The sequence below is a fragment of the Equus przewalskii genome, chromosome 12 (assembly GCF_037783145.1).
Source record: "Equus przewalskii isolate Varuska chromosome 12, EquPr2, whole genome shotgun sequence".
In the NCBI taxonomy this organism is placed as follows: domain Eukaryota; kingdom Metazoa; phylum Chordata; class Mammalia; order Perissodactyla; family Equidae; genus Equus; species Equus przewalskii.
Genome location: NC_091842.1, coordinates 28,197,288 through 28,485,645, shown reverse-complemented (window position 1 = coordinate 28,485,645; position 288,358 = coordinate 28,197,288). Strand labels below are relative to the sequence as shown.

The window sequence follows — 288,358 nt, the reverse complement described above, 5'->3', positions numbered from 1 at the left end:
AAAATCTCACTAGCTATGACCCCAAAAGCACAAATGATGTAAGAATAGATATGTTAGACTTCATCAAAATTGGAAATTTTGTGCTGCAAATGATACCATCAAGAAAGCGAAAAGACAACCCACAGAGTGAGAAAAATATTTGCAAACCATATATCTCATAAGAGACTTGCCTCCAGAATATATAAAGAACGCTTACAACTCAAAAACAAAAATATAAATAACCCCATTATGAAATGAGCTTAGAATCTGAATACATGTTTTTTCATAGAAGATATACATGGGCCAATAGGCACATGAAAAGATGTTCTACATCGTCAGCCATTAGGGCAATGCAAGTCAAAACCGCAACAAGATACCACTTCATGCCCACTAGGATAACTAAAATCAAAAAAAGATAATAACAAATGTTGGTGAGGATGTAGAGAAATATAGCACTGGTGGGAATGTAAAATGGTGCAGCCACTTTGGAAAACAGTCTGTCAGTTCCTCAAAATGTTAAACACAGAAACCAATGGCCCAGCAATTCCATTCTTTTTTTTTTTTTTTTTTGAGGAAGATTAGCTCTGAGTTAACATCTGCTGCCAATCCTCCTCTCTTTTTGCTGAGGAAGATTGGCCCTGAGCTAACATCTGTGCCCATCTTCCTCTATTTTATATGTGGGACGCCTGCCACAGCGTGGCTTGACAAGTGGTGCTAGGTCACAACCAGGATTCTAACTGGCAAACCCCGGGCTGCCGAAGTGTTGCATCCAAACTTAACTGGTACACCACCAGGCTGGTCCCAGCAATTCCACTCCTAGGCATATACCCAAGAGAAATCAAAACATATGTCCACACGAAAACCGGTAAATTAATGTACATAATAGCCAAAAAATGGAAACAACCCAAATGTCCATCAACAAATGAATGGATAAATAAAATGTGGTCTGTCCATACAGTGGAATAGTATTTGGCAATGAAAAGGAATGAAGTAGTGATGCATGCTGCAACACGGATGAACCTTGAAAATATTATGCTAAGTGAAATAAGCCAGTCACAAAAGACCATATATTGTAGGATTTCGGTTCTAAGAAGTGTCCAGAGCAGGAGAATCTGCAGAGACAGAAAGTAGATTCGGGGTTGCCTAGGGCTGGCAGGTTGACAAGAAATGGGGAGTGACTGCTAACAGCTACGGTGTCTGGGGATGACACTGTTCTGAAATTGATTGTGATGATGGTTGCACAACTCTGCACATATATTAAAAGCCACTGGATTGTTCACTTTAAATGGGTAAATTGCACAGTATCTGAGCTGTATCTCAACACTGTATAAAATACAAAAGACCAACATCAGTAGGAGAAACAAGGGCAGTCAAATGGTTACATGTTTCTTATAGCCTCGCGCCCCCGGAATTTGTCCTCAGCCACCCCCTCGGCTGGCTCCCTGCCCCGCGTAAGCACCCGTGACCCTAGGAAGAGTGGAAAATTTAGCTCTAAGTCCCACCATGATTTAACAGAGAATTAACCTGAAATGCGTGTGTAAGCATTAAACTCAGCCCGGCACCTCATCTCTGGCAGATTAGAAAGAGCGGGCGAAAATGAAATATTGTTCTCTAAGCTAATATGTAATCTTCACAGACACCATCTTATTAAAGTTTGGGAAGCCATGCCTTTAGGACAAGCCCACCTATCGATTTACCGGCTGGCTGGGGTCCTGCTATTAGTTCTCTCATATTTGTTTTGCTCAGTCTGGACGCCAGCATCGTCTGCTTCACCCTGCCCGCCCCCAAAGCCGGTCCCCTCTAATTCCCTAAAACCTCCCTGCGTGGATGGGGGTGGGGATGCTCTCCTGGCCGGCTCTAGGCCTGTGTGTGTTCACAGGGCCACATGCTTGGATGTGATGGAAGTGGTGGCTTAGACACGTAAGCTCCTCACATACGGATGAATAATCAGAGATAAAAACTGCTTTCAAATATGATTAGGCTCTAACGGAGACAGACAGAGGCCAAAGGGAGCAGAGCTCTCAAAGAACAAGGAGCTGGGCTTCCGAGATCTGGAACAGGTGATTATGGCCACACGAGAGCCCCTGGGCCTTTCCTGGGGAAAACGTTACCGCACAGAGATGCTGGGCACCCGCTGCCATTCTTCTCTTTCCTCAGGCCACCGTCCCCACCTCCCTAAGCTTTGTGCTCATTCTTTCTGCAGGTTGTCATTTCCCTTGGGGGACAGTGCAGTGCTTCCCGCAGTGATGTCTCCGATCTTTAATCCAGGCTGCTTGTCACTGACACGCATGTGGAAATCCAGCCGGGTTTTTATCTGCCATGCTTTCTTCGAGCCAATATTAACACGTTTCTTGCCTATGTCCCCAAAATACGAGCTAAAACCCACTGAGAATCATGTGACAGCCACTCTAAGCACTGCATATATGTTAGCTTACCAAACCTTCATTATAATCATATGGTTAGTAACTACTGCTATCCCATCTTACAGATGGAAAAACTAAGCCACAGAGAAAGTAAAGAACTTGCCCAATGTCCCATAGTAAGTATGGAAGCTGAGATTTGCTCCATGATCATGGCCAACAAGTATTGCACGTTAGCTATATGCCAGGCCTGGTTCTAAGTGATCTGCGTGCATTAATACATTTAGTCCCCTCTAAAAGTTGATGAGATAGATATATTTATTGCCCTCATTACATAGATAAGGATGCTGTTTTTGAAACAAGCCAGTCTCCCATGAGAGCAGGGATTTTTGCATTGTCACCTCTGTTCTGCATCTGGAAGAATGCGTAGTAGGTCCTCAATACATACTTGTTAAATACTAGAATGGCTATTTATCCATCCCACCACCACCTCCTGCCCAGAAGCTCTCTTGAGCATTTATCTATAGTAATCTGTTTTCAGGAAGGATTTTAATGGTGTAGATCTGATTCCTATTTCTGACTCTGCTACTTACTAGCTGTGTGACTTTTGGGCAAGTCACTTAACCTCTCTGGGCCTCATTTTGCTCATTTGTAGAACAGGGTTAATAACAGTGTTGGCTCAGAGAGTTGAAGTGAAGATTCCATGAGATATGGCAGGAAAGGTGCTTAGCATGTTGCATGGCACAGAGCGGGTTTCAATACATGCTGGCTGTTATCGTTACTTACTGTTCCTATTGTTGGGGCTATTATTCAAATACTACTGCAAAGCAAAGTGAATTTGAAATAGGTTAAAACATACGTTAAGGGAAAATAAGAGAACTAAGTTCTTGAATCTCTTTCTCAACTAGCTTCCAGGTTACCCGTTCTCCCGGCTTTCCCATCTAACCAGATGCCCTTTCTCCACCTCCTTTATTTTTCCTTCCCTTCTTCCCCTTCCTAGGTCTTCCTCTCTAAGGGATCTTATCCCTTCTTGTGATTTAAATATTATCTATAGACCAGTGACTCTCAGCTGTACATCTCCAGACTCATACCTCCTCCGCCCGCCTCAGCATCACCAAGACTCTGACAGGCACCACCCCAGACAGAGCATGTCCACAGCACCCTTGTTGGTGTTTCCCCGTAGGCCTAGTTCTCTAAAGGTCCTCCTCGTCCCCGTGGCCCCATCCACACATGCCTCAGGCAGGAGAGTTTGCAGTCGTCCTTGACTCCTGCCTTTCCCCCCAGCCAAATACAGCTCAAATCCTGTAAGGAACAACCACCAAAATATACGCTGGATCCGACCACTTCCCACCCCGCCTGGCGATGGCCCGTCTTCTCTTGCATCAGATGACTTCAAAAGCCTCCTTGCTTGTCTCCCCTGCTTCTACGCTTGCCACTCACCCCCATGCCTGCTCCCCACATGGCAGCCAGCATGATTGTGTTAAGATAGAAACCATGTCACATCTCTCCTCTGTTCCAAAGACTATAGGGGTTTCCCGTCACAAGTCCTAGCTCCTCATCAGGATCTACAAAGCCTGATTTGATCTCCCCCATATCTCTCTGGCCTCGCCTCCTGTCACTCGCCTCCTCTCTCCAGCCACAGGAGCCTCCTTGCTGTGGTTAGAGCAAGACAATCTCATTCTCACCTCAGGGACTTTGCACTGGCTGTTCCCTCTGCCTGCAACACCTTTCCCCACACTCTCCTCCTGGTGGCTTTGTCTCATCCTTTCAGTTACTTTCTTGGAGAAGATGATTCTTACATGAACCAGTTATTACCCTAGGGTTAGAAACTTAAGTTTTTTAATTCTATCGTTCCTTTTGACAATCCTCCTTAAAGAAGAGATTTCCTTCTTCACTGCTCTCTCTCTCTTTAGTAACACTATGAACTCATGGATTTTTATTTACCCAACGTGCTACACTCAAGTACATCCTTTTTTACTAATGCTCTAATTGCCCCTAATTTGGCCCAACCACCCTATGTAAATGAGCAGCCCCCAGCCTTCGACCCAGCCCTTCTCCAACCCAGTGCCCTGCTTTATTCTTCTTTGTGGGACACAGCATCGTCTCTGAAATAACATGATTACTTTACTTCTTTATCATCTGTCTCTAGTCAAATAGAATGTAAGCTTCGTGAGGTCAAATATATTGTCCGTCTCATTCACTGCCATATTCCCGGAATCCAGAAGAATGCCAGTTACACGACAGGAAGTCAGTAAATATGAACCAAAATTAAGATGAAACCAGGACCCATAACCCTAGGTCAGGGGTTGGCGAACTACATCCCACAGGCCAAATCTGGCCCACCACCTGTTTTTGTAAATAAAGTTTTATTGGAACACAACCACATCCATTCACTCAATATTATCTGTGGCTCCTTTGTGTAACAGCAGACTTGAGTAGTTGCAATAGAGACCATCTGGCCCCCAAACCCGAAAATATTTGCCATCAGTCCCTTTCCAAAAAGAGTTTGCCAATCTCTATTCTAGCAACTTCCCTGTACCAAACAGGACTGAGATCCTTCAGAATGTCATTAACATAGGGTCCCACTGGAGCCATTCAGCTAGTGACCATTCATTCATTCATGCAACAAATATTTATTGATCACCTACTATATGCCAGGCATTGTGCTAGCTGTTTTGGGTTTACAAGGATGAACAAAATTAGGCAGGTTCCCTGCTCCTGTGGAGCTTAACTTCTAGAGGAGAAGGCAGAAATCAGTACAATAACCACATAAAAAGATAGAAAATTCCATGTGCAATGATCACTACAAAGGGGACTTCCATGGTGCTCTGAGAACATTTAACAGGGGGATTTTACCCGGACTGGGTGGGGCATGCAGTCCAGGAAGACATCCCACAGGAAAAGACCCCTAGCTCAGTCCAGAAGGATGAGAAGCTGGATGGGGAAGAGAGCAATGTGGTCCAGGCAAGGCTTTGACAGAAGGGAGCACAGTGCCCTCCAGGCCCTGAAAGATGGCCAGTATGGCTGGGCTGCAATGGGAAGAGGAGTTTGTTCGAGATGAGTCCAGGGAGCCAGCCAGGGCCAGAACACGCAGGGCCTTGCAGACACCTTAGGGCAGACACCTAATGTCCAATCAGAGAAGGTGACGCTTGAGTGGGGGCCAGAACGATGAGAATGGGCCAAGCACAGGAAGGCCACAGGGGGAGCACTGCAGAGAAAGGAAGCAGCCTGCATATTATATACAGATCCCTGAGGGGGAATGTCCCTTTCATGGAGACAACTGCTGTTACTTCTTGAAACCAGGGCTCAAGCGTAGCATCACCAAAATGGAGACAAAGAGCCCTGTATGTGGCCCCTGGCATGTGGCCATGTGAAATACATGGCATCAGCTTGAAGGATTCCTGCCAAAAATGTTTCACTTCCATCTAATCAAGCCTCGGAAGGGAACTTCCAGTTTACAGGAAATTTAGGGCACGGAGAAACAAGTTCACCACCACCAAGAGGAAACTGTAGACAAATCCAGATGCAGGACATTCTCCAAGACATCTGGCCAAGATTTTCCAAAAAGTCAGTGCTTTAAACTTCAATGTAAAAAGAATTTTAAGCAAATATCATTTTTAAAAGAGAGCCCTGAGACTTGCAACATACACTCACAGATCAGGAAAAACCACTTCGTCAGACCACATCCTCCCTTTTTCTGTCAGATGATATAATCTCTGCGTATATAGATGACTAATCCTTGCCCTTTGCCCCTCGGGCAGCCAAGATTCCAGTGGGAATGAGAAAAACAATGGTAACATCGAGATCAGACTGCCTGGAAAATGGAGACGCTGGGAGAGAGGCCACGCTGGTGGCTTCACTGTCCTCCTGCCCCTCAGCGTGGGCTGAGAGGCCGAGATTGCCACCAACACTGCATTCTTTGAAATTTAGTTTGTCTTCCATGTTCTTTACTAAAGCAAACTTTTGAAGAGGGTAGTGCTTTGGGGAAGTTTATAACAGCTGTAAAGATCTGTATTAACCATCCTTTATCAGCGAGATAAAGACCAGCTGTTCCACTAATTGCCCTTAACTGCCTGGCTTGATTATTAATGAATGCCCTTGCCTTGAGTTCAAACAGCTTAATTAGCTAAAGTTAAGTGTTCCCAATAAATTTACTAACCTATGATAAGCCTTTCTTTAATAGGAAATGTGCAGTTCTTAATTAAATAGAATAATTTACAACTCCACGTCTATTATAAGTAATGGTTGCCCAGTTACCACGTTACCTAATTAGGTGATGTTCAAATACCTCCAGAGGGGAACTGAGGCTGCAGTCGAACATGCCCTTGGACACACCAATTTGTTAGCAGCCCATCAGCGATGTGCAGTGCGGAGTCATGGGCAGATCATGGCGTTGCCATCTGGGTCGGAATCTCCTCTCTGTCGCTCACTCACAAGCCAGCTGCCTCACCTGTAAGCCAGGACCTACCTCCTGGCAGAGCCAATGGCGGGTACACTGAATAGCATTGGCAATCACTTAAACAGAGAAGAAAAAGACAAGTTAACGCCCTCTTTAAAGTCCTATGGGGTCGCATCCTTACAGGCAAAATTATTCCCAGTGGACGCTTGTCTGGATAACGTGCACAAAAAACAAATCACTCCAGCATAATTACGAGAAAAGCATCTGGGAAACCCAAAAAGGGGAACTTTCTGCAGGATATCTGGCCTGTAGACTCAAGACTGTCAAGGTCATAAAAATAAAGAGTGAAAAACTGTCACAGACCAGAAGTAACTAAGGATTCATGACAATTAAATGCAATGGGATACCCTGGATTGGATTCTGGAACAGAAAGAGGACATGAGCGGAAAAAATGGTGAAATCTGAAAAAATGGTGAAATCTGAATAAAGTCTGGAGTTTAGTTGATAGCGGCGTGCCAGCATCTGCTTCTGAGTTTTGACAAATGTACTCTGGTGATGTTGGATGCTAACAGTGGGGGAAACTGGAACGGGGGCAGGGAGGGGAGTAGGGGGTAGTATATGGGAACTCTCTGTACTATCTTTTAAATTTCTGTAAATCTAAAATTATTCCAAAATAAAAACTCCTTAAACACTTCTTGCCTATTGCATAATAGAAGCTTAAAATATGATGGTGCCAGTGAGGAATGGATAAATAAAATGTGGTATATCCATACGATGGAGTATTACATGGCTGTAAACAGGAACGAAGTGCTGATACATGCTACAACATGGATGAACCTTGAAAACATTATGCTGAGTGAAAGAAGCCAGACACAAAAGGCTGCATTGTACACAATCCCATTTACATGAAATATCCAGAATAAACAAATCCTCCAAGGCAGAAAGATTAGTGGTTGCCAGGGAAACGGGGAGGGACTGCTTCAGGGGCAGCGGGCTTTCTTTTGGGGTGATGAAAATACTTTGGAACTAGATAGAGGTGACGGTTGCATGACATTGAGAATGTACTAAATATCTAACTGTAAAATGGTTAAAATATGACTTTTATGTTACATATATCTTACCACAATAAAAAATCAAAATAAGGGGCCTGCCCTGTGGCCGAGTAGTTAAGTTCGCACGCTCTGCTTCAGTGGCCCAGTGTTTCATCTGTTCAAATCCTGGGCACGGACATGGCACTGCTCATCAAGCCATGCTGAGGTGGCGCCCCACACACCACAACTAGAAGGACCCACAACTAAGAATATACAGCTATGTACCAGGGGACTTTGGGGAGAAAAAGGAAAAAGATAATAAAATAATAAATAAAAATTAAAAATAGGTTTGTCACATTATTAACATGATTGGTACAATTTTAAAGACCTTCCCTTGAGCTTTTCATTATAAAACCTCACTATTTGTTGCAGAAGAACCTTGAGCACATCTCAGCAGGTCCCAACGGGTATCTGTACTCTGTCTGGTGGGAAACAAACAAGACGAACAGACACCAGCTCTTGGCAGGGCCATCAAGGAATTCGAGCCCCTTCCGTGGAACAGCTGGCTGTCTGTAGTGAGCAAGGAACGTGTGATATCTGGAGGTCCTTGGCTGAAAAGCTGAATTTGTTTAATAACTATGCCGTGTCTAAAGATACTTTGTCCCCAAAGTCTCTCTTCATCTTAGAATTCATGCCTGTTTGTTTTTCACATTTCTTTAAAAACTAAGGAAAACCCTACTCATCAGAATACCAAATAAGGTCAGGAAAGTGGTGACTGGATATTGCCATAGGTCCATAACTTCTGCTCTGAGTGAAACAGTAAAAATTTCCAGAACACTTCACCCCACCCCACATCCCTCCTCATAACATTGGCTTGGTCATGCTCGAAAGGGCTCAAATCTCTGATAAAACCCACTGAGATTCATCTTGGAATGGACAATGCGAGTTCTGGGGCTCCATGAGAAGCCCACCTTCAGGAGGAACACAGGAAGCAGGGGGCGAAAAGAGAGTGAAGCTCCCTCTTATGTCTGTACTGGGTTGAGTAGAGTCCCCCAAAATTTACGCCCACCCAGAACCTCAGAATGTGACCCTGTTTGGAACTAGGGTCTGCACAGATGTCATTAGTTAAGACGAGGTCGTACTGGAGGAGCGCGGGCTCTACATCCAACGGCTGGTGTCCTTATAAGAGAGAGATTTGGACACAGAGACACAGGGGCAAAGGCCATGTGATAGACGATGGAGGCAGAGATTGGAGTGAAGCATTCAAGCCAAAGGAAGCCAAGGATTTCCGGCTACCACCAGAAGCTAGATGAGGCAGCGAAGCATGCTCCTCTAAAACTTGCGGAGGGAGCAGGGCCCTGCCCACACCTTGAGTTCAGACTTCTGGCCTCCAGAACTGGGAGAGAATAAATTTCTATTGATTCAGGCCATCCGTTTGTGGTAGTTGCTTATAGCAGCCCTAGCGAACTAATACAGGGTGTACATCCTATGCCACCCGGCCTGGCCTCAAGTCTAAAGAACCCAGGGTGGGCGTGGCCCCGAGCGAGTATACACCTCCAATTTTGGCAGACCTAACAATATTGTTTTAAAGGTGGTGTGGGTGAAACTCAAAAGAGGGGAATGAGTCAGCAATCGGACCAAACAGGTCATTCTTTCAACTTCATCATGGTTGAGGACTGTGGATTCAGTAATATACAGACCTAAAGGCACGCAAGCAGTGTGATTTTAATAGTTCACCTGGAAGGACACCAGCCCTAGTTAGGTTAGTTATTATTATCCCTGCCTAGTAGGTGAAACCATATTAGGCCTAGAACAATAAAATTATCTGCTCAAAATTACATCGCTATTATAAGTATCATTTGCACATTATAATAAATCACACATTTGGGCAAAGCCCTGAACGTTTTCAAAAAAACCTTTCGCATCATCTTGTGAAATTCTCATACAAACCCTGGGACAAAAATAAGACAGGAAATTTTATCCCTGTTTCTCTGATGAAGCAACTGAGGCCCAGGTCAGTTTTTTTCCTTCCCTTTTCGCTTGCTCCCCAATCCTCTCTCCCTCAACATCACCCCACCCGCCCTCTCTCTGGTAATCCCTTTTGAGAACCTAGAGTATTGGCTTTCAAATTTGTCTCCATATTCACATAGTCACATGCAAATACATGTGTTTACACACTGAATACAATACATATGCATTTGCCATTTTGTACACACTTCCTGCCTCCTGTTTTCTCATCCTACAATATGCCACGGAAATCCTTCCAAGGCATCTGGTATTACACTAATTCATCGTTTTTTAATGGCTGTACAAAATTCCATGGTGTGGATGTCCTGTAATTTACTCGATCATTAACGAGCATTCACTCGTGTCCCCTCTTTTCCTGCTACAAACAATGCCACAATAAACATCCTTTCTACAAATGTCCTCGTGTACTACAGGCTTTATTTCTGAGATGGAGTCCCAGGAGAAAGGCTGCTGGACCAAAGAGTCTATGTATTTCTTTTTAACTGTTTTTAATAGAACAGAGCAAAAGAACAGGATTGTGGTTATCTGGAGAGGAGCTTTCAGGGGCCTTCAGTGGCATTGGTGATGATCCAGTTCTTAGGCTGGAAGTGGGCTCACAAATGCTAGTTTTATCACTAGTCTTTATCATTTGATGTATGTTATTACCTATATTATTTGATGTGTGATCAAATTATAATACTTTTAAATAATCTGCATATTTTAATTAGCATAAGTGTAACCAAAAAAGCTAAAGTAATTCTCATCTTCAGCAACAACATAAGAGAGTAACCCTTTCTCTGCTTCCCCACTAGTAAGAGATGTGGTTGGTCTTTTCCAGTTTTTCCCAGCCTGAGACATATATCCCATTGCTGCCTTCGTTTATGCGTCTGACACTGGTGAGTTTGAGCACCTTTTTAATCATCCATGATTAAATGGATATAAATGACAGTTTAAATGATCTACAAACCTTTCTCATTAAGTAAAAAGGGGAAAGCTAATACTCAGCCCTTTTAATCTCATCCCTCTAAAATATAAAGCTCAGAATTTTCAAATACCACAAACAGAAAAATTAATCAACATGAGTTTTTTCCCTCTCATCTAAAGTTCCAGATGTCACGATGACACGAGCAACCTACAGGGAAATCCCCAAATGACACCAAAGGCCCCCGAAACACTAGTCACAACATTACCTTCATGTGGGAATCGATGACACTGACAGATCACGGCCACTGCCAAGGTGCAATGGACTGAATGTTTATGTGCCCCCAAAACTCATATGTGGAAATCTTAACCCCCGAAGCGGTGGCATTGGAGGAGGGGCCTTTGGGAGGTTATGAGGACAGGAAAGCAGAGCCTTCCTAAGTGGGATCAGTGCCCTCATAAATGAGACCCCGGAGAGCTCCCTTCCCCCTTCCCCCTTCAGCAATATGAGGACACGGGAGAAGAAGATGACCATCTCTGAACCTGGAAGCTGGCTCTCCCCAGACATGGAATCTGCCGGCACTTTCAACTTGGACTTCCCAACCTCCAGAAGTGTGAGAAATACATTTCTGTTGTTTACAAGCTACCCAGTCTATGGTATTCTGTCATAGCAGCCCGAACAGACGAGGACACAGGTGAGCGTGTTCTTTCCTGAATGAGAGGCTACCTGGCTGTGGGAGAGTGTGGAAACACCCAGCCTGGCGAGTCTCTCCCCATACCCTTCTCCTTGTCAGATCAACTTACAGGGGTCGGTGTTTTCATAAGAGCTCTACTCATCGCTCCGTGCCTTCCTTTTCTAACATTACAGCATGCTACAGACATCTCTCCAGGGAAATGGCTAGAGATCTAATTTGTTTTTAATAGCTACATAACACTCCATGGTATAGATGGATCAAATTTTATCCGGCCATTTGCTACCGATGGACATTCAAGTCACTGCCAGTTGGTTTTATTTTTTCCTTGTTACAAACAACACTATAATAGATTTTCTTGTATGCGTATCTTTTGTAATTCTAGGTCAGATTCCTCTCCTCCATACATATATAAATAACTTTTTCATCAGACCTTCTTCAGCACCAGATATTATTGACTGTTGGTTCGGTTTTGTGGGGTTTTTTTAATCTGAACGGTTAATAATGAAGCAGGAATTTCATTGTAGTATTAGGCTTTTTAGAGATCACTTGTAAATTTATAGCTAGAATTTAATTTTTATAGTTTCCCATTCTTTTTGATCAACTGATTTATTTGCACCCTTTTTTTCTCCTGGAATTTAGTTATCATTACAGAGACAGAATTTAATTTCCAAAATTTCCATTTCCTTTTGAACAATTGATTTCTTGTTATTTGTAGGCAAGAAGTTGAATCTGATATGGACTCTGCCTGGGATTAATTTACAGTCTTATAGGAGCATTCTGACACATACAAATAATTACAACTAATAAAATGTAAATACCACAAGGTAAGTACAAATGTAGAACTCGTGGGATTCAGAGACAGGGAAGATCTTGGTTTAGACAGGAAGATAGGAAGGCAACTTGAAAGAAATGTCATTGGAGTTAGGCTTTGAGGCACTGGTCCAATTCTGCCATATGGAAATGGATGGAAGGAAAAGAAGTGGAGGAGAAGGGAGCAACAATGTATCTTTTCTTTTCCAATCCCTAGCCAGGAATAAAAACAAGTAACCTTGAATTGCACATATGCATAGACTATGGGTGACTGCCGGTGAAATGCATGCACGGTAGTACATTCTCAAGGAACACATCACACATGTCTTTATTATATGAGACGTCAGTCAATTCACAATGATGGAAAGTTAAGGCGGCGCGCATTTTCTCGATCTAGCGATATGGCAGCATTACATGAATGTAAACTTAGCGGCAATATTAAAAGAACAAAGGAAAAAGCTAAAACGTGTTCCAATAAATTTCCTTCCCTCAACGAATAACGGGTTTCTAGGTAAAGGAGATAATATGATGAGAAAGACAGCAAGGCTGCCACCCTACATTAGGCTTATAGCCTAGCGGGGAACGGGGAAAGTTTAAAGAGCAATACAAATAAAGTCTGTCACCCACCTGCCAGCCTTGGTCTCTCATTACCCTTCTCCTGTAACAGGAAACAGGGCTCCCTGGAGAAAGAGCTGGTTCTAGGGCGGGGGCAGGGAAAATACAAGAGGAGCCTGGAGCACCTTAGGGTGGCAAAAAGTGAAAAATTGCTCAAAAAAAGGAGAGGGAGGTATGTCAAAGGGAAACAGGAGCCAATCTGAAAGAGCCTCCCATGGGCAAAGCTGGGACAATTTGAGCAACAATAAATAAAGTGGCATTGGATTATAACCCAAAGCATAAAATAAATATGTATGAGTCCATACTTATGTAAATAAATGGCTGAATAAATAAATACTTTGGAGGGAAAAGCACAAATCTTCTGTACAGAAGAATTCCAAATACTATCTATAGATTCCCCCATCATCAATTCCCCTCCCTTTGAGTGTGTAGGCTGGACTTAGTAACTGGTTTCTAACAAATACGGCAAAGAGCTTCAGTACGAAAAGGGAAAATGGTAATTTTACAGTGGTGAAGCCTGCAAACACTACCTTAACTACGAGATCATCACTATCGATAAGTCACATTGGTAGCACGTACCTCTGTCTATTCCTCCCCAAAAGTTATCACTCAGTCTAAATTATGGGAATCAAACTTCAGACATTGAATGTGAATCCAAATTGAAGGACATGCAACAAAATACTTGACCAGTCATTCTCAAAACCACCAAGTTCATGAAAACCAAAGAAAGAAAGAGAATTTGCCACAGGCCAGAGGAAACTAAGGAGACATGAGGACTAAACGTGGTGTGGAGGAAACAACCTAAGTATCTGATGGATGAATGGATAAAAAAAATATATTGTGTGTATATATGCAATGGAATATTATTCAGCCATGAGAAAGAAGGAAATCCTGCCATTCGCAACAACATGGGTGGACCTTGAGGGCATTATGCTAAGTGAAATAAGTCTGACAGAGAAAGACAAATACTGTATGATTCCACTTATATGTGGAATACAAAAACATCAAACTCACTGAAACAGAGAGTAGAATAGCGGTTGCCAAGGGTGGGGAAATAGGGAGATGTTGGTCAAAGGGTAGAAACTTCCAGTTATAAGATGAGTAATTTCCGGGGATTTAAGGTACAACATGGTGGCTATAGTTTACAATACTGTGTCATATACTTGAAAGTTGCTTATGAGAGTAGATCTTTAATGTTCTCACCACAACAATAACAAAATGGTAATTATGTGAGTGACAGAAGTGCTGACTAACCTCACTGCGGTAATAGTCTTGCAATACGTAAGTGTATCAAGACATCACATTGTACAGCTGAAACTCATACAACGTTCACATCAATTATCTCTCAATAAATCTGGAAACAAGTTAAAAATGAATGCAATGTGGCGTCCTGCATGGGATCCCGGAACAGAAAAAAGGACACGCGTAAAAAGACTAGATATATCCCGATAAAATCTGAAGTTTCATTTTAAAAAACATAAAAATAAAGTTGGATAAACAGTATTAAAAAAATTTCAAAGTATAATAAGGGGACACACCAGGAGCAACTAATCAAGACACAATGATTTCCAGGCAGAATAAAAATCTGGATAGAATTCCTTCAATGAAAGACCCAAGGCATCTGCCTCTAGAACCAGGCAACCATTATCACGGTTAACTGACTTGTTTTATTATTGTTGTTATTATTATTATCATTTATCATTTTTGTCTCTCCTTTGCTATACATACATACACACTAAAATATAAGCTTCATGATAAAGGGACCAGGTCTGTATTATTCTCTGCCCTATCCCCAGTATCTAGAACAATGCCCAGCATATAGTAGATGCTCAAAAAATACATGGTGAGTGAATGAATGAGCCATAGAATTGGAAATACCATAATTTAGTCAACCATTGCCCGGTTAACAGACAGTCGTATTGTCTCCAGTTCAGGTTGGTAGTGTTCTTACTGCCTCAACTGCTATTAAGAACACTCTTACATACAACATCTCTTTGACTACTACACGTATCCTTAGCTACTGATGCTTTCGTTCCTCCAGTATGGATTCCTCAAAGTGGAACTTCTGTGTCAAAGCGTATGCCCTTTCTTTATTTTAACAGAAAATGGCTTTCCTAAAAGGTCATGAAGATCTCCTGTCACATCAGCAGTGTATAAAACTTTCTTACTTCCCTTCTCACTCTAGATAACATCAACTGTTTTAATTTTTTCCAATCTGATGAATGAATAATTGTATTTCGTTTCAAATTAAAATTAAAAATCTTGAAACACTAGTAAAGTTCCACACAGTTTCACACTTTTATTGGTGGTTTGCATGTCCTGCCTTGTGAATTACCTGTTTATCTCCTTTTGCCAATTTCTTATTGGGTTGTTTTTGTTTTGCGTTTGTGGTGTTGTTTTAAGTCAAATTGCAGTAACTATGGGTACTAGGGACACTAAGTCTTTGCCACAATTTTCAAATATGTTCTCATTATTTGTAGTTCATTCTATCTGATGCCTCAGAATTTTTATTAGTATATGCGCAAATCTGTCCATTTTCTCTTTTGAGGTTTCTGGGTTTCCCATCTTGCTGACATAAATGGATTCGAAATCCTAAGACTAACCCTCACCACTGAGAGAGCTCACTCGGCATCCCGAAGACCGCCCTTAGGGCACAAGCCCATAAATTCACTCCCAGCCATTGCAGAATCCATCGTCCCAAGGAGTCTGTCCATTTCTCTCTCCATTTGGACTTGAAGACACACCCTTTGGACACAGTTTGGTCAATGGCCAAGGATGCCAACACCTTTGACCACGAAAACCTGAAAAAGTGATCCTCACCAGTGCTACTGTTCGCAAAGAAAGAGATGGGTGCCAAGAAAGGCTGAGGGTGAACCGAAACCTCCTTGCTAAGACTGGGACCACACAAGTGCACTTTTTCCCCAACTTTTAATATCTTAAGTCTTCAAATTTATGGAAACACCAATGATACCGCAATAAAAAAAAATTTATGGAAACGTTGTAAGAATGGCACAATAAAACACCATACATCTGTCATTCATACTTGACTGGTTATTAACATTTTGTCACTTTTTTTTCTAATGACTCTGTTCATACACATAGAAATACGTAGGCACATATCTACGTTGTGCTGAACCATTTGAGGGCACGTTGCAGATACTTCAATCCTACAGAGCTTGCCATGTATTTCCCAAGAACAAGAGCACGGTGCTATAAAATTACAGAACAATTATCACACTTCTGGAGATTTACTATCAGTGCAATACTATTATCTAATAATCAGTCCATATGCAAATTTCCCAATTGTCCCTATAATGTCCTTTAGAGCTGGATTTTTTTTTTTTTTTTGGTACAAGACCCAATTGAAGATTATATGTCCCATTTAATTGTCCTTTCCTTTTATTCTCCTTTCATCTACAACAGTTCCCAAACTGTATGCTTGTTTGTTTGTCTGTTTTTATGGCATTGATATTTTTTAAAAGTCCTGGCCAGTTGTTTTGCACAGTGCCCCTCAATTTGAATTTATCAGATTGTCTCCTCGTGGTTATTTTTTTGACAAGAAGATAGCATGGGGATTGCTGTGACATCTGCAGTGCTCACACCAGGAGGCACATGATGATAAGTCTGATCACACAGCTGAGGTGGTGTGTGCACATCTCTCCACTCTGAAGGTAGATTTGTTGTGAATTAATAAATGATCTGTGGGGAGATACTTTGAGACTGGTATCATACTCTTCCCAACGATATTTCATCTAATGGTTTTAGCTTAGGTTGATGATTCTTGCACGAATTGAGTATTTCCATAGTGGTTGCAAAATGTGAGTTTCTAAGTTGATCCTTCCTTCTACATTAATGAGTTGACATTCTTCGGTAGACAAGCACTTTCTCTCCTCACTCTCTTGTCTTTCTTCTTTCTTAATATCAATGTGGACTCATAGATTTTCCATTAATTCCATATGCTATAACCCATGCACTATTAATTTTGGTGCCAAATTATCCCAGATTTACCCAGTGGGGACCCCTTCAAGCTGGCTCTTGTATCATGGTAACATGCCTCCACCATTTTTCGTTTTTTAGCCCTCCATTCTTTCTAATGAAAAAAGATGTTACAGGTATATCTTGTACCTTTCCCGCCCCAGCCCTGGAATCAGCCACTTCTCCAAGGAGCCCTGGTAACTTTTAGTGTACGATGCTATTTAGGTACCAAGATCTGAGCATTAGGCGTGCTCATCGCTCCTGGGATGTCATGCTTCAGCAGAACAAATACCCTTCTAACAAACAGGGCATGGAAAGTCAGGCCCAGAATCATCTGGGCAGCTGTGACTTCAGCAGAGTTCAACGTTAGAGTTCAACTCTAACATTCAGAGTTCAACATTAGAATCAAGTATCATTCTCTACTTACAAAAAGAGGTCTTTGTTGTTTTCAGTTGACCAGCCTCCACTCCCCATTCTTCCGATAACAGCACGCCTTTTTGCTTTCAGGAATTACCTCTCCCCTAAGTGAACACTCATGGTGGGACTGTACATCAAGGTGTCCTGAACCCCTCCCCATATGCAAGAGGTGGGCACTAAATCTCTAAATCAGACAGGTGCCCCTGGATCCAGAAAGGATGTTGAAGAAGCATGTTGAGACAAGTAAGAACATAAGAGGGTTTGGCCACACATCCAGAGTTGACAAAGCCACGTGTCCTACAAGGTGAAATTGAACACCCTTTTCCAAGGTCTGCTGGTTTCTCATTTAGTGAGAGCCTTTATCCCATGCAGCCGAAAACTTCCCAGTCTTTGCAGAAACATTCAGACACAATAGAGCCCATTTCTAACTTATTTCTCCAGCATTGGTTCTTTGCTTCATCCTTTCCACTTCATAGAATTCGGTTGTTTTGACAAATGTCTAGATGGCTGGTCATACATTTTCATCTCCTTCTAAATCCTCACAACAGATACCCTGTTTGTAAATCAGCATTTTTTTTTTCCTGAGGCAAGTTTCTAAAACTTTGCTCATCCTGTGTCAATCTCCGCAGGGTTTCTTTATTTGCCTGCCTGCTTGTGTTGTAGGGAGTAAAAGAAAAGCCTGAAATCTTTATACTCACACCTTCAAAATTATAGAATGTATTTATCTTCCATTTTCCTTTTATGAATCCTTTCTTCCCCTTCTCTTGCTATTTTTCTAATCTCCAACATAGGGGTGTTACACAAAATGGTAGATATAGATGAAAAGAAGGAAGGAAGGAAGGAAGGAGGGGAGAAAGAAAGGGAAGGAGGGAGGGAGAGAGAGGGATCAGAGGAAGGAAGATTTTCACACTCCCCAGTGCTTCATAATATAAAAACGTGAAATATTCTACCTTTCGGTGCACAGGTTTTTTGAGTCACCCAATGCTTTGACACTGAACTTGTTTGTGTCCAAAGGATTTGGTCATCCTGCAATACCCTCCCTCTGGGGGAGACGGGGAAGCAGAGATGCAAGGGTGCTGAGCTGATGGGTGTCACCTGTCTCCTCTAAACAAATAACAGGAGATTTGGATTTCAACCTGAGCCTTGGAAGTAAAAGCAATCAACGCAGTTATTTCAGGGTTACAGGAGACATCAACCACCAGAGCCTGAGGCTTCTCTCCCAGCCCTGTCCTTATAAATCCGAACTTACAGGACAGGATGGCTGGAGGGTCAGTGTGGAGCAACGAGTTCAGCTACATCTGGAAAGAAACAAAAGAGCTTAGAGAAGAGTTTCTATAGAAGTTATAACTCATTTTTCTGAAGTTTGGAGCAATAGATAGGCTTCCAACAAGGGGGGGTAGGAAGGGTTGCTTAATCTCCTACACACCGAAGACATTTTTAGCTCATCAAACATTTATTGAGGGTCAGTGCTATCCAGGAGGGAAAAAATGAGCAAGCTTTCAAGTTTTTGCTCATAAATGAAGAGGGAAAATGGCCGTCTCTGCCCTGAACAATGTGATAGCTTCCATTTGTGTCATGCAATGTTTACAACCAATGGTGTGCTACCAACCCTTCATGGTGTGCTGCCAAGTTTGGTCCCTGCACAAACCTTATTGGGTTTTTTCCCTACAGCTGGGGTACTTACTGTTGCAGTGACTTCTGTATGATTTCTTTTGAGGTGAATGGGTCATGCAAAACTGCATAAGGTGGAGTTGAACTTGAAACAAGTAAATGCAAGAGTAGCGTGATAACAAGAGAGCGCCAAGGAAAGATAGCATATTTCTCAGATTCTTTCAGAATGTGATCTTCCCATGAGCAGCATGGGTATGGCCTGGGAATTTGCGGGAAATGCAGAATCTCCATCCCCCCACCCCCAGATATACAGAATCGGAATCTGCATTTTAACAACATCCCTGGTGATTCATGTGCACGTAAAAGTTTGAGAAGCAGTAGCTTAGAACATAGAAGAGCTTTCTCATATGAATGTATAAGAGACCTCGGTAAGGGCATGAAACAAGCCACCTGACACCCAAAGACCAACCAAATGGTTAGTAGATAAAATTGAATAGTGGCAGATAAAACATCACCTGTTCTTGTGTGCTGCCACAGTGTCTGATGGGTGAGAGAACAGGCATAAAGTTGGACAGCTGAGAATTGCAGTCCGCCCAGCACTTACACTAAATCATCCTCATTGGTTATCACCACAATCCCGCCAGGTGAGTCGTACAGGCTCTAGTGACACCCCCATTCTACAGAGCAACTGAGGTTCTCAGAGGTGAGCTGATTGACCAAAGGCACATGACTCTGGTGAGGTCCATCTGGGACTTGAACGCTAACTGCCTGGTTCCAGGAAGGGGGTCCTTTGACAGCTGCTCCTGAACCAGTGTGATAAGGACCAGGCTGGTTGTGAGACAGAAATGAAATCGGTGTGCTGTACAGTTGTAAGAAAACAGGATTTCTCTAGTGGGGAGTTGGGAAAAGTAGATAAGCTGACACGTTGCTGGATGCTTCAGATATCAGATCCTGGGAGTCTGGGTTCACATCCATAGCCTTCCTGGGTACACGGGGATGAGAGGATGTCGACAGCCCATGCCACTGAGACCTAGAAACCATCCAGAACAACGTGCGCCCCTCAAATCTAGGACAGGTGCCTTCTTTTGGTGATAATGGCCTATTTTTCTCCTCAGCAGGGTGACCTCCTCTTTCCTTCATCTCCAAGTGAGGCTGAAAAAACCCAGATTTAGGGCTTCCTGCTGATATGAACTAACTTGAACAGAAGACCCATTGTTCAGCCTTGTTTCCTCAGCCACCTGCCTAACCTGCTGTAGTCACTTGGAGAGAAGTTCCCCACGGAGAAGCTGAAGAGCTTTGCTTAAAGTAATCAACAGAGACCCTGGGGGCTGCCGCAGACCTCAGCACACATTTCAGCAACTGTGCCTGGGTACCTTTTTATCGAGTCCTAGTCTCTTCTCCTGAGGTCGTCTATAAACTCTTGATCCTGATGGGCTTCAACAGAAGGGACTATGTGGATTCTGAGAAACAGGTACGGTAGGGCAGGCTGGAAAGTTAAGGGCACTGTGTAGAAAGATCACCATTTTGTGGGCAGTGTAGCTCAGAACAGCTTGCCTGCCTCCTGGAGCCACTAACTTCATGTGGGAGGCCAGGGTAGGAGAGAACGAAGCAGAATTTCTCAATGATGCTCAAGGAAACTGACTCAGTATATCACTGGTTCATTTCTGCCTACCTCCAGGATAAACAAGAAAGCAAAAGTCCCAAGAAAAGTCTTATCATCGATTAGCTGGCATCCAGCCATGGACTAGCTATGTTCAATGCATCATGATACAAAAAATAAGAAGAATAAAAACTGATAAATATAACTTGGAAGCCCTCCTGGGCCTGTAGAATTAAGGTTGGCCAATGTTTTTCTCACACATAGAAGTGGACAATTTTTCATCATTCCCCTCCTCCCACTCACCACAGGATCAATGGTTTCCTATGTTCGTGTTTCAGAAAGCAATAACATCAGCAAAGCAGACACCACTCTAGGTATTTCAAACAAAGGAATTGATGATAAGGGTTTGGGGATGAATGGAAGAGCAATTGGAACAGGAGGTCTGAGAAGCAAAAAGAAGGGGTGATAACCAGCGATCAGAAGCTGCTAACGTCCTTAGGTGTGACCCATCAGCCTACGCCTAATGTCCTGCTGGAGATGCTGCTGCAGTTACTTCTGAGTTTTTCAAAGAGGGACCACCTCCACCAGGGCTAGCACTGCACAAAAGATGCTGGGATACTGGAGTCTGGAATCACTCCACCTCTGCTGCTGCTACAATGACAGAAATTTCCCTCCTTTCCCACCTTCTGATCTCCAGCCAGTGCTCCCTACGAGGAAGCCAGGTGGCAGAGGAGCGTGGGCAATAGAGTGCGCAAATTCCAGGCCCCAGCAGGACACGCACATTGAAGAAGGGCAGGTGCTTACAACCAGCACAGCAACCAAGCTGTCCTAGGATGACAGTGCCATCTGATGGCCAGCACTGGAAACAACATGACCCACTACCTTTTTTCTTTCTCTTCAGGTAACAGGAGAGACAAGTAACCTGCACTTAGCTTTAAGCTATGAGTGGAATTCAGATCTGCTCCACATGTGTTTGTTTTGAGCCTCAGGCTGAAGGAGCAGCAGCTACCCGGGGTATGCTTGCCTAGAGTAGATCATAAGAGCCAAGAAGGCGAGCCAAGGCACGCAGGTACATCAGAGGCATCTGTGTTGCATCCTATTAGCTAATGTTCCATTGGCCACAGCAAGTCTCGGGGCCAAGCCCAGCGTTTCAGCATTCACCGGGTGGTCAGGCTGTGCTGCAGGACAGAATATAACATGAGTGTGGCCAAAGTCAAAAGGCAGATAAGGGTCATCTAGTGAAGGGACCGGTGCATGATTCGATGTTGCTGAAAATAGACCACAAACACACCAGGCTCAAGTGGTCCAGCGTTTACTTGCAGCAAGAGAGGAGACAGAGTGTGCACAAGAGCCAGCCCTATGTAATGCGTCCCCCATGGCCAGCGAATCCATTCCACAGCTGACACAGCACACACCCCACTTTGTGCTGCAGCAGAGGGACCCCAGCTCTTCCCTGGATGTCTGAGATACAGAAAGCCAAAAGTGTGCATGAGGGCACAGATGATGCACTTGAGCAGAACAAAGGAGTACATATCAAGCCCGAACAGAGAAAGACACCCTTCACAAGGCGGTAAGCCCAGCAAGGCTGTGAGAGCACTTTATCTCCCAGGAAGGAGACATTCCAGGTTCAAGCCCATTCTTATATGGCTGAGCCGGGGTCCAAAGACTGCACGCAGGAGACTGCCTTTCCCGACACTCAACATTGGGTGGGGAAATATATTCCGCTATCTAGTGCCCCGCAAGGCCATTGGCAGAAGCACTGTGATCAACAATCCGATCTACCTCAGAAGGCAGGAAACAAACGATGGCTCTTTCATCTCTCTATTCCTACCATTTAGTACCAGGACCAGCAAAGAGCTGACATCAAGCAATGATTGTTGAAATTAACCAATTATTAAGGGCAAGGAGTAATGTGAGACACATACATAACACAGTGGTTAAGAACGTGGACTTTAGACTCACAAGGACCCGAGTTTGATGTAAAATGGTAGAGCCACTTTAAAAACAGTTTGGTAGTTTCTTATAAAGATAAACTTACCATTAAACCCAGCAAGTCCACTCCTAGGAATCTGCCCCAAAGAAATAGAAATATACATCCACGTGAGACTTGCACATGAACGTTCATAGCAGAATTATTCATAACAGCCAGGAAATGGAAAGAATCCAACGGTCTGCCAATTGGTAAAGGGATAAACAAAATGCCGTATACCCATACAGTGGAGCACTATTCAGTCATAAAAATGAATGAACTCCTAACGCACACAACATAGGTGTACCTCTGGCTAAACAAAATAAGCCAGAAGAAAAGACCACATCCTGCATGATTCCATTGATATGAAACATCCAGAAAAAAGTAAATTTATAGAGACAGACAGTCGATTAGCGGGTTGCCCAGAGCTAGAGATGAGGATGGAGACAATGCAAGGAGCACCAGAGATTTCGAGGGTGATGGAAATTTCTAACACCGGATGGTAGTGATGGTTGCACAACTTTTTAAATCTACTACAATTCATTGAAATGAGTGACTTTTGATAGAATTAAAGAGGATCTGGGTTCGAGTCCCGGCTCCACCACTTACTGTCCAGGTGACTTAGAATAAGTCACCCAGTGCATAACCTCTGTGCGCCTCAATTTCGCCATCTGTAAAATGGAGACAAAGCAGAGAACTGTGGGGGGCCAGTGAGACGATATTGTGCCCTCAGTACAGTCCTGACAGGCGTCTGAGGGGCTGTCACGAGCTCTCCAGCCCCCCATGCTTTTAGGGAAATCACTTCTGCCCAAGTCCATCCCAAATACAAGTTCCAACCCCCGTTTTTATTTAAGAAGCCAGTCCTCAGAAACCCTTGGGAATGTGTTGATCTCTGCCTTGTCCCCAAATCCCTGGGACAAGAATTACTCAGAAGTTTCCTGAGCCCGAAATAAAAGTATGTCAACTTCTCCTACGTCACGGCCCCAGACACTGAGGCTTTTGCAGAATGCTGTACTGAGATGAAAGAGCATCTCACCAAATACAGGCACTTCCTTGCCACTTTTTATTTTACTTTTTTTTTTAATTAAAAACAAAGCCTTGGCTTAGTGGGTCTGAGCTGCCTAGAGCTGAGGGATCCGACAGGCAAGTTGCAGGAAACATCCCGGCCTTTGCAATGAACCTTTGGGGAAAGAGCAGCCAGCGAGAAGGTGATTCACTTCGATGACAGCTTCCTGATGAGGGCTCGAGCCAGCTGCAGGGTTGGAAAATTTACGACTTCACAGAAGACTCGATAAAAGTCATAAACAAAAGGGCACGTGGGCGTGAGCGCACCGCACAGAGTCAGGAGGTCCCAGACGACAGAACACAAGGCCAGGAACTCCGATTTGGCTCCAGGTTTATCACCGATGCAGTGAAAGGTACAGACCCCGGATGCCAGGATGTTTGTTGTCCAATGGAAACGGATGGTGCCCAAGGCCTCTGGGAGCCATTTCTCAGATTCCTCGGCGGCGGATCTGCAGCCGTGCGAGTGAGGAAAGGCTGCCTTCCCTAACAAAGTCAATCTCGGTGCCTCCAAGGTCGACCCGGGAAGGGACTCCTCTGAGAGTGAGCACTGGCTGCCTCACCTCGCAGCCGCCGCGTTCCCACCCTTCAATGCACTCTCTGAACCGGATGCTCTGTCTTCCGATGCAAGAGGAAACAGCTTCAAAACAGGCCACATGCTGCTCCTTCATTCAGTCAGTTAGTAGCTTTTGCTACCGTTATTACGGGTACTAATAAAAGTGATTCTGAGCTCACTTCCCTTCCTGGGATAATACAAGCTTCAAGGCCGTGCTGTGATGGTGAGGGTTAAACGAGGGAGTTAAAAACAAGTCAATAAATAAACCTCAGCACACGCCTGGCACATAGCAATCCTCCCTGAACTGTAGCTGTATCATTTCTCACCATCTAAACACTTCCTCGTGGAAGGGTTTAACACTCCCACAGCAGTGCTGGAACAATAAAATTAATCATAATAATTATTACCATTATTAATTACACTATTAACCTGTTTTGTGCCACACACTGTTCTAGGAGCTCTGAGGCCTTTCTCTCAATTGGAGGATGTAGGACGTAGATTACATATACATATATATAATACATAGATGTAGGTGCTATATATATACTAATATATATGTATATATCCAGATAGTACACATAAGGGGATAAATGTGACATGCTATAGGGTGATCAGGAAAGTCCTCCCTGATAAAGTGAAATTTGAGCAGAGTCCTGAATAAAGTGAGGGAATGGACCATGTATATACCTGGGGAAAGAGCACTTCAGGAAATGGAAAGAGCAAGTGCAAAGGCCCTGAGGTGGGATCAAGCACAGCATATTGAGAGCTGGACAGTCACCAGTGGAGTAGAGTGAGTACAGCCGGTCAGGGGAGTAACTCCAGACAAAGTCAAATGCCAGGAGCCAGCTCCTACAGGGCCTCCTAGACCAAAGGAAAGAATTTGAATTTTATCTAATGTGACATGAGAAGCCAGTAAAGGCTTTTCAGCTGAGAAGTAACATGAACTGCTTTACTCCCTGAAAGATCACTCAGGCCACTGTGTGAAGGGTAGACTATGAAGAGGCGAGGGAGGAAGCAAGGAGAACAGTTAAGAAGCTCCTGCAGGGGCTGGCCCCGTGGCCGAGTGGTTAAGTTCGCGCGCTCCGCTGCAGGCGGCCCAGTGTTTCGTTGGTTCGAATCCTGGGCGCGGACGTGGCACTGCTCGTCAGACCACGCTGAGGCAGCGTCCCACATGCCACAACTAGAAGGACCCACAACGAAGAATATACAACTATGTACTGGGGGGCTTTGGGGAGAAAAAGGAAAAAAATAAAAAATAAAATCTTTAAAAAAAAAAAAAGAAGCTCCTGCAGTGGTCCAGACAAGCAGATGCGGGCCTGGACTCCGGTGGTGATGGGAGATGCAGGGGAGCCATGCTCTGGAGGCAGAACCACAGGACCCACAGAGGCAGCTGGAGAATTGGATGCGGCGGGCGTGGGGGTGGGAGGAGGGAAAGAGGAGCACCATGGCTGCTGGCTCTTTTGGGGGGCACCCCGGGAGGGGAATGGTGCCATTCACTGAGCAATAAAGACACAGAGAAATATTTAGGGGGGATGGTAAAATGTCAAATATTACGACTCTGGGTAACGCTTTACACCTTATCAGTCATTCACATTGCTATGTGAGTAATGGCATCTCCTATTAATTATGGCTTTTCAGTTTACAAGAAACTTTCATCTCTATTATGTTATTATAGCATATTACATAGTATACAGTATATATATACAGTATATATAGTATATATAGTGGATATAATAATATATATGTGATATATAATATAGGTAAGTTGCTTATATATAGTATATATTACATAGTATACTATATTATATATAATACATATATTACTTAGTATATATTATATTATCATAATATAGTATTTATATTATATAGATCTATAATATATAGCATATTATATATTATACTCAATATGGTATATAGTATGTATATTATAGTGTGCATAGTGTATATATCCTATATTATATAGCATGTCATATACAGTATATATTATATGCTATAGAATATAAAAACTATATGGTACATATGATATACGTGCTATTCATTTACTATATGTACTACATAGTGTTTACACGCTATAGCGTATATTATTTACACTATATAATGTATACTATAGTATATATCATATAATTTAATATACTAGATACTATATATTATATGGTATATATATCTATATTAGGTAGTGTATATATACTATATAATGTGCTACATGTAATATAGTATAGTTGAGAGTTTCTTGTGTATTACGATGCATTATATAGTACATATAAAATAGTATATGTTACATAGTATGTTATACATATAGCATATACCATATATATGTTATTATTTACTATCTCTTTGGGCCTTAAAACTCCCCAGCCTTCCCCCTAGTTTCCCTCCCCTGCCAAATTAGAAGGAACCAGAGTCTCGGAAAGGCAATGACTCTCCCCAAGTCCCAGAGGTGGCAGGGCGAGGAGGCAGAGCCCTGTCTATAGAGTTTCACTTCCCCTACACTCTGTGTGAGCTTCAGACCCTTTCACGAAGAAATTTTGATGGTAAGAAATTTTTGCTCTTATTTATAGAATGTAAATATGCTCCAGATACACCGAGGATTTCTGAATTGTATATCATTTAACACTCCCCACTGAAACTACCCGAGTGTATATACTTTTTTCATGGCCGTCTCTCCACAGGTAAGAAAATGGAGGCTCTGATAGATCAGGGACCTGTTTATCTTGCCTTTGACAAGGCTAGTGAGGAACAAAAACTTAACCCACCACAAGGGGGTACTGGATGGGAAAATCCGAATACCAGTTACATGTGCTCAGCTACTGGAATCCAGGTGTTGCTTCCTCTAAGTCTATGGAAAGTAATGTAGAATATTTGAGTGACAGCTCCCTTCTGAACTATCTTATTTGGAAATTCTGACAGAGCTCTCCAATTTGGGCTTCATTGCATGATTGTGTTGCAGAGTTAAACCTTCTTCCTGGCTGGGGGCGCGGCGGGGAGAAAATCATGAAAACTGAAAAAAGAGGTGAGCAGCACGTGGGCAGCCAAGTTGGAGTTGAGGCCTTCAAAGACAGGAATTACATAAACAGCAGCCTAGATTCCCAAAACGTAGATTTCTCCTGTCCAGCTCATCAAAATCTCCAGATGCTTGAAGGAAAACACCCCTAAGACATTTGTTACTTATTTCTCTCTCACTGCCTGTGCAAACTCATCCTGCTAAGCTACACATTTCTCTTATCTTCTTTCTCTATGCTCCATCACACCAATTAGCTGGAGCCCATATTTCTCCATTTCTCATCTCTCAAAATTGCACATAGAGTTTCCCAAAGCATTGCCCGCTGCCTTTGGTCTGTCGAGACTCATGTGAAGTCTGAGATCCTGGCTAGAATGGGGAGGGCGATGGGAGACTGAGGAGGCAGAATGGAGCAAGAGCCTGACTCTTCCCACAGAGGCCAGGAAAAGGAGCATTTGCTCAGGTGGGTTAATAGAGTGTGGGATGCATGAATTTCAAGGACAATGTAATCCCTCTTTCTAGGAGAACACAGTTAGCCTCTTGGAATTGGCTCCAACAGTCCTCCCCTATGCAGGTGAATAGAAAGCTCTCCGCTCTTGGAGGTAAAGAGATCAGGAACCAATATTTACTGAGCACCTACTACGTACGAGGCACACTTTCCCTAATCCCTACAGCAGCGCTCAGAGAGGGTTGGTATCTTCTCCTTCTACCGATTAGAATAACAGGAGATTACAAACCCCACAACAGCAGGGATCTTGTCTGTCCTGTTTGCCCACATCATCAGTAGACGGCCCAGACAGAGTAGGTGCTCAGTAAATATTTGATGAATGAATGAGGAAACTAAGACTCACAGAAACGTAGTGTAGGGGAGTAGCAAAGAACAAGACATTAGAGTTGGAGAGACCTGAGAGCGAGCCCACTCTGCCATTGACCAGCTGTGTAACCTCTAAGCGACACCTACAAAAGGATCTAACAAGTGGTACTCGCCCCCTGGAGTTTGAGGCAGGATTAGATGAGACAATGCTGACAAAAGCAAGCCCTCAATAAGTGGTAGCCCTCTTTATTATGGTGTCACGATGGTCAAGTCTATACTTAAATTAATGTTTGATGATGATGAAGAAGAGAGAGGAGGAGGAGGAGAAAGTAGAGAAGATGAGGATGGTCCCAGGTGTATTAATGGAAAAACAGATCCTGGCTTGAAAATTTGCAGAAGATTCATGGTAAACGAAAGCTTCCCAGTGGGAGCCCACTAGCTTCTTGCTGACTTACGTCAGTCTCTGTGAGGGCCCCCGTCCATCTTGAACATTCTAGGGACCTGGGACCCTATTCCATCCAAGTGGAGTTGGATGTGACGTTTTTTCCTTCCACTCTCCACTTTGGGAATGACTTTTCAAGTTGTGTGTTTAGTCTCCTTAAGGCCATTCCACACAGAACATATCCACAATGTCTGGCTTGAGTGTTTGTCAAATATAGTCGTTCTCAAAGTGTGCATCCCAGACCAGCAGCGCCAGTAACCCCCAGGAACTGGTTAGAAACGGGAATTCTTGGACCCACCCTAGACCTCCTGAACAGCAAACTCTGGGGGGGGAGCCGGGCCATCAGGGTTGGAACAAGTCCTCCAATGACTCCAATGCCCCCCACTGGACCCCAGTGGAAGTTTTGAGAATTGCCACTCTAATGAAAGGCAAAGAGGGCAGCCACAAACTCTCTGCATTTAGTCCCTGAGAGGTTCTGATTTTCAAGTAAGAAGAGTGAGACTCCCTGGAGAATGGGTGTCTTCTCCAGCAAATTGGAAGAGGATTTGACTTGAGAGGAACCAGAAAACTCTGTTGCTCAGTCAACCAAAAAATACTGAGCATCTGCTGTTCCAGGTGCTATGCTAAGTGCCCCCAAACCACGGCGAACGAGACAAGTGACTCCAGGTCTCCAGGACTGAACCGTGGGTGCCAAAGACCCGCATTTCACACGCATCAAACTGGCAAGGATGGAAAATCTGACAATACCGAATGCCAGAGAAACAGGAGCTCTCATGTCTCACTGATAAGAGCGTCAACTGGTACCACCGCTCTGCAGAGCGACTTGGTGAAATCCAGTGAAGTTGAAGATGGTACAGACTGTGTGGCCCAGCAATTCAACTCCTAGGCCGGGAGAAGCTCCACCAGTTTCCACAAGGAGAACTGTCCAGGAATATGTATCGCAGCGCCATTCATAACAGCAGAAAAGAGAAACAACCTAAATGTCCATTTACAGGAGAAGGGATACATAAATCATAACAGAGTGGAATGCTATCGTGACAAAGTAACACTAACAGTAGTAGGAACTAAGTGAAACACAATTTTGATACGTTGAAAAAACCATAATAATGAGCAAAAAAAAGCAAGTCATGAAATGCTATGTGGAGCGGGATTCTATATATAGTTTTGAAATATGCAGCACAGTGCTATATGTTGATAACAGATAATATATATGCAATGAAAGTCTAAAATATGCATGGGATAGAAAACACAGCTGGAGGATAGAGGCCACCACTGGGGACGGAGGGGGAGAGGAAAGGGCACCAGATTGAGATGAGCCAGCAGAATTAGATCATATGAGTGATGGGTAAATGGTTGTTCACTGTATTAGCGTTTATAGTTTTGTGCGTACCTAAACTATTTCATAATAAAATAACTTTACCAAAGCCATTGCAAGCAATTAATTAATAATAATAAATGTGCAAAGAAGGACTATAGGCTGTCAGAAGAGGAGACCCCTTAACCCCACCCTTAACTTGCCTTCTTAAAAGTCTTGCTGTGAGCTCCAGCCAGTCATAAATACTATTTCATTTTTGCTTGTCTATAGTCAATTTTCCTACCCAGAAAATATACCACTTGGGTTTCAAAATATGTAATTGATATTTTTTGACCAAGGCAGTCAAAATCAGCTTACAAAAGTTTGCATAGGATTTTCCAATGTTCTATATGTCTTATATATGCTTATAAGTACAGACACATAAGGGAGGAAGTGGTGAATTCTGGAAGGACCTACATAAAGAAGTCAGCAGTCACTACTTCTGAGTGGCAGAAGTATTAGAAATTTGTATTTGCTTCTTATAATGACCCCCATCATTTTCATTAATTCCTCTCCTTCTAGAATGGAACTCCTCCTTCCAGTGGGAAACCTATCATATTTCAAGTGAGACTTGCCTTGATTCCACCTCCCCGGGCCATTGGCTCACTAACCTGACCAATCAGAGCACTTCATTCATAGCCACAGGGGTTGGTCCAAGGATGCGCATGTGATATACACGACACAAATCAAGTCCTTTCCTGAGACTTTTCTACCCGACCACTGAAAAAAGACTTTTCCTTTCTAAGAGAGTCGCCCAATTGGTAGGAATTAGTCTGGGGTTAACAATGTCCAGCTTTTCCCCCATCTGGAGAAGCATAGTGGAGAAACGAATAGAGAGAGAGAGCAAGACGATATCCTGCCGGTATTGTTTGAACCCTGGATACAGCCATGCCTGATTCATCCCTGGAACATCCTTGTTAGATGAGCCTGTATATTCTCTTGAATCACCTAAACCAGTGTGAGATTGATTTCTGACACCTACAGCTGAACAAGCTCTGACTCTTACACTTCTGTTTTGTTCTCCCCTATTCTCTACATCACTTTCCACAATGAGTATGTATCACATGGAGAACATGTTTCAGATTCAAAAAAACAAACAAACAAGAAAGGAAAAGGCCGACGAGCGCTTGTCTGCAGAGGGCTGGCTCGTGGACACTTTTCCCCTCTGGTGTAGGCTGAGCTGCCTAATTCGGGGGAGGCCGTGGTTTGCCTCCGGCTCCGTGATTCCACGGTCCTCTGAGAGCTCCAGGCCTGACTCACTGCTTCCAGACCAAACACTTTACTCCCCCAAACCAAGAGCACGGCCAAACCCGCCGTCCCAGCACCCTCGCTGGTCCCTGCTTGAACGTGGTCATCAGTGTCAGGCTGGGTGTCTTTTTCCCGGGGCGAGAAAACGTCTTGAATGGCGTGAAGTGGGGCAGCATGGGCAGATTTGAGGAGGAGCTGAGGGAGCTTATGGAAGCGGCATTATGATAGATGCTTCTATCACTGGGGTAAGAGAAACTCATTCCGATGTTCGTGTTATACTGATCATTAAGTTTTAGGCTTAGGTGAAATAAAATTATAAAGAAAAGCCACGTTCTCCCTCCCTCACCCCAGCCCAGGATGATATCAATACATGTTTCAGCCTTGCTGTGTTCCCAGTACTGTTCTGAGCTTCTGTGTATTACGTCCTCACAGCAACCCCATGAGGGCACATCACTATTATCCCCATTTTACAGATGGGGAGACTGAGTCACAGAAAGAAAACATGACTTGCCCAAGATCCCATAGCTGGAGAGATGGGGAGCCAAGATCCCGCCTGGTCCTGCTCGGGTCCCCACGTGCACATTCTAAACCTCTCAGATATGCCAACACTGCAGCTGTGTGCAAAACCAAAAAGCAACCAGTCAGATCTTTCCGTTTGGTCAAATACGCTATAAATTAGTCAGCAAGGGGGAAAAAGCAACCCAACTCTTTTCATTTTCTTTTCTTTTAATTAAATTGACTTCCTGGCTTATGTAAACCCAGAATATCAGGAATTACTATAGGCAATGCTGTGCATCGAAGGCCGAAGTCTCAAGCTGGAGGGCCATAGATCAAATTCAGCCCTCAGATGTGTTTGCTTTGGCTGGATCAGGTTATTTTTCAAAATATTTTAGATGGGGTATGTGCTTTCTAGCTTACCATAGTCCCCACCACTCCCTAATGTCTTATGTCTGGTCCATTTCACTCATTTACAGGAATCTGAATTAGCAGCCCCTGATATAAGGAAAGCTTGGTGACAAAGGAAAAGGAAACTTTTTTGTTAGCTTCCAAAGAGTATTTCGTTAATAATAATCATTAAAATGTGTTGATTGCTTACTCTGTGCCAGATCTCATACAAAGTTCTTTAAGTGCCTTGTCTCATTTGAATGTAGCAACAGTCCAGTGAGAGGTTAAGGGGTATGGGGACCACGAGATGCACCTGCTGGGCTCGAAATCATCACGCCCCATCAATGACAGAGTGCAGCAGGGAGAGTAAGGAAGGCCTGTTCCCAGAAAACACAGGACTCCTCCGACAGCTGACTTTGGACACCCCAACCTTCTTCAGGCTGCACAGCCTGGCCACTTCCACCCATACTTTCCCCTGCTCCCCTTCACTCAGGGTCAGACTTGCATCACAGTCTGACTTCTTTCACACAAGCATTTCCTCTAAAAAAGAGTCCTTGCGTGTTGTTTCTCAGAGCAACATCTGCTTCTCGGAGGACCTGACTGACACAAGGGGCTTTCCCAAGGTCACGCAACTAGCAAGTGATGGAGCCAGGATATGAACTGTGTTCACCCAACCCCACAAGCCAGAGCTCTGAACCGCTGCCTCAGACTGTTCTTCCTGTGAGCTCTTATGTTCTCAAACCTCTGGGTCCAGAGCAGCTGGGAACCACCATCTGGACCCCAGACTGAGCCAGGGGCAAGAGAGAGAGTTCCAGACCCCAAGGCCAGGCATGATGCTCACCCCTGGATTCCTAGCAGTCACCGTGGTGACCAGGAAAGAGCATCAACTACTCAGAGCCCAAGGAGGGAAACACAGGTGAGTGGCAAGGTGACATCGGACTATGATGCTCCTTTCCCTCAGCCCTGCGGGAGAGTCAGACCCTGCCCCAGGCTGCGGGAAACACAAGGCAACACAACAGGAGAGCGAGAGCCGGACTGAGTCTGGGAGGCACCCAGCCGGCCCCACAGACACGCATCAGCCAACACCATGAGTAACCCAGGGCTCTGTAGCCCATCAAGTGTTTTCATATCTACCGTCATTGCACTTGATCCTTAGATATCATCATTACACGTGCAAAGCCCTTTAACTTTGTCAAAGCGTTTGCATGTTTAATTCCACCCTTGTGAACTGAGGTGAAATTCACCTTATTAGTCATCACTGAAGAAATCCCAGCAGCAACTGCCCCAGCACAAACCATGTAGAGTTGCCCTTACGAGAAGCAGCTCGATTTCACAACAGTTTGGTGGGCGTGTTCTCACAACTTCTGTAGCGGGGTCGTATTTAACACCATCCTTTGACGTCTCTGGCCAGAGTAGGTCTCTCTTTTCCAGGCGTCACACGTGCTCTCCTCGCTCCTCAAGTGTCAGCAGCTTGACAGAGCGACTGCCTCTCTCCCCGAGTCCCCACAAGGTCCTCCAAATTGAGGCGGCCGTGTCTGTCTCAGAGTCTGTTCCAGGTCAGACCGTTCTCCGGCACACGCTCCACATTTGGTGAAGCCCATCCAGCTCCGTTCCTGTGACTTCGTCTCCCTTTATTTCATGAATTCTTGTATGTTACAAGGGAAATATTATCTGCCTGCTTGAACCAATAGAGATGCTCGGGCCCAAAAAGTTCACACCACTGGCCCCAAGAGATACCCTAACCCTACCGGGGGTCTTTCCTGCCAGGCCGTTCTCACAACTGCCAAAATAAACGTTCTAACACCAAGCCTGATCTGGCAACCTTCTGGTTAAAATCCTCGATGATGCCCTGTAACCTATGCCAGTTCTTGACCTTTCCTTTTCCCAATAGGACACACAGGACAGGTCGCATTCACGTGAGTGACACTCTCTTGGGGGGTACGGTGGGAGAGGGAGGGTTGTTAATTCCCAGCATTCCAATCCCATCTCTTTCTCTCCTGCTAAAGGAGCACATTTATATGCAAGCACAAGAGAGGGACATCATCGTGGACCTACGCATCCATTGATTCTGTTCTTCCTGACAAACTGTTGGGAAGCTTCTTTCCAGGAACCGTTATCACTTTCCCCAAGGGAACCAGTGAACTGAGGTTGCGACTTTGCCCCAGAACCTAGTAGGTGCTCAGTAAATGTGGGTTGAATAAATAAAGGCTTGAACAGCAGAAAAAGGGAGATGATGGAGTATAGTGGGCCACTAGACTGTGGCCTAGAGATGGTAGGGACTTCCTGGGTTTATGAAGGGCCCAATGATGTCCAGAGAAGAGCTTGCAGGACCCGAGGCCATCAAGGCTTAGGACAGTATTTCCCAAACTGCAGTCGCTCAGGAACCACCGTCTCTAGTCTTGCCATGTCTGAGTGTCACCTATACTATTATCTACTCATGGATTTATGCTAAGGAAACTCTCACTTCTAAAAAATTAAACACATTTATTGAAAATGAAAGTTTTGTAACATTCCTGTAAATGGGAAACTGATATCCCTTGTCATAAATTGTAGGTAACAATACAAAATAAAAACAATGAAGACCTCCCAAAAAATCAAATTCTAACTAGCATTCTCTGCTGAAAGCTCGATGCCGTGAGGCCTACTCTCCCTTTATTAAGATGCAAGGTAGAGGGCAGAAGTGTTAGAGCCACCCTGGTATCAAACGGAAATATTCTCCACGCTGGAATCGGGTTAAAAGAGAAGTAAAATGGGATTGACAGTTGCAGCTCAAAATGCGCCCCAGACAAGCCTTCTTCTGTCCTCAGCATTGATACCACTTAATCCAAGTCACCGTCCTCTCCTCCCAGCTCTTGGCTACTCAAAGTCTGGTCTGGGACCAGCAGCCTCCGCTCACCCCGGAGCTTGTCAGACATGCAGGCTCCAGGGACGGGCAGGAGGCTGTGTTGAACACGCCCTGCAGGCAACTCTAACGCAAGCTGGAGTTGGAGAACCCCTGCCCTGATGACGACAAGCCCCCATCAGGTCTCCCCAGTTCCATTCTGCCCCCACCCCACACTCACCAACACTCCCTCTCCACACAACAGCCCAAGTGATCTTTCTAAAAGCGTAAATCGTATCATTTCATTTCCCTGCTTAAACCCTCCAAAGACTTCCACTGGGCTTAGAATAAAATCCAAAATTCTTTTTCCTACAAAGGTCAGAGGCTAGCCTCTACCTCCCCCTCTGAAACGTATCTCTTACTACTCTCCTTCCTGGTGCTATGCTTCAGACACGCTGACCTTCTTTAAGTCTTTCAACTGTCCCCAAGAACACTCCTGCCTCAGGACCTTCGCACATACTGTTCTCACTGCCTGGAAAACTACTTTGCCATAATTCCCATAGTTCACTCCCTCACTTCATTCAAGCCGTAATGAAATGTCACCTCCTCGGAGAGGCCCTTACCACTCGCATCAAAAGGCCCTCCTTCTTAGGGGGACCAACTTATCCCAGTTTGCCCAGGACTGTCCCAGTTTTAAAGCTGAAAAGCTCATGTGCTGGGATACCCCACACCCAGTCCACAGAAAATGCGGACATCTCCATCATTCCCCACCACATAACACTGCTTTGTTCTTCTCCATCATATTACATGTTCATATCTTTGCTTTTTTATTTTATTTCCCCTTCACTGGAATAAGAGTCCCGCGAGGGGATCCCATTGATTTGTTGGAGTTCTTTGAAAAATAAAGACATTAGCCCTTTCCCTTCATACATTAAAGGCTTAATTCTTTGCATTTTCTGATCCCCACATTCACCTGTGTCCCTTTCATATTTCCTTACTCCTTTTACATGTTCATATCCCATTTTGCATTTCTCTTTTCAGTTGGTTTTTGATTTTTTTTCACAGTTCATTATTGAATACATACTTAGAGAAAGGCTTTAAAGTCTTCCCATCTCACTCAGAGTACAAGACACATGTCTTAAAATCATCTACAAGGCCCTCCATGATCTGCCTCCCCGCTAATCCCCATACTACCTCTCTGACCTCAGTTCCTACCATTCCGCCCCTGCATCTCTCTGTTCAGACATTCTGGCTTCTCTGCTGATCTTCAGACACACTAGCCGCACTCCAACCTCAGGATCTTTGCACATGCTTTTTTCCCCTGCCTGGAAGGCTCTTTCCCCAGGAATCTGCATGACTCCTCCCCTTACTTCCTTCAGGTCTTTACTCAAATGTCATCTTGATGAGTCCTTCCCTGGCCACCTTATCGAAAATTTCAGTCCCTGTGGTAGACAGAATAATGCTCCCCTGCAAAGATGTCGGCATCCTACTCCCTGGGACCAGTGAATATGTTCCCTTACACAGCAAAAGGGACCTCACAGCTATGATTAAATTAAGGATCTGGAGATGGGGAGATTACCTCGGATTATCTGGGTGGCCCAGTCAAATCACAAGGGTCCTCATAAGCAGGAGGCAGAGGGGTCAGAGTCAGAGAAGGAGATGTGACTAGGAAGCAGAGGTTGAAGTGATGCAGGGCCAGGAATCAAGCAATGTGAGCAGCCTTTAGAAGCTGGACGAGGCAAGGAAACATTCTCCCCTGGAACCTGCAGAGGGAACGCAGCCCCGCAGACCCACTTCAGACTGCCAGCCTCCAAAACTGTAAGATCTTGAAGACCAATTGTTTTAAGCCGCTACATTTGTAGTAATTTGTTACCGCAGTCGTAAGAGGCTAACACAGTCCCCATACTTCCCATGCTTCTCCTTCTATCTTTCTTCTTGGCGTTCGTCACTAAGTTCCTATAATTTTATGTATTTCTCTGTTTTATTTTTGCCTCCCCCAGTAGAATATAAACTCCACAAGGACAGGTGTTGTCTGTTTTGTTCACTGTTGGATCCGCAGGACCCGGACCAGTACCTGGCACACATCAGCAATTTAAGAAGCCTTTGCTGAACGAAAGCACCCAGGAATGAGACTGAAGGAAACCTTTGTTCTCCCTCAGGTAGAAACGCCGGGTCAGCTGAGGTTGCTGGAAGCTCATTACATTCAAAGGGCCACCCTGGGTAGAACAAGGTCTTGGAGAAGATACAGCCACTGGACGAAGATGCATCTGGTATTCTAGAGAACTCCCAGGGCCGCTCCATCCTCACCCTTCGAACAGGGGAGCTTGACACACCCCTTGACTCAAGGGGCAGGCAGTACAATGCCGTCGTCAAAAGCCTGGCCTCCAGTCCCGGACTCCCTGGGTCCACAGTCTAGCTCAGTGCTATCCAATGGAATCACACTGCAAACCAGTCACGTTGTTTGAAATTTTCTAGTAGCCGCATTTAAAAAGTTTTGTTCAAAGGTGAAATTAATTTTTAATAATGTTTTATTTGCCTTGACATATCCAAGACATTATAATTTCGACATGTAATCAATATAAAAATTATTAATGAGATATTTTACATTCTTTTTTCTATGTACTAAGTCTTCCGACGTTCATGTGTATTTTACAACAGTATCAATTCTGACATTAAATTTTCAACAGCTGAAGTGAAATGGAATCTCGCTAAAACAATCAAGTTGTTTTCACAGAAAAAAAATACTTTACACTGCTTCGGTTTTTAAGTTAAATGTAAATTAGTTAAAGTTAAATGAAACTTAAAATTCGTTCCCCTCTTGGCATCAGGCACATGCTCAGTGCTCAGTAGCCACACGTGGCCAGTGGCCACCGTCTTGGACGGCATGACCCCAACCTGTAGGCGGTGTGACCTGGTGCACGTTTTTTAAGCTCTCCAAACCTCCTTCCATCATCTACAGAACAGACGATGATAATAGTAGCTATTTCTGTGGGTTAAATGAAGTCATGGGTGAAAAGAAATTGGTACACAGTACACGCTTTATAAATTGTAGCTATTATAATTCTGGGGCAATTTCTTGTCTTTCCAAGGGAGAAGCCCTGGTTCAAAAGACAGAGACAACTGGCATTCATGGAACACCTACTGTGTGCCAGCCCTGAACTTCCGAGGTTCTTTCTCAAACTTCACAACAAGCCTTCGTGGTGGGAGTTGTCCACTCCCCCTGGCCCACCCCCGTGAACTGCCTCTCCCAGGCTGATGGAAGAAGCCAGTCTCCCTGCTCGGGGTGGGAGGATGGCTGTCTAACAGAAACCCTTTGGGAAACAGAGCTATGCATTTCTGTTACCTTCAAAGAGGTCTGCCCGGAGGCTGTCTGCTGGCCTGCCTGCCTTTTTCCCTCCGCCCTCCCTCCCTCTCATCGTCCCACTCTCTTCCTGCCTTCCTTCCTCTCTCTTCCCCCTCTCTCCCTTATCCTCTCTTTGCCTCCTTTGCCAGAAGATCCTGGAGCTGCTTCTCCAGTCTGTTTAGATCGCGCCAAAGCCTTGTCTCAGAGATTTTTCAACACATTGTTTTTCTCCCCGCGGGGAACAGGTGATGGCAGATGGCTGCTCAAACCCGTTCTTAAAGGGGGGGGGGGGGGGCACCTCCCACGGCCCCTCCTAGTCTAGACTCGAGCTTCCCGAGACGCGAATAATTAGAGAGACCCAGCCGTGGAACTCCCAGAAAAATCCAGCTGATTTCTTCAGCATCCAAGATGTTTTTGCAGAAGGTGAGGACAGAGCTCCTGCCTCACTCAAAGACCATGGCGGAGAAAGCTCGGACCTTGGAGTCTGAAAGGCGGGGTCCCCCCTCTCAACTTGGCGGCCTTGGACAAGTTGTTGAATCGCTGAGTCCAGTTTCTTCATCTGTAAAATGGATATAAGGGTCCCCTCCTGAGAGGTCTCCGGAGGGGTTAATGAAAGCATCACTGCCACCATGCCTGGCATACAGTAAGTGCTCAATAAGTGGGGACTATTATTCCTCGGCTCTCAGCTCCTTGAGGGCAAGAACCGTGGCTATGACCATCTCATTCACAGCTCCATCCCCAGGACCAGGGCAGCATAGTGGATGCTGCACAAGAATTGGATAGATACAAATATATATATATTTGTTAATATAATGATGCCGAGCCCCTCCAGACCAATGGAAACTTGTATGTTGCTTCCTAAGAGCCAGGATCAGGATGAGGGTGAGCAAACGAGGCAGTCCCCTTGGGTGCAAAATTTAAGGGGCCACCAAAAATCCCAGTCATCAAGACAAATAATATTTTGGTCCAACATTCTAAAAAATGAGTGTACCACTATGGAAAACAGTATGGAGATTTCTCAAAAAATTAAAAATAGAAATACCTTATGACCCAGCCATCCCACTACTGGGTATCTATCCAAAGAACCTGAAATCAGCAATTCCAAAAGTCCTATGCACCGCTATGTTCATTGCAGCATTATTTACAATAGCCAAGATGTGGAAGCAACCTAAATGCCCATCAACTGATGATTGGATAAAGAAGATATGGTTATATATATACAATGGAATACTACTCAGCCATAAAAAAAGACAAAATCGTCCCATTCACAACAACATGGATGGACATTGAGAGTATTATGTTAAGTGAAATAAGCCAGACAGAGAAAGACGAACTCTGTATGACTCCTCTCATAGGTAGAAGTTAAACATAGAGACAAAGAGAATTGATTGGTGGTTACCAGGGGAAAGAGGGGGTGGGGGGAGGGCACAAAGGGTGAATTGGTGTACCTACAACATGACTAACAATAATGTACAACTGAAATTTCACAAGGTTGTAAACTATCATAATCTTAATAAAAAGTTAAAAAAAAAATGAATGCAAAAATATCCATGATGAACAAGAAAAGTCAAAGTTTTAAATAAAGATAGGCCCAGTATTACCCATTTTTCCTTTTGCCTCCAGCTCCACATGGCACTTCGAGGCATGGTGTAAGTACTTTTCAAGGATTAACCCATTCGATCCTTGTGATAACCCTGGGAGGGAAGTACGTTAAATATGAACCCATTCCATCTTTGTGATAACCCTGGGAGGGAACTCCTGTTTCCACCCTTGATTTTCAGAGGAGGAAAAGGAAGCTCAGAAAAGTAAAACAATTTGCCCCAGGTTGTTCAGCTCCTAAGTGGCAGGGCTGGGACTCGAACCCAGGCATTCTGAATCGAGAGACGAGTTCCTAACCACCATCCTGTGCCTGTCTACGACACAGCTCTGCCCAGTGGTGCTGTATCATTAAACCATGTGCTCTGGCCGAAGCTTTGTTGGTCGAGTGGGGCCCTTGTCCTGTCACTCGAATCCCAAACATGCGCCACCCCCTGGGCTGGGTTCTGCAGACACAGCAATAACTACAGCACAGTGCCTGTCCTTCCAAGGACTCGTGGGTGCAGGGCTCATGCCAACTGCTCTGAGAGGCCCGGACCAGCGCTCCGTGAGGCTGGAGGAGGTCACCTGAAATGCAGAGGCATTTCCTGCCTCCTCATCCTGTGACAACTGACGCGCCTTTGAGAGATGAGTAAGAGGTTGCCGACTGGAGAACACAGAGCAGCAATGTCCCCATCTGACCTGCATGGAAAGTCAGCTCGAAGTGATTTTCACCCAAGGCACGTAACTTGAGTGGTAAAGACTCACTGTTTGCTTTCGGTTCTTCATCTGTTATCAGATGGTCCTTCCTAGACTCTTCTCTCAAGATCCTCCACGAGCAGCATGACATGCTGGTGAAGAGCGTTGGGCCAGACACTCTGCACTTTCTAAACTGAGCAACCTTGCGCAGGGCACACAGTTCCCCTGAGCCTCATGTCTTCATCAATAAAATGGGGGTAGTGATGCCCACCCCACACTGGTGGGGATTCAATGTAATAAACGCACATAAAGTACCCACCACTGTGCCAGGCACGCAGACAGCCCTCAGTAAGAGGTGTCTACTGTCACTATTTTCAAAACTGGGTTGCATTGTCCACTGCCAAATGTAACCTTTGTTTACAGAACAGTCCAGCACCTCAGTCCTCGATGAGAAGCAATCTGAAGTGGCCTGTTTGATGCAATGAATGGAGCTGTAAGTTCGTTAAAAAACTCAAGCACAGAGACATCATTACCTGAAAAGCGGAGAAGCTCATTGATTCCCAACTGTGATGCTGTGATGCTCCACCCCCCAACCCCGCCCGCCCCGCCCCACCCCCCCCCCCACCACCGTGTCTCAGCTTTCATTGGTCTGGAGGGTGTCAGCATCATTATTTTGTAAAGTCTTCCCAGGTGATTCCTTAGGCAGCCGGGTGAGAACTGCCGAGAGACTGGGAGGGAAGGGGTTCCCTTCGGGAAGGGGTTCTGGTGAGGGAGGGGCGTGGCTGGCAATGATGTTCACTTGAATTAATTATTCATTCACTACGTCTTCATGTTTTATGCACTTTCTATATGAAGGTTACATTCATAGTCTTAACTTTTTATGACGGAGAGTTTTAAACATACCCTAAGTAAACAAACCAGTATACTGCATCTTCATGTGCCACACCCAGGTCTCCAAACCACCAACCCGGGGCCAGGCCCGCCCTGTCCACACCACAGGCTCCACGTCCACCAGTATTTTGAAACAAATGGCAGACAAGACATTATTTTACCTGTAAGTATTTTTCAAGTGTAACTCTAAAAGAGAAGAGCTCTTTTTGAATGCAACCATGCTATCATTATCACACCTGACAAATTAATGATTCCTTATTGTCCTCAAATATCCAGTAAGTGTTCAAATTGTCTCATGAATGTCATACTTCTTGAACTTTTCTTTTCGGGATTTAAATAAGGCCTGCACCATGGCATGGAGCACGTTTGTCTTACAGGTCTCATATTTCAGCGCTGCTCACACTTCAATGTGTACGTGAATTTCCTGGGATCTTGCTAAAATGCAGATTCTAACAAAGTAGGTTTGGGGCAGGGCCTGTAATTCTCTACTTCTGACATAGTTCAAGCAGGTGATGCTGATGCTGCTGGTCCGTGGACCACACCTTAAGTAGCAAAGCTCTATCTCATAATAAAAAGAAATATTTCGGGGCCAGCCCCATGGCCGAGTGGTTAAGTTCGCGCACTCTGCTTTGGCGGCCCAGGGTTTGGCCAGTTCAAATCCTGGGCACGGACATGGCAACGCTCATCAGGCCATGCTGAGGTGGCATCCCACATGCCACAACTAGAAGGACCCACAACTAAAATACACAACTATGTACCGGGGGACTTTGGAGATAAAAAGAAAAAAATAAAATCTTTAAAATTATGAAAAATATATACATATATTTTTTAAGTAATGCTGACACCTTTGGGCAGACAGTGATTTGGGAGACAAATCATTGCTGGCTGGGAAGGGCCATCATCTTCCTAGAAAGTGCAATTGAAAATCACACCTGCTGTGGGTGTTTTAATGCCAGAGATAACACCTGAGGCTCCAGACTTGGTGCCTGACATCCTGGCCATCCAGGTGTTCATCCCAGCAGGGTGAAACCGGAGGCCACCTCGCCAAGATCCTCGGAACCTTTAGGTGCATTGATTTGTTCAGTTTCTGGCAGGCAGGCAGAAACACAAGCTGCAGAAACAAGGCAGTTACCTTTTCTCGCAGTTATAGGTTTAATTAGAAAGCCCTATGCTGCCAGATTCCCAGCACCCTCCACTGATCTGGGAGACCTATTGATTGCTTAGCTCTCCCCGCAAGACACAGCCGAGAGAAGACTTTAACTTCCTCTAATCAGACCTGCTTCCCTCAGATCCAGTTCTGACAGCGCTGTTGCCTTCTCTTGCCCACTTCCATCGCCGAATGCTCAGCCGGCCAGGGGTACAGCGGGCAGCGCCAGCACCAGCCACGGTGAGCTGGAGGTCTGTGGCCCCAGGGAACTGCTGGGCTAACAGGAGAGGCGGCATCTTCATCATCAGCACGCCTAGCATCTGTCAGGACTCCACCTTGTGCGAGTGCTGTGCCAAGTATTCCAAATACATTCTCTCCTCCGATACATTAATGTAATTTACTTTTGTGTGTTATGATTCCCTGATTACTCGATCTGTTGTTGCCTGCACCGGCCATTTGTTCTCTAGCGTATCACCTGTTCTGTTTTCTTCCAAGCCCGTGTTACAATCTGAAATCATATACATTGCTTTGCCTACTTGTTCACTGTCTCTGCCCCTGGACTGTAAACTCCCTGAGGGCTGGGGTTTTGCTTCTCTTCTTTGGTAGGATCGCCAGCACCTAGAACACAGCCCGAGCACATAGAAGGTTCTCAATAAATGTCGAGAAGGTTCATCCACGGTGGCACATATTCCAGAATTTCCTTCTTTTTCAAGGCTGAGTAGTATTCCTTTGTATGTACATACCACGTTTTCTTTATCCACACGTCTCTCAGTGGGCACTTAGGTTGTTCCCCCATCTTGGCTGTTGTGGATAATGCTGCCATGAACATGGGGTGCAGATGTCTCTTCAAAATCCTGATTTTGATTCTTTTGGATAAATATCCAAAAGTGGGATTGCAGGATCATATAGCAGTTCTATTTTGAATTTCTTGAGGAAGCCCCGCACTGTTTCCCATCTTGCATTCCCACCGACAGTGTGCAAGGGCTCCAATTTGTCCACATCCTCGTCAAGATTTGTTGTCTTCTTGTTTGTCAGGGGTGGATCTCCTGTTAAGTGTTCTCACCACGACAAAATGGAATTTTAAATAAAGAACCATGCGCTGAATTTCGTTTATCAGCTAGACTCCTCCCACCAGCTCTATCAGCTCACTAGTCTTATGCCCATTTTACAGAGGAGGAAACTGAGGCACAGGGAGGAAAAGCGATTCACACAAATGTCCCACACAGGAAGCTACAGGGCAGGGATTGAACCTTAGTCTTCCTAACTCCATTGAGGGCTCTGAACCTGGGACCCATGAGCCTGTAACCTGGGAGTCAGTGAACTTGGATGGGAAAAAAAATTCCCTCTTAATTCTCCTGACATCTAACTGAAATGTTGCATTTCCTTCCACCATGAATGCAGGCGACGAACTGGAGAAGCGTCAGCAGCCCCCGTGACTTTGCCACCAACTGGAATCAAAGATATTTTCATGTCCCATTACATTTGTCATGGTTATCATGGAATATCATTTACACTCATCACTGCCTTGAAATTACAATCGTAATAACGTAGCCGACCCACCATGGGGTCTTGTTACGTGGTGTGTTAATAAAGAAGCACGCGTACTGCTGTATCACACTTAGGCTTTGTAATACTTTGATAACTGTTTTTCAATATAACTGGTTGCCTGAAATAAGCCAGACAGAGAAAGACAAATACTGCATGGTCCATTTATATGTGGAATCTAAAAAAAAATAAAAAAGGTCAAACTCATAGAAACAGAGTAGAAAAGTGGTTGCCAAAAACTTTGGGCTGGGGGTGACGGGGAGATGCTGCTGAAGGGTACAGACTCTCAGTTGTAAGATGAGTAAGGTCTGAGGGTCTGATGCACAGCATGGCGACTATGGGTGATAACCCTGTAGTGTATAATTGAAATTTTCTACGGGAGTAGAACTTAAATGTTCTCACCCAAAAAAAGAAAAAGGTAAATAGGTAAATATATGAGGTGATGGACGTGCTAATTAACTCGATGAGGGGAATCCTTTCAGAATGTGTACGTATATCAAATCATCACGTTGTACACTTTAAATATCCTACAATTTTGTCAATCAAACCTCAATAAAACCGAAATAGTTGTATATATTTGGTTGCCTTCACAATCCTTTGGATTCTATAGTAAAAGACATCACTCTGAGAAGGGGCCCAGGCACAGAAGAGATTAAGAACCAGGCTCTGGAGCCGCACTCTGACCGCAGACTGACAGTGAGTGTGTACAGGCACCCTGCGCGGTGTGGCACCTCTCCTCCCTTCGAGGATAGGGACAGTGAGGCCCAGTGTGGGAAAGTAACTGGGTAGACACCCAGGGAGGTAGGGCCTGGGTCTGAGCTAGAATAGGGGTTTTCTGTTCCCAGCCCAGCACCTTTGCAGCTGTACCATACTGCCACCTAGGGACACAAGGTATTTCCAACCTGCCGCAGCCCCAAAGTTTGTGGTCTGTAGCCCAGGGGATGGGCAGCTCTCGGAGGCCCTTTGTACAGTGTACGAGGGCTCTGGTTCACCATGCGGCAGAGACTTGCGTTCACTCGTTCATGCAAAACACTCATCATTCGCTCACAAACTGCCAGTAGGGATGCAAATCAGGTCAGCCACCTTGAAAAGCAACTGGGCAGAGCCAAGCAAAAATGGGGTTGTGCATCTCATTTGACTGAATGATCCTGCCACCTCTACCCCCAGTGGACACCCCAGAACAGCAGGTCTCAACCCTGGATGCACAGTCAAACTACCTGGAAGCTTCTAAAACCACTGGAGCTAACCTCCAGATCAATCAATTGAAATCTTTTAAGATTTCAGAAAATCTTACAATCTTAAATAAAGAATCTTGGTGGAGGCGGGGCACTGGTGTGATTGTAAAAGCTTGCAGGTGATGTTGCCTCTAGCCAAGCTGAGAAGCACTGGCCTCAGGAATCCCTCCGTGTGGGCATGAGGTAAGCTAACGGAAGTGCTGTTGGCATAGCAAGGAAGTAGACACAACCAAAACTTCCGTCAATGCACAAATAGCTTGAAAAAGAAAAATGATGCAATGCTACACAGAAGCTAAGAGACAATTGACTAGATCTACATGCACCAGGAAGGGTTGGTGTCAGAAATACATTGTTGGGTGAGAAGAATCAAGCTGCAAAATATACAAGACAGGCATATCTTTGGGTTTTTAAAACAATATAAAGACACATACAAATGTGTGTAAAAGGATTTTAAGGTCCTTAAGGATACATACCACGTTCATAACAGTGAGGGATGGGAATAAGGGATGGAGGCTAAAGGGACTTTTGCCTGTATTCTTTTTTTTTTTTTTTTTTTCAGATTTTATTTTTCTGGGCCTCCCGGTGGCGCAGCGGTTAAGTGTGCACATTCCGCTTTGGTGGCCCGGGGTTCTCCAGTTTGGATCCCGGGTGCAGACATGGCACTGCTTCACAAGCCATGCTATGGTAGGCGTCCCACATACAAAGTGGAGGAAGATGGGCACACATGTTAGCTCAGGGCCAATCTTCCTCAGCAAAAAGAGGAGGATTGGCAGTAGTTAGCTCAGGGCTAATCCTCCTCCTCAAAAAAAAAAAAGATTTTATTTTTCTTTTTTCTCCCCAAAGCCCCCTGGTACATAGTTGTATATTTTTAGTTGTGGGTCCTTCTGGTTGTGCTATGTGGGACGCTGCCTCAGCATGGCTTGACGAGCGGTGCCATATCCACGCCCAGGATCCAAAGCGGTAAAACCCTGGGCCGTCACAGCAGAGCGCGTGAACTTAACCACTCGGCCACGGGGCTGGCCCATGTATTCTTTTTTAAGGAAGAAAATGTATTTATATTTTACACAAGCAATTAAAATTGATTCTAAAAATTAGTATTTTAAAAAATATTCCATGCCTTCTATGGGTTGTACTAGATACAGGGGAAATGAACCCAAACAGGAGACTTCACAGAAGACACAGTCCAGAGGAGGAGAAAGACAAGGCGACTAGAATACAGTATTTGCATAGGGGAAGAGCTGTGGACGATGCAAGGAGTTCCTTCCCGTTCTGGTCAGCGATTACTGCAAAACAGACCATCCCAATGCTTAGTGGCATAAAATAGCCATTTTTTTATGCTTATGGATTCTTTGGGTCAGGAATTCAGACAGTGTAACTAGGGATGTTCCATGATGTCTGAAGCTTCAGCTGAGAAATCTGAAGGCTTGGGGGGGACTAGGTGGCCATCTGGAATCATCTTGTGGTTGATGCTGGCTGTTGGCCGGGCCCTCCACTGGGCTATTGTCCAGGACACCTACAGGCCTCTCCATGAAGTGTCTCCATATGCGCTAATTCGAGCTTCCTCACAGCCTGGGATTGGGTCCCAAGGGAAGATGGAAGTGTGTGGTGATTTTGCACTCCAGCCTCAGGAGTCACATAGCATCACTTCTGCTGTACTGTTTGGATGGAAGCAGTCACAAAGCTATGGCCAAATTCAAGCAGACAGGACATAAGTCCCACCCCTCAATGGAAGGAATGTCAAGGTCAACTTGCGAGAAGAGCATGTGGGATGAGAGACATTGTTGCCGCCATCTTTGGAAAATGCAATTGGCTGCACTAACCCATCCCTTGGGGTGGATGGAAAGGTGATGTCAGACAGGGCTTCCTGGACAAAGTGATGTCTGAGATGAGACTTAAAGGATGACTAGCACTTGCCCTGGATCATTCTGTGCAAAGGAAACAACAGCAAGGTCAAAGTCCTAGAGGAAAAAATGAGGGCGTGGCCACATGGCCTACTTAGGAAGCTGGTCTTTGAGTTGGGCTGGAGGAAGGGATGAAAGATGAGGCCAAGAAGTGGGCAGGAGCCAGATGGTGTAGGATATCTCATGCCATGTTGAGGATTTTGGCTTTGATCCTCAAGGCAATGGGAGTCACTGAAGTGTGTAGAGCAGGGGACTGTTGCTGTCACATTGTATCCTCTTGGGTGGCAAATGAAGGAGGTGCACAAGAGAGGAAGCAAAGAGGCCAGCTAGGCCTCACCATGGTCACCAGGTGAGAGGTGACAGTGGCAGTGGACATGGAGAGAAGGAGACAGAACCGAGAGATGCTTTGGAGGCAAAACTGAAGGATTTGACAACAAATTCTGTGTGGGGAGTAAGGAGTCCAAGAACATATTCCATCAAGTGGGCAGCGTCTGGCCCTTCATGTCCAGGCCCGGGGGCCTAATCTCAGGTCTGCATCCTTCCACGTTTTCCCTGGCCCAGCACCCTCTGGATCAACAAAACTCTGGCTAAAGAAGGGGCCTTCCAGCAAGAAGAAGGATGCTGAGATTCAACATACCCCATCAAAGACCAAAATGATTGTCTTGGCTCACCCTACACAAGTCCCTTGTGCCCCAAAACGCATTATCCCACAACGGCACCAGGTACAATTAGTGGGAGATCATATAGACAGCTCCTGATTGAATGTAATTTCCCTCACGTGGAGCATCGTGAGTCAATTACTCTGAGTAACTCAAATTTAGCGCCTTGACACTCCACCCCCTAAGAAAGCAACTCCTTCTTTCCATATGTCTTTCTTTCTCCCCAGAGAATAAATTGTGAGTGGTTTGTTACAGGGACCAGGATCTTTCCGTTGGTGATTAAAGAAGCAGGTCTGTTTACCCCATTAGCGGTGATCACAAGTGGTCTCCACAGAAGTGGGATTGGACCAACACCCACCCAGGTATTAGTCCAAGGAGTGGAGTGTCCCACCCTAGGCCTGGGGACCCACAAATCCAGACCCCCTCAGGACAGAACTCCCAAGGACCAGCCATGTTAGACATGCTGCTTCGGCCCACAGCTCTGATGTATGAACCCTCATCCCTGATTCCCTCATGCAAGAACAAATACACAAGAAACAAAAATACAGAGTGTGAAGAGGGTGAGAAGTCCATCTTCTCACCAGGGAAAATGTCAGATGAAGAAGCAGAGAAGGATTCCCAGGAGCAAGGGGAGGGAGAAGGAGTGTTGCAAATGTAAACAGCTTTGTTGAGAAGGTGACTGTTGAGAAAGCCTGAAGGAAGTGAGGGAGGAAGCCATGAGGATGTCTGAGAAGAGCATTCCAGGCAGAGGAGAGAGCAAGTGCAAGTGTCCTGGGGCAGGAGGGGGCCTGGTATGTTGGAGCAACAATGGGCTTGGTGCAGCTGGGGAGGTGGGAGGGAGAGGAGAGAAGTAGGAGGTCAGGTCAGAGAGGTGATGGAGAGCCAGAGGGCATGGGGAAAAGACTTGGCTTTAATTCTGAAGGAGACAGGAAGTCATTGGAGGTTTAAAAGATGGCTCTAGGGCCTGGCCTGGTGGTGTAGTGGTTACGTTCATGCACACTGCTTCAGTGACCCAGGGTTCACTGGTTTGGATCCTGGACACAGACCTACACACCACTCGTCAAGCCATGCTGTGGCGGCATCCCACATAGAAGAACCAGAAGGACTTACAACTAGGATACACAGCTGTGTACTGGGGCTTTGGGGAGAAAAAAAAAAAGAGGAAGATTCGCAACAGATGTTAGCTCAGGGCCAGTCTTCTTCACCAAAAAAAAAGCATAAAAAAAGACTTGCTGAGGAGACAGCAAGTATGAAAAAAAAAATAGATGGCTCTAGTTGCTGCTGCTGCCGCTGCTGCCAGTGATGATGCTGGTGATGGACTTTCCTGTTGGAGTTTTGGTTTCCTTTCTTGCATTTCCTCCAGCATCTAATCTCTTCCTCTGGTACCCTGGTGGCTCCTCAGGAGGCCCCCATTTTGAAGAGCTTTGGGCTCTGACCTACTCCGAATGAATTTTAAGACCTATTTCTGGAGAATACCACCACATTTATTTGGTGTCTTCCAGCCCCACTCTGCAGACCACTGCTTCCTTTGCAAATTCTACATTTGTCTCTGTTTTAAAAAGTAAAATCCTATCTCCCTCCGGTTTTCCATTGAAATAGGAATTGCTGCCACTTTCCAACTTCTAACCAAAATCTGGAACTTCTTACAGTCCCGGCTGAGCACCGCTTCCCTTCTCCCACCTCCCCCTTCTGCTGGCAAACGGATGCCCCTGACCAGGGCCCTCTCCTTGTCACCTCCTCCCTCCTCCAGTCTTGGACCTGCATCTCAGTTTGGGGATGTCTCCTGCCACTTACTCACCCCAAAGGCCCCATGAGAGCCAGCACCAGCTTGCAGTCCACCCAACAAGCTCCTCTCCTGTGCCACTAACCCGCCTCCCTTCTTCTAGAATAGGTGTGTGGGGCTGGATGAATCCTGTACTGAAAAGAACCCAGCACCAGGTGAGACACATTTGGGTCCAAATCTTGCCTCTGACCCAATTAGCTGCGCAGCCTCAGGCAAGTGTCTTCACCTCTCTGAGCCTGCCCTTTCAGACCACTATTCCACATTCGCCACTGGGTCTTGTATTTGATATTCCAATAGGCCACGCGAGACCCTCTTGGTGCCCCAGGGCAGACGACAAAAGGCCTAGACTTCACATGCCAGACGAGGAGAAATAAATGGTCTTTAACCGTCCCACTCTGCCTTGTCAAAAGAGAGTTCCTAATAGGCTCCAGTATCTGCAGGCAGGGTCCCTTAACACAAGATCTAAGTCAATTAACTGAGAAGGAGAGAATCAAAGCAATGTTGTCACTGGGATGCTTGGTCCTCAAGCCAACCTACGTAAGAGGAGTCTAAGAAAAGAAAGCACATTTGCCTTGGACCTCCTGCACGTCAACAAAGCACCTAATGCAGCCCAGGGCACATGGAAAGACTTCCACAGGAAGCTGGGAGCTGGCCAGGCAAAGGGAGGAAGGAGCATGAAGGCAAGGCGTGTGCCAGGGCCTGGAGGTCAGAGGGCACTTGCTCCTAAGAGATGGGTCCGTTCCCCAGGCTGCAGGGACCCTTTAATCACGACGAGACTCTTGAATCTTCACCCCCACCCCCGGCCTCTCCCCTGGGTGCCAGACCCAGGATGTTTACTTTGGCATCACAAACTCAAGTGGTCACAGCCAGCTCTTGATGGTTTTCTTCCCCCAGGCTGTCCTTTTTCCCCTTTTCCCACTTTCTCAGCTCAAACATCTGACCTCAGAGCCTGTGCATGTAATCACCCCACATGAATTTCCAGGGGGTTTGCTGCCAGCTGGCACCCCAACTTCAAAGAGGCCTGAGTCCTGCAGCGATAGGGCAGGCCTAAAGGACAGAGAAGGACATGGTGCACCTGGTGCAAGTCAGCAAACAAGGAGAGGAGGTGAGAGATGGGGGCAGAGCAACAGGGGGATGACCAGCCAGGGCTCTCAGATGTCATTCCTTTCAGGACGCCTCCCAAAGCCTCCCAAGGGTCTGCCAAACTCACAGAGGCCTGGTATGAAGTGTGTCAATAATTTCTTGTGGTTGTTATTGCTGTTAAAAAAAAAATGTTTTTAAACAACAAAGAATATGATACGCTGCAGGTCAGAGGCATCCCACCAAGAAAGAGCCCCTGAGGCAGAGAAAGCTGGGAGTTAGCAGAAAGCCTAACTTTGAGACCTCCTCAGACACGGGGCAGAGGCGGGGGCGGAAGAAGGGACATTTGGGGGATTTTATTCAGATCACAAGGCACAAAAAGGCCCCCAGATGACATCTGTCTACACTAAGAAGGGACGGGGCAGGGAATAATAATACTAGAAACAGGGTAATAATATTAGAAATGCTAGTAATAGAGGCATTCCTGCAGGCCCAAAGGTCTCTACAATCAGCTAGAAAGATAAAAGCAATCTTCACTTAAAAAAGGTAGTTCCAGTTATTCTCATGTGTATGTGTATGTGTGTATACATGATACATATCAGCGGGAATATGCATGTGCATGTTTATGCATATCAGTATATCTGATATATTAGTGTGTATGTATATACATGTATATGTATATATGTATACGTGTATCAGCATGTATGCTATACAGCAGTGTGTATACATGCTACATATCAGTATGTATATATGTGTGCCTGCAATGTGTATACATATATAAACATATATGTATATATATGAATATGAGCATCTATGATATATATCAGTGTGCATGTGTATACATATGTAGGTATATATGTACATGTCTACCAGCATATATATCAGTGTGCATGTATGATATATATCAGTGTGTGTATATATGTGTGCATACGATACATACCAGTACGTGCATGTGTATATGTGTGTCTGCATGATATATATCTATGTATACACATGTGTGTACACATATATGTGTGTATATATAAATATCACCATATATGATGTGTGTATATGTATACATAATATATAAAGCAGTGTGTATATGATATATATCAGTGTATATGTGTGTACATATGTATGTATATGTGATATATATCAGTGTGTCTATATGCGGACTGTATACATGTATATGTATATCAAGCATGCTGACATGTCAGTGCATATATGTGTGTATATGATATATATCAGTGTATGTAGATATGTATGGGTATGTACACATGTATATGTATATCAGCGTATATATCAGTAAAAATCGTCTCCAACTTGTTTCCTTAGAAACATTTTTTTTGCTGAAACCTGGAATAGATACAAATCATCAAATTCAAAACTCCGAGGTTTAGAAGGTCTCCACAGGCCTGGAGGATCCCTTCAAGTTTAGGCCTTAACCAGACTCTGCGGCAGGGTGGACGCCCCGCCCCCCCCCCCCACCATGACCGCAGGGCTCAGCGGCGTTTTCAGTTCCTGAGAAGGGAGGGGTGGGGCTGAGGGAAAGGGAAGAGGCGCAGAACGGGTGCCAGCACCTAAGCCTCTCCACAGACCTGTGAGGGACGCAGTTCATTATCCCATCTTGCAGTGGGGCAAACCAGCCCAGAAGGCAAAGGGGTGTGCCCCATAATGGCTGTTGGAAAAAAACGATGGTTCTAAGTTCAGGTACCAGCTCAGTGAGGACCGGGACTGTCTGCGTCCGTCTTGTTCACTGAAGCATCCCCAGAGCCCCGTGCAGGTGCTCAAAAATATTTGCTGGCTGGACGGCTGGACAGATGGGTGGAGGGATTGGGTATACCACCACTTCCGTCTTCCAAACCTCAGACCCAGTCTCTTTTTGCCTCAAGGCCAGCGACACGCCCACCTTCCTTCCCGCTCCCTCCCGCACCCTCCGCTCCTCAAGCTAACAAACGCTCTTCCGCAGCGTCTGGCCAAGACCTCTCTTCAGTCTCGTCTTGAGCTCTGGACCGACACTCCAGGACATTTGTGGTCATATGCTGCCGCCTACAGGGAGTGCTGTGGTACTGCAGAGAGGAGCCCTCATTTGACGTGGATCCCAGAGTCACCCCCTATTCTCACATTATGCAGAAGAGAAGCTGAAGTGTGAGGAAGAGGCACCTGGCAAGGACTAGGCAAAGCCCACGGCACACTGGGGGCTGGTTTAGGCTTAGCGTCTTCTCTCAAAGGGGGAAAACACTGGGCTACTTCGGGGACACTGAGCCCAGAGATGTTAGGTAAGCATTGGAGACGTGTCAGGTGGAGCGAGAGCACAGGGAGGGAACAACAGACAGGAGGGCCTGTCTAGGAGTCACTTATTTCACTTCAGAGCAACCTTGCACAGTGTGGGTCCAGTCTATGTTATTGCTCAAACAGGAATAGGGGATCTGTCAAGGCAATTGGGAAACTCCCGAATAAACAGGCCTTGGAAAACAGGAACCAGGATGGCTCAGAAGATCCCAGCCAGAGGAACCCAGGAACAATCTCGGGGGTTCCAACCCTGCTCCAGAGGTGTCTCTGCTTCCGAAGCAAATCTCTGCCCTGGAGAGTCTGACAGGGCCAGCCTGGATTACACGGCCACCTTGTCGGGGGGTGCTCCCATGACTGGCAGGCCCAGAACTGCAAAGTGTCAGACAAAAGTCATCACCCCAGCAAGACATGCTGAACAACCCAAAGCAACAGCTGTCCCCATTTCCCAGGGGAGGCAACTGAGTCTCAGAGGAGTTTGGACATGGCTGGTGTACAGGTCAGGTTCTTGCAGGTTGCAAGGAAGGGAAACAACCTCGAGTTCATTAGGAGATTAGGAAGACCAAAGTTTTAGCCACCCAACCAGGGCTCCCAGAGGCTGGAAGAGTTTCGGGTTACAGCAGTAACTCCAGCCGCCCCACAGCAGCTCTGTAACTCAGTGGGAGCACTCTCAGGCGCCCCACTCAGGGGGCCTCCTCGCTCGGTACCCTGGGTACCGCCATCGCGGTGACTCAGCGTCTCTGGGTCTTGGCTTCTTCCTCTGCTACCCCCACTCCATGCTCTATCCGTTTCTGCTGACTCATAATTTCTGTGAATTCATGCCTCCTACTCACCCATGGCCAATGTTGACTCAAGGCTTCTACTTAGAATTCTCCTTCTGTGTGTCTCTCTGCTTCCGCCCCCAATACTGACACTAATCCTTTCGCCATGTCTCAAATTCTGCAAAGGAATTCTGCAAAAGAACAATTCGGATCAGTTGGTGCCCAGTCTCCCTGTGGGTTGAATTTCTCACCGGGCCACCTCACAGTCCTCTAGCCAGCCTGGACATTGTCTCCTGTCCAATAAGCATATCCTGGGTCCTAAGGTGCAAGTGGGGTAACTCAGAGTAGACTCCCTCCGAAGGGGCGGTGGGTGTGCAGGAATGCAGGCTCCTCCACAAGCCAGCTTGAGCGTGACAGGACCAGGGTTTGAGCTCAGGTTCTCTGGCTCCAAGTCTTTCCCATCTGAGTACACAGGCTGTCCTGTCCCGTGGGATCAAGAAATGATAAGAAGTAACACTGATTAAACACTACATGCCAAGCACCATTCTACCTTTACAGTGATTGTCTTGATTCACCCTGACCAAGAGCCCTCTTTAATTGTGCCCATTTCACAGGAAGGAAAACTCATCTAGAACGATTAACTAACAGACTCAAAGTTATACTCCTGATAAGTGGCAAAACTATGATCTGAACCTAGACCTGTTTGAGTTTGTGAAGGAAGGAGAGAAGGAAGACAGAGAGATGCTAGGCTATGAACTGCCTAGATTTGCACCTTCATGAGGAAGCCGCTGAGCAAATGTGGCTCCTGAGCAGTTGATCCATGGCTAGTCCAAGGTGATGTGTACCTGTAAAATACACACCAGGTTTCAAGAATCTGGTACCAAAAACGAACGTGAAGCATCTCATTAAGAATATTTTACATTGATGACATCTTTAAATGATACTATTTTGCATATTTTGATTTAAATAAAATATTGGTAAAATTAATTTTACCTCTTTTTACTTTTTAAAAACAGTTTTGCTGATATATAACTCACATCCATACAATTCACTCATTTAAAGTGTACAACTCATTCGTTTTTAGTATATTCGCAAAGCTGTGCAACCATCACCACAAATCATTTTAGAACATTTTCACCAATCTGAAAAGAAACCCTGTGTCCATTAGCAGTCACCCAGCATTTCCTTCTCCCCACAGCCCCTGATAACCACTACTCCACTTTCTGTGTCTATGGATTTGCCTGTCCTGGACATTTCATAGAAGTGGAAGCATACAATATGGGGTCTTTTGAGTCTTGCCCCTTTCATTTAGCATGTTCTCAAAGTTCATCCATTTTATGGCATGTGTCAGTACTTCATTTCTTTTTATTGCCAAATAATATTCCATGGTACGGACAGACCACATTTTCTTTCTCCATTCATCAGTGGGTAAACTTTTGAGTTGCTTCCCTTTTGGCTATGATGAGTAACGCTGCTATGAACATTCGTGTGCAAGATTTTGTGGAGACATATGTTTTCATTTCTCTTGGTCTTTTTAGTTTTCTAAATAGAGTTACCAGAAAATTTTAAACTACATACATAGCTGGCATTTTATTTCTATTGGAGAGCACGAGCTTAGATCAATCACCTTGGTTCCAATAATGTTAAAATACACAGACACCATGAACGCTCTGCCACAAAAGACCTGCCTTGTGCTAACTCTGACCTCAGCCCCTCTCCACCAAAGCCAGGTGAGTCTCAGCTTGGCAATGGGCTAGCAAAGTGCTGAGACAGTTTCCATCAGTCTGGGCTGCCAAGCAAGCCTAACAATTCCAGGGACCCAACAATAACACAGTTAATTCTGCAAGCTCAACATGAGCAGCAGCGGCACCTGAGGTGGTTAATAACGAGCAACCTTCCACTACTGAATGCTGCTTGTCTAACAAATAGGATAGATCCTGAGGGACGTTGCCTGTGAAAACTGGTCAGGCTCTCTGTTTCATCTGCACCAATTTCCCCATGAAACACCAAGAGCGGGTGGCCTGAATTTCTGGGTGGCCTGGATTCCCTGGTGCCCAGTTAAAAATAACTACAGCTATAACCATTTTGTTAATGGCTACACAATATAAAAAGAGGTAAATTGTGACATCAAAAATATAAAAGGGGAAGAGTAAAAGGGTAGAGTTTTTGTATGTGATCAAAGTTAAGTTGTTATCAGCTTAAAATAGACAGTTACAAGTACAAGAGGGTTATGTAAGCCTCATGGTAATCACAAAGAAAAAACCTACAACGGATACACAAAAGAAAAAGAGAAAGAAATCAAAGCATTCTGCTATGGTAAAATCATCACAAAGGAAGACAGCAGGAGAGGAGGAAAGGGATAATGGAACTATAAAACAACCAGAAAACAACTAACAAGATGGCAATACTAGGTCCTTACCTATCAATAATTACTTTAAATATAAATGGATTAGATTCTCCAATCAAAAGGAAGAGAGTGGCTAAATGGAGTTCTAAAAAAAGATCCAATATATGCTGCCTGCAAGAGACTCACATCAGCCTTAAATACACACGGAAGCTGAAAGTAAAGAGATGGAAAATATACTCTGTGCAAACTAAAAGAGAGCAGGGGTAGCTGTACTTATATCAGACAAAACAGACTTTAAGTAAAAACTGCAACATGAGACAAAGAAGGTCATTGTGTAATGATCAAAGGATCAATTCATCAAGAAACTGTAACAATTGTAAATATAGATGCACCCAACATCAGAGTGCCTAAATACAAGCAAATATTAACATATCTGAAGGCAGAAACAGACAGCAATGCACTAACACTAGGGGACTTCAACACTCCACTTTCAACAATGGATAGATCATCCAGACCGAAAATCAAAAGGAAATGTTGGACTTGAACTATAATTTAGACCAAATGGACCTCATAGACATCTACAGAACACTCCGTTTAAAAGCAGCAGAATACACATTCTTCTCAAGCGCACACAAAACATTCTCTAAGGTAAATCAAGCACTAGGTCACAAAACAAGTCTTAACAAATTTAGGAAGACTGAAATCAAATCAAGTATCATTTTCAACCACAATGGCATGAAACTAGAAATCAATAAAAGTGGGAAAGCTGAAAAAATCACAAGTATGCAGAAATCAAATCACACTCCTAAACATCCAGTGGGTCAAAGAAGAAACTAAAAGGAAAACCAAAAAGTATCTTGACACAAATGAAAATGGAAACACAACATCCTAAATCTTATGGGATGAAGCGAAAGCAGTTCTAATTAAATGCCTACATTAAGAAAAAAGGACAACTTCAAATAAACAACCTAAGTTTACACCTCAAGGTATTAGGAAAAAAAGAACAAACTACATCTATGGACAGCTAATCTTTGACAAAGGAGCAGAGGGCCTACAATGGAGAAAAGAAACTCTCTTCAACAAATGGTGCTGGGAAAACTGGACAGCCACATGCAAAAGATTGAAAATTGACCATTCTTTTTCACCACACACCAAAATAAACTCAAAATGGATCAAAGACCTAAAGATTAGGCCTGAAACAATAAGTCTTCTAGAAGAGAATATAGGCAGTACACTCTTTGACATCAGTTTCAAAAGAATCTTTTCGGACACTATAACTCCTCAGTTGAGGGAAACAATAGAAAGAATAAACAAATGGGACTTCATCAGACTAAAGAGCTTCTTTAAGGCAAGGGAAAACAGGATTGAAACAAAAAAACAGCTCACTAATTGGGAAAAAATATTTACAAGCCACTTATCCGACAAAGAGTTAATCTCCATAATATGCAAAGAACTCACACGGCTTAACAACAAAAAAACAAATAACCCGATCAAAAAATGGGCAGAGGACATGAACAGACATTTCTCAAAAGAAGATATGAATATGGCCAAATAATTTGATTTTTAAAAGGGCAAAGGATCTGAATAGATGTTTTTCCAAAAAAGATATACAAATGGACAACAGATACTGGAAAAGGTGCTCAACATCACTAATCATCAGTGAAATGCAAATCAAAACCACAGTGAGATATCACCTCACACCTGCTAGAATGGTTATTATCAAAAAGAGAAGAGAGAACAAATGCTGGTGAGGACGTGGAGGAAAGGGAACCTTTGTGCACTGTTGGTGGGAATGTAAATTGATACAGCCACTATGGAAGACAGTAGGGAGTTTCCTCACAAAATTAGAGGTAGAACTATCATATGATCCAGCAATCCTACTTCTGGGTATATGTCTGAAGAAAAGGAAATTGGTATCCGGAAGAGATGTCTGCACTCCCATGTTCATTGCAGCACTATTCGCAACAGCCAAGATGTGGAAACAACCTATGTGTCCGTCAACAGATGAATGGAAAAAAGGAAATGTGGTGTGTGTGTATGTATAATGGAATATTATTCAGCCATTAAAATTAAGGAACTCCTGCCATTTGCAACAGCATGGATGAGCCTGGAGAGCCTTACGGTAAAGGAACAAGCCAGCCAGAGAAAGACCAACACTGTATGGTATCACCTGTATGTGGAACCTAAATTTTTTAAAAAGTCAAACTTATAGGAAGAGAGAGTAGAACAGCAGCTGCCAGGGCCTCAGGGGCAGGGGAAATGGGGAGTGGTTGATCAAAAGGCACAAACTCTCAGTTATAAGATGACTAAGTTCTGAGGATCTATGTACAGCATGGTGACTATTGTTAATAATATTTGTATTTGTAGCCTTGAAATTTGCTGCGAGTAGATCTTAAGCATTCTCACACACAATAAGGTAACTATGTGATGTACACCTGAAATTTATGTAATGTTATAAACCAATGTTATCTCAATTAAAAAATAGAAATAAAGATAAATAAAATTTTAAAAATTAATTCAACAGTTAAAAAGGTAACTATGTGAGGGGATGGATGCGTTAATTAACTCAAATGTGGTCATCGTTTCACTATATATATATTAAATCATCATGTTGGACACATGATGGCGTACAGGAAAAAGGAAGGGACAGAGGGAGAGCCGGCTGACCTGTCCTCAAGAAGCCTACAGTCCAATGGGACAAATGGGACCAACTGGAAAGAAAATGAATTGACCGTAAGCTTTGGGCGTCCCAGACAACAAGCCTGGTTTAAGCTCCACCTTAAGGGCAGCAGAGTTCTTTGGGTTTTATTTCCTGATCGGCCCAGACAGAGCACACTAACACTCTTCTGTTTCCTCCACATTTTGTCTCTACTGAAGATGTGGCTTGTGCGACTATGTCCAAAGCTGACGGACTGAAGGGCATGGAGGGGGTGCAAATTCTTCACCTCACAGCTGGTGAACATTTAGAATGCGCCCCTGGCTTGCAAGGTCAACGTCTCCCAAACTGCCATTTAGAAGTTCCTAATCCATGAATGAGGGAGTTGAACTTCCTGTGCAGACAGACGAGGAGAGTGGAAACGGAGGACATGAGGGGAATCAACTACTCAGAGAATCCAGACACCCTCCACCAAGGGAAATCCCACTTGTAAAAATAAGAGGATTATTTGGCTGTGAAATTTGCTTAATAACTGAATAGGAAACTTATTTTGATTCCCAAGGAAAAAGGCAGACATTAAGCAATGCAAATTCCCATGCAGCCAGGAGCCAAATAAGCAGAAAATATGAATCACTACATTCTTCCCCGCACAGCAGACCCACGTTCTATTTCAGGGCAAGAAACCCACAAAGTCAAATCCTCTGGCATCTGGATTTTGCTCTAACAAGCGGACTGCCAGAATGGGCCGGGGAGGGGGCTGTCCACCTTTTCCAGTCTCTACACCAGGGCCCCTCAGAATCATCCCCGAGAACCAGCCATATCCTGCGTTCTTCTATGAACCTCTCAGATCCTTTGAGGCCTAATGGGAGAGACAGGCTCAGGACCGGGCAGTTACACAAATGCGGGGTCAGTGCCTCAGTGGGGGCGAAACACAGGGGCTGAGGGACAGAGAGGGGGTCAACTCACCCAGCTGAGTGGGGCCCAGGGCTGGGGTGGAATGAGGGAAGGCTTGAGCAAATTCTCCCTTCCATATAGCGCAAAGGTTTTCATATTTGTTCTAAGTAAAGACCCACTAGTTCAACAGACAGTTGCAAAACATGATATGCACCACTCCCCTTTAAAAGTGGAGACAACACAAGCACATGTGACGTGAGAGAGTTGGAGAAGCCCCACTGGTGTGTTTGGATTCTCACACGGATACTGACAGCTGTGACGACTTTCTGGACAGTCATCCCGTGCCAGACACTGGACTCATCCCTCCACAAGTTCACTCATCTCATCCTCATGCTGAGCCCATGAGGCCAGCGCAGTGGTTAAGACAGAGGCCAGGGTTGAATCCGCCTCCTCCGAATACTGGCTGTATGACCAAGTGACTTGACTTCTCTATGCCTCAGCTTCCTCATCTGTAAAATGGGTATAATAACAGCACCCACCTGGTGACACTGATATGAAAATTAGTTAAGTTATTATATGAACAGTGTCTGGAATGTCGCATGCACAGTGTAAGTGTGGTTCTTATCATCATGGTCACCACCATCCCTTTTCATACCGGTCATAACAGAAGCTCAAAGGTAAGGAGGCTGAGCTATGACCCCACAGTCCCGGACCACCATCAAGTTCACTGTCAAGGCCCCGCCCTACCCCATACTTGCACTCACACAGCGGCTAAGTTACACTCCACAAGGCCCTGTCCTTAGGAGGCCTCAGGAAGCGAGGACCTCACATCTTCTCTCTGCTTCGGGAGCAATTGTGCTCCTCTCCCTGGGCACCTACCCACTCGCCCACAGCACCACCTCCTTGGCTGGCGCCAGCACTCGCAGAGCTCTCCCTAGACTTCCCTTGCCTTACTGTATGCTTTCCTAAGGGGATACAGACAGGCAGCCCCCTCCCGCACCAGCCTGTGTTGTTACTTTAACAGCGAAAGAGAGAGAGCACATCCAGCAGTGGTCCCTCAGTGTAGCCACACATGTATGCATTCATTCTAAACACCTTCCCATCCCCATGGCCCCCGAATAGGCCTTTATGTTTAGTGAAGAAAGGAAACAGGAGAAAGATATCTGCTAATCTAAGACTATTTGGTTCACTTTTCCTCTGTGCCATTCTTCCCATTCCCCTCCACAAAGGAAAAGAAAAGAAATCTGGGCTGTTAGAAAGACCTTACACAACCTAATAGCATTCATTTATTCAAAAAATATTTCTTGGGCCTGGCCCAGTGGCACAGCAGTTAAGTTTGCACGTTCCACTTCGGCGGCCCGGGGTTCGCCGGTTCGGATCCCGGGTGCGGACATGGCACTGCTTGGCAAGCCATGCTGTGGCAGGCGTCCCACATATAACGTAGAGGAAGACGGGCATGGATGTTAGCTCAGGGCCAGTCTTTCTCAGCAAAGAGGAGGACTGGGAGCAGATGTTAGCTCAGGGCTAATCTTCCTCAAAAAAAAAAATTCTTGAGGACCTACTGTGTTCTAGACAGCATGCCAAGTTCAGGACTCCACCTCTGCTCACAGGATTGGGTTCTGCCTGGTTTAAAAGAATCCTTGTAATACTCACAACAACAACTTCCTATTACCTGAGGGTTTGCTACCCACGTAATTTGAATTAACACAAATAATTATAACTAATCATTTCAGTGGCCCAGAGCCCTGCTGGGCCCCAGGGGTCTCCACTATCCACACAGTGCTCTGAAGCATTTCTGGGAACCCCCAGCGGTGCCTTACACATGGTCACAGAGTCCCGCCCCAGCAGGAAGCAGCTGCTCCAGGAGGGGCTGCCTCCAACGCTCTGGGGTCCGGTCCTCCTGGTGTCACAGCTCCACAGCATCCTGGCAGAGTGGGAGAGAATGACTCCCCTTTCACGTCTTATCCTCTGTGAGAGGGCTCCCAAACAGGGCCGTGCGAGCCCCCACATTTTAGAGAAACAGACTATGTTCACATTCAGCCTCTCTGCTCAGCAGCAGGTGTGGGTGTGTCTCCAGCCACAGCTGTTCCAGACGACAAGGCCGCAGTCAGAAACACTGCTCTTCTTGGATTAACAGGGCTGCCCGACCCTTTCTTGGGCCTCCGATGGCCCCACCCAGTCCCCATTTGTCAGACATACCAAGACACGTTAAATGCCACTAAAATGGAGCCCCAGATGCACCCGTGCAGCACTTCACTTCCAAGAACACGGTCAGGTCTCACCCCTCTGTGCAGCGGGGTGGGGGATGTCCGTCATGTTTCAGGCAGCACAGCACCTCTTCGTTGTGGCTGCTGCTGAGGTAAAATTCACATCACATAAAATGGACCATTTTAAAGCATACGATTCAGCGGCATTTAGTACATTCACAATGCTGGGAAACCATCACCTCTATCTAGTTCCATAACGTCTTCCTCATCCCGAAAGGAAATCCCACACCCACTAAACAGGCATCCCCACTCCCCCTTCTTCCCAGCCCCTGGCAACAGTTAGTCTTTCTGTCTCTATGGCTTCACCTATTCTGGACGTTTCATATAAATGGGATAATACGGTATGTGACCTTTCGTGTCTAGCTCTTTCACTGAGCATCGTGTTTTAGAGGCTCGTCCACGCCGTGACACGTGTCAGTGCTTCATTCCTTTTTATGGCTGAGCAATGTTCCATTGCACGAATAGACCACACTTGGATTATTGGTTCACAGCGTGATGGACATTTGAGTTGTTCCCACATTTTGGCTCTGTTGTGAATAGCGCTGCTATGAACATTCATGTACGAGTATTTGTTTGAGTATGCGTTTTCAGTTCTTTGGGGTATACACCTCAGAGTGGATTGCTGGGCCATAGGGTAATTCTACGTTTAACTTGTTCAGCAACTGCCAAACTGTTTTCCACAGTGGCTGCACCGTTTTACGTTTCCACCAGCAATATACGAGGGTTCCAGTTTCTCCTCAGTCTCACCAACACTTATTTTCCACTTTTTGATTATAGCCATCCTATTGAATTTGAAGTGGTTTTGATTGGCATTTCCATTACAGTTAATGAGCATCTTTTCATGTGCTTGTTGGCCTTTTGTATATCTCCTTTGGAGAAACGTCTATTCAAATCCTCCGCCCATGTTTTAATTATCGTATTTGTCTTTTTATTGTTGAGTTACATCTGTCCATTATGTATTCTGGATGACAGACCCTAATCAGACATATGATTTGCAATATTTTCTCCCATTCTGTAGGTTTTTTCATTTTCTTGATAGTATCCTTTGACGCATAGAAGTTTTTAATTTTGATACAATCCAAATAATTTTATTGTGTTGCCTGTGCTTTTGGTGTCATATCCAAGAATTCACTTCCAAATCCAAAGTAATGACAATTTACCCCTGTGTTTTCTTCTAAGAGTTTTATAGTCTTATCTCCTACATTTAGGTCTTTGATCCATTTTGAATTAATTTTTGTATATGGTGTGAGGCAGTGATCCAACTTCATTTCTTTGCATGTGAATATCCAGTTGTCCCAGTACCATTTGTTAAAGAAACTATTCTTTCTCCATTAAATGGTCTTAGCACCCTTGTCAAAAATTGACCACAGATGTACGGGTTTATTTCTAGACTCTCATCCTATTCTACTGACCTATATGTTTGTCTTTATTCCTTCTGAGATTCCCATTATGCATGTTAGTATTCTTGATGGTGTAACACAGGTCTCTTAGGCTCTATTCATTTTTCTCCATTCTTTTCTCTTTCTGCTCCTCTGACTGAATAATCTCAACTGACCTATGTTTAAGTTCACCGATTCTCTCTTCTGCCTGCACAAATCTGCTACTGAATCCCTCTAGTGAGTTTTCCATTTTACTTATACTCATCAGCTCCAGAATTCCTGTGTGGCTCCTTTTTTAAATCCCTATCTCCTTACTGGTACTCTCTATATGTTGAGCATGGTTATCCTGGTTTCCTTTAGCTCTTTGAGCATATTTAAGGCAATTGATTTAAAGCCTTTGTCTATAAGTCCAATACCTGAGCTGCTTCATGGACAGTTTCTATTACTTTTTTTCCTGTGAATGGCCATAATTTCTTGTTTCTTTGCATGGCTTGTGACTTTTGTTTTTTGAATACTTCATATTTTGAATATATGGCAACTCTGCAAGTCAAATTTTCCTTCTTCTCCAGGGTTTGTTGTTGCTGCCTATTGGAGGCTACTGTTGTTTGCTTGTCTAGTGACTTTTCTAAACTATTTTTGTAAGGTCTGTAGTCTTTGCCACTGAAGTCTGGCTTCCTTTAGCTTATTGTACAGCTGGCATTTTGACAGTTACTGTAAATGCCTGGAGCCAACAAAAGAAATGAAGAATGTTTTTAAGGAAAGAAAAAATACTTTTCTAGCTTTGCGAGTTGGATCTGTGTCAGGGAGCTCCCTGAACACTTAGGCAGGCTGCTTTCACCTCTGCCGTGGCCTCACTTCCTGCTTGCCAGAGCCTGAAGGCCAGCAAGAGACGGAAGCTTAGCGTCTCCTCAGGCCTTTGCTGAGCATAGGTCTCACTTTTACCCTGTACACAGCTTTCTCAACTCCCTGACACACACGGAAGCTTTGAAAAGCCCTATTGCCACACAGCTCCCTTTCCCAGCCACTTCTTTCCCAGGCTTCTTGGTCTATTACTTGTCCCAAGTGTCGTCCCTTGCCCCAGGCTGCTGAAGCCTTTTAATGCTTTCAGCAAAAGCCACCTTAGCCCTACGAATGCCCTGAGTGAAGAAATAGGAAGACTTTCCACCTGTCTTTGAGGAAGCCACCAGATAGGGTGACACCCACAACCACAGCTCTTTGAGAATAAGTTCCGTGTCGCTCCTTCTGACACTGGCAACCATCAGCAAGTCTGGGCCACCGTCCTCATGGCCATGGAGAGTGGGGGATGGTGGGTGGGTGACTTCAAACACCACAGCACTCTCCTACCATAAAGCAGCAGTTTCTCTTTTTAACAAGTTTTCTCCTGGGTGTTGTAAGTTTTTGACTAGATTCCAGAGTTCTTCAAAAGCTGATTCTGACAGTTTTTGCCAGTTTATTAGCTGTTTTGGGGGACAGACGGAGCCCTGGATTTCTCCAGTCCACCAATTTTGGTTGCCCAGCACCTTTTGAGCACTCTTTCTGTGTCTGCAGAAATTCCTGTGAGTCCAAAGATCCCCAAGGAGGAGGCCCAGCACTTGTTTTCCCAGTCTTCCTTGGAGCTGGTAGTACACTTAGATCCCAGCAAGATTGCCCTGCATCTCAGAAATACACAAGAAATAAACGTATTAAGGAACACAAGGGTTCTCTTGTCACTCAGGATCATATGCTTTGCACTGGCTCAGCATGATCTGTAATCCTAAATATCCTATTTTATAACTGACACTGCTCAGGCCCCAAAGAATGTTCTCCTCATCTCTTGCCCTAAAATCTCTAAACGAAAGGCAACTGTATCCGAAAGTCACAGATTTGTGGGTTGCAGCCTCTGCCAATGTTGCAGATACCGCTTCAGAGTATGCAAAGGACTTGAGTGTTGAAAACACTTAAGTGAAAGGACTAGTTAACTTCTTAATTTTGTTCTCAAGTAGCATGCATGCAATAGATTCTAGCATAACTAGTATTTTCCAGCAGTGCTGAGCATCCATTTTTCTTTCTCTCTTCACGTTCATACTTGTTGTAGCTGAACGATTTTGCAATTTAAACAATCCATATCACTCTCTAATTTGTATACAGGAGATCTAAACACAAGATATGTGAAGCGATATCAGCTCTTTATATTAACTAAATTGACATTGGATACTAGACTTACAAAAAGCTATGTAAAAAAATATTACATTATTTTTTTTTGAGGAAGATTAGCCCTGAGCTAACACCTGCTGCCAATCCTCCTCCTTTTTGCTGACAAAGACTGGCCCTGAGCTAACATCCATGCCCATCTTCCTCTACTTTATATGTGGGACACCTACCACAGCATGGCGTGCCAAGCGGTGCCATGTCTGCACCCGGGATCCAAACTGGCAAACCCTGGGCCACCGAAGCGGAATGTGTGCACTTAACTGTTGTGCCACTGGGCCGGCCCACATAAGATTATTAATAAAGTTGTTTTTAAAATATTAAATTTAAAATCTTCAGCTGTAAACAATTTTGATTTAAAACTTTGATATTCATTACTTACATAATTTGTATTTTGCCTTATAATTTTAAAATACTTTTGAATATTTTAGAAAGCAACTTTGAGAAATTTCAACTTTAAAAATTTTTATTTTTACATTTACTTTCATTCATATTTGCTATGAATACATATTCAAATTTTTATATTTTTGAAACTAATTAAATTTTATTTTTGTCCTTTGGATTATTACTGAGTAGTACATAAACTATGCAAAAATTTTTATTATAACAACATATTTAGTGACTTTATGGAAATGAAGGCAAAGAAATAAATTTTATGAAATATAGTTTATAAACTATGAACATCTTTACTTCTCATCCAAATATTGCTGGCCCATCAACTACCTCAGATATATGCAATAAATTCAGTTTTCCTTGATCTTTTGCCAACTTCATCATATAAAACCAGATTTGCTTGGGGTTTTGTTGTTGTTAAGAAGTTATCAAGGTAGGAGAATAGAACCTATTTTACTAAACAGTTTGTTAGCTTGATTTGTAACTTTTGAATACATAGATACAGGCATATCTTGTTTCATTGCACTTCACAGACACTGCGTTTTTCACAAGACCCTCTGCCAGCAAACAGACTCACTGAAGGCTCAGAGGATGGTTAGCATTTTTTAGCAATAAAGCATTTTTAGTTAAGGTATGTACATTGTTCTTTTAGACAATGCGTCTGCACACTTAATAGACTACTGTACAGGGTAAACATAACTTTCACATGCCCTGGGAAACCAAACATCCATGTGACTTGCTTTATTGCGATGTTTGCTCTGTTGGGGTGGTCTGGAACTGCACCCACGGCATCTCTGGGGTATGCCGGGTATATGACGCAGAGGCCTCTTTCCGAACCTTGCCTGGTACTGTCTGCTTGCAGTTAGGGTGTGTACCTTTGATCCAATACAGCAGTGCTTCTCAGCGGGGCGATTGTGCCCTGCAGGGGAATTTGGCAATGTCTGGAGACATTTTTGGTTGTCTCAACTGGCATCTAGTGTGGGCAGGCCAAGAATGTTGCTCAACATCCTACAATGCACAGGATAGCCCCCCAACCCCCACCCCCACAAAGAATTATCCAATCCAAAACGTGAATAGTGCCATGGTTATTGTAGGAAGGGTGACAGAGAAACCTCAAGCTTCCAGAGACAGCAGAGGCAAAGGACTCAGGAACGTGATAGGGACACAGCATCACAGAGGCAGTTGTGGTGTCCAGCCCCTGCTGCAGCAGAGTTCTCCAGTGACGGCCCCGAAGTGTAACGGCGATACCTTCCCCAGCTGCAAAGTCTCCCAACTAATTCTCTGGTCCTTCCAGAGATCCTGAGTTACCTTATCTCCTACAACAGATTAAACCAGTTAGCGTGGTTTGTTTTCCTCCAACTGAGAACACTGATAAAGCAGGTGGGAGCCATACCCCGGGCCCCATTTGACGATGAGATCGATCCCCAAGAGGTCCCATAGCAGATTAGTCAAAGAGTTGGAAGCAGAGCTCTGTTAGTTTGCTCGCGAGTCATCAGAATTTAGCTCAAACCTGTAAATTTAATTTTAGTTTTATTATAAATTTAACTAAATTTAACTCAAACCAGTATTTTAAGTAAAAGAGGAGAATGTTTTTCCTTGCTCACAGAACACAAACATGGGAACGGCAGGGGTGCAGCTGCATCTCCGGAACCAGATGCCCAGACTCACACACCAGGAAGACCTGATCCGTCTGCTGCTCATAGACGTTCCTCCTTGTTGCTCCAAGTGGCTTTTTCCAGATCGCAGAAATTACGACACTCAGTACCCCTAATCTCCCAGGTTCTAAATATCCTAAGGTATCTCCAAGCTGATTTGAGGCAGATGCCCCACCCAGGGACTAATTATCTGGGCCTGAGGGTTGGGTATTTAAGAACCATCACTTCTGAGCTGCTCACAGCTTATTTATTGGCCAGAATTAGTCACGTGGAAAGAGCACTTCTATCATCACGTGCCTGGCAGAGGGAGAACCTGAGTATTTTGCAAATAGCTCCACTTACCATTCCAGTACTCTGCAAGCACTATATTTAATCTTTGCAACCACCACAGGAATTACTACTACTGTCTCTATGTTAAAGATGAGGAAAGTGACACACAAAAGGCGAGGAAACTGGCCCAAAATCACACAGCAGGAGACTGAGGCCAGCATGATTCCACAGTCCATTTTCTTCACCATATTTTTTTACTGCCTCCCTTGCTCATCTTGTTTGGTCTTCCGCACTTCCACTGCCCATCAGATCACTTAAAACATAAAAAGAGGGGACCTGACAGTGATCTTGAACTGAATCCTGCCCACGTCCTACTCCACCTCCACGTTGCTGAGACCAATTGTGGGTTCCACGGACCTCTGTGGACTCGACACCACAGCACAGGAGCTGGACTGGATTAGACTTAAAAGGCCTGCTCTCCCACAACCACCAGGGTCCGAAACGACTTCGTCAAACATGCAGTCACCCCCTTTGATAAGCCAGATGCTGGAGATACAGATGCATTAACAGGGTTCCTCCTGTAGAGAGCTCAGCCCGGTGGAGATTAACAGGCTGTCCAACGAGGGCACAGACTGGATGTTTGCGCCTCCGGTACCTCAAGTGCCTGGACATAGTAAACATTAAAGACAAGAACGCATGGCAGGACACGGTAAGGGCCAGAGAACAGGCAGGCTGTGGTTTAAGGGCACCTAAGTCCTGACTTTGCCACTTCCCAGCATCTTGAACAAACGGCTTCACAGCTGGGCTTCACTTTGTTCACTTGAAAATCTGGAGCCAGGAATAGCAGCCACGATGGAGAATTGTTAAGATTAAATGAGATGATAACGCAAAGCTCTTAGTTCCAAGCCTGGCATACAGTAAACATTCAACAAGCACTAAAAACTATTCTTAGTCTTAGTAAGGCATTCGTAAGAGAAAAGATAAAAGTATAACACCACATGTTCTTCTCGAAAGATTTATGGTGGAAGCGACATTTAAGCTGGCTCTTGGGAACACCTCCAGGAAAGAGAAAAAGGCATTCCAGGTGGGGTGAGCCATGGGCACAGGCTCAGAGGTAGGGCATAAATGGGGTCAATTTAGGATTTAAGATTGGTGGGTACGGTTTGGGAAGCAGTGGATTAGACTGAAAGCCAAGTGAGAATCAGACTTTGGGTCTCCCAGAGCTTGCTTTCCTTGGGGTCAGGAACAGGAAGCAACTTCCCAGCCTGGGAGCAAGGACATCATCTCTCAGATGTTGACCTGACCAGGAAAGACTGTCACTGCCTTTGCCCAGAGAAGTGAGTGCTCTTCTATATAGCACTCCCTCAGTTACCAGGAGATAAGGCAGAACAGCCACTGAATGACGACACAGCGTGCACTGGCATGCACGCACTGATGTGACACATACGTGCTGCTCAAACATGGAGGGTGTCCTTGGCAGTGGTCCTCTGACCTTTCGAATTCCAAGTTTCTTTCAGCCTCTGATCAAAGGCTCTATGGAACGTCTCTCCAGAAAAATGCATGAGTATCAGTTTTCTATGTATTTTCAGAAAGCTCATTGTCTCCTTGATATCTGTGGATTCTAGGCTAAGAATCCAGGGTCTAGGTACGTGCTGGGGCCACTTTTAACACTATGACTCAAAGCGTTGGTGGGCCCAGATGCCATCATCTGTTCCTTCCCCCACTCTTGTCCCCGGGTCTCTGCCTGTCTGCAGCAGTAGCACCCTGAGAGGACAGGCAGGGCTCACACCACAGGAAAGGACATCTCACCTTGGAGCTAAATCATACTGCCAGGAGGAATGTAAACTTTGTCCAGACCCTTGACCCCGGGAGCTTGCCCTGGACAACCAGCCCCAGGTCATGTTAAAACTATTTACCAGGACTCAGAAACACGGACTAAGGCCATCTGTTTGCCCACTAACACAAGGAACATGTGCTGGGAAATCCATCAACTGGTGACCCAATTTTCCTACCCAGATTTTCCCCTTGACCACTTCAAAGGACACAGGATCCCCACGAAATGGTGATAGCAGATGGGGCCATTTTCTTGTCCTATCTTAGTATTTCAGGTCAGTGCCCAGTGAGACGATTCATTTAATCAACCTGTATTTACTGAGGTTTCTGTGCCAGGCATCAGGCTAGGGACCACAGGGACAACAGTAGACAAAACATGGCCCCTGTCCTCCTAGAGTTTACAATCTTGGCATGAGAAATAGGCTCTAACGATCGCTCACTTCACCTCTGCGCCTGAGGAACACAACTGTATATATGACTATCAAGTGCTCAGTAAGTGTATCTCACATAATCTCATCTTACTCACCAACCCAGAGGTAAGACTTCCATTATTCCCATCATACAGAGGGGATCAAGGCTATTAAGCAGAAATGCACACCTCAACTCTAGTCTGGTGAACTCCCAAAACTCCCAATCTTACTCATGGACTTCCAAACAGCACAGGCCCCACACCCAGACATGCCTCTCAGCTGGCTTTCTCCTAACACTTAGCAAGAGGGGTCCTTAGCTGCCACATCCCTAGGGACAGTCTTTGGCATTCCTAGCTATTTCCCACAGCCCATACTAGGCCCTCCTTTCAGGAAGTTACTGAACGCCCCAGGCCCGGGGCTGTTTCACACGTGCACTCATTTAGCAAACCCATGAGGGAGCGTCTCCCTTTTTACAGAAGAGGGAGGCTCACGGAAGTCGTCACTTGCCGGATCACCTCACTCCAGGTCAGTGATGATTCAGCATCCCCACCCTGGCTGAGGTACTGAACTGTATTTACTGACAACTGCTTGATCCATTAGGGAGTCAGAAATAGCCCTACAGGACAGTTATCAAAACATCCCAAAGAACAGTGAAACGTGTTACTTCTCTGGGGGGAAAAAAAAACCTATGCAACATCAAACAGCTCTTAGCACCTAACATCCTCTTAGGTCTACTGGACGTCTTGTAATCAGGCCTGCAACCTGGCAGCTTTTTTTTTTTTTTACTTTGGCCCACATGACTACAAACAAGCAAGCAAGACCAGCTTCTAGAAGGCTGTGAATTGCTCAGTTCATCCCACGCCCATGCCAGGCAAATACAGCTGGCTAGGTGCACAGTAACGTTAACACACCTGGCCTTTCTTACAAGACTCCTTTCTCCTTGGCCAGACCCACAGACCTACAAGAATGAAGAGTCTAGCCTCTGCTGTCCAATACAGAACACCAGCCACATGTGGCTCTTGGGAGTGGCTAGTCCCAATTAAGATGTGCTTTAAGTATAAATAAATATACAATATACATGATTTCAAAGACTATTATCAAAAAGAGTAAAATTCCATTTTTTCCTATCAACTACATGTTGAAACTTTAACGTTTTGGACAAACAAAATGTTATTAAAAAATCAATCCCAACTATCTCTCTTTATCTTAATGTGGCTACTAGAATGTTTAATTACACGTGTGGCTCTTGTTACATTTGTACTGGACAGCACTACTTCTAAAAGGGGGAGAGGAGCCCTGATCTATTTCACAGAAGACACGCTGCCCTCTTTGGTGGCTGAGCTCTTCAGAAGCATTTCCCAGGTGACGTGGTCCAGCAAACTAATCTCCTCCAATTCCAGGAATACACTTCTGACAGGTTTACAGTAAAACTAGTTTTTAAAAATGTTTCATTTTTTAAAAATGACATGTTACGAACACATATCGCTAAAATGTTACTGACACATCACCCAAGTTTACTTTGAAAGAGTCTTGGTGAGCTGTGGGATGTAGCTGTCTGCTTCCTACCTGCATCCTTATAAACACTTACACAAGTTAACTGCAGCCATATCATACTTTTAGGGCAGGTAACAACAGTGCATGAAATGTGTATTGTCAAGCTAAAAACAGGAAAGGCACCACTTCTTCCAGGGTCAATCTAAGACTCCAGAAAGGGACAGCTTCACCACCTGAACCCCAGCCAGATCCAACCATCCAGGACGAGACACACTCTCCTCTGGTGAGCTAAGAGGGTGACGGTGGGATTATCACAAGTCATGACTTTCTTCTTCACTTCAGTCAGGGAAACAGCATTCACCAACTAACACAAAGGCTGTGGACTGCTGCAGACACTTGCTACCGTGCTGCAAAGTTCAACACGACTGAGCGAAGCACCATAGTCCACTGAGGCATTTTATTTGCACGTACGCATTACATCCCTAGAAAAAGAATCCCAGGATTTTCCCTCCTGTGTGTTTTCGTCTTGCTTCTTCATGGTCCATGATGCCAGCTGAGGTTGTCAGTACAATGAAACTATGGAGAGTTAAAAAAAAAAAAAAATGCTGGTGAGTTTTTCCTAAAAATAATTCAACATAGAGCCACTCTCTGGTACAGAAAAATGCCAACACTCCTCCACACTTAAGATGCCTTCCCATAATGGACACAGACTGGAAATGCACGGGCATGGCTCCCGGAACCAAGGGACGCAAGGCCAGAGACCTCAGCTGCGTGCCCTCACATGGCCCTGCCTTCCGCTTACACTGGGAAACAATGCCCGCGAGCTTAACTGAAAACAAAGACTGGGAACTCCTTTAACTTCAAAATGTCACTGTCTGCTCTCAGGCAAGGAAACATGGAGTTTAAAGCATCGATTTAACCTTGCCTGAACTGCTGCTGCCACTGACTATATATGATCACAGGCAAGCTATTGTACTGACATTCATTCAGACAATGGGAGTCGCCTACCTCGTGGGTTACTGTGGGGATCAAAGACTTATAAGGCAGTACTGTCAACTGTGAGGCATTAAAATAAGCATGATAATTCCAATCAGCAGTGACTCTCTCTTAACACTTTGTCTGGAATACAGTAACCAGGAAGTGGGAGTAGATTCAACCAGGTCAGCAAACACGGTTGGGGGCTTGAGATTGTAACCACAAATAGATAAACTAAAGCAGGTGATAATATAGCCTATAAGAGGACTATCACCATTTTTACAGATAAAGAAATCAAGTCTGTAACTTGCCTGAGGCCTTGCAGCTTTAAAGTAGGAAAACAAGGATTTACACTCTTTTACTAGGTTTTTTACTAGGGATAAGGATTTTCAAACTGAGCTTCCCCAGAGGCCTAAGGTTCAAAAGTGACTCAGCCATAGAGGGGATCACATGGAACATACAGTATGAACCACCTACACTGAGTGAACAACAGGCACTAAATAGGGGACACGCCTGTGTCTGTCAGCCTCAGGTCTCACACCGCTCAGAACCTGAAGCCTAACACGTGCAACGTGGCAACACACAAATAAGCTAACCCTCGAGTCAAGCTGATGAGAATGGCGACAATCACTACTGCTGTGACCCAAAAGACCTCAGCTCAAGTCTGATCGCATCACAGAAATTCTTAATGTTAACTTCTTTTAAATTATGAAAATCAACTCACCCAAACTGACGGGACGGGAGCAAGTTATTTTGCCATTTTTCTAGATCTTTCAGTTGCACGTCAAATCTGGGGCTGATCACTCCACACTGTAAAAGCATAACAGAAAACGCTGTTCACACGTCACCAGTAACAGAAAAGGTGATAACACAAAGCAGCATTCATAACCGCTTAAGAGTCATATACACCAACCAACTCAACATTTAATGGGTAACCATTCTGTGCACAATCTTTGATATGAATGCATCTGAAAACTACGCTGAATTAAGACTGCTTGCATAGAGAAAAGTAGTAAAATCCTGAAGAAGTCAGTAAGAGAGGTAGAACACGAGGCAATAAATACACGGCAGTGTCAGGTCACCAGCACAGACCCCCACGGGACAGCTGTCCCACAACAAATGACCACATTTCAAACAGCTAAGGGACCAAGTCTTAGGCAAACAAAATTGTAGTCACTTTTTTTTTTTTTACATAGTAAGGCTGAGACAAATGTGTAGGGTCTCACATCCTTCACCTAAAAGCTAAAAATGCAAAATACTACAATTTTTAAGGGACAAGCCCAACAGGCACTCAACTAAAATCTAAGAACCATGGCTCCACACCAATGAAGCACCGCCCTGCATTTCTGAAGCCTAATATCCTACAACCCCAGACAAATGTTTCCCAACTAAACTAGCAAAATGGATGGAAGGCAGAAAGAGCAGAGTTCTTACTGTTATCCCACCCGTCTGCTACTAGGACACAGCAACAGCTACCCTCCAAAAGAGCTCTCCACGAGCCAAAGCGCTACACTTCAATCCCGTCATATGCAAATCCTAAAACACAACAAATGTTCAAACCTCCTGACAGGCCACAAGAGCTTACCCGTAAATTCATACAAGGTCTACGATTAGAGCAACTGGGTTTAGAAAGCGGAAGCTGAGGGGGATCAACAGCCTCTTTAATTAAAGCTAAAAAGGAATCCCTGCTCAAACCACTGCTCTACAAATCAGTGGAACACAAAAACATCAATGCAGAAAGGCTCTTGCTGGTTTTTTTTTAAATCAAGGGAAGTTTGCACTTGCTTTTTTTTTCCCCAGGGGAAGATTTGCCCTAAGCTAAGATCTATTGCCAACCTGCTTCCTTTTTCTAGCCACCCCACCCCTCAAACACCAGTACATAGTTGTGTATAGTTGAAGTTCTGCTACATGAGCCGCCACCACAGCATAACTACTGACAGCCCAGTGGTGTGGTTCTGTGCCCAGGAACTGAACCCCAGTCGCTGAAGCGGCACACACCCAACTTCAACCACTAAGCCATCAGGGCTGGCTCAAGGTTCCCCCTATTTACACACAAGAAATGATCATGTGAGAACACCCAGGATTAGTACCCTCAAAGTGTAAACTCCAGAGGACTAACAGAGCAGCTAGACAGCTGTGTGCGCACATCCACCCAAGACAATCATCAGAAAGATGCCAAGACACACGACTGTAAACCGAAGGAAACGGTGAGGTTAGAATTTACTCAAGTCTTCAGAGCAGGCACACTTCCCTAGGCAGAGGTCTGAGCCCAGAGAAACCGAAAATGCCCCATGCCAGGAAGCGCACTCAGGTTCTGTCACATGACCCTGTCAGCTGCGCTGTCACCTGACTGTCCTCACACTGGGAGGAATGCAGAGAGAGGAATAGGGTAGATTAATTCTTTCTCCAAGCAAGCTACAATGAAAGCCCCTTCTGTGGCCTCCACTCCACGGCCCCCAGGCTTTCATTTACTCCAGCAGCAAAAATCCCTCTCATCCAGCTAGAATTTAACCAGCATACCCTCTCCCTCTCCCAAACCACGTGAATCTTAAGAGGATGTGATCAACACCAGAATTTTCTTAATTAATCTACAGTCTAACCACTACCTTATTACTTCCCAGCCCCAGAATGTCGCCACAGTATGGGTACATCCATCACTTGGGGGAAAGAAACTGAGGCAACAATGTCTTCTAAGGAGGAAAACTAAGTTCAGAGAAACCAAAGTTTTGCCCAAAGTCAGGCCGCCAAGTAATTGGCAGGGCCTGGATTTCAACTGCCTCTTAGCCAGAATTTTTCAAACTCGTACACCACAGAACAATGATGCCACAAATGAGCTCCATTTGGGAACTGCTCTGTTCAAATTTGTTTCTCAAGCTATTATGTATAATGAATGTTTAAGAGGAATTTGGTTCACAGCACTTCAACTTTTTAACATCAACTCAAAACCAGACTTAAAATTACTCTTGAAAACTTTTCAAATCTCTCCAAGGCTTCACATCCAGTAGTTTTCATCTCACCTTAAGTATCCACACGTGAAGCTGGCGCACTGCGTAAGGAAGCAACTTTGTAAAGTGGGAACTGTTGAACTAGGAAATAACCTCACCAATCCGGCGCCTGCCACTAACCACAATTCACCTTCCAGGCCTCTCCTCCCCCATCTGTGTTGGACTACAGGATCTCCCACTCCTTGCAAATCTGAAAGCTACAAACTTGGACACAAACAGTGGGGTAGCAGCTCAGGGACCTTAACTAGCTTAACCTGCCCCCAACCCATGCAATCAAACCACAAAGTCAAACTGGTGGAAGAGAGCCACTAGGTTATGCCGACAAGTCAACTGAAAGACACGTGTACAGCCTATGGCAGCAAAAACAGAAGGACTAATACTGTTACTTAGAGAACCCCATTCTGTTGGAAAAAACCAACATAATCACCAAGACGACAGGAAGGCCAAGCCATTCACACTGAGAGGCCAGTGGCCTGCGCCACCCCAAGTTCAGTGAGGTGGACAGCATACCTTCCCACGCCAGTACTACCAGCTGTTCATTTTACCCACCCTCCACACCTTCCTTCAGACAGCTCACACCGCACAAACACTAGGTCAACTAGCTATTCTAGAGCAAACACAACCCTGGAGAACAAATGAAGGAAAATGTGATATAAAAAGCAATGATTTTAATCAATTCTTTAAGTAATTTTTTTTAACCTAACTGGTAAAGCAAGCACTCAATTTTACAAGGGCAATTACAACACCTAACACCCTGTTCACATAACTCTGAAGGTTCTTAAATGTGGAAAATGATCCATTCTTACCTTGTTTAACCTGCCCGTGAGGTTCACAACAATCTTCCCAGCTCTGTGGTCATCGATGATTTCAAATTCGCCAATGTAACCTATAAAACATAAGTCACTGGACTAAATGGCAGCTAACGACCAGACAGACCTAAACATTTACGCTCCTCTAGAGTCCTGCTGTCTGCCTGCTAGATTCTTCCCTCATGTCATCTCAGTGATTGTTTCTCTAAGAAGCTTAGACAAAGATGTTCTGTACCACAGCTAACTTTCACAGCCTAGTAATATATAAAATTTAGGGCACAACACCCCGAACAACCCACCCTGCAATTCTAAAAAGGGGATTAACTTCCCCTTGCCCCTCACAGCTTCCCACTCCCAAAGGCTACCTTGTGCCCAAGACGTGCAACAATCCTCCTTTCCATCCCAAGGAGCTCTTAGAAGAGCTCAGGAGCCCTTTCAATGACATGCTGCAACTGCAATATTACACAAAGAAAGGCCATTTTAGCTCCCAAACACCCAGCAGGGCATGTCACAAACTCCTCCTCCGGGTTCAGCTGTGCTCACCCACTCAGCGCCTCTGGAAGGGCATCACTTGTCCAGACTATGCTGTCCACGGCCCAAGCCAACGCAGCAGTTCCCAGGTATGACTGACTCCCTCACCTTCCCAGTCCTCTCCCCGACAATTAATTTTCACAGGACCGATTCCTTACATATTTTTACATCAAAACATAAAACACAGCAACGCACTTACCATGCTTCATCATCACAGTCAGAAACCGGACGATGACTTTGGAGCACGGCCTAATGAGCACCTGGCGTTTGCCCCTCTTCTCGGCATTGTTGATGCTCTTGAGAGCATCGGCCAGGACATTCATGCGCACCATTGTGGCTGTTCGGGGAAGACAGACAGGGTTTGACCAGCAATGCCGACATCAACAGGCACCCAATCGCTCCACGGCCAACACATCCTCCTCTCTCTGCCTCTACCACGACGAAGTCTTCCTCCCTCTAAGCAGCTGGCTCCCCGGCCGCCACGGCAGGACATGTCAGCTACCAAAACCGAAACATCAGCTGCGGTCGGCCAGTTATCCAGAACGGGAGCTGAGAATCGCCGGCAATGGTCCCCAAACTTCTGCAACGCAGCAGCAGCATCTGCACTATGAACACTGCCCTTTAAACCAACTAATTCAATGTCAACCTTGTCCTAACACCCGAAAGATATACCTGACTTTCACCTAACACCCATAACTACTAAAATCAGCTGTCTGTCCTTGTGCCATCGGAGATCGTCCAACAGCAGGCATTCCACAGCGGCAAACACAAACATTGTACATGCAGACTGGACTCTATCGCCCTGGGCACGAACTGCAAGACACTCACAAAGTTTTGAAAGCTAAAGATAGACATAAAGCATGCTCCAAGTGCCAACAGCAAGGATCCAACCTGCTTCCTGAAGTTCAACCAAGTGTCCGAAGGGAAACCCCGGGGCCCAGAAGATCCAGGTTAGTTCCCAGCAAATGCCACCCCAAGCAGGATGCAGCGTCCCTGCAGAGCGGCCTCCGCCGTCCAAACTCCCGGGCGGCCGCAGAAATAGGAAGGGGCATGGCCCACTACGGCCACCGTCCCCGACGCTTCCCGCCGCCTGGAGCCAAGGCGCTGCCTCCGCCACCAAGGGGAGGGGGTCCTGACACCACCGACCGAGTCGGGGCTACCGAAAGCTCGGGTTCCGCCAGCGCTGCGGCCTGCCCCCCACAGGCCCGGCTTCCCAGAGTGGAAAGCGTGGGGCGACCGAGCATGACTCTCCCCTACGCCTGCCCAGGCCCCCGCAAGGCCAGTATCCCCGGCTCAGGCGGGCTCTGGCATCTTCGTAGAGCACCAAAGGCGAGCCTCAAGCTACAGGATGGCACCGATAGCCTACGGATGCTACTGGATACCTCAGAGAGCCATACTCACCGGCACGGAAAGATGGCGGAAAGAGGACGGGAGGGGCGAGCGCACGGAGTTATGGGAAGCGGGCGGGCTATCGCGAGACTTTCAAAGGACCGCCAAAAAAAAAGATTGCCTAGTAGAAGGAGGTGGATGAAGGGGCAGAGCCTCTTCAGGGGTGAGCAGTAGAGAGTCGATGGCATCGACCTCCCCAGGTGAGGCCGTGGGGAGGAGATAGAGGTGAGGCATTAGCCGGAGTTTCCACTGCTTGCTAGCCCTTAATCTGTCAAAATTGAAAACGACAGCAAGGGCCTAGATATATGCTAGTTTTATTGCAGTAACTGTTCACCCATTTAGAATAAATTTTGATACTTGCGTAATTTCATTCTTCTGGAAGGACCCATGGAGATCTGTAATTCCCTCTGCGAAGGGCCTTAGGAACTGGGATGGAAGATTCGCTTTTCTCCCTATACAGTTTTGTTTTATTTGAAGCATGTGTATATATTACATTTTCAAAGCAGTCAAAAACTATTTTTTAATCGGTGGTTCCTTTTTGCCGCTCCCTAAATCTTAGAAATTATTTACTGGGGCTCCGGACGTTTCTTTGGAGTTCTGGGATACACAGTTGGGAAGAAAGCCACGAATGTTTCGAAATAAATCCTCAGGATTCTGAGCCAGTGGCTTTTATCTGCTCTTCTGCACCTGGACAAGAACCAATTTGTAAGTCTCTTGTCCTCTCTGAATCTTCCCCAGATGTATAAACTGGGGGTAATAATAAAACCTGACTCTTAAAGGCATTAAAGGTTATTGCGAGGATCCGATGAGATAATGGTGGCAAAGGGCTCGCCCAACCTCTGGCACGTAATAAGTGCTCAACATATGTATTTTGGCAATGCAAAGGACGGGAAGTTGTAAGTACTGCTTGAAGCCTGGGATCTCATCATCTGGGAGGGAATGAATTCTTGCTCCGCCCTCTCTGGAGCTGAGTGAGCTGACCTAACATCTAAAATAGTATTTGCAAAAAATTCAAGTCGGATCATGCACTCTCCGAGGGCTCCCGTGACCCTCAGTGAAATCGAAATTCTTTACGAAAGCTTACAGGGTCCCCCGTGACGGGCACACCTGCCTCCTTGCACGGGCACACCAGACCTCACCCTGCACCATTCTCCCCGGCTTGCTTTTCTGTAAACACTCCAAGCATACTCCACCTCCGGGTCTTTGCATTTGCTTTTGCGTCCAACTTGAACATTCCTCCTCCAGTGAGCCAGAAGGCTTGCTCCTGGCTTTCCTCAGCTCTCTATTCAGTCACACACACACACACACAGCCTCCTCCCGTTCCCTCTAAACCCATTGCCCTGCTTAATTTTTCTCCGCAGCACTGACCACCTGAAACATTGGAAGTTTATTTATTTTCCAAATTAAGTTCCAAGCAGGCAGGGTTTTCGTCAGTTTCGTTCCCCACCGTACTCACAGCTTCTAGAGAAGTCACCTGGCGCATAATAGGCTCTGGATACATAGCTGACGAATGAATGGGCAAATCGGTTTCCCCATCTGTAAAACGGAGATGTTACTACCCGTCACTTGGAGTTACTGTGAGGATAAGTGAAATAATCCGTGTAAAAGTGATTAACACAAAACCTGGCAGAGTGAGTGCTCAGTCAAAGCTTATTAGTATATTGTCTCAGCACCCCCCCCCCCCTTCTCAAATCCTGAGTGAACCTTGAGGAAAGGAAAGCTCCCAATTTGAACGTCTCAAGGGATATAGTTCTCTGGTTATAATTTACATTACAAAAGGACCACTTGCTTTTTTAATGAAAACTTCCTTGAAGAACTCATTCCCTATACACCTACGCGTTTTGTTTACTGAAAATGTGGAGTTCACCTTAACTGAGGGCCTTAGCAATAGTGGGGAGTTAAATGAATAAACCCACTTTCCTTCAAGAGCCTGACCCTAAATAGAAAAATAGCACCATCCACTCTCTTTATCCACTTCATTCATTCATTCATTCATTCAACAAACATCCAATGAGTGCCTATCATGTGCCAGAGGTTGTGCCAGGTGGTGAGAGGACAAAAATATCAGCTCCTGCCCTAAAGAGGTGCCCATCCCGGTAGGGGAGACAGACCTGTAAATAACACCACACCGGGCAGTGTGCCAGACAGGATGCCAACAGGCAGTGCTGTGGGAACGTTGAGGTGGCCTGGGAAGTTGCTAAAGCTTTCACAGAGAAAGTGCTATTTGATCTGTGTCGTGAAAGGTAACCACCACCCATTCATGACTCCCACTAAGTGCTTCCGGGAGATTAACTTGCTGACTCATCAGAACAAACGCAATTGCAATTATATAGTGCCCCTATGAGATCTGTACTCTTATCCCCATTTCACAAATGAGAAAACTAAATTCAATGTGAAATTGACTCAGTCTTAAAATTTTGCTTTAGTTTAAAAAAGTGAAAGCAAAAAAAACTGTGGTTACTTGTCTAAGCTACTAGATAAATTACTTGGGTTTGGGTCTACCGGATCCCAAAACGTTAGAAAGGGTGTGTGGGGCAGTAGCTAGTCTAGGCTTGTAACAGCTCCAAGAGATGGGAGAGCATGGAATCGTATAAAGGTGGCTAGACATCTTGGAACAGCTGGGCAGGAATTGGCAAATAGGGTAGAAGGGGAAATGGAGCAGAGGGCCATGTACAAATTGCCTCACAAGCTTGCGGTTTATGCTCTAGACAAACTGGAACCTGCTGAGAGATCTTCAAATAGGATTGATCACGGTCTGAGTTGTTCAAACTAAATGGCAACAAGGGGAAGACAGTTGCTGGCATTAAATCACCTCTCCTAAAAACTGCCAAATCCTTTCATTGTTGTTGGCACAACTAACTCCAAACGGCCTCCTCTGGGCATCCTGTGAACCCTGGAATGACAGGACCTCCGATGAAGGTGGTGTCAAGGCAAGTGTCAAAAAGGGACTTTTGCTGTGGGCAGAGCAGGCACAGGGGTAGCTGAGCTGGCCTGGGGAGGAAGCCAGCCACGTGAGACGGCCTGAGAAGCAATTACAGCCGCCCGGTGAAAGATCAGCATTTCAAAGACTAGGCAACCACGGCCAGACCTATGGTGACTTTTGACTTTTGGGTTGACATTTCCCTTTTCTGGACATCACCAACCCCCCAGGAAGCTCCAAAGAAGGATCTATACTTTTTTGGGGGGGCACGGGGGGAGGGGGCTCAGAATTTACTTTGATATTGACTCTGTTCCCACGACCCATTAAGTATAGACAGTGAGGCCCAATGAGAAAACATCCAATTTGAGCTCTAATTTTAAAAAGTGTTTACAGTGTAGACAAGTCAGCCACCATTTACTGACTTACAAGCACCTCGTATACTGAGCTCGGAGCTAGGCACCGGGGTACACAGGTGCCCACGCAGGCAGTCTCCTCAAGCCTGCACCGAGCCCCTCCTGTTCTTCCAGCCTGGCCCTCTCACACTTCATCTTCCACCATCACTCATTCCTTATATTTCCATTTCCACCTAGCATGTTGCATGGATGTTTGCTGAATGAATAAATTTACACCTTTTATTTCATTTTGTTGTTAAAGAGTATCTTATAGGCATGTAATGATCATACAAGGCAGCACATTAATCAGATTCATAAATTCAATCACAGAAACACTATTGGCTCAGGTGTAAAGAAAGTAGGACACAAGGAGGAATTTGAGCTTTATTTTTCCCCTTTTACACAAAACAAAGTAGAAGAAATAACAGAGGATTAAAATCTCAAAAGTGGTTAACTGGTAGAACACATATACACAACAAACCCGGATAGGAGACAGGCTTATTTACACTGAGGAAACACATGTAAATTAAGGTAATTTGTAATTTTCATATGAAACAATAAAAAAAAAATCAAACATATGCTCCATAGGTGCCACTGTTTACAGCAATCTTGAAGGGGAGAAAACAACACTTATCTAGGGACAGATATTTCACGAGGTCCAGGTTTTACAGCATCAGTGCAATAAATTCACAAAACTATATAACAGCTCATTAATCAGAGTTTAAGAATTGTTCCCAAATATGTCACATTTTCGGCCCTCAGAGGTTCATTCCTACAGATTTCAACTACTCTAAATTTCTAGCTACTGAGGGAGAATGATTCTAGGATGCATTCCAAGAGTTACAAAATCTCGGTAGACCAGAGGCCAGCTATCATCGCCACAATCTGCTCTCACCAACGGCCCTTGCATTCTTCAGAGAAACAGCTACGCAAAAAGTCAGCCGCCAGCGTAGTCACCACCTCCTACGCCATATCTATGGAGACCAAAGCAGCCAGCATTACCATAAAATGAGAATCCTGAGCTTACCTTCAAAGGCTTATTCTGGTCTTGAACAATTAGTAGGATAAGATTATTTTCTACTGAAAGGAACCTTGATTAAACACAGGACGACTTCTGTCCTTTTATTGGCTGGTCTCAGAGTGAAGGTCAGAGACGTGAGTCTTAACCTATTCTGTACTTTACTTTCAGGCAGCTGAAAATCTGAAATTAAAAGTATGCTAAAAATCCTAAACATGACCTTTTGGAAGCCTGCTATTAAAAAGCCTTTAAGGATCTCCTACCTTGAAGTCTAAGTGCAAGGGGACCAGAGCTCTAAGCCTGTCACATTCCCCATTCGAGAGGAAGGATCAACGTTTCCTACAAATTGCTAAATTTTGCACAAGGGAGAAACCAACACAGACAAGGGCACGGAATTGGTCTCGTTTTATTCCATGAGGATTCTTCTCCCACGGTATACAAACAGAATGAGGAATGGATCTTAATTGGTCTCTTCATCAGGAGCGGTGGACGTGGTCTCTACTCCCGTGCCAGACAGCTCTCAGCAGACTGGAAGTAGACAGGAGAACCAGCTTCCTGCAGCCGCAGACCACTACCTGCTACCTGGCGAAAGCCACAACCAACTGGAACAATTACGCAGTCACTGTTAACTGGACTAAGGGTGAAGTTCACCACTACATTATTGTAAAGGAAGCTGCCTAAAAGTAAGAACTCAGTTAACCCTGGGTGAGAAAAATCAAAACAAGTCCTACTCACAAATGAGTTGTCCATAGAAGGCCAACTGATAGGGGTGCACCCGCTACACTTGACATGAAGACACTATGCGTACGGCCTCACTCGGCAAGTCAGAATTTCTATTAATTAAGGGCACAATGAGGGAGAGCAAAGAACTACTTCTGTAACATTTGAGTATCCAGGGAGCATAATACAAACTGTTCCCAAGGACAATGTACTCGCTATTAATCATCAGACGCATTATTCGTTTTTCTTTTCTTTCTGTTTGAGCAGCTTGTTTATCTCCCTTTTGGCCATTCCAATGTACTTCGAAATGATTCCATGTTGGTTTAGCCCAGGAAGCAACAGTACGAAAGTCACTTAAAATAAAGAAACAAACAAAATTAAGGAGGCTGTAATTAACTTCCGAAAGGTTACTACATTTTACAGAAGGTAGTTTCCTGGACTATCAGACACTCTAATGGGAGGAAGCAATAGGAAATCCAGGACTTTCATTGGTATTTATCCCCAGAAACTTCTGCCATCATACCTCCCCACTTCAGATAACACACTGCTTGTTTTGACCTCTTGCACACGACTTTCTATCTTGGTTATTATGTTCTCTGTCTTAACTTCCTATAAGACCACTCACCCCCTGAAAACAAGGACCTGGCTGTAGTCATCTTTCTATACTCCCAACAGGTCCTTGATCGCAGCCTCAAACTTGGTGAGCCCCACATATCTGCTTACTGACGAACGTCCATTAGCCCTCACTGGCCAGGATGTGCCTGGAGTTCTTCCTCAGAGACTTACCTATCAGGTAGGTGAGAAGAAGGTTGTGGACTTGCTGTCCCACCCAAGCAACCGCAGCAAGAGAAATGATCATGGTCATGAAGTACTAATAATAGAAACAACAAGGAATTATCGACTCCTGGAAACAGGCTAAGAAGCATCGCTTTAGGAGGCTGTTTCAAAGGTTTGAAAATAATTCAGTTTTTATTACTACTTTTCTTTAAAAATAGTTGGTATCTATATATTATATAAAACCCACAGAAAACTCCCTTAGATCTTCTTTACAGAATTTAGAATTACTGTAACTCTATGTGTAAATTAAATAGTTTATAATATAAATTACACTACTTTCGTTTTGAGGAAGATTAGCCCTGGGCTAACATCGGCTACCAATCCTCCTCTTTTTGCTGAAGAAGACTGGCTCTGAGCTAACATGCATGCCCATCGTCCTCCACTTTATATGTGGGATGCCTACGACAGCATGGTTTGACAAGTGGTGCCATGTCTGCACCTGGGATCCAAACCGGCGAACCCCAGGCCACTAAAGTGGAACGTGCGCACTTAATCGCTGCGCACCGGGCCAGCCCCAAAATTACACTACTTTTACAATTAATAACTTCATATAGTATCCTCAGGTGAAGCTAAGAGATAACAGAACAAATGCTTTCTAAGTATATGTCTTTTATTTTTATTTCAGTAAGTGAAAAAGAAAAGAAACAGAAAAATTTCACTCAACTAAAATAAAAAATTAAATGCAAAATATAATTCTAACTTCCAGTGATTCAGTCTAACTAATACAGACAAACATTTATGAATGTTCTCAAAGAAGTTAAACCCATGGATGATGATAAATATCAAACTACAACTATTAAAACAGAAAGACTCACTAGGCCACAAGGAAGTAAAAATGGACTCAAGCTTAAAATTTTGCTTTACTTAAGTAAGTCAGAACAAAAAAAGTACCATTTTTGGCTTTTCCTCCTTCAGTGTGAAGAGGCGTCTCCACCAGCCCACAGCTCTGCGTCGAGTTTTGACTAGATTGTTGCAAATTTCATGGAATCTTTGCTGTTGCTCAGTGGTCCTAGAAAAACAATTTCCCCTTCGCTGTAAGCAAACTTCTGTATTGCTTACAGAACAGAAATACACCATCCCTTCAAATTTATTTTTTTTACTTTTTTTGAGGAAGGTTAGCCTTGAGCTAACATCTGCTGCCAATCCTCCTCTTTTTGCTGAGGAAGACTGGCCCTGAGCTAACATCTGTGCCCATCTTCCTCCACTTTATATGTGGGATGCCTGCCACAGCATGGCTTGCCAAGTGGTGCGTAGGTTTGCACCTGGGATCCTAACTGGCGAACCCTGAGCCGTGGAAGCAGAACGTGCGAACTTAACCGCTGTGCCACAAGGCCGGCCTCCCTCAAATTTAAAAAGCTATCTCCCAAAGAAAGTCCAAATAAAAAACAATGATTCACCATTATCTTATAAAAGTGAAAAAGTTCTTGTACCATTGAGCTACCTTTTCTAGCACAAGAATAAGTTTTTACATAAAGACACATGCATAGGTGTACAAAGTAATGGGAATCTTTGCTTCTAAAACCACATTTGGTTAATGAAAATAAGAGAAGACTCATGACTACTATGGGCCATGCAGAAATCAGTATACATTAGTTTCTCTATTCCTACATCATTTTTCAGATCCTAATGAGTCCTGGGTTATAGCCCAGAGTCCCACTATTTTGAGGAAGACGTGACGTTTCTCCCAAACAGCTGTATTTGAGCACTCTTCATAAAATAATAACTACTAGCATTCAAAGCATAATACCCTCAACTGGGCTTCATATATTTGATGCCAGGGCAGCAACATACAGCTCAAAGCCAAATTCTTTACAAATTTTGTCCCAGTGAGGGAAAATATAATCATAAACAGCAGTTAAAAAAAAAAAAAAAAGATCCTCCAAGAAAGCCCTTTTATCTTCATAACGTTTTTTGGCTTCTGATCAAATGATTTGCCTCTGTGCTGCCTTGGCTATCCAGATACAATGGCCGCTACTATGAAGTAGGCCCTACGCAGGGCTATGTGTGACCTCCTCTCCTCTAGTCCTTGTCCCTGTAAAACTGCAGTCACAGATACAGCAGGAGAGTTTCGGCTGACCCCTGAACTTCTTGCAAACAATCAGACCTTGTATGCTACCCATGGTCAAGGCTAGGTGGTGGCTATGCAACAGTGTTCTTCCTTCCCCATAAAGATCAAAAAATAAAACTGCTCTGTCGATAAGACTGAGCCACACGCTCATTACCATGACACTATCAGTGTTTATTTGTGAAAACCTTTCCCCAAGAGTTATGAATTAGCAGATTAGAATGTCATCTGGCTAATAAAGTCAAGGTCAGAGGTTGATTCCTGTTGTTAAATTGTTACATTGCATAATTACAAACTTGCCCAGAAAACAGCATAATTCAATCCATTATAACACATGAAAAACAATTCAAAGGACATTTCCCAATACTAATCCTTTCTGCTATGGGGGAAACATCTTTGAATTAAACATGCTTAATTATCCCATAACTGAAGCAAACTTCCCCAAAATGTCTGAATTTGTTCTCAAAAGTCCATGAAGCATACATTTAAAATTCTTATTTTTACAGAATTATTTTATAATTTGCTATTATGGGGGGAAGAAAACCAAAGGCACGAGTAGACTACTCATCAAATTAAAATACACAACCAAGGGAGAATAGAAGCTAGGAGAAAAAAATCTCTTCCAGCATCTACTTGTGCTCACTATTTGGATCAAAAGTGAGAAATGCAACATTCCAGAGGGAAGTTAAAATACTTTACTATCATGGACAGCCACTTAACTAGATCTTGGGAACTCATAAGTAACCGACTGAAAGGATGGTATAAACGAAATGAACACCCCCCGTATATACAGTTTGAACCTATCCTGAAGCTCTTGCTATGCATTTAGCTGACTCCCACTGCACTGCGTCAAGATCTCAACCTTAAACACAAGATCAATCTTAAGGGTCAAAATATCTCACAGCAGCCTGAAAAGCATCTAACAGAAAAGTAGAATTCAATAAATAGTTGCTAAATAAATGGACAAAAATCTACCACTTACCGTTTTCATATTCATTCAAAAATAACGTGTGAAATTATTATACTATCTTAAATATCAATGGAAATAAGTGTAAAATGTAAGTGTACTTTTATAGAAAGCTCATTATGAGCTCTGCTATCCTTGATAGCATTACCTAAAAAAACCTCACTTCTATTAAAAAAAAGGTCTAGAAAGAAAAGAAAAGGTCAAAATAAATGCTGGACCGTAAAAGAACTATGGCAATATAAGCAGCAGAAATTCACGATTTATATCTGAATCAGCTAAGAAATCCTTCACATAAAAGCAATAAATCTCACCCTGGGTACCCGATGGTTAGACAATTCTCTGTATTTACTCAGAGCACATTAATAACCGCCACCAGGTTCAGGAACTTCTCAGAAATTAGACAGGCAGATCCTTCAGCCACCTACCATTTATTGGAGCCAAAAATTCTAGGCGCCAGAATGGGAACAAGGTAGTCAGCCAAGCACAAAAACATAACAAAACAGGAAACACCGGACAGAACAGATGGATCTAGATAGTAGATAGTCCTGTTTAAAAAAACAAAAAAAAATTAATGAAGGTTAGAAAACCATAGCTATTATTCCCAGATGAAGAAGCTTATTCACTTAGTCCTCTGTTTCTCAAAGATGTTATTTGCCCTTCTCTTTCTTCCCTTTTTTTTTTTTTAAGGAATATTAGCCCTGAGCTAACATCTGTGCCCATCTTCCTCTACTTTACGTGGGATGCCTGCCACAGCATGGCTTGCCAAGCAGTGCATAAGTCTGCACCCGGGATCTGAACCGGCGAACCCCAGCCGCGGAAGCGGAAGTGCCAACTTAACCGCTGCGCCACTGAGCCGGCTCTTTTCATTCTAACTTTCCCACGAGTGGTTGCTCAAAACCTTGGTGACATGATGACATCATAGCTGCAATGGTTAATGTAAACACTAAGAAAAAAAAGCTCTTTGGGGTCCTCAATACTTTTTACGAGTGTGAAGGGTCCTAAGACCAAAAAGTTTGAGAGCCACTGATTTATTCAACTGCATTAGGTTACCAAGTTTACATAAGCACTACAAATTCTGAAAACTAGGCGAACTGATCTAAGAAAAGCATTCTTTACAGATTATACATTACAAAAGACATAAATGAAGGCTGTGTATGACCTGAGCCCTTCTTATTAACAAGCACAATGCAGAGTAATTTAATAGCTCACTTACAGAAACACCAAAGAAACCACACCCATGATAGCAGGTGGAAACCAGGCTCTTTCCCATCGGAGGACTTTATCAGCCATCAGCATCACTTCTCCCCATCCTTGCAGCTGCTCTTCCAGACTTGCAGTCTCTGCAGCCTGCGCAGGATCAACATTTAAAGCGATCACCGGACCACTCTCAACATCTCTGTGCATTCTGGACAGTTAAATTCTTCTAAGGCTCCAAGTGTGTGAAATAGCTCTTCACCAAATCACTATCTTAAGCAAGTTAGTTTCTAAAAAACTGCCATTTTGGTACCAAAGACGGAAATCAGTGGAGGAAAAAAACTATCATTTAATGGTCCCCTTTCAAGTGCAAGCACTGGGCTATTCTTTACGTATTACGATATAACATAATCCTTACAGAGCCCCTCAAGGTAGGGATAATTAGACCCATTTTACAATTAAAGAAAGGGAGCTCACAAGAGTTAACCAACTTTCCCAAAGTCATGCACTAATAGGTGGCAGTGCCCAGAGCATAAAATTAGACCACTTGAAATTCGCTCATTTCAGGCGGTTAGAACTGATCTGCTGTGTTGTCATTCCAGTGATTTTAAACCCCTCCTTCGGAAAGCATCGCCCTAAACAGCATTCAATTTCTAAAATAGCTCTTTGCGTCATGGAATCATTTAGACGTTGGCATCATTTACACAATTAAGGAAAATTCTTTCCTCAAATTCTAAGAGGCATTTTAAGCTCAATATAGCTCCTCAATACAGAGCTTCTTACCCTTCGCAGGACATTTTAGTTAGGCTTCAAATTCCTCCACAAATCTGACAATCAGCTGAAAGCAGACTTCTAGGATGAGCTAACGTGGCAAAAAGCCCTTAAGCTGATTTTGGTAGACGGAAAAATAATTGGACCATGTCCTTATAAATGTTATTACAGGGAAATATGCAAATGACAGGGGACAGTGCAGCTTAATCTTAATAAAAATGCTGTCTGTGCCACACTAATCACACTTAGGTGATCTCAATATTTCTGACTTTATATACCATGTTTAATATAGTAAAATAAGAGATTACTATGTGCCAGAAACTCTGCTAAGTATTTTATATGCTTTTTTAATCCTCCCAACAAGCTAAAAGGAAGGTGTTGTTACTAAAATCATTTTACAGAAGAGGAAACTGAGATACACAAAGGATAAGAGATCTGAGTACAGGAAATATAAGGCCAAAGGCCTCATTCTCCTCAAAGTTAACGCTGCTCTGCTGGAGAAAGCAGTTGAGCTCCTGGCCAAGATCTGTCATTTCAATAGCTGTGTGAACTTGGGAAACTTCTTTGCACTTCGATCAATCCTCTTAAAAGGAACCGGGCCGGGGCTAACCATGCTAAGCAGTGAGAAGGGGTGCGGTCTGTGTGTGTGTAACGGTGCAGGTTCCGCGTTTCTAAAAACCAATGCAAAACGAAAATCACGCACAATCAAAAACTGCTCTGCAAAGTCACTTAATTCTTTAGCATCTGGGCTCCTGGAGAATCAAAAGTCAAAAATTGGATTCTTTCCTCCCTGTATTCATCGTGTTTGTGGCATGTGGCCTGCCCTTGCGTGGGGAAAGACAACGGAGAAAACGCACGGGTTTCTCTTGTTTTTGCCTAGATCTCGCCGTGAAATTCGCAGTGAGGTTGAACTTGCCCGCCTGCGATACAACCTCACTCATGTGCAGCTCCTCTGGACCCCTGCTTTATTTCTTAAGTCGTCCTGTGACCCCCAGACAAACGCCAGGCCCTCCCACTGTCCTTCCAGCTGGACCCCACTCCCAGGCCCCTGCGGCGAGCTCGCAGCCTCCCGGCAGTTTTAAGCTGTGTCAGCCCTAACAGAACTCGACAGCAGCCCTTTGACCCTCCAACCCTGCCCAGGTATTGGAGAAAAAAAACGAAAGGACATTCAGATTAAGATCAAAGAGGGGGAAACCCGGATGCGGCTGGGGCCTGGGCCCAAAGAGCGCTCGGCAGGCCCCTCGCGGCCCTCTGGCCCAGGCTGCACCCCAGGCTTGTCACGGCGCCCCTCTCCCACTTCCTGCTGAACCCCTATTCGCGAGGACTGGTCACGCGCCCTCCTCGCCCGGTCGCGCACCTTCCCCAGGGCACGTTAGGGGTCCACACGACTGGGGACTGCCTCGCAGAAGCTGCCCGAGAAGCCCGAGGGGCAGGCGTCGTCGCCGGGCCCGCTGCGGTGAGAGGAACGAGGCCGCAGCACCGCCCGGGTGAGCCCACCCAAGTCCGGGGGCCCCGCTCCGTGCCCTCGCAACGAGGCACCGGGACTCACCAGTAGGTTGGTGCTGCGATTATCTCCCTCCGCCATCGTCCCCGAGGTGCCGCTTCAGCGAGCGTAAGCCACCCTCCAACGCAGCCTTACCCCCGACACCCGCGCAACGACCCCAGCGCGAGGACACGCCCCGCAGGCTGCTTATATAGACTGGCTGCCTTTCCCGACAGCCCCCTCGAAGCTCGTTCCTCATTGGACAGATCAAGCGCAAGCTTAAGGGCAGCCGGACCAACCGCCGCCCAGCGCATGGCTTGAAATCGAGGTCAAAGGGGAGCGAGGCGGAGCCAGGGCGAGGGGGCGTGAACGCAGGTTGACCAATCGGCGCCCAGGGGATGTGCGACGCCCCGCCCAGGCCTTTCGGAGGCGGGTGAACTGCGGGTGCTCCGAGTCTGGTTTGGCCTCAGTAGCCCCAGGGTGGACCGTCCTCTGCTGGATCTCAGAGCAGCTGAGGAGCCTCTCTGGAATGTAGTCCTCGAAGAAATATGCCACGCAGTAACGGGCGGAGGGCAGAGATGGCCTGTGACGTCAACCTCGTTGTGATTAAGGGGGCCGGCTGGGATCCTCCTCCCGACCAGGCCCGTGCCCTCGCCCTCGCTGTGCCCGGGCGGCCCTCCCTTTCTTCTAATCCCCGCTCTGGCCACCCTAGCCAGGCCACTGGGCAGTTTAGCCTAGACTTGTGAGTCGAAGACTCGTGCCCTCTTGAGGTCTTGAGGACAAATGAAAAGAGCTATTTATGTAGATTTTCTGCAATTTTTTCCTTGCTATTCATCAGTAATAAGGCCTTAGCTTGATGGGGGGCGGGGGCGGGGGGGGGCGGTGCTGGACACAGTTTGAGAACTTGTGAAAAATGCACCGACTTATAAAGTTGGCTTATTTACATGGAGTCTTTATGCAAACTCCTTGTGTGGCACTTCAGTTACTTAGGAAACTACGAGCTTCCTATCCCAAAAGGGACTAGTTGTGACAGAACCTTTCTTACCTTGTAAGTCATGCTAAGGAAAAATGTAAAACCCTCTCATAAGCAGTGGGATTCATAAGCAGTTTAGGAACTAGACGACCTATGGTGAGACACTTCTGCATCTTTTCTCTCCAGGATTTCAAAATGCATTAACTCAGGACAAACAAAGTCATGCCAAATGTTGACCTGGTCAGACGTCTGTTTTGGGAAAATTTATCATAGCTTTTAACTTCCAGTCTTTTATCCTTTTGCGGTCATCTATTTTATGCCATTGAATTTAAATTTACTTTAAAAGCATTCCTTAAATAACTAGCAGGTTCTTAAAAGAGTACAGGGAAGGCATAAAGAAATTTGAGAATACAGCTACAGACCACATGCAGCCCATGAGCAAGCCAGGGAACAGGAGCACTGTGAATTTCCTGCAAGGGTGTGAAATTTGCCATGGATCTTTGAAAAAAGTAAAGCATCTGGATCAGGTATAAACACTTGGGGAGGGCGGGGGTCTTTGCAAGGGAAGGAGACTCTTCAATAAAGTGTCATTTTGGGGAATGTTGGGGGAAAAAAATAGGTGATGTAGGTAGGAGGCAGCCAGTTGATAAAGAGACCCCATTTTGGGAGATTTTAAAGCTATGAAGTTTGAGTTGCAGGGCCCCCCCTACCTCTTCAAAAGAAAATTAAAAGGTCCCAATCAGCAGCCACCTAATTAGTGCATATGTTAAGCACTTTTTCTGAAGGCAAAATCTTGCTTATAGGCACAGGAACATGTACTTCCAAAGCAGAGGCCAAGGAGTTATTAGGCTTTAAAAACTGACAATTCCACTTTGGGAAACCAGCTTTTGCTAGAGAACGCTGCTGGTTTTCACCCAAGTTCCCTATGTACAACTTACGAAGAAGGACTTTTCAACACCAGCTTGTGAGATTGAAGTAAGTGGAAAAAATTGAAGCAACTCAAGCAGCACAAGTTCTGCACAGAGCAGTTTTGTGACTCAAGGAAATGTGTTCCCAGACCTATTTGCCGCTTCACAGCCTAGGAGTGCTGCTATAAGCTGCATCTTTGGCTAAACTTACAACTGGCATAATTATTTTTTTTTAAAAAAAAGAAAAACCTAGCCTTAGTGTAGCTTCCTTTTGTGCTGTTTTTGTACTAGAAGGACAGGATGTGATCTTTTGAAACGTGCCAGATGACTGAACAGTTGACATAATCAAGCAGCAACAAATGCGGTCTGACTTCTAGATGTTAAAAGGAACGGGACATTTTAATTCTATTTTCCTTTAGAGCTTTCATACCCTAGGGAATATACATGTCAATAATGATCTACAGGAGTTTCCTTTTTAAATATTGACGAAATTAATTTTAATAAGTTGCACCGTAATACTAAGAACTTTCCCACTGAGGTACAATTCCCACTGCTGTTCAAAAATAGAACTTTGAGGGTAAAAAATTTACTTTTTTGAAAATTAAGCTTTAAAAAATTTTTTGGAGATATTAATGCTTAAAAAAAACCTCTACTCATATTCTAAAATTAAGTTTTCTGGAACCTACTTCAACCAATAAATCCAGAGCTTAAATGCTATGTCTTTTAAGACTTTATTTTTTGAAAAACAGGTATTTCATACAATCTTTGCCATGTTAATGCAAATATGCAGAATGTAGGCATGTATTTTTTTTTTCCAAAAGATGCATTATGAACATTTTCAGGAAGCTGGTGTGATTTATTCAACTTTTAATCTTAAATACAATCACAAAATTATACCCATCAGGAGGCATTACAACCTTTTGCACAGAGAAGCCACTTTATTTATACAATGTTACTAGGACAAGGAAGATTCAGTTCAACTCAATTTGCTCTTATAATAAGGGTAAAGTAAATTAACAAGTAAGTGAAGTACGATGTTGCCACTGACATTACAGGTGGAAATATAAGGGAAATTTAAACCAGAAAAATAACTGACACAAGAACTTTAAACAGGAGCTGAAACCTGGACTGTCAGGAAAAGAAAGAGAAAAATCAGCCTGTTTTGAAAGAAAGAAAAACATTCTACAAGTCTGCATTTCAGAACATGCAATTCCTTATGTTTACCATCTTCAAAAGTCAAGCTAATTGTAAGACTTTTTTTTACATTAGCACAACAAACAGCTTTTCCCTGGTAAGCCCAGTCAAATTCCCATAGAAAGCAAGAGATCCTAAGCGGTTCATGTCATACAACTAACCCTTGAATCTATAAAGCTTCTTAGTCTCAGTCCATTTGCTCTTTTGTAAATAAGGGATGGTAATACTGTCACCCAGGCCTAAAAAGCAGGAAAAGTGCAACAAACCCTTAGAGGTTCATCATACAGTGAATTTCCCCTTCCCCAATGTTTGGAAAAATCCGTAATGCTAGCTAGTTTTTCCCCAGAGGAGGAAACTTTCTAATACAACCCAAAACTACTTTAAGTGACCCTTACGTTAACATATTCTACCTCCTTGATTTAAGGGGAGAAAAATCCTAGCTCTAAATTACTGGCATTTTGCAAGCTCAAGAAGATATAGAATGGAAGGTCATTGGTTTTCACATTCATCTAATTTTATGTAAAACAAAGGTACTTAAATGTGCTAATAATAAAGTATTCACTGATTTTCGATGCATATGAATAGGACTAACAGGCTCATTGTAGGTGCTTTCTTTAATATGAAAAGAATTGGGAGAAAAGAAGAACCAGCTCCTTTGATTTTCGTACTGCCAAAACAAGTAAGCCCCTGGAGTAACTGCGTATGTGGAGGAAGATAGGCTAGGAAGACTTTTCAATTTAAAGTACTGCCTATAATACCCCAGATTTGAAAGGACCTAAGATTGCACATCAACTCTAATATTTGGCTGTACTTGCATTGCCCTGCTCGGCATTTTTTAATGGCTCTTTCCTTAAATTTCACACATCAGAACAACCACAATTAAAAAACAAGAACAATGCAGGTAACACTAAACATTGGACAATATTAAGAAAACTACATACTAAGCCCTAGGTAATAGAGGCAAGTGTTAAGGGCAGAAGTGATGGAAGGTTTTCTTTGCATTATAAACCCTCACCCTGAACCTAGGGTTTGGGCTCTAAAAAAACCATTTAGGGAAGCAGATCAAGAGCTTGATTATCAGTTCTCACACAGAAATCTCACATACCTCACAAACAACGCACGACAAGTGTCAGACACAAACGAATCTTAATAATCACCTAGCAAACTGTGTTAACAACTCATGACCAGAAATAAGGAGATACTGCAAGACACACCAAAGAAAGAGTGAAAGAGAAATACAGACACAGCTCCATAAACTGCTAAGCCTCCACTGCTTTGTAGAGAAATCAACTAAAATTCAAGCAATTCTAGAAAGTTAAGACAACAAAATACCTAAGAAAAACTTCAATTTCCAGGGGTACTCTGAACTGAAGAAGAGGTTGTAGGTTATTCTGTACCCCCTGAATCGAGAGAGAGGGAAAGAGAGAGAGGGGAAAATAGAGGAGTGGAGAGAGAGAGAGAAAGAGAGAGAGAGGAAAAGAGAGGAGCAGATCCCTGGTTTTCCACAGTATTGTGTCGCATCAAAAATGTATGACTTCATAACAAGAGCACTCTTTACTTTACATTAATTTACAAGATAATCCCCAAAATGTAGCCCTGTCTTCTTAATCTGCTATTATCACAGGGCCTTTTACCACTGATTAAATCTCTAATTGTTGAGTTCTCTTAGAACAGTTTGAAATGGCAAGGCTCCCTGCAGAATGACTTCCCAGAGAAGGCCAAACTGTACAGACCGGGGTCCTGTTGTCCAGAGTACAGTAAAGAGCAAGCTTTGAAGTCATCAGTTATTCATATGTGCCCCACAACCAAACATGCATATGCCACACTATTCTCTGAGGGACCATTTTAAAATAAAAGCGATGGGTCATTTATCAGAGGCATATGTTTTTGCTATAAAGCTGTTTTGTTTTTGCTTGGATAAGGTGCCAGGTACCTCTGAAGGCTGAAATTCACAGGCAATAAAATTCACCTATTTATCTTCTTTACCAAAGAGGAAGCAATTTCTGAACACTATCTATAGGGACAAACTAGTGTGAACTGCTTTTCTCACCGTGATAAAAGTTTTCCCTGGTGACAATCAAGAATGTTGCTGAAAAGACTGTTTAAACTTGAGAGAGCAGAGATAATCAAGTGAGGAAAGCAACAGCTCCCGCAGCCTCTAGGAAATAAAGCAGCGTGCAAAACACAACATGGCATTATTATTCCAGATAGGTTGTTGTGATTGTGAAAAGAAGGTTCAAAATGAATGAAGAAAAAATTTGATGCACTAGGTTCCTTAACTTGCTATTGGACACGTGGGTATTGAAAAATACCACCTTTCTTGCAATACCTGTCAAAGTCTTAAAAAAAGCACTGATACTGAAATGCATTCTCTCACGGGTATTTCAACATTAAAGAGTGGCAGTCAGAATATGGAACAGGCCAGAGCTATGTGGAATTCTTCCCTAATACTTTTCAAGTTTGTCTGTGAAGATTGGCAACTAGAAAGTGACCAGTCTTAATCTCTAAAATGCAGGAAAAATGCATTCAATCAAGATTTTAATCATGTTCTACTTTGTGTTGATACGTGATTTTAAGAATTCTATTCCAGTCTGGATTTTTATTTTGGATCAACAATTGAGCTTACACAGTCAGTCAGTACTAAAATGCAATGCTAAATTTAAGGAAACCTTGATCATGAATTCACTACAATGTACTACTGAACAGCAAACTATTAAAATTGTTCCAAAAGTAAAGTACTTCACAGACTAATGACTGAACTTAATAAAAGATGTTGGCGGTTCTCACTTTTGCTGATGTTTCATGTACGTGTCCTAAAATGCCAGGTAAACTAAAGCACTTTTAATTTACTCCTTGTAAATTAAAAGTATCAAATGAGAAAACTGAATTAAAAAAACATTTCACTCTACCTCCACCAGAACATCACTTTATTGTTAATCTGTCATCAACAATGTAAAACTCTAATAGGTACTCTATCCTGGTTTTTAAAAAGGTAAAAGATTACATTGGATTAGCTACTTTCTATGAAAGAAACTACAGCGATCACAGAAGAGGGAAAATTTGAATGACTTCCAAAAAATGCACACTATAAGCAAAGGGGAGTGTACATGAAATCAAATGTCTGTTGGATTCATTACTTTTGAATGCACAGTGACAATTCTGGAAACTGTACATGATAGACTCACAGAAGTGACTTAACCAGAATTACATTTTGTATGTGATCATCAGACCTTTAAACAATCCTTGACTTTTCTATGCTATCAGTGGTTTTGGAGAAATTTCTCTTTATCACTCCAAATATAAGTTGCTACCAGCATCGAGACAGAAGTATATGAAATATAAGGATTGAAATAAAAGTGAATTTGAAAGATGGCTAATCTACTAGGATCAGGTAAAAGGGGAATGAGTGGGGGGCGGGGGTTGGGGAGGAGGACGATGGGGTGGTTTTTTTCCCTTCATTTCAGAAGTGAGTTCTTCCAATGTAGTGTATCTGTTACATAGCTCTCCATTTTCAGTCCATTTCTGAAATTCATATCGCATAGCCTTTTTGTACTTACTGGTCAACCCAACCAGTACTGTTGCCAAGCAACAGGTGTTACACGAGAATCTGAATGCATCAAATCTTCCTTGGCTGTGATTTCTTCGCGGCCCCAGTTTCTCTGTCTCTGAGCGGGGTTTGTTTTTCCTGGATTGTACACACAGGGTCAGGTGGAATGGAGTTCCAAATCACTCTGTGCTCCGCGGCATCCCGATTTCTTTCTGCAGCTTACCTCCTGACACGTTTGCAGCTGTTCTGTGGCAGAAAGACAATCTCCGTGTTCAGGCGGTGAGCTTTCTTTCTTTCACCCTTGACCCTGGGGTTGCAGGCCATGGTGTTGGGCGTATCCCTGAGTGCAGCTGTCCTGCAGGATTCACTTCCTAGCGCACCGAGATTTCCTAGGTTTCCTCAGAGTAAGCCCCCAGTTGCATCACCACCGACTGTGGTGTGGCTTTGGATGCCTGAGGCTGAGTTGATTCTGGTGATGTCTGACCTCGCTTAACCAGACTCATCTACTGTCTTACCATTCACACCCAGGCTGTCCAACCTTCATACAGCTGAGCCAAGTTATCTACATTAGTTGCTTCCTTAATGACATAGTCAACCTGTGAAAATAGGCAGGATAGTATTTAAAACCATTTAAAACTTGAAAGGACATGGTTCACGTATGAGTGATAGCAATTGTTTAAGAGTAAATTTCTAATCATTCAAATAATTACCCACAGGATGTGTAGGTGCTGCAGTGAAAAGAGAGCTTAAGTAAGCTGAGCTTCCCTCATAATGTGTGTCTTGGTAAAGTTACAACACCTTTGAGCCTTATGAATCCTTAGATGAAGAGAGTCCCCCTGACCTAACAGGTGCTCTTGGGGTGAACCATGTGAAGTCACCGGGTTAATGCTTAGGTGGTATATAAAAAGTGCCTCGCAGATTCTGGACCTCGAGTACTCAACAAATGTCTGCTGATTCTGACTCAGCTAAATTTTCTTTTACAGTAAGAGACATAATCAACTCTATATCCAGAGTATTCATCAGGGTCCAATTATATGGCAAATACTCAATATATGGCTGCTGAATTATAACCTACACCAAAAGCTGTGTGCAAAGAACTCTATACTCACCCCACTCATGGGATCCCCTTAACTTTCTTTCATATAAAATTTAATAACTGTCATACAAAAACCACGATAGCCAAGCATCCTTTAAAAAGACGGACAGAGAGCTAAGATGGACAATCATGGAAACATGTAACCCATTAATCTACCAGGAAGTTTCTGAAGTAAAGATACCCCTGACTCAGAACATTGTCCAGGGTTTCTGACAAGCTATTTCTAAAGAGTGACTCTTGACCAAGAGTTTAAGCTCAGGTTCTATACAGCAATGTAACAGTGTTTAAAATAAAAAAAAACCTTTCTTGCTGATGTTAAAATTGAACTGCAGCTGCCGAACCATTAGAAAACAGAATATTCAGTCTCAAATTTTTTTACCCCACAGAAGGAAAGGCACATTTGTAATGGAGAATTCAGGAGAACACTACCCTTAACGAAGTGATCTAACATGGTAACGCCAAAGATGGCAAAGACTGACATGTACCCCTTGCTGTAAAATTCTGAGAAGGACACACCATTGACATAGTATTCCTGCCAAAAATGTTGATTTTGAATCTAATCATGAGGAAAATATCAGACAAATACCAAGTGACGCATATCATGCAAATCAACTGGTCTGCACACATCAAAAATGTCAATGTCATAAAAGACAGGAAAAAAAAGGAGGGCTTGGGAACCATTCTAGATATTCAAGGAGACTAAAAGAGAACAAATATATGAAATGCGTGAGAAGCCTTGACTAGACCTTGTAGTGGGGGTGAGGGGTGATTTAGACACTGGAGAAATTGAATATGGACCGAATGTTAGATACCAGTCACCATCAACATCAATGTTAAGTTTCCAGAGTTGATAACTGTATAATGATATTGTAGCCATATATTACAGTGTTTTGTTTGGGAGACATAGGCTGAAGTATTTAGGCGTGAAGTGTTATGATGTCTGTAACTAACTCTCAAATGGTTCTGAAAACCTGTGTATATGCACACACATACACAGAAAGATGAAGCAAACGTAGGAGAATGTTAACAACTGGTTAACTAAGTCTAGGTAAAGAGTATATGAGCATTCCTACAACATTCCTATAGCTTGGAAAATTTTCAAAATAAACAGCTGGGGGAAAAGAATTCTCAAATTTATATATACAATTTTAATAACACTAATGAGAAAAAAATCAGAGTAATGACTTCAGACAAAGTGACACCCAAAGAACACCTGATAGATACTATTCCTGCACCCAAAATGATATGTTCATTTCATTTGAAACCTTCAGATAGCACTCTTTAAAATGCACATTAACTATCCTCTGGTGGAGAAGGGAGGGTGAAGTCACACCTTAAATTTCTGTTAAAAGAGGGCTGGGGAGAAAGCAAGGTGCTAATAAGGGAATCTAAGTAAAATGGTGAATATATGACAATTCCAGAGCTGTGTTACTCACAATCTTTTGAATCCTGCAAACAGACTTAAGTTCTTCATTTCTTGACGAATCACCAATGATATCGGTGAGGGGATCTTTAAACCTATACAGTTTTGGCTGCATTAAAATGTGTAGCTTAAGTTTAAAAACCAGTCACCTGTTCAGCAACTGACATCCTCCTATTCGGATCGACATCTCGGCCCTCTAACTTGGCTTTCACTCTCTTCCACACACTCACTGCATACGAGTTTCTCTCCTGCACAGCTATGAAGCAACAGAAACATCTGTAAGTCAAACCACCCTTTTGTATAAATATTTAAGGCATCCTTATTCTAACTAATTACCTTTCCCAGTTTTAGGGTCTCTCACGGCCTTTTTAGGACTACAGGCAACACTCTTGCCAGTTCCTGGAATGGTGCTTGGTGGAGTATCTGCTGATGTGGCAAGATTTTTCTGAATCAGCTTTCTAGCATTCTGTGACATGACATCAGGCTGAGTCTTCTGGCCAGTGTTGCTCCGGACTGCTATAGGGAGAGAGTTGGCAGCTCAGTTTATATGTAAGCAGAAAATGGAGGGGGACGAAGAGGAGAGCAGGGCGGCGCTTTCTCAGTCATCAACTACCAATGCACGGGCTTGAAAATAGATTATGATTTTACAACCTTAAAGTCCTTATCGCTTGAAATAGAAAACTGTTCTCCTAAAAATATAGCCTAAACAGCTGGACATTCAGGCACAAATTTGTACAATGATGCTCACTAGCTTGTTGTGACATCAAAAAACTATAAATATCCAAACTGCCCAACAATGCAAGATTAATATGGTAAAGTCATAGAATGGCATATTAAATTTGGCCACTAAGTCGTTTTTAAAAAGATTAGTTAATGACAGGGAAATTATCAATTTAATATTAAGTGGGAAAAGCCAACAAAAACTGCATTCACAGAATGATTCCAATTTGTATTATATGTGTGTGCATGCATACAGAGAAATAAATCAAAAAATACAGTGCTTTTACCTGTGGTTGGAATGGAACTGCAAATTTTTCTATTAATTACTTTTGTAAATCTCCTTAAGAGGCATATATTTTATAATCATAAAATAAATTATTTAAAGAGTATTTGAACACGAGGTATTTTTACTATCTCACATAAGGACTTTTTAAATTAAGCCAAAATTTCTTCAGTTTGAGATATGACAGTCTAGGGAACCCCTTTAAAAAGGTGATGACTATAATTATATTAGACACTTACAGTATAATTAAACATCTAGGCATCTATGTGTAGATCATTAACAGATCAAGATTTTTGAAGTAGGGAAGTCCTACCTGCAGCAAAGGATGGTTGATAAGTAGCAGATGACGTTGGACTCGAACATTCATTTGTTGCATCGGTGACTAAGGGTGATGCAAAACTCACTAAATTATTATAGATACTGAAATACAAAATAAAATGGCTTATTTATGAAATGCTTTATCAGATTACTTACAAATATGAACAAAACTAAGAAAGATTAAGTGAATTAAACAAAACCTACTATGCCAGATGTTTTACTTACAATTTTAAATTTACGCCAGAAGGCATTCTTACCTCTGACTTTGTGTTTTCAGTTCTTTCAAGGTGGGAGTTATTTCTTGGAGCATTTCAACATGTTCTTGACTCCGGACCTGACCCATCGCTTGGACTAATGTAAACAGCACCGTCTGAATGTTGTCCTGCCATGACTTATATTCACCCAAGAACTGCCGAACACTGTTCTCATAGGGAACATCTTCACCATCTGCCAGAGCAGCTTCTTCATCCTAGAATTAGGAAGAATGTTATTTGTTTCAGTAATTACTCTTAAGACAGTCACCTTTTGAATAACAGGTAATACGTGTTCCTCAAATATCAATGTGTTTTACAATTTAACTCCTTTTCTACAGGAATCTTGTTTCCATCACAAAATAAAAACTCAAAGGAAAAATAAATCCTAAAATTAAATGATTCACTGTTTTGTAACAAGGAAGTAATTTAGCCTTTTCTGGGGGCTCAGTTTCCTTACTATCTGGATTAAGGAGGACACTGTAGGGAAGATACAATATTTCATTCATTTTGGAGGCAAACTACACGAGTTTGGGAGTAAGGGTGGGGAGGATGAAGAGAGGCTGGAGATCTAAACTCCCTGAGACTAAGTTCAAGTTTCAGCTCCAGCAGAAGTTATGTGACTTTGGGTGAATCAATTTCTCTAAGCCTCAGTTTCTGTGTGTACAAAATCAGAATGCCACTTCCCGCTTTTAAAAAACGTGATGAAAACACAAATTAACTTAGTTACAAATTGGAAGATATGACCCCAGAGAAACTGGCTTTATCTATGTTATTTTCCTATAAATAAAACTACCTATAATTGCATAAAAGGAGGAAGTCACTGTGTGTCAGCGGTGTTAGTCTTACCTTAGCCATTGCTTTCAGGAGATGTTTGACGTCTCCGAGCTGCCGATTATGACCAGTGAGCACAGTCTTTATATTATCAACCAGATTCTGAATTGTTTCACAGACCGTTTCTATCTGCTGCTCTTTCTCTGTCTGAATTGCCCTCTGAGTGGACATGTCCTGTGTCAATTGTTTGTGTGCTGACAAAAGCCATTCAGAGCTGCCAATAGGATGTTCAAGACTGGTGTCCTAAAAAGAAAAAGCATTTGTTTGATTTAAGTATCAGCTGGAATAATATAAGATTCTTTTCTTCATCATCATCATCAAAAGGTCTTAGTAACCCAAGCTGATACAAAGAACCTCAGTTGCTAAGTCAGGAATTAATTACCTACAAAATAGTACTCAACAATAATTTAAACAATCTATGAAATACAAAGGAAGATTTTTAACTTTTTTGCGTAATCATACAGGGAATAAACGCTTTAAAGTTTAAGACCTAAGAAATATATCTGGAACAACAAAGATGATTCATATCCGGGACCCTAAATCCACTGTAAATCACTCTTTAAGATGAAATCAGAGCTTCCTAATACATAATCTAAAGCACACTCACAAAATATAAATGCTGAATTTATCAACTTGGTATTTCTGGACTTAACTCACCTGTCAGCACTCCTCTTCCACTAGCCCTCTGCCTGCTGCCCTGTTTTCAGTGCATCTGAGTCATGTGCTATACACTGTCTTTTGCCTCCCTTCTGAACCTCCACGGTACTTCTGGTTGTAGCTCTGAAAATCCTTCCACTTTTTTAAATATGTTTTTTTATTTTTCCTTTTTCTCCCCAAAGCCCTCCAGTACATAGATGCATATTTTAGTTGTGGGTCCTTCTAGCTGTGGCACGTGGGACGCTGCCTCAGCATGGCTCGAGGAGCAGTGCCATGTCTGAGCCCCTCCCTTCCACTTTTTCATTCATTGCATTATCTGTGTAAATAAGTTCCTTGGGGGCTAAGAGCAAGATTTAATCATTGTTGTACGCCTCATAAAAACATCATATATACAGGACACGCTCACTGAGTATAAACTGAGTGAATATATTAAATTGATTTTCAGGGTATAACATTGGCCTTATCATTTTAATCACCAAGTCTCTTCACTCCCACCAAGATGCAAGACTCACCACTCTCTGTAATAATCGAAGCTCTAATTCAGAGACTGAACTGTTAAACTGTGATGCAAATGAACACATTTGCTGACACCGTTTGATTAGTTCAAATAATGCAGCGTCCAGGTTTAAGGCTTCTGCAGTTCTAGTTCGTAAACTCTCAAAATGAATGATATTGCTGCAGAGGAAAGTGACCTATGGAGAGGCAAAAGAGAAATGGAATCACCACAATGAGGAAAAAAGATGCAATTAATAACATGAAAAAATACTACCTATTCATGTCCAGAATTCAGGACCAAAAACGGTCCTGAAAATGTATGAATGTACGACTCTTGGAAAACAGACCTAACCAGTATAAAGGCTGTAAATCACCGCACACTTTTTGTTGATGCTGTTTGGTGTCAGACGGCAAAATATACCTATGTATAATTAGGTAACTGTATCATCTACATGATTGTTTTTACACAGAAAACTTACTCTATAATAAAACTGTTATTCACCTGCAATTTGTTTGTTCTATGTCCAAATTCCAATTTGTAATATTCTCCTCCTGCTTCTACTTCTGCCTAACTTTACAATAAAGATCACAAAATACTAATTGGATATTTGTCAATATTAAGGACATCTACTAGGTATGATAATAGTAGTGTGATTGTGTTCTTAAATAGTCATTTCTATAGATACATACTGAAATATTTATAGATAAAATGACATCATATTTGGGATTTCCATTAAATATGCAATGGGAAGGAGGAGTGGGACGTATAGAGTAAATAAAATAGAACTTCAGTTGATAATTATTAAATTTTGGTGACAGGTATATGGGATATGGGAATTATATTAGCTTAATTTTGCGTCTGAAAATTACATGTTTGTTTCTGTTTTTTGTTTTTTCCTCCAATCACAACAAAGTTAATCTACAGCCTCTGGCAAAACTCAAGGTCATAAGACATTTTACTGCCATGTGGAAGAAATAATATTCCCATCTTTGGATCACCTTAGTTGCACATAAAGAGAACTTTAGACAAATATAGAATTAAACTCTTTATTTTCCAACAGAGGCTGAATCCACTTTATATTTATTTATATTTACATTTAACTGGGAGACAATAAGGGTCTAGGGCCCTGAGTTCAGCCAGCACTGTGAACTAGACGGTGGCTCTCAAGCTACCCCTAGTTATCCCACATGTATCTTCCAATCAGTTACATAATCCTGCAACAGAAAACAAAGGTGGCACACATGGCTCACAATACCTGACTCGCTCTTTGGCTCTCCTTAAGGACAAGATTTCTTCTTTCAGCTATTGTTGCTTCAAAATCTTGTAGTACAGGTGCCAATGCAGGGTTGGCACCACCCGCCCACTTGAGTCGCTGTTCAATACTTGCTTCAAGAGCTGCTAGTTTCTCCTATAAATGCCAGCAGAATCTCAGTGAATATCTGACACTCCACTTCCTGTCTGTTGAGCATTTTATACAAATACAAGAGAGCCTCAAAAGCAGCAGGATGGAGCACACACAATTTAGAAAACATCTTTAACAGTCACCTTTCGAAATTAATCTCAGTTTTGCTTTGAATATCTAAGGCTAAACATATCTAGAGGGCTAAGAGTTGGCTTTCAGTTTATTGTCTTAAAATGTGCAGAAGGAAGGTTTCATTTTTCACTTTTAAATAAGAGTCTTTACAACAAAACCGAAAGCCTACTACACCAACTTCCTATTGTGCTATCTATGAGGAAATTCATTTATACTTTCGATTGGGAAAGATGAAAATTAGATTCCCAGAAATTCAGAAGTTTATGAGTTATGGTAAAAATTCATCCAGATTATCACAAGGAAGTTTTATATAACAAAGTTCTTTCATTATTTATTCACAATATTTCTGGAGGAGGAATTCACATTCTCTCTCTCTTTCCCCAGCTTCTCTTTCTTTCACCAGAAATAAAGGACAAGAGTTCATTCTCATATGTGGAAAAGTAGGATAAATATGCTGTAAAGAAAAAGTATTTCAATTTTCAAAGAAGTGAGCTCCAGAAAAGTTTCATTAAAAATTTCTAAAATATTACAGAAATGATTATACTTGATTTCATACTAATATTAGTTTATAAAAAGAAGACGAAAATCTCAGTTACTACTGAGTACGTGAGATATAAGGATATACAATATAAAACCATCATCAAGACCAGTTTCTCTTATTTAAAGAGGGGAGGTGAGATTAAACATGTAGCTGAAGTGGCAAATAAATACAGTCAATAATAGTTTGGAAAAATATTCTGCTGCCTTTGGCATCACAGATTTCCATTAACTACACAACAGAGGTAAGAATGCCTCTTAAGCTTCTTAGATATTAATAACAAGCCAGATATAGTTGCTTATATATATTTCAGAAAACAAATTAAGTATTCAAGTTTTTCTAATCACCACAGTTCCTTTAATGTACAAAAGCATAGTAATCATCAAATTCATTAAAAACCTAAGATATTGAGTATGTCTCTATTTCTGGTTCAAAATATACCGCTACTGTAAGATTCATTTAACTTACAGGGTAAGGAAAAAAAGATATAAATTAAAAATAAAAGTGAAGAAAGATTATGCTCCTGTGGCTTGGAAGCCAAGGACAGGCATGTAGACATAGTGAGTGACAGAGCACTGACACTTCATCACAGTGCAGGCTATTTCTGACCGTAAAAAGCACTGGAAGGAAGATCTGACAGAACACACCTGAACTGTTGCAATTGAAGTTTCAATTTGGCTCAGAGTATGGAGTTTCTTTTTCATGCTGGTTAGGATGGCAGAACGAGGCGGAGGTGTGACTGACATGGCTTGTGGTCTATTGATAAGGAGATCTTCATGCTGCCACTGTTCAAAGAAGAAATGCAATAAAGTCAGCATGAAAACACCTTTAGATAAACAAGGGAGAGGAAGTGTGAGCTAGGCCAGGGGAAGAGAAAAACCTCAGCTGCAGCAAAGTGAGGTGGGCAGGGAAGAGTCATAGAACACACAGCACAAAAGGATCACCAGGCGAAATATTTCCCAAGGTAGAAAATGGCTGATAAATTTCGTGGATCAGTGATGTGCAACTTTTAAATAGTAATCTGAAGATGCTTCCTAGTCTATGTAAAAGTCTGGTATACAGTCCCCCCAGAACATAAGCTCCAGTTGAGAGGTTGGCATAGGCATGGTGGGGGGACAGTTGCCCAGCATGGAAGCTAAGCAAGTTACTGCAAGAAGAAACGGCAGCAGTCACAGCAGAAAGAATTCCCCAAAGAGAGAACCTAGAAGTGACAGAAAGGGGCAGGCAACTGTTCACAGGTGATCAAGCAATCTTGTACGTTGTAAGGGTGGCCTCAGAAAGCCTAAGGGACATTTGGGCTACAATTTAAGAGTAATATTGTGCTTAAAGCTTAAAATGTGTTCAGATGAACAAAACTGAAAAATTTTTTTTACAATGTTTTCCAAATAGCTGTCAATTTTTTAAGGGAATAAGTTCCAAAGTATATAAAACAATAAAACTTTTCAGCATTACATTTTGTAGAAATAAAAAACATTCCAATGTGTTAGAAGGACTGTTAGTATATAATAAATTCAGTTTAAGAATGCAAATAAATCACTTTTCTAACTTAGGAGCTAAGAAAACAGCTAACGATATGCAAAGAGAAGGAAATACACTGGTTCCACGTGCTGAGCTGAAACCACCAGTTCCACTACTGGGAAGCAGCTTCACTGTAAATGATACAAGGTAACGGCTGTTTGTGACAAAACAGATCCCAGGAGAATGTAGCCCCCAAATATTTCTCCAAGTGTTACAACTAGTTTAAAGCTACAATTTCTACTGTGCTTAGAGTGTTACATAGATCATCATTTTTAACCCTCATCAACCTTTGAGAGAGGTGCAGTCCCCACTCTACAGCTAAGGAAATCAGACCTTAGGGAAATTAGACTCAAGTTCATATACCTGAACCTAAATCCATCTCACCCTCAAGCCTGTGCTGTAATAGTGTCCCTAAATAATCAGGAGAAAAACTGGCTTCTAAAAATAACTCCCAAATGATGACAGATAGCACATCATCAGAGAAGCAGAAGTCACTTTAGAAATAATCTTAGTTACATGTTAAACAATACACAAGGGATGTCCACATAACGAATAAATCCAATCATGAGAAAGTATATTCACAAGTAATACTTCATGACACAGACAAAACGAACCATACAACACCGATGGAAACTAATTCAAAGGACATAAACTGTAAGCACAAAATGATCTCATACATAAAAGAGAAACAAGGAATAACTGGAAAGAAAGCCGGGTTTGCTCTGGGCTGGCACAATTAAGCAAGTTTAAAATTTTTTCTTCTTTAAATTGTTTTATATTAATTCCCCCTGTTTTTCAAATTCCTACATTGAGGAAAACACATTACAAAGAGAAAAGACTTACTTGGAACATGGCAATATGCAGCTGAACGCGCTGCAGGCTTGTCTTACAAGAGGAAATGCTGGTTTCCAACCTGCGCACCAAGTCGTGCTTCTTCCAGGCAGTGTCGTAAGAACTCGCTAACACAGTCGCCCTGTTCATGACCAACTGAGAGAACTTCCCGACCTGGATGTTGTGCTCCACCGCTTTCTTACACAGATCATCGACAGAAACTTTGCTCTCAGCACCAAAATCCTTCGCCTCTACCTGAGCGATGATGTCTACACCTAGAGCACTGATGAAGCTGCAGAGCGTGAGTCCCAGAGCTTGGTTCGGGAGTCCAATCAAGAGCTGCCTCACGAAGTCGGCTGTGAAGGCCTTTATAGGTTTGGCCATCTGGTCTTCACTAAAACAAGAGTTTCTAAAAAGGGTTTTCACATTGACAATCTGTACAGGCCCGTTTACGGTATTCTGATCTTCAAGCGAACTTGATCCTAAAAATGGAAAATTTTCTTCAAGTATTTCACGCAAAACTAAAATAAGGTAATAATAGGGCTTATTTAAAAACTTAAGATTTTATGAACATATAATTAAATTAAGCCTACTCCATTCCGCCCCCTTCCAAAGTACTACACAACTAACCTAGCATGTTTAAGTATGAAATATTACCTGACAAAGTTTTAGAAAAGGTACCACAGAGCCTGAAGAACTCCTTAATTGTCTGTAGTCTTTTGAGAAAGAAAATCTCTTCTAGCACCTGCCGGTGATTATCATCATCAAAAAAATTGACTTGGGTACTCCTGGCTTCCCTTATAATGTCAATCTTTCGCCAAGCTATGGGAATTTCCATCTTGTTTAACTAGGTAAATGAAAGGAAAGAGAGCTCATTTCTCCACTCTTGTACACTGAAGAAATACTTTACTACACCTGCATCATTCATAAAACCAAGTCAATATTTACCTTTTCAACTAATAAGCCAAAAGCAGTTTCAACTTGAGCAAACATGCCATCAAATGCTACCAAAAGCATCTGGCCAGCTGACATTTTTGGTGTTTCATCAACTGAACCATTTCTTGGTTGAATTAATTCACCATATTGAGCATGAAGTATTCTAGAGGAAAACAAAAGGGAATTAAAACCCTGAAGCATTCAGTTATTATTGAAGAGTAATAAATTTGAGGGGAACGTGGAAGGTCAACAAGCCTCAGAGCTAGCACACAAAGTTTAGGAAAAAGGTCTTTTTTGCATTAAGGAAGGAGTATTACGATAAAACAGCATTTAATGTCAAGCACAATGTGAAGCCAATGATTCCAAGTCAGTATGAGGAATTGTTCATGGGATTAAATTTTATGCAAACTTGAATTATGACAATTTTAAAAAGAACTACATAAAATATAAGTCTCACTTTACATAGAGGATATGAATATAAACCCTCTATTAAAAAGTCAAAAATCACACAATTCTAAAGCTAGTGGACCTAGCAAAAAGTGTCAAGTATGTTCACACTACTGTTACATGGTAGGGCCAACTATAGACAGTAAAATGAAATGCCTGCCACCTTCAGCATGCTCAGTTTTGAATAAGGCATAGTTTGAGCGTAGGTCTTCAGAAATTCACCCCTCACATTATCATTAATTTAAGATCTATGTATCCAGGCACTATTCTAAACATTTTATATAAAAAAAGCAAAAATACAATTCCCAGTACCTATGACTACTATCAGTAAAAGTAACAACTAGATTTTCAACTTTATCATACACACATACAGGAATAGCCATAAAACTATTAATAGCTATTAAGAGAATTTTAAAAGCTAGGCTACCAGACAAATTTCTAATGGAAAAGTGAGGTGTATATTCCATCAGCTAACTAAACTGACTCAGATACTTCCATGGACGTCTAAGGACTGGCTGAAAAAATACCACACTCCACTTGGTGCACGTGCACACATATGTGTAATACCTACAGTATCAAAAGGATATGTATATGCATGTGGTAAAACTGCATGAAACTACACACACGTACACACACACAAACGAGCACATGCATGACTGGTTAATTCAGTCAGCTCTGGTGTTGCTACTGTACGACAAGTATGCAAGGCGCTAACCCCGGAGGAGGGATGAAGTGTGCACAAGACCTCCCTGCACACTTCATTTTTCACAACTTCCTGTGAATCTGTAATTATTTCAGAATAAAAGTTGTTTTAAAAAAATACGTATATAAGCATTTATAAGTAATTACATCTGCTCCAAAAATTAAAAGTAAACTTGCAGGAAAATAAGAGTTCAGAATCCCTTTATCTGGCTCCCTTCTCTCTCTGATAGGAACACAGAGCACCACCAGCGTTCACTTGCCTGGCAACATCAATGTAGTGAGCATGAGTTTCCTCCTCGAGCCCCATAGCTGCATTTCTTAAATAGGCTTGAAGAGATTCAACCAGAGTCTGCAGGGAAACACCGTCAGTTGTCTGCTCAATAAGACTGTCCAGTTCATGAAGCATATTCTCTAATGTGCACTCTCCTTTCATCAAACATCTCAGTGCTTCCGGAAATATGATCTGCCGGAAATTTGAGTTTAATTCCTATAAATACGTGAGAAAAATATTTTAATGTTTTCTGAGTTTAGTTAAGTGATACGTTTAGAAAATAAAGAACATAAATTAAGAACAAACTTACGCAACTGTAACCAAGGTATGGCTGTAAACCTCACACTGACCTTTAAGTAACTGCTTAAGCAACATTCAAAAGAGGAAGTCAAAGAGCTTTTCTGAACTAGAGTTAAGTAGTACCATGCCCAAGGTCTAAATTAAACTGGTAAGATTTAAGCTAATCTACAAGTGTTCACCTGAAGTGAGGTGTATACTCCGTTAGCTAAGTGAACTGCCTCAGACGCTTCCATGGGGTTCGGAATGTCCAAGTCCTGTGGCACCAGGTGGCACTGCTTCAGTAACTGAACCAGGCAAGTGACATTTCCACTCATACTACAGAGCTCCTCCAAGAACCAGGCTCCATCCCGAGAAGTCAGATCAACCAGCTGCTCTCCAGCACTCGAAGCTGCACCTTCCATCATCAGGTTACGCCTAAACGCGATAAATATCTGTACAGTGAAACTGGCTTAGCTAAATTTACACAAATGAGGATACCCCAAAATCTGAAAGGAAATAAAGCAGCTGTAACACTGTAGCACTGAGACTAGTGCAAATAAAAGAATACCTTAAGCAGGGATTAAACAGAGCACAAATGAAATCTCAGTAAGCATCAGTGTTTTCAAGACAAGGAAAGGGTTTCACTGTGTGTGAGGTTAGCTAGCTCACCTTGTGAGGGTACAGAGCGCAGAAATAATAACACTTGCTAGACTCAAAGATCCTTCTTCTCCATTCTCATGAAGAAAAACTTTAATGCAACGTTCAATTTCTTTCAACTGATCTTCACAAACAGGCACGGTGACAGCTTCCTGTTTCAAGCGCTCCACTTGTCTAATAAGTCGGCTGTTTATGTCTGCTGCGTACCGCTGCAGGGTCATTTCGGTGGCGGTGATGAACTGACACACTGTGGGGGGTGGCTGGGGAGCATACTGCATTTCATATCTATAAAAACAGAAGAGGTGCTTATTTTTAACATAACCACTCCCTGCTTGTAAAGAAAGTTTACGCTCTACAAAGTACTATGAAAGAGTATGGAATATTGCATTTGATCAAACCTCAAACTTGGAGGAGTAGGAATCATTATTTCTATTTTACAGATAGGAAAGTCTCAAGAGCTAAAATACTGTGCTAAGAAGACTTCTTAGTGAGTGACAGAATCTGTGCTGGAGGTTAGCTCTCTTTACCCTGATCCCACTATTCTTATGCTCAGAAACTTTTTAATAAATTAGGAAAAACTCACTCTCTTTTAAGGGAAAACATGAGCGCAAATCCTCTTAAAACCAAGACAAAAGTGATTCATGATTTCTCAAAAAATTAAAAATAGAAATACCATGTGACCCAGCTATCCCACTACTGGGTATTTATCCAAAGAACATGAAATCAACAACTGAAAGAGTTTTATGCACCCCTATGTTCATCACAGCATTATTCACAATAGCCAAGACATGGAAGGAACCCAAGTTACCATCAACTGATGAATGGATAAAGAAAATGTGGAAAATAACACACACACACACACACACACACACACACACACACACACACACACACACACACACACTGGAATACTACTCAGCCATTAAAAAAAAAGGACAAAATTGTCCCATTTGCAACAACATAGATGGACCTTGAAGGTATGTTAAGTGAAATAAGCCAAACGGAGAAAGACAAACGCGGCACGATTTCACTCACCAGTAGAAGATAAACACATGGACAAAGACAACAGTTTAGTGGTTACCAGAGGGGAAGGGGGGTGGGGGTGGGCATAAGGGGGAAAGGGGCATATTTATATGGTGATTGACAAATAATAATGCAAAACTAAAATTTCACAACGTTATAAACTATTTTGACCTCAATCAAAAAAAAAAGTGACTCCACTCAAATTTCATATCAACCATTTCTTTCAAGGAAAATTTAAAAATTGAACACAACTTTGCTTCCAAGCCCAATGGGAAATAGAGAAAGTTAAGTGCCGTAAACTTACTTCCTATAGAGTTCCTGGCAGCACTCTACTGTGGTGTTGCAGATGAGCTCCTTCATCCAGGTCTTCCATTGTTCGATTCGATGCTTCTGAAATATGGCCTTCGGGTACTGCAGAGCTACGGTTGCATAGTGATGCAGCTGTTCCAGACAGCCTCGGAGCACTGAGCGCCTCTGCTGCAGAAGAGCACCAACCTCCCCCTCCAGCTGCTCACACTGGCTAATCAAGTGGGCCTGGCCAGCATTCTGCAGAAAGGCTGTTGCTGGCACATAGCTTGGAGGACCTTTTGGTAAAAGATAAGTATTAATCATGGTGAAACCATTTCAGATCTGCAGTCATTGCAAGGAAGCACAAACAAGAATCCTACACATAAACACACAACTACAACACTCACATGCTCACATGTGTATCTAAAATAAGTCAACCCATACCGAGATCCATTTGTGTGCTGATCTCCTGAAGCAAGCTTGCGAGCTGTGTTGCTTCTAATTTATTGAATGCCGCCTGATAATGTGTTATCCACTGTTCAAACTCATTCAGCTTCACCTGGATTGCTTCCTGAACAGCCCGTTGCTGAGTCTGTAGTTGGGTGTGTTCAGAATACCTAATGGGGGGAAAATTTTTAAATCATTTACTGTTTTTTCTTCTATGTACTTTCCGGACTCTGATTTTGCTCATACTGGAGCTGCTTGTTAAGTTCCTTTTCAATCTTGAGGGCACTACTCAAACATCCCTTACTTCTCTGGTTTATCCTGACGCCACAGTTACCTCAACTATACTCACAACATTTTAAACAAAACTCTACCACAGCTGCCAGGTTTTGAGTTATTCAAAGGTGAAAGACTGATGCTTGATGGATCTTTGCAGTCTCAGAGCCCCAGGCAGTGTTTGGCACATGCACATTCAAGTACCCTTTTCTGAGCACCTGCTCTGTGCAAGATTCACTGACTTCATCACTCTATTTAATGATTAAAAAACTCAGCAAAGTACGTGAAATAACTGTCGTTCTACAAAAGAATAAGGATTCAGATACAAACTACAGAGAGAAAAACAAAACTCATGTTTTCTGAATCCCAGTTCAGTGTTCTAACCACTATACCCATCTATCTCTCATTATTGCTCAAACATTTAAATCTAACAAAGCAGAAATTTAAGTGAATCCTTGTTTATTAACACTTTGAAACTGCAGTGCTTGGGAGAGCTTTAATCATTTATCTGACCTGCTCCAATAATTCTAAATCAAGTTGACAATGTCTAAACAAATATGAAAATTCTCCTTAATGGCATATATTTAGGAAAAAAGTGGTCACCACTGTTTTAAACCTGTGTTGCAGAGTGTGAGAAGGATGATCCACTCCTTCAGCTCCTTCTAGAAACTCTATTTCTTCCAGCAGTTTGCCTTGCAGTTTTTCCACATCTGTCAGTTGCTCTTGCAAGCTCAGGTATTCATCTAAGCTGCTGTCCAGCTTGGGAAGCACAACCAGCATCTCATCCCTATTCTTAAACCAGTTCACCTGTAAAAAGACACTATGTTTAGGAAGATTCTTACAGGGCCAACTGTGAGATATGATATCTGTCAGAAGGATCATGTGAGAAGGACATCTTACACATATTATTCTATTTAAGTCTCAACCAAACCATGAGGGGGTGATGGCATCACCCATGTTTTACAAAGATAACTAATGCATTCAATTTTCACTCAATTCCACAAGACCATGCAGTCACCACCATGCTACACAAAACAAGATTAGCAGCACTAGGGCTACGAGGATATTAAAATCAACACTGAGGGAGGCTAGCCAATTAAATGACACTTAAAATGGTCATTGATAAACACAAATCAACCTATTAAAATGGCACAATTTTTTTTAAATCATAACTGACCTCCTATGAATCATATACATGGCTATGTATGTCTTTGTATGGAAGCATTTCCTAATAAAAGACGACATCAAATTGCCCTATTGCACTGCTGTTTCAATATTATACATTACAGTCTAGCAAAAAAAATCTAGAAAAACAGTTTCACTCAACTTTTTTATGGACATGTAACTCTATTAACAGAAAGATGAGGATGACTTATGATCATTGGCTTCACCTTAATTTCAGCTACTCTGGAAGAAAAGAGGCTGCGGGTGATCTCTCGCTCCATCTCTCTCTTGCTCTGCTTGCTCTCCGCCTGCTGGCCACCTCCACCGTAGACGGCACCAGCAAACCCAGCCTCGCCCCCAGCTGTCCAGTCCACCAGCGGGTCGTACACAAAGGCCTCCAGCAACGTCAGCAGAGTCTCTCTGCCACGCCGCATAATATGTAGAACCTGTTTCCAGAAGAGTTTTAGTTTAAGTTTTGCCACGCATTCTCTCATTAAAATGTATTTTTCATCCCAGGATTTGTTCCTGTAACAGGCACACTAGGAGGTGTAAAAGAACACAGCATACCTGCTCACATGAAAGCCTGAAAACACCTTCCACTCCAGTCACACCAAGTGCCGTTTCAATGTTCTGTGTCATTCGAAAAGGTACTTTCTCAGGAACTCTAAGGCTTTTACCTTGAAAACACAAATCATTATATTTTTTGTCCTTCCACTAAAAAAGATCTGACCCTCATATAAGAAGTCCACTTCGATTTTACCTTTTTCAAAGCAAACATTGTAATCAATGTGAACAACCTCTCCCGTCGTCATATCTATGAGAACATTATCCAGATGTCTATCTCCAAGGCCAATGATGTATCCGACCATAGACATGACTGCAGTAGATCTGGCATAGGACTAAAGAAGAGAGGGTGGGGGGAGACAAGTTAAACACCGTTAGCAAATTTCCTTCCAACACGGACTTGATCCTCTAAAATTTACAGACTTTCAGAATCCCACTCCCTTATTTCTAAATAAATAGCTGGCATTCCTCAGGGCTGCTTCATATCTTCACAGGGGCTCTGCACTAAGCAGCTGCATACAACACCATGGTCCTCCATTGGTCCTAGTCATTATCAGGATGCTGGATTCAAAAAACAAAACAACTATTCTTCAGTCTCCCTAGTTTTTCCCTTCCTAAAGTTTTTATCCTCCTTTTCACTTTATCCATAATGCCCCCTATTCTGCCCTCACACAGTCATGGCCATGCCTTATAAAAGCAAGTGTAACATAAGCTTCAAATATAGGCCTCAAACTCCCAAGTGTGGAGGGAGACGGGGGGAATGTGAGGAGGGTGCACAAGACAGACAAGACAGGAAGCAGGCAAAGAAACAATACTATGGACTACAGTCCAAAGCAGAAACCGTACCTGCGTGACTCTCCACCACTCATCAGGTGTGGTGCAAGATGACCAAAGCTCTTTAGCGAGGAGATTTGGGGGTGTGGCCTCCATTAACTCCTCTAGCACGGCCTTCATGACATGAAGAGGCCAGTCTCGTCGGGACACATCCAGACTAAGCCCAACTGCTTTCAAAGCTGGGCCAATTTTACTATAATACAGTTCACTAGGACGGGGTACAATTCCAGGATTCTGAGGAGTTTGGTAGGAATCTTGGGCCTTTAAAAAACATTTTAAAGGAAAGGTCAACTTTACTTAAATAAAGAGTTCTTTGAATGTAAAGGAATATTTTAAAAAACTGATTTTTTACTGGCATTCTCCACCTATCGAGCCATGCACCAAATAGCCGATTCTTCTGGACTATTCATCTTTCTTATGATTTACCTACCTTTCTCTTAATTAGGTATTACTAGTTTATTGAAAACTTGGCCTACCGTTATATTTTCCTGATGTTCCATTCAAACTCAATATCCAAGTCACGTTCTTCTTTGTAAAATATCATTCTGTCTAAGATTTATCATTGCTTTATGCACATACTTCACTCTTCACTGATACAACCGAATCATCAGTAGAAAATTAACAGTAGATCTTTAGACAGCCCTTCTCTACTTCTCATCTCTAGTTTACCCTTCAATACTTGTTCTGCAGTCTCCTAGTCCTACTTTTAAAACTCGACTCCTTTCAAACTCTTGCTCCTTCCCATACTTCCTATATTCCTAATTAGAATAATCTTCTTTGGCTAGATGGAGAATCCTGACGTGGAGACTGTATAACATTTATCTTTATATCCACAGCACTTGGTACTGTTCCCAGCATATACTAAGCACTCAGATACTTAGCTAAAATGAATTCTAAGTTAAATTCCTGCTGTAAATCAAAGTACAAATTTCACGGATACAAAATAGGATGCCACAGCGGTTAACTCTAAATATAACATTTATTTATATACTTAATTTAAAAGAACCTGGGTTTCAAAGCTGTCTCTTATTTACACAAATGTAATTTAAAAGACCCTTAGTGGGCTGGCCCTGTGGCCGAGTGGTTAAGTTCGCGTTCCATTTCGGCAGCCCAGGGTTTCACCAGTTCAGATCCTGGGCGCAGACATGGCACCGCTCGTCAGGTCATGGTGAGGCAGCGTCCCACATAGCACGACCAGAAGCACTCACAACTAGAATATACAACTATGTACTGGGGGGCTTTGGGGAGAAGAAGAAGAGAGAAGGAAAAAAAAAAAAAGAAGAAGATTGGCAACAGATGTTAGCTCAGGTGCCAATCTTTAAAAAAATAAAAATAAAAATAAAAATAAATAAATAAAAGGCCCCTAGTAAGCCCAATAAAAAACATTAAGAGGTGAAGTATCAAGTTACTTAGTGATTAACAACCACACTACCACCCTACTCATCTCCCTCCCTGTACTTGTGCAGAATAAGATTAGCTGAGTGTCATCATTTCTGCCTCATAAAACATTTTTTATAAAATATGCCTCAAAAACACTTTCCTAGACACCTCAAGCCTATTTCTTCTTTAACACTTATAAACTTACAAACATGCTCAAGACAATAAGCTCATAAATGTTTCACATAGAACAGAATACTTTTATATATGTGTTTACGCAAATTCACATAAAAGTACAGGTATATTTAAATTTTAACCAACCTTCTGTGCTTGTAAGGCAGCTTCTCGTTGTTGCCATCGTTTGTAAAGACCAAATAAGGGGGTGGCTCCATCCACCCACTGGATTAGTCCTGATCGTGTACCTAGTGGTGTTACAGAATAGTGCCGAGCGTGGAAACGAGGTGTTTCCTGGCGATTGATTGTAGCAAACATGGTGTTCACAATAGACAGGAACTGCATTATCCTCTCATCCAGATGCAAATCCTCCAACCCTGCAGAACCAGAGTTAAAGTAGCCAGAGTCGGTAACTAATGGAGTGACCGCGATGGGATGGGGCTGGGAATGTACCGATTTTCCGTATCCTTCTCAATTAGCAACAGCAGTCAAGAACTGATAGCCAAAAAGGCACAGTGACAGCATTAGAGAACATTCTGTTCAGTTGCAAGATGCGCGATACTAGCTTTACTAGCTGTACCTCAGTTGTTCTGCTCATACAAGTTCACAAGCAAAGGGTGGCGGGGTGGAAATCTCACTACACAGTCTCCAGTCACTTGCATTCAAAATCGCATAAGATACAGGATACTCCCAGCTTTTATGACACATAGAAATTCACCCAAAACAATCCTGTACTACCACACACACAAAGCAGTAACAATCAAACTAATGCTCTTCTTTTAACTCTCACCTTTGAAAAGATAAGGGTAGCTCTTCCCATCTGATCCTAGAAAGAGAAGCTTCTTTGGCTTGGTTTTCGTAGGTAAGATTGTGATGGTTCCTCCCACACTGTGGATTGTGACAGTGTCTCTGGCTGAGACTTCTCCAGGAAGAGCAATTTCAGTGTTAGTCATGGCAGCCAGCCATGGGCTGATTTCTTCAAGACGCAAGATGTAACTTGCACGTTTCTGTGCTCTCTGTTGCAAACTCAGCATTATCTATATTTACAAGATGGGAAAAACAAGTTTACATTATCATTACAACATTTATTTTCTTCCACATTCAATGTGATATAAAAGTAATATTAAAATCCCAATACAAATACCTCATATTCTAGTTCCTACACTGAATTTGATGTTATATATATCCAGGCCATCCTGGGAGGGGAAACACTGTTGTGTTGATATGCTCTAGGTAATTTCTACTTCGTTCAGATCCCTCCCTCTTCCTGTCCAAACAAGCAATGAAATCACACAGGTGGAAGGAAATCACTGCTGTAATCACAAAAGTCGGGGCTTATAGACTGATTCTCCACTGTTAAGCTATGTCTGATCAATGCCAAAACAAATCACTTCATTCCCTTCAACAGAGCAAAAGATACAGCCAGCTGTTGACTGCCAGGCAGACATACCCTTGGGAAGCCACTTGAAAACCTGGCAACAATTCATCACTCTGACCACTTGAAGTATGCAGAAAAACACACAATCCCTTCTAAATAACTCACAGGGAGAGGATCACATGTATAGCTGTGTCCTTGCCTGTAGCTAACTCAGTAATCTGCACCTGAATTAATGAACTCCGGGCTCTGCACTCGTGTGAAAAACTTTTTAATCAATCCTTAGCAAGCTTTGTTCAGAAAAGGAAAAAGGTAACTGGAAACACCCCAAGTATCCACTGACAGGACAACGGATAAACTGTGGTGTTTTCCCATAATAGATCGATGTGCAGCTATACACAAAACATGGATGAATCATGAAAAAAAGCCTGAGGCTGATCCATCAATAACGGAAGTAGTAAACACAGACATGCACACACAACATGATCCTATTTACATGAAGTTAAAAAACAAGCAGAAACGAAACAATAGATCATTTAGAAAGCTATCAGTAAACAAAAACTATTTTTCAAAAAGTAGGTAATGATTAACTCAAAATTCAGAACAGTGCTTGTGGACTTTTCAAAAATTTTACTTCTTCAGCTAATTTTTTTTTTTTTTTAGCTGCACTACAGATAAAGAGGAAGGGAGACACACGTATTCATTTTAATTTTTTTTTTTTAAGATTGGCACCTGAGCTAACAACTGTTGCCAATCTTCTTCTTTTTTTCTTCTAGTTGTCAGTGCCTCTGGTTGCGCTAATTTTTTAAATTATTCTTTAAAATATACACTATCATCACAAAAATTTCTCTATGGCTTATTCATACACACACACAACACGCCACGCGCCCCCCCCCCCCCCAAACACGGGTTTTAAAAAGTACTCCTATCTCCTCTTCTGTGCTTCTTAGTCGATTTACTGAGAAAGAGACAAAGAAGCCAGAAACTACTGCTGGAACGCAAGGGGAAAGGTCCCAGCTAGGCGCCACATCACAAACCCCGCCCCTCCACATTAGTGTTCTTGTCTTGTGCTTCCAGCTGCTTCCACTGAATTTTGCTGTTTGCATTTATAGTTAAAGTTGGGTGTACTTTTTCTCTCTGCACTGTATCTTTTAATAGTTTTCTCATTACTAAAGTTAAGTAAGGTAATCAGTTAGGAGCAATAAAGGTAAAGGATAGAGAAAAAAGGGATAAGGAAAAGCAAGAAAAAGCTATAGGTAATAAATATGCGCAACCAACTAATGGTGCCATTGCTATAAAAATACAAACCAAAGAAAACATAGCACTAAGGAGACCAGAACATAAAAGATAAGTATTCTCAAATATTTAAATACACTGAACATCCCCAAACAGTCTATGCAGAATTGAAGGCAAAATAATTACTTATAAAACTGATGATGTTATATGTGACTATACTGTCTGATAGATAATTTGAACACCCCCCCCCAAGAAAAACTATATAGGCACAACATTAAATTTCCTAATCTTTTACAAGAAGAACACAGCAGGCAATCAGTATTTAGCTCAAGGCCAGAGCCTCTTCCTTGGCTAATTTCTTACAATACATTCCGCCTAGTGTGAACCCTCTAGAGACGAAAATTTGCCACCCTAGGCCCACTCGTCCCCAGATGCTCAAAATGAAGAAAAACACTTTTCTCTAGGTTCCTTATGAGCAACTGGTCATAGGCCACCTTCCATAGGCTTACAAAGTCTTCTCTAATGTTCCAAGTAAGGCAAGTCCCCTTATTTAATCCCATGGGGAATTTCCCATTTTAGAAGCATTTTTGAGATTTTCTGTACCTCTTTAAACGGAATCCAGCTGCTTCCAGGCTTTGCGGGGTTTGATGGTGTCTTCAGTTTTTCTAGGGCATTCTCAATTGCATCACCATAGTTATCCTGAAACCACTTTTCATGTGGCGTTTCGGCAGGGGCCGCTGTGATGCTCCGTACATGCTCCAAGGCAAACACAATGGGCTTCATCAAAGCCGTGTGCTTCTCCCGCATGATTGCAATTTTCTCTTCTCTGACCAGGAAGACAAAGAATTTTATACAAACTAGGAACAATTTAAACATATCAAATGTAAGTAAACAGTATCAAAAAAGAAGTCAAAACATAGTAATAAATAGCGTTACAAATTATACTTTATAATAGCTTTACAAAATTTTCTAATAGCTTTATTTGTAAAGCTAATTGTAAAACTAGTTTTGTAAGAAAGAAGTAGTTTCTCCTTTCAACAAACAGGGATGGGAAAACTAGATATTCCCTTGCAAAAGAATGAAGCTGGACTCTTACCTTACACTAGATGCAAAAAATAACTCAAAATGGATCAAAAGACCATAACTTAGGAGCTAAGACTTTAAAACTCTTAGAAGAAAACAAGGGGAAAGGATTCTTGAGACTGGATTTGGCAATGATTTCTTGGATATGGCACAAAGCACAGGGAACAGAAGAAAAAAAGATAAATTTTTTTATAAGCAAAATTAAACATTTATGTGTATTAAAAGACACTATCAAGAGTGAAAAGACTGCACAAAATAAGAAAAAAAATATTTTGCAAATCATATCTGATAAGGGATTAATATCCAGAATACACAGAGCTCCTAAAACTCAACAACAAAAAACAAACAAGCCAATTCAAAAATGGGCAAAGGATCTGAATAGACATTTCTCCAAAGGAGATATACAAATGATCAACACTGATCAACAGTCACATGAAAAGATGCTCAACATTCTTAGTAATTAGGGAAATGCAAATCAAAACTACAATGAGATATCATTGCACACCCATTAGGATGGCTACTATCAAAAGAACCAGAAAACAACAAATGTTGGTGAGGATGTGGAGAAACTGGAACCCTTGTGCACTTTTGGTGGGAATGTAAAACGGTGTGGCCACTGTGGAAAAGAGTCCTGCAGTTCCTCTACACGTTAGACAGAGAACTACCACATGACCCAGCACATCCACTGGATCACACACAATACCTGAAAGTAGGGACTCAGGGACTCGTACACCAATGTTCACAGAAGCACCGGTTATAAGAGCCAAAAGGCAGGAGCAACCCAAGTGTCCAGCGACAGATGAGGACATAAATAAAGTGTGGTACATCCCTACAATTGATGTTATTCAGCCATAAAAAGTGAAAGAAAGTCTGCTACATGCTGTAATATGGATGAACCATCAAAACATCATGCCTAGTGAAGTAAACCAGACACAAAAGGACAAATACTGTATGATTCCACTTATGTGAGGTACTTAGAGAGGAGAATGGCGGTAACCAGGGGCTGAGGTTGGCGGAAAGGGGAAGTATTGTTTAACGGGCAGAGAGCTTTTGTTTGGGATGATAAGTAAGTTCCGGAAAGTGACAATGATGATGGTGGCACAACACTGTGAATGAACTTAATATAACTGAATCAGACACTTAAAATTGGTTAAAATGACAAATTTTGTTATGTATATTCTACATTAAAAAAAAGAGGCAGCTTCACTGTCTGAGTAAAAGTGTATGGAAACATACTTGCGTAAGGTGTTGTTGTTCTGGACTCTCTTCACCTCGTCTTCCAGCTGCTGAATCCGTCTCAGGACGTACATGTGCTGCTGTAACAGAACTCCCAGCCAGAGCTCATCCCAGAGAACAGTGACCCTGCGCAGCTCAGCCACAAGCATCTGAACCTGCACACACGGCACATCCAAATGCACTCATCTACAAGACTACACACAGCACAGCTCTGCACACGCCGGAAACTGCTACTAAATGTGTGCATCTTTTGTTCAGTATCTAGAGAACCCTGCTTAGTGATTCTGCCCATCAATACAGATCTATAACACCAATTTTCATTATTCTAAAAGCTTTGTTTGGCAAATATTATTTCCATAACAGTTTTTATGGGTTTTGTTTATAGGTTGGGATTGTTGGGGTGTTTTAGGGGGCTTATAATAAAAATTGTTTACAAACGTATGAGCTGGGCTTTTTGTACCTGTAACACCATAGTTGGGTTTGCAGAGGACAGCTTATCCACAATTTTGCTGTAGCAATCCTGCATCATGGCTTGGTCTTCATTTAAGCCACTTTTAGGTTCATCCTTATTGCTATCTTGAGAAGCAGGGGGACTTCCTCCCTCACATTCAGAAACTAGCAATTCTTCTCCTTGAATATTGCCAAGTAAAGTTGGAATTGCAGAGGAAAACTTATTTCCTATAATGAAATGGGAGAATAAGGTATACTTTGGATGTTTCTTCCGTGTGCATATGTTGAGTTAGGGAAAACATCGATATCTCTTTGACTCCAGAGCATTCATTTAACTAACTGGCCTTCTGTGTATTAAATTGACCAAAGATCATAGATATTCTGTCTTTTTAACAGCTGAGCTTTTATATTAATATGATAAGCTAACAGAAGACAAATGGGGGAAAAGATACTAATTGAGTCTCAAGAAATAAAGTGCTCTCCCAGCCACAGTCCAGAACTTGGTTTCCATCTTTATCCGCCAGTCACTCGGCTCAGTGAACCTGAGAGAGCAACTCCGTTTCTCCAAGCCTTGCTGAGTCACTGTGAGACTGAAGATAATGTGTACAGCAGACGTCCTAGTGCCAGACACATAGTAATTACTCTCAGTCAATGGTCATTGTTCTTACTGAAAAGACTACAGACTCTATCAACTCTGGAACATAAAGCTCAAAAAAACTTACCTAACAAATATCATTTGCAAAATAATTTATACTTAAAGTAGCAGTACTTGAACATTCCATACCTGAAGCTTGCGATTCACTACTAAGTGATATGGTCCCCACTATTGCAGGATACAGTATGAGATGTGGGGAATCTTGAGCCACACGGCAGAGAAGGTTACAAATACTTTGGCGCACGTACACTTCAGGGTGGTTTAAGCGTGAGAAAAGCTGTGGAATAATTCCTTCAGGATAAGAAGAAAGAAAAATACTTTAAAGTTATTAAAAACTGTCAACATCGTGGATGCAAAAGGATAAAACCTGGTATGTGTCAGCATCAGTTCTAAGGGCCTCAAATTTCTCCCTGTGATAACAAAGAACCATACACAATAGTTCCTCATCTGTCAGGGTTAGGGAACAGAGCTATAATCAAAGTCCAGAGCAACCCAAACGTGTTCTAGAGAAATGTATTTTCTGCGAATACCTATAAAAGGCAGAGACAATTTTTACAAAGAGTATAAGAAATTTTTTGAAACTTATTTTTACCACTCTCTCCAAAATTTATTTTGTATATATAAGGCTTCTGCTTCTCAGCCTTCCGCTTCTCTGAAAGGTGAGAGGGAAGTGATTAACAGCAGTCCAGGGTGACCCAAGAACTAATGTAGCAATTCTGTAACACACTCAAGTAATAAACATAAAGCAGTCTGCTTTTTCACTGTCTTGTCTTTACCCAGAAATAATTTTTCCTGAAACACTTTATTTAGACCATCACCTCTCCAGGGAGCAGTGGGTGTTGTCTCCAAGCCGTGTTCCAGATACTGCCGAAGCTCGCCGGCATGCTTCACGAGCAGCCTGAGCAGTCGCAATGTGGCCATCACAATCACGTCATCAGTGCTCTGCTCCGCTCTGTGACTCAAATGCAGCCTTGGGTCATCTTCATCCAAAGGAATCTAAGAGCCAAAGACAAACAGAAAAAATAAGAAAACAAGTCAGAATACCGTTTTCGTCTACTAGGAAAGACATTTCAAGTAAGCTTTCCTAAAACACGACACTGTGCTACCTACCTGACCAGCATTGAGTTTAAGGAAAGTAAAATATGCACTGCAAGACAGCTTGTACAGGCTGAAGATTCTGTCTACAACCTTCCTCCACACTTTAATAACTCCTTCTGTTGCACTTTCGTCAAGTTCTGAAAGCCATGGGCAGCTTGATATTAACTGACGCCAGATAACATCGACCATGTCATCTTCCTCATTATCTTCACTTTCTGTTATCTGAAGCGTTATGTCTTCATCCTGAAGAAAAATTGTGCATAAAAGGCTATTATTTTCTCTTAACATAAACTGAAAAGGGAGAAATGTACATGATTTTCCTGTCATATAAAACACTTTTCTCATTTATGAAAGACCAAATTACTTCATACGTAGCGTTATACATGCTAAATCAATGCCAATATGCTTCTCTTTATGATATCTTTACTAACGTAGCTAATGAAGAAGAATAGAAGCACTTAACGCAGATGAAGGACTTTCATTTTTGGACTTTAAATGCTTCTAAGTCACAATATAATAATCTGCCTGGAGAAAATTAAACATAATCTGTTCAAAAGTCTGAGGCTGAACATACACAGTACAGTCCTGTACATGACACAACACCAGCTTGGGCAGACACTGAAATGCGCTGAAGTCCAGAGCAAGAACTGAATCAACACAGCTTAGCTCAGCAAAGAGAACTCAAACCTTTAAGTCCGCAACAAATACTTAACAGTTACAACATTCCAGAATTTGAGAGGGAAGGGAGTAAATCCTATAGATCATCTAACCCATTGGTTTTCAACGCTGGCTATATGATTAGAATCACCATGTGAGCTTAAACACACACAGACAGACACACAAACACAGACAGACAGACAGACGCATGCGCGCACGCGTAAACACACACACACACACACACACTCCACCCAGAATATCTAGGGTGGAACTCAGGGAGTGGCATATTTTAAAAGCTCCCAAGCTAGTGTTAAGAACCTAATTTCTGATCAAAAGAACAATTAAAAGAGAAATCTACTTTAAATAAAATGAACTTCACCTTTTTTAAGAGGGCTATAAGGAAATGACAATTTCTCAAGAAATTACATTCTTCTTAGAAAGATATTCTAATTCACTTCCATCTTAAAAATCAGAGTTTTTATTTGAAACAATATTTAATCAAGTACATGTGAACAGCTTCCTCAAAATCAATGAATGAGGACAGTGATCTTGACATTATTTCCCCCAAACGCTGCACCACGTTTTCCTTGCCTGAATTCCTGCTGGCCGACACACAGCCTGACCAAGAATACCATAGACTCTCTCTTTTTCTTCTTCAGTCACAGTGTCTGGAAGCAGATTTTGAACTTCAGATTTTTCTCTGGGCAGGAGACGAACACCTTCTCCCTGACTGTAAAAATAAACAAGTCATCAGCATTTTAGCTACCTTTACCATACCAGCAGACATTTTAAATCACTATTTTGCAATGCGTTAAGTAAACACATTTCAACATACATACCTGGCATTGTCAACAACCTTTCTGCCCCACCTGTAAGCCCAACTAGCCAACGCTGCCCAAGATTTGGCTACTTCAGGTGCCTGTACTGAAGACAAATGATACAACTGTCCCAGAATAAAGTCAGGTTCTCCAACTCCAATATGCACTGCATGGCAGAGAAAAAATAATGAAAGAAGTCAGCAATGTCACATTCATCAATTTCTAACAGCACTCTCATTAACATTTCAGGATTTTACTACTTGCAAACAATCATTAAGTTCCATAATATTACAGTACAGAACTTGATGAAGCACACGTTTGTCCTATGCTTTTCTAAAAGGCTACTAAGTTGAAATGAATTGCTCAACTTCTCAAGTCGGCTGAAAGTATCACCCTGTAAAACGCATCAATGTCCTTCACGACACTGTGTGGGAGAAGGTCTCGCATTCTGGATTTGAATGGCTATTTCCCTTATGATTAGATTCAGCTTAGATTTTCTGGCAAAATTAGTACATAGGTGATGAGTATACAACCCCATTCAATCAGAGATTCACAAGGTTAATATCTCTATTCCCAGCTTAACAGTGAAGAAACCGCCTGCTACCGTGCCAACTGCCAATAGGAAGATTTATACTGATCACAAGCCACATGCCCTATGAATATGAGGACCCTACAATACATACAATAGAGTTATTTTATAAGACCAATGTAAGTAATTAAAATCCTAGGCTTCACAACAACAAAATAAAGGTATATTCTCATGTTTTAGCAAAGAGGTTAATCATCTCCCAATCTGTGAAAACTGGACAAGGGTGCCTACCATAATAGGCACTCAAACACTGAATGAATTAACTACCCTATTTATCGGGTACCATTCTGTTACTAGCACCAGTGTTAGGAAGTGAAACTTGAATCTTTCTGTAGTTTCTGTGCTCCACTAGTCAAGGGGACCACAGGCTACTATTTTGTATCATTGTTGCTCCTTCTGGTGTGAGATGGAATTTTAGATATTGGGGCCAGGATCTGGAACAACATCTAAGACCATAACAGCACCACGAATTAGGAAGGTGGGAAGTATGTCCAGGAAGAAGAGTGGCATTGGACACTACAGAAATGTGTTTTAGGGGCCTGCCCGGTGGTGCAGCGGTTAAGTTTGCATGTTCCATTCTGGCGGCTCGGGGTTCACTGGTTTGGATTTCGGGTGTGGACCTATGCACTGCTTGTCAAGCCATGCTGTGGCAGGCATCCCACATATAAAGTAGAGGAAAATGGACACAGATGTTAGCTCAGGGCCAGTCTGTCTCAGCCAAAAAAAAAAAAAGAGGAGGATTGGCAAATGTTAGCTCTGGGCTAATCTTCCTCAAAAAAAAAAAAAAAAAGAAAGAAATAATGCTTTAGCCACTTCCAGGCAATATAATATGCTAAATTTCCATAGAGACACTTTTTGTGGCAAACTATAGCCAGCATAATATCGTAAACTTTAAAAGGGGGGAAAAAACCACTTCTAAAATTAATATTTTAAAGCTATCAAGAGAAAGAAACCCTACCTGTAGATTCACTCTCGATCCGAGGATACTCTTCTTCCATAGCGTTAACAGATGGCAGTTCTATTAAAGTGAGTATGTTTTTTGACAAAGTAGAAAGACTTGTGAAGTTCTGCTGTTGCTGAGCTCTGTAAACCTGTTTCAGCTGCCCTGAAATTTCTTTCCATTCTGCCTGGATCCATTTAGCCAGTGTCAAAATTGACTTGGCAACTGCATATTCAGCTTTGGCAGACTTGCAGAAAGATATGGCACAAGAACTCAACATTTCCATTGCGTGTGTTGACTGGCCTATAGAAAACCAAAATAGCAGCCCTTAGAAAAGCCTTAAAAGCAAATGATGGATATCTTTGGGGGGTAAAATAATGAATTTTTAAAAACATGTAAATTCAGTGCTAATCAATGCTGTCTAGAAACATCTCTTTAATTACTAAAATTACTTCTTTTAAAAGTACTAAATTATAGAGCTAAGTCAATTACACATAATTTATTATTCAGGACTCAAACGTTCTGCAACAGTTGAAAAAAAATCATCTTTTCTATTACTGCTTTACACCAACACAGTGAACATTCATACACGTGATTTTTATTATAGTCGTGTATTAACCATAATTCATTTCACTAACCTGCTGTATACAACAATTTGGTTTTTTCAATGTCAAGTTCAGGTCCCCATTTTTCGTCCACTTGACCTTGAGAGGAGAGCTTTTTAAAATGCTGGACTAAGTCCTGTGCAGTGGTGGTCTTTCCCAGCTGAACCTCACTACACTGTGCCAGCAGTCTTGTTGCAAGAGACACATTCCCGCGTTTTCTAGCAAATTTTGCTGCTGTTAGACCTAATTCCATGAGATGGCTTCTAATTGGAACTGTTTGTTCTGGAAAGAAGAAAACGTTTTATTAGTCTGATTGGTCCAGTCCCAGATTGCACGGAAACACAGCCAAAAAATTCTTCCCCAACTATTCCCTTCCCCACCCTCTCCCTAAATAAAGATAACTCATTTTTTCACCATCTTTAAATCCCCAGCAGCTAGCATAGTGCTTGGCATACAATGAACAATAAATGCTTGTTGAAATAAATGTATACAAAAGTAAAAATCAGTCACTATAAGAAATTAAGTTTTGAGTTTCTGCATCCTTTAAGGAAAGGGCCTAGGCCAAAGGGTGGGGAATGAGGGTAAGGCTGGACAGACCATCCTCCCTTCCCAAGGGAGTGCCCTCTGCCCTTCTGCCATGCCACTCTCCCCTGGTTTCCTCCTCCCTTCCTGAGTGAGTGCCCTCTGCCCTTCTGCCATGCCACTCTCCCCTGGTTTACTCCTACCTTTCTCGAGAATCCTTCTCAGTCTCCTTCTCATCCACTACCCATCCATTAAAACTGGTGTTCCTCAGGGTTGGTCCTAGGCTCTCTACTCTTCTCACTCTGCACTCTCTCCCTGGACAATATGATCTGCTCCTGTGGCTTCAATTACCATACAAATGCTGATGACTCTTGAATCTTTATCTCCAGCCCAGACCTGACACCTGAGTCTCACCTGCCTACCAGCCACCTACACTCAGGTATTTCAAGGGCACTTTAACCTCCGTCAAGTGGAATCATTGTCCACCACCCTCCAAACCTTTTACTTCCTTCTCCTGTTTTCCCTTTCTCAAGGAAAGGCACACGATCAAGCTGCCTACCTGAGCAGGTACCTGGCAGTCATCTTAGACTTTCAACCCTCATATCATATCTGCTTTTTCCTGTCCCTACTGCCGCTACTTTGGTTACCTTTACCAGGGACTTCACCCTAATTGGTCCCTTTGTCCCCAGTTGTCCTCTTCTAATCCATTTTCCAATCTGCAAGTGAAGTAATCTTACACGAAGGTAAATCTGAACAATTAACTTCCCTTTGATGGCTTACCACTGCGCTTCTGACAAAGCCCCAACTCCTGGATTTGCCTGGCAAGACAGTGCTACCTTGCATTCCATTCCAATCTCAATCTCGCCCAGCTTCATCTCTTCCCACTCTCCCTCAGGCGAAATGAGTCATCTAAGAATTTTTCATTCTTTCCACTGGCCTTCTAACTAAATCATTCTGCCTTCTTTCTCATCTCTACCTCCCTCAGGTGTCAACTTAAACGTTACTTCTTTCCCAAGTCCTTTTCTGATTTCTAGGATTAAGTCAGTACCCACGTTGCATGTTGTTTTAGCTCCATGCATGTACACTTCCACTCAACACACCACAGTGCTGTCCCTTGTTTGACGTCGGTCTCTCTGCTAGACTCTAGGACCCTTGTGATCTTAGGAATGCAGAAAACAGGTTTGTCTTGTTCACCACTACATCCCAACTTCAAGCACAGTGTCCGGCACAAAGCACACACTTGATAAACACTTGCCAAATCAAGAAAGAAAAGTGAGGAGGAGTGGAGTTCTGTCTCCCAGTATTCCTGCTGGCTTACTGACTTGTGCTTCACAACTTTAAAACCTGTGCACTATGGGAAGCATGAGAAGGGAGATGATGACATTTGCAGCCCTTTTCTATGCCATGCTCTGTGTCAGTGCTTTTATATGCCTTGTCTCACCTCCAATAATCCTTAGAGGAGTCTCATGAGTGGGGCAATCCCCATAACTGACAAGGAAAGTGACTCAGAAGTCTAACGACTTGCCCTAAGGTCCCTCAACGTGCAAACGTTGGGCTAAGGTTCCAAGCCCAGGTCAGTTTGGCATTAAGAGTCCAGGTGAAGTCAGTTGCCAGTAATCACTCTGCAGTGCAAGGCCACATCCCCGCATTAGCTGACTTCAAATTTAATATCCTCTGAGTAATATTTAATTTACTCAGTAACCCCAGCTGCCACATTTTCGACTAAAATTCTACAGAATTCCAGCAACTTTTCAATTTTAGAGCAAAATAATATATCCTAACATCCCTTTAACATGACAGATAGTTCTTTCTTAAAAATGGAACTTAAACATAATTATTTATACAAATACTAATTCTCTTAACTATTCATTTGAAGCATTTAAAAAAATTTAACATTCACAGTACATTACATCTGATTAAAAAAACTTGTATCTCGAACACATAAATAACTCTTACGACTTCATTAAAAACGGGTAAAAGATTTGAATAGACACTTTACAAAATAAGATACACAATGGCCACTACGCAAATGAAAAGATGCTCAACATCATTAATCATCAGCAAAAGGCAATAAAACCACAATGAGATACTACACACTCACTCCAGTGCCGGAAGGAACGTAAACGTACGACCACTTTATAAGAAACTGCCAGCCTGTTTTGCAAGTGAAACCATGTGACCCAACAGTTCCACTCCTGGGCATTTACTCCACAGAAACACAAACATATGTCCATACAAAGACTCGTACGTGAATTTCACAGCAGCTTTACAAATAAAAAATTCAAATATCAGTCAAAGGGTCAACAGATAAACAAACTGTGGTACATCCACACAATCATTTCTACTCAAAAATAGGAAGGGTCGCACTACTGATATATGCAACATGGGTGAACCTAAAAATAACCTGCTGAGCAAGAAAAGCCAGACACAGACACACATAGCATCGTATCTTTCCATTTACACAAAACTGCAGTAAAGACAAGTCTATTCTACAACGATAGAAAGCAAATCAGTGGTTGCCCAGAATGGGGCAGATGGGACAGATGACTGGGAAGAGGCATAAGAAAACCTTTCAGGGGCCAGCCTGGTGGTGCAGTGGTTAAGTTTGCACGTTCCGCTTCAGCAGCCCGGGGTTCGCCGGTTCAGATCCCGGGTGCGGACATGGCACCGCTTGGCAAGCCATGCTGCGGTAGGCATCCCACATAGAAAGTAGAGGAAGATGGGCACAGACGTTAGCTCAGGGCCAGTCTTCCTCAGCAAAAAGAGGAGGATTGGCAGCAGTTAGCTCAGGGCTAATCTTCCTCAAAAGAAAAAGAAAAGAAAACCTTTCGGGGCAAGATAAATGTTCTCTATCTTGATTATATTGGTCACACAGGTGAAGACATGTCAAAACTCATCAAACTGAACGCTTACAATGTGTAAATTATCTCTCAACAAAACTATTTTAAAAAACCAACCTAGTTACCTTTTATTTTCTCCAACAAGTGACTCTGGTACATGGTATATCTTAATGCCTGCATCCATGGCCTCACATCATGCTGCTTACATGAACGCAAAGCTTCGCTGAAGAGTGGAATGAGACAGTCCTACCAGAGAAAAACCAAAACTATGTAACGTAAACAGGCTTCTATGTGTTTGTAGACTGAATTCAGATACATCCCCATAGGTCAGCTACTTCAGCTCGATTCCAGGTTTATCCACTAAACTCTCCCCTTCTCGTTATATCTTCTAATCCACAAGAGGAAAAGGCACTCTAAGAGAAAATTTTTGTTTTGCCAAAAAAAAAAAGAAATCTTTCAGAATACTAAGTCTAATTTATGGATATACTTACCAACATAGTAGGCAAGTTTTTATAGAAAATAACCACAGCATATTTACTATAAAGCAGAAGCTAAATTACAGAAAAACAAAACTTCTGCTTTATAAACAGATTCTCAAAGATCATAATTCCCTTGGGAAGGGCCTATCTTTGGTTACACTTTATCCTATTTGGGAGGTGGAGAGGGTATCTTGTTTTAGTCAAATCTAAAATTTATATCATCTTTCCAGGGAAAATATATTTATATACACCAACCCCTATCCTCACCCCCCCAAAATTTTTAAATTAGCCATTCTTGACATTATGTACCTTAGATTCTTCCATCTGCCTCACATATTTCTCAAGTGAAAATCTGCCTGAAAATGGCATTTTAGATTTCTGGATTTACTAGCTTGTCCAACAAATGCTACAAATGCTATTTTAAAAACTCACAAACAATCTTTGTTCTACATTAATGTCTAGTGATGTTCAGAAGACTATCCTGGTAAAAATACACACATACTCACCTCTGTTGAAAGTCTGTTAGAAACTGTGTTCTCCAAAGCAGAAGAGCAATACAGCTGTAAGGTACTTAGAACGGGCAGAGACTGTGAGACTGTTAAAGTGGAAAGTCTCAGCGGTCCAACAGCTATGCGGGAGGTTTGCTTCAAGTACTTTACCACGTTTCTGAAACAAAATATTTACTGTTAATTAACAAATGAGGTTTTCAACTTGTAACCACTGAGTATCCCACTGAGTAGCAGTTTGTTAAGGTGCTGCCATGCTGGCTTCCAAAGCAGAGGAAGGCAGAGGCGCAGCCTGCTCTTCAGCAAATGACATAAGCAAGTCAAGGCATCAGCTCTGGGGAGAGTTCACATTTTATTTAGTTTCAGTCTCAGTATATACTGCAAGTGGCATTCACACATCATACGACTCCTACAGCTAAAATGAAGCTATCATGACTGGGGCTGCAGTGATGTGACAACTGCCTCAGCCCAGCAGAGCACGCATATCGACCCCACGGCACACCTAAGGCACCCTGACCTCCCCAGCACTGAGCTTACTCGGTTATAGACTGCCACTTCTGCTCCTGTTCCACATGGTCCAGAGCAGTTGCCAAGCAAACAGAACTTCTCAACAGCTGCACTTCAATGGACTTCTGAAGTTCCCTTGGATCGGGACTTAACATGTTAGGAAGCAGTTTTTTCATATCTACAGAAGTTAAATTTAAAAATTAAATAAATCCATTAAGTTAATTTGATTTTAATGCACAAGAGTGATACGATATTTTGCCAGCATTAAAAAATAATCACCAATAAAGACCTCCTTTCATATTTATATTCAACCAGCAGAAGACTATGTTTAAGCATTTCTGATAATATAAAATTTATACTGCACATAAAATTATATCTCAGACCCCAAAAATCAGTTGATTACAAAGGCTCAAAGATCACTAAGTCATCTACTATTTAAAAGGTCAAATCTAGACCTACTTGGGCAAATCTTACCGAATTTCGAATATCAATGCTAACATACAGAACACTCAAATACTAACTTTAGTGAAATATTTTACAAAACGTTCCAGTTGTGATAAAGAACTTAATTAATGAAAAACATCAAGTCAAGCAAGACCAATACCTAGTGTAAACATTACTAGTACTTTTTCAAACAGAATGGCTAATAAATCTCAAAGTATTACTGTAGCCTCTTTTTAGTTTGCTTAATTTTAATTAAACTGTTTTCTATCTGCCAAATCAAATGTAAACAGAACAGTCCTAAATCTGTTGCTTCACATGGGACTCTGCCCCAAAATAAACGTACAACTTCCAGATTTTCCAGTAAATTATACTAAGCCAAACATTTTGAACAACTTGTCCATAAAAATATTTAATTTCAAAATTATCATCTCAAATACCTATTTTTTCTTTTGATCCTCCAGCAAGTAGATTGATATTTTCTCCTGGTAACAATTCTAACTGCTCAGTACATTCAACAAATTCTCCAGACTCAAAACTGCTCAATGATCTGTAATTAAAACATTAGTTAGCTTGTATTACACCCTATCCAGTTTACAGAACCATTCAAATAAACAGAACAAATTCTAGAAAAAGACAGCATGGTTACACAGTATCTTTTTGATGCAGTTCCTTCCCTGTGGGCCCCCTTTGTATTTTTATTTTTAAGTTCTGACTACCATCTTAATTAGCACTGAAATGGGAGTGGCAAACCGGAAAGGCCCAGCGATAGACTTTCAGTTTAGCAGACTCATCCCCTCCATGTGTCCTTCCTCTTTTTGCAGCCTGTTGTCCCTGGGCCTGTCCAACAAACTGACAGTAGACTTCTGCAGGGCAACATCAACATCTACTCCCCAAGCTACTGCTCAACTCCCTGCACGGCCTCATCCCTCACTGAAGCATAAGCTTCTGTAGGTCTCCTACGCTATTATCTCAATCTTATGCCCTGGTCCTGCCTTCTTTCACTGCTGGCCTCTCGCTCTCTCTCCCTTTCCCACTGTTTCAGGAAATCTCTTTCTCTTCTTTCAAAGAATTCTTCCTTTCCATCTCCTCTCCTTATCTGAAAATAGAGACCTCTGAAATTCTTCCCTCTAGCCTTAGCATCAAGGCTAGGATAAGAGGCCCCATCCTCCTAGCTCCCCATGGCCACTTTCAGGTCCCTTACTCTGTTCTCACTCCTTTCACGTCTGCTCTCTAACAACAACGTAGTTTCTCAATCTCTCTTTTCCACTAATCTCTCATCTTTTCCTGTCCCTCTCACCATGTCCTCTCCCTTATATCTCAGCCTGAATCCAGCACTGAAAATGTACATCACTTGACTGTACTTGCTTCCACCTTAATAAGCCCCAAGCCTGGATCAACGTAACCATCAGCTTCTCAGGTGAGCCATAATTACTGGGCACTGACCAGCTGTCGAGGTTTGGGAACCAACACACTTATCACTTCTGCCACCACAGGGTCTGAGTCTTCTCCAGTGACAGGCTTCCTATGTGCCCACTATGATCTACGATGTCCTCACACTTTCAGCTAATGACTGACTCTTCAGGAAAAAACACACAGGCTTTCATTTCATCTACCTTTAGCTCCAATCCACCACCCACTCCCAAAACTGTCTATATCTAACTTTAACTGCTTTCCTTGATGCAGAGAAAAGGTAGGGTCCAGTTAATCCTTCAATCAATGGTCTTCATCCTGTTTCTTCACCTCTGCTTTCTAGTGGCTCCTTCCCCTTGGTCTAAAAGAACACTTAATCTCTCCAACATTTAAAATAAACACACAATATTCTCCTGCAGCCACAGCTTCTCCTTGACTTCAAAAAAACCTCACTACCCAATTAACATAACTGAAGCTCTTCATTTTCAAACTTCTCCACCACTCAACAGCATTCAACCTGGTGCTGCTCCTTATCTCTACACAGCTCTTCCTGCTTGTAGTCTCTGGAGCTTCCGACAACACTGACTACTACAGCCTGGTTCTTCTATATCTGAGACTTCCTTCCTCCACATCTCTGTGTTTTCTTCAGCCACTTCTTCTCCCATCCCTTAACAAAGATGCTCAAAAGGATTCTGACCTTGGTCCTCTTTCCTTTTCACTTACTCTTCTCCAGAGCCTTATCTATTCTTTGGTGGCTTACAAAGTCTCTGGAGAATAAAGTGACAGGAAAGAGGGCCTTTAATTATCACCTTTACACAAATGATCCCCAAATCTCTTTCTAGCTTAGACACTTCTTAATTCCAAATCCAATTCTTTTTTTTTTGAGGAAGATTAGCCCTGAGCTAACTACTGCCAATCCTCCTCTTTTTGCTGAGGAAGACTGGCCCTGAGCTAACATCCGTGCCCATCTTCCTCTACTTTATATGTGGGACGCCTACTCCGTGCCCATCTTCCTCTACTTTATATGTGGGACGCCTACCACAGCATGGCATGCCAAGTGGTGCATGTCCACACCTGGGATCCGAACGGGCGAACCCCGGGGCAGCAAGAAGCGGAACGTGCGAACTTAACCGCTGCACCCCCAGGTTGGCTCCCCAAATCCAATTCTTAATTGCATACTCAACAACCCATCTGCCCGTTTCATATACACCTTAAACGTGCCTCATTGTTCTCTGTGTGTTCCTACTTCAGTTAATAGTATGTTTTCTCCTCCCTCTACCTCTGCCCCCACAAATTAATGGTCTACATGGTTCCACTCTTGCCCCCCACCTCCAGTCTCCTCACAACACAGCAGAGTGAACCACTGACAGATCATGACATGCCCCCCCCCCGTTTAAATCCCACCTAAGATTTTCTATCTTATTAGGAGTCAAAGTCCTTTTCACAGTTCCCACCTTTATCTCCTCTTATTCACTCTGCTCCAACCACACTGGCCACCTAAGAATTTCCAGAACACTCCAAGCCCATCATTCTTGCTTCAGGTCTGTTCTCTCAAGTCTGTGTTCCACCAGCATCCTGATGGCATTCCCCAACCTTGTATTTTTGCCTGTGTGTCTCCCCATCACTAGAGGTCAGCTCCTCAAGGGTCAGAATGTGTGTCTGTTTTCTCCCTGGCTGGTACGCAGTACATGCTCAGTGGAGAAAGGACTCATTAACCCATTTGCTCACTGGAAGCTGGATCCTCAATGGCAAGGACAGCTACTGACCCCTCATCGCCCCAGCCAACTGTCTAGGACACAGCCAGTACTCAAATTTTGAATTAAGGGATTAACAACGAATAGAAAAACAAGGAGAAGAAAAAAAAGATAAAAGAAATTTAATTTACAAATGTTCATAAACTCCGCCTTCTTTAGAATGGATGTGTTTGACATATTCAAGCCTAATTTAGAAACAAAACCATTAAAATGTGATCCTTTCTAAAGCAGTGACAAATTTCTCTTTATATACATTTTGGTTTTAGAATAGGCTCTGAGGATCCATACCAAACGACCATTTCAACAGTCAGAAGTCCGTTTTCCCAGAGCATGATTACTCTCCTCACATCTAACGTTGGAGTCATCCTTAGCATGGTAGTGTTAGAACTACAACCATCTTGCAATAGGAGATATAACCAATTTCAGTATTTTTCTGCCACAGAGGAAAATTTTAAAGCTACTGCAATTTTGCTTACTGGGTTACGCATCATAATTTGTAAGTGAACAGAAGGCTTACTTTACGTAGTTGAAGTCAGCTTTCAGGCTGAGAGAAGTAGTGCTAGCGCTCTTCTTCAAGTCATGGACAGCGCTCTGCCATTCCTGTACCGCAGCCCAATCAGCAACTGAGACGTAGCACTCACACGCTTTATTTCCCAAATAATTTATAACCTCAGGGGAGGAATCGGTTGGTTTGGACAGCACAGTTTTTCTGGATTCACCTGAGTAAAAGTATTTTATACATAGAGAGAGACAGAAATCCAGAGCAATTATGAATGATTTCAAAGACCACAGAAATCTAAAAGTACACAGTAAGATCATTGGTACAAACTATTTTACTACAACTTTTTACTTAAATACTGACTACTCACCGTTTAGAGAATGCTTGGGGCTGGCACTGTTACGTCCAGCATTGGCCAGTGTGAGGACAGATTTGTCAAAGCTGGAGATGCAGCAATCGATGCCTGTCATGGCACAAAGGTGCTCCTGGTACTCCACAGAGGCCTTCTCAAACCTTCAATACAAATTGAAAGTCTTATTTTTAAATTATCCACATATTTCATTTCCAAAAAAACTAGGAAGACTGAATTACTCAATAAATTGAGTTGAGACGAGTTAATTACTTTGCGTGGGGTTGGGGTTGCACAAAATTAGATCTCTTCCTCATAACAAATAAAAATAAATTTAAAGATTGCTAAATGTTAAAAAAAAAAAAAGAGCATAAAATAACTAACAGAGAAAATTGGTAAGTATCTGATCTCAATGTTTGCAAAGGCTAAGTAGAAGAACTAAATACAAGAAAAGGATCCATAAAGTACGAGATCTAATGACATAATAATTTGAAACTTCTGGGTATGAAAAACATACCATAAACATTAAAAAAAAGTTACAAATGAAGAAATTAGACAGCATCAACAATCTTGGTGAGTAATAAAATCTCACAGATCAATAAAGGAAAAAAACAAGAGGCCAAAAAGACACAATCTATGTTTTTAAAAACCATAAATGGTCAATATAACATATGGGGAAAGTTCTCCTATTCATCATTAGTAAAGCAATGTAAATTAAAACGAATATTTTCCCCGCTGAAGGTGGTAGGGTCCTTGTTCCTCAGTGGCCCTCAGTATCACAAAGGTGAAGGGGAGAGGTGACTCTCCTGGTCGGGATAGTTAACTGGAAGCGCCTTTCCTGAGGGCACCTTAGTAACAGCATGTATCAGAAGCCTATGGTCTAGAGCCTTTCTTCTAGCGGATCAACTTGTAGGGATGAATTCAAAGAAAATAATCAGAACAATGAGCATAGAATTAAGTGCCATGGTGTATTAAGATTAGTACAAAACATCAGAAACAACCTTACTGTCCAACAATAAGGGATGTTCAACTCTGTTACCCTCACAAATAAATACAATTGTATCATTAAAATTTACATTATAGAAGTGGCCAGCCCTGTGGCCTAGTGCATAAATTTGGCACGCTCAGTTTCAGCAGCCCGAGTTCACTTCCCAGGCACGGACCTACACCACTTGTTGGTGGCCATGCTGTGGTGAGGACCCACCTACAATATAGAGGAAGACTGGCATAGATGTTAGCTCAGGGCAAATCTTCCGCAGTAAAAAAAAAACCACATGTAGAATATTTAACATGGCAAAGTCCTCTTTTAAAATATTGCCAAGCGGCAAAAGTAAAACCAAGTGACCAGCAGAAACACTGCTATTTCTATGAAAAGAAGGAAGAAAACCATACATGAGAGAGAAAAGAATTAAGAAGGCATGTACACCAAAACTAAGAGTTACCACTGGAGATGGAATTATGAGTAGTTCTTTTCTTTCTCCTACATTTTCCAGATTTGGTAAAATGTACATAAATATAAACAGACTTTTATGGTACATGCTCATTTACTTAGAGGAATCAAATGAGTCTGAATGTTGAGTACAGAGGCTAATGAGCAAGTACGCTAGCCATAAAGGGTAATTTGTACCAGACTCTGATGTAAAAGGTCATCAATTAAGGATCAAGCTCATAAGTATGTATAAAACAAATAACTGACAGATCTTGTTTCAAGGAAGATTGCCTAATAACTACTAAGTAAGAAAGGCACCCAAGCTTTGCCATTAATTAAAGAATAGACTGAAGATGCCTCCTGGTAAAGTAATTTATAGTAAGCTTCTATTGCTGAAATTAAACATTGCTATTTTAACATTTAACTACAATGTTGGCCAGAAAGTACAAAGGATTTAAACACAAAGAAATCCTATCACCCACTTCCTTCCTTATGCCTTACCTCCCTTCAGCCTGTTGGGCCACTGAGTTAATCCAGAGAAGATTCTTTCCAACCACGGAAGAAGACCAGACAGCAATTCCCTGGATGGCTTCAGGACAATGAAGTTCACACAGTGCTTCTACCACCATCATGATGGTCACTTCCAATTCACTCCCCTGAAAAGGGCATTCAGAAAAGTAACCACAGACCTCACTACCATTCACATTCAAACCTCTACTGATCACAACCTAGGCCTAGTTAAAGTCAAATGTAGTTAACAATTATTTTTACAACAACGATATTACATTATTTAGCTTAGAGTTCTTAAAATGTTACTTATAATGTAGCTACAAAAGGTGACTGACAGAACCTTAATAGCACATGGGTGTTAGTCTTTACAAAATTAAAAAAAGGGCTCAAACATCTAAACTGTGGCATCTGTAGGAGTAACACATAAAGTAAATACAAAGCAAAAATTAAATATAAACAAACAGGAATTAAAGGATGATTAATTCATGTCTTTGAATATCATCTATTGACACTACCTTAATTAGTAAACATTTGCTATTTTTGGATTCCACGTATTTATTGAGCCCACTTACAAGCCAGTACTTATCCTATACATTATAACATTATTATATAAACTTTTGCATACATTATAAAATTACTATAGATGCCTTCCTCTACATTATACAGCCATTGTTATAAAGTAGTATAAAAATTATTTCTTCTGTAGACAAGTTTCTTACAATTACCTTTAAAGTTCTAATCCTTAATCATAAGTAATGCATATTCTGACATGCTCTAAGTATAAAATATGAATAGGTGCCTTCGGAAATTACTGCTTTTATAAAATTTTGGATCAAAAGATTTGAAAATGAATAGAAGTTTTAACTTATTTTATCCATAGATTAAATCATAGCAAAGGAATTAAACGCAACATTTTCTAATTAACAGATTTAATATTAACTTCAAACACACCACTCACCTGAGAAAGATTTGCCTTCATTTCTGTAAGCAAGTCAAAGCCGTGCCTCACTGTCACTGCAGGCTGGCCTGCCAGCAATCCAACCCTCATGATGGAGAGTCGGATCCGAGTTAGCCAGTCTTGACACGTTTGGCGATTGGTATAGAAAAAAGTCCTAATGACCTTGAAAATAAAGAGAAAGCATGTTCAAATCATAGGTACAGACATCTCAAATATACATAAACGAAATACACAAGCCCATTGTGAGTTTGGCTTGCATACACTGCCAGGTTTGGCCATGAAACTGCTACAAAGCAACACAGCCTACTGAAACCAACCTTGGGAGGTGATGTTAATGCATTAGCGCATCCCTCATATGCATTGTACATTAACTTTTCCAGATTTTCCAGATACTGCAGAAGAAGAACAAGTCTAAGCTGGTTGCTACTGTGGCCTTCATCATTGTCTGCAGTTGTCCACTGACTAACATCTTGATCGGGGTTTAATGTATGAGCTGCAAGACTTCTAATAATACCTAAAAGCAAAGACAACACACCAAGTTTGAAAGGAACCCTTTTAAAGATTCTAGAAGTTCTTGGAGATAGTTTCACAAATTCACATTTATTAAGTAACCTCTTTATATCTATCATTTAAAAACAAAACCCCAAACATGAAAGATCTTTCATTTTACGGGGAAAAAAAAGTTTTCTCCACATAAATCTCTTAAGTTTTTGAACAAAAACAGACAACTACGTTGTTGCCAACGCAATCATTCAAAGAAAGCTTATTCTAACTAACATATCTAACAGATTAACTGATAAAGTATTAAATAAGTCATATTCCCTCAAATTTCTGTTCTTAACAAAGACAAAAAATCCATTATTTTGTAATATACAGCTTGAAGATATTTACATCACTGTTTGAAAAAGCACAGAGTCAATTACCTTCAATTGTCTGGAAGGTGTCTTGAGCCCTGCCCAGCGGGGTTCTCAGCTTAGAAAGGACAGTGAACTGCGCTGCTTCCCAAATAGCCCACTGCCAAAGGACGGCGTCCGTCTTCAGAAGGTTGCGGGGAATTGTTGACTGGTCACGCTTATCCAGTCTCTGGCAGCTATAGAACAATCTTTCTAACCAATTGTCCTTCCTGGGAAAAGCAGCACATATTTAACAAACAATGACAACTTCATTTTTAATTAAAAAAAAAAAAACTGCAAGGGGAAGAGGAGTATAGGACTACAATTTTTCCTACTCTAAAAAGGCAAAACCGGTAAAATTGGGAAGTGTTATATCCCCACCTCTCATTCTGAGGAGGTCTCTTAGAGTTAAAACAGGATGGGGTATGGTGCGGGGGGATTAGTAGGGGACCTGGCTCATGACAATCTGACTACCAGGGTGAAACATTCACTGGACTGAGCCTCTCCAGAAGGTCGCTGCCCCAGCCCTCCCCTAGCACTAAGGACTGGGTCAGACCAGTGAACTGTCAACCACATTTCACCACTCCATTTCAAAGGCCACTTTTGTTTCTTCAGATACCATCTTCAGAGCAACTCTTCCTATTGCTGAAAACTAAAACAACCCATTTGAGAAGAATGTTACTTTCTACTCCACCACACCTGACATACTTTCTCCTCAAAACTGGGCATAGGGTCAAGAAATTCAAGTATATTTAAATTACTTTTCCCAATGAAAGAGTCAAAGAAATGTCTTACCCTGTTCTGTGAGAGTTCCCATATAAAATAAAACTAATAACGTCAGAGAAATCTTGTGGGTGAAATGTGTTACTTGGTGCTTTACTCATGTGACTTCTTAATGCTAAAGAAATTTCTTGAATTTCTGTGTGATTGTTATTGCTGTAGACAGAAAATAGTCATTGTTATGCACAGTGTTTTAGTTAAAAGGTTAGTACATACTGCAAATGGGTCATTTCCTTACTAAACAAATTTAGAAGTAAAAAAAATAATAAAATTGAGGCTTTAAAATAGATATAGAGATGTTATTACAACTTTGAAATTTTTGGTTCTTAAAGCTCCCAAATTAACTTAAACAAAACAATAAAAGACTGCAGTTTAATTTTTCAAATAACAGAACACATTTTGGCACTATATGAATTATTCTGTGCCAATTATCGTGAGCTCATTGAGTTCATAAAAAATATAAAACTGTGTTATTTTCTTCTGGACTTGCACAATTCGATCCTTTGGCATCTCTCCCATCAATGAGAAGTGCCATACGAGATATGACATTAATTCAGTAATAGGCAACTTGTCTTTTCCTAAACTAGACGAGGCAGTAAAAACAGCAGAATGTCTTTGCCCCAACATAGCTGTTATACCTCAGGACGACATCTAAAGGAATTGACTTCAACAGCTTTCCAAACGCCTGTCGAATACGAGTTCCACTGTGGACTAGTTGAACACGGCAGACATCCACACACCTACGGAAAAATAAAATAGTCAACCCAGGTGTGGGAATGTTTCCAAGTCATTAGGGCCAGGGACAAACAGTAGGATCTGTGGCCCATACCTCTGCAAAAGATCATCCGGCAAGGAAGAGGCCAAGGCGTGTAGACTGCTGCACGCCTGCAGACAGATATTCACATCTTCAACAAGAGCTATTCAAAATTAGAAGACAGTTACTCTCAGCTCGCCAAAAGTATTTATATGCCAGTATGTCTTAATTTTCTGAACCTATTCATTCATTCAACAAACAGTGAGCACCACCTACTATGGACCAAGCACTGGCCCTCCCTGAAATCCTCACTGGGAAAATGATACATTCAACAAAATCCGCTTAAAGTGACTAGTCTTCACCCAAAACGTTTTCTGAGGGAAATTTTTAAAGTATATGGAACCTATAAATATTCATATAAGCTGAAAAATGTGACAATCACTTAAAACTACTGTATTTTCACATACTAAGAATGAAAACGAGTTAAGACAGATTCAGCATCTGTCATTAAAACGGGGATTTTACATTTCAGGTCATGAAAAGTACTCAAATGACTATCTTCCATTACCAAAGATCCCTTTTTAAGCATTAATAAAATTAAAGAATCACAGAATCTTACTGTTGGCTAAAAGGCCTTTGCAAAATTTATGGAAAGATGGAAGAGAGAATAACGGTGCGTATGTTTCAGACTTCTTCATTAAAACAGCCACTTCCAAAGCCCAGGTCATTAACAGTTTCCTGAAACACAAAATTTATACAGTTGCTTTTTACATTAAAAAAAAAAAAGTCTTAAAACTCTACATCAGCTTCTTCTACATTAATCTTACATTAGTTTTCTCTTGGTTTTTTAAATATCTCAAGCAATAAGAAACAAAAATTGAAATTATAGAAATCCCTTTGTCAAATATTGTACGCCTTTTAAGAAAACCTCCCTAAACTAATAAATTGTAGCAAATAATATTAAAAAAAACTTCTATAGGTATATTCGTCTATAAAACATTGTGGGGGAGAGGTTTCATATAATTTCTTTGAGAAAGAACAAGTAATCCTAGATTAAATAATAAAACCAAATTTTAAAGTGCTTCAAAATGAAGAAGCTGCTCTATCCCACCAATAACCTTCATTTCTTATTCTCAAATTAGGAAGCCAAATTAAGGAAAGTTAGGAACAGTTAATATTATAAAATACTACTTACTTACCTTGTGTCCTGGTTCAGATTATCTTTCTTAAGCAATATTCCCAGGAGATTCAATATAATTGAGAAATGTTTTTTTGTAGCTGTAGTTACAGTACTAATCACGGCTCCATCAAACAAGGACGGGGATGAAGAACTCAGACTACTAGATATAAAGTGGTCGTGCCTGGAAGACAAAGTTCAGATCATCTTCTCTTCTCTAATTTTTTAAGAAAAGCAATTCCAAGTTCAATCAACACATACTTTTTAAGATCTATACTTGAAAGGACCCATCTTCCCCTTTAAAAATAAATTTAAAAAATTTTTAAAAAATATCTCTGAACACAGTACCTGGTACAATGAGAATACAAAGTGTAAAGCACTGCATACTGAATGGCAGGGAAGTGAACAGCCAGGTCATTGTGCACAATCATCAGGTTCTTACTCAGGAGGGCAAAGACAGTTGGAGACAGCGCCCACATCTGATGTACAAAAGAAAGTAAATGTTCAGCTCCTCCAAGACATACATGGCGTACCAGAGTTTATCTTTCAAAATAAGTATATCTATACATTTTTTAAAAGTAAAATGATATTTAAATTCAGCAAACACTTTTTGTGAAGAGAAGAGACTATCTTAGGGTTTGTGGGCCATATGACACCGCTGTTGTAATGTCTAACTCCTCAACTCTGCCACTGCATTGAGAAAACAGCCATAGACTATATTTGAACGAGAGTCGCTATGTTTCAATAGAACTTCCTTTACAAAAACAGGTGAGGTTTGGTGATGATTGCACAATTCTGTGAATATATTATAAATCACTGAATTGTACATTTTAAATGGGAATTGCATGGTATGTGAATTACATCTCAATAAAGATGCTTTTTAAAAGAGAAAGAGAAAACAGGGCAGTGGGCTGGATGTGGCCCATGGGCTGTAGTGTGCTGATCCCTCGTCTAAACAGAGCCCTTCGTGTCCTTTAGCATAGGAGACTGTATTTCCTCAATTTTCCAAACACAGTCGTGCCCCTTTGTCTGTGGTTTCACTCTCCGCAGTTTCAGTACCCTCTGACTCATCCCTCTGCCCAGCATATCCACTCTACATACACTACTTGCCCATTAGTCACTTCACCATCTTGGTTATCAGATCAACTGTTACAGTATTGCAGTGCTTGTGTTCAAGTCACCCTGATTTTACTTAATAAAGACCTCAAAGTGCAAGGGCAGTGATGCTGACAGTTCACATATGCCAGAGAGAAGCTGTAAAGCACTTCCTTTAAGTGAAAAGGTAAAAGTTCTTGACTCAATAAGGAAAGAAAAGAAGCCGTATGCTAAGGTTGCTACGATGTATGGTAACTTTTATTACAGTACATTGTTATAATTTCTATTTTATTATTGTTATTAATCTCTTACTGTGCCTAATTTATAAACTATACTTGATCATAGGTATTTATATACAGGAAAAAGCCTAGTATATGTAGGGTTGGTATTATCCACAGTTTCAGGCATCCACTGGGCATCTTGGGACGTATCTCCCATGGATAATGGGGGACTATGGTACTAGTGGCAAGGGGCCCTGTCTAATGAGAACAAAGGCACATCCTGCCACTCAAGCCTTTCCATCCTTCCCTTTTCTTTCCTGCTGCTAAGATACTCCATTCCACCTGACTGCCCCGCATCCTCATCCCCTCTCCTTGCTTCCGGAGTGGAGAAGATAAACCTCAAATTTGCATACAATGTGAATTCCTCGCCAACCACATTTTAGAGGGTAAAGACAGGAAGAGTCTCCCCCACAGCCTTCCAACATAAGCCCGAAGCAGCAGCCACGGAGGAGATAAAGCAATCTGATCTAACAAGGCACGCAGGACAAACATCAGATATTGCCTTTTTCCTCCCTGCTTTCTTAGAAACGTTATCCCTTAACCATATGCCATTACTTTCTATTAGAAATCATGTTTTTCAGTCCTGCAAGGTCCAATAGGAGGGTGAAATATACAAACCACAGTCATATAATTATAAATCAAAAGCAGGGTCACTTCAAATTTCTTAAAGGAAAGAAACCTTTATTCTTTTTCCAAAAGAAAGAATATATGAACGTTCCTAGAAAAAACACGTAGTCAAACAGTAAGACCACATGTAAGTACTAACTTTAGTGGAGAGGAGAAGGAGTACCAGGGGAAAAAGGGGCTGCACATTAAAAGAATTACACAAATTTGAGCTGTGGAAAACGCTGACAAATTTCCTACAAGCATGCTAGGGTAAAAAGGAGAAATTCAGAACAGATAAGTTCTAAAACATAAAACAAATATTAAAAAATTCTATCAAGAGTTGTCAAGGAAAGCAAGGAGAGAGCTAAACACAATGGCAAGACAAGATCCCTGCCCGTCTTCATCATCCCGGCACGTCCTCAACACACAGTTTGTTCTACAGGGACTCTGCACATGCATGCCACGAGAGCAGACGAAATACAGAAACACGCAAGGAGAAGGGGCTTCAGTGTGGATAAAATGAAGGCATTACAAGGCAAGACTCACCCCAATTAGTGAGTTTTTGGCATTTCCAATCGTAGTCAGGGCACTGAGGTCAAATATAACTACGAATTTTGCATTGTCTACATTGAATACATGATTCTTAAACGCCTCATGTTTTATCTCAGAACAGGCATCAGGAAGTTGTAGGCTATGTAGCAGGTTGTTTAGGGCACAAGTCATTTCTCCCAAAATTAATTTATAGGCAGTCTCCAAAACAGGAATATTCTTCAGGCTGAGCACTGCTTGATAAACAGCATGGGCTACAGCAACAACCTTAAAAAGAGAATTCAGGAAAGTGATAATTAAACAGAAAATTAATCTTCTACAATTATATGGAAAATAAATTACTATCTGTATAATGGTGATCATGCAAATCGATTTAAGATTGATACATTCAATGTCCAGAACACCAAAGATCTTAATTTCTAAAAAATCAACCTTACGGAACCTATAGATACGGGTAAGCTTGTTAAATTTATAAAGCTTGATTACAAAGAAAGGGGACTCTATATTAAAAGCAGAAATATGAAATTTCTTAAAAGGCTGCTTTTAAAAGACAGCCAGTGTCAAAATAAATACACAAACAGCAGTTTCTTAAGACTGGTTTTCCTACATCTACTTCAGAAAGTCTACAGTGGTCTTGACAGGGAGTTAGCTGAAAAGCTAATAATGAAGTTTTATTTACAACATACACAGTACTCCTGAGTTTACTGAGTTTATAACTTTTAAAATATATCTGCTTGTTTTACCTTTATGAGATTTTAATAAAACAAATTTATTTTAATAAAAACAAATGACGGAAATCTAAAAAGAATATTTGGCATATCATTCATCAAGGTGTACAATAACTAACAAATATTAACAGAATCATAATCACTATATTCTAAATCAAGTATTTCTCATTTCATTCAATTTCACTTACGTAGCCTACTAAGTAACATAAGTAAAACTCTTCAATGACCTAATTATCAATGTATCACTTACCTCTTTTTCTTTATGATAACGCAAAAATAGTAGTTTTGATGATGGTATAAACAGTTTTTCTACAAATGATGATGGCAATTTTGTATTTATCTGTTCAACAATCTAAAAGAATAAAATAAAAAGAAATGAGCTATCAAGTCACAAAAGGACATGAGGGAACTTTAAATGCATATTGTTAAGTGAAAGAAGCCAATCTGAAAAGGCTACTACTACATACTACTGTATGATTCCAACTATACGACTCTCTGGAAAAGGCCAAACTATGGAGACAGTAAAAACATCAGTGGTTGCCAGGGGTCTGACGGGAGGGAGGGATGAGTAGGTGAACACATGGGATTTTTAGATCAGAGAAACTATTTTATATGATACTCTAATGCTGCATACATGACACTATACATTTGTTAAATCTCACAGAACGTACAATCTAGAGAGTGAACTTACAGACATACAGAACCTGTGGACCACAGAGAGTCAACTATGGACTTCAGTTCATAATAATGTGTCGATGTGGCTCGTCAATTATAATAAATGTACCACACTAAAGCAAGATGTTAACAGAAAACTACTAGGGAGAGAGGGTACAAGGGAACTCTGTACTTTCTGCTCAATTTTTCTGTAAACCTAAAACTGCTCTGCAAAATAGTCTATTAGTTAAGAAATATATATCTAAGTCATATTTTAAGGCCTTAACACTGTGACATTAAAAATGTTCAAACAGCTAAATAGGATATATATGTTTATACTTAAACATGGGCATTTTTTTTCACGTTGGCAAAAGGAGGTGTAACTTTGGCAGAAATGTTCAGCAGAATGTCATCTAGAATTTGCTTTAAAATACTCCAGTCGGGGATGGAAGGACAGCAAGGAGGCAGCAGAGAACCAGAGGCCCGGATGAAACCAGATGGGCCATGTGTTTCTAATTACAGAAACTGAGTATTAAGTATGCAATGATTCATTATACTATTCTGTTTTTTTAATAGCCTTCAAAATGTCCACAATAAAAGGTGGAGGGGAGGGGAAATGTTTATGGAGAAGCTTCATATGGAAAACAAAACATAACAGGGTCTTTCAAAGTAGCTATTAAGTACCTGCTCTTATATAGTATTTATCAGGAGTACTAGAGAGTCTCGTGTGAAGGATGATGTCTCACCAAAAAAACAAAAACAAAACACAAAAAACGAGTAAATCTACACTGAGATAAGCTATCAAACACTAAAAGTAAACAGACACTAGAGCAAAAGCAAACTAGATTATATAAGTGAGACTAATGCACTACTTAAAAAAAAAAGGCCTTAATTTCTTCCACATCAATTTAAATTTAAGGGCCTCATTAAATCAACATATTAAAAAGCAACAAAAAAGAATTCACATACCAATGTGAGTAAATTCAAGACTGAGATGATATAATCTGTACCACAAGTCTGGCAATTCTCCAGTTGATCTAATCCATATGTAATGACCATGTCACAATGTATAGTCATGCTAGGATCCAAGCTGCCGAGCAAAACACCAACACACTCATTAGCAGCTGTCAACACAGCCTCAGAAAAAAACACTTGGTTTGCAGCCGTCACACATCTCATTACTCTGTACAGAACCTGCAAATGGGGAAAACAAGCAGCTTTTTAAAAAAATTCACATGCTTCCAGAGAGCAAAAAGATATTTCCTATTTAATGCAGTTTCAACTGGAAATTAACTACCTGCCTTGTCAGTAGTCTCTTAATATTCTAGTTCTCAGTGGCTGAATAATAATAAGGGTATCTTTAGTACAATACACAAAAATGATCTTGCCTAAAAAATTCTTAAGTACTACTGTGACAGGAAATGGAATTTGCCATCCTCTATTTCTCTAATATCCACTTCCTATGCCCTCAAAGTCACTAAATGGCCGAAGCTCACAATCTTTATAATCATAAAGTACACTAGAACTTAGAACAGTAAAAGTATTAACAGTACGGGAATAACTTGGCATGAGAGTAACTTTCTGTAATCTAGCACTTGGGCTTTCGGTAAACAATCTTCTAAAACGAAACATCCAAGTCACCTTTAGCTTATGAAAGTTCATGTATTGATGGTCTCGTTTGAAAGAAAAGTATTTGCAGTCATACCATATAATACCTATACGAGGATATGAAAATCATGTAATTCCCAACCAAAAATCCTACCAAACTATAATAGTCAATATTAACGTACTAAATTCCTAATAAAAAAATGGGAAAAAAATAGAACAAACTGACAACACAAAATTACTTCTATAATAGTCAACAACCACTACACACAGGTTTTTTAAATCTATATACAGGTTAAAAAGGCCTCAAAGACTATCACAGAAGAAAACATTCAATACATAACTATCTTGGAAAATAATTATGTTCCTTTTGTTTTATATTGCGTTAACTGCCTTTATTTCAACACTGACACAGTCATCAAACAACCCTTTTAGATAGTAAAAGTGGAACAAAGATATGACATCATTTTGATCAGGTTTAAAAAATAAATATGCTAGTTTTAATTATCTTCAAGATCTGACATTTCTGCTCAAATACACAATTACCTTACCAAGAATTGCATATGTAATTAACATCCTATTTTATCTAGTAATGTGTTCTACAAAAGAAAATGTTCATAAAAGCCCGTTTTATTCTAACAATAAAATTTTAATCATTTAGATGAAATCTTTTAGAACAGTATCCCTTCTTAATCAAGCAGAGGGTAATGACGGGGGTTCACGTCTCATGTCTGTTACACTCAGCCACTCAGTGGACTGTAATACAGTGCAACGCACGTTCGGAGTGGCAATCTAGCTACCTCCTAAAATTGGTCTCAGATTACTATATATTTTAGGTTCTTACATCTTTATATCCTTTGATGTCAGGTTCTCAAGTTGTTTCATCCTGTATACTCACAGAAAATTACTTTTTGAGGCTTTCTCTATAGTGTGTTATTCTTAATATGTTGAAAAATTAAAAGGAGACAATAATTTAAAAGCAAAATTGTAACTAATATTATTAAAAAACAAAATTATAAGATTTCAAAAGTATGTATGAAAAAACAAGAATAAATGAATCTACGAAGGATCTCCTAAGACAAAAGCTCACGGACATTTTGAAATTCAGAGCGGCCTTTTTTTCCTGAGGGGAGAGGGGGGAAGAGGAGGGGGATGGAAAACAGTAGGATTCCCTGCTTCTCTGGCTGTTTAAGAAAGCAGCCAGGCGCATACATACATACATGCTAAACAAATCAAGGGTTAATAACAGTTTCCTAGGTAAAGACAAGTATTTATAATACAAAACAATTTTATTTTGGAATATTTAAAACTCCTAAAGACACTTACATCTGTTACATATGCCTCAGTAATTGGAGGACCCCGAATTGGACTGAAGCGTTCCCCAATGCTCCTCACCACAGTACTGAATACCCGGAGAAGCGCTGCCAACTTTGGTAAGGACACTGATGGAGGAGGAACGTCTTCATCCACTGACTCCCCAGAGGCCACGTGGCTGAGGTCCTGGATGTGAATGCACAGTATTCTTATTTAAGTAGGACGTTGTTCAAAAAAGGAAAACGAAAACTCCCAATTCTTAAGCTAATTAACTTTATAATAGATTTTTACAAACAAAGAGAAATTTTGGCCTAGGAGACTAGGAAACATGAATGTAAAAGTAAAAGTGGATTTTACTTCTCTAAATAAACAATATTAACCTCAGTAGATTAAGGAAATAACTTCTTGTTATTTACTCAGATATTTATTTGTTATATACCCAGATGATATTGGGAAAAGTAAATTCTAGTACATATACCATAGTTATATATAGGTATAAACGGAGCCAGAAACTTTTGCCATTCCTGAATTGGTCCTTGGTAAAATCTCATTCAAGGTATTCTTTGAGCCACTCAACCCAACAATAAGTACTCCACACCATTACTGCACACAAGGGGATGGGGGAGACTTAGAAAATTATAAGATTTGGTTTACAGCTTTATAATCTAGCTGAGGAAATAAGATACACTCAAAAGGAAATGACTCCAGCAAAAAAATGGGATACTAGAACCAATATGCACCTACATACAATTAAGCACCCAAGATAATCAAAGAGAACTAGATTTTATGGATACCACGGGGCAGAGTCTCTACAGAGGCAGATCAGCTCCAAAGGCGTGCTGGGAACAAAGATTTTCCAGGGGTGGGGGTAAAGAAACGCAGGGAAGAAAATATTCCCTCACTTTTCTCTGAAAGGGAGCAAACAGACCAGTACAGTCAAAAGTAGTGAAGTAAAGATGAGGCTGAAGCTCCATGGGAACCTGGAACAGCAAACACGGATCATGGCAGATCTGAGCAGGGCAGCAGGAGGAGATTCAGACGGGAGACGGCAGATTAGGCCGGGACATGGGGCCGGGAGAGCCAGTAACGGACACTTCAGCAGCACCCTTAACGCTGTCACACTGTGCTTCTACAGCTGCAAAAGTTGGCTGAAACCAAGTCTTGTCCTCCAAAGCAGGATCCAAGATCCCCAATACATGTAAGAAGAAAGTCTTTAGGGGCTTTTATACAACACCAATTCACCTTACTTTCTAAGACTCTCTTCGTAACAAAAACTACGAGTGACTGAGCTACAGACAATGGCTCCAGAAAACTACTAGCTACCAAGATTATTTAAAGCATTGCAAAATTAGCCCTGCAATTTTTCTTTTAGTCTCTCTGGTAATTCTGTTGGCATCTTTTAAAAAAAATCTAAAATAAAACTTTAAATATTTCATGGTCTTGTAATTTCTGCTAAAACACCAGGGGGTCTGAATTATTTCAAAATAAATCTAGCACTGTTTAAAATTTTTGTTTTGTTTTTTGCTTAACTGAAATTTTAGGAAATAACAACTTTCTATATACTCACCTCAGCATATGCCTCCATGTCCTCTAGAAACTGACCAAGAAGAGTGGTGGAAAAAGCAAGATCAGCGACCCAAAACGGCTCCAAACTCTGCAACCACCCTAGGAATCACATAAGAAACTTTGAAATAGTAGAAAAAACAAAAAATCCAAATTAAAAATAAATTTAAGAGCCTTGTTTTAAAAGGTGTCTTGTTTTCAAGTTGCCCACTCTTAAAACATGCCCTATGCCCCATATCATAAAACTAGGACTGTTAACTGTTAAACTCGCAGATCATGATTGACCAATGTTTCTTTTCATGCTGCAAAAATGAACAATCTCCAGAAATTAAAACATCTATCTCATGTCCTTATTTTTTTTTTAGCAGATTTAATATTCATATTGACACTATACACATAGCATAGACTGAAATGCCACAATCTACCACGAGCCTGTCTTTCTACTCCAGGGCCACACTGAGCCACCAAAGGTGTCCACTCATCTCTCCAGTGGAAAGGGGACAGAAACACTCTCTCCTGCACATCCTACTTCCAGAAGTTTATTGCACCAAATAAGCTAAGAGAAATTATTGCACCTGGAATGAGCTGAAAAGTCCAAATAAGTCCTGCCAGTCAAAAAAATATATATTTCTTTATCATTATGACAATTCTCCAAATTAATCCATTTGTTTGTTTTTTAATAATAACAAAAAGAAGTCATAAATATCCAGGGTATTCGACATTTTATGTACTCTGCATTCCACATTTCAGGGTATTACCATTACGATCTCTCATCCTACTAGCACACACTACAAATGACTTGAGATAAGTCCTTTCAATTTCTCACAGGTACAACACTATAATCTATACTTACTCTCCCTACCTACTACCAAGTACACAATTTTCCTTTGAAAAGATAAATTTAGCTAAAAAGTAATGTTCATTTATGATAACCAAAATATTTCTGTGAAGCAATTATTTTTCTTGCATTATCAAAGAAAGAGTAATAACAGCTAGTCTTTGAGGGAGCCGTGCTCCTTCCCATGATACTTAAATGGTACGTGCTAAGCGACTTACCAGATACCTGCTGTGTGAGCGAAGGTTTCTGAGTATGGTCTATATGCCATCCAACTAATATATCAACGGTATCCTGGATGCAGACAAAGAGAAGAAGGCTAAGCATTTTAAGGTCTTACTGCTATTCCAACTGTGGACCATTTCAGAGTAAGAGATCCTAAAAAGAGCATCTGGGTTCTACCTATTTGACATTATACAGTCTTAGAAAGGGAGAGGTTAGGGTAGGGGAATAATAGAACTTCATTTATGACACTGATGAAATTATATTTTTTCTTTAAATATCTTTAAGGTATTAACGTCAGAAAGGATAGATGGTACTTTTTATAAAAACAGTATTACCGCACCATTCAACCTCAGACCCTCAAACATCACTGATCATACTCAAAGGAGCAGACGTCACTTCCGTCTGATTTCCCAGTCCTCATACATGCAAACAACTCCTCACTACATCACCTGAAAAGAGGGAGCTGGGGAACTCACCCTAAAATTAGTGCTGAAAATATGAGGGTAACATCGAGCCACCAAAAGAATGCACTTAACACATTTGCAAAGTAATTCTGGTGTATCCACATTTTCAAGAATGGACTGCAGGCTGGTCATTACAAGCTAAAAAGTAAAAGTTGCAAAACATGAACATTCAATAAAACAGGGAGAAAACAAGCAAATTAGGTTCATTACTTAACAGTGACTATATCCAAAACTAATTATGACACCAGAGGAAATAAATTCTATATAGAGTTTTAAAAAAAGTTGAAAACATTTCATTCCACTAAGATATTATGCTGAAACCAAATAGTTTTTCTCTTCTTTTATGTCTATTAACACTATTCCTAAGTAATGTCTGTTTACATTATTTCTAAGTGCTCTCTTTAAGACTATGAATGTGACTAAATTTCAAGTAGAAAAACTAAAATCTGCTTGGAAACTTTCCTTTAAAGTATCACAATTACTTTCCAATTAAAAATATACAGCAAATTTTGTACAGTTTCTGCTTTAGGATATTAGTTACTTGCTTCAAATTGGAATGACTTGGAGATTAGCATGGCTCCAACATACGAATGACATGCAAGCTCACGTTACCACTATATATAGACAGATTTTTAAAATAAATACATGGCATACCACTGACAATACTTTGCAGCTGTTAAAAACCACTTTCTCCCAAAAGGAAAGCTCTTGTTTACAAAAGAATGTTGTGATAAATATAGAAGAAATGCTAGAATTAGAAAACCACCATTTTGCAACAGCCAATGTTATATAATCTACACAGACACAGAATATGAATGCATACTAAAATCATGGAGTGAAATATTACTAAAAACAGGACATTCAGAAGGTTTCATGGTATCATGCCCTGATTACTAATGACGAAGGGAGAAAAAGAAGCCTTCGCGATAGAAAGATCTGGTGGTCATCACCTCAACCAGGGGATCAAACTCATCATCTCAGAGTGAGACAACCTGAGGTTACATGCCTACTAGTGCCAAGCAAGAGTAAGTATGAACCCCTGTGGGATTGGTGACCAAAATGTTTAAATTGAATCTAATCAGGAGGAAACAATCAGAGAAACCCAGAAAGTAGAACATTCTACAAAATAAGGGGGACAAAAAAGGTACAGAGAACTATTCCAATTAAGAGAGATTAAAGAGGCACACCACCAAATGCATGAATCTTGATGGGATCCTGGGTCAGGTAAGACAAAAGCTACAAAAGACATCTTAAGGGCAACTGCAGAAATCTGAATGTGGATTGTATTATACAATAAAATTTACTTTCTTAGATATGATCATCATATTGTTGTTATAGAGAATAGCCTTATTCTCAGGAGATGCATGTTGAAGCATTATGGGGGTGAATTGTCATCATGTGTAATGTATTTTCAAATGGTTCAACAAAAAGTGTGCATGTGTATAGGTAGAGAAATAAAACAACCACAGCAAAGTGTAAATAAGTGATAAATCTAGGTCTATGGGTAGTATTGTACTGGTCTGTCTTCCTGTGACTTTGAAAATTTTCAAAATAAATACTTGGGGAAATGTTCATAATACAAAAACTGTATACAGAATAAGCCCAACTTGGTGTTACGTTGTTTAGTTACAGATAATTTTTCGAATCTTTTCCAAAATTTTTTCATAACCTCTATAATCAAGGGAAAATGCATTTTTTAAAAAGGCAGGATTATTTCTTATATCCATTTTCTTAAAATACTTAACCAAAATAAAGCATATCATGAATTGCAAAGGAACAAAAATAAAGAAGATACCAGATGTTCTAAAACACCACATCCTAATTTTTAAAAACATTAGCTCAACAAAAATTTAATTACTTGTAACTTTGCTCAAAATTAAATCGGGAATGATCTTTTAATACATTCACACACACAAAAGTGAAATAAAACTAGAGGTAATATTCATTTATACATGATTATTTTATATCACTTGGAATAAGAATTTCTGACATTTTATCAAACCTAAAAAGGCCTAAAATGAGTTGTGATGTTTAGTTGTTGTCTCCCTCAAAAATAATAAGTCCCCTCCTATCCAGCTCCTCTCATGGAGTTCCTGTTTTTAAATCTGCAAATGATTCTAGTACAAAACAGATTCAAAGGAAAGCTTCTAAAAGGCAAAAAGACAAAATTTAAAAACTAACTTATTTTAAATCTACCCTTAATGTGTATCCTTCACTCAAATTCAGAAGGAGGAATTTTACTCGCATCATATTCACTATCAGTAGATACCCTTTCCTAAGGTTCCTTTCTTCAAGCTCCCTCCCAAGGACGTGTGTTAAGGACAGCTCTCTTCCCAAGCACATCATCAATTCTTCCCCCTCATTCTTACCTGCATTACAGATGAAAAGGCTTTCTTTTCTCCTACAGTCTCTAGTGCTTTGTAGGTGGCACATAAGTAGAGGAGTTTAACTTCATCTTTTGCAGATGAGCTAAATTTGCTAAAAATCCACTTGAAGATCTTCTCAGCCTCATAGCTCAGAGAAGCACAGAGAAGGCCAAGACAGCAGGCGCCCTCCTGCCTCAGCTCCTGAAGCAATTTGCTACTGTGTTTATTTTAATGCAAACAAAACAAAACATACAAAAAGCTTAAGTTTCCAAAGATGACGAGAATGACACATCCTACAAAACAATGTCAAACGAGCTTTTAAAAATTTCTATTAAAACTTCATGAAAGGTTGAGATTTTATCCACTTTAAATATTCTATATTATCTATCCCACAAAGTACGATTGTTAGATATTAGATTTTCTTTTACAGAATCAATTATTTACAAACAGTAAGGAGAGGCCCAGAAATACTAAAATTCAGGCTTCCAATTCTATCTCAAACTACATTAAATGATTCACAGAAAAGGGCAGAAACAAATGATCAAATAAAAACACACTATAAATAACTATATACTATGTAATGCTCAATATGTAAGCACTATAAAAATAGAAAATTGTAATAAATATAATAAACTTAAAAGGATAACACTGACTTAAGTATAATATTAATAAGTAACTATATAAAATAAAACTATCAAAAAGCAGTAAGGTTCATGACCTGCTGAGATGAGTTTTTGGGGGCTTTCCAACACTGCAATTCTTTTTTTTTAAAGATTGGCACCTGAGCTAACAACTGTTGTCAATCTTTTTTTTTTTTCCTGCTTTATCTTCCCAAATCCCCCCAGTTCATAGTTGTATATTTTAGTTGTGGGTCCTTCTAGTTGTGGTATGCGGGACGCCGCCTCAACGCGGCCTGATGAGAGGTGCCATGTCCGTGCCCAGGATCCGAACCAATGAAATCCTAGGCCGGCGCAGCAGAACACGCAAACTTAACCACTGGGCCATGGGGCCGGCCCAGAACACTGCAATTCTTTGGGAATCACCCTACGAAGAAATGGCTCTGCACACCTTTGGAGAACCCCAGCAGCCTCGTGGATTAGATGGTCTGAATCCACTGTTGCCCAAAGAAGGAAGCTCCCTTTCACCGCTAGTCTCTAAGCAGTTTCAAAATTCTCTAGTTTACAAAAGTTCACCTCATTCATTCATGCCTGCATTAAGAGCTTGTCACTCTACAAGTCAGTGCTCAACACTGACTATTCAGTCATGATGATAAATCAAAAAAAAAGAATGGTATTTCTTTTCAACTGGATTCTATTTGCATTCAATGGTAATTAACGTATAAATACTGTAACAGAGATAAAGATGACAAGAGAACCCAGTGAAACATTAAATAGATGTTCATAAATGAAACTAATGGGTTTATCTTGTGTATTTTTTAATAATTTCTAAAAATACATTTTAAAGTCTTTTAAATTTAACTATTATCAGTTACTTACCTTTCATTAAGCACATCATGTACAGCAGCCAAGATATTATCCAATTGTTTAACTAGTACCTTAAAACAAACACATTTATAAAAACTTAAAATTCCTATACTTTTAAGAATAACATTGTGTACTCTTTTTTCTTGTGTTCCCCTCCAAATTATAACTGGACAGCACCTTACTTTCCTTATTATTCCCAGTCCCCAACACTTATCAGGAGTGTCATAAGTTTCCTTTCAAATTATCAAAGCAATTCATCAATAGAAAACATAGAGCCATGAACATCAAGGAAAAAAATAAACTCAAAAGGATTGTTTAATTTGCTCTGACACACATTAAAAAAAAAAAAGCTAGATTGATTGAGGGAGAGAGATGTGATAAAGTAATAGGGTAAAATGTTAATGACAGAATTTAGATAATGGGCACATGATGTTTCCTGGAAAATTCTTTCAATTGCTGCATATTTGAATTTTTGCATAATAAACTGGTGGGGGGAGGCACTTGCTTCAAACTAAATGTTTATTTGACTCATAATACCATTCTCATTAATTTTCTCCTGCTCTATATCAAGTTCTTAATTTAACATTAGGAGAATTACTCGGGGTGGAGAGAAATTTGTAACTGAGCCTACACTTCGTTCTTTAAAGGGTTTTTCCATTTATTTAGCCCTGGCCACCAGACCAAAGTTACCAATGAACAAAACATGTACCCCCCACTTCAGTTTCACATATAAAATACAAACAGATACTGTGTCCCAGAGCAAACACAAACAATTCTGAGGACAACAGAATAAACATGTTAAAAGCGCTTTACTGCAGAAAGCACCAATGTGGATCCAACAAATGGTAGACAAATCACACATTAGGGGCATTAAATTCTAGATCATCATAATACAGGACAAATTAAACTGGAATAAGGAATCCCTGTTATTTTTCCTAAGAAGCAAATCTCTTCCATCTTAAACCACTCAAGACAGAATTATCTAGTTTATTGCGGAAACAAAAATTATCAACATTTCCAAACATATGATACTCACCAGCTTATTTTCTGGTTGCTGAATAAATTCTTTCAACTGCTTTACAGTAGCCAGTCTTCGGTCTCTGTCGTCTTCCCGGGTGATCCTCCGAAGAAGATTCGACAGTCGAGACTCATCAGAATAAGACATCGATCGCTCTGGGAATATAAACATCTTGTTATCCACTGAGTATAAATAAACATAAAAACCTCACAACCCAAATATTTTAAAGTACATCAAAAATCACAGTCCACTGGACAATGAAAACTCAATGAATGCTGGGCCCGTCACACTTTTGCTCATCGGTGTAAACGAAGCCCCAGCAGACCGTTAGGTACATAATAGACCCTCAACAAAGATAAACCGAAGTAAACACCTCATTCCAGAGGACCAACTGAGAGACAAAAAAGACTTGGAAATTACTTTCTTCAGTTCTGTCTAAACTGTTTTCAATATCCAGGTAAAGAGCATGGGTATAGGTAAAAGACTTCTACATGTTAGGGATAAAGTCTCAATCAGAAACAGCCTATATGCTTCTATTCTCACCTTGGTATCCCCGAGAAGGGGAGCCTCTTGTTCACATGATCATCACTTTCCCAGGACAAAGTTTTGGTGAATTGCAGTCACAGAGTCAGCTCAACACACACCTCACTACTACCCACCACATGCAAGGCATGCTCCCACTGGGAAATGGCAGTCAGACCTTTCTTCCCTTTATTTAAATGACAAGCAAGCAGGAATGCTCAAACAAGGTGGATGTTACTAATAAAGACGCATTAAATACTAAATATCTCTTTCTTTTTAAATTTTCAGCCATCCTATTTATTGTAATCAACCAATGTACATTAACAACAAACCACAAAGGGTGTGACAGTTTCCTCTCTCTAAAGCATATGAAAGGAAAATTCATAATAAGAGAAATTAAAACACATGAGAGAAGGAACAGGAATGTTTAAATTCCTAGCCCATGGAGTATTTCAGGAAGGAAGGATACTGAAAATGTTTTTAGGCTGCCAGTAGGGAAATCTAGGTTCTATTTACATTTCTGCCACTGGCAAACTGCATAAATCCGAGCCTGTGAGAAGGAAGAATTGGCCTAAATCAGCTTTAGTGTCACTTTCTAGCTTCTAGCCTACATAAGACTTCAAACACTATTAAGAAACAGTATAGCCTTTGACTTAGCATTCCACTTCTGAAAATTTACCCAAAAGAAATCAATTTTTAAAAGCTATAGGCCAACGTGCACAAAGATGTTCACCAAGATACAGATACAAACACATACACCCCAACGGAAAAAAATGATCATAAGCTAAATGTTCAAAGAGTAATCATAACCAACAAAGTGTGTAAATCAGAAATCTTGATTTCATACTCAGCTTTACCAGTAACATAAATTTCTCTTCTAGGAGAAAAGAAGATCATTACCTCTAATTCTCTGAATTTTCAAGGCACTTTACTATAGAGAGAGGCTTGTGTTATAAGGCAGAAAGCGGTATCAGCGTATTTAACTGCAGAAAAGGGACCGCTCCTTATACACCCATATGCCCCATAGGCCCTAGAGTTCAAGGACTTGCTGCAGTAAGAGCCCACTAAACACTATACATTCAGTGTCAACGACAATCAGGAAAAGCCTTTCTTTGAAATCTTATCCAGGGGCCTAGTGGTTAGGTTCAGCACACTCCGCTTCAGCCCAGGTTCAGATCCTGGGCACAGACCTACACCACTCGTCAGCGGCCATGCTGAGGCAGTGACCCACATTTAAAACAGAGGAAGACTGGCACAGATGGTAGCTCAGGGGGACTCTTCCTCAGCCAAAAAAAAATCTTACCCAGTCTTCTCATCTTATTATAAGAGAATTCTCCTTTAAAAAGTATTCAAACCTTTCTTGTGGAAACTTACTCTAAGAAATAGTTCACAGGAAAAGAAATACAAACAATTATCACCTGCACTTTTTAACTCAGAGGAAACTAACCACCTTACAGGTGCAAGGTATTAGCAAGAAATGAGGCATCCAGAAGAGGAGATACAGGTCTTGGTGGAGGCACGTGGGATTGGTCCCCAGTTTGCCCAGCCTTACCCTGTGATTTCCTCATGTCTTTGATGGCTAACGCACGATTGCCATGCTGAATACTGGTGAACTCAGGGCTGGTCACATTGTTAACCCTCAGCTCTTGCCCCAACGACTTCCGACCATAAGTATTTTCCCCAGATCCTCCATTGACACTGTAGCCACCTAAAAACAGCGACATTGACATTATTTTCATGGTGCTCTTTGCTTCACTCAAGCAGTTCCTGACAGTTCAGGATCTCATTACCCACTCTACAGCTCAATGTGCCCTCCTTCTCCAACTCTTCCCCAGTGCCACCTGCCCTGAAATCACTCTGATTTTGCTTAAATATCTTCAATGGAAGTAGAGAAACAAGAACTAAATTAAGTCAGATTTTGCACTTTAAAAACTTTTTAGAAGTCTAGAGAAAAGATGGTAGTCGGGAGAAGACTTCAGCCTTAGTGATATCATTTTCTGTTTTTGGTGGGCAAGGAAACAGCATTTATGTATTATGTGTGTGAAAAGAACATTTAAATTAAAAAAAATTAAGAGGGTAAACTTACTACAAAGTTTCAAAAACAGCACTGCATATAATATTTGTTGTTTGTTTACCACATAGCTCTAAGTCCAGGGTTTCTTTCCTCTGCACCATGGTGTGCTGCCTATTATAAACTGCCATTTTCTTTGATATTTTATATAAACATAAAATATTTATATTTTAAACTAATAGAAGAAAGAGAGAGAGGCGGGGAAGGGAGAAAGAAAAGAGAGGGATAGGTAAGTTAGAAACGAACAGAACCATGCCTCTGCAACGAGGCAATATATACCCTTTTCGTCATTCTGTATGTCAGCGTGGACTCTGGTATCATCGTGTCTTTGCCGAGACACCACAGCTGAATTTGAAGGCTGCAGTCCATAAGACGAAGACCCACCCCTATCTCTGGATGAATATTTTAAATTATCTGGGTCGGCTGATGCACTATCAGTTCTGAAAGAAGAGAGAAGAATAGAAGATTAGAACTTCAAACAAACATTTTAATAGCCCAAATCATAAATCTTTCTTTCACACAAGCTTCTCTCTTCTCTCCACCTTTTAAATGTTTTAAATCATTACTATTACAAATAAGCACTCCAGTGTCTAAAGTCTCAACTGGGAAGGGACTGTCAGTGGATGAAATGCCAGCTTTTCAGCCCCTTCTACTATTCTAAAGACCCATTTAGGAACATGAACAGCTACCAGGATTAGGATGACCAACTCATCCTGCTTTGCTCGAGACTTAACTGGTTTTAGCACTGAAGGTCCCATGTCCCAGAAAGTCCCTCGGTCCTGGGCAGACTGAGACAGTTCATCACCCGCGCCCAGGATTCTCTCCACATAACTTGATAAAAGGAGTAATTCTTCCTAAACTTTCCTCCCAGGAAAGGGTTAAGCAGTAGAAAAATTAATCTTCCCAGTCATAAAAATAAAAAACACTGGCAACATATCAGGTAGGGTGTGTTACCAAATTATTTTTAAAGTACTGCCTCATGGCATTGTGGCATTCTCTCTCTCTCACTTGAACTCATAACTTGATTATTTGGTGGGAAAATAAATGATAGAATGATATGTGAAGCAAGCTCAGTGGGACACAAGGAAAGAACACATTAGCTATAAAGTAACATTATTTTAATGTATTGCAATACTGAAGACTTCACTGAAGATTCCTTAACTATACAGAATACCTTTTAAAATTATAAAGTGAGGAAAATAAAAGATATCAGATATCAATAAACCTGAATTTGAAGGTTGCAGTCCATAATCTATTTAAAATTCAAGTGTTGTCCAGAATAATCTCTGATACTCCCAACCATTAATCATAAAGTATCAAGAGATAACACTAAATACTCTATGGCAGCACATAAAAAATACCAAAAAAAAAAAAAAAGTTCCTGTCCCAGTGATACGTCCGAAAGGAACAACCTTCTGAGAAGAAAAAAGGAAAAAAACAGCTTTATAACACTTACTAAAAACACCTTCTGAACCCATATTTGGAAAAGTTAAGGACACTGGCAAGAGCAGAAACTAACCTAGTCCTCAACCCCCAGTGCCCTTCCTCCAGGTGTAAAAATGACTGCAGTGTTTGCATATATATTCAATTCAGAGTTTATCATCCTTTGGTTGCCCTCACCCACAAAATACTAAACATGAAACTTTGCATAGGTTCAATCAGTCAGACACACTAACCTGTGTTTACTGGAACCACTATTAATATAGAATGCAGACAGTAAGTCAAATTAAACTTGGATACTTAACTGGCACAAATCTAAATTACTCCTAAAGGCTCTCAAATCTAAAACTTGATAAAATTGCATAATCTTAGCATACTGAATTAACTAAGGCTCCATAATGGAATGCATTCTTCAAACATTCAGGGTTCACTAGTTGATAGACAAAACTCAGCACTTTCCACATATAGAAAATAAAATCTATGGAATTTCAAGAAAAGAATTCTGAGGATATTTTCTAAATATAGTAAGTCTATAAGCATTTAAATACTTTTAACACTAAATGCAGCATGAGAACTTTTTTAAACTAATAAAAAGGCATTCCCCATGTATCTAAAAACAGCACATTAAATGTGCACCTATAATGAACCATAACATATCATTAATTTCTGAAAGGGAATTGAAAAAGAAAAGAGCGTATGAGCTTTTCTGACCAATTTTGAACGTGTCTGTATGTATGGCACCTAAGACAACCTAGAAAAGTAAGCTGTTGGAATGAATGAATAAAATAAAATACTTCTGAAATGCCAAGATAACTGAAGTCTACCAATATTTAAATGTTTGAATTTCCTGTTTTCATTCTGTTTATCTATCACATACACTTCTCCCTTACTATTAAAGAGTTAAATATTTGTATCGTTTTCTGGTGACACAGTAGTAAACATAAGGCAGCAGAGAATACAGGTTAAAAAAAGATCTGGGCTCAAATCCCAGCTCCAGCACTGAAAAGGTATGTGTGACTTTGCACAAGGTGCTTAAATCGCCAAGCTTCGGTTGTCTCTGGAGTAAAATACGTTAGTACTTATCTGCCTCAGTTGTTTCCTGCATAAAATAGAAGATAATACCTATCTAACACATAAGGTTGTTATAAGGCTTAAATAAGATAATGAATTCTTAAGAAATATTTAGCTTACAGGGTTATGCTCAAAGTTATTATGACCATAATACTAAATAAACTCAAGGTTTCCAGTCTAACAGACAAAAATGCCTAAGCAGTTCATGACTTTATGAATACAACCAAAACAAGTTTTTACACTCAATATATCGCAGCTGATTTTAAGTTCTTCACTGAAGAAATTAAGCAATCCACTGCTACCAACAAATCCATTTCTAACTAGGAAGGATTCGATTTCAAACTAACTGGAAAAAACCAGGAGTGACTTCCCAATTTGTCAGAAATACACGTTTTAAAATCCCATGAGTTATGAACATCAAGACTTTTTCCCCCCCCAGAATTTGGGTTCAGAAATATAACAGAAAAATTCACCAGGGTAGAACCACTGTCTCAGAACTGTCTGAAAACTCCCTAGTTGCCAAGTTCTTTTAATATAAACCGATCAAAACATCTCCAACCAAAATTCAAGGGATAGGCATTCTGAACCCAAAAGCACAAAACGGTTCAGCATTTATATGAAATCTCTACTTTTATAATATCTAGACTGCTTAGGTCTCAAAAAAAGTCAGTATAAGGCTGTTAGTACCAAACAAGATGATCCAGTCCAATAAAAAGCAAACTGTTAAAGAACAAAAACAAGCACTTAAAATGAGGTAATCAAAGGCACAAAATAGAAAATGCAGATTTGAACTCAAAGAAGCAGGCATAAACGTTCAGCTAGTTATAAGGGCTGAAAAAGCTACCATCTGCCAGAATTAGTGTCTCAATTTAGTGATAAAAGAAAATGTATCTGTTAAGACTAACTAGCAAGGATCCAAAAATACTTCCACAGCCCCTTTAATACTCTAAAAATATTATGGAGAGAGAGAAAAAACAAAAAAAGAAATGCATAAATTTCCCCAAAATGATTAAACTGAAGTTAAAGCCTGATGTACATGCCACATGAGAGGTAAGTTTCTAAAGCTCATACCTCAAAAATCGCATACTGTATAATATGGAGCCTTTGTGATGTTTTGCATCAAGTCAATCTGTAAGACAGTAGTTACAATATTAGTGAAGACAGTGGGTTAAAACATTGTTGTTCAAACATGAAGCAAATATCATTTATGGGTTAGGTGCTTTTAGTTGAACTATAGCCCTCTAGGGTTCATATGTTGAAGCAAAAATTGAGATTGAAAGCCACTCTGTGCTTTAGAAGATAGAGAGGCTTAAGGTGGCAACCAAAAAAATTTTTAGTACCTAAAAGAATTTAAATGTTAACTATAACATACAAATCACATGCAAATACAGTTACTGCTCATTTTAGTTACCTATTCTCAGTACACAGAAAATGTAATAAATCTGAGATGTCATTCACTTTTGAATGACCCAACTGCTCAGACCCCACATCAACAATCCACCATGTGGTAGGGCATAGTATCTCCTGGCTAAATGTGGTCTTGTGGTCCAGTGTTCTTGTAAGCATTATAAAGAGCAACAACAACAACAAAAAAGCCACTCTGGAAGCATGAAAGTTAGGGAATTCCATAAAGCACCCCGAAATGACTTGATGCAAACACCACACCTAGTGGTGCCACCAGAATAAGCATCAGACTGCTTCAGGTTGTTTTTAACTAGGCTTATTAAGGGATTTCGCTCTCATGGTGAGATCTAATTTGTAATGGACATCAACCAGGAAATGAGATTTGCACTAAAGCCAATGAGGTGGAAATGCATTTATTCTCTAAAGCAATGGTGCTCAAAAATAGTGTCACTGTCACAATGCAGTTGTAGGCTACGCTGTGAGTTTTTCATACTGACAGTTAACACCACTTGAAAAAGATTTACCTTTCAGAAATAAATTCAAGGTTATCCCTGAGTTGTCTCTTACTCACCTGGATTCAGACACGCTTCCATGAGGGATAAGAGTAAAGGTGAAACTATGCATAATCCTGGGCCTTGTATACATCACTTTCACACTAGAGACACTGCTCTAAAACATGAGTCTATGGCTAAAACATTCATTTGGGAGGCTCAGGGACATCAAAATTTAATAAAACAGAAGTGAACCATCATGCCAAAATTATGAGTTTATGTTAGTTTTGCAAAATTTAAATATTAACAGCTAACATAATTTCTTGATGAAACTTCCTTACCTACTTAAATATTAAGTGTCTATAATACCAAATCTTAATTATCTGTTTATGCGTTCTTTGTTACCAACTTTTAATCATTAATCAAACTCTCAACTAAACAGCCACTGTAGACTCAAAATAGCCAGCCCTAGTGGTCTAGTTGTTAAGATTCAGCACTCTCACTGCCACGACCCGGGGTTCATTTCCCAGTCAGGGAACCACACCACTCGTGTGTCAGTTGTCATGCTGTAGCGGCGGTGTGTTGCTGTAACGCTGAAAGCTATGCCAGCAGTAGTTCAAATACCAGCAGGGTCGCTCACGGTGGACAGGTTTCAGCGAAGCTTCCAGATTAGACAGACTAGGAAGAAGGACCTGGCCACCCACCTCCAAAAAACCTGGCCATGAAAACGGAGGAATAGGGGCCAGCCCAGTGGCGTGGCAGTTAAGTTCACATGCTCTGCTTCTGCGGCCCAGGGTTTGCCAGTTCAGATCCCGGGCGCAGGCCCAAGTACCGCTTACCAAGCCATGCTGTGGCAGGTGTCCCACATATAAGAAATGGAGGAAGATGGGCACGAATGTTAGCTCAAGGTCAAGCTTCCTCAGCAAAAAGAGGAGAACTGGTGGTGGACGTCAGCTCAGGGCTAATCTTCCTCAAACAAACGAACCAACCTGGCAGAACAGCAGCAGAGCGCAGTCTGAGAGGGCGCCAGAAGGTGAGAGGACGGCACAGAAAGGCCGGGCAGGGTTCTCTCTGCTGTACACAGAGTCGCTAGGAGCTGGAATCAACTTGACAGCACTAACAACAAAGACTCAAAATATAAAAATATATTCAACTATTGTAAAAGCAATTTTAATTTTACCTTGACCAAAGAGAAGTCTGGCCTTTACTCTTAGCTTCTGGAGGGTAATCTCTAACCTCCTGGAATGCCACGCCTAACAAGAATTTCCTTGTTCACTTGGGGCCTTTGGCCACACCAGAAAGTATACCAATGTAACTTAAGGCAGGGGCTTTGAGTCACATGGATCAACTCAATCTCCAGAAGGGCTGGACACCAAGTTCAGCCACGTGGGCAGTCAATTACGGAGCCCCAATAAAAACTCTGGACACCCAGGCTGGGGTGAGCTTCCGTGGTTGGTAATACTCCATGCACACTGTCACACACCAGCATCAGGAAAGCGATACTGTTCATGACTCCACAGGGAGAGGACAACTGGAAACTCCACATTAGGAACTTTCCTGGACTCTGCCCTATGCGCCTTTACCCTTGGTGGATTTTAATCTATATCCTTTAGCTGTAATAAACCGTAATCATGAGTATAAAGACTGTCAATGAGTTCTCTAAGTCCTTCTGGTGAATTATCCAACCTAAGGGTAATCTTGGAGATCCCCAAACTTGCAACTGGCATCAGAACTAAGGGTGATCTTGTGGACAATGCCCCCTCTAACTCTGCACCTATACTCAAAATCACTGAATGTACTCTAACCCAAAAGTTAAAAGATTGTAAATTTTGTTTTTTAACAACATCTTTAGCAAACATAATAATCTGAACTGACTTCATTATAGTTTATTTCCCTTCCAAGGAATCTCAGAGACCTTCTACTGACAGACCTCTAATCAAATTAAGCAAAAGGAACAAACAAAGCAACTCTAGGAAGGCACTACATCAGATTTTAACCTTTGCTTCATGTGCATAACTGTCTTCAGTGAAAAGGTTTGTGAACACACTTCCCCCATGTAGCTCCCTGACTACAACTGGGTCTTCAATGCTGCCCATGTCTCCCTAGCCAGGGCTCTCTCCTTTCCAAAACAGCTTTCAAACTATCTGTACCCTCCTCCTTCCCCCAGCACTACCTGTGGTTACCAATTATAGATTCCTGCTTCACAAGAAGTACAAGCCATTCCACAGCACTCTCAATAATCAGAGAAAATAATTTTGAGTTCCTACCAACCCTGGCAGGCAATTTACCCAAGCAGTTTACATACATTAATCATCTCATTTAATCTCTAACATAATCCCATCAGTTACCATCTTACAGTTGAGGTAACTAAGGTTCCATAACCCATCTAAAATTGCATAGCTTATAAAAGGGAGAGCAGGAACTCAAACTCAGTTCTGACTTTCAAGTTCTTCAACACTCTGCCACTGCCTGCCAACTTCTTTCCAATAAATCCACAAACTCACCTGCCTCTGCATCCAGAGCCTTTCCTCCCATCACCCTCACATAATGGAACCAGGAAACCTCCCATCTCCAGTAACCCTCTGGGGCCATACTTCCCCCCATCTTCTGAGGTATGCCTTGGATCTCCCACTTTCCTACTATTCATCATAACATCAACACAAGAGCACTTGCAAGTGTTTCCTTTAGAAAAAGTCCAAATCTTAACTCCCTTTCTCCTTCTAATTCTAATTTGTCTAGACTCTTCACGGCCAAACCTCTTGAGAAAAATGTATCTTTCTTGCCTTCACTCCCTTTTCAACTCACTGTAATCTGGGTTCCACCCTCAGCACTCCACTGAAACCGTCCCTGCCAATGTAGGAACTGTTCCTCATGGCCTACTTGTCTCTCAAATCCCATAAGCCCATTTCAGATCATCTTGCTCAATGTCCGCCTGACGACTTGCTTTTGACAAGAGTATCCTCACACTCTTTCTCAACACCACTCTGAAGTTTCTTTTGGTAACTTTAATTCCAGTAACTCTACTTTTTCCCAGTTTAAGTACTTTCTTCCTTCATCACTTCCTTCTTTAACCAGCTTAAATTTCATGGTCTATCATTTCAATAATACTCTTGTCAATCCCCTTAACCTCCCTTAATAATTTCCTCACACCACTCTGGCAAAACCCCAACCCTGGATAAACCAAATTATCAATTACCCATTGCCCATCAGTAAGCACGCACCTCACTCCTAGGTCCTCCAGTGTTCACCTCCCATTCTCCACATGCTTATTCAGACCTTCCCCCTTCTCTTTAGATTGCAAAATACTCTACCAAACCCCCAACACATATACACATTCTCACACTCACTCATTCTCTCTACTTCACCAAGAAAAAAAATACCATAACACATCTGCACCCAATTCTAGGCCTTGATTAGGATTCCATCTACTTCTCTTAATCTTTCAAATACTCTTTCTCCGGTGGAGGCTACCTTTCCCACCAAACTCAATTCTCTCCTTAAGTACGTCAAATTTTCTAATGTCTCCCCTTTAAAAATACAAAAATGTATTTTTTAAAAATCACAAAACACAACAAACTGCATCAATCCCACATGTCCCTCCACCAAATAACCTGCCTTCGCTCTCTACAGTCAAACTAAGAGTTTTCTCTGCTCTCCACTCCCATTTCTTTACTTCTACTAGCTCTTCAATCCACACTGATGCAACTTATGCCCCATCACTTTTGGCAAAACCAACTATGACCTCTACGTTCCTAAATTCAAGATATACTTCAGACTTCATCTTACTCATCCTCTCAGCAGCTTTCACAGGGCTGTGGAGTAGGGTGGAGCAGGTTGTGGCTTGCACAAAGCTGTCTTGCAGAGGAATGAGGTGGGCTGAATGAAAACCACTTTTTTTTTTTTCGGTGAGGAAGACTGGCCCTGAGCTAACATCCATTGCCAACCTTCCTCTTTTGCTGAGGAAGATTAGCCCTGAGCTAACATCGGAACCCATCTTCCTCTATTTTGTATATGGGATGCCACCACAGCATGGCTTGATGAGCAGTGCATAGGTCTGTGCCTGAGATCCGCACCTGCACACCCCAGGCCACTGAAGCAGAGCACACAAACTTAACCACTACACCACTGGGCCGGCCCCGAAAACCACTTTTAAAAATTCTTACAATAACCCTCTGTGCTAAGATCCTGAGAATTCAAAGTAAACACATTCTTCCCTTGCTTTGGCTTATGGGATGTTATATTCTGTACTTCTTCCCACCTCTCTGGTTCTGCTTTCTCAGGAAACTCTAAAGTCTTGCTCAGCCTCTTCTACCAAACACCCTGGAGTTTCTCAAGGCCTGACCTTAGGGCCCTCTGTTCATCTCACTTTGTACTCTCTCCCTCAATTCATGGCAATGGCAGTATTTATCCTCTGTATGTCACTGACTGCCAAATCTAGACCTCCATCATAGAAGTCTACTCTGAGGTCCAGACCAAAATACCCAACTGTTTAAAAAACAATCTCAATGTTCTAACGCCTCAAACACAACAACTGGCTCCTTTCCTCCCAGAATCCCCATTTTAATAAATGGTACCATGATCAGCTATTTTCTAATAAACAGCACTATTCGGTCAGTCAGACAGAGTATGTTTCCTGCCTCCAGTTCTCCTCTCTATCCCATTTCTCCTCCACACTGCAACAAAAATAATTCTCATAAAACACAAATCTGATGTCCTCCTGCTGCCTTCATAATCCCATGTACCTTACTTTCCTTTCAAGCTAAACCTCTACCAACCAACCACCCCTTCTACACTCTATGCCATCAGCCTAATCTTGCAGTGCCATAGAAAGAATCACCTTGCTCAGCCCTGTCTGCCCAGAACAGCCCTGTCCTTGCCCCTCACCAACCCTAGCTAATTTCTCTTTATCCTCCAAGCTGAAGCTTTCCTTTAGAAAGTTTCTGATTGCCCTGGGGCTGGCGAGGAGCCCCTGCTATATATGCGGCTACCAAAGAACCTAATAGTTCCCTTAGCTCTTACACCTTTTGAAAAGCTTATTTAACTGTGTTCTGTCAGAAGCCTGGAAATACCAGAAGGGCAGGGGCCTATCAGATTTGCTTATCATTGTACCCCTGTTGCCTAGATAGCATATAAACTACGTGTTGACTAAATGACTGCCTAGACTCATAACTGAGGCCATTCTCTTGACCTTGGAATATAGTCCCCCAACCTAACCCAATAATAACTTTTCTTAAGATTCAACCTGCAACCCACATTCCCTTTCCAAAACATTCTATTAAAATTAACAATATTTTCTTGATTATTACCTCAAGAGAATTTAGAGCTAACAAATTCCAAAAGGTGAACTAAGATGGTTCCAACCCTCTAAGAACTTACGATCTAAAAAGAAAAAACTCTAAGTCAGTGTAAGTTCCAATTAGGAATATAAAATGCTCTGTGATTTCAGGAAAATAATCCCATCATTCATTCGTTCTTCAAACTCTTATAGCACCAAAAAAGTGTGTACCACACTAGTTTCCACTTTACTACTTACATACTAGCTTCCATTTGCTCACGTGTTTGAGATGCTAGTATTGAAGGCAGGGAGTATTACTATACCACACACCTTTCATAGGGAAAACATAACAGCACAATGGTTGCTGCTTGAAGAGGGGAGAGGGAAAGACTAGAAGATGACCTTGGTTCAAAACCCATTATGATTGTTCAAATGAAGTAAAAGTGTGTCTCCTAAGTTAAAACTTTCATAACTAAACTTTGGTCTATGCATATAATTTAAGAGTAACTTTTCTGAACACAAAAAAGAAGTCAGAAACAGAAAGGACTGGCTTCAGCAATATATTTACATAAATTCTGAATTTTTTAATCTACTCAACATGCATTTTAAAAGCCTTATTCATTTTTGTGCATCAAAGGACACTCTATGCCCCAAGAAAGTAAAAGACAACTCATAAATTGGAGAAAATATTTGCAAATCACCTATCTCATAAGAGTCTAGTATCCAAAATATACAAGGAAATCCTATAACTCAACAAGAAGACAAACAATCCAATTTAAAAATAAGCAAGACTTAGGGGCTGGCCCCGTGGCCGAGTGGTTAAGTTCGCGCGCTCCGCAGCAGGCGGGCCAGTGTTTCGTTAGTTCGAATCCTGGGCGCGGACATGGCACTGCTCATCAGACCACGCTGAGGCAGCGTCCCACATGCCACAACTAGAAGAACCCACAACGAAGAATACACAACTATGTACCGGGGGGCTTTGGGGAGAAAAAGGAAAAAATAAAATCTTAAAAAAAATAAAAATAAAAATAAGCAAGACTTAAATAGATATATTTCTCCAAAGATAAACAGATGGCCAATAAGCACATGAAAAGTTGCTCAACATCATCAGTGATTGGGGAAATGCAAACCAAAACCACAATGAGAAACCACACCCACTAAGCCATAATTTTTTTAAAAAAACAGAAAATAGCTAGTGTTGTGAGGATATGGAGAAATTTGAGTCCTCATACATTATTGGTGGGAATGTAAAATGGTATAACCACTTTAGAAAACAGTTTGGCAGTTCCTCAAAATGTTAACCATAGAATTACTATATGACCTAGCAAATCCACTACTAGGTATATGCCCAAAAGAACTGAGAACCGGTGCTCAAACAAAAACCTGTACACAGACACTCAACCACAACAGTATCCACAACAGCCGAAAGGCAGAAACCCAAATGTCCATCAAAGGATGAATCGATAAAATGTGATCTATATAATGAAATATCATTCAGCTACAAAAAGGAATGAAGTACTGATACCTGCTATAACATGGACGAACTTTAAAAGGTTATGCGAAGTGAAAGGCCAGACACAAAAAGCTACATATTGTATGATTCCTTTTGTATGAAACATCCAGAATAGGCAAATCCACAGGGAAAGTAGATTTGTGGTTGCCAGGAGCTGGGAGGAGGGGAGGAGATGGGGAGTGACTGTTGAATGGGTACAGGGTTTCCATTTGGGGTGATGAAAAGTTCTGGAACTAGACAGTGGTAATGGTTGCACAACATCATGAATGTACTTAATACCAGTGAACCGTAAAATGGTAAATTTTATGTGCATTTTACCATAATTTGAGAAAGCCTTATTTATGACATTCTTGAAAAGGCAAAATTATAGGGGGGAAAAACCCAGTGGTTACCAAGAGCTGGGAGTAGAAGCTGACTACAAAGGGGCACAAGGAAATTTTGGAGGATGATGGAACTATTCCATAGCCTGACTGTGGTGGTCATGGTTATAATACTACAGGCATTTGTCAAAACTCAAAGAACTATACAGCATGTAAATTACACCTCAATAAACCTGACTTTAAAGTATAAAAGATAAATTAAAAACCGTTGGTTTATTTCAATAATTCAGTATTTCATGACTTATATTGCCTACTATATTTAGCCTACCATGTTCTAAAGGGAAAAGCAAAAATGAAGCACTGGCTTAAAGCTTTTGAATGAGACCAGACTGTTAGCGCCTGAATTAATTTATCAGGCATAAGAAGAGCTGGGACATAAGAAGAGCTCGGAAAGGATTAACCCAGCCAAGGTGCAGGAAAAAAAAAAACACTGCACTTACACAGTAAAAGACAACTGTTACCTATTTTAACAGCAAAAGTTCTAAATTTCCAGCAAGACAGCAACTTTACTCTTTGTCAATGCCTGAGAAATACCTGAGACAGTCCTTATAGCACTTCATTTTTTAAAAAAAGAAATGCACAATAAGTTCTTAATATTTTATTGCATTGCCTACCCATTTTGATAGCTTTCTAAATTGTGGCTAAATTCTTATTAACTAACCACTGAGACAACACAAAAAACTTAAAGAGTCAAAGCACTAAGGCTAGTAAAATCATTGGCTGAGACAGAGACATGAAATCCAAGCTAATTTATTCTAAGTACTTAAGTATTCTGAGGTTATGTACCTCATCTGGCATAAATTCATATCTTAGTGGGGATTAAGAATATTCGCAGTTATAAAATCTTGTATGCTTTTATCTCCACTTCAGATGTGAATTCAGTGTTCAGTATCTAGCAAAAACAATTTTCTTTATGCTAAATAACCATTCACCTAAAGGCTCCTGAATCTAAGGCACCAGGTCAATTTGACTCACTTTGTCCTGGCCTTTACTTGTAACCCAAGCTAGCGTACAGCCTTAAAAAGAAACCCTGCTTCAGCTCCTATTTGCATCGCTTATCTTACCCTTTTGTCAGCAAGTCCTGGAAGTACTTTAGAAACATCCCATTCAGCCTGGGAAATTGCCAAGATTGAAAGGAAATCTCTTACTCCATGACCTCCCTAGCAGAGGAAGGACAAAAAGACTCAAAGTCCACAAAGACACAAGTCCCACCCCTTCACACCCACCCCAAGGCTCTCTAGTTAAAAGCCGAACGTTGGACGGAGATTAAGAATCACTACAGAGGTAAACACTACAGGAATTCTAAAAAGAGGTCTGGAAACCAGACTGGGACTCTATAATCAAGAAAAAAGAACTACTTTATTAATGTAAGAAATGTGTGTGACCACCTTTAAAAAGTCCTGAAAATAAGCAAATAATGACTCTGAGTTATTCTGATAAAGTTCCTCTAGCTAACAGACTTGAGCATATCCCCCAAGGAACTGACATGCTTGTGAGATTCTCTAACAATTATCTATTTTAAATCTTCTCTTTAAAAATAATCCTGGGGCGGGCCCAGTGGCGTAATGGTTAAGTTCATGTGCTCTGCATCGGCAGCCTAGGGGGCAGCCTCGGGTTCATGGGTTCGGATCCAAGGTGCAGACCTATGCACCACTTAACAAGCCACGCTGTTGCAGGCATCCCATATATAAAGTAAAGGAAGATGGGCACGGATGTTAGCTCAGGGCCAATCTTCCTCAGCAAAAAAATAATTATAATCATAATCATAAAAAGCACTGTGGTCTCCTTTAAAAATAAATGTACTGTTTAACAGATAACATTATTACCATTATTTTTTTTAAGAGGTGAGACTTGTCAAGAAAAATGTGCTTGCCAAAAATCACTTGTTACACATTAAGAAAAAACAAAAATTATCCAACTTAAACATAGATACTTTTAAAGAAGACTATTACCAAGTAAGGCACCAGTGCCTCATGGTAAGGGACACAACCCTACAAATCTTGGGCACAGTCGAGGTTTTGGGGCATCAAAAGAGCAATATTCTACCATGCATCGCTTAATGCATAACATATCTCACATATGATGGCAAATATGGAAAAGACACTGGACTTCACATTCCACATCAGTGATTCTCAACAAATAGGAAGATATTACTAGAAATATCTTTAGGGCATTCTCAAATTATATACATGACCCCTGCCCCAACTCTCTTAAAAAATATATACATCTTAGAGAGGAATCTAAAACACCCTGGCTCTATTTCTAACTTTACCAAAGTAATTATAGTAAGACAGCATGTAGATTCTTTTTTTTTTTTAAAGATTGGCACCTGAGCTAACAACTGTTGCCAATCTTTTTTTTTCCTTCTTCTCCCCAAAGCCCCCCAGTACATAGTTGCATATTCTAGTTGCAGGTCCTTCTGGTTCTGCTATATGGGACACCGCCTCCGCATGGCTTGATGAATGGCACTAGGTCTGTGCCCAGGAACCGAACAGGCGAAACCCTGGGCCACTGAAGCAGAGCGTGCAAACTTAACCACTTGGCCAGGGGGCCAGCCCCAGGTTGGCTAGATTTTTAAATGGACTGATTCTTTTCAACATCCCTAAGAACTCCTATAGGACCTATCTCCTTAAGTATCCCAAGGTAGGAAATACACTGTTAAACAACAAAGTGGGAAAGAAACATAATTCCTGTAATCAGAGATAAAATATGTATGGTAAACCCTCCTACTTAAGCACTGGGATCTCTTTTAGGGGTGATCTTGAAATAGCCATTTCCTACTACTTAAACATAAATAAATAAAAAGGTCTCATAGATAAATCTCAAAAGATACGGGCTCCTAAATTAAACAGTTGAGAAAGGACGATACTTTTCAGAAAAATCACACTATTCTTCTAACTGTAGGAAAATTCATTAAATGAAGACAGTTATTGGTAGTTACTGAAACATACTAGTAAGCAGCACTCAAGAGCCAGGAAACAATGCTCCCACTGTGCTCAGCAGTAGCCAGAAACATACTCAGGTATTTAAAGTATTTAGCCTTAAGTTTAAGAAAGCTATGAAACAGTTCAAAATCATCACTTAAGCCACTTTAAACTCACAAGATCTATAAAATCCTATCTTTTTCTTTTGTTATATTTTATACTAAATACACTTTAGTCAGATTGATTTAAGTAATTTAAAATAAGAACCTTTTATAATTTCCTTTTACAACAAGAGAAAACCTAATGTTTCCAGATATGAAGTTTCTTAGGAGACTATTTACTCGTTTTGAGTAAATTTATAGTGCCATAATTTAAAATAGCACCAAAATCTCATGATAGCTTAATACTGTACATATATTCTTATAATGATACAAAATTTCATTAATTCCTATCTTTGTTTAGAAGATACATGTGGTTCTTTTTTCTAAGTACTTCTGGGCCATCCCTGTGGCGTAGTGGTTAAGTTCGTGCTGTCCACTTTGGCAGCCCAGGGTTTGTAGGTTCAGATCCCAGGCACGGAACTTCACATCACTCAACAAACCACTGTGGCAGTCCCACATACAATATAGAGGAAGACTTGCACGGATGTTAGCTCAGGGCCACTCTTCACCCAAAATTAAACTAATTAATTTAAATAAGTACTTCAGACTATTACACTGGTAGAGCATGTCTTTTCCATGATTCCAATCTTCCTCACCCAAAAATAAACAAGTAAATAAAAAATAAGTACTTCAGACTCTTACACTGGTAGAGCACACCCTTTTCATGACTCCATGATCCATTCTCTCTTCTCCCTTTAAAACAAACATACATACATACTAGACCCAGGCGGGGGGGGGGGGAGGGGGGGAGCAGTGCAGCGTTCAACTGATGTTCTTAAATTCCAACTGCATAATAGCAGTTAAGCAAGGTACACCTAGCTTTTAACTCACCCTCTATTTAATTCCATTTGCACCTGCCCTCCAATACATGCAACAGACACAAAGATTAGATCCTTTTTGCTGGCTCACAATTTCAACTGGTATCAAGTTCTTAAAGTGTGAATAATAAGATAGGGAGAACAAATAAAGAATGATGCAGATCTATAAATTCCTCATTAGCCAACTTGAAACAAGTTTATCAGCCTAATGAAAGCACTCCAGCAAATGTAGAAAGAGAATCACTTCTATACTGGAGGGCAATTATTTGCATCTCCACCAATACTTTTTTTTAAAGTACGCTTACAAGCAACATCACAAATGTCATGTACCATACTTAACAGAAATTTAACAATTATCCTCTAAGAGACTTGACATAAATACCCTTTACAAAATTTTTAGAAGTTACCACACACACACTCTAGTACTCAGAGTACTAGAAGAGAAAAATGAAATTTGAACTAGTTATGTGCCCATGAGTGTAGTTAATTCTAAAACTTTTTGAGGAAGAGATAAAAGAGGGGGGGTTCTTTAAAATTCCAAATTTGATTCAGACACGGTAACATAAATAGCATTTGTATGGCACTTTAACAGTTCTAAGAGCAATTTCCCAAACTTCATCTTTAACCCTCATAACTCTACATCTTAAGGAAGGCAAGAATGCCCTCCTCCGAGAGACAGCTGGTAGTGCCAGTACAAAAGACCTCTGTCTTCCCATTCTTAGTCCTCTGCTATTTTCATGACACCAGCCTCTCCTAAGATAAATATTTGTGAAGGATCAATACTAAAAATGCACACATTCTTAAAAATAAATACACCTTAGAGAGGCATCTAAAAACACCCCGGTTCTATTTCTAATTTCTCCAACGCAATTATACTAAGACAGCAAGTGGATTTTTACATGGACTAAAAGATCAAGGAGAACAGCACTACTGGTACAATTCTTATATCCTCAATACGATTACAACAAAAACATACGGAATACTAGCAGTATAGTAACTACGCAAGATAGGCCACTTTAATCAAATAAAACGCTTCTTTTATAAAACTTTGTTTTATAGTCAGTCAACTGATTACCCCGACATACCTTTATTAAGTTCATTCTTAATTCCAATATTTTCAAAAAAGGAACAAGACATATATTAAAATGCTATCACTACCTCAAATATGTAATGACAGAACCGCTTTTCATAGTCAGAATTCTAACTGAAGTCCTTTAAAAACAATACAAACTATGTCTTAAGGTAGATTTTTTTAAACATGACTAATGAATAAACTCTAAATCTCAAGTTTCATAGTCCTGCTGCTGGGAAACCTGCTATATTTTCATTTTTCTTCACATGTACCCAAAGAATAGAAGGGCAGGCAAGAAAGACGATCAATCTTCATAGGAAAGAAATTCCAGGATGTGTTTTATTTTCAATTAAATACATATTAATTCAACCACACCATACTATGTGATACTGGTGATCTGTATCATCCAATCATAAAAGAGTTCCATTCTATAAAGAGGACAAAAAGGTTGACATCTTTCCTCAAATTAATAGGTTTTTCTGTCTAAATTCTAGCAAATCTCAGGAAGCCAACATACAATCTGTCATTAGGGCAATTAATCTGAATTTCCAGTGTCAGAATCAAAACAGAGTCTGGAAATAAAGTGTTATATTTCACACAAGAAATTCCAGGGTTCATATTATGAGGCATGTAGACCAGGGAGACCCTCAAGAGGCTCAACAGCAAGCATCATGGATTGCTCCAAAGAACTAAATGTTGCAAGACGCAAGTTAAAATCTCAAACACATACATAACACATATACACATCTTTTAAAATCAGAAGATTAAAATGCTAACGAGAAGAGCATGAAGACAAGTTTTCAATTAATATAAGAGGGAAAAATTTAAATTCAAAGAGCTTCAGTAAAAAATAAAAGAAAGTGTTGTCAACGTAGTCAAATATGGAAGAAAAACTAATATATTTAACTTTATAAAATCTAAGACATACTTATTAGTGGAGCCTTTTCCCTAATCAACAGAAAAGGTATTATATACTGGATGCCACCCAAATATAAAGATCTAGTAAACAGTAAGTTTAACCTTGTTTTTTTTAAACTGCAGATAGATACATAAGTATACAATTACCTTAGGACACTGCCGAAATATTAATAATATTCTTGTGGACCTATAAGAGCACTGCTGAGGTTCTCTTTATGATGATAAAAATGGTAAAGGAAAAGTACTACCTCTCCTTAAAAACAAAGAAATAGCAAAATTTAGGAAATTCCATACCAAAAAACTATCTATATTCTGATACCAGAAACTCCTCTAAAAGAGGTTTTTAAATGGTAAATACCAGAAGTCTGTAAAAGGTTGTAAGTAATACACGAGTTCTTACACATACTATAAATAATAAGAATAGCAACATTAACCTCCAAAGGAATAATTTCTAACAGGAAGACAACTGCCTTTTTTGAAAGGATAGGAAGATTAATATGAAAGAAGTAATTCACTATGTTTAGCAATCTGCTGATTCTGGAAGATTCGGGTTTCAGTCACTCCCCAATCAGCAGGCATCCGAGAGGCAGGAAGTCCGCTTCCTCGGGTATTCTACTGCAATGCCAGAAGGCTCAAGCCGGTGCCTAACTTTTCGTGATTAGACTGCTCACATAATGTACAGATAGATACAACAGATATGGGATAAAATGTCAATGGGTAAAAGAACTTTAAATTTGTGAGCAACGTATTTTTTCAAGATGGATAAAACCTATGAATCTTAAATGACCATACTCTTTCTTCTGTGAAAGATCTGGCCACCTCAGTCCACTAGAACACCGTCCCTTTGAACCCGTTCAATCAGCTGATGTAAGCTGCTGCCTCGGGCTAACCAGGCTGCTTACAAGGAACAGCTCCCCTAAAAATGCAACGCCTCCTATGGCAACAATGTTGTAAGCTCTGGAGCTAACTCTAAACACAGAAACAAATTTGCAGAATTCCAGTTTTATGTATTTACTTGAGGAAGGAATCGAAATACACAAAGTACAGTGTATGCTGTTTACTGAGCACTGACAGGGAAGAAGGGACATACAGAGGCAAAAAGAATATACGAGACGCAAGCACATACGCAGGTTACGTTTTATTGGGGAAGACACACATGAAAATCCCAGTAAGTGCTATGAGGAAAACCTACAGTGAAGTGTTAAAGAAGGCTGCTGCTTCTCACTGAGGGGGTGACATTTAGGCTGAGACAGCCTGAGAGCACCCAGGTCAAGTACTCTGAGAAAAGCAATCTATGTTGTAGGGACAAAGCAAGAAGAGCAAGTGCAAAGGCCCTAAAGCAGAACTGAGCTTGGGGAGCGCTTTAGGGCAAGAAGACAGAGATGTGGGGGAGAATCTGGCTCTGGCTCAGCCCTCAGGGACTTAAACTAGTTGGGGGAACACAAGAAACCAATCACCGAACTGAGAAGCATAGTTACTTTCACGTAGACGGCTGCAAGATTCGGAAAGGAAAGGGATCACAAAGGGTGGCAGTAGCGGGGCAGGGGTCTTAAAGGAAGCACGAGGTTTAGATTGGGGAGAGCGTGAAACACAGCAAAGCCACAGTTGGTATGGAGAGTGTGGAGAAAGGTCCACAAACCTGTAGCTCAGAGGAATAAACTCAGCCAAGCAGAGGAGCTCCTCCAAGTTCTAGGACATGAATGCCTGAAAAGGTTGACGGTGGCTCCACCGTCTGAAACTGTTTTCACGGGGATCCTCAGATACCCCAAGTTAAGTATGCTTACAGCAAAAGAGGAGTAATAGAAATATGTTGAAGATAATGAGGTTATCAATTCTCAGAAACCATTCAGTTGGTAATAAATCATAAGATAATATTCAAAGATTTCCTTTCTACAAAAAATGTTAAGGTGAAATCTACCTGTACACACTGTCGGGTTTTTGGGGGGGTAGGGGGGTTACCCAACTGAAAAGTCATTGTGCATCTGCATCTTGATTGGGGTAGTGGTTCCACAGGTGTATATATTTGTCAAAATTCACTGAACTTAACACCTATACACATGTAAATTTTACCTCAAAAAAGTAACACAATAAAGTTCAAAAAAAAAGAATTCCGGGGCCAACCCGTGGCCGAGTGGTCAGGTTCTCGCGCTCTGCTGCGGCGGCCCAGGGATCGCTGGTTCAGATCCTGGGTGCAGACCCACACACCACTCCTCAAGCCATGCTCAAGCCACATTCTATCTGTGGCGGCGTCCCACATAGAAGAACTAGAAGGACCCACAACTAGGACATACAACTATGTACTGGGGCTTTGGGGAGGGAAAAAAAAAAGAACTCAACTAAAAGGAAAGTACACTCAATCAACCAATACAAGATGGAGTGGAACCAACGTTATAAAAACAAATGTCTCGGGGACCAGCCCGGTGGTGCAGCAGTTAAGTTTCCACATTCCACTTTGGTGGCCCAGGGTTTCGCCGGTTTGGATCCCGGGTGCGGACATGGCACCACTCATCAAGCCATGCTGAGGTGGCGTCCCACATAGCACAACTAGAAGAACCCACAACTAAAAATATACAACTGTGTATCGGGGGCTTTAGGGAGAAAAAGAAAAAATAAAATCTCTAAAGACAAATGTCTCTACATCAAAAAACTCTATACGAATTTAAGAGGTTACACTCTGCATTTTAAAAAAATTAAAATGTAATAAGCTGGAATATTTCATTTAGAATTAAACCACAAAATGTCTGCAATCTTTACTGTTACACTTCTGTGTAAGAGGGGTATTATTTTCTTGTCCCCAAAATAAAATGGGTGCTGAGACAACTTTAAGATAGCCAAAGACAAGCAACCAAACAATAATAATATAAAGAGACGCCAAACAATTGACAACTTGTGTGACTCCATAAAGGGAAGTCCACTGAAATGAGTCTCAGGGATTTATTTTACGTGATTAGGATAGAGAAAGAAAGGCAAGTAAGTAAGTGCCTACTATACGCCAGGCAGTGAAGGCAGGAAACCTTAAATTAAAACATTGTGAGAACTTGATGTTCCCAAAAGACATCATGGACCACACGCCAGTTTATGTGTATGACCATTCCATGTACATAAGTGTCCTAAGCTGAACTGAAGTGTGAGCAGAGAAAAAGAATCACTTTAGTGCTCATCCTCAATCGATACCAGATAACAAATGATGGGCTTCTGCTTATAGAAATTCCCACATATTGGGCTGAATATTTTGTCTGAATTTAAATCATGAGCTATAAACAGAATACTCAGGTCCTCAGCAGTCTCCCATCTAGACTGTTCCAACTGCCTCCTACTGTGGTTACATATACACACCCCCCAACTAATTTTAATCTTCTAAACTAATGCCACTTCCCTGCTGGTAAAACTTCAATGGATCCCTAAGGTCACACCAAATACACTTAAACTATGGTTCAAGGCCTACAAAACAGCTCAATCCAGCTCTTGAGCTTTCTCTCTTATTTGTATCACTTCTCTTAACTACTTCATCCTTCTAACCAAACTGGGAATTTCTTACCAAGGATAACTTGCATTTTGCCATCTCCCCTACTTTCTTCTGTTTTGGGGTTGTTTTGGTTTTTTTTTTGAGAGAGAGATCCTCCCCAAATTTACTATCAAAAAAGTACAGATCAATTTCATGGCCCACTGCCCCCAACTCAACGGTACGGTTTTCCCTCTTCTGACAGTCCAGGCTTTAAACTTTCTTAATCACATGTAAAAATAATTATACCAAGAATTATATCACAATTAATATCCACGTAATGCTTTACCTTTTACAAAGCCCCTTCTTATCTCCCATACTAACCTAGAGCCTCCTTAAAATCAGTGGTTCTATTAATCTTAAAAACTTTAATCTGTCTACATTTTACCAAAAATGGAAGCTATTTTTAACATACAGTTTCATTCTTTTAGACTTGTAGAAAGATCATTAAGTTTGGGCACATTAAGACACCTGATACATATCTGTTAACCAAAGTCCTACGACTCCCAAGTGTAGAAGTAAAATTTGTTTTGATGTTGACCTGAATGCAACCTCATTTGTTGAACTAATCTATATTTGACTCCAATATCAAAATAATCATGTCATTTTGGAATATTAAAATGTACAGTAACTAATTATACATTTAATTTTAAACCATTCTGATCTCTATCTTGATTGATACAACTAGAAGATTACTTCTCAAAATAAAACCAAGAAAAGGACAGGGGGCTGGCCTGGTGGTGAAGTGGTTAAGTTTGCACACTCCGCTTCGAAGGTTTGGATCCTGGGCGCCGCCCAAGCACTGCTTGTCAAGCCACACGGCGGTGGCATCCCACATAAAACAGAGGAAGACTGGCACAGATGTTAGCTCAGTGATGATCTTCCTCAAGCAAAAAGAGGAAGACTGGCAACAGATCAGAGCTAATCTCACTCACAAAAAAAAAGAGAGAGAGAGAGAAGAACAGGACAAGCTTTGGCTAGTGGCAAGGATAAAACCATTCATTTGCCTAATCATTCTTAAATGATAATTCAGAGTACAGTGAACGAAAATGAAGACTATCAGCCAGTGCTACATAAATGCTTTCTGCTGAAGGTATGCTTGTAGCAAAGGCAGGCCTGCTCTGTCGCCAGATGACAGGAGTCTATTCAGCCACCTGGCACACTTCCTGTCAATATGTGCAACCATGATTGACTCAACTGTGGGTTTCCAGACTACGTGACAAACTAACACTATGGGAAACCAACGAGAATTGCTTTTCTAAATCCCACTTTTTCAAAAGCCTAAATCTAGGAAAACAGAACCCAAAAAAAATCAGACAAGGAATGGTAAAGGCAAATAATTTTTTTAAAAACCAAAATGATTCAGATGAACCGTAAAGAATTTGCCTGCATCTGAAGATGTTTAGAAAAATAAACTCCCATTTAAACAAGGGGGAAAGATAAGGCTCCATTCTGTTGGTTAACTGGAGTCAGTCACCTTTCCGAAGTGAAGAGGGGACAGAATAACAACCTCAAACCATGAAAACTTATGACTTGGCAAACATCTGAGGTTTTTTATTAGCTATTTAACAAAACAACTATGGTGACTGCAAATAAATCAAGTTGTGCTATGGGGTATTGTCCACACTACTCTGTTCCCTTCTCCACAAAGAAGCCAAGTATTTCCAACATCCTAACCAACTGTTACTCCATGTAACCAAGTACATCTCACAGTATTTGTCTACCTAGGCAATAAGCTCTGAGAATTTGTTACAGAGCACAGCTTCAAAGAAAGCTCACATCCTCCCGCAACACAGCACACACAGTCAAGAAATAAAGCACTTGAAAGAAGAAAACAACACGGATAATATTAATAACCCATGTCCATATTCCATAACTATAAGCCATTCTGTTTCATACTTGTCAAATAAGTCAGGTGACCCAGCATGTGGCTGCAACTCCACTACTCCATTTATTTAGAACTACAAGTTACAATTTATTATTTTCCGAAAGCTCTAGGATATTTGAGAAGGGCACTTTATTTAGCCCTCTAAAGATACACTAAATTCTTATACATATGCTGACCACAGTACTGAAAAATAATGGAAAATCCATAGCAAAAGAAGAGCTTTCAAACATCAAATTCAGGCTCATATATCATCAACTTGTTGGATGCAAAAAAATTAAATTTTACACATTTCAAGGAAAGTACAAAACAACTAAGAATGTCAATTACAGATAAAAATACTTAAACAAGTCAATCGATTTTATTTAAAACACTTACAAACCCTAAGTGATAAAGGACAAGTAAAACTGCTTTCCAAACAGTTTCTTTTTTAAACTACTTAGACATCTCAATTCTAGATTCAGACACTAACTTTTAATGTCACCTAGGTATGTACATTGGTTCTCAACAGACACAGGACTTGGGAAGGCATATTAAACAGACTAAGATGTGTACCACGTTTTGATTTTTCAATCACATCTTAAAATGTTACATTCTAACATCTTCTTAAATTATTTATTTCCAAACACTGCTGGAATTACACGCAACCATCAGGAAGCGAAAGTCACTCCAACAACGTGTGCGTCTTCCATCTATTTGGCCAGTTCCTGGACAACTGTAACGCAAGTTTGCTTCCAAGTATGAGAGCTCCATGAATCAACTAACTCTAAACTATTACACACATTTAGGGAGTTCTAAGCACCGAGCTAATTCCAAATAGTCTCTCAACATTACAAGCACTTACTCGGTAAGAGAGAGAAGAATAAATCAGCCCCAAATTAGGTACAACTGCCCCATGGTTAATCAGAAAGACACGAAAATTAATTTTTTTTTAATAAAAAGGTTGATACTCCTAATATATTCAATTCCAACTAGGCCCTAAAGCGGTGAGCGCGAATCCTCCTCCATACGCGAGGACCTTCTCCACCGCTGAGCGGCCCACTCAAGTGCCCAGGTATGAACAGCTCTCCACCAGGGTAACCGCCCCTCCACTTGGGGAAAACTTCACTTCCCAGGACCAGAGTGGGTCGGCCCCATGAACACAGTGACAGCCTCATTCCCCGCCCCACAACCGCCCTGCCTAAAGTCAGGGTAAAACCTTGGAGGTTTTTTTAAAGTACTGACACGTGGGGGGCACAGAAGGGATCACAGTTAAGGAGGTCTTTCACGTGGGGACCGAGAGGATGAGGAGCCAAGGAAGTCAATGGGTAACAGACAGGGTCCTGGACTCCCAGGATCCCCCAACTTTCTAATCCCAACTCGGGGGGAAGGTGGTCACTAGAAAGTGGCCCCCCTCCCCGGCCCCTCTCTTACCCCCTCCCTGACCCACCTCCTAGGCAGCGCCCCCGCGGGCGCCCTGGGTCTCGGCTCCAGCCCCGGGGCTGAAATGCAGAGAGAGGGGAGGCAACTAGGCCTCGCCTCCCCGCGGCCTTCCTCCCCCAGCCGGGGCGGGAGGAACCCAGGAAGCCGCGCCCGGTGCCCGGGGGGTGGAGGGCCTAGGCCGCGCCTCCCCGCTCGCCGGCCCTAGGCCGCGGCCGGCCCGAGGCGGGGCCGGGGGTCGGTGCGGCGGGCTGGGCGCCGGCTCACCCACCTGGGTTGCCAGTCATTCCAGCTCCGCGGGTACTTGGTGCCGCCGCCGCCGCCGCCGCCGCTGCTCAGCCGAGACCCCGGGGCTCTGCGGCTCATTACCTTCCCCGACACGACATGGCCAAGCGCCGCCGCCCGAAGAAGCGCGAGTCGCCGCCCGAACCGGCCGCCGCCGACACGCCGCTCCGGCCCGGGGCTGAGGAGGAAGCCGAGGAGGAGGAGGCGGCGGCGGAGGGCGGGGGAGGCGGACGGCCGTTCCGGGTTCCGCCTGAGCCCGCAGCGCAGGACGAGGAGGCGGGAGCGGCGCGGCGAGGGGGAGGCGGAGGCAGGGGAGGCGACGTCTCTCCCAGGGCCGTGCGCGGCCCGCGACGCCGGGGCCCAGGAGGAGGACGGCGAGGAGGAGGCGGTGGCGGCGGCCGCTCACGCTCACACAGCCACGGCTTCCCCGCCTCCCGGCTCCGCCCGCCGCGCTGCCGCTGCCGCACGGCATGCTGGGAGCGAGGGGCGGTGCCGGCGCCCGCCGGGCCAGGGGAGAGGGGCGGGGCCGGCCGGGTGTGGCGGGGCGGGGCCTGCTCCGGGGGCGTGGCAGGGGGCGTGGCGAGCGGGCGGCCCGCCCGCGCCCTGGGCTCGCCCGGCTCTCCGCGGACTGCGCCGAAGTCCGCGCTCCGCCGCGGGGGGTCATGGGAGAGGGGATCTCCGCCACCGACCCCACCGCACAGCCTTCCAAACGCGCCCGGGAAAGCACCTGACCCCCGAGGGCCGGGCAGTCAGGTGTAAACAGACGTCCAATTAGGGACCTGGGGTCCTGCGCGCGCGTACACAGGCGTGCCCTTAGGTTCACGTGCGCCTGCCTTCCTCGCCCTGGGCGGTAAAAAATGAAAGTAATAAAAAGACACGGGTAGGTATCCCGCACCCACCTGAAATGTGCCCATGGAGGCCTGACAGCTTGACCATTTCTTCACGTTGTAGAAAACTAAACTAAATAGAGTACCCACGACCGCCAGCCCCTGTCCCCGCCACGTGAAATGTGCTTTGAAGTCCTCTCACCCTAACGCTGGCCCCGCTTCCCCACCAGAAAGAGTCTGGCTAGATGGGGACAAACCTAACACCTCTCTCCCCCCAGAGAGACTTTTTGCTAAAGCATCTGCTACATGATGTGGATGCGGATGCAGAGAGAAATGGGGAGCAAGATGCACATCAAACAGGTAAGAGGAGCTACCTTTGGGGAGGATTGTCAAAAAGATCTTAACCTTATCTGCCCAGAGGGTCTTAACCTATTGCTTTACGTTGCAAGAAGAAAGTCTTTGTATATCACTTGTGTAGTTAAAAATTGTTACCGAAAGTACTTGAAGATTATGAGATGTTGACATCTCCACACGCCTGCCCCTTCAGCTTCAGGCTCGTTGTTTATCCCCACCAACCCCTCACTAAAGAATGATCCTGCCAATTCTAAAGGATGGAAAGTTAGATTTTCAAATGAACCCTCCCTCCCCCTCCTTTAGGGGAAAAGAAACTCTTTCTCTGAACTGGGGCTCATATCTGACTCAACAGAAATTCCCAGTAGGTCAGACCCAAGCAAGGTCAGCCACGTGTGTAAAAAAATTATTTAATAGAACATCTGAGTTGCAGGATGTATCCCAGATGCACACACTCCATCCTGAAATTTGCCCTAGGTACCAGCATACTTGCCCACCTCACTCTTGCTGAAGGGAGGCGATGAGGAAGTGTCCCACCAGTTGTACCAGAGGCCCTACAAGAGATGTCCTTTCTTCCCTGTGTATCATTTCCTCTTCGCTACTCCCCTGTGAAGAGAAAGTCCCTGTTGAATTGAGTCCTAAGATTAGGGTCCCCTCGCTCAGTATGGTCCTCTCTGGGAGACTGTTATTCTTGCCACAAGGTATTTTGGTGGTGTGTGTTTGTAGTTATTGTTTAATTACATAAGCGATAATGAATACATTGTCCTCATGTATGTTTTAATGTACAACCTAATCAGGATTTATTCTTTCATTGAAAATTCAGTGAAATTTATTGAGCATTTACTAACCAAGCAGTTGGGGATGGGACAGTGAAAAAGACTCAATCCTTGTCCTCAAGGAACTCTGGGATTAGGGGTCAGAGAGATCTACTTTAAGAAATGACTGAAATATTGATGTTTGCTCCATCTCCCCTCCTCCACCACCTGCAAGCCTGTCTTGCAGTCTGATTAGAAAGGCTCCTTCTCCCAAAACCTTTTCTTAATTGTAAATTCCGAGTTTCCTTGAACCTGTTTTCCTCTGATCCTTTTTATGCTCCACGTAAGTTGATGCTCCCTTCTTCTTTGGGACCCTCAGACCCGTAAGCAAATGGCTGCTGTGGCCAAGAAATCATTTTGACTTCCTTAACTAGTTGATTGCAACAATGGTGCAGTAACCAAATTATGTCAGTTACTCAGACTCCAAAATAATGTGCAGCAGAATCACCAGAACCTCAGACCCTAGAGAAAAATGTCGGGAGGCCTTTAACCTTTCCAAATTGCAGAGCAACAGCAGAGTCTTTCAAGGAAGGGCTCTGGGTTCAAATTCAAACGCCTCGACTTAAAAGCTGAGGGAGCGTCAGCAAGCTCCTGACTCTCACAGTGCCCCAGATTCTCACCTGAAAAATGGAGATGATAAGAGGAGTCTTGATCTCTAAAGGATGTCGGGAGGATTAATAGAGATAGTGTATGTAAAGTGCTTGGCACATGGCCTGCCACACAGTAAGCAATCGATAAATGTTAGCTGGAAATCAGATCTACAACTTCTCTGAGGGGTATAGCTTGGCTATTTGGATAATATTTGACCAATGAAGAAGGAGGAAAAAAAAGTAACTGGCTGGGCTTGTGCCCAGTTGCTCAAACAATTGCTCCTTATTTGTTGTTACTTTTTGTACTTCTCAGGTAGAAATAATTAACCCTCAAAAACATTCAGTCCTGGCAAAGGGGTGGTGCAAGGACACAGAAGGTAGGTTACTGTCATTTGGCAGCAGCTTCCTGGAAAGCAGTTTAACAGAATGTATCCAAAGACATAAAATTATTAATACCCTTTCCCCCAGTAATTCCACTTCTGGTAATCTATCCTTAAGGAAATTTGCCACATTGCAGCCAAAGTGATTTTCTTAAAATAAAAATCAGAGCATGTCACCAACCTACTTAAAACCCATCAATGGTTTCTCATTCTTCTTAGGAGAAAATCCAGACTTGCTGTTAAGAGCCTAAAAGAACCTGTAAAAGCAGGTTTCTCCTACATTGCAAACATCTCAGAGCAACTCATACCCAGATTAGGATCCTAACAGTCCTTCTCAATTTTCTCTTCACAGTAAAATCCCTATGCCTAGGCTGCACCCCAAACCAATTAAATCAGACTCTCTCAGTGTGGGCCCAGGCATCAGTATTTTTTAAGTCTTCCCCAGGGGATTCTAATGTGCTCCCCCTCCAAGGTTTAGAAACACCACCTTCAGGGCTGGCCCGGTGGCCCAGTGGTTAACTTCAGCATGCTCTGCTTCAATAGCCTGGGTTTGGTTCCTTGTGCAAACCTACACCACTCATTGGTGGCCATGCTGTGGTGGTGACCCACATACAAAATAGAGGAAGATTGGCACAGATGTTAGCTCAGGGCAAATCTTCCTCAGCAAAAAAAAGAAAGAAAGAAACACCACCTTCAAGCCTGTAAGCACTGAAAAAGTTATTGATGCCCCTCCCAACCTCACCTCCCGACAGATGTGGGTTACAAAGACAACTCTAAACTGCCGGGGGAAAAAGAATTGAAAGCCCAGTTTTTCCCATGGCAACTACTTGGATACTTTAAAAAAATATATCAAATATGATCAACTCTCAAAACATTCAAAAAATTTTTTCTTATTTCTTTTGGTGATTCTGCTGCACTGGTTTCTTTAGCACTTCTCCCCTCCGCTCTAGTCATGGGGATGATTTTCTCTTCCTGAAACACACCAAGCCTCTCGTCCAGCCTCTGGGCACTTGCACCTGCTGTTCTCTCTGCCTAGAATGCCTTTCCTACATCTGCTCCCATCAGGGTTGGGACTAGGTGAAGGTAAATGAAGTACCTATGGTGCCCCCTTAAATTGGGGGCCCTCGGCACCTCCTTTGCCTCACCCTAGCCCTGGCCCTGTTTTCCATGGCCCATCTCAATTCTGAGAGGTCTTCCCTGACCTCCTTGCCCAGAAAAGCTGGCCACTGCCCTTTCCAGGTAGTCTCTGTCTCACATCCTATTTCTTTCCTTTGTTGTCCATCACCATCTGCGGGTATTGAGTTTCTTTGCATATTTATTATCTGTCTCACCCTGGGGATATGAGCTCTGTGACAGCAAAATCCACCACTGCCCCACCTCCACCCCTCGACCCCCGGCAGCCAGCACAGCACTTGATCCAGAGTTGATATTCAGAAATAGTTGTTAATGGAAGGAATGAAATGGAGAGGAACTAAAATTTGAACCAAGATTAATACAAAAGTATTAGTCGCAGTTTTACTTATTAATAGCAAAAAAAAGTGGGATATTATCTCAATGCCCGACAGTAGGAAACTGATTAGGAGACAGTACATTTGTACTTGGAATTCTCTACAGTCATTCAAAATTGTCATTGGGAAGAATCTTTAATGATATCGGGAAAATATTATGTTAACATGTTAAAAAAAAACAGCAGGAGGTTCAAAAGTGAACGTGTGGTATGACCTCAACTCAGTTAAAAAAGGAAGGGGGAGTTTTCACAGAAAAAAGATGAGAAGAAAATGTATGAAATTTACGTCATATTGATGTCCTGTACTGAAGGATCATGGGTGATTTTTTTCCTGCTTAGTGCTAGTTTCTTAGTTAGAATACAGATGTGGTAGTTGTGAAACAAAACTTTTAAAAACTAAAAGTAGAGCCAGCCCTGATGGCCTAGGGTTAAAGTTCAGCGCTCTCTGCTTCGGCGGCCCAGGTTCGTTTCCTGGTCGCAGAATCACACCACTCGTCTGTTAGTAGCCATGCTGTGGCAGAGGCTCGCCTAGAAGAGCTGCAAGGACTGACAACTAGAATACATGACTATGTACTGGGGCTTTGGAGAGGGGAAAAAAAAAGAGAGGAAGATTGGCAACAGATATTAACTCAGAGCGAATCTTTCCCAGGGGAAAAAAAAAGAAAAAAGAATTAAAAACTAAAAGTAAGCATTCGATAAATATGTGTTGAATGAATGGACAAAGAAGGAATACTCCTGGGGTGTGGCAGTGACCCACATAGACCAATTAAATAAACTCTGGCCAAGGCATGGAGTCTTAACTCTAATAAGAGTGACCAAGTCTAGCTAATATTTATTGAGCAATTACTAATGCCAAGCAGTGAGCCAAATGCTCTGTGTGGGTCACTTCATGGAATTGTTCTAAACATGCTATGAGGTAGGAATCTCTGATGCCAAGAGGAACTCAGCCGGCTGCCCAAGGTCACCCAGCTGGTAGCAGGCAGGGACTGTCACAGGCAGGCACAGAAGGGACATTTGGTCCCAACTCCACATTCGTTAAAGGCCTCAGATTTAGACCTTTGACATTATTGCCTAATGAGATTATGCAGAGTCCTGGAGGCAGGTTGACAGGAAAGAAGTCTGGATTGTAAAAGTGTGTCCCCTTATCAGCCCCTACACTGCAGAGGCTATCATGAACACTTCGTCATAAATGATATTATTACCTGGTGAATGTGTAATTGTATTGTGTTCTATGTTTTTCCCCCTTGTGTTAAAAGTGTTCAATTGTAAAAAAGGAAACTCTTAAAATGGATCATAAATTTTGTGCCCTGTTTGCTGTTTCTTAAATTTTTATTATACGTACTCAGAGTCTGAAAAACTGGGAGTGGACCTGAGGATTTCTTAACTTTTTTTTTTTTTTTTTTTTTTTTTTGCTGAATAAGGTAGCCCTGAGGTAACATTTGTTGCCAATCTTCCTCTTCCTGCTCGAGGAAGATTGTCCTGAAACTAACATCTGTGCTAATCTTTCTCTATTTTATATGTGGGGTGCCACCACAGCATGGCTTGACAAGGGGTGCTAGGTCTGCGCCTGGGATCCGAGCCCGTGAACCCTGGGCCGCTGAAGTAGAGCTGTGAACTTAACCACTATGCCACTAGGCCAGCCGCCTTTCTCAACTTCTGAAAGGTCCTGGTAACAGGCTCTGAACACGGACCAACCCCAGACTCCTTAACCAGCAGGATTTTCCTAGATACATCTTCCAGATTTCCTAGAGAGATACTTAAATTTGTATCCTGAGTCAACAAAAGATGAGACTATCTCTTTTGTTTCCTTTAATCCCCAAATGTGGTGCAGGATTAAGCCCAATTAGGTACCAAGAATCGAGGAACCACATTCTCAAACAGGAGGCTTGAGTACAAGAGCGACTTAAAACACAGCCTTAAAAGCAGAATCACATCAAAGAGACATTAGAGAAGATCTTTTAAAGAGAAAGCCAGCTGCCCTCTTATTCCTGCTTCCAGCTAGGAAATCTTTGCCACAGGTCAGGCTCCCTTAGTAAGGGCTATTTTTATAGCGAGTTTTCAAGTTGGTGCTGGAGGAATTTGGCTGGGAAACCTCATGACACATTTGAAATCGCCACTCAGGCTGCCTCAGCTTGAGGCAAGGGCCAAGCTTCTGTGAAGCAGGGCACAAGACGTGCTGCCCAGTGGCTCGTGCGCTCTCTGAACAATGAAACAGGAGGAGGACGATGCCAAGCCGGGCGGAGCTACTTGTGACTTATGAAATGGAGAAAACACTTGGAGGATGCCATTCCCCTATGCTTGGCCGTCAGGTGCCCAAGGATTTGCAGAAGGATTCTAAAGGAGCCAGTTCCTTTGCTTCCCAAGATGAAAGCAATGTCAAGGATGTATGTAAATAAAATGCAGATTATGTAAATAAAATCTCCAGTAGCAAGTCCTTGCCATCTATGTTTGTACAGATACCATTTAGCATTTTAAAAAGATAGCCCTCCGGTGCATATCCCTTTCCTTTACCTCCTAAATGTCTTTCTGAAGAAGTGGATTGTGTGGGAGAAAAGTTTTTGCTTTGAATGCTAATTGACAAGTATTGCTTGGCCGGAAATAGGGCATCTTCCTTTCTCTTTGGCTTTTAGCAGGAGCTCCTAGCAATGTAGCCTTCGGTTAAGCCTTAATCCACGGCTTCTAGTGTCTTTCTCTGGGTTTTTAACGCAACTCCAGCCTTCTTAAACATCTTGACCAAAGTCAGACTAAATCCCACCAGGATTGGGTTGGAGAGAGAGGATATTAATGTGTGGTGGAGGTAGGAAGAGAAAGGGTACGGGTGAAAGTTAAGGCCAGGGTAAAGGACAGTGGTGACTCCAGTGTTTGTTGTTACTACTTGGAAGTCACCCAAATCGATGATGATGATGATGATGATACAATTCATAATACAACAGCTAACGTTGGCTACAGCGACTCGCCGGACACAGTGCTAAGGGCTTTACATAACTAGCTCATTGCTGATCGAATCCTCTGGATGACCACATAAAATTGGTTGCTTCTCTCATTATCATTTTACAGATGATGAAGCAGAGGCTTATAGAGGACACGACTTGCCCAAGGTGACATAGCTAGGACACAGCAGAGCTGAAACTGAAAGCTGCATGTGGTTGCCTGTCTCTATGCTGTGCCTATAATTTATTTGAGCCAACAATCAACTTAATCTATCATTTTGTATGAGTAGCCTAGGTCCTTAAAAGCAATCAGGTGTCCAAATTTAATTCATTATCATTAAAAAGTTAAAGAGCCAACCAAGTAAGGGTGGGATAAATATTTCCCTCCGGAGCTTCTTGCTGAAACAGAAGTATTCGACCTCTTTAGCGAACTGCTCTATGTGTCATAACTGAAATGACCCCTTTGTCCCATGCCAAGCTGACAAATGAAGGCTTATTCTGGCACTGCTTGGCACAGTGTTTGGACCATCCCCCAGGCATGCCACCTCTCAGGGGACCCTCCCTGCTGGGCCCCGGAAGAAGATTCTCAGAAAAAGCATGGCTTGAGGTGGCTTTTGGATGATGGGGAAGCAGATGGCCGAGTATGACATCACCTTGGGTGAGGGAAACAGAAATATGAAAATAATAGGATTGTAGAAAAAAGCCTAATCTCCAAATCTCAGCAAGTGGTTGGGAAGTATTTATCCCCAGCAAATACAGGGATGGAAGAAAGCTGATAAATGACAAAGCCTGGCCCTGTGCCCCCCAATTTAAAAGCAGATACCACCTCTTCCACCACTTTGTTAAAATAAGAATGATGACTTACCGAGAATTTTAATTACGTTCGTTTCTGATCACCACCGTTCCTCAAGCTCGGGAGGTAAATATTATCAAATCCTCATTTTTGCATAGGAAGAAACTGCACTCACAAAGTTTGGTGAGTAACTTGCCCCAGGCCACACAGCTGGGAGGTGGCAGAACCTGGTTTAGAACTCGGCTGTCTGATGCCAAAGACATTCCCAAACCACCTGAGGGGCATATAAGGAGGAACATTTTTCTGACCATCCCATAATATACCAAAATGATGCATGAAATTCTACACACCTAGTCATTCTGACCAGTTGGATCTTTTTTGGAGAACCATGCTTTAAATTTTTTTTTTCTTGACGTATGTCCATCTTGAAGAGCCGGGTGGGAAGTACCCCAGGAAAGAAAGTAGTGAAATTGTTAGTGTCTCTTGGTTCTATTCTCTCATTTCCAAACTTTCTATCAGTGAAGAAGTGTAATGTTGTGAAAATACTTCCTAAAACAATCCTGCTGTCCTGGTAAATCTCCCCACCCTGCTGTGGTGGCCGTCCCACATATAAAGTAGAGGAAGGTGGGCACGGATGTTAGCTCAGGGCCAGTCTTCCTCAGCAAAAAGAGGAGGATTGGCAGCAGATGTTAGCTCAGGGCTGATCTTTCTCAAAAAAAAAAAAAAACTCCATGAATGGTGGAATAAATGAAATACCATGAGCCATGGTATTCGACTAGAAAGCATTATCTACATGTCCAGGTGTGGGTGTGTAATCTGTGCGGTTCTGCATGGCCCTGCACTTAGAAGGGCCTTAAATTGGCCTCAGTGCTCTGCAGTTGCCATCTTCAAATACTTAGGGAATTTTGAACAAGGGGCTCTGCATTTTCGTTTTGCAACAAGACCTGCAAATTATGTAACCGGTCCTGCCTGGTGTATTGGGCATAACACAGGGGTTGGCAACCTTTTTCTGTAAAAGGCCAGAGAGTAAATATTTTAGGCTTTGCCGGCTGTGTGGTCTTTGTTGAAACTACTCGACTCCGCCACAGTAGCAGAAGAGAAGCCGCAGACAATGTCGGCGAATGAGTGGGCGGTGTTTCAATAAAACTTTAACTACAAAAACGGGCAGCTGACTATATTTGGTCCATAGGTATTGCTTGCCCATCCCTGATATAGCACAATATTTCTTAAAGGCATATTATTGCAAAGTAATAAGAAATGATAATAATCATAACACAGTCTATTTTTTACATACAAACCATAATAATCCTTCAAACATAGACTCAGTGGTGTTTCTGAGCTGCTGAGAAAAGCCAAGCAGGGGACAGCGAGTGTGTGTACCTGCCACTTTCCATTTGTGCCTCCAGATCTGCTCTCCATCCTTCTCCACCCTGCTCTGGGTCCCAGAGGCTGACCTGTGTGTTGCATCCTTATCCGTGGTCGTCTGGTTGGGTTCCACCAAAAGGACGCACCACAGCATGGGAAAGCAGGAGGGGAGTGATGTCTGGGTGTTTATTCCTCCAGCTTCCTTTCTACAGGTCGCCTGGAGGTGGCTGCATTCTTCTGCTGAAGGCCACAATTTTTGTCACCCCTGTCTTCATCCAGGTATCTTTTCCAGGCTCCAGCAAACACTCCCTCTCTGCCCTTGAACTTTGCACCTAAGGTGATAAAGACCCTCTCATGTTATCAGCCCTGGTACTGCACATCTTTTGTTAATTTACCCACACTCTGTCCACCTTTCTGTAAATAGTCCTTTTACTAAATTTTCTTCATATTTCCTTGGGGCAGTGTACCATCTGTTTCCTGAAAACTGCTGGCTGATACAGTGAGGCAATCCAAAGGATTCACACCTGCATAAACTGCTACCACCCCCAGGGCTGGAAGGACGAAAGGTGGTGTTGCAAGAGCCTTGGCTAGGTCTTCCCTTGGGCGCTGGAGCCACAAAGGTGATTCAACTGCCTGAGGCGGAGACAGAGACGGGGAGAAATGCCCTGGCTTCTCCTTCTTGCCATCCAGTGTCATGCCAGTGACTGTCATTGGCTGACCCAGCCAGGAGACAGCTTACATGGGAGCCTGCAAAATGCAGTCAGGGCCAGCATCTGTGCAACAGAGCAGAGCCTGGGGGAGTGAGGCATGACTCTGGGGACAAACAGGCCCAGGTCCAGCAAGGAAGGGGAGGTTGTACTCATAAGTTAGCAAATTTCAGTAAGTCTATTTAGGAGTATCAATAACATACTTTAGAAAGATCTCACAGTATTTTCCAGAAAAAAACACTTACAGAGACTCTATAGAAAGGATCAGTAGATTAAAATATTAAGGGTCCCTCTGTTGCGTTAACTTCTAGAATACATGAAAAAGTTCTTTGACTGTGAAGGCACTGATCTCTTTATCAAAAGGACTCAGTTTAATATGGTTCCAAAAGTATAGGCAATAAAAGAAAAGTAGATAAAGTTGGACTACCTCAAAATTAACTTTTGTGCATCAAAGGACGTCATCAACAGAGTGAAAAGGAAATGCATGGAATGGGAGAAAATACTTGCAAATCATGTGTCCAAAACGGTGTTAATATCCAGAATCTATAAAGCACTCCTACCACTCAACAACCACCAAAAATAAAATGAACAGCTTGATGAAAAAACAGGCAAAGGACTTGAATAGACATTCCTCCAAAGAAAGTATAAAAGTGACAAATAAGCACATGAAAAGATGCTCAAGAGCGTAAATCATTAGGGAAATTCAGAACAAAACCACAATAAGATACCACTTTATACTCATTAGAATGGCTATCATAAACCAACAAACAAGCAGAAAATAACAAGTGTTGGTGAGGATGTGGAGAAGTTAGAACTCTTTTTTTTTTTTTTTTTTTTTTTTGAGGGAGATTAGCCCTGAGCTAACATCTGTGGCCAATCCTCCTCTTTTTGCTGAGGAAGCCTGGCCCTGAGCTAACCTCTGTGCCCATCTTCCTCTACTTTGTATGTGGGACGCCTACCACAGCATGGCTTGCCAAGCGGTGCCATGTCCGCACCCAGGATCCAAACCAGCGAACCCCTGGCCACTGAACCAGAACTTGCAAACTTAACCAATGTGCCACCAGGCTGGCCCCTGAGAAATTAGAACTCTTGTACGTTGCTGGGGCCCATAATGGAAAACAGTATGGAAGCTCCTGAAAAAATTTAAAAATTTAAAATTTAAAATATGATTCAGCAGTCCCACTTCTGGGTATATACCCAAAAGAATTGAAAGCACGGTCTCAAAGAGATATATGTACACCCATATTCATAGCAGCATTATTCATAAGAGCTAAAAGATGGAAGCAACTCAAGTGTCCATCAACAGATGAGTGGATAAACACAATGTGGTATTACAAATGCAATGAAATATTATTCAGCCTTAAAAAGGAAGGAAATTCTGACACATTCTACGATATAGGTAAACCTTGATGTCATTATGCTAAGTGAAATAAGCCAGTCACAAAAGATGAATACTGTGTGATTTCACTCATATGAGGAGCCTAGAGTAGTCAAATTCCTAGAGACGGAAAGCAGAATGGTAGTTGCCAAGGGCCGGTGGGTGGGGAGAGCTGGGGAGTTATTATTTAATGGATGCAAAGTTTCAGCGTGGGAGGATGAAAAGGTTCTGGAGATGGAAGTAGTGGTGGGAGCACAACAATGTGAATGTGCTTATTACCATAGAACTGTACATATAAATGATTAATGCTATGCCATGTATATTTTATCACAATTTAAAAAATGGTAAAACGACAGAGAAAGAACAAGTCGTAGGAATTATTACTTTTCTCTCCTCAATGACTCTGTCTTCCTAATGCTAACAGGAAACAAAAATAACAATCTCTAACTTTCATTTTTCAATTTAATTAATTTATTTTTTAAAGTAATGAATTAATGAATTTTTCTTATATGTGATTTAAAGAAATAACTTTTGGGTTAAAAATTATTGCTAGCACCAGTTGTGTCCATCAGAATAGAGTTTGGGAAAACTGGTGAAACCTAATTAACCATATTAAAACTTTTTGGAAGAGAGAATATATGAATGAGAGTGGTAGTTTAGACTGACATTATCCAATATGGCAGTCACTAGCCACTTGTGGTTATCGGGCACTTGAAATGTAGCTGAGTCTCGTTGAGAGATGCTGTAAGAAAAGTACACACGAGCTTTCAAAGACTTATTACCAAAATTAGCTTGTAAAATATCTCATTAATAATTTTTATATTGATTATATGAAGTGATAACATTTTACCTATATTGGGTTAAATAAAATATATTGTTAAAATTGATTTCACTTGTTTCTCTTTACTTTTTTAAATGAGGCTGCTAGAAAGTATGTGGCTCAAATAATTATATATATAATATACATTATATGTACAATACTTATATATGGGGCCCAAATTATATTTTTATTGGACAGGGATGTGCTAGATAAAGGGTAAGAATGTATCCTTTACTGAGCAGTGTCTAAGGGATGCTGACACTGTATCTGGGCAGCGCTAGAGATACAAGCGATCCCTGGGGCATTGGCAGCTCATTAGCAGTCTCTCCTGAGAATTTCTTCTGGGGTCTCCTCAAAAGACCCCACCTTCCCACCCTCCAAGCTCCAACTCAGTTCTTGCATGCAATTTATCTTGACCTTAAGACCTGAAGGAAGCCCTTTTTTCTGACTCTATAGACTCGTCTTAACCACTCATTTTGGCACTTAAGTGTATTAAGTCTTAATTTGCCAACCAAAACAACATGGTTAGTTTGTAAGAAGACTGGTTTTTGCTGAGGAAACACACAACAAGCATTTTATGCCTTCTGCTATTCTGCACCCACAACAGACCTCAACAATCAATCCCAGCACTGCACTCACAACAGACATTAAGAATCAATCACAGCATATTTCCCCTCCAAACCCGTTGAAGGTCTTATAATCATCTTCAACACAGAGCTCCAGGCAGCCACTAACCATTGATCGCAGTTGTCATGAGAGAAAAAACCTGTTTGACATCCCTGTAAGAGACTCGCTTAGTGACTGGAATTGACACGATAAGTTGAGCAAAGAGACACAAGTTTAAATTTCTCTCTCTTTGCCCCATAGGCTGTCTAACATCAAAAAGAGGCCAATAAATGGATTTTATTAATCGTGTGTCCAAGTTGTTATTGTTGCCTGATATCAGATATATGGGTAATTCCTGTGTATCTGTTGAAGGCTAGGGATGTTGAAAAGCACGTCGTCTGTCTTCTTTGGAATTCTTTTCAGCAGATAACATATTCCCTTTTGAAGTACGTAGAGCTGAGGGTAATGTCCTTGTCTACCAAAGCAGGGTCTCCTAAGATGAGTTTCAAGGAACACTCCTTCTGTAAGATATTAACAAATATCCAATGGAAAATGGATTCTTTAATCAAATAAGTGAGAAACATTGGGTTTATAAAAAGTTAAAATGTGGGGCCCGGCCCTGTGGCCTGTGGTTAAGTCTAGCGTGCTTGGCTTCAGCAGCCCAGGGCCTGGTTTCCAGGCACAAACCTACACCACTCATGGGTGACCCACATACAAAATAGAAGAAGATTGGCACACATGTTAGCTCAAGGCAAATCTTCCTCAGCAAAAAAAAAAAAAGTTAAAAATGATTTATTGTTACTCTCCAAGACGGGGATCTAGTATGCTGTCCAACTTTGTTTTTTTTTTTTAAAAGATTTTATTTTTTCCTTTTTCTCCCCAAAGCCCCCCAGTACATAGTTGTATATTCTTCGTTGTGGGTCCTTCTAGTTGTGGCATGTGGGACGCTGCCTCAGCGTGGTTTGATGAGCAGTGCCATGTCCACGCCCAGGATTCGAACCAACGAAACACTGGGCTGCTTGCAGCAGAGCGCGCGAACCTAACCACTCGGCCAGGGGGCCAGCCCCTGCTGTCCAACTTTTTTGACATAGAGTCCCATTTTAATATCTTAAGGAGCTATGTTCTAAGAAACATATCTTAGGAACTGCTGTTCCAAAGATTAATGCTGATGTTTTATTTTTGAAAATCGGGAGGGGTGTGGCGGGGAACATTGATGCTACAAATCACCATAGTCTTTCCTTTATTTTCAAATTTATTTCTTCAAACCCAGGCATGTGTCACCATCAATTTTCTGCTGGTAGCAGGTGATAAGTGAATCATTGTGGTTATTTAGAGTAGAAGACCATTAAGCCATGGCCTGATCCAGCTCCCTGAGTCTGCTGATGAGGAAACTGAGGCTCAGGGAGATGAAGTGTCCTGCCAAGGTCACCAAGCGCATCAGTGTCTAACAAACTGGAAAGCTAAAAAAAAACCCAAACCAAACAAAAAAAACCCTAATAGTTAAAATAGGAAGTGGCCCAGGACCATCACCTCCATAATCTCCGGTCCGGTAGACTACCCTCATCTATCATTTGTTTATCTGCAAGAGAAAATTACATTTTGCAGGAGGACCGTGAAAGTAGATACGCTCCTTTCACCCAAACAGAAATAGAGAAGAGATTTATGACAGCAGAGAGCAGTGCGGCGTGAGGTCTCTCAGCCTTCCCAAGGAAAACAGGTGAAGTGAAGATTCACGTTGGAGTTCTTCATATCAATGATGATACTGTTTGGAGAGCTTCTCTGGCTTGGTTTCTAGAGTCCTGGACAGAATTTTACCTGTTCCAAGTTCACATTGTCCTCAGAACATGGACCACGAGACAAGTAAAGGATCATGGTTGGGGTTGGCCTCTCCATGAGAGAGCTTTGCAGAATTTGACAACTCAGCTGACCTCTACTTGGGGTTTAATCCGGCACACTCACTAACAACAACAGAGGCCCCATGGCACGTGCAGCCCGAACAGTTCCCCCCCGCCCCCGGCAGATCTAATTGGCATTGACCTTTGCTGGGTCATGGTTTCTCAACCTCAGCACTATTGGCCTTTGGGGCCAAGTAATTCTCTGTTGTGGGGGCTGTCCCCTGCATGGTAGCATGTTTAGCAGCATCCCTGAGCTCCAGTCTCTGGATGCTGGGAGCATCTTCCAACTTGTAACAATCAAACATGTTTCCAGAGATTGACAAATGTCCCTTGGGGGGCAAAACTGCCCGTGGCTGAGAACCACTGTTCTAGATGAATCCAATGAGGATGATGGCCGCTTCAAACTAGAAAGTCAGTCCCCACGAAACCGTGAGCTTCTCAAGCAAGGGACTCAGGAAACAGCATGCTAATCATCTTTGTATCTCCCCTCCCTGGCACGTAGTAGGTGTTCACTCACCCATTCATCCCACAAATATTTATGAAGCGCCTATTATGGCAGTATTCCAGGGGGAAGGGATATAGCAGTGAATGTCAGATGATCCCTGGCCTCAAGGAGTTTACCTTTCAGAAGGGAGAAGACAGACAATAAAAAAAGAAATAAAAGTATAAGTAAATATGTAGGGTAATTTCAGGTGCTAAGTACTTTGAAGAAAAAAATACAGATAAATATAAAAGAAGGCTGCCTTAGCCAGGTTAGTCTATCAATTAGAATTAAGTTGATAACAGGATCCAAGATAACAGTGGTTTAAACAAGATAAAAGTTTATTTCTCTCTCAAGTAGAAGGCCAGAAGCGAGTAACCCAGGTCTGTTGTGGTCATTGCACTCCATGAAATCCTCAGTGATTCAGGCTCCTTCTATTCTGTTGCTCTGCTGTGCACAGCCTCCATTTCTAAGTTTACCTCATGGTCTAAGATGGCTGCTCCAGATCCAGCCATCATGTCACATGCCAGCCAGCAGAATGAATAAAAGGCAAAGGTATGTGCCAATAATCTTTTAAGAATGGTTTCTGGAAACTGCCATGTTATGTTTCTTCTTATATTGCATTGGCCAGTAGCAATAACCAGTTTAAGGGAGACTGGCCGATTACGGACTCAGCTAAAAATAGGAGGTTCCATTTCTTTGGGAAAAGGGAAGAGTAGATATTGGAGGACAACTAGAAGTCTCTGCCAGACTTGGATAGGAAAGTCCTGTCTAAGGAAGAGACAATGATGAGAAGGGAGATGTCATTGGAAGAGGTTCCTGGCACGGGATCAAGATAAGCAAGGCCCTGAGTTGCTATAAGCCTAGCGTGTTGACATATAGAAGGCAGGCTGGCTCGAGGGGAAAATGGAGAGAGGCAAGATCACATAGAGCCTCGTGGGGTGTAGTAACAGGTCTGAGTTTTATTCCACTTGCAATGGAAAGCCTTTGGAGGGTTTTGAGCAAGGAAGAGATGTCATTCATGCTTTCAAGACCCTGGCTGCCGTGTAAGGACAGCAGTGGGAGAGGCAGAGAGATGGGGCGGCAGGCTGTCGGAGTCGACTTGATGATGGCTTGAATTGACCTGTAGATGGCACATGGTGAGAAGTGACCATATTTTGCATAAAGTGCCATGGGCTATTGGAGCCAAAGTACACGGGTCTACTTGAGGGAATAAGAAAAACTAAGAATATTTCCCAGGGTTTGACCTGAGCACCCAGCATATGGCAACGCCATTTAATGATGTAGGACAGCCTTGGGAGGGAGCAGATTTGGGTCAAGAGTTCTGTTTTGACCTTGTTGAATCTAAGATGTGTATGCGATCTCCAAGTACGAATGCCAACCCGGGAGCTGAATATATAACAGTGTGCCCTAAAGATGCAAATTTTAGAGTCATCAGCCTAACGATGGTACTCTAAGGGTAAGTGTGAGAACAATGTTAGAGATAATTGGCTCAAGGACAAGAAAGTTATAAGTTTTTAAGTAAAATTAGACAAATTAAAAAACCTAGAACCATCTGTGTTAAAGGCCCTTAAAACATCCCTAGATACCCCTTCGGAACCATCAAGTATGCAACTCTTGCTCCCGGGCTTCTAATTAAAGCTGCCTTATGGGGCCCACCTGGTGGCACAGTGGTTGATTTGCACATTCTGCTGCAACAGCCCATTGTTCACTGGTTCAGATCGCGGGTGTGAACGTGGCACTACTTGGCAAGCCATGCTGTGGCAGGTGTCCCACGTATGAAGTAGAGGAAGATGGGCATGGATGTCAGCTCAGGGCCAGTCTTCCTCAGCAAAAAGAGAAGGATTGGCAGATGTTAGCTCAGGGCTAATCTTCCTAAAAGAAAAAAAACAAAACTGCCTTAGAATCTCAAGCGCCACACACAGCAGCGAAAAGCCTTTCGATCATTTGTAAAAAAAAGATTGCAAAAGAGCTTCTTCTGTTGTATTTGCATTGCATCGGTGCTGTTTTCTGATTTTTGTAAAAAATCACAATTGTGCAATATTTAGGCCACCCTGTAGTTTACATAGGCGTTTCTGGACTTGCCTTGGGGAAGTAAGAAACGGATGCCATCTCCACTGGAAAACAAGTTCTGAGGCATACACTTTGGGAACACAACCGGCTGCTTACAAGTTAAGGATTGCCATCGCATGATTTTAATCAGACCCAAACCCTAACTTCAAGTTTATAATGTAATAATAAAAGTAGTAGCACTAGATAGTGTTGTTTATTGAGCATCTACTATGTACCAGGCATTTTATACACAGAATTCTAATCTTCGCACAGGCTTGACGGGGAGGTGTTACTCTTCCCATTGTACAGATGACAATACCAAGCCTCTGAAAGGACTGTGTGTCTTGCTAATGCACCAGATCTGCCTTTCCTTAGATTTTCCAGGAAGTCTAGTTATTCAGGAAGCCTTATTATTTATTGGGGCATTTCCCTTAGCTCTCCCATCGGCTCACCTAAAAGTAGAAACCCCATCTCGTTCTTTTTTTTTTTTAATCAACTACAGTTTCCAGCTTATAGTGGGTACTCAAATATTTATTGAAAGAATAAACTAGAGACACACCTACAACTACATATAAAACAACGGATTCATTAAAGGGGCAGAAACAGAATTCTAAAAGAATCCTGGGAAATCACTTAGTCTAGAGGTCATTATCTGGCTGGTCCCAGGTGAACTATGGCTTCAGGAGTGTTTTGTGCAGTTTCCAAATTCTGCCAAAAAAAAGAAGTTATATTAGTTCCCAACATTCAAATGTCAGAAAATTGCAAACAAAAATCCAGATTTTTTTTTTTGCTTCCCTTGAAATCTGGCAACACTGGACCACATTCCCACAGGTTAACAGGGACAGAGGGGCTGAGGAGGGGCACCCCTTAGCCCCATTTAGATTTCCACCTGGGCTCCTGAAGGTATTTGAATTTGCATCCGCAGCTGTCGAACTTCCTTATTACAGAATTGAGAAAACTGAGGCCCAGCAGAGCAGGCGACTTGCTATTGAGGTGTCCAGACCTCCTCACTCCCAGCTGTAGCCTCTTTCCATACCCCACTGCCCAGGATGCACAGGTGATACTGAACCTGTCCATCTCAAGTTCGTGTGCAAGATGCTCAGTAAGCCAATCACTGAGACATCTGCTGGGAGATGGAGAAAGGTTTATTCAAATTGGCCAAAGTGAGAAAGTGGGAGGATGGGTTCTCTCCAATCCCCCTTGACGAGAGAAGAGAGCTGGGGGCGTTATAGAGCTAAGGGGCTTGGCAGGAAGAATCTTGCAGAAACAAAAGGGTAATCGGTGTTTCTTTCACTCCCAATAAGTCCCTGGGCAATCTGACTTCTGGGGTCTACGGCAGTTGGGGGAGGGTTATCTGGCGATCATAACTTCCTTGAAGGCATTCTTCATCTTCTGTAAACAAGTTCATAAATCCTTGTGACCCCAGAGTCACCCTTCAGGTTAAATAAGAAAACAGCAAATTGACAAGATTAACTTCTTTGCATCTATGTGTTGGGAACAAGGTGGAAGGGAAATCCTGTTCTTATTGAATATTTACACTAACCCTCAGGTACCGGCTTCACTGAAAGTCCGTATTTGCTGTAACTACACACAAACACACGTATACAGAGATGAACGTATAGCCACATCCCACTTTCAAGGTGGCGAAAAAGACTATGTCGATTGGGTTCATAAAAAAAGATCTCGGCAGTTAAAAAAATTGCAAGGCAGAAAGTTTCTGTTCCCTTTGGTCACAAAGCCAGCCTATTCTGGAGTTTGTTCCACTTCTTCAAGGAGATAGTAAGTCCAGGTTAATATTTATTCCAGTTCTGAGTGAGCCTTGGTTTCACTTTCTAAGTCACTCAGCAGTGATCTGGTGAGATGTTGAGAAATGAATGAAATAAGAAATTGAAGGGTGGGGTGGAGAGAGTCAGAAACAGCTGCCTCGTGGGGAGTCCTCCAATGGGAGGAGCTATGAGACAATGTGTCAACTAATAATATAGTGAGTGGAATATGTCCAGAATATGCCCAAATGTTAATTAGAGTGTTTCTTCCTCCCTTACTCACTCTGCGGGGCTCCCTTAAGGCACTCACAGAATTTAATTCCCCTCGCTGTGGTCATTCTCCTCTCCCCCAGCCAGAGCATCCATTGCTGAGGGGAGAAGGAGTGTTACCAGAGAACCAGAAAAACAAAAGCAGCAACCTCTGGACTGGTTCAGTAAATCATTGATCCACAAGTCAGGAAGTTTGAGAGACACACTTCAGATTGCACCTACGCCAGTGCTTGTCACCCTGTAATGTGCTTGCGAGCCATCTGGAGATGTTGTTAAAGGCAGATTCTGAATCAGCAGGTCTGGGGTGGGGCCTGAGATTCTGCCGTTCTAACAAGCCCCGTGGTGATGCTGATGCTGCTGGTCCGGGGACCACACTCTTGAGTTGCGAGGCAGGAGAGCAGCCACCAGTCCTCAAATTCGCCTCCCCGTTTGAATCACCTGGGGGATCTTTAAAAACTACTGATGCCTGCGTCTCCCCACCAGATTCTGACTTCATCAGTGTGATGGAAGCCTGGGCATTAGGATTTTTCACAGCTTCCCAGCAGATTCTAGTACGAAGCACAGTTTGAGAAGCGCTGCCCTCCGCTAGAGCAGTTCTCAAACTTCCGTGTACCTCGGAGTCCCCTGGAGGGTTTGTTAAAACACAGAGATTGCTGGGTCCCACCCTGCGGGGTTTCAGTTAGTCTGTGTGGGGTCTGAGAATTTGCATTTCTAACAAGATGCTGCTGGTCTGGGGACCACACTTTGAGAGCCACTGCCTGTCAGCTGGGGATGAGGAGAGGGGACACACAGCTGTGTCACCCAGAGGAGGCATTGATCTTGACTTCAGCAAGCACTTAAGTAAGCATATATTGCCAGTGCCCAGAAGCTATGTTGGCTGTCCTCTTGTCACCTGGAAAGGACTGTCCACCAATTATAGCCAGTCTGTGGCACCCACTTTATGCCACAAGACTTAGCAATTCTCCAATTTGTCCACGCCATGTGGACAACCCCTTGTGCCATAGTTCAGCCCACTTGTAGCCCCTCTGGAGCAGAGGGTGGTGGCCTTGTCACCAGAGAGGTGGTGCTGATGGGGAGGGTGAATGTCCCCACCTGGACAAGCTGGAGATCTCCCGCCAAGTCTGATGGTGGTAGAAGACCCACTCTGGCTTCAGTAAAAGCCCATGATTCCAGTCCACAGAGATGGCTTCGCTACCCAGGTTCTTACATGTCGGGTGGAAGGACTGTGCTAAAACCATAAGGACATTGTGATGCGGTTGAAGAAGAAGAATTCTTTTATGGGAACCAGTTGGAAGAAGCAGAATCGCCCCTGAAAACACTGAGCCCCTGATTCCGAAGAGTTATTTTTCCGAATCAGCGTAATGTTTCCTCCAGCATTTTTTTTTTTTTTTGAGGAAGATTAGCCCTGAGCTAACTGCTGCCAATCCTCCTCTTTTTTTTCTGAGGAAGACTGGCCCTGAGCTAACATCTGTGCCCACTTCCTCTACTTTATATGTGGGATGCCTACCACAGCATGGCGTGCCAAGCCGTCCCACGTCCGCACCTGGGATCCGAACCGGCAAACCCCGGGCCACCAAAGAGGAACATGCGCACTTGACCGCTGTGCCACCAGGCCAGCCCCTCTCCAGCTTTTAACTCATTTTTTACATTAAAAAAAAAAAGAAAGAAGCATGTTATGGATCTACAACTAAGCTTCAAGATGGAGCAGAGGTAAGGCCCAGCAGCTCTTTTTAAATATTTATTTATTTTGGACCGGCCCAGCGGCATGACAGTTAAGTTCACACCTTCTGATTTGGTGGACCGGGGTTCGCAGGTTCACATCCTGGGTGCAGACCTACACACCACCTGTGCACCACTTATCAAGCCATGCTGTGGCAGGCGTCCCACATATAAAGTAGAGGAAGATGGGCACGGGTGTTAGCTCAGAGCCAGTCTTCCTCAGCAAAAAGAGGAGGATTCCCAGCAGATGTTAGCTCAGGGCTTATCTTCCTCAAAAAAAATAAAATAAAATAAAAAATAAATAAATATTTATTTTTATCGTCCCCAAAGCAAACTCCTTGATTTACCTATTTATGTTCTTTCAGGAACATTTTCATAATCAGTCATCTGAGTTAAGTAACACTTTTCATCCTTAGAAGAAACTAGCCTTGGAGATGTGGGGAGGAAACCAACATTTATTAAGCATCTACAATGTCTTGGGGATTCCACCAACCTCTTTGTGTCTGTTAGTTCATGTATTGCAGTAGAAACCTCTGTTATTACTGGGATTATGACTGACTGGAATTTTTTTTGAAAAATATATATATATATATTTTTTGCTGAGGAAGATTTGCCCTGCGCTAACGTCTGTTGCCAATCTTCCTCCTTTTTCCTTTGTTTAATGTGGGCCGCCACACCACAGCATGGCCGGTAACAGATGACTAGTGTAGGTCCATGCCTGGGATCCGAACCTGGGCTGCCGAAGCAGAGCATGCCAAACTTAACCACTAGGCCACTGGGGCTGTCCCTGGAAAAAAGATTTTTTGAAGCAACAGAGTCTATTCAGATAAAGCATTCTCACAGAGAAAATGATGCAGATGTTAAAGAAGCATGTCCAGCTGTGAATGTATGTAGGCCATGAAGCCATAGAAACCTTCTGGACCTTGCACGCTGGCCGTCAAAACTCTTGCTGAGAATGGATTATTTAGTTACGCTACAAAGTTTTAGCAATTGCTTCTAATGGTTTTTCCAGGCCTATGGGGACCAGGCAGGGTTGGTAGGTGGTAAGGCTAGTTTTTGCCTGCTGGCAGAGACTTTAAGTATTGTTTCTTTGTTCTGTCTTGTTATATGTAGACCATAAATTACATAGCAAGATGAAGCCATGTACTAGGCAAGCGACCAATTTTTTTTCTCCAAAACGCTATATCAGACATTGACCTTGAAAATAACTATGTTCGTTTATTTCATAGGTATGTTCTGGGACCTACTACAGGGTTTACAAGGGGGAGCAAAATAGACACAATCCCAGCCCTCAAAGAGCTTCAGAGCTGGCACCAGAAAGAGATCCTACGAGTAAATCTACAACCCCATGCCGTTCATTGAGACTCGTCTCTTTGTTGTAGATATCCAACCCCAAGTGGTACAGATGAGAGAACAGAAACAGGGAGATCATTCAGATTGGAAGTCCAGGGACAGTGACTTTAGCTGGGCCCTAGAGGATGAGGAAAAGGAACTAGAGAGGAGTTGGTGAAGGGAAGAACATTTCAGCTGGAAGTGAAAGGTCCTTGGGGTGGGAAGGAACGTGGCAACTTCAGGGAACTGAGAGAAGAGTGGTGGAGGAGAGGGGCGGAGGAGTTCTCCAGACAAAGAGAACCGATAGAAGATGTATCTATATCTACCTATCTATATCTATCTATCTATTTATCAAAAGAGATTTATTATAAGGAACTGGCTCATGCGCTTATGGAGGCTGAGAAGTCCCACCCTCTGCTGGAAACCCAGGAAAATAGAGGGTGTAGTTGCAGTTCAAGCCTGAAGGCCTGAGAACCAGGAGAGCCAATGGTCTGAGTCTCAGGAGAAGACCGATATCCCAGCTCAAGCTGTCAGGCAGAGATCAAGAATCCTCCCTTCCTTCATCTTTTTTCCATTCAAGCCCTCCACTGATTAGATGAGGCCCACCCATATTACAGAGGGCAGTCTACTTTACTCAGTTTACTGATTCAAATGCTAATCTCTTCCAGAAACACTCCTACAGACACACTCTGAATCCTATTTATCTAGGTATCTGGGCATCCTGTGGCCCACTCAAGTGGACACATAAAATTAACCGTCACAGAGGGTGACGGCCGGAAGAGGCGAGAGAGGTGGGCAGGGATGTGTGGTTTGTACTGTGTCAACTCGGTGAAGGTAGAAATGTGTTTTCTGGAAGCCTCTCCCCTGGTAGATTGGCTGAAAGAGGCGAGCGTGAGTGCACCAGCAGCAGCCGTCACAGAGGCTCCTGGTGGTCAGACACACTGAGGGACGAAAAGACACAGAGACATCCCTGGGTTCCACTTGTCCTTGCTCTCTGCTCTGCATCCAGCTCTTCTGACTGCTGACCCCGTGGACCAGCGGCAGCCCCTGTCCCACCACCGGCCGTGTAGAAGGACAACTTGCCATAGAGCCTTCCCTTGATTGTCCTATTTTGGTGGCCAAATGTGCTTGGTGGCTCACATGGCCTGGCCAGTGCCTCTTTGATCCTCCAGCTTCCCTCCTGGACCATCCTTTCCCCGGCTCCTCCTCCTGCTCCATAAGGTCTAATTCCTAGAATAAATCTCTTATCCCATAACCCAGAATGTTGCTGCTTTGAGCCCCGACTGATTCACTGGGCCAGATCAAGTAGGCCAAGGTGAAGCCCAGGGAAGCTGTCGAAGGCCCCTGAGCCTGCATCTGTGGCTGGGGCTCCTGTGACTGCAGCCAGGGTTCCAGGTCCCCAGGATTCTAGACAGAGTGGGGCACGGTGCAGACGGAATTGCCACCCGTCTTCCCAAGAGCGGGTTCCTGGTACATTCCTACCTCACTAGGGAGCGCCATTATGATTTTGCTCCTCAGTCATGGCAAGAAGTGTTGTTAGCATCCAACAAGTAGAAGGACTAAGGAGCAGGAGAAAAGACTCTAGTCCTTTATTTGTATAAAGGTTGGCAGGTTTGTATACAACACCTTTGGCGTAGGCGCAGGAACAGGTTCAATGAGTTGACTTTTAGACTGAAAGCAGCTGGAGATCTACCCTCCAGCATGTATGTCCAACACTCCAGGGATGCGTGTGCGTAACTGGGCAAAGGAGGCAGTAGTGCCTACACTTGACAATCAACTGGGGGGCTTAAAAAATATACAGATGCTCCACTGTAGACCATTTAAATCTTATTTTGGCGGGTGAGGCCCAGACGTCTCTGGTTTTTTTTGTTTTTGTTTTTTGTGGGTTTTTTTTTTTTTTTTTTGGTGAGGAAGATTGGCCCTGAGCTAACATCTGTTGCCAATCTTCTTCTTTTTGCTTGAGGAAGGTTGTTGCTGAGCTAACATCTGTGCCAATCGTCCTCTATTTTGCATGTGGGACACCACCACAGCATAGCCTGATGAGCGGTGTGTCAGTCTGTGCCTGGGATCTGAACCTGCGAACCCTGGGCCACCGAAGCCAAGCATGCAAACTTAACTGGTATGCCACTGGGCCGGCCCCCAGACATGTCTCTTTTTTTTAAGAGTTCAAAGTGATTCCCAAGAGTAGCCAGGGTTGAGAATTGATGCAACTATAGTGAAGAGGTTGAAACAAGGAGACCTGTGGGCCATATCTGATCCAAGATGTGTTTCGATACACAGTATTTTCCTTCATAAATTTGAATTCACTGCTAGTATTGAAACAAAGAGATTGCAAACACAAACCTGAATTTCCAGCTTTTCTCCTTTGAATACCTAGAAGGATTGGCAATACTGAGCCCACATTCTCACGTGGCAACAGTAGTTAAGAGCTGAATAGGAGCTTTCCTTAGGGAGCCATGGGCTCTCCCATTTGCCACAGTCCCCACCAACCCCTAATACTTACCCAGCTTGTTTCACTCATTTTATGGTCTGCCTGTCCACTGTAGACATTGGATTTGGGGACCTTGCAGAGATCAAGAGTAGGAGTCAGTGAACTATAGCCCTTGGGCCAAGTCTGGCTTGCTGCCTGTTTTTGTGTGGCCTGCAAGCTAGGAATGGTTTTTACATTTTGAAATTGCTGAAAAAAAGTGAAAGAATAATCTTTCAGGACACATGAAAAATCAGATGAAATGCAAATTTCGTTGCCCACATTGCAGTACAGATCACAGCCATGATTATTTGCTTATGTGTTGTCTGTGGTGCTTTGGTGAGTTGAGTACTTGCAACAAAGACTACGTGGCCAGCAAGACCTCAAATATTTACTGTCTGGCTCTTGACAGAATAAGTTTGTTGATTAAGAGACTAGGATTTAGGGGCTGGTCTGGTTGCACAGCAGTTAAGTGCACACGTTCCGCTTCAGCGGCCGGGGTTTGCCGATTTGGGTCCTGGGTGTGGACATGGCACCACTTGGCACGCCATGCTGTGGTAGGCGTCCCACGTATAAAGTAGAGGAAGACGGGCATGGATGTTAGCTCAGAGCCAGTCTTCCTCAGCAAAAAGAGGAGAATTGGCAGTAGTTAGCTCAGGGCCAATCTTCCTCAAAAAAAAAAAAATGAAAAAGAAAATAGGATTTAGAATCAAAGAAAGCTAGGTTCGAACCTCAGATGTATTATTAACTGAGAGAATTTGGGAAAATTACATCAGCTCTCTATAAAATGCAGAGAAGTCTTACCCTGCGGGGGACTGTGGTGGGGTGGATTAGGTGACTATGCGCAGCCCACAGCTTAATGCCTAGAGCAGAAAAAATTGTACCCAACAGAAGAGTAAGACTGAAGATCACCCTTTTTGAGACTGATAGTGTTTATCAGTAAATGATGTTAAACGAACCAGGGTTCTTTAACTCTAGGAAAAAATATTCATTGCTATTCCCTTAAATAGGTTACATTATTATGTCATTAAACTCACTTTGCAATAATTCAGATTGAGTTACTTTTCTACGTTAGATATCTTTTAAGTGTGAAAACTGCAATATTTGCCAAATAAAAAAAATCACCTTTTACTCATCACGATTAATTATTGGCTTCATGATCGTATTAAAGCCTTGGAAAGAAGAACCCATTTGGCGTGAATAGTAACTTAGTTTGGGTAGAAAGTGAACTATTCCCCCCGAGTGAAAGCTGTCTTTTTGATGACACTACGTTATATTTTCCATTTGAATTTTAGTAATTCTCTAGGATCTGATATTCCCGTTGTCAAAAAAATGAATTTTCGTCTGTTTGATCAAAGTTGACCAAATAAGAGACTTGGCTATATATATTTTTAATCCGATTAAATCTTCAGTGCACTGATTATGCGCTTAAAATACATACAACATAAAATTTACCATTTTAACCATTTTACAGTGTACAATTGCGTGGCATTAAGTCCATTCACAATGTCATGCAATATTATGCAGCCCTAACCACTAACCCTGGCAACCACTAATGAATTCACCTATTCCAGACATTTTGTTTAAGTGGACTCATAGAGTAGGTGGCTTTTTGTGCCCAGCTTCTTCCATTTAGCATCGTGTCTTCAAGATTCATCCGTGTTGTAGCGGGTACCAGTACTTCATTCCTTTTGGTGGCTGAATAATATTCCATTGTATGGATATACCACATTTTGTTTACTCATCCATCCAGTGATAGGCTTTGGGTTGCTTCCACTTTGGGGCTATTGTGAACACTGCTACGACGAACACTCATGTACACGTTTTTGTTTGAAAACCCATCAGAGTTCTCTCATCAAGACCCTTTCAGCCAGTGCTTAGGGTCTTTGAAAAAACAGGACTAGTTGAAAGGACAGTAAAAGGACTGAGACCTGGGTGAAAGGGTCTTGATGATACATTTATTTACTTGCTGAATGCCTGTCTCGTCTCCTTGAATGTAAGGCCAGGCCTGTATCTGGTATGTTCACAGCTACACCTTGAGAGCCTGAAGATACAGATGGACAATGGCCAGATCACATATTAAAACAGAACTCTGACCCACAGTCTGCAGCAACCAGCCCAGGAAACCAACCCGTTATCTACAGACCAGCCCAGGAAGCCAGCCTGCTATCTCCAAATCAGACTTGGAGCAAGTCAGACCGCTATCTCCAGCAACCAGCCCAGGAAGCCAAACAATAACCCCTGCAGCAATCAGCCCCAAATGGCCAGGGATTAATTAATAACTGACAGCTTCCCTAATTTTTGTCCCGCTTCTAACATAGGACCAACCAGTGACAGCCAAACGTGCACCTCTAACCAATCACATAGGACGTCCACCTCTAGTTAGCCCGCCTACAGCTTCCCCATGCCAACAGCCTCCACTCAGGGGGCATCCAGATCCTTCCCTTCTCTCCACTATAAAGCTTTACAGTCCTCTGCCTGCCTGGATCTCTGCCAAACTGCAAATGATGGGGGTCGACTCCCTTGCTATAGCAAACTCTGAGAAAATAGCCTTTGCTTGTTCTCATTCGATAGTCTCTGTTTATGCCCACGACCTCCATCCCCTGGCCAGGGCCTGGCACGCACAGGGCATCTGGACGGTAACTGTTAATGATGTGTACACAGACTGCTGAGGAGGGAGCAGTGCGGTCCTTTTGCTGTGCCCCACCCGGTCACTCAAGACCACAGCACACTCTATGTCTTATCCCAGCCTCCCTGCCCCAGAATTCCAGACCCGCTCACATACTGGCCGACTCACATCTCCATATGGACCTCCACAGGTCCCTGGGACTCAACGTGTCACCTCCTTTCTTCCTCCTGCAGCTCTTTGCCTGGTTTCCTCACCCAGGATCGCCCTGAGGGCCCCGCCTGGAACGTGGGAGTCAGCCTACCTCCTCCCTCCCATTCTCCCCACCTATGATTTGCCAGTAAGTCCTGGTGGTTCTATTCCAGAAGTCGCAGTGAATCCACCCCTCCCTCCAGCTCCACTCCTGGGTCAGGCCTTCATTGCAGCAATAGCCCAGAACTGGTCTAGCTGCCTTGAGTCTGACCTCCTCCAAAACAGCCGGGGGACATTTCCATTTTCCCATTTGTGACCAGGAGACTCCCCTGCATAGCAGCCTGCCAGTCACCATCAGGTTAGAGTCTAACCTTAACAGAAGAACCTTTCTGGAGCCCCCAGACCTGGTGCCTGCCCACCCATCCAGCTTCAACTCCGGTACAGCCAACCTTCTAGCCACTAGCACGTGACAGCACTGCCCGCCCTCTCGGCTGCTCCGCCGGAGCCTCTGCCAGGCTCGCCTCCCGCCCGCCCTCCCTCCTCTCACCTACTTGGCAGGTAGCTCCTCTTCAAGCCTCAGCCAGTCACTGTCACTGCCTCCCCGGGGAAGCCTCCTTGCTGCTGTGGCAGACCTCTCCTGATCCCTGATCTCTCTGGGCTCATTACCCACGGGTGAGATCTGCTGGTCAGTCCCCTCTCTTCCCGTCACTGTGTCAATTCCTTGAGGGCAGAGATTTTACTTTTTGACCTTTGTCATCTCAGAACCGAACATAATGCCTGGCACTTGGCAGATATCGAGATGTCAATATTTGTTGAGCAAATAAACGTTTGCTAAAGAAAAGAGCTGTATCGGGGCTGGATCACCCCACAGAGTTTAAGGCTCGTAGCAAAAAAAAGGGGAACCCCGTCCCCAATTATTTGGAAAGAATTTGATATTTGATAGTTGGGCAAAAGCAATGAAGTCATCATTCTGAGGAAATAGAGGAAACGAGAACTTTCTGGGACTTCCATACATTCCCTTTGCTGTCTAGGGTTTTTTTCGATTATTATGTTTTCAATTTTACTTATAATAATTTACACATGCAACTTGATTTTGAATAAATTTCAGGACTATTGAAGATACAAACATAACCTTTTATTACCTTTATTTTAGGACTAATGGGAGAGACTTCTTTCATACTTCTTCCCTTCCTCCCAAAAAACGTCTTAACCTCTGTTGAGTAAGTGTATGTTTTTAATCACGTTTTCCTCCTTGCCTAGCACCCATGAAGATCAGAGCTGAAATTGTGGCCCGTACCCCAGTGTGTGCATTTCTGACTGTTAACTTCTCAGATTATTAATTTACTTTTATTTTTCTTCTTGATTTCTTTACCATTATTTTTCCAGCTTATCTATCCTTGTTGTTGTTTTAATTAATAGATAATTTTTTTCAGCGGTTTTACAGAAACAGCAGGTTTACAGAAAAATTGAGCAGAAAGTATAGGGAGTTTCCATACACTTTCTCACCCCCCAAATTTCCCCTGTTATTAACAATTTGCATTGGTGTGGTACCTTGGTGACAGTTCATGACTTAGTATTGATATATTGTTATTAACTAAAGTTCATAGCTAACATTAGGGTTCACTCTTTGTGGTGTCCAATTCTATGGGTTTTGACTAATACATAATCATGTACCCACCATTTCGGTATCACACAGAACACTTTCACTGCCCTAAAAATCCCCACGCTTCACCCATTCGTTCCTCCCCCACTTGCTGTTAGTTTTGTTTCTATTTTGAGTTATGTCAGAAAAAAGACAGAGAGGAATCATAATCATTTATTCCATCACCTTGTTATGAAAACTTTCAGACATCCCTAAACGTTGGAAAAATGATACAATGAGTACCAGTATACCTTCTACCTGGATTCAACAACTGTTACCATTTTGTCACTTTTGCTCTCTATTATTTATTATTTTGATTTACTTATTTTATTTTTCTGAGCCGTTCGAGTGTAAGTTGCAGGCATTGTGGACGGTTGATCCCTAAATGCTTCAGTGTGCATCTTGTAGGAATAAAGACATTGTCCTGCACAATCTTGATGCCATTACTACACCTAAGGAAATACTAGAAATAAATCTATATGGTCATCTAATACCAGTGTTACCAAACTAGGTTTGTTTGGCACGCCACACGATTCTGCCAATCGCCAAGACATGAGTTTGCAGCAGAGAAAGGGTTTAATCATGAGGCAGACAAGCGAGGAGACAGGAGAACCAGTCTCAAATCCACATACAGGAAAAATGGGGATTAGGGATATTTACGGCATAAAGGGGTGGGGCAGTATAAGAGCAGGAATAGATGACTGGAGGAGAGGAGGAGTGACATCATGGCTGATCTGTGCAAGCAGAGTTGAGCTACATGGCTCTTCATAGGGCACATGTTCACAAAATGGTGGCATCACCATTATCTGAGGGTGGAGTTTTCAACTCCTTGACATTGAAGAGTCACCTATCCGTCATCTGCACAGGCCCAGTTGATGAGTCAGTGGTCTCAACTGGCCTGAACTGGACAAGAAGTCAACTCTCAATTCCTGAGAAATGTAAGCACCCCGCCTGTTATCCAAGTGTCAGAGATGTTATCTATCTATATATATAGTGTGGGTTTTAGTAATGGTTACCTAACTACCTTTGCAAACAGACAACTGAGGCTAATTAAAGCACGTCCTCCACTGTCATTTCACCAGTCCACATTCAAATTTCCTCAATGGTCTTCAGAATGCCTTTTATGGCTGCTTCATTTTCTCAAACCAGATGCCGTTAAAATTCATGTTTGGTTTGTCATGTTGTCTCTTTCATCTTTTTTTACTCAGAACAGTCCTCTCATCTTTTTCCATCTTTTTTTTTTTTTGACATTGACTTTTTAAAAAATTGTGTAAAAAATATATGTTTTTCCATCTTAACCATTTTTAAGTGTACAGCTCATGATCCTACATGAAGAAAACCCTAAAGATTCCACGCAAAAAACTATTAGAATTAATAGATAAATTCAGTAAAGTTGCAAGATAGAAAATCAACATACAAAAATCAGTAGTGTTTCTTTACACTAACAATGAGCTTCCTGAAATGAATGACATTGACTTTTAAAAGAATCAGTCCAGTTGTCTTAAAAAATATCCTGCCTTCTGAATTTGTCTGCTTGCTTTCTCCTTGTGTGAACTCCCTTTCTGTCTTTCTGGTGAACAGGAAGTGAGTTGATTGGATTCAGGCTAATAGTTTTGGGGCGAGAACACGTCAGAGGTGGTTTGTTCCTGAGAGAGCATCCCCTTCAGGAAGACACACAGTGTTATATGCTGCAATATTTGGGGGACTTAAGGCTCCCGAAGATGTTAATCCAACCTTGAGTTGAATGAAATCTCTGCTCCTCTAGTCCCACCCCAAGGATCTCCAAATTAATTCCTCTACCGTCTATATAGTTGTCACTGGCAAACTTCATGCTGAATTTTCTCCCAGCCACTGCATCCTACCTTCAAAACCAACATTAATCTTTAGCAGCCAAGAACAGGAAGGAAACAATCAATTAAATTAGCTGCAAATGTCCCTCCACCCCCCAGTATTCAGAAGACTGCTTTAATCTCAAGATGTGTTTTTAATTTTTTTTTTTTTCAGTGAGGAAGATTGCCCCTGAGCTAACGTCCATTGCCAATCTTCCTCTTTTTGCTTGAGGAAGATTGTCCCTAAGCTAACACCTGTGGCAGTCTTCCTCTATTTTGTATGTGGGATTCCGCCACAGCATGGCTTGACAAGTGGTGAGTAGGTCCACGTCCAAGATTCAAACTCATGAACTCCACGCTGCCAAAGCAGAGTGTGCAAACTTAACCACTATGCCACCAGGCCAGACGCCTCAAGATGTATTTGTTTTTTTTTTTCATATCAGAATAAATATTTTTATTTAACTAGGTGAGTTTTATTTCTGATAATAATCAATAGTTAATGGGTGCCAAGTAGGAAGAATAAAGGGGGTAACAGGCTGTGTAACGCTGGCTTGTGTCACAACAATCAGTTTGGGGCAATCATTCTTCAAGATGTGTCTTTATCCTTGACCTTTGATCACTACATGGATATGAATGTCTTTGCTTTGACTTTATCATTGTGGTACATTTTCCTTCCAAAGGTGTTGAAGTAGACGATTTCAGAAAAACTCAAAGAGCCATCTTGAGATCTGGCCCCAGTTTCGATCATTATCTCTGATTCATTAATCAGAAATATAGATGTCTAGATTGGCTTAAATTCTATGCAGAAGAAAAGACAGATGGAAAACACTCAGATACCTCTGCAGAAGTTTGCAAAGGTTGGAGTAGGGGACTGGCAATAATGATTATAAGAATAGCTACTATTTACTGGACATGTGCTACATCCATGGCTGCCTGGAGTTTCTTCCAACAGGTTTTCTGATTCTCTGACACCAACTGGGTGTCCAATTTGATTCAATTCTAACACTGTCTGGAGTTAGTGTCAGACCCCACGAGTTACAGGGCTCAGTCCCACAAGACTGCTCCCACTCCAGCCACAAGTCCTGGGCCGCCCATACTTCTGACTGACTGGCTACAAATTCGCGAGCTCCCACAACTCCCTCCTCAAGTTCAGTAATTTGCTAGAACGGCTTACAGAATTCACTTATATTTACCAATTTACTATAAAAGAGAAAACTCTGGAACAGACAAATGGAAGAGATGCATAGCAAGGTTTGGGAGGAGGGGAGCACGGAGCAGGTGTGCCACCCTCCCAGCATCTTGATGGGTTCACCAACCTGGAGGATCACCACTCTAGCTGTTCAAGGGTTTTTATACATCTCAATCTCTAGCCCCCTACCCCGACCCCGCTGTCCTTGGAGGTCAGCAGTTGGGGCTGAAAGTTCCTACCCTCTGGTCACTGGTTTAATCTTTCCAGTGACCAGCCCTAGCTTGAGCCTCTCCAAGGGCCCCCTCCTAAGTCATCTTATTAGCACAAACTCAGATGTGAAAAAGGAACTTGTGATGAATAACAGAAGACACTCCTTACTCAGGAGATTCTGAAGGTTTTAGGAGCTCTGTACCAGGAACCAGGGACAAAGATAAAATATGATTCTTGTTCTGTCACACTGGTGCATGTTTTCTGATTAACTACTTTATGCAGAGAGCTGGAGATTCAGTGACAGGTGGGGTTCCCACGTTCACTGAGCTTGGAGTTTAGTGGAGGAGACAGAAAAGTGAAGAAGCAATTACAATTCAATTTAATAAGTGGCATGAGGAGATATGAGGCAGTGGAGCACAGAGGAAGGACACTGAATGGTGAGGAGTGGGAGTAAGGACAGAGCACTTGGCACTACACTGACTCAGAAAACGGAACAGCCACATGCACAAGAATGAAGTTGGACCCTTATTTAACACCATATACAAAATTAACACAAAATGGATTAAAGATCTAAATGTAAGAGCTAAAACTATAAAACTCTTAGAAGAAAATAGAGAGCAAATCTTCATGACATTGGATTTGGCAGTGATTTCTTGGATATGACAGGGTAGGGGAGAAAGACAAATCCTCTGCCCTCTAGGTCCTTCTGGCTGGGACACAAATTAAATTCACATGAGACAGAATAACGGGAGAAACTCAAACGAAGCTTTATAACATGTACACATGGGAGAGACCCAGGAAAAGTGAGTAACTTGCCAAAATGGCAGAGGGTCTCATCTTAAATAGCATCCTCAGCTAAAGACAAAGGAGGATGTTGGGGGTGGGGGGAGTCAGTTACGGGAGATCACCAGACAAGTACAGTAAACAAGAGTCAGGTTATTACGCAGACTTGAGTCCTTTCCTTCCACATTGATAAGAGTTTCTAGAGATAAGGTCATCCCCCCTTCTTCCTGATACAGAGAGGGAGAACCTTTACAGATAGAGATTTCCTTTACAAATGTAGATTTCTCTTACAAAGGGTAAATTTTACTTTTCAGAGCTTCTCCCATGTCTGCAGTTTTTAAAAGTAACCAGCCCAAAATAATCCTCATGCCAAAGAGACACATTTTGAAGCCAATTCTGATCTTCCACAACACTGAAGGCACAGGCAACAAAACAAAACCTAGACAAATTGGATTTCATGAAAATTAAAATTTTTGTTTCAGAAGGCATTATCAACAGAGTGAAAATGCAATTCACAGAATCGGAGAAAGTATTTGCGAACCATCTGTCTGATAAGGGATTAATATCCAGAATATATAGAGAACTCCCAAAATTCAACAACAACAAATTACAACCCAATCGAAAAATAGACAAAGGACTTGGATAGACATTTCTCCAAAGAAGATATACAAATGGTCAATGAGCACGTGAAAAGACGCTCAGCATCACTAATCATTAGAGAAATGCAAATCAAAACCAAAATGAGGTACGAGCTCACACTCATTAGAATGGCTGTTATAAAAAATAGAAAATAAAAAACAGAAAATAACAAGTGTTGGTGGGGAATTCTTATTGGGCAAGGGCTCTCTGTCCACCCGTGCACGCAGAAGCCGATACTGTATACACTGGCCTTTGAGGGAAGACATTTTACTATGACACAGTCGATTGGCAAGGAGACAGGAGAAGGGATCTCCAATCTGTCTCCCTGATCCAGAATGGAGGCTAAGGTTTAAGGGCTCAGAGAGCACAGGCTGGTGTGGGAAGCACTGGCAGGATGAGTTTTGATTGGCAGATCAAAATTTTCTCTTCTGCACACACTCCTGGCTGGCAGCAGCCCATGAAAAATAGCCTTAACTTTCTTTCTTTCTTTTTTTTTTTTTGAGGAAGATTGGTCCTGAGCTAACATCCATGCCCATCTTCCTCTACTTTATATGTGGGACGCCTGCTACAGCATGGCTTGATAAGTGGTGTGTAGGTCTGCACTCCGGATCCAAATCAACAAACCCCAGGCCGCCAAAGCAGAGCGTGTGAACTTAACTGCTGCACCACTGGGCTGGCCCAACCTTACCTTTCTGTTAAGATGAGGCCAGCACGTAAACAAGGGTGAAGGTGTTATTTAGATTTAAGTCTTTCCCTTCTCTACTGATAAGAGTTTCTAGAGATTTAGCCGTCCTCTCCTTCCTGACTCAGAGAGGAAGGCACCCTTACAAATGGAAATTTCTCTATAAACATAAATTTCCCATACAAAGGGGTAACTTCTATTATGTTTTCAGAGCTCTTCCCTGTGTCTGCTGTTTCTTAAAAATAATCAGCCCCAATCTCAATTTTTAAAACTAAAAAAAAGACTCCCCGGAAGATCTTGTTAAAATGCAGATTCTGAGGGGCTGGCCCCCTGGCCGAGTGGTTAGGTTCGCGCGCTCCGCTGCAGGCGGCCCAGTGTTTCGTTGGTTCGAATCGTGGGCGCGGACATGGCACTGCTCATCAAACCATGCTGAGGCAGCATCCCACATGCCACAACTAGAAGGACCCACAACGAAGAATACACAACTATGTACCGGGGGGCTTTGGGGAGAAAAAGGAAAAAAATAAAAATCTTAAAAAAAAAAAAATGCAGATTCTGAGTCTGTAAGTCTGGGGCTGGGCCTAAGATTCTGCACTTGTCACCTGCTCCCAGGTGCTGACGTCGTGCTGACGCTGCTGCTCCTCGGACCATCCTAAGTGGTCCGCTCTGGATTTAGCAGTTCAGTTTGCACAAACACACAACTCTATCCCCAGAGCCCCTGAAAGGGCAGCTGACCCCAAAACAAGATCTTGAAGTCAAGTGCGCTTCCGCCCCCTCCGTCACGCGGTCTAATCCACGCAGTCACTGTAATTGGACAGCGTCATGAGATCAATGTCTCCTGCTGTGAAAGCAATCTCCCGGGCTTGGCCTGGGCATTTCCTAGCAGCAAGAGACCATTACACAGCAGTCACCTTGTATTGTAGCCTCAGTACAGACATAAAAGGTACAAATAAAATAAAATAAAAAGAAAGTTCACCGGCTGGTTTAAGTCACTGCTTCTTATGGCTGAGCAAAAAGTTGGTATACTAACGCTTCCATAAATCTTTGGGTTATTAACACCATGCCAGAAATCTCAGTTCTTTGAATTTTAAGTCCATAGTCCATGTTGCTGAAGGCTTTTTTTAAACTTCTTTTTTGAAGGCTGGAATAATGTTATATTAGAAAAATAGACACAACAGAAATGATTGAATTCCAAGGGAAAACCTATTGAAGGAGCCATAGACCAAAACCAAAGGCCAACAAACACTCAATTTCTTCCTTTTCCAGAAAGGATCCTGTGTGGGAGAGTGAGAAGAAAGCAACTGATATTTATTGAACACCTAATATGGACCAGGCGCTCTTGATGTGTTACCTTGATTATATTTGTTAAGAATGCTTTTGGGTACAAGTAACAGAATACTTGACTATAGTGGATGTACTCATCAGCTATTGCTAGGTAACAAACAATCCCCAAATCTCAGTGGCATATGATAGCAAATATTCTTTTTCTTGGTCATAAATCTGTGGATTGGCAGAGTTGACTGTTCTAGATTGGGCTTAGTGCCAGGTCATGAGTTTAGTTAAGTCCTGCTTCCCACATCTCTTTTGAGACCAGTAGGTTTCTTGAGGCACATTCTTCTCGTGGAGATGGCAGACGCACAAGAGGGCAAGCCAAGCTGCACAAGCATATTTATTTAAAGGCTCTGCTTACATTTCATTGGCCAATATCCCATTAGCCCATGCAAGTTACCTAACCAAGCCCAAAGTCAAGATATGGGGAAGGACACCCTGCCCTTCATAAGGCCAACGATGTGGATGGACAATTCCACGGCAGAGCAGGAACTCACTGAGACCAGTCTGCCAATATATCTCTGTGGCTTTGCCAAAGCAGGGTTTATTTTTCTCTCCAGTAGGAAGTCTAGAAGCAGGCATTTCATGGCTGGCGAAGCTGTTCAATGACAACGCCACCCAGGTCTTTTCTCTTTTCTCTTTGCCGTCTTCAGCATTTTGGATTCTGCCTTCACGCGTAAGTTTCCATGATTGCGACACGGCTGTGGCACTTCCAGCCCTACATCGGTATTGCCTGCGGGAACAAGTGAGAAGCAGGAAGGGACAGGGCCTGATTCCACAAGGCAAAAGCTTTCCCAGAAACCCTCAGCTTATTAGTCATTGACAGAAACTGTGTCACTTCGGCATCATGGAAATAAGCTTGCTTACAAGGGCCCATTGCTGCCCCAAACAAAATCAGGGTCCTTTTAAGAAGAAGGAGTAACAGACATTAAGAAGGCGGTTTGCAGTGTCTGCCATGCCATTGAAATCTCACAAAAATTCTCGGAGATAAGCAATATTCCCATTCCAATGATCAAGAAATCCTGGCTCAGAAAAATTAAATGAACACACCTGAGTTGCCTTAGCCAGGATATAAGGATGTAACAGGATTGAGATTTGAACCTAACGTCATGTTCCTTTCACGACAAATCGCCCCTTCCTCCTGGACTGGGGCCCCAAACACCTGGGTTCTTGTCTTTCTGCCACTAACTCAAATGTGAGATTTTAGACGTTTCCACCGTATGAGTGAGTCTCAATTTCTACATCTTTCCAATGTCCAGGTGGGAGGAGAAGAACTTTGAGTTCTTGTCCAAGCTTGAGTGTTCTGTGACTTTGTGAGAGCCTTCTAATAGGAAGATATGGACCCTCCCTCCCTGTAGATTTTTCAGCCATCTTGGTTTGTTAATTTCAAACTTGAAGTCTGTTAACTTTCAAGAGTGCTCCTTCCGGCTCCATTCGTTTTTTTTGCAATCTACTGAAAATGAATAGCACAGAAAAATTGGTGTTTAGATCAAAAAGCCATCATATTTTCCCCCAGAGCATATAAACTTAATGAATGACTTCTCTCTAGTCTTAAAAACAAAAAACTAAGTTTCTTTTTAACTAAACCAAAATAAATTAAAATTTACCCATGGCTCCAGTCACCCACAGACAATTAATACTTTTAGACTATTTTCTATATGTATATGTAAATACATATACGTAACATGTATAACATATTTCTCTGTCTTCAAATGGGATAACATTATTTTGAACTTGCTTTGTTTTCAACTTATATTTTATCATAAAGGTTTTTCCATGACAATAAATATACATTAGATCATCAGTTGTAATGGCTGCTGGCATTCCTTCAATTTATGCAAATAAATGACAATTTATTTAACTGTTGCTGTTGTTTCCAGTTTTTTTATGTTAAAAAGCAGTAATTTCCTAAAATCAGATAAGTGTAACTGGAGCAATGCAGTGTGATTTTGGATAGTACGTTGATGAATTTTTAAACATTTAAATAGTTATACATTTATTGGTATATGTATATTACATATATTTGCTGATAGAGTATATATTTATCAGAAGCAATGTAACTAGCCTTTATGAGAATCACATAATGTTTAATTTTAAAATAAAATTTACTTCACTAAATATGCTGAGTCATTTAGGAGACTAAGAAAATAGTACGGTGGCATGTGGATATAACGCAGACCACGAACTTGGGGCTTGAATGAGAGAAGTTTAGGAAATGCTTCTGTAATATCCTTGGGCACATTTCTTTGTGTACTTGCCTGATGTTTTCCTTGGGATGAATTCTTATAATTGCTCAAGAGGTAGGCACATTTTTTTTTTTTAAATCACTTTTTTTTTCTTTCATTCTGCATTTTTTTTTTTTTTGAGGAAGATTAGCCCTGAGCTAACTGCTGCCAATCCTCCTCTTTTTGCTGAGGAAGACTGGCCCTGAGCTAACATCTTCCTCTACTTTATACGTGGGACACCTACCACAGCATGGCATGCCTACCAGTGCCATGTCTGCACCTGGGATTGGAACTGGCGAACCCTGGGCCAACAAAGCAGAACATGTGACCTTAACCATTGTGCCACTGGGCCGGCCCCAAGAGGTAGGCACATTTTTAATGTTTTAAATATGTTCTGCCAATCTGCTGTGCATAAAGGAAGCCCCAATTTTCCCTCCCACATTCCATCCCATTGGAACATAAGTTTCACAAAGATAGAGACTTTATTTGTTCGCTTCTGTAGACCCAACATTTACAGTAGTACTTAGAACATAGTTTGTTCTCAATGAGGCTGTGCTAGATGTATGTGTCAAGAACTTGGAATGCTCTGAGATCTTATTCTACTTGCAAGTTAACAAGTTGGCCTGCCACAGCTTCACGGATGGAAGAAGACTTCTAGATGGAACAAATGGGACAGACGGAATAGGACTCTTAGGCCAGAAACAAAGGACTTTATTACTCACTGCAATAGTGGTGGCCAGTGTGCCAACATTTGTGCCAGTTCCCCAAGCCCCAATTCCCAAAAGGGTGATGCAAAAGGGACACAATGGATCCCGTCATGCCTACACACACAGTAGGATGTGTTACAGAAGCTTGAGCTTCAGGACCCGAATCTTTTATGATGGGCAATGAGCCTTTCTGACCTTTGCCCAGAGGGAGATATTACCTTCTTATACTGGACAGTAAGCACATTTTCCCTTTGCTCCAGAGAGAGAGAGAGAGACTGTATCTTCCAAGGCTTCAAACATTCTTAAGAAGACAGTCTGGAAAAGCTCTGTTTGTAAAACATGCAACAATACAGGAGACTCATGAAGAATTCTCTCCCATAAATGTCCACCCCTTATTTCTATACTCTCTTGGATTTTGGCATATTCTTTCACGAGTATGTCACTCTATTGGCCACTTTGATTAATCTAACCAATGTAGGCTAGAACCAAGTCCATTCACTTTGTCTCATACAGCATTTAATTAAGTCCTGTCAACAGGGCTCCAAGCAACAGTATTGACCTTGGCAATTCCCCCGCTCATGGTCCTGGACTCAGCCAGCTGAACAAATCTCATAAACCATCTGGGTCAACCTTAGAAAGCCAGGTGGCTCTCTCCTGAAATTTTTGTACTGACCTTTTCTCCTGGCCTGAGGCATTGGTCCAGATACAGCAGGATGCACTAGCAATGACACAGATTCCCCTGTAGCTGCAAAAAAGAAGCCTAGGGCAATTATATCATCCATAACAACCCTGGCCAGGGATTTGAGGCTGACTTGAATGTCTTCCAGCGACAACGTGGTGTCATGGATCATCTAAAGTCAGGGACAAGTTTCATACCACTTCTTCCAACTGGATGACTTCCATTGCAGGGAGAACTGCCCACAGGGGGCAAAAAATAATGAGTCGGGGATCATTCTGGGACTATTAGGATAGCCTCATTCTGGAGAGACACCTGCAGTCATCTGAAGGCTATGAGTCTATTCGTGGCATTTCCTTAAACACTTGAAGATATCTTACGGTCACCGCAATGCTGCAAGTCATGGTGTTTTCAGGAGGGAGACAAGTTAATGCCTGGCTTCCACACAAGACGTGCAGTTCCAGGGGTGCACATGGTGCTCCTAGAATGGGAGTGTTGCTTACAATTGTTGGGGCCTCCCAAGTGGAGCCTACATTAATCAGAGAGTCCAGGGTGACAATGGCTCTAACATGCCCTCCCAGCCAGCTAGTAGACCTAAAGGTGACAGTTCATTTGAATAATTGAGGAACTGCCTAAAGGCAGTCAGTCCAACCTGTCCTGTTCATCCATGCCACCAGCTGAGGCATTTGTCCACCCGCAGAAGGCCTGAGCAATGGCTGTGGGAATGGGGACAGGCAGCAGGTTGACAGGTGTTTTGTGTGGGAGCTCCAGGAGCTGCGCCACCTCCTGCTGTTCCCAGCAGACTGCCTGGGGAGGTTCAGGAGACCGGTGATCAGATCATGATGAAGCCATCCCTCGGGAGATGGTAGACCCATAGACAGTGACCTGTAAGGCATTTGAAGCAGTTTGGGAACAGGGTATTTTCCCTTGTAAGGAAAGCTCTAGAGGTGTCTCTGAAAAACACGAGGTCGTTGATGTCCTTTCCTTCTCCACACCTCCTGGAGTGCAAGGTGCTCCCTCCCCGGGGGCCTGGGTTGACTGGTGCTCCTGCTCCGTTGCCACAGAGTCGGTGTGTGCATCTCAGTAGGCATAACCTTCCCTTTCCAGTCATCCCATGCTCACCCCCAGCCCTCTGGTCCAAAAGGCTGGTGCAAGGACAACGGCATTTTTGCACAACTTGTAGAGGACCATTACAGCCCCAACTGTAGGGGGACCTGGCGAGCAGGGTGGTGAATGAAGTGCTCATTCTCCGGAGGATCTAGCACCATGTCAGTCCAACAGGAGAGTCCTGGTGGTTGAAGCAGAATTTAGTTCCAATCTCCTAGCTCCCTTTGGCCAGGTTTCTCCCCAGTGATGGTTAATTTCATTTGTAAACTTGATTTGGCCAGGTGGTGCCGAGACATTTGCTCAAACATTTTTCTGGGTGTGTCTGTGTGGGTGTTTCTGGTGAGATTAAGATTTGAATGGGTAGACTGAGTAAAGCAGATGGCCCTCCCCAATGTGGGTCCCTGCACCTGTCAGATAAATGACCTTCCTTACTTACCTGAGTAAGGTTGCTAGGAAACAAGGTACCAGGCCAATATTTCCAAGTGACTTTATTCCATGAAGTCCAATCCTTGTTTCTCAAAAGCTGTCTGGTTAAATCTGAGTTTATGCCTGTTTCTTTCAAATATGACATTCCAGTCAAAGCTCTGGTAAGATAACCAATGTTTCCAATTGTGTCCTGTTATAAGGAGAACAGATTCTTATTGAACTTATGTAAATAACTATATTGCCATGAAAATAATAATACTCACTCACTCACTAAGAGTTTCCAAATTCTGGAGGGATAATTCAGGTATAGAGAAAAAGATAAATGTTTCAGTTCTGCTCACAATGGTATAATTTCACCAAATTGCTATCAGTCATAGTTAGCGTAAGAGAAAAGAGAAAAAGATTTTCTTAAATCTGAGAAAACAAAACACCAAAAAATCAACAATATTTCAAACAAAAGTCATAAAAAATTATAACCATCCTCATCAGTTCATAATCATCCTCTTCAGTTCATGTAGTCTTGTATAATTGATTCTTGATCTTAATCTTCTGTTAGAAGATTTATGAGATTATCAGTTTCTCCACTAGATTTCTGTAATTTCTTATCCAGTTCAGTTTTATGACCTGAAAGTTTATCAGAGCTGTATTCTAGAATCCTGTGTCAGAATCCTTTCCATGAATTTCTCTGAAAATGAAACATATTTGCAAAGGCAAAAAGCGTCAGAGTAAAGCAGCAACAATTTGCAAATGACAAAAGACTCAAAAGGGCAATTGACAAAGCAACTTGGCTACTTCTGTGACATACAACACTTCAAGACAGTAACTGGATTTACGGCTGACAACCAGGACAGATCAGAATTTTAGGAGTGTTATATCACTTTAAAACATTTATATCAATAGCATTCACCCACATAATACCACCTAAGAAAGTTTATCATCACTTATTTGACAATGCTTCCCATGTAATTTAATAGACCAAGAAAGCCTAATTATTTGAGTATTTTTCCCCTTATAGGAAGAGAGCAAATTTCTTTGAGAAGTCTCAGGAGCCCTCTGAAAATACTCAGAGAAATTCTCTTCCTTTTTCCAAGCCAAAAGAAAGCCTTCATCCAGGATTTGAATTTTTTTTTGAGGGAGAAGTTTGTCAAAAATATCAAAAGGTTTTAAAACACTTGTTCAAATAGGAAACAATACTCACTGTGAAATAATGCTCAGGTATATATTCAAAATGACAACAGAAACAGTCAAAAAATTTTAAGAGAGACCTCAGTCCTTCTGAACATAGGAAATTATTTTTAAAAAAAACATAGCTTATCTGTCTTTTGGTGGACTTACTCAAAAGTAAAGAAATCTTTCATAACCTCATTATCAAGAGCAGATAAAATTTCAAGAAAATTATCCTTTTGAGAGAGAAAACCAAATTTTAATTTTTGCACCAGCTTATTTTTGACATTACAACTCATTTACTTAATTGGGTTTACTTTGATCTTAGCCAACTTGACCATGCACAAAACTCTTTTCAGAATTTCTCTTTCATAAACCTTCTATAACTTTCTTTCTACATTCGGAATTTGTCCCATGCATCCTTCTTTCCTCCTAGTACTTTGGGACAAATTTATCTTTCTTAACAAAACAAAGAAAATATTTCCATTCTTTATACTTTCTTTACCAAAAACTTACATCTTACTTTCCTTGAACACAACTGTTTTCCTTATTAATTTCTAGTAGCTGTAATCACATATTAGAATGTTTAACCCTTACAAACCTTAATTTTTAAGTAAAAATTAAGTAAGCAATTATAAATTTTCTTTTACATCAGCATTCTGTAGTTTGGTGAGTTTATAAATACTTTTTCATAATTTTACAAACATGTTATCTTATAGTACAATCTTTTATTAAAACACAAAACATGTTTACCAATAGACCAAAACACCTTTTAGCTTTTCTGTAATAAGAAGCCTAAAGTAAATAAACTTACATTTAATAATTAATATCTAATATCTTATCTTATTTGGAAATGATCTAGATACTCAATGAATTTTATCATTTAAATTAACCTAGCAAAACTTCAAAGTTTCAGGTTAGCAAAGAAATTTTGGAAGTTATTTTAAATACACATGCCGTAAACTATAATTATTGCTAAAATTTTATCTAGAAACGTTTATTTCATTTATATCTAAACCATTTATTCCCAACAATTATGTTTAGATCGCCCACAAAAACTTCATGAGATGTTAGACAAAATTAGCTATCATTCTAAGTTATTATGCTGACAAGTTTGTAACAGGGGTAACATGAGCTTCTTTTCTTTGCTTTTTTTTTTGAGGAAGATTAGCCCTGAGCTAATATCTACCACCAGTCCTCCTCTTTTTGCTGAGGAAGACTGGCCCTGAGCTAACATCTGTGCCCATCTTCCTCCAGTTTATATGTGGGATGCCTGCCACACTGTTGCTTCTCAAGTGGTGCCATGTCCGCACCTGGGATCTGAGCTGGCAAACCCCGGGCTGTTGAAGTGGAACGTGCACACTTAACTGCTGCACCACTGGGCTGGCCCCTCTTTTTTTTTTTTTTTTAACTAGTAAACTCAGGCTACACGTCTGCATCATATCTAATACTGATAACTCTAGAGACATGTCTATTTTTAATCAAACCAACAAACTTAAACAAACTTTCATTCACTGAAGATTATTTCATATTACGTTAACTTGAAAGACATGTAAGCGCTTACTTAAATCAATTAAACAGAGCTCTTGATTTTGGTCATAACATCCAGGGGTAAAACATTACACATATATAACATACATATAGACACACGTAAACACACAGGTAGACACAGAGACATTAAATTTTTGTTATGAGTCAGGTGCAATACAAAATGCACTAGTTTCTGAGAAACACTTGCATTTCAAAGAATGGCTCTCAGGTCCTAGAGAAGATGGGAGCAGAAAATTTACAGCATAAAGGCACAGAGAAATCAGTTAAGTTTTCTTCAAGATGGAGTTTCTGGGGCATATTTGCCTTGTCTGTTTCTAATGTCTCAATCTTTTGTCTCAAAATCTGGGAGTATTTGGGGAGGAACAGGGGAGCCCCTGGGATTGGCAAAAAGACAGATGAACTTTAAACTGCCCTCTGGAACCACATTTCTGGCTTTGCAGAGATTTTCCAGACAAAAACGATTGCTTTCAATTTCCCAAAGAACTGGATTATGGCCTGAGTGACAAAAAAGGAGGCTGACTCACCCTTCCAGCTACACCCTTCCACTTGCTTCTTTATATCAGGGAAATTTTTAACTTAAGAGGTGACTCAAAGATATATATTTTCTAAAACTTTCAGGACAATGTATCACACCTTTAAAAGTCTTACAATCAGGCAGAGAAGACATTCCCCAGTGAGACAATGTCTATCCACACAATACAATCGATAATAGAATCAGACAAAGAGATACAATCACTTTACATAAAGCCAGTAAATATATCAATTTTCTACAAATTTCATCTGAATTCCATCAACTCTTATCTCTCTGATCATAGCTTTCATTAGGACTTTATCAATAGGTCTTGGTCTTATAATATTGGATAGGGGAAGTATTCCCAGCCAGACATTTTAAAATGTGTTCAGACAAAGTTGATATAACCTCTTTATAAAAAAATAAGCTCATGCGTTCCAACCTTTGTAATCTTATCAACACTTACACTTTTATATTTTCTCAATTCAATTGCAGCCTGAGTTAGGGTCTTAAGGCTACTCATTATGTTTTTTGTGTGTGTTTCCTTTTTAATTTGGACTTTTCATAGGTACCAATAAAAACTATGATGAACACTTTCAAAAACTTTTTCCCCCAATTTAGAAGTTTTCCCAATTTAAATGACCCATCATCTGGCCACATGGACTTGTAGGATCTTAACAGCAGCTCATACCAATAAGCTTAACCATGAATGCAAGAGGCATGTCCAAAAGAGATAGAAAGTTCATTCCCCAAAATAGTCTAAGAAAGTACAGGCGTTTATCGCACAGCAATCAATGAAGGTTGAGATGACAAAGTCCCCTTATGAAAGCAATTGGGACCCCTGATGACAAACTCCCCTGAGAGCTGACATAGCCAGACAAAGAGAATGTGTCCTGGAACCCCAGTCTACTTGACTGGCTGCCAAGATGCATGCCAGTACATGAATCCTCCAATGGCGGAGACCAGAAAGGTCACAAAGCCAAGCTCTCAAGACATAGAACAAGACAAAAGGCCCAGACAACAGGCTTATAGAGATGCCTGTGTCTTATGACAAACAACAAAAAATACAGAGACAAGGAAAAGTACTATCTCTGGGAGGAAAAGGATCTAGAACCAGTGAGTACTCAACCAAATCCTAGAGTTGCTGAATCCAAGAAGCTAGCCTCACCAACATTTTCTCCAGCTAATCTAAATTTAGAAAAGCAAAAAGCTCACCACTCTTGCTTCCATTGGACCCTGCAGGCAGGGATCCAGGAGACTGACGTGGTAAGAACTCTTCCCTCTTCCCCGCTTTTATCAGGGGTCCAGGATCTCTCGGCTGCAGCATTCCAGGAGTGAGCAGTGTCCAGCCAGTTAAATTTTATCCCATCCAAGTCATGAAACTGTAGGGGAGGGAGACATTTCCTCTACCCGCTCTGGGTCCTTCTGGCTGGACAATGAATTAAACTCACATGAGACAGAATAACAGGAGAAAATTAAACAAAGCTTTATAACATGTATACATGGGAGATACTGAGGAAAACTAAGCAACTCCCATAGTGTGGCTTGGTGAGTGGTGCCACGTCCGCACCCAGGATTGGAACCAGCAAACCCTGGTCCGCCTTGGCATGCTAACTTAACCACTTGGCCAGTGGGCCGGCCCTATATAGATCTTTATATATATTATATATATAGAAACTACCCATGTGCCTTTTAACAATCACAAAGTTTTCCCAGGAGCAGCCACTGTTTACTGTGTCACTTGATCCCCTGGAATAAACCAGGGAGGTGGGGCCAGCCCGGTGGCGCAGTGGTTAAGTGCACACATTCCACTTCAGCAGACTGGGGTTCACCGGTTCAGATCCCCGGTGCGGACATGGCACCACTTGGCACGCCATGCTGTGGCAGGCGTCCCACATACAAAGTAGAGGAAGACGGGCACAGATGTGAGCTCAGGCCCAGTCTTCCTCAGCAAAAAGAGGAGGATTGGCAGCAGATGTTAGCTCAGGGCTAATCTTCCACAAAAACAAAAAAAAAACAAAAAAACCCCCAAAACCAGAGAGGAACATCGCAGGTAGAATTGGGCTTGCACATCTGCAGTGTCACTAAAGATCCAGAGATTGCTCTCCAGTGGGTCCTGCCCAAGGTTCTTCATTGGCTTCTGAGCATCAGCTGTGGCTCAAGATTGAGGGTCAGGTCACTCAAACCAATGCCCCCAAGTCCCATAAAGAAGCAGAAACCAGGAAGGTGAGAATTCTCAGGGTAAATCTGAGTGAGTTCCCTTGCTGTTTTTTCTCTCTACATCTTGAAGATAAAAAGGTCCTACTGCTTCCCCGAAAGCCCAGCGCACTCTGAGTTCCAAAGTAACATCACTCAACACAGTTGTCAAATTGTGACTGCTTAAAACAGGATTTAAGACTTGGAAAATGGACGGGGGTGGAGGCATCCAGAAAGAACAGAACGACCTGGGAGCTTCCAGTACCTCTGTAGATTCAATGTATCTCATGGGAATGAATGAATAAAGATACATGACTTGCCCAAGGTCACAGGGCCAGTTAGGCAGGGCTGGGACTCAACCCCAGGGTGCAGGCTGAGGCTGCTGGAAACTTCTGCAGGACAGTATTGTCACCTGGAATTTCTTCTTTCCCTTAGCATGTGCCTGTCAGCGCATTGTTTACACCACAATGAAATGATTTGTGACTTGTCCATCTCTCCCACGCGACTTCAAGCTCATGCGACATACTATCTATTTACCTATTGGCTTATTTTCAATCCACTCCCAGTAGGATGTAAACTCTATAACGGCAGGGATTTTTCTTTTCAATTGATGTGAAATTCACGTAACAGAAAGTTAGCCATTGTAAAGTGTACAATTCAGTGGCCTTAAGTACATTCGCAACATTGTGTAACCGTCACCTCTATCTAGCTCTGAAACATTTCCATCACTCGAAATCAGACCCCACACCCGTTAAGCAGGTCCCTCCCGGTTACCCCTTCTAGCCAGGCCCTGGCAACTACTCATCCACTTTGTGTCTCTACGGATTTGCCTATTCTGAACATTTCATATAAATGAAGTCATGCAATATGTATCTGGCCTCTTTCACTTAGCATAATATTTTCAAGATTTATTCACAATGTAGCATGTTTCAGTACTTCGTTCCTTTTCATGGCTGAATAATATTCCATTGTTTGGACAGACCACACTTTGTTTACCCATTCATTTGTTAACAGACACTGGGTGTTTCTATATTTGGGCGATTGTGAACAGGGCAGAATTTTTTTTTTGCTCCACTCCTCTTCCCCAGCGCCTAGAACTGAGAAATGATGGGCAGGCCAGGTGTTATTCATTTCCATCCTCCCTGGTACATAATAGGTCTTACTAAAAGACTTATAGATCTCAGATTAAAAGAATAAATGACCAGCAAGGCAATTACAGTAGAAGCCACTGTGAGGGAGGAGAGAGAGGGCCCAGCCAGACAAAGCTTTCTAATTTCTACCATTTGAACTTGAAACAGTGAATCCTGATGGCTACAGAGAGACATATTTTTATATGCCCAGTTCCGAGAAAGGAGGCTACTTATCATCGGACAGCAAAGGCAAAATGATGCATTAAGATGTTGGGAGAGCCACAGTAAATTAAAACTAGGCAGAGCAGGCAGATCCTACCTAGGGGTGAGCTCCAGGGAGAAAGCTATTGAAATCCAATCGCTTCCCCACAAAGGACTTGGTTAAATTGCTGAAATTACCAGGAGCATATTGCAAAAAAACAGAAAAGGACAAGGGGAGTAATTTCTCTTTAATTGTTGATGCAATTTGGAAGAAATTAAATTGCAATTATGTTCGTTTACTTACGAGGAGACCGAGTGTGAACACTCTGTGGGGACCCCTATCAACCTTTTGAAATTAAGACTGCTTTTTGCTCCGGATGGTTGCCTGGGGACTACCCGGTTCCTTAGCGGGTTTGGCTACTTCGGCGCGCCCTCTGGTGGCCGTGCGTGGAAAGTTCAGCTACTGCCCTCCGTTCTCCAGCACAAGCGAGAACTGGGGCAACTTCAGCCACAGTGGGGTGGACTGGCAAATGAAGTCACATTTAAACTGGAAGGTCCGTCTCAGTATGTGCCACCCGGGGGTGCAGGAAGAGCTATCTAGGTCAACTGATTTAAAAAATTGTAATTATAAAGTTAATTACAATGATGGGTGTAATTTCAAATAATTTTGAAGATTGTAAGGTGAAAAGCCAATTTCCTGGACGAGTTTCTGATATCCCAGATGGGATCTCTTATGTATTTCAGAGAACTCCAGAATTTTCCCATGCATATACAAGCCTGTCAAGTATGTTGGCATCCCCCCCACCCCCCCCCCCGTAAATGGGGTCACATTGTACATACTGTTTGGTACTTTGCTTCCTCTTCAAGCCCTTCTCTGAACAGTATGAGTTGGAGAGATTCCCACGAGAGCACACACAGATCTACTTCATATTTTCTTTCTTTTTTTTTTAAGTGTGCTTTTTTTTTTGATGAGGAAGATTTGGCCCTGAGCCAATCTCTTGCCAATTTTCCTCTTTTTTCCCCCCTCAAAATCCCAGTCTATAGTTGTATATCCTAGTCGTAGGTCATTCTAGTTCTTCTATGTGGGAGGCTTCCACAGCATGGCTTGATGAGTGGTGTGTAGGTCCGTGCCCAGGATCTGAACTGGCGAACCTCGGGCTGCTGAAGCAGAGCGCTGGAACTTAACTGCTACAGCACTGGGCCGGCCCCTGCTTCATATTTTCTAATGGCTGTATCATCTTGCATTTCATGGATGTACCATAATTTATGAACCAGTCCTGTATCAATGGATGGATGTGTAGATTCCCTCTTCATCTTCCTCTCTCTCTCCCTCTTCTTCTCATCCTCCCCCTCCCTCCCCCCCTCCTCCTCCCCTCCCAGCAGGGCTGCAGTGGACACCCTTGCATCTTTGCATATCTGTGTGCATATTCCTGCCAATGGAATGGGCACATTACTGTTGCAATGATCAAGCTGAAGAGGCCGTTGGTGACATGGCTACTGCCCCTCCTCTCTCTCCATTCCTTTCACAGGTGCACACAGTGCCCCTCCTGGTTGTTGAGATGGAAGCTGAGGATATAGGGGTCCGTAAGCCGTGGTCCCTACCCTAAGGCATCCACAGTGTATTTGGGCATGGACCCTTCAGCAAATCAACCCCTGCGGTGTAATACGGTCCATGTAAGAGGTAGAAGAGAGTGTACTGTGGGGCCACAAAGAAAGCTGCGATCAAGCCTGGGAGAAGTCAGAAAGGCATCTCAGAGGAGGCGAGAAGACGTAAACATCAGAAGAACTTTCTAGGATGGGAGGGGTAATGTCCTTTGCACATGCCCAGAGGTGGGAAGCACCTGGGCTCCCACCTCCACGTGGCTGAGTGATGGGAGGAACTGGTCGGGAAAGGGGTTGGGGGGTAGATAACCAGGGAGCGCAGGTCTTGTCTTGTAGGACAAGGTTTCTCAGTGAGCTCTGGAGACCGTCTATTCAGAATCCCCTCGGGGAGGAGGATGTCTTTATTTAAAAATGGAGATTCCCAAGACTCACCCAGACCTGCTGAAGCATACTCTCTGGAGACGGATCTTTGGAATCTAGGTTTTTAATCAAGTTCCTGGGCTATTTTTAGATTCACTAAAGTCTGAGAACCCTGCTGTTGGCAACTGTAAATGCATAATTGTTCATTATCAGGTGAGGGAACCAGCCAGAAACCAAAAAAAAGCTGGTCTGAAGAGTATTTAGGGGATGATGTTTATATATTAATGGGGAAAAGAATGCAAAAAACAAGATTGCTAAGTTAGATATGAGACTGGTTTATTTTTTAAAAGGCAAAACTCAAAAATCCTATTCGAGGTTAACAGTGTTACCGGGCTATAAAAGCATAACTTCGCACAATCTTGCATGACAGTACAGACACTGTGTTTGACGATTGTGGATTGTTAATAAAAACCCTCTGATGAAAAAGCTGTCATCTCTGAAAGCGTCAGATGAGAGTGGAGGAGGCTCATTAGTAAGGCTCTACCTCAGGGGTCTGCGACCTTTTTCCACAAAGGGTCACATAATAAACAACAGGAACTTTTGGGGTTGAATGTCTCTGTCAGGTTACTCGACTCTGTGGTTGGCACAAAAGCTGTTGTAGACAATATGTAAATTAATAGTTGTGGCTGTGTCTCAATAAAACTTTATTTACAAAAACAAGTAACACGCTGGATTGGGCCTGTGGATTTAACTCCAAAGGCTGTGCTCTTAACTACTAGGTACACCACCTCAGGTGCACTGCCTCAGGTACTCTGCCTCAGGTGCACTGCCTCAGGTACTCTGCCTCAGGTGCATTACCTCAGGTGCACTGCCTCAGGTACTCTGCCTCAGGTGCATTACCTCAGGTGCACTGCCTCAGGTACTCTGCCTCAGGTGCACTGCCTCAGGTGCACTGCCTCAGGTACTCTGCCTCAGGTGCACTGCCTCAGGTGCACTGCCTCAGGTGCACTGCCTCAGGTGCTCTGCCTCAGGTGCATTACCTCAGGTGCACTGCCTCAGGTACTCTGCCTCAGGTGCATTACCTCAGGTGCACTGCCTCAGGTACTCTGCCTCAGGTACTCTGCCTCAGGTGCACTGCCTCAGGTGCACTGCCTCAGGTGCTCTGCCTCAGGTGCACTGCCTCAGGTACTCTGCCTCAGGTGCACTACCTCAGGTGCACTGCCTCAGGTACTCTGCCTCAGGTGCACTGCCTCAGGTGCTCTGCCTCAGGTGCACTGCCTCAGGTGCTCTGCCTTAGGTGCTCTGCCTCAGGTGCACTGCCTCAGGTACTCTGCCTCAGGTGCATTACCTCAGGTGCACTGCCTCAGGTACTCTGCCTCAGGTACTCTGCCTCAGGTGCACTGCCTCAGGTGCTCTGCCTCAGGTGCACTGCCTCTCTCTCTAGCCAGCTCGTCCTCTCCTAACGCATGGACAGCAGCCAGTGGCGGGTCCTGGCCCTCCAGGGAGTGGCCAGGTGGAGAGGACGTGCTGGCCTCTGATGCCATGGGCCATTTTTGTTCTGAGGAGCCTGACTCATCTTCTGGCCCCTCACTGCCAGGGCCAGCATTCTCAGTCAGCCCGCCAGCACCTGAGCGCCCGGCCACCTCTGCGGGCTGTGGACTCTGCGGCAGTGACGGAAATTCCAGTGAGAGCTCCGCTTCACAGTGCAAGCCCCATCACTGCTGCCACTGGCAGACCTTCTGTCCTCGTTAGAAGGTGACAGACTCTGGAACTGTGGAATCGTGTCATTCTCTCTGTAGTAGATGGCCTCAAATTCGGCTGGAAGAATCCTGGACTGAATAGTCGCCTTTTACCATCGGAACCGTGGGTGCAGCACAATCACCAGGTCCCCTATTAAAAAGCCCTTGCCGACGACACTTGCCCGCCTGGAACCCCGAATCTCCAGGATTGGGGGTTGTTCCCCCTGCGACCCAGGCGACTAGAATACAGGTGAATGAGGATGACACGAACGAGGACATTGGCCAACAGCCTAGCACTTCAGGAGACTCGTCAGAGGTTGTCATGTGGCCGAGAGGACTCCGCCTTCTGGGAGGCTCGCTCACATGGCCGTTGGTTGGGCCTCAGTTCCTCACCGCAGGGACATTTCCACAGGGTTCCTCCTGTGTCCTCACAACATGAGGGTAACCTTCCCCTAGGGAGAAATTCAAGGCAGAGCACGGAGTAAGACACGTATCTTCCACGACCGAGACACGGAGGTCGCCCTCTGCCATTTCCTCCATATCCTGTTGGTTCACGGCCCTGCTCAGTGTGGGAAGGACTACACAGGGGTGTGAGCACTGGGTGATGACCATCCAGGGTGGCTGTCTTGGCGGCTGTGGTGACAGTTACACTCCTGGGGAGAAGCTGAGTGTGGGAGAAGTGTAGCACGTCAAGGATACGGCAGAAGATGGAGAGAGAGGTGAGGGACTGGTGGCAGGAGATCCATGAGGACTGTTGTGGACGGTTATAACAAAGTGAATGGAGAGAGAGCGAGATGGTTAGGAGACGGGTGGGCTGCTGTAACAAAGAGACCTCCGAACAAGATGCTTATTATTTCTCGCTCACAGAACAGTCCATGCTGGAGGTCTTGGGCTGGAATTGCGGCCTGAGACAGGTGGGGACCCAGGCACCTTCCATCTTCTCATTTGCCTTCTCAACACATGGCTTCCACCTTATGACCCAAGAGGGCTGCTTCAGCTCTTGCCAGCACATCTACATTCCAGCCAGAGAGAAGAGCGACAGGGGACAGTGGAGGGCATGCTCCTCGCCTTGAAGGGCACAACCCGGAAACCGCACACATCACTTCTGCTCACATTTCATAGGTCAAAACTTAGTCACATGACCACACGAGCAGCAAAGGAGACTGGGAAACGTAGTCTTTATTTTGGATAGCCGTGTGTTCAAGAAGGAGGTAGGTGAGATTGGTTACTAGGGACAGCTAGCTCTCTCCATCCAGTGGTGACAATAGTGAGTGAGATGAAGCATCAGAATCAAGTGCTCTTTCTGAGGGAGATAGAGCAGGATTTGGTGATTACATGAATGAGAGGGATGGGGGAAAGGGAAGCCCCTCAGATCACCGTGAGCTTCCTAATTCATTACAGTTTAAGAAGACACCTTGCCTCGGGGGTCCTCAACACGTGCCCTCCTCAGTCACTGGTACGTGCCTCTTCTTCTCCCGAAAATGTGAACCCCCTGATGACTCTTCTTGGTACCCAGCTCCTTCGGGCTGCTCCCCACCCAAATGTACTGCGAGCTGCTGTTGACTTAGGAAATGAAAACTAACTTTCGTGTTAGCTTGAGCACGACCCAGTCTGGAAGCCAATCCGCTGCTGCTGCCATCACACAAGCACAAGGGACTTCAGAGTCGAACAGAAACGACTCTGACTTCTCCGCTGTACGAAGTTATCTACGCCACTGCACCACTCGACTGGGGAGACAGAAGTAACTATTTCCCCCCTGAATAACGAAAACACCGTGTTCATTACGTCTGCTTTTTTCTACGCCGGGGATGCTCTTCCTTCAGGTCTCTGCTCACAGGTCACCTTATCAGTGACAGGTGGGGAGTTCCCTGCGTGCCCAGCCCCCCAACGCACCCTGTGCATACTCACCATCCTCTTCACCACTTTAGTTTTCATCATGGCACCCAGCACCACCTAACACATGATGTATGTACTTGTCAAGCAATTTATTATATCTCCTCACCCTTCAGGGGATGACGAGCTCCACGAGGCCAGGGGCTTGTGTGTTCTGGCCACTGCTGTGCCTAGAACAGTGGAATACTGCGACATCTATTTGCATAAGGGCTATTAGCCAGTGCTGGCAAAGGTGGAAGATATGGGCAAGGGACCCTTCCAACCTACCACTGGTGGCAATGTCATTCAGAATCAACTTTTGGGAAGACAATTTGGCTTGATTCTCTTTCAAAATGTTTTTCCTAATGGTATAATCAGCCATGTAGACAAATATTTAGGACAGGAGTTGGCAAACCTTTTCTATAAACAGCCAAACCATAAATATTTGAGGCTTTGTGGCACATTCGGTCTCATTTGCAGCTACTCAACTCTACTGTGAGAACAGCCATAGACAATATGTAAATGAATGCACGTGGCTGTGTTCCAATAAAACTTTATTTACAAAAACAGAATGTGGGCACACGAGGTTATAATATGCTGATTCAGATTTAGAACAAAATGCCATTTATAACGATATATATTGAGAATATCCTAAATATTCAATAATTGGGAATTACTTAAACTGTACTACATCTATAAGATGAAAATGATGCAGCTATTAAAAATAATTTTTGAAGAAATCATAATGAATCAGGGACATGTTTCAAACATAATCATATAGATGAGAATCAGTTTAGCCGTTAATTAAGAGCTTGAACTCTGGAGTCAAAGAAATCGAGGCTTGAATCCAAACGTGGGCCCTTCCTGGCTGTTTGACCTTGGGCAAATTGCTTGATTTCTGGTAAATCTTGGTTCCTTCAGTTGAAAAGTGGAGACAAAAAAATTACTTGTCTTGTAAGGTGGTTGAGAGAGAACGCATACAGCATACTGCTTAGCGTCTAATAAGTGCTTAACGAATAATTGTTCTCAAGTGGGGACATTCAAAGCGGATTTATTTTTATAGGTTCGTGGATTGCCCAAGCTGGAGGGAAACCTTTAAAAGGGGAGTCCCTCAGGCTAAGCGCTTGGTAAATATTGCCTAGCCTCAGTTTCCAAAGGGCTAGAGAAGGACTGTGATTGGCTCATTTTGAGTCACATGACCACACCTTGGCCCAATCACCGGGTCAGAAAGTTGAGATGCTGCAGCTGGGCTCAGGCTGGCTCGCGGGCCGGTCCCTGCGGCAGGGAGGTCCCGGAGCGCGTTACCTGCAGCTCGGCAGCCGCTGGTGGGCCTATCCTGCAGGCACCCACGTGTTGCAGACAGTGGTGAAAATGGCAGCTGAGTGCCTGAATGGGGGGCTTACAGCGGCCTTGGGGAATTTGCCAGACTTTGGCATATAGTATCTTAGGGAAATTCCAAGGTATGTCATCCTGGAGCTCACTTCCTCTCATGGGACCATCTTCCAGGGGGTTTCGATCCTTTTGAGCCCTTGTAAGATACATGATGCGGTGATTTACGGTGGTGGGGGTTGGGTTTTCAAGCAGTAAAGGGCTGTGTTTTTCAAGATCTAATTTTCCTTCTTTGTCTCTGTGTCCCTCAAAATACTCTACAGCTTTCCGCAATTATAACTGCCCTCCTCCCTTGATGATTTCCACCCGAAATCTTGGCTTTACTCAGATTTTTACTCTTAGTGCATTTAAAACATAATTCAACTTTCAAAGTTCCCCTTATACCTCACCCTTCCCAAACCAACCTACGGTGTCCGAACTCATCTATGCATCAACAATCTTATTGGGTGTTGGTGGAAAATATAGATTCCCTGGGCCCCACCCCAGGCCACTGGACACAAATCTCTGGGAGTGGGGTTTTTGCTAAAGATTATTCCAAACAAGATATTTATAGGGGATCTGATGAACAGCCAGGTTGGGGAATCCCTTGTCACTGATGAACTTATTACACTTTTAATTTTACATTAATTATATGTGGATGAATGTCTGTCTCCGCTGCAAGATCCTGAGCCTTATAGGCATAAGATGTGTCGGGCACATATGGCTTGTTCAAATAGGTATTTGAAGAAATAAAGGACTGCCCACAGGATGTGGTGGTGAGGTTCCCATAATCAACCAGCAGGTGGCGGAAGAGGCTAGGCCACAACTGAGAATTCAAAAGCTCGTGTTCCCCTCTTCCCCGAAATTTAGATCGTGGGTGGGTTTACATTTTAAAAAATGATTTTCACGAACAATTTCACCAATTATGGAACGCTTTCTGTTTACAGCACGTTGAAAACCTTCTTGGGGATCGTTTTAAAACATTTTAAAATGGAAACATCAAATGAATTTCCCTAGAAGAGGGATGGTTTCATTTCTTGGGACGATCTCATCTATTAAGTATTTTTGAAGAGTACTTGCTATTTGAAACGTGAAAATTTTAAAAATAAATATATGGCGGTACTGCCTGCACCTTCCCGGACCTCGGTTCTCCCTTCTGTAAAATGGAGTCAGAAAAGATGGTTCCCAAATTCCCCTTCCAGGTACGCTGCGGGCCTGAGTGAGGGGTGGAGCGCTTGAAATGTTCGGTTTCTTGATCTGGGTGCTGGTTACACAGGTGTGCTCAAATTGTGAAAATTTATAAAGCTGTGTGCTTATAATAGGTTCACTTTTCTGTGTGTATGTTATACTTCAGAAAGGTTAAAAAAAAAAAGCAAAATCAATAAGGTCCAATATTAGTTTCCTATTACCACCATAACAAATTATCGCAAATTCAGTGGCTTAAAACAACACAAATTTCTGGCACAGTTGCTATGGAAAATAGTACGTAGGTTCCTCAAAAAAGTAAAAATAGAATTACCATATGATCCAGCAATCCCTCTTCTGGGTATGTATTCAAAATAATTGAAATCAGGATCTGGAAGAGATAGTGGCTCACCCATGTTCATTGCAGCATTATTGACAATAGCTAAAAGATGGAAGCAACCCAGGCATCGATGGATCACTGAATGGATAAACAAACTGTGGTGTATACATACAGTGGAATATTATTCAGCCTTAAAAAGAAAGGCTATGCTGTTACATTGGACAGTGTGGAGGAAGGTTCAGGGTATTCTGCTAAGTGAAATGAGCCAGTCACAGAAGTGTTTCCACTTACATCAGATATGTAAAGTAGCCAAATTCTTTTTTTTTTTTTTTGAGGAAGATTAGCCCTGAGCTAACTACTGCCAATCCTCCTCTTTTTGCTGAGGAAGACTGGCCCTGAACCACTATCCATGCCCATCTGCCTCTACTTTATATGCGGATGCCTGCCACAGCATGGCGTGCCAAGTGGTACCATGACTGCACCCGGGATCCGAACTGGTGAACCCCGGGCCACTGAAGCAGAACATGCGCACTTAACTGCTGTGCCACTGGGCCGACTCCTAAAGTAGCCAAATTCTGAGAAAGTAGAAGGATGGTTGCCAGAGGCTGGGGGGAGGGGGAAATGGGGAGTTGTTAGTCAATGGGTACAGAGTTTCAGTTTTGCAAAATGAAAAAGTTCTAGACATCTGTTGCACAACAATGTGCATGTAGTTAACGCTACTTTACTGTACACTTAAAAATGTTTCAGATGGTAAATTTTATGGTACCTGATTTTTGTCATCATCATCATCATAATAAACCCCCATAAATTTATTACCTTACAGGTCTGTAGGTTGGAAGTCCGAAATGGGTCTGTCGGCTAAAATCAAGTGTCTGCAGGGCCGCATTCCTGTCTGGAGTTGCCTGGCGAGATTCAGTTGCCCGCTAATTTGAGTTGGGGGCAGAATTCAGTCCCTTGCAATTATCGGGCTGACGCCCCAGTTTTCTTGCTGGCTGTGAGCTGAGGGCCATTCTCTGCTTCTAGAGGCCCTCACCTTCCTTGGGTCCCTTCCTCCATCTTAGAGGCAGCAACGGTGAGTTGGGTCTTCTTGATGTCCACTCTCTGACCCACTCTTCTCCCATTTTAAAGGCTCGTGTGATTAGATTGGGCCCACCTGGATAATGCAGGCTAATCTTCCCCAATTCAAGGTCTATAATATAAATCTGCAAAGTCCCTTTTGTCAGGTAAGGTCCTTTATTCACAAGTTCCAGGGAATGAGGACATGGACATCTTTGGGGTGACCGTCATTCTGCCCACCACAGGTCCCTTCCAGTCCTTACCTGATCGTTCTAACTTATCTCCACATGATGGCAGGAGAGAGGATAATCATGTGAGAACGGAGGCCAATATTGATTCTCGTACAAATGTAAGTGTTCGGGTTTATTGAGTGTCCGTAATGTGCCAGACTCATTTTAAGCACAGCACAGGCCTCATCGCACATCATCCTTCTAGGGGGTACGTGCTGTTACTTTACTGCCAAGGACATGGAAGCTCAGAGTGGTTGATTAACCTGTTCAATGTCACGCTGCCAGGAAGGATGGGTTTGCTGTAAATTTGAGATTTATATTCATAGTCTGCATGCTCAATCCATTGGCTTTTTGTCACATTTATTTTATTTATTACATTTTATACATGTTTATATTTTATGACATTTATTATTTATTATCATTTATTACATATGTTATTGTTAATAAATGTAATAATGTTGATGATGAAATATTAATTAGAAGAAGATTACGCTTGTACATTTAAAAGGAATATCAGGGCTGGCCCTTTGGCCTAGTGGTTAAGATCAATGCGCTCTGCTTTGCTGGCCTGGGTTGGGTTCCCGGGCACTAACATATACCACTCATTGGTGGCCATGCTGTGGTGGCAACTCATACACAAAATAGAGGAAGATGGGCACGGATGTTAGGGCAAATCTTTCTCAAGCAAAATGAGGAAGATCGGCAACAGATGTTAGCTCAGGGCGAATCTTCCTCAGCAAAAAAAAAATAAAGGGAATATCAGTCAGCAAGGCGTTCAAGAAAGTGGGGAATTAGACACAGTACCATGTTTATTTTGTGATCAGAGACATTGGAGCTCAGAGAGAAGGCAGTTACTTGTCTGCTGTCACACAGCCAGATGAGGTTTTAGAATCTTGGTCTCTTCAGACCAGAAGGGTCTTGAAATGGTCATTTTTTCCTCTCTCTGCATTTGGGTAAGACCTTACATCGCTCAGTTTACAGAGAAAATCTGGCTTTGGGGGTGCACGTGGTGGTGATGGGAACGTGATTATTGACTTTGTTTCCTAATTAAACATGAATGAAAGCATTCTTTCAGTTCTTGCTTGTGTTCAGAAGACGAGGCTGGAGAAGACCATGTTTGCCCCACTGTGGCTTGTGTCCTGGTTGTTACCCTGTGTTCAGCCCTCCCTGTGTGACTCCAGGGTAAATCCTGGTTGGCCTAAGCCCGTCGTGGTGTCACCCAGCCTTAGCAATGGGCATGTGGTCCTGGTCTGGCCAATGGGACATGAGGGGAGTCTGCTGGGGGCTTCTGGGAAAGATTCTTTGCTCTTCGAAAGAGATACACAGAGAAGAAAAGGCTCCTGTTCCTCCCTCTGGCAGTCGTCCTGCCTGCCCACGATGCTTGGAACTGAGGCACCCATCTCGTGACCACAGCAGGCTAAGCAGAGGAGGAGGCACGGGGATGGCAGAGCAGGAAACCGAAGGGCTCAATGACTTTGCCGAGCCACTGGACTAACTGGCCCTGGATGCTCTCTGCTGCCCGAATCCTTATGTTGAAGCCTCTGGCGGCTGGGTTTCCTCTTACTCACAGGTGGGACCAGCCCTGCTGATTCACACGTCCTAGTTCCAGCCTCAGTTTCTCCCATTGCTGTAGTCTGTCTCAAGAGCAGAGATGGCATCGCTAGCTTAAACCACTGATTCTCACCCTTGCAATGCCCCAGGATGTCTCTAATTATACATAACACAACAGAGCATTTATTGAACATCTACTTCATGCCAGGCCCTGTAAATACAGTTTTAGGCTCAGAGAAATGAAATGTTCGCTCAGGGTCACACAGTAAATATCTGAGCTGTACAACACCATTTTTTTTTGCCCAGGGAAGCTGCCTCACCTGTTCCAAATGCAGGAAGGGGTCCATTTAGTAAGAGACAATAATACGAATGGCTTATCATGTGCCAGGCACAGTCCTTAGCTCTACTCTGTTAATTCATAAAAAATATCTATGTAGCAATAAGAGATTTTCGCATATTGAGGTATGTGGGTCGCTATTCTGGCTTAAATGTGATTCCACTTGAACTCAGGAAGCCTGATGTATGGCCTTGTCAAACATACGTTGTCCATCTGCTTTAACCATTAAGATAAAGATGCATTAGCATTATCTCAAAGTAGAGGAATGCACTCTTTGAAGATAAGGATGCTTCCTTTCCTACAACGCCAGTGCCAGTATCGTTAAAGCCAGTATTGGTAATTCTTTAACAGTAAATTTCCTTTCCCGGACTTCAGGGCCATGTTAACCTGCTGATCTGTAACTATCTCTTTCAAACTTTGATGAATATGCATCCTGGGTGTGTGTGAGGTCTGTTCTTTGTTCTAGAAAGGTAGAAAACTAAACTGAAAACCATGTTTCTCCAGAACCCTTTCCTCCTTTGTGGAGACTGTCTTCCTGGGCTTTAGTCCTCAGCTTGGTGCAAGCAAATCTCACCTTCTCGCTCTTATCTCTGGATTGGTTATTGGTTATTTGCCTTGACAATGGTAAGTGCTCTGTTAACACCCCCTTTTACAGATAAGAAAACTGAGGCACAAAGAGCTTTAGAGGCTTGCCAAAGGGTCTAGCCCGAGTAAGTGGCAGAGCTGGCATTCAAATCAAGGCGGTCCAGTTCCAGACTCCTCGTCTTCACCTCATCGGCTGACAGGAACTGCCACCTGCGGTACTTTCCAGAAGAAAAGCAGCTGGGCAGTTGATGGGAGACCATTGGTCCCTATTCTGTGCCGCTGGACATTTCTCCACATGTATGCATTACTTATGTAAATAAATACCTAAATATTTTTCCAGATAATAAGAGTAAATTCCAAAATAATTACACTAATTAATAGAACACTGAATTTTTTTTTTGCTTTGGATTTTTTAAACCAGCTGTATCAAGATATAATTTATATACCATAAAGTTCACCCATTTAAAGTGTAGAATTGGTTTGTCAAAATCTGGATTTAAACAAAGTCTACATGTCGCATTTGACTAGTGCGCCTCTTAAATGTTTCTCTCGCTCCTTCTCTCTCTTTTAAAAAAATTTTGTTGTAAATGAAGCAGATACTGAAAGCCACATGCAGATGACCTTAGTCATTCATTTGTGAATCACTATGAGGTCAACCCTGGATGTCAGAAGATTCTCTGGGGCCGGCCCCGTTGCCGAGTGGTTAAGTTCGTGCGCTCCGCTGCGGCGGCCCAGCGTTTCCCCGGTTCGGATCCTGGGTGTGGACATGGCACCACTCATCAGGCCACGTTGAGGTGGCATCCCACATGCCACAACTGGAGGAACCTGCAACTAAGATATACAACTATGTCCCGGGGGGACTTGGGGAGATAAAGCAGGGAAAAAAAAAAAAAAAGATTGGCAACAGTTGTTAGCTCAGGTGCCAATCTTTAAAAAAAAAAAAAAAGATTCTCTCAAACCAGTTATGTCAACATGTCGCTTGTCAAGCTTTAACTCTCACAGGAGAATTATAATGCTTTTTCCCATTTCCCCAATTTCTTGACTAATTTTTCTAGGGATTCAGAAAAATGTATACAATTTCCAAGAAATACTCAGACGGGATTCCTGCGTGGAAATACCAATGTCCAGTGGGCTTTTGAATGAAGCCCGAGAACAGGTTGCCTGATAAAATATAGGATGCCCAGTTTAACCCAAATTCCAGGTAAACAGCAATCTTCTAGCATAACCATGTCTCAAATATTGCATGGGATGCACTTCTGCTAAAAACTATTCACTGTATATTTGAAATTCAAACTTAACTATGTCTCTTATGTTTTTGTTTGCTCAGTCTCGCAATCCACCAGGCCACCAGTCAGACTAGGATTCTGGAACAGAGATGCACCTGAGAGGCTGTTTTCTCTCTGAGCTGCAGAATCCACTAGCTGAGGTGTGGGCACGCTCTCTAAGACTTGGATTCAGCTATACTCAATTCTTGGCCCAAATATCTTATCCACTGCCCTGTCTCCATTTAAAACTGGCCACTTGTTCTGAACCCCAGCTTAGTCTGGTGTCCTGCGTACCATCTCTTCCCATGTTTCTTTTTTTTTTTTTTTTTTCCTTTTTCTCCCCAAAGCCCCCCAGTACATAGTTGTATATTTCTCGTTGTGGGTTCTTCTAGTTGTGGTATGTGGGACGCTGCCTCAGCGTGGTCTGACGAGCAGTGCCATGTCCGCACCCAGGATTCGAACCAACGAAACACTGGGACGCCTGCAGCAGAGCATGCGAACTTAACCACTCGGCCACGGGGCCAGCCCCCACTTCCCATGTTTCTTTTTTAATAAACTTTTTAATTTTAGTTTTAGATTTATAGAAAAATTGCGAAGAGAGTACAGACTGTCCTCATATATCACACACCCCGGTCTCCCTATTATGAGCATCTTATGGTCGTTTCATACGTTTCTTACAATTAATGAACCAATATTGATATATTATTATTAGCTAAGGTCTGTACTTTATTCCGATGGTCTTAGTTTTTAACCTAATGACCTATTTCAGTTCCAGGATCTCATCCAGAATTACCACATTATATTTAGAGACAGGGTCTCCTTAGGCTTCTCTTGGTGGCGACGGTTTCTCAGATTTTCCTTGCTTTTGATGACCTTGACAGTTTTGAGGGGTACTGGACCAGTGTTGGTAGAATGTCCCTTGTCTTTGAGTATGTCTTAGGTTTTTCTCATCATTACACTGTGGGTATGGGTTTTGGGGAGGAAGACCACACAGATAACGTGTCGTCCTCATCATATCTTGTCAAGGGTGCCTACTGTCACCATGACATCACTGTGGACATTGACCTTTATCACTGGGCTGAGGTCGGACTCAGGTTTCTCCGCTGGAAGGGTATTCGGTCCCTCCTCCCCACTTTTGGTACTGTAGTCTTCGGAAGGAAGTCAGTACACGCAGCTCACACTTACAGAGGGTGGCGTTATGCTCTGCCTCCTCGGGGCAAAGCATCTATGTAAATTGTTTAGAATTCTCCAGAATTCTCTTGCCCGGGAGAATCTCATGTCTATTCTCTCTATTTATTCTTTTATTAAATGATTTATTTATATCAATATGGACTCATGAGGTTTTGTTTGTTTTCTCACTTTGGGTTATAATCCAATATTACCGTATTTATTTTCTCGCTCAAATTATTCCCGCTTTGGCCACTGGGATTCTTTCATTTGGCTCTTATGTCTCTTTAACACCCTTTCCTTGTGGTTTTTGTTTCTTTGAGCATTTCCTTACTTTCCGGCACTATAAGATGCCCCCAGGCTCCTCCTGTGTATTTCTTGCCTCTGTCCTAGGATCAGCCATCTCTCCAAGGAGCCCTGTTTCTTTTTATTGGAGATGGTACAATAGTCCCCTCTTATCCATGGGGCATACGTTCCAAGACCCCCAGTGGATGCCTGAGACCACGCATAGTATTGAACCCTGTGTATACCGTCTTTTTTCCTATACATACACACCTATGATAAAGTTTAATTTATAAATTAGGCACAGTGAGAGATTAACGACAGTAACTAATAATAAAATAGAACAGTTATACCAATATACTGTAATGAGAGTTACCGTAGATCTTAGCAACCTCAGCATACGACTTTTTTTCTTTCCTTATTAAGTTGAGAATTTTCACCTTTTCTTTTTTTTCCCAATTGTTTTATTGAGGTCATATTGGTTAATAATATTGTGTAATTTCAGGTGTACACTATTATATATCAGTTTCTGTATAGACTGCATGATGCTCACCACCAATAGTCTTGTTTTTAATCTGTCACCACATATATGTGCCTGTTTACCCCTTATCTCCTCCCCCCACCAACGTCCCCTTGGTAACCACTAATCTGTTCTCTTCGTCCGTGTGTTTGTTTATCTTCCACATATGAGTGAAATCGTCTGGTATTTGTCTTTCTCTGTCTGACGTATTTCACTTGATATAGCACCGTCAAGCCCCATCCATGTTGTTGCAAATGGCATGATTTTGCCTTTTTTATGGCTGAGTAGTATTCCATTGTATATATACACCACATCTTCTTTATCCATTCATCAGTTGATGGGCACTTGGGTTGCATCCACGTCTTGGCTATTGTGCATAATGCTGCAGTGAACATAGGGGCGCATAAGTCTCTTTGAATTGCTGATTTCATGGAGAACTTTCACCGTTTCACTTAAAGGAAGCACTTTATGGCTTCTCTTTAGCAGATCCTAATTGCCAGCACCACTACTCACATCCTTTGGGGTCCTTACTAAGTAAAATCAGGGTGACTTGAACACAAGCACTGCGATACCACAGCAGTCGATCTGAGAACCGAGACGGCTACTGACGAAGGGGCAGGTGTGTATACAGTGTGCATACGCTGGACAAGGGCGTGGTTCACGTTCCTGGCTGGACAGGGCGGGGTGGCGGGAGATTTCATCACACTATTCAGGATGGCATGCAATTTAAAACTTATGAATTGTTTATTTCTGGAATTTTCCATTTAATATTTTTAGATTGAGGTTGACCATGGGTAACTGAACCTGCAGAAAGCAAAACCGTGGATAAGGAGGGACGACCGTATTAAGAACCTGGGTCTGAGAGCTAGATGTGCTCATTGCTACCGAGGTGTCCTTGCTAGGCCTTCTAAGCAGACGGTGAAAAGAGAAGTGTCTGTATACGAACCTGTGTATATACCCGTAACAGTAAAAATTCCGAAGGGAACCATCGGAATGTATCTTGAGCTAAACATGACTTCCTCCTGATGCCTACAATGCTAATCCATTACCACACGGATCATTGTAACCTTCTCTCCTTGCTTATCTAGGATCTCCCCCTCCAACAATGAGAACGTTGGTTTCCACCATTGCTGTCCATTCACCCATCGTTCAATCCGAGTGAGCACGTGTAGTGGTGTGCGTTCGTTTTGACCAGCAATCTGGTTGTAGAACTTTATCCTACTGAACCCTCCACCCAAGGAATTAAAGATGCATGGGAGGCTGTCCAACGGTAGACCGACTCTTTGCCAATATTCTGCTCCCCACCCTGTGGGAGGGTTGTACTTTCCTGCTGTTTGAACTCAAGCAAAACCATGGGACTTGTTTTGGCCAAAAAATGTGTGTAGGTCAAACGTGTCACTTCCTGGCAGAAGCTTTAAGCCAGTATGTGTCTTGTCACCCTCTCTTTTCTCCATGCCACCCTGTCCTGCAACTTTCACATAGTGGCAGCGCCATCAGCCTGAATCCTGGAATGAGGATACCGTGGGGCAGAGCCTCAGCTGACCAACAACGGAAATGTCACCAGCAAGAAATAAACCTTTCTTGTTTTCATTTACTAACACTTGGAATATTTGTTACAGCAGCCTAACCTAGCCCACCCTGACTGATAGGATTTGTTACAGTGAAAACTGGAAGTAATGCCAATATCTATCCGTAGGGGACCAGATTAATAAATTCCGGTACATTTCAACAACAGCATCTTTGTGCAGCTCTTACTAAAAAAAAAAAAAAAAAAAAAAAAAAGTCTATCGATTACTGAGATGGAAAACTGTCCTTACTGTTAAGTGAAAAAAAGCAAGTAGTGGAACAGTTTATTCAGTATGATCGCATTGTTGCAAAACAGATAATTTAGGTACATACGCTAGTGTGTGCATAGGAAGAAACCCCTGGAGGAATATGTGCCTGACGGTCAGCTGTGGCTATGGCTACATTTTAGATTTCTGTATTTGAATTTCTACAAGTTCTGAGTCAAGAGTCCCTCTGCTCTGGGCTGGATCTGTTTCATCTGTCAATTGGCCGCTAGACCGGATTATGCAAATTGGCTTCTCCCTTGGATGGATCTGACAACCTACAAGGTGAAGTCTGGAGGCAAACATGTGGAAGTGTTAAGTGGGGACAGGCTAATAAATAGGGCCACCGGAGCACAGAATATTATTAGTACTCCTCTTAATTCCCAGCGTCAACAGTGGTGATTACAGACTGATGAAGCCTTAGATGGTTTCTGCGCTTCCATTTGTCACGTCTGCCTCTTGGATGAGTATTTCCGTGGAGCAGTTTTAACAACCATGGGGGAGGGGGGTTTGTCTTCGTCTCTGCATCCTGAGTACCTGGCTCTGGCTTGGCCCAGGGTAGGTACTCAATGAACATGATTCAGAAGATGTCTGTTTTCAATAGCATTGTTTTTAAAATATTTATTTTGTTTAAAAAATGATCGTATATTAAAATTGATCTTTTTTGGTGTGCAGATCTATGAATTTTAACACTTGTAGATTTCTATAACCACCACCACCATCAGAACAGTTTCATCACCCCCCAAAAAACTCCACTATGCTCTCCCTTTATATTACATTCTCCCCCACCCCTAACTCCTGGCAAACACTGACATGCCCTGTGCCACTACAGCTCTATCTTGTCAAGAATGTCGTATAGATGTGCTCATACGTTAGGTAATCTTTTGAGACTGTCTGCTGTCTCGCGGTTAGTTTTTTTTATTGCTAAGCAGTATTCCTCAATGACACTGTTTTTTGAGCACCTACTGTGTGCCAGGAGGGATTTTTTTTTTAATGAGCACCTACTGTGTGCTAGCTATTGGGGATATAACCAAAGACTGAGCAGATGTGGGCCCTATTGTTTTGGAGCTTACAGACATCCACAGTCAATTCAAAGAATGTCAGAGTCCTAAGGGGGCCCAGAGAGAATGTAACCCTCGCTACTCGCAGTGTGGCCTGTGGACCAGAAACATCAGCATCGCCTGAGAACTTGTTAAGAATGCAGACCCTGAGGCCCCATCAGACCTACTGAGTCGCCGTCCACACGTTCGGCGTCGAGAAGCCTTGTCTTGCCCTCCACACAGGGCAGAAATTCCTCCATCGCCGCCCAACACCCACTCTGTCTTCCCGTGAACACCTTCAGCCAGGGGGTCTTATTCTGTGCTTCATCAGCCGGCCCCTTCCAGGATGAGCAGCTCAATTATTTGCCGTGTTTCTTAGTCTAAGTGGAATTTTGCTTTTGTATAAATTCCACACTGTGGTTCTGGTTCTGACTTTTAGGTCAATCCAAAATACACATATTCCTCTTTCATCTAATATCTCTTTGCTTATTTACAGAGTTAGCGTCCTTTTCTCCAGGCTGAGCGCCTCCAGATGCTGCCTCAGCCTTTATATTCATGTATTCACCCACTTAGTTTATTTTTATTGGGACCTTTCATAGCCAGTCGCTGAACTTGACTCATCTCAAAAAAATCTGACACAGAATTAAAATGGGTTAACTGGATGCTTTACTTCTGAGTATTTCTGATGAGGTGTAAATAGAGGAAGTAAAACATTTCATATGGATAGCGAGGAATGGAAGACACAAGCGCAGATGCCAGCCAGGTAACCAAAATACACCATTTAAAGGGGACCGGTGGCGGCGGTGGCTGCTGGTCAGCACCAGCCTATTGTTCCCTACGGGAGTTAAGCCCCACTGTTGCATAATCCTCTGATTTTTCCACACAAGTCAGAAATGTGGACTTTGATGTGAACTTTCTGATTTTTAGATGTGTGTGATTATGCCAGGCAGGGTTACCGACTGCTCACCCAATCCTCTCTGCTTGGCTTGAGCAGAAAAAGGGTTGATGGAAAAGGTGGATCAGGTAGTGCGGAAAATTGGCCTGAAGGCAAGGAACTGGGCTCAGGAAATGGGCAGGAACCAGAAGAGGCCCAGCAGGCCGGGACACAGCCAGACCATGCCAGGGGAGCAGCCTGGTAAAAAGCTGGTGTTGGCGCCACTGCCACAGGACATTGAGTAGTGCCCCTCAGCCCACCAAGCCCACTGCCTTTGACATCTTCCAACCACCCCCTATGTTCAAAATGCTGGGTGTGTGCCTAAGTTGGCAGCAACTGGATTGCATGTTCCCAGCACCCTGGGCTTTCAGGGAACTGAGAGAGCGAATAGCTGCCCCTTTTGAATTCTTTGAAATGGGAGAAGGACCTGTTTAGGGAGTTTAAATGCTGGGAGGTTAAAAGAAAACAGTTGAGCACAGCAACTGTGTTAGGAATGCTTTCTGCTGCAAGTTACTAATAACAGCTTAAAACATAAGGACACAAGAAACCAGAGACTAGCAGTCACAGAGCTGGCTCTCATTCTTCCATGTCATCAATAACCAGGCTCTTTCTCTCTACACAGACATCCTTCATATACTGGCTTTTTTTGCCCTTAGTATATTTTTAGTCTTGTTGTCTCATGGTCATAAGATAGCTGCCACAGCTCCAGCATCGCATGTGCATTCCAGTTGTGAAGAAGAGGATGAGATGGCATCCCTGAATGCTGCTCCTCATGAGGCTGTCCCTTTTATCAGGTTAAACAAAAGCCCAGCAGTTCTTGTCTTACAGCTCATGAGCCAAACTTTGGTCATGTGACCACCTTTAGCTTCAAGATAGGCTAAGCCAGTGAGTACCTGACTTTTTTCCTTTTCTTTTAAAAATTTTTCCTTATTTTTATTTTTCGGTAGTTTTATTTTGTAATAATTTCAAACACAGCAAAGTTGCAAGAATAATATAAAGAACTTTTGTGTATCTTTCATCCACATTCTCCCATGAACATTTTGCCATACTTGCTTTATATTACTCTACTTTTTTTCTGAATTATTTAAAAATAAGTTGTAAACAGGATGCTCTTTATTTATACACATTTCAGAGTGTATTTCCCAAGTACAAGTTCATTCTTATACGTAACCACAGTAGAATAATCAAAATCAGGAAATGACACATTAATGCAACTATCTGGCTTTTAAAAAAATTATTTTATTGAAGTCATATTGGCTTACAACACTGTGTAAATTTCCTGTGTACATTATTATATTTCAGTTTCTGTGTAGACTGCATCGTGTTCACCACCAATAGTCCAGTTTTTATCCATCACTGTACCCATGAGCCCTTTTACCCCTTTCACCCTCCCCTCAACCTCCTCCCCTCTGGTAACCACTAATCTGTTCTCCTTATCTATGTGTTTGTTTGTTTATCTTCCACATATGAGTGAAATCATACAGTATTTGTCTTTCTCTGTCTGACTTATTTTGCTCAGTATAATACCCTCAAGGTCCATCCATGTTGTTGCAAATGACATGATTTTGTCTTTTTTCTGGCTGAATAGTATTCCACTGTGTATATATACCACATCTTTATCTATTCTTCTGTCAATGGGCACTTGGGTTGCATCCACATCTTGGCTATCGTGAATAATGCTGCAATGAACATAGAGGTGCATACATCTTTTTGAATTGTTGATTTCATGTTCTTTGGATAAATGCCCAGCAGTGGAATAGCTGGGTTGTATGATAGATCTATTGTTAATTTTTTGAGGAATCTCCATACTCTTTTCCATAGTGGCTGCACCAGTTTGCACTCCCACCGGCAGAGTATGAGGGTTCCCTTCTCTCCGCATCCTCTCCAACACTCGTTGTTTCCTGTCTTGTTAATTATAGCCATTCTGACGGGCATGACGTGATATCTCATTGTAGTTTTGATTTGCATTTCCCTAATAATTAGTGATGTTGAACATCTTTTCATGTGTCTGTTGGCCATCTGTATATCTTCTTTGGAAAAATGTCCTTTGCCCATGTTTTAATCGGGGTTCATTGGTTTGTTGTTGAGTTGTCTGAGTCGTTTATATATTTTGGAAATTAACCCCTTGTCAGATATATGATTTTCTCCCAGCTGGTGGGTTGCCTTTTCGTTTTGTCGATCGTTTCTTTTGCTGTGCAGAAGTTTTTTAGTCTGATGTAGTCCCATTTGTTTATTTTTTTCTTTTGTTTGCCTTGCCTGAGTAGACGTGGTATTCGAAAAAATATCTGGCGTTTTTCAATCTGTCTAGTGGACGATTGGCAAGAGAGAAGGGAACTGGGAGTAGCTATCGGGGTAACCGACCACAGCAACTAATTTTCGAAAAGTTCCCACCAGGCAGAGCAAATGAACCGCATCTGTGGACCAGATCCAGCCCAAGAACCACCAAATTGCCTCCCCCGCTTTAAACTTTTGCCAAACTCTCTTTCTTTTGATTAGAATAGCGAGAATACTTGTATGGTATACATTTCCCCTTTTCATACTGAAGTCATCTACTCTCTAAATGGTGTTGAAAAGAATCTAATTCGAGATAACAGGCAAGTCTGGGTACAGAGCATTATTCTCTCCAAATTTTTGCTAAATAGATAAAAAACGGACAGGATTTTTTCTTCTTCTTCAATTCCCTTTTAATGTCAACTTCCTGAAAACCTTCCCTAAATGATATAATTATACTAATTTAATCCTCACAATTTATAATGAAATCAGAGGGGGAAAAGAGGGATATTGAGCGTTTTCCCCTGTCTCCCAGCAAAATTCAGTTCAAATGGTGCTGGAGAGATCCACGCCTACTCGTGGATTAATACTTTCATATGATCCTTTTCGATGAAATTGGAGGGTAGGAAGCGTTCTTAAAAAGTGGGTGCAACAGGGGCCTGGCCTCTGGTCTGTTTGGGGGTGTGGGGATGGTGAAGTGTGACCAGCTAATGGGAGATCAGGGATGGGTAAATGGTTAGGAGGGAGGCAGTGAGTTTTCAGATGGGGACAGGGAGGACGTTTTGACTACCTCCAGCCCTTTGCTCACCTAAAACTTCACCCCCTCCCACCATCTTTCATAGATGCGCCAGAGGTTCCAAGCTCTGGGCTAAAGGTTTAATTAAGCATGGAAGGTGGAAGAATAGGATGGAATACAGCTGGTTTCTCCACTGGACAGTGAGGGGGGTCTTCCGGGGTCTGACCAACCTGAGCAGGTTCTGTGTCCACAGAGTGGTGGGCGCCACAATCAGGTTCCAGGCTGCCGGGCCAGAAAGAGAACATAAGGATTGGGTTCAAGGAGTGACACGTGGCTAGAAAGAAGAAAAAATTAGTCTCCAAGTTGGAAGACGGGAAGGTCCAGAATTTATCTGCTGTGAGAGAAAGGCAATTGGGGGCAAATAGTACAGGACGGAGCCGGTGGAGGATGGGTGGATGCTGGAGGCCTGTGGGTGAATTGCAGGTTGTCAGGGGTGGGGTGGTATGGGGGTGGGGGGTGGGGAGGAGGGTTTGGCAGATTAAAGAAGTGAAGGACAGCCTCCCCCCTCCCCATTCCGTTGTTTCTGCCTTCCAAGGGTATTCTGATTTGCGACAACACGGGCAGAAATTTCGAGGGGAATATTGGATGAGTTAATTTAAATAAGACAAGCTGAGCACAGGCATTTGTGACCAGATGATTAAAAAAGGGAGGAAAAATCTAATTTGGAGGTTAAAGAGTGAGGAGTTGGGGGCTCAGCTAGAGTGAGGTCTGCCCTGGCTCTGCCACTCACTAGCTGTGTGACCATAGACAAGTTACTTAACCTCTCTGTGCATCAGTCCTCCTTTATAAAATGGAGATAGTAATAAAATCTACCTTGTGGGGTTATAGTGAGAATTAGATGGCAATGCATAAGAAGTGCCTAGCATAGATTCTGGAGCTTGGGAAGTCACCAATACGCAGTGGTTTCTCTGTTTCTTGTGACTTTAGGGATATTATTTAACTTCTTGGGGCTTCTTGGAGTTGGTTGTATGGAGAGAATGGTGCAAAGGTTGGGAAATTGCCTTGAAAAGTTAAAAATGTACTTATAAATGGAAGGGTTTTTAAAATCATTCAAGAATGTATAAATAAATAGCTGAAGGGTTTTTGCTGGTTGAGTTGAAAGCCAGAGAGAATCTGGAGGCCACCTAGAGGAGGCAGACACCGGTGGGACGGAAGCTAGGATCTCATTCCTGACCAGCTTGGAGCCCTCCAGTAACAGCTTGATTCCTGGAATTGTGTAGGCTATCATGGCAGATCCTGCTAGTTGCATACCTGGTAGTCATTTTCCTTTTTTTACTCATCCACTACATTCTGGTTTTGTTCAGATATCCTGTGGTCCCGAGCTTTAAGGAATGCTGGCCCTCCTCCCCAGTCCCACTGAATGGGGGACTAAATCCTGAATATTGCAAGCTAGTCACGCTGCTTCTGCTTCCTTGGCCTGTGATTGGTTCATAAATTTGCATGTGACACCATTCCGGCCAATGAAGGAAAGCCTGGGGGGCGGGGCTCTGTGAAAGTTTCCTCATCTTTTAAACCCACACAAGGAAGACACATATTCTCTTCTCCTGCTCTGGCCTTTGGATGCTGCTTCACCAGATGGGATGTTTGGAGCTGTGCCAGTCATCTTGCAACCAGCAGGAACAATGTTATATTTCGCACCATGAAAGCTCAAAACAACCTGGGGCTTTGTGGATATTGTTGAACCACCGGGACTCCCCCACCCCACCTTCAGGCATCTTGTTATATGATTATTTTGTATACTGACCCTATATTCTGCAACTTTGTTAAACTCACTTGTTAGTTCTAGTAGTTGTTTTGTGGGTTCTTTAGGCTTTTCTACATAAATAATCATGTCATCTGCAAATAGAGAAAGTTTGACTTCTTTTCTGATCTTTACGCTTTTATTTCTTTTTCTTGCCTTACTGTGGTGGCTAGAACTGCTGGGAAAATGTTAAACAGAAGTGGTGAGAATAGCATTCTTGCCTTATGATTTCTTCTTGTTATATGAGGTTGTACATTTATCATTGTTTAAACCAGTTGAATTGAGTTTTCTGCAAGCTTCAATGCTTCCAGCTAAAAGGACTGTAGCAGACACTGTTATTTATTTATTTTTAAACACTTATTTATTTATTTGTCTGTTTATTTATTTTTGTGAGGAAGATTCGCCCTGAGCTAACATCTGTTGCCAATCTTCCTCTTTTTTTTTTGCTTGAGGAAGATTAGCCCTCAGCTAACATCTGTGCCAATCTTCCTCTACTTTGTATGTGTGACGACTACCACAGCATGGCTGATGAGTGGAGTAGGTCTGTACCCAGGATCTGAACCGGCAAACCCTGAGCTGCTAAAGTGGAGGGCACAGAGCTTTAACCACTCAGCCCTGGGGCCGACCCCTTGGACACTATTATTAAAGGGAAGGTTGATCCCAGAAGACTTGGTTATATACAGGTTGGAGTTATCAGTGATACAGTTAAAATAATAACGTCTCAAGTTACTTCCAGCTGCAGATCTGTCGGGTTCCATTTGAGAATACAGCTTCTTTAATCTTGGGAGACCCCTGCTGTTCCCCAGCGATGCTGAGAACTGGGGCTTGAAGGGGAGTGACCTGATGAGGCCTAAAATCTGTGTCTCATGGAGAACCGGGAGCCTGTCTGCATCCCCTGCAGAATCAAGAAAGTATTTTTACTGCCACGTATTTCTGAGTCAGGCTGCCCGGTCTGCCAGGAGGAAGGCTGGAATTTATTGGGCTCGCTGATGCCAATTACCCAAAGAGCATGTCATCCGGAAGTAAGACAGGGTTCAACAGGGCTCAGCTGGGGTTTGGCTCCTCCGAGGGAAAGGAATAAAATCTGTGATTGGCTCCGAAAAGAAAAACTAAACAAAATATCAGCAATCACAGACACGGTTCATTGCTATCAAGAAGCTAATTATTATTTTTTTTAATTTAAATAAATATTGAGGTTTTCATATCTGGACTTCAGCTTCCGGCTTGCACACTGAAACTCACCATCATACTCAAAGCACGTGCAAGCCACATGTGCTCCAGCAGGTGGTCCTGGTGGGCACGTTCGATCCCCACCTGCTACCATGTGAGTGCCCAGACCTACGGACCAGTGTCCCTTTAAGTAGTCGCTCAGAAGCCTTGCCAAAATATGATGCCAAATAAGATGAACAGGGACACTTGGCTTTTAATTGCAGCGGTCACCTTTTGGGGTCCTCGGTTCCAACAGCCACACAGCAGCTCTTAACCCGGAGAGAAGGCACATGCGACAAGTTGCATTCTTCCAGAACCTTCGTGTCGGTCATTCGGGATAACTGGGTTTTAAAAGGCTGGTGCTTGTCATGTCCTTTCCTGCCTGACATTTTGGAGGAGGCATGTCTAACTTTATAGTTTTATGATGCATCGTGAACCACGGAGCAATCATTTAAAAAATGGATGCTGGTGGCTTTTAAAGGGCCACTCCCACGGCTGCGGACACAGGTCATTGATGGTGCTTGGATGGGGGCTGTGAAGAGACACGTGCTTTGTGGTCGGCCCTAGGTCTGAACAGAGCTGAGCTCTCCCTGGCTGCATTTACTCACAGTTCCGCCGTCAGTCAATAAGGCACATTCTCGAAACTGCAGGAAAACTGCTCTTATGGCAGAGGGGATGGTTCTGCTTGTTCAAATATCACTGTATGGCCAGCAATATCCTTTGAATAAAATAATAATGTGAAACCCACAGATCATTCGACATCTGTCCAAAAGACTCCAGACTTTGTGACACCGCCAGGATGAACTAATGATGGCGTAGAATACATTTCTTTAATTGTGGCAAAATACACACAATATAAAATTTACCATTTCATACTAAATGCCACTGAACTGCACACAGTCTCGGCTCTATTACTAATTGTTTTGTTGTCATAGGATTTGGTTAAAAGCAGTCCATTTGGCAGAATCTTAATATCCATCTGCCAGAGTCAAGGTCAAGGTTGATGTGGACATGTAGCTTCTCTGCTATCATGATTTTATTATTTTTGTTATTATTTATTTATTTGAGGAAGATTAGCCCTGAGCTAACGTCTGCTGCCAATCCTCCTCTCTTTGCTGAGGAAGACTGGCCCTGAGCTAACATCCATGCCCATCTTCCTCTACTTTATATGTGGGATGCCTACCACAGCATGGCGTGCCAAGCGGTGCCATGTCCGCACCCGGGATCCGAACCTGGGAACCCTGGGCCGCCGAAGCGGAACGTGCACACTTAACCACTGCGCCACCGGGCTGGCCCCCTGCGATCATGATTTTAAATAACATTATGAGTATTTAGTGCACACTGGTGTCCTAAACCTTTATATAGCTTAATTAACTAAAATGTGGGCATCATTAGTGTCCCCACTTTACAGATGAGGTCTCAGGTTAACCAACAAATCTGAAAGTCTGTGCGGCCTTGAACCCAGGTGGGCTCTGGCATCTGTAAGCTCAACCAACAGGCTCATCTCTAAGAGTCACCGTGATGTCAGCTCTGCCGCTGTCACTGATTGAGGGCTGACTGTGTGCCCTTGTATATATATAGAAGGGTATAGATATGTACGTCTATATCTCTGGGCCAATTCTGAGAGCTCAGCAAGGTGGGCATCATTATTGCCTTTTTCAGGAGAGGAAACTGAAGTTCAGAGATGTAAGCACCCAAGGCCACGGGTGGTGGCTGAGCCAGGATTCGAACTTGGCTCCTTGGCCCTGGCTCCTCCGTTACCCCACGCTGTCTCCGTTGATGGTATCAGCCAGTGGAAAGTAGCATCTTGAGCCTGTAAGGGAAGCAGGGAGATGGGTACCAGAAAGATGGCTGGGCCTGGCTTAAAACCCAGCATCGCTAGCCACTTGGGGACCAATTTGAAACACCCAGAGAAGGGAAAGATGCTCACTGACTTCCTGTTTCCCCTTCTCTGCCTGCCATCTCCAGGGATGGACCCAGACATGTGGGCACCTGCACAGGCTAATGACATGGTATCCTGTCAAGTGAGGTGGTCAGGGTTAAAATCCTGGGTCCATCACCTCCTAGGTTTGTGGCCTTGAGCAAATTACTGGAGCTCTGTGCCTCAGTTTCCTCATCTGTAAAATGGCAGCAATAAATAGTACCTACCTCGTAGGGTTATGATGAAGATTAAATCATCTGTACACAAAGCAAGAGCCAGGTCAGCCATTGTAAAAAATAATGACAATTTTCTCTGCCCGGTTACATTTCCAGGGATGTTTTGGCGCCATCCCTGCAGTTTGGCACCTACTGTCCCGTCCCTCAGTCCAGTTGGGGCTGCAGCCCTCTCCAAGGTCCTGCCACTCTGTTAATCAGGACCTGACCACGTCTCTGCCTGGGCTCTCCCAGACTGGGCAGGGAGCGCTGGGTAGTGCTGGCCTGCTGCCGCTGTCTGCATGGCTCTTAGCCGGAGAGACAGAAACCAAATCCTCCTCAAAGATGCTGGAAAATTAGTTTAGCATCGTCTGCCAGTGTGCGATGACTCAGACGCTGCCAGCCCAGCGGGGCTCGTGGGCTCCGGGGTTGGAGCAAGATTGATGTTGTCGTGAGTGCAAAGCAGGGCGGGAGAGCTGCGGGGCTGGGAGGCAGGGAGCAAGGGCCTTCTGTCTGCTTCTTGTTCCCCTTCTAGGTGAGCTGAGGTTTCAGGCAGTTCACCACGACGGCAGAGAAGCCAGAGGGCTCTGGGGAGAGGCATTAGGGTCCAGGAAAGAGGCAGCAGTCGGTTGGACTAACGTGAGTGGGCATCCTGACCTGGTCACTTACTGTGTGACCTTGGGTAAGTAGCTTAGCCCCTCTGAGCCCCCATCTCCTTATCAGTCAAATGGATATAATGATAGCAACCGAGGTTGCCATGAGGATGAGTGAGGTGATGGACATAAAGTCTTGGCTCAGCCTAGCGCCTGGAAGACAGTAAGTGCTCAGTCATCACGAGCAGTTAAGAAGACTGGGCTTGTGAGCTCCTTTCCCTTTCTTTCCTCAAACATCCCCACCCCTTCAAAACGACTCTCAAAGGAAACATTCCCCAAAAGGTTGGAGAAGGAAAGGATGGAGAGGAGGTGTTTTGTGTGTGTGTGTGTGTGTGTGTGTGTGTGTGTGTAAGTGTAACAAAGAGAGACGGGGAGAGAGGGAGAGAGACACACACACAAAGAAAAAGGAGAGAGAGAGCGAGCCAAACATACACACACACACGCACATTCACATAGAGAAACTCAAACACAGAGACACAGTGGGCAGCCTCCAGGAGCTGGGGGCTCAGTCCTACAGCTATGAGGGGCTCGGTCTGCAACCTGTAGAGCTTGGAGGAGGACCTCAGCCTCAGGTGAGGCCACGGCCCCAGCCCACACCTTGAGTCCAGCCAGGCCAGACCTGGAGCTGTGTCTGGACTTCTGACCCACAGAAACTGAGAGCATGAGTTTGTGTTGGTTTCAGCCACTGCCTTTGTGGTAATTTGTCACACAGCGTAGAAAATTGTTACTCTGTTTCTTTCAAATTGTGCTTAGAAATACTGTAATAAATACATAATAATAATATAAAATTAAAATTGTATCAAAGATAGTATAAAAGTCATTGTCTATGAACTAAAACGAAAACAAAGTAAAACAGCACCTATTTCTTGTCACATTTCTGCAGGTCTGAGAAGTCTGGGCAGGCTTGGCTGTGTTCATTATTCAGGGTCTTGCAAGGTTGAAATCAAGATGCCGACCGGGCTGAATTTCCTTCTGGAGGCCCTGGAGAAGACTCCTCTGCCCAGCTCAGTCAGGATGGCGGCCTAATTTAGCTTCCTGTGGTTGCAGGACTGAGATTCCAGTCTCCTGCTGGCCGTGAGCCAGGAGCCACTCTGACCTCCTAACATCCCCTCCTTCCAAGCCAGCAATGGTGCACTGAATATTTCTCACACTTGGAGTCTCTCTGATTCTCCGCTCTGCTACCAGCTGGAGAAAACTCTCTGCTTTTAAAAAACTCTTGCAGGGGCCAGCCTGGTGGCGCAGCGGTTAAGTGCGCACATTCCACTTTGGTGGCCCGGGGTTTGCCGGGTCGGATCCCGGATGCAGACACGGCACCGCTTGTCAAGCCATGCTGTGGTAGGCATCCCACATGTAAAGTAGAGGACGATGGACACGGATGTTAGCTCAGGGCCAGTGTTCCTCAGCAAAAAGAGGAGGATTGGTGGCAGATGTTAGCTCAGGGCTAATCTTCCTCAAAGAAAAAAAAAAAAATCTCTTTCAGGGGCTAGCCCCGTGGCCGAGTGCTTAAGTTTGCGTGCTCTGCTTTGGCGGCCCAGGGTTTCACTGGTTCGAACCCTGGGCGCGGACAAGCCACTGCTCATCAAGCCATGCTGAGGTGGCATCCCACATGCCACAACTAGAAGGACCCACGGCTAAAAAAAAATACACAACTATGTACCAGGCGGCTTTGGGAGAAAAAGGAAAAAAATAAAATCTTAAAAAAAAAAAAAAAAAGCTCGTGATTAGATTAGGCCCTCCTGGCTAGTCTCCCTTTTGATGAACTCAAAGTTGACCGATTAGTAACCTTAATTACATCTGCAAAGTCCATTTTGCCACATAACATAACATAATCATCCATGTGGCAGGTCATCATATTCACAGATTCTGCTCACATTCACCGTGAGGACATTGTACTGGGACAAGGATCATCGGGGGTCATTCTTAGAACTCTGCCTACGACTCTCAGCCCGCCTTTGTCCTTTTCAAGTCCTGGCTCTTCCATTTTCCTTCTTCCTGTGAGATCTACTACATGCTTTCTATAAATTTCTGCTTCTTTGTTTGAAGTAGCCGTTGTTTGTTTCTGTTGCTTAAAGCCCCAAACTCTTAACTAATCCATTTCTGTTACCGGAGATTTTTCTGTCTACACAATTTCACTTTAATCCACTCAGCCCCTCCCTCAGTGAGGTAAGCAACCTTACGCTCCTTTTAGAATAAAGAGCTCGAGAGCAGTGAAGGTCCTTGTCTAAGATCACACGTAGTAAGTCTGCGGTGTGGCGAGACCCGAGTCTTAGGACCTCAGAACCTTCTAGGTGAGTTCAACTGGACTTGGATGTGGTGGCTGAGAGGATCCATGAAGAAAGTCGGGGTGTGGATGGGGCTAAGGGCTGTCCCCGCATTCAGAGGGAGGAGACCCCCAGGTGGAGGGTGGGGAGCCTCCGGCCACCCATCTCGGAGATGAACATGGCACCATCTCCTTAGACTAAATCCAGGGCAGTTGAGAAAATGCTGGAACGAGAAGCAGGGATTTCCCTCCCCAGGGTCGGGCCCAAGGCGGCTTCTACACAAACCAAAAATGCCTGAGAATCAGTGAAACAAGCTGGAACTGAATCCTGTGGAAACACCAACGGGCTCACGTTCTGACCCACCAGCCAGCAGGTCTCTGCTAAGGGCCAGCTCCTTCCCTGGGTGCTTTCTGTGCAATATTATAATCTCCGCGCTCCGCAGCAGCCCTCTATACCCATTTTTCAGATGGGGATCCTGAGGCTCCATGCAATGAAGTAACCTATTTACCAAACTCATTGCCTGTCTGAATTCCCCCAAACGGTTGGCACGGGAAGCTTGAGCAGCCTTCTCTTGAGATTTAGAGGAAGAGCGTGATGACTTTCTTCCAGGTTACACTAGAGCAACTGTTAGCTGCCAAATTTTCTCTGTCAAAGTCCAGATAGTAAATATTTTAGGCTTTGCGGGGCAGACGATCTCAGTCACAACTACTCGATTGGGACGTTGTCATGGGAAGGCAGCCTTAGACGACGCTTAAACAAATGTGTGCCAATAAAACTTTATTCGCAAGAACAAGTGGTGGGCCAGATTTGACACGTGGATGGTAGTTTACAGACCCGTGTGCTAGATGGCAATCTTGAGGCAGGCAATGGAGTAAATGATATTTTAAAGCCTTTTCAGCCCTAAAATAGTCCTATCTGAAATAATAATGGTAATAGTAAGAGCGTTATAATAAAATAGTTTGTATTAATGGATGACCTGGAGCAGAAGAAATTCACCATCGCTTGGATCTTGAGAGGAGCAGGAAGAAGACGAAGGCGGAAGGGGAATCTGGTCTGCAGCCACAGACGCACGAAGTGGCTAACCTCCTGGGGTTCTAGTTTCTCTGGATTGCCTTTTAAGGTTATCAACCCTGGTTGCACAAAGAACCCCTTAGGAGTTTAAAAAACACTGACGCCTGAGCCTCACCCTGAGGATTCTGATTCACACAGTCCAGGTGTAGCCCTGGGTTTTGAAAAGCTCCCTGTGATTCCGATGGGCAGGCACCCTTGAGAAATACTCGTCTTAATGTTGTTTTTCACTATGCTACAAAGCCAGCGGTTTTTCCAGGAAAGGCATTTGAAATCCTTAAAAAACGTGTTGCCTGAGTGCTTGTATTTCCAGGTAGCCATCCATGAAAGATCCGCCAAAAACTGACTTGTGGGGAACACAGTTCTTGCTAGTATGTAAATGGACATCTATAGAAGGCATTTTTCAGAGAATATATTCTTAGAATATTCGTAGAGATTATGCTCATCACAACACACGAAAGAGGTCCAGGGTCAAATAGATTTGGGAAAGAGCAGGTTAATTGAAGTTTAACAAGGTTCCTTATTGCAGGACTTCTCAGAGCCTTCAACATGTTAGTGTGCACTCATTTATTCAACAAGTGTATATGAAATGTCTGCCATGTGCCAGGCACTGTCATGGTCGTGTGGACATGGTGGTGAGTAAAATAAACCGTGGGCCTTGCCCTCATGGAACTTACACTCTAGTGTGTAAACTAGCAAATAAACAAACAGATAGATAAGTACAAATTGTGACAAGCACTACAAAGAAAAAGAAGAAGGTACTAGGGGAGGGAACAACAGAGTGGATGAGCTTTAGATGAGGCGGGCGGTCAAGGAAGACCTCCTTGAAGAAACGACATTTAAGTTGAACCCTGAAGTTTGCAAAGGAGCCAGCAATGGGAAGAGCAGGAACAGCATATGAGAGGAGGGAACAGCATATGAGAAGACCCTGGGGGCAGAAAAGGCTTGGTGCCTTGGCGGAAATGAAAGGTGACTGGGGTGGCTCACTCAGTACAGGTGAGTGAGGGGGTGACAGGCGGGAGGAGTTAGGCAGGGGCTAGATCTGACGTTTCGTCTTGTTCTGGGTGCTATAGGAAGCCACTCCCTGTAGCACAGTGCAGCTCCTGAGGAGGCGGATGGGGATTCGGGCTTCCCCACTGTTCTGGAACGCATGCAGGTGGGTGGAGCTGCCAGATGTCAAGGTGATCAATTAGGACAACAAGACAAACTGAAAGTAACAAGTCTTTATTTTCTTAGCACCGTAGTGAAAGCAAACACAAGGAAAAAGCAAAGCTCGGGCTCCCTGACGTGCCCTTTGTCCCAGCGGGCAAGGGCTGCTCAGATGACAGGCAGCTCCCTCCAGAGGCTGCGCTGCACCCGATGAGCCCGGGTCCGGCACCAAGCTGGGAGTCTGCCCCCAGAGCTTTGTAACTGACTGTCGTGGGGCCTGGAGCATCATACCCAGGACTTTGGCCTGGAGCTGGACAACTCAACACCAAACGACCTTCCCGGCACCCCTGCGAGGAGTCCAGCCCACACCTTTTACGTTTGCAACGTAAATGTCACTGACCACTGAAGCATAACTTACCTAAGAAAAGCACACACACCACACAGGTGTGGCCCGAGGGCTTTTCACAAACCCAAGTGAACACCCTTTTGTAACCGAGCACCCAGATCAAAGGGCAGAGTTTTATCTGCACCCAGAAGTGCCCCTGATGACCTTTCCAGTCACTCACCCACCAAGGGTACCACCATCCTGTCCTCTGCTGCCCTAGATCACGCCTGGTTTTGAACTTAATGCAAATAGAACCACACAGTGTGTCTTCTGTATCTGGCTCTTCTCATTCAACCTCGAGTTCGTGAGATGAGTCCATGTTTTGTGGAGTATAGTTTCAGTTTGTTCTTCTTATTGCTATAAGACAGGAGCTAGCAAACTATAGACAGCTGATGGGCCAAATCTGGCCTGCTACCTTTTTTTTTTTTTTTTTTTTTGCTGAGGAAGATTGGCTCTGAGCTAATATCCATTGCCAATCTTCCTCTTTTTGCTTGAGGAAGATTCTCTCTGAAGTAACATCTGTGCCTATCTTCCTCTATTTTGTGTGTGGGTTGCTGCCCCAGCATGGATGATGAGTGGTATAGGTCTGTGCCCAGGATCCGAACCTGCAAACCCAGGGTCCCAAAGAAGAGTGCGCTGAACTTAACCACTAGGCCACAGGGCTGGCCCCTGCTGCCTATTTTTTTTTTTTTTAAAGATTTTATTTTTCTCCTTTTTCTCCCCAAAGCCCCCCAGTACATAGTTCTATATTCTTCGTTGTGGGTCCTTCTAGTTGTGGCATGTGGGACGCTGCCTCAGCGTGGTCTGATGAGCAGTGCCATGTCCGCAACCAGGAGTCGAACCAACGAAACACTGGGCCGCCTGCAGTGGAGTGTGCGAACTTAACCACTCGGCCACCGGGCCAGCCCCCCTGCTGCCTACTTTTATAAATAAAGTTTTATTAGAACACAGCCTTGGGCCAGGCCTGATGGCCTAGTGGTTAAAGTTCAGTGTGCTCTGCTTCAGTGGCCTGGGTTGGGTTCTCCGAGGAGGAACCACACAACTTGTCTGTTAGTGGCCATGCAGTGGCAGCAGCTCACATGAAAAAAAAAAAGAGGAGGATTGGCAGTGGATGTTAGCTCAGGGCGAATCTTCCTCAGCAAAATGGAAAAAAAAAGAACACAGCCTTGCCTATTCATTTCCATGCAGTCTGTGGCTGCTGTCGCTATAACGGCAGAGTTGAGCAGTTGCAACAGAGACCATATGGCCTGCAAAGCCTAAACTACTTGTTATCTGGCCCTTTACACGCAATGGTTTTGGACCGTTGCTGTATGGCAGAGCCACTTAAGACGTGGTCAGCTGACTCACGCTGGTCTACAGACTGTTTGTGGTAGAGGCCAAAGTTAGTACAGAAATCGAGAGTCAGCGTTTTAACAGTTCTTTGACAATTTGACATTCCACGACACTTCAGTCCTGTGGGTCAGGGTTTAGACTGCCTGAGTGTCGGTTGAACTCCCCGCATGGCCACAAGCTGAGGACTAGTCCTGTGCAAGAGGACACTCTTTTGGCCTGTGACAGGTTGAGGGAAACAAACCTGTTCCTTCATGACAGTTTGGAAGCACTGCTGTATCATATTCCATCGTGTGACTCTGAAAACAATTATTTATCCATTCAACAGTTCACAGACGTTTGCATTGTTCTCAGTTCTAGCTGACGCTTTTAATTTGCTTTGCGCATATATATATATATATATATTTTTTTTTTTGGTGAGGAAGATTGGCCCTGAGCTAACATCTGTTGCCAATCTTCCTCATTACTGAGGAAGATTGGCCCTGAGCTAACATCTGTTGCCAATCTTCCTCCACTTTTCATGTGGGATGCCACCACAGCATGGCATGATGCGTGGTTGTGTAGGTCTGTGCCCGGGATCTGAACCTGTGAACCCTGGGCTGCTGAAGTAGAGCACGTGAACCTAACCACCATGCCACCAGGCCAGCCCCACGAACTTTATTTTTAACATAACCAATATAAACCAGGCTGACTATGAGAAATTCTGGCACGTGACGTTCCTATTATGGTTTGGTTATTCTTGCGTAGGAGCTTCAGTGTAGGAATCCCTACCCTGAACATGGAGCTGGAAGGACAGACCGCCTCGGCTGGCCCTGTCATTCTGCTGTGTCCAGAGATGGGCAGTGGCGTCCCCCAGATTACAGAGGATGTGAATGGTTGAGCTGGAACTAGGTCCAGGGGTCCCAGAAAGATCATGAGCTTTGGAGGTAGGACGACAGTGGCTCCAGCCGCTCAGTAGCTGCATGATCTGGGGAAATTCCTGGAACCCTCTGAGCCTCAGTTTCCTCATCTGTAGAATGGGGACTAGCAACACCTTGCAGGAAGGATGAAGGTGATGATGCTCACAGGCACTCAGCACAGTGCCTGACCCTTAGCCAGCACTTGAGGAAGGGGCTCCGATCTCGCTGCCCCCTGAAGTCTGGTTTGCTTGCCAAGCATGGCGCAGCCTCCGTAGTAACGTGGAGGAGATTCTGAGGTCTTAAAAGCTTCCGGCTGAAGCCACGAGAGCCAGGCTCCTCTCGCAGCCTCTTCCCAGAAATAACTGTCTCTTCATCTGAAAAGATCTATCTTGACTTATCCACAATAAAGAGCACACATACTCCTAAAAAATTGGCTCTTGGTGCAGTGTAGGCGAGAAATGGTTTTTGGCAAGAGGTGGAAGGAATGTCCCTGAGAAAGAAAATCAGGTCTCTCCCCACCCACCCCTGTCAGTCTCTCTCTCTCTCTCTCTCTCTCTCTGAAGCCCCTTTCTTCACTGAATCTTCTGAGGCCAAATAATAATAGTGCTCTTTATCATCTGAGAGTCCACCCAAATTTTTAAATCCCTTCAACACATCTTAGCATGTTTTCACAGCAATTTAGCACTCAGCACAGGGCTGTCGTAGGGTAATAAATGAGAGGATAATATTTATGATAACTAATGTAATCTTATGGTACTATTAATAATGGCTGATGTTTGTTGATCATTTACAAAATGCCTGGCACTGTTTTAAGTGTTTTTAGGGGTGTTAACTTATTTAATCTTTGTCAATTTACAGATGGGAAACTGAGGCACGGACAGGTTAAGCAACTGGCCCAGAGTTGCACAGCTGGTGAGTAGAGGAACCCGGAGTTGAATCCAGGCAGGCGATTTTTCCCCATTTGTCCCCATCGACCCAGTTGCTGCCCTTCTCTGCTCTGCTCTGTGGTCCAGGAGGCTGGCCTCCGTGCCCTGATCTCCTTGTCCTCTGGGTTCCGGTGGGGTTGTGCCAGTGGCAGGGTTTGGGGGGCAGGAGGGGGTTGGGCTGTGTCTTGCCCCTCCCCGCCCTCCTGGGCTGCAGCTCTGGCAGAGACTGTGTTCCTTCACTTCCAAGGCTCTGCCAAGGGACCCTCTTCTACCATCCTGACTCTCCAGGGCTCTGGTGACACACGCCTGCCCCTTGTCCCATTCAGCCCTAGGCCTCCCTGCTTCTGCTAGTCCCCCCTGCCGCCCCACCCCATCTTTGTTTCTTTCTTTATTTATTGAGGCCACAGTGGTTTATAACGCTTTGTAAATTTCCGGTGTACGTCATTATATTTCAACTTCTGTATAGACTACGTTGTGCTCCCCACCAAAAGTCTAGCTGACATCCATCACCGTCCACATGCGCCCCTTTGCCCCTTTCACCCTCCCCCCACCTCCCACCCCCTCTGGCAACCACCAATCTGTTCTCTGTATCAACGTCTTTGTTGTCGCGTTGTTTTTATCTTCCACATATGAGTGAAATCGTTTGGAGCTTGGCTTTCTCCCTCTGACTTATTTCACTCAGCATAATGCCCTCAAGGTCCATCCATGTTGTTGCAAATGGCACGATTTCATCTTTTTTTGTTATTCCATTGTATATATATATACCACACATATATATATACCACAGTATATATGTTATTTATTCCATTGTGTATATACGCCACATCTTCTTTATCCATTCATCCATTGATCGGCGCCTAGATTGCTTCCACATCTTGGCTATTGTGAATAACGCTGCCATGAACCGTAGAGGTACATATATCTTTTTTTAATTAGTGTTTTTATGTTCTTTAGATAAATATCCAGTAGTGGGATCGCTGGATCGTATGGTATTTCTATTTTTAATTTTTTGAGGAATCTCCATACTGTTTTCCTTAGTGGCTGCACCAATTTACATTCCCACCAGCAGTGTTCGAGGGCTCCCTTTTCTCCACATCCTCTCCAATACTTGTTATTTCTTGTCTTTTTAATAAGAGCCTTTGTGAGGGGTGTGAGGCGATATCTCATGGTGGTTTTGATTTGCATTTCCTTGATGATTAGTGATGCTGAACATCTTTTCATGTGCCTCTTGGCCGTCTGTATATTTTCTTTGGAAAAATGTCTATTCAGATCCTCTGCCCATTTTTTAATCAGATTGTTTCTTTGTTGTTGAGTTGCATGAGTTCTTTATACATTTTTAATATTAATCCTTATCGGGTATATGATTTGCAGATATTTTCTCCCAGTTGGTGTGTTGTCTTTTTATTTTGTTGGTTTCCTTTGCTGTGCAGAAATTTGTTAGTTTAATGTAGTCCCATTTGTTTATTTTTTCTTTTGTTTCCCTTGCCTGAGGAGACATATTCAAAAAGATGCTGAGATGCTGCTAAGACCAATGTCAAAGAGTGTACTGTCTATATTTTCTTCTAGAAGTTTTATGGTTTCAGGTCTTACATTCAAGTCTTTGATCCCCTTTGAGTTCATTTCTGTGCTTGGGGTAAGATAATGGTCTACTTTCATTCTTTTGCATGTGGATGTCCAGTTTTCCCAGCACCATTTATTGAAGAGGCTTTCCTTTCTCCATTGTATGCTCTTGGCTCCTTTGTCAAAAATTAGCTGTCTGTAAATGTGTGGGTTTATTTCTGGGCTCTCCGATTCTGTTCCACGGATCTGTGTGTCTGTTTTTCTGCCAGAACCATGCTGTTTTGATTACTACAGCTTTGTAGACCACCCCATCATTGAATTCTCTTTAAAGAAACCTTCTAGCACGTGCCATATGTTTTCTGCTGGGCCCCTGACTGAGACACCAAATCGTCCAACCTCCGAGCCTGAACACTCAGCCACCGCCTGACATTGCCTCAAGCCAGACAGGAAGCTAGAGGATCTCCCTTGGAGGGTGACAAATAGAAATGGCAAGCAATAGGAGATATTGGAGTATATGAGGAAGCCATTTGGTGTAAACCCAATTCGGCCTGACTTTGTTTTTCCGAAAGGGCCTGACATGGCCATTGAGCATGCATTGCATATGTGCTTTAAACATTTCCTGTGGCAAGAACAAATGGCCTTAAGATAAAGGTGCCACTTCCCCCCCACATTGTCGTTTCCTTAAGGATAAGCATCTTTCCTCAGGCTAGGAACTGATTGCTGTGCTTACCCTGTGACCATCCAGCTCACCTGTGACCACCCAGCTCACCTGTGACCACCCAGCTCAAGACAGCAGACCTGCTACCCTGCTGTGTCCACCCAGACAGCAGACCTACCTGCTGTGTCCATCAATCACTGTGCCAACAGAGCAGTCTCGTGACTATTGTAAAAGGGACCTTTCAATCATATGTGAAACGTCCTCTTTGGGAGTATATAACCACTCTGTACACCCCACTTCTTTGCTGCCCTTTCTTCCTTTGGAGGAAAGACCCCGGGCCATGGTCCTCACATTTTAGCTCAGAATAGACTCACCCAAATTTCCATTTATAGATTGGTTATGGATTATTTTCATCGACAAGGGGGAGATGAGAGAGCCTCGAGTCTAATTGTCTGATGTCACACATGAGAACATCTTAGCGGGTGCAGAATCGGGGAATGTCTTGCTCTGACTGTAACAGATGCTGGTGGGGCCCCAGGCTCATATCCCCTGGGATCTCACCCTTCTGCACAGACCCACATCTTCGTACTGCAAAGCACCTGTGGTTTTCTGCCTGGGGTGCTCTCTGGCCCTGGGAACTGCTCTATGAGCCCTCAGGGTAGTCTGGAAATGCTTGAATATTTATGTCTTTGAAGCAGCCTCAACTGGTGACAGATGAGAGTTGGTGGATAAATGTCCCAACTCCCTCACCCCTCAGACAAGTTCTATACAGCCTCTGGGAAGTCCCCAGCTGGTTGGGGTCCCCATTACCCTAAGCTGTAACCTGCTCAGGACTGCACCCAGGATTGGCTTCCTTCTCTCTTTCCCTTCCTCATCTCCCGCTGGGGCTTCCAGGCATCACTTCCCAAATACACTACTTGCACCAAATCCTCATCTCCTGGGTCTGCTTCTAGGGAATGCAAACAAAGGTCATGACCATCTATGGTTTTCTTCTGCCCAGCATCTCCATTTTCTTCCAGAAGGCAGCCATCCTACAATCTCACTCCACGTGGCTTGGGTAGGGTGGATCCCACTGCCGGGCTCCAGGGGTTGGAAGTCTCCTATGTCAGCCAATCAGAGCACCCCATCTTTCTGACCATGGTGACTGGAGGATGGGCATGTGTGATTTATAATAAGAAATATATATTCGGGGGCTGGCCCCGTGGCCGAGTGGTTAAGTTCGCGCGCTCCGCTGCAGGCGGCCCAGTGTTTCGTCGGTTCGAATCCTGGGCGCGGACATGGCACTGCTCATCAGACCACGCTGAGGCAGCGTCCCACATGCCACAACTAGAAGAACCCACAACGAAGAATACACAACTATGTACTGGGGGGCTTTGGGGAGAAAAAGGAAAAAATAAAATCTTTAAAAAAAAAAAAAAAAAAAAAAAGAAATACATATTCGGTCTTCGTTCATGGTTCCTGGCACAGAGCTCCTAAAACTCTTGGAAGCTCCTGTGACCAGACCAGTAAAGCTGTCTTTTGTTATGTTAATGAGGTGACTTTTGGAAAGTACCTAAGGAAGATGGCTGATTGTGGAGGAGCCAACCATGTGATTAGAAGGCTGGGACTTTCAGCCCCACCCCCCAACCTCCAGGGAAGGCAGAGGGGCTGGAGGTTGAATTAATCGACAATGGCCAATAAGTTAATCAGTCGTGCCTTTGTAATGAAGCCCCATAAAAACCCCAAAAGGATGAGGGTCGGAGATTCCAGGTTGGGAACCAGAACACGTGATGTACTGCCATGCCAGGCCCCAAACTCCACGGGGACCGAGGCTCCTTTGTCTGGGACCTCACCCTATGTATCTCTTCCTCTGGCTGCTGATTCGTATCCTTTAATATCCTTTGTGATAAACCGGTAATCTAGTGAGTACACGGGTTTCCGGAGTTCTGTGAGCCCCTCTGGCAAATTAATTCAACCCACAGAGGGACCGTGGGAACCTCCACACTACAGCTGGTTGGTCAGAAGGATGGGCAACAATCTGGATTTACGATGGGTGTCTGAAGTTGCGGGGGAGACAGTTTTGTAGGACTGAGCCCTTACCCTGTGGGATCTGACCCCATCTCCAGATAGATTGTGTCAGAACTGACCAGAATTGCAGTTGGTGACCAGAACTGGAATTGGGTGCAGAATCTTAGTGTGTCCCTCAAGCCAGAGCGATAGAGATGGAGTGTGAGATTACCGTCGGGAAGAGAAGCCATCCTTCCATGGAGGTTTCTAAACTCCACGAAGATGGGCAGGGGACTGCCAGCAGACCTGTGCACCTCACAGGGCAGGCTTGGCCAGAAGTGAAGCCAACACTGGCAACCGCAGGGCTTAGAGCTGGAGACTGCTTCCTGATGACACTGTCTGAGTCCCTGTTTAATAGGTTTTATTGTTATTTAGATATGGCAAGGCCAACCGATCAGGAGACAGCCACCATTGAAAAGATAGTTTATTATATACGCTCCTAGATCCCAAAAGAGGGAGCACACAGCACACCGTGAGGGGCCCCGCGGGGAAGCACCAGTGTCAGTCACGTGGCAGAGGGAGCAAGGAGAACAGTGGGCAGGGGTCTTCACTGTGATTTCTGCAGGAAGGAACGGACGAGACATGCTAAGCAGGGTTAGGATTGGCTGTTTTGAATTTCAGTGGACTCGGGCGGGATTAGGGCAGGTGTACGGTGGCCCAGGGTGTGAGAGTCTGATAAACGGGTGGTTAGGTGTGTAGACTCCGCATTGGTTGGTTTGTATTTGTAAAGCATCTCCCAAGAGGAGGACACCACCCCAGGAGGGAAGGTGACAAAAGAGGCAGGAGGCCAAAAGGTGACTCAGGACACAGGCATGTTACCAGGCCGTCTAGAGCAAGGTGGGTCCAGCATATGGACGCGGGGCAGGTGTTAAAGCATCAAGTTTACAGGATACCGGAACGAGGTGAATACCGTCCCCGGATCCAGCCATACTCTGATTTTGGACTTTGTCATTTCCACGAGGCAACAGATTCCCTGCTCTTTCGCTGAAGCTAGTTTAAGTATCATCAGTTGCAAACAAAAAAGAATCATACAACTAATTACAGGCAGGTTCGGGACTAAGAAACCAGATATCTTAATATCCAGGCTGGTGTTTCTTCCACCACACCTTTGAAAGTGTTCAGCTGTGTCCCAAACCCATGCCATGTGTCGCCTGGCCTGCAAGAAACAGTGTGGATGACATGACTCAGTGGCGAGTATAGTGACATCTGGGGGATGAACCATGGCCTGGTGTGAGAACAGAGGAATTGCGAGGTGCCCGGCCAGGGCAGCAAGGCCACCAGCAGAGGCTGGCCAGCTACTCCTTCATTCCATTCTCCCCGGGATGACAGATTACCATTCCAGAAATGTGCACCTGTTCTGTATTCGGGAGATTGTTTTTGTGCATAAAAAGACCACTGGAGGCCCTGGAAGCAGAGACTGATGGAGCTGAGTCAAAGTCTGGGAATTTGATGACAGAACATTCTCAGATGGCAATGACTCGCGGGCGCACATCAACAGAGCAGATGCTGCCGGGTTGTAATGACATTGCATTTTAGAAGTGCTTTCCTAGGGCTGGCCTGGTGACACAGTGGTTAAGTTCACGCACTCTGCTCTAGTGGCCCAGGGTTCGCTGGTTTTGATACTGGGCCTGGACCTCTACACTGCTCATCAAGCCATGCTGGGGTGGCATCCCACATAGAAGAACTAGAAGGAGCTACAACTAGGATATACAACTATGTGCTGGGGCTTTGGGGAGAGAAAAAGAAGAGGAAGATTGAGAACAGATGCTAGCTCAGGGCCAGTCTTCCTCACCAAAAAAAAGAGCATAAGAGAAGTGCTTTCCCGTCCTTCAGAGTCTGCTACCAAGACAAAGCAGACACTCAGGCTCTTCAGAGGGTATTCTCCAGAGACCAGAAGTTCTCTGAACATGGGAGAAAGAGGGAGCCATTACATCGTGTTGGTTCACACAAGGGGTTGATGGCTATAACCAAGACTCACAATAATTATGGCTTTAACAGGATAAAAGTTTGTCACTCTCTCAGGCAAAAGTCCCAGCTAGTGTGGTGGCTCATTCTGTGGAGTCATCAGGGGTGCAGGGTCCTCCCATCTTGTTGGTCTGCCGTCCTTGGGGTTCTGCCCCCATCTGCAGGTTCCAAGATGGCCACCACCACATTGGAATTCCAGACATCAGGATGGGAGAGAAGAGGAACTGGAGGGCACACTTCTTCCTTGAAGGGCACAGAACAGAAGTTGCTCAGATCCCATTGGCCAGAACTTAGTCACTTGTGGTCATTATTCTAGGCAACCCTGTGCTCAGCTGAAAATCAGGGCTCTCTTCCTATAGAACTGGGTTTCTCAACCTCAGCACCATTGACATTTGGGGCCAGATAATTCTGTATTGTGAGGGCTGTCCTGTACATTATAGGGTGGTTAGCAATGTCCCTGGCCTCTGCCCTTTGGATGCCAGTAGCATCCCTTCTCCAAGTTGTGACAAACAAAATATCTGCAGACATTGCCTAACATCCCCTTGGAGACAAAATTGAACCTGGTTGAGACATACACTACAGAAGAAGGGGAGGGTAGATGTTGGGGGGCGCTAGTCATCTCTGCCACATACTAGTGGTAGTTTCATTTCTTTCCCCCACAGACAGAAGACAGCAGCAGTTTGGAGCGCAACCGGAAAAGACAAGTGGATCTGAATTCAGATTCTACTTCTGGCACATGCGAACCTCGGTATTTTCAGGTGGACACACTGGCTGGGTTGCTGGGGGCATTAAAAGGAGATGAAAGACACGTGCTAATGATGGTGGGGCAGAAAGCCAGAGGAAGCTGGATCTCTGCTGACCGCCAAGCTGTCATTCCAACCCAGGACACCTGCCTCCAGATTTTTTTTTCACGTGGGAGACAACGCTTTATCTTTATAAGCCATCACTAATTGGATTTGTGTTTTATGCAACCAAACCTAATCCTGACACTGAAGTTCAGGCAGGGCTGCATGTAGGAGAAAAATCAGCCTAGAACCAATGTCTGCATCCTTGTTACCCAGTGTAACGATAAAGAAGACACTAGTGTGGAACTCACGACCTAGTCCCAGCTCCATTTTTAATATGAGAAAATGTTTATGTCCTTGCTGTTGACCTTCTAACTGTCACTGGGCTCTTCATGCTTCTTTTGTTCCCCAATGGTCACCATCAGCCTCCCATATCCTTTGCAGCTTCCCACAACCCAAGCATCCTTTCCCGCCAGAACAGCTCACCAAGACTCCTCCACCCCAAACAAAACCAGCCTCCACGTTAATAGCTAGTATTTTTGAATGCACATTATGTGACCGGCGCTGTGCTGAGCGCTCTCTATTTATCATCAAACACTCACTGAGCACTGACTATGGGCACGGGGCGGTGGAGACATGAACAAGGACGATCCCGCCCTCATGGGGCTCACAGTCTGGTGGGAGACACAAAGAGGGAAGAGCAAGGGTGGGCCGGTCCACCAAGAAGCCATTGAACATGGCTCCAGCCACCCCATCTGGTTCCTGTCTTGGTCTTTGAGGTCCAAGCTCTCCAAGCTGTGGGCTGCGAGGGGCAAGGAGTCAGCAAGCCTGGTTCTAATCCAGCTCTTCCTCTATCAAGCTGTGCACTTTTGAACAAGTGTCGTCCCTCTCTGGGTCTCAGTTTCTCATATTTTACGTGGAGAGGTAACACTGGCTGGTCTCTAAGAACACTGAACCATTAATGTCCCCTAATACCCATTCTCTACTTTCTCCATAATAATGGAGTCTGATGGGCACAGAGTTACCCAGCTTGAGATTCTATCTCCCAAGTGAGATGTGACCACGTGACTAAGTTCTCGCCAATGGGATGTGAGCAGAAGTAACGTGGGCAAACTCTTGCATCACATGCTTAAGAGGAAATTTCTTGCCATGTATCTTTTCTCTTTCCCTTTCCCATGGGCCAATGGTGGTGGTGGGGGAGAGGGGGAGGGCAACGCTCGTTTCGTGAAACAAAATGAAAGGAAATTTCATCCCTGAATGACTGTGTGGATCACAGCTGCCCCGCCAGCCTGGACCCCGCATCTCTGAACTCTTATAAAAGTGAGAAATAAGCTTTTTTAAAAAAATGGAGGGGCAAGCCTGGTGGTGCAGTGGTTAAGTGTGCACGTTCTGCTTTGGCAGCCTGGGCTCCGCTGGTGTGGATCCCGGGCACGGACATGGCACTGCTCATCAGGCCATGCTGTGGCAGGCGTCCCACATGTAAAGTAGAGGAAGATGGGCATGAATGTTAGCTCAGGGCCAGTTTTCCTCAGCGGGGGGCGGGGCGGGAAATAGAGGAGGATTGGCAGATGTTAGCTCAGGGCTGAGCTTCCTCAAAAAAAAAAAAAAAAAGGGAAACCACTTTGTTTCAGGACCTCTTTGTGACAGCAGCTCAGCTTATAGAGAGTAGATGTCTCTTTTCCCTCCTCCCAATCCTGTCTTTCTGCTCCCTGCTCCCTTCCGCAACCTGCCGGAAGTGAAAGGAACACCCACTTCCGGTTTCTGCCCAGTTAGTTTAAGTTCCTTACCCAGCCCAATGAGCTCCTCTAGTGAGGGGCTGCCTCTGCGACAGCAGAAACAGAGAGGAGGCGCCCCATCCCATTGGCCAAGAGGCCACCACATCACCACCACATCATCGGCTGGTGAGCACATCTGCCTTGGTCACAGCCACACCCGCGTCAACTGTGTGATGTTCTCCTAGTAGTGCCATGCCCAACTGCACGTTTTTCCCAATGCTGCTGTCTTTGCTTCATAATTTCTAGAATCCTCCTGGAATTCAGACATTTGTCAGCAATAATAATGATAAGAGCTGACATTGATTGAAGGCTATCTATATAACGAGAATTTACATGCATTTCCTTCCATCTTTACATCAGCCCTCTGTGGTGGGCCCTGCCATTATTACCATTTTACAATGAGGAAGCTGAGGTTAGAGAGACCACAGGCCTTGCCCAACATCACGCAGCTAGAAAGTGACAGAACTGAGTGGCCTGACTCTACGGTTTGAGCTTCAGTGTTGTGAAAATCAGTCATGGCCTTAATTGCCAAATGCCTACAATGTTCCCAGCCCCATAGGAAACCCCAAGGAAAACTCAGACCCCAAAGAACCACCAGACGAAATCACTGCTCTCCCAGGTAGAAGGGTCCACAGTACAGGACGGCGGCTAAGTCACGGGCTTCGGCGTGAGGCAGGTGTGGGTTCAAATCCTGGCTCAGGCACCTTCTAGTTGGATGGGGTTGGAGAATGTTCCCACCCTCTCCGACTGTCTCCTCATCTGCAGAATGGGGTTGGTGGGGGCTGCCCGTTTGTTGGGAGGAGTGACGGAGCTCAGGGCAGGGTAGGAGGCATCAACAAAGGGCATCTATAATGCTAGGGAGAGACACGTGTTCACACGGCCTGCTGTGTTTGCATTTGTTGACATTGGGATTTTTTCTATTGCAAGTGAAGGAAACCCACAGCAAACTAGCCACAACTGGGGTTTATTGGTTCAGATAATTAGGAAACTCAGTGGTGGGGCCCAGGGTCTCACACAACAGTGTCAAAAATCTCTCTGTCTCGTGCCTCAGTTTCTCTCTGTGCTTTGGCCTCAGTGCGGCAAGGGGCCATAGGTCAAGCCAGGCTGCCGTCATCTCGGCTTGGTTTCCAGAGGCAAGACAGAGCTCCCCTCTCCTGGAGAGTCTCAGAGAGCCATTGATTAGCCAGGGAGCTCACGTGCCTTCCCTCGAACCAGCCCCAGTGGCCAGGAAGATGGGGACACCACAGCCGCCCCGGCAGGACTGTGAGCTATCCGGGTGTAGAGGCCACGTCGCCTCCCTCCCTCTGCAGCCTTTCCACATGGCACGACACAATGAGCACCTCGCCTGGCTAAGACCCTGACCTCAGCTTCCCGCGGCCTCACCATGCTCCCTCCCTCCAGGCCCTGAGTCGGAACCCACGCCATCCACCCATCTCCATAGAGATCTGATCCCACCAAGAAGACGGAGAAAGTGATCGACTTCACTGAGGAGTTGTGGGGTCACAGGGAAGAGGGCTCACAGTAAGCTGGCCACACCAGTTCCCCTAGATGTCCATAGTGGGCGTCTCTGTTCTCTCAAGTTCTTCAGCTGGAAACCTCTGAGCATGCGCTTTCTCTCCACTCTCCATGTCCAGCTCCCAAACTTAGTCTCTGCTCTCGCTTGGATTTCCATTCAAATTCTTCATCCCTTTAGTATGAGGAGAAAGTGAGCTTCTCCACCCAAATCCACGATGATGCTAAACAAACTGAGGCTCCTGGGGGATAAGACCCCTCACTTTCGAAGGCACCTAGGGGGGCACGTTTTGTTATTTGAGCGTGTCCTTTGGGGGAAGGGTACAGTGTGGTCTCATCCCAAAACGCCACTGTGTTTTGTCTAAATAAATATAGTTAAATTTTATCCAAATAAATGTATTTCCTATATAAATATAGGAAAATAAAGATAAATTTTCCAACCAGCCACTGAGACTTCAACAAATAGCACTTCCTCTATGGCAAACACTGTGCTAAGTTCTTCAGAAATATTAACACATTTATTTCACCAAAACACCCTCTTTGTAGGTAACTGAGGCACAGAGAGGTTATGTAATTGTCCACGGTTGCCCAGCTACTAAATGGGAGAGCTCAGATTCAAACCCTGGCAGTCTGGCTCCAGGACCTACAGCCTTAACCACTGTGTCATCTCTCTTTTCATCATTCTGAAGAGACGAATGAATAAATAGACCATTCCTTGTGTGCTCTCTCTACATACAAGGCTTGCTCCTCTTAGGGTGCCTTTGCATTTTGAGTGATGTACAGATTAAGTCAGGAATCCAATTAGAGGGGCTTGTTAAACCTATAAAATAGAGAAGACCCTGCCTCCGGGGCAGTGGCTTCTCATGGCTGCTCTCAGGGAGTTATCAGAATTTGGGCATCTGGGTGAAAAAGCCTGGAGGGCAGCGATGTCACACTGCGGGGTAGGGGTTTTTGGAGTCAGCCAACCTGGAGCCAGAATCTTGACTCTGCCAGTTACTCATCATGACACTTTGGGCAAGTGACTTAAGTTCTCCATAGCTCAGTTTTCATGTTTATAAAATGGGGATAAGGCTGGCCCCATGGCCAAGTGGTTAAGTTCGTGTGCTCCACTTTGGTGGCCGGGGTTCGCCAGTTCGAATCCTGGGCACAGACCTACACACTGCTCATCAAGCCATGCTAAGGCGGTGTCCCACATAGAAGAATGAGAATGACCTACAGCTAGGATATACAACTATGTACTGGGGCTTTGGGGAGAAAAAAATAAAATAATATAAAATGGGAATATTATCACTTAACCCACTGAGTTATTGGGAGGCTTAGCTGGGATAATGCCAATGAAGCGCCTGGCACTCAATGGGCTCGCTATAAGCACTGGCTCCTGGTACCATCGCTCCATTGCAGCACCCATTGTTCTCAACTTCAAGTCTCTTCTTTTTGTGTAAACACCTTCCTTCCATACTGGATTGTAAGCCCCTCAAGGGTGGAGGCTGGAGGTAATCTGGTGTTGTTAGAGGCATATCAGCCTGCCAGGCACAAAAGGAAGGTGGCAAAACAGTTAGCAAACAGCACTTCTTTACATCTGTCCCATCCTCTCCTATACAACATCTGGGCCATCAACTCTGTCACGATACTTGTAATGGGAGTCCCAAGGCACACGTGCTCAGAACAAAGACCTCTCAATTTTTATGGCAATTCCTCCCTTTGCCTCTTTCTTTAGCGATGGGCTCTTGAAAGGAAATGGCTGGGTCAAAGGCCATTGAACCCATCCCAACTCGTGAAAGAAACTGCCAAATTGCCTCCACAAATGCGTCACAAATTAACCTATCCAATTACAGTGTCTGAAGGTGTCCATTTCATCATAACATCTCCAACACCGAATCTTTTCTATCTTTTACCCTTTTGTCTAGCTGAAGGACAAAACATGGCATTTTGCTGATGTTTTGGTTCCCTTTACTTTATTATGGAGTCTGAGCATCATTTCATATGGCTATTTGCCATGTGGTTTTCTCTGAGGCACTTTTATTTATTTATTTTTGGTGAGGAAGATTGGCCCCGAGCTAATATCTGTTGCCAATCTTCCTCTTTTTGCTTGAGGAAGATTGTTGCTGAGCTAACATCTGTGCTAGTCTTCCTCTATTTATTTTGTATGTGGGATGCTGCCACAGCATGGCTTGATGAGCAGTGTGTAGGTCTACACTGGGGATCTGAACCCACAAACCCCAGGCTGCCGAAGTGGAACACTTGAACTGAACCACTATGCCACCGGGTGGGCCCCTCTCTGAGACACTTTTGAGCAGTGAGGGGGCACACAGCTCGGATGACACACTGAGACCTCTTTTTCGTGTTTTCAAGTCTCTGTGCTTCCAATGCCCGCCACAGGGCGTGGGACAAGGCTGTCGTTCATGTGTGTCTGTTGAAGGGCACTGAATCTGTGTGCAGTCGGCACTGGTCTCACTCAGCTGTTCCCTGGGCTTGGAAACCCTACAGCTCTAGAAATCACACAAAACAAATCGCAGAGAGTGAGTGGAATAAATATTTGAGCATTTCAGAGCCACGTGGCTTTGATTGCTAAGATGAGTGTCTTGCAGAGGGGCGAGTATCTTGATTGACAGCTCACAGGCTGTGGAGCCCTTCGTGGGCTGGACCCACTGTGCTATTTGGCAAGTCTGCCCCAAAGACTCATCTGGAAGCTACAGAGCGAGGAGTCCAAGACTACTGCAGGAAGTGCTGTCTCCAGGGCCGTGTGTTGGATGTGACCTGCTGTGTGAGTCAGAGGTTTCTTGGCTGCAAGGAATCCAGAGGGACCCGCATAAGCCTACCCTGACCATAAGCCAGTCTGCACCAAACTATGCGCTCTATGACAGCCAAACCGCCCATAAAATTACCCACAGGTCCCTCAGCTTGGCTCTGGAGACTGGCCCTGGCCTGGCCCCCTCCCTCCCTCCTAGCCTCGTCTTCTGTTGTTTCTTTTCCTGCATCTGCAGCATGACTGCTCCCACTTCTTGGCTATGAGCATGAAGTTTGCAATCAGAGAGCCCTGCATTCAAGTGGTGGCCTCACCAACACAGCCTGCATGCTGAGCTTGGTGTCTGGTGTGTAAGAATTACTCAATAGAGAGTTTAAAAATAAATTGTTACCACCCAAGGGGGGGTCACCTGCTCACTGCAAGACATGCCAATAGTCAGGAGACAAGGTGGTAGGAAAGGACTATATTACAGCTTGCTGGCAAGAGGGAAGATGGCCGACTCATGTCCCAAAGAACCATCTCCCCAAGCAAAGACCACAGGCCAGTTATATAGGGGGCTGGTCTCCAGGTGGGCGCAGTGGCTGGTCTCTGTGTGGGGGCAGACATCTGGTCCCAGCTCCTGACAGTCTTTTGTTTTACGGGATATGCATCAGAGAATGGAGCAGCTGCCCCTATACCCTCATGTTTCAGTTGTCATTGATGATGGCCATCAGCATAGGCTCTCTGCCTGGGGGTCATCACATTCCTAAGGAACTCAAAAGAACAAAGTTATCATCCTAAAGCAGCTGGGAGGGGCCACAAAATCTACAGAGTTTGCCTGGGCTAGTTAGTCAGAGGTCCTTTAAAGTTACAATATGGTTTCTTTTCTACAATATGGCTTCCCTTATGTCAACCTTGTGTTGAGCCCATATCAAAATGACTCTGTGCTGCTCAAAGCAGAGTCTCTGGACCGGCAGCATAGGCATCGCCTGGGAGCTGGAAGGAAACGCAGAATCTCAGGCCCCACCTCCAGACCCACGGCAGCAGGATGTGCGTTGTAACGAGATCCCCAGGTGACTCAACGCACCTTCGAGGCTGGGAAGCACCGGCCTAATTTGCAGACTTGTTCTGAAAATCGATGACAAGGGGTGTCGATGTGCCTGGCAAAGAGCTTGGTAGATTACAGATGGTCAAATATTATGAATCATTTCCTTCTCTGTCCCGTCTGTCCTTGAATGTGAAATCTCTGAAGATAGGGGCCATTTCTCTTGGGATCTCTAGTCCACTTTAGCACCTGGCTCGGAGCAGGTGCTCAGGAAGTGTTTAAGTGCTGAAGACTTAGCTTAGCCCAGGGCGGTGATTTTTCAAACTGCAGGTGGCGACCTGTCACTGGGTGGGGAAGTACAGGTAGTGGGTTGTAACTGTTTAAAAAAAATAATTAGAAGAAGACAGAAAACATCAAAGAGCATCCTATGTAGTTAGGGTAAGTTTTGTGACATCTTGTTTTTATTTTGTGTGCGTGTGTAGGTGTGTGCTGGGTCACTATGTCAAATGTGGTTCTCCCTGAGGTCACAGTCTAACTTGGTCACACTAAGCCAGGCTTAGTGGTTCTGTGTGTAGGTCCTGGAATCAGATGGAGATGGATCCACATCCCAGTTCTCCTATTTATGGGCTGTGAGACCCTGGGCAAGTTACTCAACCTCTCAGTTGCTTCCAGGTTTTGGCAACGATGAATAAAGCTATGAACATCTGTGTGCAGGTTTTTGTGTGGACACAACTTTTCAGCTCCGTTGGGTGAATATCAAGCAGTGCGATTGCTGGATCAGATGGCAAGAGTCTGCTTAGTTTTGTAGGAAAATGCCGAACTGGCTTCCAAGGTGGCGAGGCTATTTTGCATTCCCCACCAGCGATGAACGGGAGTTCCTGTTGCTCCACGTCCTCACCAGCATTTGGTGGTGTCAGTGTTCCGGATTTTGGCCGTTCTAACGGTTGTGTAGTGGTATCCCATTGTTTTGTAATTTGCATTTTTCCTCATGGCGTGTAACGTAGAGCGAGAGTAACCTTTTCAAGGTTCACCCATGCCGTAGCTCGTAGCAGAACTTCATTCCTCTTTATGGCTGAAGAGCATTCTCAATTATTTCTCATAAAAGAAATGAAGGAAGGAAGGAGTAGGTCCTGGGTTTTTCAAAGTGCTTAACAACTGCAAAGGGAAAAATAAAAGTCACTTGTGGGGGCCAGCCTGATGGCGTAGTGGTTAAGTTGGTGTACTCTGATTCAGGGACCCGGGGTGTCCGAAGGTTTGGATCCTGGGTGCAGACCTACACAGCACTTGTCAAGCCACACTGTGGAAGTATCCCACACACAAGATAGAGGAAGGCTGGTAGAGATGTTAACTCAGGGACAATCTTCCTCACCAAAAAAAAAAAAAAAAAGTCACCTGTGTATAGTTTTCATGATGGTATTATCACTTCCACGGTGCAAAGAACTGTCCCTAACCAAGCTGTTTCACGGTCCTAAGATGCTTCCGGGTTAGTTAGCTCTGCTGGAAAGAGGTTATTTGGGTTCATCCCCACCTTCGTTGGGCTGGTAACTTGGAGCTGACAAACTGTGATGGATGAGTGTTCTGTCAACTTAGCTGAAATGCAACTACCTTCCTCAGAACTCCGTTCCTTGCAGACTTCCCAGTTGGCACGAGGCGCGGAGACATTTGTGCAAGATGTGGAGGGGGAGGGGGGCAGCAGCCACCTCGCTTTCTGTGCGGGGGCGGTGGGAGCCTGCAGCGCTGTGGAAGCTCACGCAGTTGTCGCTTATCTGCAGGTACACCTGGTCGGCGTGGTGCAGCAGCCAGGCCTGCAGGCCCTGGATCCTTTTCCACTTCTCCTCCTGGCTCTGATGTGTGTTAAACTGCATGAGGAAGAGCGGCAGCCGCTCCTGCAGGACGCGCCCGTCCTTGAGGCTGGAGGCTGGGGGGCCATGAGAGAGCTGGTGGGGTCCGGTCTGTCCTCGTGGTTCCAGCTCAGTCTCGCAGGTTTCCTTCTGTTCGCACTTGCTCTCCTCCACTTCACGGTCATCTCCTTTCCCGCCTGCCCGCTCCATGGATGTCAGATTCCAGCAGAAGACACAGAAAGAAACGCTGGCCTCAGTAGACTGTGTACTGGCTCTGCCATTGGGTAGGGTCGGATCCCCGTGTACATCCCTTGTGATGGACATCTCTGGCGGTTTCACCTCTCCGATGAAGCCCTGACTGATACGTGGATTCTCAGACCTCGGTTACCTCATTTAACGTTGACACTGGAGTCCAGAGGTAGGTGGGGAAGATGTTGCTGTCCCTATTTTATTGAAGGATGGATAGAGGCTTGAGCGACAGGCTCAGTCTACAGAACTAGTAAGTGATGGCCCCCCGGCGAGAACCCGGCCGTCTGATTCCCAGCCCAGCCCTCCTTCTGTAAGATCTGGGGCTTTCTCTCATCTTGACAGGTCACAGGCCTCAAAGATGAAGCGAAGGAAACCCAATCCTGCGTTTCTGTGTCCTATTCTGCAATGGCCTAAAGCCGCTCATCCTGGGAGAACAAAATAGAGAAAGATCCATGAGTGAGTGACCGTCAGCCCTGCTGACTGCTGGAGGGTCGGAAGGACTGCCCGAAGTGCCTGACCACGCTGCCTTTGACCCGCCAGAGACCTCTCCTTTAGCGGGGCTAGACATCTAGCCCCCTCGCCTGACTCTTTGCTCACCTCCTTCCTAATTCTACTTCTCAGAAAGGAACTGCTGCTCTGCCCCACCAGATGACAAGACATCGATTGCTGGTGGCCAGAGTCACCGTTCATTGAAAGCTGTGTTGGTCAGGGTTCTTTCTCCTGAGCAACAGAGCCAACGGGACATCTGTGAAATGAAGGAAGGAAGGAACGAGCAGTTTTTGTTGTTGTTGTTCTTTTAGGAATTGGCTTATCTGATCGTGGCAGCTGGCAAGTCCTAAATCTACAGGGTAAAGCCAGCAGGCTGGGGACACAAGGAAAAGAGTTTGACGCTGCAGTTGGAGTCCAAAGGCAACCTATTGGCAGAATTGCCTTGTCTTCGGGGTAAGTCTCCAAGCAATTGGATGAGGCCCAGCCACAGAAGGAGGGTGTGCTAGTCAGGGTTCTGCAGAGAAACAGAACCAGCAGGAGATCTCTCTATCATCAATCTATCTATCATCTATCTATCTATCAATCAAGAGATTTATTATAAGGAGTTGGTTCATGTGATTATGGAGGCTGACAATTCCCCATATTTGCAGCATGAATCACAGGCTAGAGACCCAGGAGAGCCGATGATGTCCTTCCAGTCTGAAGCCCAGCAGCCTTGAGACCCAGGAGGAGCGGATGATTCCGTTTGAGCCTGAAGGTAGGAAAAAAGCTGATGTCCCAGTTCAAAGTTGGTCAGGCAGAAAGAATTCTCTCTTACGCTGGGGAGGGTCAGCCTTTTTGTTCTATTCAGGCCTTCAACTGATCGGATGAGGCCCACCTACATTATGGAGGACAATCTGCTTTACTCAGTTTACCGATTCGAATGCTAATCCCACCCAGAAACATCCTCACAGACGCACTTAGACTAATGTTTGACCAGATATCCAGGTACCCCCCCCCCCCAGCGCTGTCAAGTTGACACACAAAGTGAACCATTACACGGGCTAATCTGCTTTATTCTAAGTCTGCTGATTGGAAGGTCAATCTCATGTAAAAAAGGCCTTCACAGCAACATCCAGACACATGTGACCGAGTATCTGGGTGTCAAGTGGACACACAAAATTAACCATCACTAAAGGTCATGCCCATCTGTTTTCTCTCTAGTCCGTGTGGGACTGGTGAACTGAGTCAGGGCTTCTCTTAGGGCCCAACCGTCTCTCTCTGTCCATGCTTATCTCATGTGGCAGTTTTAAAACATGACCCCAAAATTGTTTGGCGCTCCTCCATCAGGAGACGGGGTCTGTATCCCCCTCTCTTGGATCTGGGCTCTGTGATTGCCTGACTCAAAGCACATGGCGGAAATGACCCCGCCAGTTTCCAGGTCCAGGCCTCCAGAAATCACAGCTTTTGCTTCCTGTCTCTGAGGAGGCTTGCCGGTGGAATCCAGCCTCAAGCTGTGAGGGAGTCCATGCAGTCTGTGGAGACCCTCCGGCAGAGAGGAACTGAACCTCCGGCCCACAGCCCTGGCTGAGGACCCAGCCAAGAGCCGGCACCAACTTTCCAGCCAGGTGAGGGGGCCATCTTGAAGGATCCTCCAGCCCCCAGTCAAGCCAGCCCGGGGGATGTCACGTGGAGCAGAGACCGACTATGCCCACCTCGCCCGAATAGTCCATTTATGAGCAAAATAACCGACTGTTGCTTTGAAGCATTAAGTCTGGAGTGGTGCGTTATGCAGCGATAGTGACAGGAAGAACTGAGGAGGCCGACTCCGGACTTAGGGACGGATGCAAGGCTCCCAGCCTGGAGCTCCACTGGTATTGGTCCAGCCAGTAATCAATGGCATCTTGATTCCCACTTTGCTATTGTTTCTTCTGTATTCAGCACCCTTAGGAGCTGTGTGTGTGTGTCTGTGTGTATGTGTAGGGATAATTAGAAAACCAGCAGTGTTGGCACAGTAAGCAGATGCTGTTGGTGCCCCACCCATGTCCCCTGGGATCCTGTTCACCTGTTCTGTAGACTCATCTTCCAGCTGCTGCAGGTGCGGCTGCTCATGGCTCACATGGAAAACCCTCTCCACAGGTTGCTCCCGGTAACTGGAGCTGCCTTGGCCCCTCGGAGGTGCCTAGGAGCTAGGATCTCCCTCACCATGTGGCCGTAGC

General features: G+C 43.0%; 3 protein-coding genes and 1 long non-coding RNA gene across 9 annotated transcripts; all 4 read right to left on the bottom strand.

Annotated features, from left to right (window-relative positions):
- Positions 1 to 71,683: 71,683 nt before the first annotated feature.
- RPS15A (ribosomal protein S15a) lies at positions 71,684 to 78,223 on the bottom strand. 2 transcript variants are annotated; one of them, XM_008525603.2, is made up of 5 exons: positions 77,963 to 78,223; positions 76,761 to 76,898; positions 76,028 to 76,107; positions 72,941 to 73,026; positions 71,684 to 71,817 (listed from the first exon to the last, which is right to left on the bottom strand). In XM_008525603.2, the coding sequence occupies exons 2-5, from the start codon at positions 76,891 to 76,893 to the stop codon at positions 71,724 to 71,726; spliced, it is 393 nt and encodes a 130-aa protein (XP_008523825.1). In that variant the 5' UTR covers positions 76,894 to 76,898; positions 77,963 to 78,223; the 3' UTR covers positions 71,684 to 71,723. The 2 variants fall into 2 exon arrangements, with proteins under 2 accessions (XP_008523825.1, XP_070422757.1); XM_070566656.1 differs by having other exon boundaries at positions 77,453 to 77,976.
- Positions 78,224 to 81,632: 3,409 nt separating this feature from the next.
- ARL6IP1 (ARL6 interacting reticulophagy regulator 1) lies at positions 81,633 to 90,882 on the bottom strand. The gene is made up of 6 exons (XM_070566655.1): positions 90,384 to 90,882; positions 88,083 to 88,216; positions 87,295 to 87,414; positions 84,729 to 84,846; positions 83,787 to 83,871; positions 81,633 to 83,353 (listed from the first exon to the last, which is right to left on the bottom strand). The coding sequence occupies exons 1-6, from the start codon at positions 90,417 to 90,419 to the stop codon at positions 83,235 to 83,237; spliced, it is 612 nt and encodes a 203-aa protein (XP_070422756.1). The 5' UTR covers positions 90,420 to 90,882; the 3' UTR covers positions 81,633 to 83,234.
- Positions 90,883 to 92,910: 2,028 nt separating this feature from the next.
- Positions 92,911 to 185,846, bottom strand: SMG1 (SMG1 nonsense mediated mRNA decay associated PI3K related kinase). 2 transcript variants are annotated; one of them, XM_070566654.1, is made up of 64 exons: positions 185,352 to 185,840; positions 164,390 to 164,447; positions 161,087 to 161,247; positions 160,289 to 160,444; positions 158,233 to 158,369; positions 157,209 to 157,267; positions 155,716 to 155,929; positions 153,359 to 153,484; positions 152,879 to 152,951; positions 151,827 to 151,924; positions 150,272 to 150,445; positions 148,310 to 148,534; positions 146,937 to 147,038; positions 145,956 to 146,225; positions 143,776 to 143,906; positions 143,450 to 143,611; positions 142,870 to 142,988; positions 142,326 to 142,413; positions 142,135 to 142,236; positions 141,512 to 141,652; positions 140,747 to 140,946; positions 140,141 to 140,337; positions 139,824 to 139,985; positions 138,857 to 139,011; positions 136,948 to 137,090; positions 136,596 to 136,797; positions 133,352 to 133,461; positions 132,501 to 132,648; positions 131,964 to 132,123; positions 131,104 to 131,224; positions 127,650 to 127,898; positions 127,030 to 127,314; positions 125,504 to 125,648; positions 125,256 to 125,394; positions 124,020 to 124,250; positions 123,728 to 123,905; positions 123,039 to 123,200; positions 122,265 to 122,482; positions 121,805 to 121,959; positions 120,089 to 120,311; positions 117,665 to 117,911; positions 117,022 to 117,251; positions 115,336 to 115,584; positions 114,686 to 114,824; positions 114,493 to 114,602; positions 114,153 to 114,371; positions 113,378 to 113,568; positions 112,486 to 112,658; positions 112,058 to 112,337; positions 110,743 to 111,015; positions 110,274 to 110,508; positions 109,784 to 110,010; positions 108,387 to 108,537; positions 108,096 to 108,285; positions 107,451 to 107,920; positions 105,737 to 105,874; positions 104,273 to 104,425; positions 103,034 to 103,213; positions 101,880 to 102,107; positions 101,037 to 101,248; positions 100,775 to 100,881; positions 99,795 to 99,974; positions 99,608 to 99,714; positions 92,911 to 97,535 (listed from the first exon to the last, which is right to left on the bottom strand). In XM_070566654.1, the coding sequence occupies exons 2-64, from the start codon at positions 164,401 to 164,403 to the stop codon at positions 97,458 to 97,460; spliced, it is 10,902 nt and encodes a 3,633-aa protein (XP_070422755.1). In that variant the 5' UTR covers positions 164,404 to 164,447; positions 185,352 to 185,840; the 3' UTR covers positions 92,911 to 97,457. The 2 variants fall into 2 exon arrangements, with proteins under 2 accessions (XP_070422755.1, XP_070422754.1); XM_070566653.1 differs by lacking the exon at positions 164,390 to 164,447 and having other exon boundaries at positions 185,352 to 185,846.
- An 11,610-nt stretch (positions 185,847 to 197,456) lies between these two features.
- On the bottom strand, positions 197,457 to 213,958 carry LOC139074743 (uncharacterized). 4 transcript variants are annotated; one of them, XR_011524458.1, is made up of 3 exons: positions 213,783 to 213,943; positions 202,470 to 202,685; positions 197,457 to 198,955 (listed from the first exon to the last, which is right to left on the bottom strand). It is a non-coding gene; the product is annotated as an uncharacterized lncRNA (long non-coding RNA). The 4 variants fall into 4 exon arrangements; XR_011524461.1 differs by lacking the exon at positions 213,783 to 213,943 and adding an exon at positions 213,211 to 213,308; XR_011524460.1 differs by having other exon boundaries at positions 198,374 to 198,955; positions 213,779 to 213,941.
- Positions 213,959 to 288,358: the final 74,400 nt, after the last annotated feature.

Coding starts and splice junctions, on each gene's coding strand:
- SMG1 (XM_070566653.1), bottom strand. CDS start 185,446: ATGAGCCGCAGAGCCCCGGGGTCTCGGCTGAGCAGCGGCGGCGGCGGC. Junction 153,485..155,715: donor CCTTTTCATCTGTAATGCAG/GTAAGAATGAGG, acceptor TTTACTTTTTAG/CTTGTAATGACCAGCCTGCA. Junction 122,483..123,038: donor TAGTGAATCGCAAGCTTCAG/GTATGGAATGTT, acceptor ATTTCATTATAG/GAAATAAGTTTTCCTCTGCA.
- ARL6IP1 (XM_070566655.1), bottom strand. CDS start 90,419: ATGGCGGAGGGAGATAATCGCAGCACCAACCTACTG. Junction 84,847..87,294: donor ATTTTTGGCTCCAATAAATG/GTAGGTGGCTGA, acceptor TTGTTTTTCTAG/GACCACTGAGCAACAGCAAA. Junction 83,872..84,728: donor AGGAGGAAAAGCCAAAAATG/GTACTTTTTTTG, acceptor TTCTATTATTAG/TACTTCATGACCATGATCAT.
- RPS15A (XM_008525603.2), bottom strand. CDS start 76,893: ATGGTGCGCATGAATGTCCTGGCCGATGCTCTCAAGAGCATCAACAAT. Junction 73,027..76,027: donor TCACGGGCAGGTTAAACAAG/GTAAGAATGGAT, acceptor ATGCTTTTACAG/TGTGGAGTGATCAGCCCCAG. Junction 71,818..72,940: donor CTCCCGTCCCGTCAGTTTGG/GTGAGTTGATTT, acceptor AACTCTCCATAG/TTTCATTGTACTGACAACCT.